This window comes from Callorhinus ursinus, unplaced genomic scaffold (genome assembly GCF_003265705.2).
Source record: "Callorhinus ursinus isolate GAN/ISIS: 27379988/994484 unplaced genomic scaffold, GSC_fseal_2.0 scaffold27, whole genome shotgun sequence".
In the NCBI taxonomy this organism is placed as follows: Eukaryota; Metazoa; Chordata; class Mammalia; order Carnivora; family Otariidae; genus Callorhinus; species Callorhinus ursinus.
The window spans coordinates 23,539,108-23,825,726 of NW_027397089.1; the positions used below are offsets into that span (position 1 = coordinate 23,539,108).

Here is a 286,619-nt window from a genome sequence, read left to right on the forward strand (position 1 = left end):
CTGGGATCGAGTCCCACATCGGGCTCCCTGCTCCTTGGGAGCCTGCTTCTCCCTCTGCCTCTCTCTCTCTCTCTCTGTCTCTCATGAATAAATAAATAAAACCTTTAAAAAAAAAAAAGAGTCAGACTCTCAACCGATTGTGCCACCCAAGTGCCCCACATTTAATTGCTTATTAATCACCCTCAGCATGTAATTCTCTCTCCAAAGTATCTATTGCTCCTTATCAAAAGCCATCCAATTCCACTGTCCTAATAAATACTATTATTTTAATACTATAACACTATTATAGTAGTATATGTAGTACATATAAATATATATCAATTAATATATTAATTGCTATTAATTATGATTGATATCTTAATGATTATACATTATGTGATGTTATTATATGATAATATATAATTCTGTTAATATATTATACCACTATATTATACTATACTATTACAAATACTATTTTCCTTTTCTCAAACATCTGACACAATGCCCAGCCTCCTGCATTTTTGTTTTTAAAGATTTATTTTTTGACAGAGAGAGACACAGCGAGAGAGGGAATACAAGCGGAGGGAATGGGAGAGGGAGAAGCAGGCTTCCGCCAAGCAGGGAGCCCGATGCGGGGCTCGATCCCAGGACCCTGAGATCATGACCTGAGCGGAAGGCAGACGCTTAACTACTGAGCCACCCAGGCGCCCCTCCTGCATTTTTTTTTAAGATTTTATTTATTTATTTGAGAGAAGGGGAGAGAGAGAGAGAGATAGCAAGAGAGAGCACAAGCAGGGGGGGAGAGGGAGAAGCAGACTGAGCTTCTCCACTGAGCAGGGAGCCCGATGCAGGGCTTGATCCCAGGACCCTGGGACCATGGACTGAGCCAAAGGCAGACGTTTAACCGACCGAGCCACCCAGACACCCTGCCACCTGCATTTCTTTCTACAGATAGGCCATTTCACTTCAATGTAATTTTAACAGTTGTGCTGCCAATGATGCCAGGGGCTATGAATGCGCCACCTGCCTGCAGTGATGAGGTCCTCTTCAGCAGCTGGTCAGTTGATGATCCAGCAACAAGAGCACAATTTAGTCTTTTTCTTGGACCAATTCTGATACTCCTGTTTCAAATCAGATTCTCTAGGAAGCAGACTTTGAGATGTAGGTTTGCATGCAGGAAATTTATTAAGGAATGATCTCAAGACCAATGCCTGTTGTTGATGAAGGGAGAAGCTGGGCTGCGATTAATTCCTTCACAGTGAATCTCATGAGGAGCTCTGGAGCTGAGATGATTGTTCAGAGTGTTCCCGAATTGAGGCAAGAAGGTAGAATCTTTATCCTCCATACTGGCACGTTATTGATTATGGGCTGTCCCTGGGAAATGGATAATAGCTGAGGACAATAATCCAGAAGGAACACCACTGCAAGTTGTCAGCTGTTAACACTCCCAGTAGTAGCTGGAGCAAATAAATGCTTCTGACCTGAACAGGAATAGATGTGGGTGGTGTGTCAGAGTCCACTATACTGTTCTATAGATTACAAGGTTTTGTACCTAAATAATCTAAAAGATTCTAAGGAAAAATCAAGACAATAAGTAGATTTAGGAAGGTCACTGGATTCAAGTCCAAATATAAAACAAATAGGAAATTAAATTTAAAGACTGTTACCATTTATAATAGTATAAAAAAAAACTATCAAATACCTAGGAATAAATCTAACATAAGATGCACAACACCACTACATTGAAAACTATAAAACATTGATGAGAGAAATTAAGAATGACCCTAAAATTGAGGGATAAAGCATATTTATAAATTGAAAGATTATACTATAAAGATGTCAATAATCTGCAAATCTATGGCTTCAAAACAATCCCTCCAAGTTCCCAGCAGGTGTTTTGAGGAAATAACAAACTGATTTAAATTCATATGGAAATTCAAAGGCCAGGGAATAGCCAAGGCTATCTTGAAGAATCGCAAAACTAGAAACCTATACTACCATTACAAAGCTAGTATATGTGTGTGTGTGGCGGGGGTGGGGGGGCATTATTGTGAGGATAAGCAAACTAAACAATGAAACAAAACAGAACCCAGAAGTAAACTCTCACATGTATGGTTACCTTGTTTATGATAGAATAACACACTGCACAGTAGTAAGGAAAAGATGGTGTTTCAATACATGGTGCTGAGTCAATTGAGTATCCATAGAAGGAAACAATGTATTTTGTCCCCTACTTCACATCATTTGTAAAAATTAATTCCAAGTGGACTGTAGATCAAATGTGAAAGTTTGGAGGCACCTGGCTGGCTCAGTGGGTAGAACATGTGACTCTTGATCTCAGGGTTGTCCCATGTTGTGTGTAGAGATTACTTAAAAAAATAAAATAAAATAAAATCTTTAAAAAAATGTGAAAGTTGAAACAAGCTTTTAAGTGAAAACATAAGGAAAACATTTTTAAGAAAACAAAGATTTCTTTTTTTCCCAAATATTTCTTAAATAGAACATAAAAGCACTTACCTGAACTGTATTAAAATTAAGAACCTTTGTTCACCAAAAGACTCTATTGAAAGAGTAAGAATGCAACCCATAGACTGAAAGAAGACATTTGCAATACATATATCTAACAAAGGCCTCTTATTTAAAAAATATAAAGAATTTCAAAAAGAAGACAACCCAATAGAAAAATAGACAAAAGGCTTGAACAGACACTTTGCAAAAAAGGATATCCAACTACAATGGCTAGAATCAGAATGTCAGATTAACAATGATTATTAAGGAGGGTGTGGAGAAGGCAGAACCCTCATACACTGCTGGTGGGAATATAAAAGGGTATAGCCACTTTGGAAAAGAATCTAGCAATTATTCAGATAATTCAACATAGAGTTACCATATGACCCAATAATTCCACTCCTGGGTATACAACCAAAAGAATTGAAAACATTTAACAATAACTTGTAAATGAGTGTTTATAGTAGTAGTATTCATCATAGCAAAAAGGTAGAAACGACCTAAATATCCATCAATGGACAAATGGATAAACAAAATGTGGTATAGCCACAGCTAATATCAGACCATATTATCAGGTCATAGAAGTATTATCTGATCATAAAAAGGAATGAAGTGTTGATTCATACTACAACACAGAAAAAATCTGAAAACATTACACTAAATGAAAGAAGTGTCACAAAAGTTCACATTTGGGGCGTCTGGATGGCTCAGTCAGTTAAGCGTCTGACTCTTGATTTCGGCTTAGGTCATGATCTCAGGGTCGTGAGATCAAGCTGCATCAGTCTCCGTACTGGGCTTGGAGCCTGCTTAAGATTCTCTCTCCCTTTCCCTTTGCCCCTCCCCCACCTCTCCCTCTCTCTCTCTCCCTCTAAAAAAAAGGTCACATATTATATGATTACATTCATATGAGAGTTCAGAATATGAAAATTTGTAGATATAGATAGTAGATTAGTGGTTGCTTAGGGCTGGGCAAGGGGAGTAGGGCAGTAAAGGATGATAGGTATGGGGTTTCTTTTGAGATGATGGAAATATTCTAAAGTTGACTGTGGTGATGGTTGTATATATCTGTGAATATACAAAAACCATTGAATTGGACACTTCAAATGGGTGAACTGTAGAGTATAAGAATTATATCTCAATAAAGATGTTTTTTAGGCACATCTGGGTGGCTCAGATGGTTAAGTGTCCAACTCTTGATTGTGGCTCAGGTTATGATCTCAGGGTCATGGAATGGAGCCCCCCATTGGGCTCTGCACTTGGAGTTTGCCTGTCCCCCTCTCTCTCTGTTCCTCCCCCTGCTAGCACGTGCAAGCCCTCTCTCTCTAAAATAAATAAACAAATAAAATCTTTAAAAAAATAAAGCTGTTTTTTTTAAAAAAATATCCAAATGACCAATAAACTTTTTGCAAAGTGCTCAACTTTATTAGTTATCGGGAAACTACAAATTAAAAACCAATGCAATGGCCATACACACCTACTATAGTGGCTAAAATAAACAGGTCAGGAAATACCAAAGTGTTGGCAAAAATGTAAAATAACTGAAATTTTCATACATTGCTGTTGAGAGCGTAAATTGGTTCAAACACTTTGAAAAATAGTTTACTAAAATAAAACATATGTATACCCTCTGACCCTATATATTCCTAGGTATATATCCAATATAAATGCATACAGTATGTTCACCAAAAGACCTGTATGAGACTATTCATAGCAATGCTATTCAAAGTAGCAAAAACTTGAAACTTCCTAATTTCCCAGCAATTGTAGAATAGATAAATTGAAGTATACTCATACAGTGGAATACTATGTAGCAATGAGCATGAATGATCTATAACTATACAAAAGAATATCAAGAATAGCTATAAACATACTGTTGAGGGAAATAAGCCAGGAGCAACCATATATTTTCTTACATTTTTTTTTACAGTAATCTCTATGCCCAACATGGGGTTCGAACTTATGACCCTGAGATCAAGAGTCACATGTTCCACTGACTGAGCCAGCCAGGCACCCCACATTCTTGTTTTTATATGCAAAGAGCACAGGCAAATATAATCTGTGCTCTTAGAAGTTACTGTTGTGGTTACCCTTGGGGGTTGGTGACCAGAATTGGAGAGTGGCTTCAAGGATGCTGGTAACATTCTAGAATGCTAGTTGCATGGGTGTTTTTAAATTTGTTTTAATTCATTGAACTACATATTTATAATATGTGTACTTTCTATATATGTTTATTATACTTCAGTAAGTTTAGGGGCATTTGGGTGGCTCAGTCAGTTGAGCATTTGACTTCAGCTCAGGTCATGATCTCAGGGTCCTGGGATCAAGCCCTGTGTCAGGCTCCCCGCTCAGCAGGGAATCTGCTTCTCTCCCTCTCTCTCTCTCTGCCCCTCCCCTGCTCTCTCTCTCTCAAATAAATAAAATCTCTTTTAAAAAGTTAAAAAAGGGGCGCCTGGGTGGCTCAGTTGGTTAAGCGACTGCCTTCGGCTCAGGTCATGATCCTGGAGTCCCGGGATCGAGTCCTACATCGGGTTCCCTGCTTGGCGGGGAGTCTGCTTCTCCCTCTGACCCTCCCCTCTCTCATGTGCGCGTGCTCGCTCTCTCTCTCTCTCTCTCTCTCATTCTCTCTCTCAAATAAATAAATAAAATCTTTAAAAAAAATAAAAATAAAAAGTTAAAAAAAAAGTAAGCCATTTATTATTTTCATTACTTATCCAAAATGTCCAAGGACAGGACTGATCTGTGATGTCATCAAGCACCCAAACTCCTTTCTTGTTTCTGCTCTCCCATCTTCAGCATATGGCTTTTATCTGCATGATTGCAAAAGGATGCTCTTCCTCCAGGATTCTTGTCCTTGTTCCAGTCAGGAAGAAGGAATAAGGGCCAAAAGCTTTCCCTTTGTGAGCTTTTGTCATCTCATTCAGAAGGGATTTATTTCCAGAGACTTCCAGTTACCTTTTTTGGCTAGAATTCTGCCCCACTGCCTCCCCTAATGTAAGTAATTCTGAGATGAGTATTATAGTTGGGTACATTACTGTTCCAAATACAACTGTGCTTTTCCTTAGTGAAGAAGAAGAGAATGGATGATGGAGAGGCATTAGCAGTGTATACTATAAGGCATAAGCACTCAAGGGTCTTACATTCTGGTGGGAAACATGGGGGTATTAACAGAAATGTGAACCCAGTTTGGTAAGTCCTCAGTAGGAAGCACAAAGTGCTATGGGAATGGAGAGGAATTCTTGTGGAAGACTTACTTACTAAAGTAGAAAACACACCTTGAAGGCCATACCGTATAGGTAGTCCTCCAGGCAGAAGGATGGAGAGGCTTTGCAAGCAGCATAAAAAGTGTATTTCAAAATTATCAGAGAACATAGTAGAAAGAGGGAACTAAATGTAGTTTGGTGTTCCTAAAGAAATAAGGGGAGACCAAAGGTGTATCTAGGAAGCAGATACAGGAAGAACTCTCTGCCTTCCTCATTCCCCCTTTCTGCCTGGAATGAAATGAAAGCAGGGCATTCATTTCCTTTTGTGAGAGTGTCTCCCCTCCCCTCTCCCATACCAGGAGAACAACCTTTATCACAGGAGATGGAAAGTCAGCATTAACCTTTTTTTTTAAGGTTTTATTGACTGATTTGAGAGAGAGGGTGAGCAAGACAGAGAGAGAAGGAGCAGAGGGAGAGGGAGAAGCAGACTCCCTGTTGAGCAGGAAGCCCAACGCAGGACTCGATCCCAGGACCCCAAGATCATGACCTGAGCCAAAAGCAGACACTTAACCTAATGAGCCACCCAGGTGCCCAGTCAGCATTAACTTGTATCTGCACAAGTAAACCTTACTAAAATAACCTTAATCTTCTATTCCTTTCCCCCTATATTTATTTACCTTCCCACAATGTCATTGCCCCTAGAAGTCCAAACCCCTTTTCCTTTGGTAATTTCTCCCACAACAGTATCACCCTTTGTTAAAATGGTGATATAAGCCCCCAGGCCTAACTAACCGATTCTTGGGGTTTTCATTTTTTTCCTGTGAAGTGACTAGGTGCATACAAATAGATCTTTTCTCCTGCTAATCTGTTTTTTGCCAATTTAATTCACAGGTCCCAGACACTCAATATAAGAGATTAGAGGAAAAGGTTTTCCTCTCTTATGTATTCTACAATCTAGAATACTGGCAGTCTTCCCAGACTCTTCTCTGACTCTCCTGTCTTATACCCAACTAATTACTGACAGTGGTGAGTTTTACCTGAACCCTATGCTTCTAGAAAACAGGCCAGTTAAGAAATACCCCCATTTTCTTTGTTTTCCAAAATCCCATTACCTTTTGTGTTCTGGGTAAATCTGAAGAACCTAAAATCTAAAGAACAGCTAAATCTAAAGAACCACCCTATTCTCAGATATTCCAAAAAAGACCCATCTCTACCCTTCCTCACAACTCCAGTAAGATTCATGCATCTTTGGGTGCCTGGGTGGTTCAGTTGGTTAAGCGACTGCCTTCGGCTCAGGTCATGATCCTGGAGTCCCGGGATCGAGTCCCGCATCGGGCTCCCTGCTCAGAGGGGAGTCTGCTTCTCCCTCTGACCCTCTTTCCTCTCGTGCTCTCTATCTCTCATTCTCTCTCTCTCAAATAAATAAATAAAATCTTAAAAAAAAAAGATTCATGCATCCTTTGTTTTCCTAACTTTATAAAACCTCAGGTCCCTTTCCTTTTCCGAGACATTCTTCATTAACAAACATGTACTCTATTGCAATAGCCTGAATAAAATCATCTCAATTGTCTGGTGCCTTTTGTCTTTGACATCACTAAGTCCTCCTGATGCTATCTCCTCTATGGAGTAACTTCTGTAGATGGCTCCTCTTCGTGCCCACTGTAGCTCCCCAGCCCCTGTCCAGGTTACTGCAGCACTTTCTAGACAGTTTTGAGAACTTCAGCTTTACTCTTCTCTTCATTCTTCATTCTGTTGCTAGAATGATCTTTCTCTTTTTTTTAAGTTTGTTTATTTAAGCAAGCTCTAACCCAATGTGGGGCTCAAACCCACAACCCCGAGATCAAGAGTTGCATGTTCCTCTGACTGAGCCAGCCAGGTGCCCTGCTAGAATGATCTTTCTAAAAAGCAAGTCATGACCTAATTTCTCTCCACTTTCTCAATCTAACTTTTTGACACACACACATACACACAATCCATGAGTGCACTAAACTACTTGGATGAAATACCATGCTTGCTTCTACCTCTTTGTCTTTCATATGCAGCCCACTTTATCCAAACCTGCTTCCTCCTTCATTTTCTGGTGGTTGCTCATCCAGCTCAGGCATCCATTGACCTGGAAAAGCTGTTTTGACCACCCCTTCACCTCAGTCTAGGAAGGTGCCTCTCCTATGTACTCCCAAAGCTTTTTGTACTTCTTCTATCTGCACTTTCCTCCTTTTCTTCCTTCCTTCCCACTCTATATTTTAATGGTTGATTTATTTTCTCCCTCCACGAGTCTGTGAGCAACTTGAGGATACAAACCTCATTTTACTTATCTTCGCATTCCCAGAACTGGTAAAGTACCTGGCATATAATTAATGCAGGTCTTGAGTACTGTAAGTACTATAATACCAAGTGTCCCTTAATCCTTACAACCACCTTGCTTCTCAGATATGCAGAAATGTTTACATTTCAGTAAGTTGAACAATGCATAAATTTTTTCATTTACATCCTTCTGCTAGTGTAGTTGATAATTTAAGTCATAAGATTTCTCATATCTGAAGCCCAAAAGATACAAGAATGTTTCTCTATTCATTTAAAATGTTCTATCCAGATACAACTTAAGTCTTAAGGATCACCATCCCCCTTCATTGCAAAAAAGGGGATGGCTCTGGTAGGAAGTACAGAGCCAAATGTAACAGAGGGTAGAGCGCTCAGGAATGGGAGGAACATTCATGAGTGCCCTCTTTTCTTTAGAGTTCTCTCTATTCTCTTCTTGTGATGCCCGAGGAGTAAGGCAGGTTTGGGGACGACCTCCTTTGGGTATGTTCCCCATCTTCTCTCACTTTGGGAACTCCTAGGAGGTCCAGGGCAGAGTCTAGGGGCGGGGAGACAGGGAATGAATAGTTTTTGCAAGTATGGCCCTGGGCTTAGGGAAATATCTCTACATCATGGACTTACTTTCCCCCTGACTCTTTTGGTCAAAATTTAAAATCTAGAGGAGCAAGATCAGAGAGTGAATATCCAGGGTTAAAAGGTGTGATTACCTAGAAGATCTTCTCTGTTTAAATATCATTCATCTCTTTTTTTCCCCCATACTTTGCCTCCAGTCCTGTTTCTAAAACAAAACCACTGCTTCCAGAAAGAGTTTACACAACAATAGGTATCCCCTGTAGGAAAAGGCTGGGGGAATCCTGAAGGAGAAAAACAGAGATAGGGAATCCTGGTCAGCTACTCTTCTCGTAATCAATCACTGTTTTGCCCTGCAGTGCTGGCTGGCTGAACACACAGTCAGTCCCTTAATTAGGATTCTCTACTCTGACCCCTCCCTGAATCCGTAATATGATTCTCTGACATGTCTGGGTCAAAAGGTTTAATGAAGAAGCCAAAATGTGAGTTTTGGTTAAAGGATGATCATCATCTTTAAACAGAACCTTTGGTATCCACAGAAATATGCACAGAGCCAAGGACACGGATTTTCTTTTCAAAGAAAAAAAAATTTTTAATCTATTCCCAAAGCCCTAAATTACATCTTTCCTTAGATTTAACCTCCAGGAAGACATTTTTATCTTCCCTGGATCATCCTCTACCTCCATATCCTCTCTGGAGAGTTCCCCTACATGGCTAAACCACATCTCTCCCAGTGGTCTTTTCCATGCACTTCCTCCTTTGTGTGATTATTCCTACTCCATTTCCCACAGCCCTTTATTCTAGCACCTATGCATCTGTGATGTAGTAGAAAGTAGCTGAAGTTCAAGCCTGCTCATCTGTTACTCACTCACTAGTCAGTCAGAGAAATCACATTAGTGGATTGAATGTGTTTTGCTTTAAGAAGCAGAAGAATGCTGTCCAGTAATGTCACAGAGGATTAAATTAGTCTCTTTCCAACTTCTATCCTGGGAGAGGAAAAAAAAAAAAAAGACATTATACTCAGAAAATCCTCACAAGTATAGAGGACCCTTTTCTTATTCATTTATTTTTTTAAATTATTTTTTAAAAGTTATCTCTATGCCAATGGTGGGGCTTGAACTCACACCCTGACATCAAGAGCACATGCTCTACCGACTGAGCTGGCCAGGCATGTCCTCATTTTTTCCTATCTAGGAAAAAATCTCACAAATGCACGATAAGATTATTAATAGTGTTATCTCAGGGAAGTAGAATCAGGTAATCTTTACTTTTCCCTTAGTATTTCTATTAAAAAGATGTAGAATGTAAAAATAATTTTAAAAATTCATTAATTTCAATCAGAAAAAAATACAGTTTTTAAAAATCACATAGAGGGGCGCCTGGGTGGCTCAGTTTAAGCATCTGACTCTTGGTTTTGGGTCAGGTCATGATCTCAGGGTCCTGAGATCAAGCCCTGTCAATGGGCTCCACGTGGGCTCAGCAGGGAGTCTGCTTCTCTCTCTCCTTCTGCCCCTCCCCCTACTCATGCTCTGTCTCTCTCTAAAATAAATAAATCTTTAAAATAAAAATAAAAATCACATAGAAGCCCTCACACAAATGCCACTCTTAACTTTTTCTGGTGTGAACTATGAAGATTATTATTCTTCCTTTCAGAATTTGGGACAAAAAATGGAGGTGCCAGGCTGGCTCAGTCAGTAGAGCATGTGACTCTTGATTTCAGGGTTGTGAGTTTGAGCTCCACGTTGGGTACAGAGTTTACATTAAAAAAAAAAGTTAAAGACAAGAAAAAAAAAGGAAAGCCCACTTTCTATAAAAAATTAGCTTCCAAAAGACAGTAACTCAGAAGAAGGTCCCCTTAACTTTTGAATTCTATCACCCTACCCTAAAACCTCACCCTTACCTCATTCACAGGGGTCAGAGTACTGAACTGTTGCCTGTTCATCTATAAAATGAAATGACATGTATCATTACATTACAGGTCTCATGAATTCAAAGAGAAAATACTTCTTGAAAACTACTGCGTTAGCCCCTTTCAGAAGATCCCTATAGATTATGAGCATATTAAGAATTACAGGAAAGTTCCAAACACTAATATTGTGGTAAATTATTAATCACAGCAAAAATACTCAGAATAGTTAGTCCTTAAAGAACAATGGTCCGTATTGTTCTTTTGGTCTACGGACCACATCTGATAAAATATCCCTAGTGCAGAAGACTTAAGAGTGACATATAATTAAATTATCATGTTTTAGGAGATCAAATAATGTAATTACGTTCTATTTGGCTTGGGGAGAAGTATTTGTAAAATTAAGAGCGCTATCATGAAGAAAGAGGCAGAAATATGTTGGGAGACACAGGTAGATCTCAGCCCTAACCTGGGAGGTAGTAGTCATAGACTGTGATGGTTGCTGGTTTCAGGTTAGTGACCAATACACTTTGGCTGATGGTGAAGGTATAGGTCTAAGTCTTCTTACTCAGCTGTGGGGAAGAAAGAAAACATCATATTAAAACTAAAGTGAAAATAGGGGTACCTGGGTGGCTCAGTTGTTAAGCGTCTGCCTTCGGCTCAGGTCATGATCCCGGGGTCCTGGGATCGAGCCCCACATCGAGCTCCCTGCTCAGCGGGAAGCCTGCTTCTCCCTCCCTCTCCCACTCCCCCTGCTTGTGTTCCCTCTCTCACTCTATTTCTCTCTGTCAAATAAATAAAATCTCAAAAAAAAACAACTAAAGTGAAAATAACACTCTCTATGTGGAGGTTAAAAGACTCTTGTCTTGGGGGCGCCTGGGTGGCTCAGTCGGTTAAGCATCTGCCTTCAGCTCAGGTCATGATCCCAGGGTCCTGGAATCGAGCCCCAGGTAGAGGTTCTCCGCTCAGCGAGGAGTTTCCTTCTCTCTCTCCCTCTGCCCCTCCCCCGCTAATGTTTTCTCTCTCACAAATGAATAAATAAAATCTTTAAAAAATTTTTAATTAAAAAAATGTTTTCTGCTTTTTTTTTATTCAGATGTGACTCCAGTGACTCAAGAAACATTCACAGAAGATCCTAGTAAGCTACCCTTTTTATTTCTGCTTCTCCCTCTGTCCCTCCCCCCAGCTCGTGCTCTGTCAAATAAATAAATAAAATCTTAAAAAAAAAAAAAACCTCCCTTAAAAAAAGAAAAACAAGACTTGTCTTACACAGATTTTCTGAAACCCTTCTACCTGCCCCCCTTTCCATGCCCGTTCTAAAGATCCTGGCTTCTGCTGACTTCCTGACTCTTTCTTAGGATCTTACAGCTCCCTGGCTCTTCGGTAAATTGATCCCTTCTGTTCTTGGTCTCCTCTAACCCATGGTTCCTCCGCTAAAGTAACTGAAGTGGCCAAAGAAACAGAAACTTTCATTTTATTTCAACAGTTCTATGCTCCCTATTGGTTTTCTCTCTTCGTTGCGGTCTCTGATCAGATAACATCTCTTCAGAGAGGCCTTCCCTGACCACTGTATTTAAAATAGTCACATTCTGGCCTACACATTTTTAAAGGACATAGACGGCTCACACTCCGCATCTCTTAGACAGTACCACCCTGGAGGTGAATAAGAGTATTTTATAGAATACCAGCGTGGAGGTAGAATTCATTTTGTGGTTGTGGACTCAGTCTCTCCATTCCCTCATCCCTGTGTGTTTGACACTAGTGTACAGAGATGAGAAGAGAAGTTGCAAAGCTATATAAGCAATCAAGTTCTTAGGTTCACTTCTGAATACCTACATCTTCCAAGTAAATGTTCAGTATGTCAGTTCCAGATTCAACCTTCTTCACCAGAGGTTGTTGCAGAAGCTGAATAAAAAAAGGGGAAAATAAAACGGACTAAGATCCAGCCTTCCCTATCCCCTAGGGTAATATTCCAAAGTTCTTTCATGATCAAGGAAATAATATATACTGTGGAAAAGGTAAGAAAAAGGGCCAAGATTATTCCAGTTTCTGTTTTATGTATCTGATGCACTTTTGTAGCCCCCTGAAACAATGCAATCACGGGTTGTATGTGTATACCACGATGCCCACTTCACCAGCTTTTTAGGGATAATGTTAAATGCAGAACAGACTTACTAACTGATTGGTGCCCTCCATGGACTGAACCCGGAAAGCACCTTCACTTCTACAATGGTCATATTGGAAGAGCTGTGACTCCCTACATAACTAAGGGCAGAAAGGAGCACATCAGTGTGAACCCATTATTTTCCTTCTTAGCATACTCTGTATCTGCAACACACACACACACACACACACACACACACACACACACACACACACACTCAGCTTCTGTGATCCAGGTGCCCCCACCACCAGCTCAGCTTTTCTCACCTGGTATGGATAGCGAGCGTCAAGGATTAAAGTGGAATAGCTTGCTCACATTTAGCTTTTCCCATTTCCACACTAAGACTAAAGGTGTCCGCAAATTTAGGAGGGGGGATATGGTATTCCAGCACCATCTAGCAGGGGGAAATAGAGAACAAAATCACAGTTGGGAAGAACTTTATCGCACAGTCCAAACGATTCTCTTTACAAATAAGATAGAGAAAATGTTCCCGTGGAGGCAAAGTTGCCCTCAAACTCTCCTTCCCAATGCATGCTTGTTCTCATGGACCACTGCTTACCTGCACATAGATGCAGCCCTGGCCAGAGGCCTCCAGGGTGTACACCCCAGGGACATTGGGCAGAGTCTCCTGCTGAAGTACCAACCGGTTGGCAGCCTGAATGTTGAAAGCGTGCTGGAAATTCTCAGTGGATGTTACAGCCAGGTTGACTTCCTCAGATGACACATAGGCAGTAGTGGCGTATTTGGCGAGAGCTGGAGCAACTACAGTATCCTAAAGGGAACAATCGAACATTCGCTTACATTCCGTGAGCCACTGGCATTAACCTCCAACAACCCTACAAACTACACGTCTGGTGGTTGTTCTCCAGCTGGGACGATACCTCCTCTAAGTAACTAAGAAGCACGTTCACCAATGCTGTGGAAGCTAACATAGAAATCATATCTTGCCTGTACAGAAAATTGCTATCAAGCTAGTATTAAACATCTATAGGTCACTAGGCTATTTTCCTATTCATATGCAACCAAGCCTAGCTTCAGAATGGGCTAGGGTTAGAAGCAAGTGGAGAACTGTTCAGTATACAGTTTGCAGTTTCCTTATTTGGAGAGGAAACAGCAGTGACATGATAGCCCTAAAAATTGCCCATTCTTCAAAGTTATTTAGCTGTGTAATGATCTTCTATGGCACAGCTGGGATCCTTTCTTGCAAGCCAAGGCTTCCTTCCTCACCACTGTGCCATGTGACAATCTTTCTTCATTTGGGTATAAGACAGATAAACTGCCACTAAGAGAGCATGGCATCATGTGGTTGGAACTTCTCCATTCTGAAAACATGATTTATATACATTACAACTAAAGGAAAGACAAAAAAGAATGAGATGTTCAGAAAATTGTTGTATTTTACTGCTACGAGTATGTCTACCTGCTCGACACTTTGTACAGTATCTACAGAATCAAGGAACCCCACTTCTTCCTCTCCCAAATTAAAAAGAACAGTTGTATTTAGACATCATACTGTCATATAAAAATAGGAAGACAGGTCACCCACCCTGGGGAAGTTGTGAATCGGTGAGAGCTGTGCAGTTAACCATCTACAAACAACTTTTTTGTCTACTCTCTGTGAATGGGGTCCAAGGAGGTCCTTATTGCTCGAATATGTGGAAACAATTCAAGGAATAAGACCTCAGGGGTGCCTGGGTGGCTCAGTCGTTCAGCGTCTGCCTTTGGCTCAGGTCATGATCCCAGGATCCTGGGAAAGAGCCCCACATTGGGCTCCCTGCTCAGCGGGGAGCCTGCTTCTCCCTCTCCCACTCCCCCGGCTTGTGTTCCCTCTCTCGCTGTATCTCTCTCTGTCAAATAAATAAATAAAATCTTAAAAAAAAAAAAGAGAGAGAGAGACCTCAACATTAACTGAAAAACCCATGTAGGTGCCTTGTGACTTCTTCTAATAGCTAAGGATTTTACTGAAAAACAATTTGACATATATTGTCACTGAGTGTTCTAAACATTTCACCCACTGCTTTCTAAAATTGTATATCATAATTATTTAGGGCTCAGCAAGAAGAAGAAAGTCCAAGAATTTCCTTGAAGTAAGGAAGCATAGTACCATATAACTAAAAAAATTCCAGTTAAGTCTTTACCATATTCAAGCTCAGTGCTCTTGACATCTTTACCAAACACTGTATCAATTAAAATCTATTCTGTTTCCAGGTCTAATTTACATGTTACATCCTCAGTGAAACTGGCCCTAATTTCAATAAGTCAGAATATAATCTTCACAAGTGAATTGGACATGTATTTAATACCATTTGCAGAACAAATGAATTAATGATTACTCTCTTCATGATCATTTAAGACAATTTTTATGATGGTATTCGAATTCATCATGCAATTCTACCTTTTTTCCCTTACTGCCACCCAACTAATTCAATTTCTCCTTACCCCTAACCTAGGAAAATGAAAATAGTGTCCTTATCTCTTCAAATCCAGTGTCTTCCTCCTCTAAGTCACCCCCTACACCAATAACAGGTCAATCTTTCTGAAACAAGGTTAAAAAAAATTAATAGCTCCTCAGAATTGGGCAAAATGTTGAGTCTGATATGAAAGGGCCTTCATGGTATAAAGCTGCCTTAACTTTCTAAACTGAAGTCCCATTATGCTTTAGCTAACCCAGTTTTCCCAACAGTCATTCTATACTTTTGCAAACTGTTGTCTCTGCTCAAGCCATTTCCTCCTCCTTTCAATAGCTGTCTCTCACAATCACACATACCCTTTTATTTTATCTATCTAATCTAACCTATTTTTTAAGTAGATTCTTCACCCAATGTGGGGCTTGAACTCAGAACCGCAAGAAGAGTCACAGGCTCTACCGACCGAGCCAGCCAGGCATCACTACATATCCTTCTAGATCTATCTCAAATGCCATGCCCCTGAAGACTTTTCTCATCCTTCAAGTTGATACAAGCTCTCTCCCTTTTGAAATGCATTATTTTGTACCTTTTGTATCTTTCTTATGTTATATAACCAAATCCTGCTCTGTAATTATAGAACTTTTCCTAACTTTACTTCTAGTTTGTAAACTTTTTATTATTTTTTTAAAGATTTTATTTATTTATTTGACAGAGAGAGAGAGAGAGCACAAGCAGGGGGAGCAAGAGAGGGAGAAGCAGACTCCCTGCCGAGCCGAGAGCCAGAAGCGGGGCTTGATCCCTGGGCCCCAGGATCATGACCCAAGCCAAAGGCAGACACTCAACTGCTGAGCCACCCAGGCACCCACTAGTTTGTAAATTTTATTTAGAGTAAAGATTATATATCTTATTAGCTTCCCAATACATTCAATAGTAGAAGTAAAAGAGTAAAACCTTGCTTTTATGCTTCCAATCCCATAATTAGCCTTCTGATCTGTTAATCTATAATTTAGCCATAATTATATATGTCCTATTCACATGTAAAATATTGATCTCAAGATGTCTCATACTCTAAAAAAAGAAAGAGCATAAAATGTATATAGCGCTATATATGTGTTCATACATCCCAGTGTTATGAATCTTACTATTTTTCACATGCTTTTTCTCCCTCCCTATAGAATTATAAGTACCTTCAGGCGCCTGGGTGGCTCAGTCGTTAAGCGTCTGCCTTTGGCTCAGGTCATGATCCCAGGGTCCTGGGACTGAGCCCCACATCAGGCTCCCTGCTCTGTGGGGAGGCTGCTTCTCCCTCTCCCACTCCCCCTGCTTGTGTTCCCTCTCTTGCTGTGTCTCTCCCTCTCAAATAAATAAATAAAATTAAAAAAAAAAAAGAATTATAAGTACCTTGACCTAGACGTCAAGGGCAACAGCTTTGTTTTGTTGTTGTTGTTTTCCTATCTCCACAAAGGACCTAATCCTACCTGATAAAAAAGAATGGAGTTGGCAGTTGGAGAGGAGGCTATTTACCTGAGTAGAAGAGAAGCCCCCATATGCATTACGTTGCTTGGCCAACCAAGCCACTATGGCAGTGTCCTTGGCAATCTCTTTTTGAGTCAGGCTGGCTGTGCTAAGCTGGGCCAGTAATACATATGCTGTCAGTTCCACATCTACAGCCTCAGGCTGAGACCAAGGTCTGGCATCCACTGACGGAGCAGGCTTTGGGCTCCAGTGAATGGACTCTCCTATGGAGAAAGAAGCATAATTAGGAAGGTCTTAAAAGGAAATGATTTCTCGTATTCAATTTGTAAATGCTGCACCTTAGAGCAGAGCAAGTACCAACCAAAAATTAAGCATGAGTTAGAAAAAAATATTTCTCAAAATCTTCTGATATATTGGCCATAATGTTTCCATAGGGATGTGTGTGTAGAGCGATACATCATTCCCCAAGATGAAGCTGAGAGGATCAATAAATGCCTCCAGCAATTACATGAAAACCACTCTTGTTAATTTGTAAATTCTAATGCTAGTGGAGATAGGTTAGTAGAAACTTATAAGAATCTTATGTGTTTGGGGGCATTTTTTTTTTTGGCTTATAGAATTTTAAGTCTAATTTTTCAGCCTTTATTTTACTTAATTAAAAGTTTAACTTTTTTTTAAAGATTTATTTATTTATTTGGGGGGGGGCTTGTGCAAGTTGGGGGTGGGGCAGAGGAAGAAGGAGAGAGAGAGCACGGAGCCTGACACCGGGCTCGATCCCACGACCCTGAGATCATGACCTGAGCTGAAACCAGGAGTGGGACCCTTAACCAACTGGGCGTGGAGCTTGCTTAATATTCTCTCTCTCCCTCTCCCTCTGCCCCTCCCCATCCCCATCCTTCTCTCAAAAAAAAAAAAATAAGCTCTAAGTTTCCAAGTTTAACTCTTACCCCATCATCTCAGTGATCTCGTACCAAAGAACTGTTAAAGACCTACCAAAGGGTGATTCTACAACACCCATAGGTCTTCTGACTAGCTTCCACCATCTCGTTCCTCTCCATGCTAAAAGTATAACAGTGCCTTTTAAGGACTTCCATGCATTTTCTCACAAAACTCTCAACAATGATCTAATGACTTTACAACTCTTCCTAAAAGGAACCCTATATATGATAGAATTTATGTGGGACTATGGAGACTAAGGAAAATTATAGATAACTCACAGCATATTTTCATAATTTCAAAAAACTCCTAACATGGCTAACATACCTGAGATGATAGCTTGCTGGTCTAACTTTCCGAGAAGAGCGTTTCTGATGTCCATCTCCCCAGCCAGAGAGAAAGTATAAGCGAGGAGGGCTTGTGTGTAGAGGCTGGTAGTGGAGGAAACCGAGCCCCTGAGGCACTGCAGACCCTGACTCACCATCAGGTCCTGGAAAGTGAGAGGAAGAACTGAATTCATAAGGCATTCCTTGGGAAATGGGAAGTGATAAGGAAGTCATTATATCCTTTTTGAGTTTACAAGGGTGAACAGGGATTAAAAGTCGGTGAATTAGGGACGCCTGGGTGGCTCAGCCGGTTAAGCGGCTGCCTTCAGCTCAGGTCATGATCCCAGAGTCCTGGGATCGAGCCCCGCATCCGGCCCTCTGTTCAGCGGGAAGCCTGCTTCTCCCTCTCCCACTCCCCCTGCTTGTGGTCTCTTGCGCCCTCTCTCTGTCAAATAAATAAATAAAATCTTAAAAAAAAAAAAAGTCGGTGAATTCCTCTAGAACGAGGTGCAGAAGGAAGGATATAAAAAGGAGCTAGAGCCCCCCCTCAAATAAATAAATAAATGTGTGGTCTTTCCCATCTCCAGCTATGCCGCTCTGAGGTACGCCATCTGGGAAAGCTCATCACCAACGCCGCCCTAGAGGGTGCCGGAGAGACTCAGCCAGGGCGGCAGCCAGCACAATGTATGTAAGAATTGTGTGCAGTTTGCAACATTGTGTGCGTCCCCTCTGAATGGGTGGATTACTTCAACAAACGAGGGGATAAGGTGAAAATCTCTTCTTCTCAGGTTCTTACTGAATCTGAGCCTCCTCAAACGGACATCCTCTCAAGAAGGACCAGCCTATTCTCCAGGAGAGATTAGGTGACACCTGCCCTGTTTAATGCCTTTCACAGAAAGATATTAGCAAGTTTTTAAAAACAGCTAATCTAAATTGTCATCCTCATCCTATAGTAAGAAAACACAAACACCTGAAAGATTAAACGGCTTGCTCGAGATTACACAGCTAGTAAGCAGCAGGACTAGGGTGTGAACGCATGGAGTTTAAATATGGAGCTCCTGCACCACACCACTAACCTTGCTACACAGGTGATGGGTTTCTTAAAAGACTGGCCAGGTCTGGTAAGAAAGCCCTGGCTTGTGCTCCTCCCATGTGTATTTCACACAGTGCGTCAGAGGAGAGAGCCTTGGAGGGCACGGATAAAATCTTGCATAAGGAAAACTAATGAATTCTATACAGACTTTTTTTTTTTAATGCTCAAGATTTTTAATCCAGGCCCGGGAACAGCAGTGTAAATGATTTCTCTAGTAACATACACACAAATCTTTCTTCCACTGGGTATATTCTGAATTGAACAAATTCTCTGGAAGCATCAACACCTCACCCTGTGTTTGGGAAGGAGGGTAGGGGCAATGTAGTGAACAGGCCAGAGCAGGGCCTCTGGAGTCCAGTGGCTGTGGTTCAAATGACAGTCCTATCATGCATTAGCATTCACCTTGGGCAATTCACTTAATCTCTGCACATTAGTCTCTTCATCTGTAAAATGGGATTAATAATGACATACCAGCAGCTAGCTCATTAATTTGTTGTAAACATTAAATAATATCAAATAAACGAAGTACTTAGAACAGTGCCCGGCACATAGTAAACCTCTTACAAAAAACACTGGGCTGCCTATCAGTCCTCCCCAGAGCAGATGGGCTTGCTGCAGATTTAGGGAGATAGTAAAAAACCCAGAGAACTAGTCCAGTGGTTCTTACACTTCCATGAATATCAGAACCAACTCGAGGGCTTGTTAAAAATACAAATTGCTAGCCCACACTCCCAGAGTTTCTCAGAGTAGGTTGGGGTAGCACTGGAATTTGCATTTGAAACAAGTTCTCAGGTGCTGTTAATGCTGCTGATCTGAGGACCGCACCATGAGAGCCATGTGCCAGTACACATTCCCATTCTACAGACATAGAAGCTGAGGCTCAGACTGGTTAAGTATAGTGACCAAGGTCATCCGAAGCCAGGCCTGAGACCTGAAGAACACTGACTCCCAAGCTTATGCTCTTTTCATTCTGCTCAGTCAGAGGTGCAAAGTCCTCCCAGACATGGTAGTGGGTTGAAGGCCCGGGGGCAGATTTGCACCTTCATAGCTGCGTGAATGAGCGAAGTTCCCACACTGGCGTAGCAACCGCTGGGGAGCTGGTTTACTGCCATCCACTTGAGAGCATCTTGGATACTATTGTCATCAATGAAGATGAATTCTTGAGCTTGGCCAAAGCATTTGGTGACAAACGCTGTCAGCCTATGTGGGTAAAGAAGGAAGTGTGGCATGAAGGGGGATTTCCCAGCAAGGGTACAATAGTTCTACAGTTTATTTTGGTATAGTGTTCCAGAAGGGGATTAAGGCAACATAATGCCATAGGAGCCTAGAAAAGGGAGGTCTTAATGGGCATTAATGGGGACAAGAACTAGGGAAGCCCAAAGTCAGGGAGAAGGGTGAGGGGCTTGACCATACGTGAGGCTGAAATAAACAGTATTAAAGAGGTAGAGAGGGTGGGTATAAGAAGGAATGGGGTTAAGAGGAGAGGTAGAGGAATAGTTTCACAGGCCCAGGAATTATGTTCTGGGGTACACTGAGACCTGGGCAATATTACCATGTGTTTCCATCTCCATCCTGCTCCCCAAAGGCACTGTATGAGCCATCGCTGTGTTTGTACGTTAGCTCCTTCTGGTACCCTGGGAAGCCAGATATGATGTTAGATCACAGGGACAACTTCAAAACACATGCTTTCAAGGCTTTCAAGGGTGCGGGACACTTCAGGGGGAATCCACCTGTATCTTATTAAACTATCATTAGGCTCTAGAGAACGTGTCCAAGAAGAAAAGATTGAACCGACTCACCTAGCTTCAGGAAACCCACAGCCCGAGACCTGATTTCCTCAGTGAGCAGCCTTGCCTTCTCCAGGTACGGCAAGACGTAGATTATGGGAGCAAACAAGACCATGTTCTGCTCCCCACAGCCGTTTGGCATCTGTACCAGATTGTTCTAGGTTCTGCAGGGCTGTGCCCATAACGTCTCCTGAGATCCAAAAGGAGAGAGAGAGTGATGATGGTAGAGAGGAGAAAGAAGGAGCCCTTGTGAGTTACTGTCATTCATTTAACAAACATGTATCAGCAACCATTTAGTTGAGTACCCACACTGTGCCTGGGAGACAATAAGTCAGATACAGTCTTTACCTCAAAGGATCATAATCAGAGGGGCAAACAATGACAGAACACTGCAAGTAAAATTCATTATAAACAATTACAATATAGCACTATAATACTGGGTTCGTACAAGGTGCTAGAGTACACAGAGAGGTACATAGGCTACCTAAGGCAGTTCAGGACTTTTAAGAAGACATGTCACTGGGGCTGGTGAGTGACCTAACAAAACCTGCAATACTTAGACTCAATCTCTAAGTCCTCCGCTGCTTATAAATACATTATCTTCCAAAGCACCACAATCCTGACACCGTTTTCCAGGGATAGCTACTGACCCGTCCATATATTTATTTTATAAACCAGTAAGTCTGACATAAGTGACCCATTAAGATCTGCACTTTAGCCATCAAGTTAAGCTCAAATCTATAAATACGTACTGAAGGTCAACTATTTGGCAGGAACTGTACTGGGACCAGAAGTAAAAAAAGACATGGCCCTTATCCTCAAGGAGCCCGCAAGGCAGTGTGAAAGACAGACGTAGACAGTGAGCTATACTACAATAAGATGAGTGATATACGACAAGTATGAATCAAATACAGTCCAAATAGAGAAATTTTAACCTGGAAGGGATCTTGGTAGGGAATAAGAATAAAGAAATAATCTAACTCGTCCAGGGCTCCTACTATCTGCTAGATATTATGGTGGAAACTTTATATTTAATTTTTACACCAATCCTGAGAGGTAGGTTATCATTAGTGTCTTGCAGAAGGGGTAAAAAAGCATCAGAATTGTTCACTTATTTATTAAAGGTCACGTGGTTATCGAATGGCACAACTTGGATCCCAACCCAATTTGGTATGATTTTCAAGCTCAGGCTTTTCTACTCAATCCCTCTCCTTGCCCAGAGGAGTGAAGTGTCCTATCTGTGTAAATATGCTTTTATCTTCCCTAACTATACTCAAACACATAAATTCCTCATTTTTTAAATGGCTGCTACAAACACTGTGTTTCTCCTCCACTCAATTTATAGACCACCTGAACCTAAATACGTACGAAGCTTCTCTGATCTTTAACTTCCTCCTGTCCAGACTCCTGTTTTTAACTATCATATACATCTAATCCCACATGTACTGTTACCTACAGGGTATATTTGCCGACTATATAAAATAAGCTCTTCTGTCACTTCTAATCTAACACGACTTCCTTCAGATAGGTCCACAGGCCCCAATCCACTCCATGTTTTGGCAGATTTCAGCCCCACTTTTTTTCTTTTGAGCAAGAATCTCTGGCTATTTACCCGGAACCGTAACATAAGCCTTGCTTGAATCAGGAACAACATCCACAGGGATCTCTAGGGAGATGGACTCTGAAGCCACTTGTCCTGTGAGAGGCAGAGAAAAGGAGAAAGTAGAGAAGGTGGACATACTGCGAGTTCAAGTCCAAACCATAGAAAAACTTTCTATAATCCAGGGTTTTCTGTACCCAGTGCTTTCTGTGGGTTGGAGGCAAAATTTTTTTAACCTGTTCATAGTGTTCTCTGCTGAAAATAAAGTCCCAAAAAACCCATAATCGTGTTGTAGGTTTTTTATTCTTCATCCTGTCTCTCAGCTAATTGGCCCTATTAGGGGATAGCACCCCAGACTCTCTCCTACCCCTTCTTTGCTACGTATTCCTCACCTGGCCTACAAAAATCTCCTGTTGCTGATAGGGATTCTCAGCACCAACCCCTCTCTGCATTCACCCACCTTTTGGGCAAAGCAAGGAGCTGTATGTCTTCTCCACAAGGACTCCCTCAGGCTGACATGAAGAGAGACAAAGGGTGGAAACAATGCAGATGAATGTCAGGGCAGATGGCACTGAAGCAATAGGAAGGGGAAGGGAAACGGGGAGAAGGGGCCCTCCCTGTGTCCTCAGGGCTTCTCAGAAATGGAGAGAACAGAGCTTCTCTTAGAAGCTCAGGAGAACTCCACTTCAATGCAGGAATGGGCCTATCAATAAAATTCTTTCTGAGCAAGGGCTAGAGCTAAGGACAAGTTTAGGAAATTCCTAAGAGGCAGGATCGACAATGGGGTTCATAATGGGATAAAAAAGCAGTTAATGATGATATTAGAGACTTTAATAAGAGAAACTAACATTCACTGAGTGTACCAGGTACTGTATCAGGCACTTTCATAGAGCATTGGAATGGGTTAAGCCAATAATTAAGGGCAGAAAGGGGCCACAGAAGAAGGAAAGTGAGAAAGTGAGTTACCTGACTGAAGTTGGAGTCAGACAGCTGTGAAAGACTAACCGTGTGGCTAGACGTACACAGAACATCCCTGGGGTGACTGCTATCTCTACCTCTGAAGCTAGGCCTGCAGAAAACTCACAAAAAAAAGAAAGAAAGAAAAAGAAAGAAAGAGAGAGAGAGAGAGAGAGAGAAAGAAAGAAAGAAAGAAAGAAAGAAAGAAAGAAAGAAAGAAAGAAAGAGAGAGAGAAAGAAAGAAAGAGAGAGAGAAGGGAAGAGAAGGGAAGGGAAGGGAAGGGAAGGGAAGGGAAGGGAAGGGAAGGGAAGGGAAGGAAAAGAAAACTCACCTTGACCAGAACTGGTTTGATGAGTGTGTCACTCTGGCCCTTTGCTGGAACGAACCCCTTCTGCCCCTCACAGAGTTCATTGCTGTCCAGAATCTTAGTAGTGACGGTAAAGTTCACATGACCTGCAAGAAAGAAGGGGAAAGGAAGGCATTAGCCCTACTGCCAGAGGTACCAATGAGGTCTCTTCCCCTCTAGACCAGTGCTTCTTAAACTTAACAACATGCAAAGACCTGCAGATCTTGTTAAAATACAAACTGAGTCAGTACTTCTGCGGTGGGGCCTATATTCACATTTCTAACAAATTTCCAGGTGATGTCAGTAATACTGGTCCAGTGTGGTAGGCAGCCTCTAAGGGCCCCCGATGATCCCTGCATCCCAATATTTACACTGTTGTGTAAGCTCCTCTCAGAGTGTGGGCTGGACTAAGCGACTTGTTTCTAAGAGGATAGGGCAGAAGCAATGAGATGCCACTTCTGGGACTAGATTATAAAAAAGACTATAGCTTCTGTCTCGGATGCATGCTTTCTCTTGGGCCACTTGCTTAGCAGGAAGGCAGCTGTCCTGTCCTGAGGCAGCCCAGTGGAAAGATTCATGTGATGAGATACTGAGGGAGGCCACTAGCCCACAGCTGAGGCCCAGAACTGCAGCCTGTGAGGTACAGAGGCTTTGGGAGGACCGTGGAAGTGGATCCTCTCCCAGTCAAGTCTCTAGATGAGAACACAGCCCTGCTGACAGCATGACTGGTATTTCATGACAGACATTGAGCCAGAGGCACCCTGTTGCACTCTGCACCTAGATTACTGGCCCATGGAAACTGGGTGATCATAAATGTTTTGTTCTTTTAAGCCTGTAAGTTGTTGGTTTTGGGGTTGGTTTTTTTAAGATTTTATTTATTTCTTAGAGAGAGAGCATGAGCAAGGCTCCATCCTGGAAGCCCAAGATCTGACCTGAGCCAAAGGCAGACACTTAACCGACTGAGCCACCCAGATGTCCCAAGCCTCTAAGTTTTAGGGTGATTAATTAAGCAGCAGTAGATAACTATACATCTGAAGACCATACTTTAAGTTACCAGGGTTTTATCCTAAGAGCAAATGACATCTCAGGGTTTTTGTGATGATTAAATGAGTTACCACATGTCGAGCAGTTAGAATAGCAGCTGTCCCACAGTAACTATTTGATGAGTAACATGAGTATATATATCCCTTGTCCTGGCATAAATATTAAAAGCTCCCCTTTTCACACTCAAAATTGTTTAGTTTGGATAATTTTTTGGTCATCAAAGAGCGGAGGCAAATAAAATGAGAAAGAATGAGAGAACAAAGCAAATGTAGGAGAGGAAAGGATAAAGTTCTCAATCACTGAGCTTTTGCTCTATGCTTTCCCTGCTCCTCTATCGCTTCCTTCTCTTACCCAATTTGGTAGCTGTGCTATTCCAGTGATAGCTTTTTGCTTCATCAGCACAGAGATAGCTGGAGCCCCGAGAATCTGTCCATGATTCCACCTGGTACTTATCTGATGTACCCAGGTTAGTCTGAACCTGCAGATATTTAAGAAATAAAGGGTCTGAGTACAGGAAACAACACACAGAGGCTTAGGAAAATGTGGGGGTGGAGACACATCCCATCTCTTTCCCAGGGGCATCTGCTTCCTGCATCCCCAACTCTTACCCTGACGCAGTCCTTCAGATAACTGAAGATGGTCACAGTAAGGCGAAAGGATTCCCCACAAACTACCGAGTAAGGGAGTGTCAGTTCAACAAAAAATGGCTTGAAAGCAGTCAGTCCAACAGTAGGTGAAAGACCAAAGCCTCCGGACTGGGAGGTACAGAAAGTCATGGCCTTCCACTCGGTGATGGTGTCAGGAACGGTGACATGGACAGCCTCCCTCCCAGAGTCACTGTGAGAACACAAGAACTCAGGTGAGGCACAGAGCAGGAGAACATTGTGATTTAAGCTACAAATTTACCTACAGAAGTCATTTGTTGCTGTTGTTGTGGGGGGCGGGGTAAAAAGGCAACTGAACTGAGGAACATGCAAATCTCAGAGTGTGAACGTTCAGGTGAGCAAGGATGTATGAATACGGGAGAAGGGGGGGTGTCTGAGGATGTGAGGGGGTGAATGAGAGTGGGGGGGGCCCGTGTATAAACATATCTGAAAGAGGCCAGTGCCCTCTGAATCTGGGAGGGGTTTTGATTTGCATTTCTCTGATGATTAGTGATGTTGAGCATCTTTTCATGTTCCTGCTGGACACATGAGCCTTGAGGTGAGAGGAGGCTTGTCATTCCTCTGGCTTGTCAAAATGAGCAGGTAAGCAGTGGGCAGGAACTGAGGTCAACACATGTCTTTACGTCTCTTGGACCTGGACTCCAAATGCACTGTCTGCACTGTGTAAATGTGGAGACATGTGAGTTCGTTTTGAGGGATTGCCTATGATTGCCTCAGAATTCAGGGAAAGAAGCAAGTTCCCATGTCCCCATTAAACTCTCTTGGCTTGAGACTTAGATTCATTAGAAATTATCTGAGTCTGAGTTTTCTGCTGACTCTCCCACTGTACAATCTTGCTGTACCTTTGAGGCATCACTTACCCAGTAGGAAACAGATCCCAGAGCCAAGTCTCCAGGAAGTATTGGCAGACCTGAGAGTTCTCTGCCTGAAGTGATGAAGATGATGATGACTCAAAACTCTCCTCACCAATACCATAATTTACTAAGGAGAGCAAGAATAAGGGAATTGGGGGGAAAACAGAAGACTTCCGTTGTAAGACAAATTGAGGCAGAGGGACTACTACCAAGAAATTTAGAGGGAAACAGAGAACATCCAGTCAGAGACAAGGAGGAAGACCACTGAGGAACTGACTAGTCATAAGGCCATCAGGGGGAAGTGACAGATGAGGAGGCTGGGCCAGGGGATGAATAGGTAAGGGCTTCAGGCTTCAAAAGTTCTCCCCAGGGAGAGAGATCCGGCTGCCTGCATCTATGACCCACAACCCATTGCCATTCTGAGGCTAGAGGCTCAGTGCAGAAATAGGAGGCAAAGAGTAAGTTTTCAGAGTTCCATGATTTAAACATCTCAGAGAATCCACAAGCCACCCAGGTAGCTCACCTCCAGACATTGCAATGCTGTATTTTAGAGACTGTTGACTGCAATCTACTGGCTTCTTAATTTTGGCATTGGACAGTATTTTCAGGCCCATGCCGTGAGAGGCACCAAAGAAACCAGAGAGTGAAGTGTTAGGGTGGTCCCCTCCCTTACTACCAGGGCAACTGCCTAGGAATTCCACCCTCAAAGGACTGAACCAAGACATTCTTTTCCTATTAATTGTGAGACTGGTGGTTACTACCCAATACTCAGCCACCAAGGTTTTGTTTGCTTCTGTCAGCTAATGTGAAAGGCCTTCAATTTTTTAAAATATATACTTTGCAAAATGATCACCATAGTAAGTCTAGTTAACATTCATCACCATACGTAGTTACAAAAATTTTTTTTCTTGGGATGATAAGTTTTAAGATCTACTCTTTAGCAACTTGCAAATATGCAATACAACGTCAACCATGCTGTCACCACGCTGTCTATTACATCCCCAGGACTTATTTATCTTATAACTGGATGTCTGTACCTTTTGACAACCTTCACTCATTTTGCCCATCCCCACCCCCTGCCTCTGGCAACCACCACATTGTTCTGTGTACCTATGAGCTTGGTTTTACTCTTGTCATTGTTTTGTAGATTCCATGTATAAATGAGGTCATAGAGCATCTGTCTTTCTCTGTCTTATTTCACAAAGCATAATGCCCTCAGGATCCATCCATGTTGTTGCAAATGGCAAGATTTCATTCTTTTTTTATGGCTGAATAGTATTCCAACTTATTTCATTGTCAAATATGTTTAACGCTTCTCCCAAATATTAGTCACTGTGCCATTATTATTCAATTTAGACTGAACTTTCTGAGGGCAGGAACCATATCAGCTCAGTTAATTCAACAAAAATATGTTGAGTATTATGAAGGATCAGTCATTAGAATAGAAAGATAAACAAGACATGGTTCCTGACTTCAGAGACTTCCTGGTCAGCCTTGGGCCACAGCATCCCCACTTCTACTCATAAAGTACTCAATTTCTACTCATGTAGTACTATTTATAATAATAGTAAGAGAGCTCTGGTCTACCTTTCCTCATTTTTCCTTCTTGGCTCATTCCATGGAAATCAGTTTTTTCAGGGACAGAAAGAGGCTGCACACCGCCTCCCACAATGGCTCTCTTCCAGTGCAATCAGGCAACTGGGCCCCTTCTTCAAGCGTAAGGACCAAGAGAGGCTACCTCACATATCAGGAGTTTCTTCCAAGATTTTATCTCTTCAGTGCCCACATGAGTCTCTCTGCTTTTTTTAGATATGGACTTTCCTTCACCCTCCACCCCACCACCATTGTTTCTATAAGAACAAAATGGGTAAGAACATCTACCTGGCAAAAATGGAGAAGGTGCATGCCTTCAGAGAACCAAGGCCTCTACATAACTGAGAGGGGCTGAGGAGCATCCCAGGAGCCAGACATTGGACACTCATCATATTCAGCCACCTGATAGGGGTAGTGACCATACCAGAATGAGAACATCCTATAGACCTGAAATAGGAGTGGAAAAGGAAATAAACTATTAACACAGTGAAATCAGTTGAGAAACTTCACTCAGATTCTGGTGTCACAGTTCACTGCTCTTGTATTATTTCTCTTCATTACTCCAGAATTCTTCCTATATTTATTCCATCATAATCTCTTCCTACTTTTTTTTTTTTTAAAGTAGGCTACACGCTGGGCTCCAATGTGGGGCTTGCACTCACAACCCCGAGACCAAGACCTGAGCTGAGATCAAGAGTCAGACGCTCAACAACCTGAGCCATCCAGGCACCCCATCCCTTACCTACTTTCTAAATTTTGATCTCTTTCTCACCTTTTTCAATAATTATCTCCTATTACAAATTTCCTACCTCTATGTCCACATGATCCATGCCTTTCTCATACCATCATTTGACCTTCATTTCCACACCAGCTTTTCTACTACCTTATGGTGGTGCATTATTTCCCTCAGACTTTCTTTCCCACTCCCTGAAACCCATCTTTTATTCTAATTCAGTCAAAATGTCTTCTCTGTCAACTCCCTCTTCCCACCGCATTAGCAGACTCCTCACAGAATTGTTGCTCAGCTGTCTCTGGCCTACGTAGTAAGACACTCATCCACAGCCCGGACTGCACGCAGGGACCCAGGCCTAAGTAGTAAGACACTCATCCACAGCCCAGACTGCACGCAGGGACCCAAGAGCTGCCTGTGTAGCTGTACTTCCACATCTGCTCCTGGAAGCTGCTGGGGAGGTGAGAAGCCAAAGGAAACCTGTGGAAGGGAAAAGTACAACTTAGGGGTCAGGTCAGCCTGGAGAGAAGGGGAAACAATGTAATTTGGATCATCAGCCAATATGCCCCAACTCTGGTATTCAAGCCCATTTCTTCACTTTTATACTGATCTTTTTTTTTTTTTGTAAAGTCTAGCCCTTTTAGAACTCCTCTCTTGCGGTACAATTGGAAAAAGTGAACAGCGTAGCACAGAATAACATAGAAAGTTTGAGACAAAAACCAGAAAGAAAGAATAGCTTTATAAAATATACAATTTCCCAGCATGACTTTTTAAACAATGGGAGATAGATTTCAACAAAACATACTGAAGACTTAAATACAATAATGACATCCACTTCAATATGATCTTCTTATTTCCCTGCCCCTGCCTGATTGATTGATATTTAGATTGATTATTAGATTAGATTGATATTAGATTGATTATTAGATTGGTATTTAAAACCAAAAAAACCCTGGGGCACCTGGGTGTCTCAGTTGGTTGAGCATCCTACTCTTGGTTTTGGCTCAGGTCATGATCTCAGGGTCCTGGGATTAAGCTCTATGTCGGGCTCTGTGCTCTGCAGCGAGTTTGTGTGAGATTCTCTCTCCCTCTCCCTCTGCCCCTCCCCCATAAATAAAGAAATAAATCTTTAAAAACAAAACAAAACAAACTTTTGTCAACTGGGAAGCAGGACTGGTGAGTGATGTAGATAGAATTACAAATGAGGGAGGAGGGGAGAAAAACAGGAAAAGTTTGAAGTTTTCCCTCAGGGAAGCCTTACCTCCAGAGAAATATCTCCCCCATTCCAATTAACTGTATCCAGCTTAAAGGGAGCAAGGCCATCATTGTCAGTAGTTAGGGTCTGGTGGATGGTTCCATTTATGCCATATATCACCAGAAATACTGAATGATTCTTGAGAAGGGAGCCATCATGGCCCCTAACTCTTATCTGGGGAATGAAGGTTACTGGGGCATTAGAGTTAGGTTTGGAGTAGGTTCAAGTAAGAGGTAAAGTGAGGTGATAAATTCTAAGAATACATTTCAGGAAAGAGTCCAGAAACAGGTAAATTTGATTCAAGCATTGGAAACTAATATCTATGAGGAAATGAGAAACAAACAGAAGTAGCTCAGCCTGGAGCAGAAGTAGATTTGCCATGTAGCTAATGAAGCTTTAGGACCCTTCATTTACATAGGCCCCTTCCAAGGCTCTCTGTACATTATTTTGCTTTAATTTTTTTAAACAGAGTCCCCTTCCACTCACAAATTGTATAATCCTTAGGCTCTAAGAAAATCTGGATCACTCTTGGTCTAGAGAAAAGATGAACTTGATCTGGGGGTCTGAGTTCAAGCCCCACATTGGATGTAGAGATTACTTAAATAAATAAATGTGGTGGGGTTTTTTTTTCTTTTTAAAAGAAAGAAAGAAGACACAAAGGAATTTTTAAAATCTCTGAAGAAACTGCTTAAGGAGCTATGAATGGCCCTCTGTCAAGGAAAGTTTAACATTAATCTTGCTTAGCTGAGGAGCCACACTAGGTGATTTCTCTACATACCTTGCAGGTCTAAAATTCAAAGATTTGAACATTAGATTATGAGCCCTTGGCATTGGGAAAGGCAATAAAGTCACATTAATACTCAAAGCCCATCTCATGTGAGATTAAGAGCAGCACAGCATAAGGAATTAAGAGTGTATACTCTGGATGCAGGCTGCCTGGGTTTGATCCTAGTTACTACTTACTACTTACTAGCTGTGTAACTTTTGGAAAATTACTTACTCTCTGTGCCTCAGTCTCCTCATCTGTAAAATGGGGCCAATAATAGTTTCTACCTCATTAGATAGTTGTAAAGATTCAATAAGTAAATACCTGTACTTAGAACGACACTGAATTAGCCATTATTATATGTCTACAAGAAGAAGGCAACAGTGGATGGTTAAGCATTTTTTGTGTAGAGATATGTTTCAACATACCTTCCCACTGAAGGGGAAATTGGGGTAATAAAAATTTTTGGTGTCTTCAAAGGTTATTGATCCCACTTGTGAAGAAATGTTGATATCCTGAGTGGTATTGGCTTCTACCCCTGCAGAGGGTAACCAAATGTATGACAACTGAAATACCTGATATCCTCATCTTCATGTTTAACAAAAAATCCCTGAAAGGACAGTGCTACTGGAAGTATGAAGCTGAACATATTTCTGGCCAAAGATCCACACAAACTCCTCCTCCCCAACCTTTTGGGGAACTAGGAACAGATGACAGGTTGGAATCTGACATTTCCCTTTGACTGTGAACTAGGAACAGAGTCATTCCCAAACACTAGTGAGGGTCAGTCTTGAGTCCTCTGAGTAAGTTTATCCCTAGAACAGCCCTTCTCCTTTCTCTTTTCTTTTCTTTCTTTTTTAAAGATTTTATTTGTTTATTTGACAGAGAGAGACACAGCAAGAGAGGGGACACAAGCAGGGGGAGCGGGAGAGGGAGAAGCAGGCTTCCCACTGAGCAGGGAACCCGATGTGGGGCTCGATCCCAGCACCTTGGGATCGTGACCTGAGCCGAAGGCAGATGCCCAATGACTGAGGCACCCAGGCGCCCCTTTCTCTTTTTAAAGGAACCAAGGACTATCCCACTTACCTGTTCCTTCCTCCACCACAGTAGCCACAATATTGATGGTGTGGCTGTACATGTAACCAGTGAGGTTGAAGGTGGACATGTCCACAGAAGCGGAGAAGCATCCTGCTTTGTCAGTCTAGTGAAGCAATCAGGGAGAAAGAGAGGATGAATAACCCAACTTTTACTCCCGTTTCATAACGTACTATCAAAAGAAATTCTTATCTCCGTGCTTTAGTTTCTCTACCTTGAAGACAGAAAAACTCTCCTATAACAATAGAGTATACACCTGCACATACACAATCATGAAACAACTTTGAAGGTCCAAGATATGAGAGGAGGGAAAAGAACCAACTGCAGGGCAGGAAAATTGTATCTCCCAAGGATTTAGGTTAATTTCTTGACTCCAAGGCAGATTCTAAAAAAGACTTCCATCTGGGGCACCTGGGTGGCTCAGTCGGTTGGCCGTCTGCCTTCGGCTCAGGTCATGATCCCAGGCTCCTGGGATCGAGTCCCCGCATTGGGCTCCCTGCTCGGCAGTGGGGGATCTGCTCCTCCCTCTCCCACTCCCTGCTTGTGCTTTCTCTTTCTCTCTCTGTGTCAAATAGATAAACAAAATCTTTAAAAAAAAATAAAAATAAAGGGATGCCTGCGTGGCTCAGTTGTTAAGCAGCTGCCTTCGGCTCAGGTCATGATCCCAGGGTCCTGGGATCGAGCCCCACATCAGGCTCCCTGCTCTGCTTCTCCCTCTCCCACTCCCCCTGCTTGTGTTCCCTCTCTCACTGTCTCTCTCTGTCAAATAAATAAATAAAATCTTTAAAAAGAAAAATAAATAAATAAATAAATAAATAAATAAGACTTCATCTGTTTAGAATAAAGAAGATTGCTTTGTTCTTTGGAACTGGGGCAATAATTGTATGAAATGATTCTACTTTGGCCTTTTTGCCACTTTTTATTTTTACCACCTTTCAATGTATTTTTTTTCTTTTTTAAGTTTTTATTTAAATTTCAGTTAACATAGAGTGTAATATTAGTTTCAGTAATAGAATTTTGTGATTCATCACTTACATATAACACCCAGTGCTCATTACATCACGTGCCCTCCTTAATGCCCATCACCCATTTAACCCATGCCCCCACCCCTCTCCTCTCCTGCAACCCTTAGTTTGTTCTCTATAGTTAAGAGCCTCTCTCTTTTTTTCCCCCTATGTTCACCTGTTTTGTTTCTTAAATTCCTTTACCACTTTTTTATATAGGTACTTAGTTACTCATTAGGACATATGAATAAGTTTCCTTTTCTACATCCTATTTACTCACCTGTCCAGAAAGGTTCCTGCATTTGTCAGGTAGCTGTTCCCGTTCTGCCTCTGGAAAATGGTAAGTATATGCCTTTTGACACACCGATACCTGGGCTGCCCCTAGCATGGGCTTTCCGTAGGTGTACCTAACCCAGAAAAGCATGAGAAGTCAGAGTTGGGAGATTGCACTTGAGATCCAACCCTCCTCTTCCAAAACACCACTGTCCCTTCTTTCCCCTACTCCAACTTCTCAAAGTACTAACAATCCTTCACTAGTCTTGTTCACTTCCCTGTTTTACTCAAAGCCTTATCATATTGCCACTACACAATAAGTACCATCGGAAGGACAGAGGCCGTGTTTTTCATTGTCCTTACTCCTATCTCTCCATGGGACTCAGTACTGTGTTCTGCATAAGGTGGACACTGAATCAATAATGCTGATTGAGCGAGCGAGTGGTGCAAAGTAAGGGTAGAGACACAATTAGAAAATGTGTTCTTGGAGAAGTCGTGACTCTGGACCACATAAAATATCTAAGTTTTCACTACTGCCTCCATAATCTCTCTCCCCATGACACTCCGATGTCACGCTTCTCAATATAGCTTTACTCTCCACCAGATCCAGAGCTTTGTTCTTACCTACAACAGATTTTCACTAAGAAGGATTCTTCCACTGCTTGGGCTCTATCACGTCCACCTTAAACTTCGGCAACACTGGATAGAGTGGAAACAGAAACAGGAAGGGAAGAGGAAGAGGATTTGATCATACAGGTAGTGGACAGAGGGGTATAAGAACAGCCATATTTAAATTAATTAAATTAAGGGGGATTATGAAGGCAAAATGCTCCTGAAGCTATTGGCTGGTTTAGCATGGATTTGAAAATGAATAAAAAAAATCCCTTCCCATAGATTTTACTTTACCTTTGCTGATCTGGGGACAAGATTATGTCCAACACGTTGACCTACTAATTCTCCCACCTACCCTATTCTTCCACACTGAAGGTGCCAAAGGTCGTGCCCCAGCCACTTCTACTGTATAGGTTCCCAGCGTTGCCTCTGGTGCCAAATGGAAGGACAGGTCTACAATGCCTTGCTCAGGCACCACCTCCAGCCACTGTGCAATCCTGTTGCTATTTGTATCCTGTGTTCATTAGAAAGAAACTCATGAGGTACAGGCCTGTTTCTCACTATGCACTGCAAAAAAGCAGGTAAAGACACAAAGCGCAGGTAAAAAAATCCCACTCATTGCTCACGACCCCCGTGGTCTGTATCCAGGAAGAACAGCTCCCTGTTTCATTTATAATTTTCTTTATTACTAAATGAAATAAATTTTCCTATAGGTCCGACCCCACTTGGGATGAAAAGCATCTTTGTGGATTCAAATAATCAGACTCGAGTCCTCAAAGGGATTATCACCAGTTTCAGAAAGTGGGCTTTCATATGTCCTTTACAAAGAGTGTTTATTCTTGGTACATATTTAGGGGCAATGCTGAAGGACTCTATCACAAGATACCCAAAAGATAATCTAACAGAACAATGGAGGGGTTGCTGTGGGGCATTCATTCTTCTAGTCCCTTTCATTCTTAGCACTTCCCACAGGTATTTGTGTCATATTCAACAGCTGAGTGTCTATGAAAATAGTCACTAGAGTAAGAGGACAGAGCCAAGCCTGGATGAACCGGCATGGCGCAGAGAAGTCAGAGGATTCAGAGGGGGAGGGCTAGTTGCAGCGGAGTGATGTCCTCTACAGAGCCTCAGGACTGAGAGGGTAGGGGGCGCAGGCAGGAGAACAGGCGCAGCTTGGGTGAGCTCTGGGTGCTCAGTACTTGGGCAGAGTCTCGGGCTCTGCGCCAAGATTGAGTTGTTTCTGGGGCTTCAAGGTTTAGCACCAAATTCATTTCCCCTTTTCCACAACTGACAGAAAAGAAAAGGAAACTTCGACTTACCTGCCGCTCCACCATGGAGTACTGAAAAAAAAAAAATTAGATAATGTGGGTTGTTTTTTTTTTTAAATATTTCAGCCTTGTCCCTTTTTTTTAAAGATTTTATTTATTTATTTGAGAGAGAATGAGAGATAGAAAGCGCGAGAGGGAAAGGGGTCAGAAGGAGAAGCAGACTCCCCGCTGAGCAGGAAGCCCGATCCGGGACTCGATCGCCGGATCCAGGATCATGACCTGAGCCAAAGGCAGTCGCTTAACCAACTGAGCCACCCAGGCGCCCCCAGGTGATGTGGGTTAAAGCAGGATAAGCAATAAGGATGGGCTGAAAGCAGAAAGTTCACAAGGGCTTCTTTCTTTCTCTGTTGCCCATTTCTTCTTCCTAAATGGCTCTTTTGTGCCCTCATCAGAGTAACAATGGAGTAAAAGCTTATTTGCCAGGGGAGGAGAGAGAATAGATTTCTTCAAAGGGATTGCCAGTCTCCAGAACATTTGAAGAAATGAAGCTTCGGGGGCACCTGGGTGGCTCAGTCGTTAAGCATCTGCCTTCAGCTCAGGTCATGATCCAAGGGTCGTGGGATCGAGCCCCGCATCGGGCTCCTGCTCAGTGGGAGGCTTGCTTCTCCCTCTCCCACTCCCCCTGCTTGTGTTCCCTCTCTCGCTGTTTCTCTGTCAAATAAATAAATAAAATCTTAAACAAACAAACAAAAAGAAGAAATGAAGCCTCAGACCCTTCAGCGTCCCTTAGTGCTCTGGGGCTGAGCTCTACCACAACATGCCTTAAAAGAAAGTTTTAACATCTGGAAGCTCCCCGATGTTTAAACCTCGTCTTGGGAGGGCGCCTGGGTGGCTCAGTCATGAAGCGTCTGCTTTCGGCTCAGGTCATGATCCCAGGGTCCTGGGATCGAGTCCCATATCCCTGCTCGTCAGGAAGCCTGCTTCTCCCTCTCCCACTACCCCTGCTTGTGTTCCTGCTCTCGCTGTCTCTCTGTCAAATAAATAAATAAAACCTTTAAAAAAATCATAAAAAAACAAACAAAAAAACTTCTTCTTGGGAGCCAATTATCTCCTTGACTCCTCCTCTGCTGTCTGAATGTCACTGGCAACATCGTAACATTTAATTTCTAAAATATATTTTGTTTAAAAGAGTTACATCAGGGCGCCTGGGTGCCTCGGTCAGTTAAGCATCTGCATGTGGCTCAGGTCATGATTCCAGGGTCCTAGGGATCCAGCCCCACATCCGGCTCCCTGCTCAGCAGAGAGCCTGCTTCTCCCTCTCCCTCTGCTGCTCCCCCTGCTTGTGCTCTCTCTCTGTCTGTCTCTCTGTCAAATAAATAAATGAAATCTTTAAAAAATTTAAAAAAATTTTAAAAAAAGAGTTCTATCAAAGGACTTCAAGAAAATGCATGTTAAAACCAAAAGGTTAGTGGTGAACAGGTTATTGGGCTAGGCGCCAAAGTGTCACCAAAGTTACTTGCTAATTAGAAAAAAAGAAGACGGAGGCACCTGGCTGGCTCAGTCAGTAGAGCATGGGACTCTTGATCTCCAGGTTGTGAGTTCAAGCCCCATAGTTGGGCATAGAACTTACATTAAATAAATAAAAAAACTTAGGAGCGCCTGGGTGGCTCAGTCGGTTAAGTGTCTGCCTTTGGCTCAGGTCATGATCCCAAGGTCCTGGGATAGAGCCCCACATCGGGCTCCATGCTCAGCAGGGAGTCCGCATCTCCCTCTTCCCCTGCCCCTCCCCCAGCTCATGCTCCCTCACTCTAAAATAAATACTGAAAAAAAAATAAAAATTTAAATAAGTTTAAAAATTTTTTAAAGAAGACATACCTTTACACTGGAGAAATTATTAGGCTGTCACCATCTTAAGCAAGTAATCAAACTCATCATCACTAATAATGGGACAACCTGACATTATGTGTCTCCTGAAGAGTACACTGGAGATTCATAGCATTGCCTAATAAATATTTTTGCCAAAAATGTTTAGCTTAAATCTAATTAAGACCTCAGAACTACTTCCCTACTACGATAGGGAAACAAGTTAGACTACACAAATAAAGAAATAATCAGACAAATCAAGAATGTTGAGTATTCTGTAAGACAACTACGCTTCCTCAAAAGTCAATGTCATATTCTGGAATGGGGACATTCTACAAGTCATTTAGCCTGATCACTTTTTCTCTCTCTCTCTCAAAAGAAAAAAAAAGTCAAAAATGAAAAATTAAGATTATTTTAAATTAAGAGAAATTTAAAAGACATAACCAAATGTAATGCATGAATTTGATCAGATCCTAGTTTGAAAAAAAAACCCTCAAACTCATTTGAAAAAACCTGATTTAAGACTGGGTATTAAATGATATTAAATGATTATTGTTAATTTTCTTAGGTTTGATAATGATACCATGATCGTTTAAGATGGAACTTTTCTTTATTCTTTTTAAGGATTTTGATTTTAAGTAATCTCTACACCACCATATGGCTCAAACTCACAACACCAAGATCAAGAGTCGCACCCTCCACTGATTGAGCCAGCCAGGTGCCCCTAAGATCTACTTTTATTTTATTATTATCATTTTTTTTTTTTTTACTTATTTAAGAGAGAGAGACACAGTGAGAGAGGGAACACAAGCAGGGGGAGTGGGAGAAGGAGAAGCAGGCTTCCCGCTGAGCAGGGAGCCCGATGTGGGGCTCGATCCCAGGACCCTGAGATCATGACCTGAGCCAAAGGCAGACGCTTAACGACTGAGCCACCCAGGCGCCCCTAAGATCTACTTTTAAAAAGATACGTGCTAAAGTGTTCAGGAGTAACATGTTAAGATGTCTGCAACTTACTTTTAAATGATTCAGAAAAAAAAGAAAAAATATCAATTAAAATGAGTATGGCAAAATGAAACATAATGAATGTTATGTTTGAAAATTCTTTTTTTTTAATTAATTTATTTATTTGTCTGAGAGAGAGAGAAAGCATAAGCAGGGGGAGCAGCAGGCAGAGGGAGAAGCAGACTCCCCACTGAGCAGGGAGCCCGATGCGGAACTCGATCCTAGGACCTTGGGATCATGACCTGAGCCAAAAGCAGATGCTTAACTGAGCCACCCAGGCGTCCTTGAAAATTCTTGTAATAAAAAGTCGAGAACAAAATGATCGCACCAGATAATCTTTGAGAAAATTATCTTTTTATTGTGTTGTTTGTATAAGATCTTTTGATTTTTTCAAATTGCAATTGTTAGAAGTGTACAAAATCATAGCTAAGGAAATTGGTAATTAGAATGTCTAAAATGTTAGGGGCGCCTGGGTGGTGCAGTCGGTTAAGGCACTAACTCTTGGTTTTGGCTCAGGTCAGGATCTCAGTGTCATGAGACCAAGCCTCAAATCAGACTCTATGCTCATTGCAGAGTCTGCTTCAGATTCTCGCTCCTTCTCCCTCTGCCCCTGCCACCTCTCTCTCTCAAATAAATCTTAAAAGAGAGAGAATGTCTAAAATGTTAATACAATTAAGATTCTGATGAGAGACTGTACATTTACTGAACTCAGGGCATTCCAGTTAGTATTATATACACTTAAAAACTAAATGGGATTGAAAGCTGGAATTTAAATATGGGGGCCTCAGAGACGGTACAAGAACTGGATCTCACTTGGAAGGAAAAGGGAATGAAATCAAGATGGTGCTTGCCTTTGATTCTTGAACCAAGTACCACGTGATATCAACCAGTGAAGACAAGCAGAGCATCACTAAATACAACTATCAACCTTGATATCCAGGATAATGGCAATTCTTCAGAAAAGCCAAAAAATGAGAGATAAGGATTATAGGAACAGAAAATTTTCCCTTCTATCCTTCTAGGTTTTTTGGCTGGTCTAATAATTAAATTGACATAAGATGGATTAACAGGAGAAAAATTTAATTACATACATTTGGGAGCCCCACAAAGACAATGAGACTCAAAGGCAGCCAGGCAATTGAGCTAAGGAATGAGAAATAGGGGCCTGGGGCTTCAGCAGGAAATAGGACTATTCACAGGAAGATCAGAAGAGCAGATGGTTGGTAATCAAACGTTTGCCCTACCATGCAGATAAATCTTTTAGATAAAAAAGTTACACCTGGTAACTAGGTCATGCCCCCTTATATAAGTTCTTTTTTTTTTTTTTTAAGATTTTACTTATTTATTTTAGAGAGAGACAGAGAGCATGAGCAGGGGGAGGGGGAAAGAAAGAATCTCAGGCAGACTCCCCATGCTGAGCATGGAGCCCAAAGTAGGGCTCGATTTCACGACCCTGAAATCTGACCTGAGCCAAGATCAAGAGTCAGACGTTCCACTGACTGGGCCACCCAGTGCCTCCCCCACTGTATAAGTTCTTTTAGTCAGTTAAAGGAGAGGTAAAATATTTTTCCTGAGTATTTTGGCTCTTCACTGCCTTCAGCTCAAAATAATCCACGTGGCAAAGTGGCCCATTTTGGGGTGGCACATCCTGCTCTCCCTCAGGATCAAGGGGGAGACAGGATTTTTTACAAACCAGAGCTATACAGACAATAAGGAGACAAAAATGAGACTACTATGGATTGCTAAAAAGTACAGAAAAATCTCAGATGACAGACAAAGTACTTTTCTCACACAGAGAGTCAAGAAGCAGGGAGGACACCAATTATCCAGAAGTAGGCTCCAGAAAAAACCAAGTGTTCAACAATGTTAGGAAGATAGCATTTCCAACTGGAAGCAGGCTGAGATTTCTGAATAAATGGTGTAGCAACCAACCCAGAGAGGCTCAGTTAATCTCAAGTATACTTCAGTTGCTTAAGGATAAAATACTGTGCTCTGTAACCTCACAATTTTTGTCCCTCAGTTCCTTAGTAAAATTCCTTCCGTTTATCTCAGTGTTTCAAACCGGAGTTTCAAATTTTCTGTGTTTCAAGTTGGAACTTGGAGTGGGGGGATGGCTAAAAAGACGATGTGAAGAGGAGGTGTAATTTTACAACAGAAATAGAGAATAAGGTTGGAAATCTGAACAACTCTCAGTAATGGGGTCTAATTTGAGCAGAGCAAAGATAGTGTAACAAGGGTAGCTACTGAGATCCACCTTCAGGGGGCGATAGAGTCTGAACTAACACTTGGCTGTGGTGGTCACGCTCGCCCCTAGCACTTCCTCCTTTCAGCTCTGGGATTAAGAGTCTGTTGAGAAAGTCAGCAATATTAAGCCAGATTGATGAAAAAAGGTATAGGTGATAGGAAGGAGCAACTGAAAAGAATTCTAAATTGGGGAAGAAAGTAGTGGTGGAGGAAGCTACTAATCAATAAGCTGATCGCTTCACTGTCTGTATAGGGAAAGGAAACAAGCTCTGAGAACATGGAGAGGGAAATAAAAATAATGCTTGCCCTGTCATTATCTTTAAAAGCTTCATGACACAGTATGTATCCTGGGCTGTGACTGAAGGAGAAAGAAAGCAACAGGGATTCCGAGAGGTAAGTGTTTCAGAAATGTAAAAAACGACACAAGCCCTAAATTGAGATCAAACGTATCATAAGGCTTAGGATTCCAGGGATTGAGCTGTTCAAGGAGCATTTAAGTAATCGCCAAATGTTACCACCTTTTTACCTTTGGCACGTAATGTACTTTTTTTTTTTTTTAAAGATTCTATTTATTTGACAGAGAGAGACACAGTGAGAGAGGGAACACAAGCAGGGGGAGTGAGAGAGGGAGAAGCAGACTCCCTCCTGAGCAAGGAGCCCGATGTGGGGCTCAATCCCAGAACCCTGGGATCATGACCTGAACCGAAGGCAGACGCTTAACCGACTGAGTCACCCAGGTGCCCTTTAAAAGCCCTATCAATATGAGCATTTCTCAGGAATGTTAACCTAATGGATGTTCTCAGCTATCCACCTGAGAACGGGGCATGCTGCCTGTTTTTAGGAGATGGGACAAGGAGAGTTTAGACTTATACCTTCAGGCTAGCACAGACATTATGCAACTCAGAGGACTTCACCTCATCACACTTTTAGAAAGAATCTCTTCTCCTTTTGCCTACTCTCTCTCAGTCTGCCCTACTCCTCTCCCTTTCCCTCTTCCCAACTAAATTCTCACCTTGTCATTCACTGGAACAAAGCTGCTGTTCAGGGTGACAATGCGGAAGTGCACTAGAACAGAACGGGCGGCATTGTCAAAGGGGATTTTCCCCTCGCTGAATCTTTCTTCCACCCTTTCTACTTCCCCACACATACTTCTGAGTCAGCAAAATTCCATCAGGTTTTACTTAAAAAAAAAAAAAAAAAAAACTGAGTCTGGGAGAGAAATCAAAGCCCCCAAAGGGTTTCTCTTCACAGCTCCTGACTTGGAAACGTTAGAATGGAATGCCCTTCTAAGGAAGAAGGCACAAAGTACAAATACCAGGGGCTCAAGCCAAATGCCCTTGATGCTTTTATTCACATCCAAGCAGCTGGTCCACAGCAGCCCAGTTAAACTTGCAAAATTCCATCCTAGGAATAAATGTGTACTTTTGTTACAGATACACACACATACTAGCAACTCCACCCACTTACTCCTACTTATGTAACACAGCGTGTCTTCAACACCTGTGACCCTTCCTCCCTCCTGCCTTGTTCCATAGACCTCCCACCAAACCACAAAGCCCCTCTTTCTGAATATTTGCAGTGGTTTGCCCTGTCTTTTGTCGAATCCCATCTGTGCATCTCTTACCTTCCTGCCCTGGGTTGTGGACAGGTTTGTCAGTTTGTATAAAGATGCCATTCCCTGCCTCTGAATTAGAACCTTTCTCTTCTCCTCCAAGCTGATATTACTTCCGGTCGCCGACACCCAGATTGTAGCCACTTCTGTGCCACCAGCAGGAGGTGGTACCTGAACAAGAGAAGGGAACTAGCTCTGTGGAGGAGTAGGATTTTGGGGAATGGAATCAACTGAGTTAGATGGGGGTAGCAAGGGTAGGGCCATGAAACAAGTTGCCAGGAAGAAGAAGGGAAACCATATTCAGAGATTAGTCAAAAACTAAAAGAAGAAATCCAAGGTCAAGGAAACTATGAATGCGTTAGGGCCAGGAGTTGAGTTTAGGTTTAGGGGAGACAGGTTTGAAGACTGTGACAAGAGTAGATTACCTAAGTGCCTAGGAAGGAGGATAAGAAAGGAAGGGAGCAAAGTTGGGGTTGAATCTGTGCTTACCAGAAAGGAGATGCACTGCAAGTGCCTTTTCTTCGATTCAGAGGTTTCTAGCAACTTCTGGGTCTTGTCCTGGGTGTCCAGAGTAATAGTGAATTTTACATCATGAAACCCCGGGCGCAGATCCAAACAAACTTTCTGGGTAGAGGGGAAGTTAAGCTGGGCTGGTACTGTCACCAGAGAGTTTCTATTAAGGAAGCAAAAGGATTTCAGGTCAGTAATGATTCATTCATTCAGTGAAAAATTAAGCCCTCTCCTAAGCACTCAGCATATAGCAGTGAATTAAACAGACTGATTCCCTGCCTTTATGAACCTTATTTTCTATAATGGAGAAGCAGATGAGTAACAAATAACTCAGCCTTAAGCTGTGTACATCCTTAAACCAAGCACAATTAGGAGGCCATCACTGAGAACCTACACCTAGGGTACCAGGAAGGAAAATGATTCTATTTTCAGGGTATGAGGAGTCGCCCCCTCTTTTTTTTCTGAAAACTTCCTTTCAGTGCCTCTGCCTTTCTCTCTGGGTAAAGGAGAAATAGAACCAAAGAAGGAACAGATGAGAAGGAAATTAAAATAAATCAGAGGTTATCTCTTCTCTCCCATATTTACATTTGAGAAAAATAGACAAAGAAGCCACCTGCCCTAAATCAACTCTGACACCAAGCACTTACGGGAGATATTTTTCTGCAATGGCTGGTGATAGAGTCAATATTCCTAGAAGGAGCTGAGTCCACATCCTTGTGGGTGAGATTCCCCAACAGCAGGAACCAGAAGTCTGTGTCCCTGCTATAACATATATATAAACCACACAGGGTGTGGAGCTTTGATTAATGCTCTAGCCAATCACCTACTGGAGCCTCAGGCTAAGGTGGTAACCCTGGGTAGGACTTCTGTTTGCTTCCTCAAATTTATTTCCCCTGAAACATTCATACTGGCTCAGCCAGTCCTTAATACCTATTTTGGGGGAAAACCCAGGGTTGAGTATTCACAGCGGTAATGCTATCAGAACAAATTTGGACTCCTCCTTTTTTTCTGGTTTCATTCGAAATTTCCATCCATTTGATCTTTGTTCTCTTTTTATTATTAAGACATACTTGGGAACACAAGTATGGGAACAGTTATCAATAGAAAAGCAGTATATTGGGGCACCTGGGTGGCTCAGTCGGTTAACAGTCTGCCTTTGGCTCAGGTCATGATCCCAGCATCCTGGGATGGAGCCCCTCATCTGGCTCCATGCTCGGCAGGGAGCCTGCTTCTCCCTCTCCCTCTGCTGGCCTGTCTGCCTACTTGTGATCTCTCTCTCTCTCTCTGTGTCAAATAAATAAATAAAATTTTAAAAAAAGAAAAAGAAAAGCAGTATGTCTTTTATCTAGTTGGGAATTTAAAAAATTAATACTACTCAATATTCTTGTGACTATGTGAAAATAGAGACATATACACTCCTTATAAAAGTATAAATGGACGACCTTTCTGAAGGCAATTTCACACACATCAAAACCCTTTCAGGGCGCCTGGGTGGCTCAGTTGTTAAGCGTCTGCCTTCGGCTCAGGTCATGATCCCAGGGTCCTGGGATCGAGCCCCACATCAGGCTCCCCGCTCTGCAGGAAGCCTGCTTCTCCCTCTCCCACTCCCCCTGCTTGTGTTCCTGCTCTTGCTATGTCTCTCTCTGTCAAATAAATAAATAAAATCTTTAAAAAAAAAAAAACTTTCAGATTTCTATGACCCAGCACCTCCTATATTGGAAATGTTTCCTAATGAGGAAAGAGAGCATGTATGTATGCAAAAGATGTATCAACCCTAAGTTTCTTCACTGTATTCTTTATAAGGGCAAGACTTGAATGCTACCTGGGGTATAAATTAGTGAGGATACTTTCTGGAGCAAAGAACAACCCAAATCAAACCACTTAAACAAGAAAGAATTTTTGGTAATGGGTGGATCAGACATGAAGAACCAAAGGAACTAGAGAAACTGGAAACGTTATGGCCTGAAATTAGGCACTGATGCTGTGAGGACTCCTTTCTCCCACTCTTTCAGTCCCACTGTGCACAGGATTTCCTTCAGGTAGTGAAGAAGGAGCTGGGAATCCTTCCAGCTCTATGATCCCAAGAGACAGAAATTTCTCATCTAAGTCAAGAGAAATTTTTTTTTTTAAATTTATTTATTTGACAGAGAAACAGCGAGAGAGGGAACACAAGCAGGGGGAGTGGGAGAGGGAGAAGCAGGCTTCCCGCCGAGCAGGGAGCCCAATGCGGGGCTCGATCCCAGGACCCCGGGATCATGACCTGAGCCGAAGGCAGACGCTTAACGACTGAGCCACCCAGGCGCCCCTCAAGAGAAATTTCTGAAAAAGGATTTTCTCCATCCGGTTCTCCCACCGCCGCCGCGGCGGGTAGCAGCAGCTCGGGCCGCGGGAGGAGTGGCAGCGGCCAGGCAGCCCAGCTTCGCGAAGGCTCTGGGCGCGCCCCGGCCCGCAGTCACCCGGCACACGCCCGCCCCGCCGCCACTATGCCCAAGAGGAAGGTCAGCTCCGCCGAGTGGGCGGCGAAGGAGACCAGGAGGAGGTCCGCGAGGTTGTCAGCTAAACCTGCTCCTGCAAAAGTAGAAACGAAGCCAAAAAAGGCGGCAGGAAAGGATAAATCTTCAGACAAAAAAGTGCAAACAAAGGGGCAAAGGGGAGCAAACGGAAAACAGGCTGAAATGGCTAACCAAGAAACGAAAGAAGACTTACCTGCAGAAAACGGAGAAATTAAAAATGAGGAGAGTCCAGCCTCCGATGAAGCAGGAGAGAAAGAAGCCAAGTCTGATTAATACCATAAACCATGTCTTATCAGTGGTCCCTGTCGCCCTTCTTGTACAATCCAGAGGAATATTTTTATCAACTATTTTGTAAATGCAAGTTTTTTAGTAGCTCTAGAAACATTTTTAAGAAGGAGGGAATCCCACCTCATCCCATTTTTTCAGTGTAAATGCTTTTTCTTAAGAGGTGAAATCTTTTTTTTTAAAGATTTCATTTATTTATTCAAGAGAGAGAGAATGAGAGATAGAGAGCACGAGAGGGATGAGGGTCAGGGGGAGAAGCAGACTCCCCGCTGAGCGGGGAGCCCGATGCGGGACTCGATCCTTGCACTCCAGGATCATGACCTGAGCCGAAGGCAGTGGTTTAACCAACTGAGCCACCCAAGTGCCCAAGAGGTGAAATCATTTGCTGGTTGTTTATTTTTTGGTACAACCAGGAAATAGTGGGATATTGAATGTGGGAGGCTTTGATTGTCTTGGGGTCAGCTCAACATTCCATAGATGGGGTAGTTTTTATATCCTATAATACCAAGCATACTAAATGGCAATTTGGAGTCAGTTGTGAATTTAATGTGTCTTGAGTATTTTAAATTACTTCTATTCCCATGTTCTTTTTGGTAGAATTGTTTCCTAAAGAAAACCACTCCCAGATCTTGGCTCTCCCGGTCAGAATTCTTGGGCACTCTGTAACATCTTGGTCATGGTAGTCCATTTATGGACCAAGTCCATAAATAAATAAATAAAATCTTTAAAAAAAAAAGATTCTCTCTCTCCCTCTGCCTCTCACCCACCCCCCACTTCCACATTCACATGCACACTCTGTCTCTAAAAAAGCAAAACATAACAAAACAAAGCTCATAGAAAAAGAGATTATACTTGGTTACCAGAGACAGAGGGGAAGGGAAGGGGAATTGAAGGACGGTGGTCAAAAGGTACAAACTTCCAGTTATGTGATAAACACATACTAGGGATGTAATGTACATCATGATGACTGTAGCAAACACTGCTATAGGATTTATAGGAAAGTTACTTTTTATTTTTTTTATTTTTATTTTTTTAAAGATTTTATTTATTTGACAGAGAGAGACACAGCGAGAGAGGGAACACAAGCAGAGGGAGTGGGAGAGGGAGAAGCAGGCTCCCCACTGAGCAGGGAGCCCGATGCAGGGCTCGATCCCAGGAGCCTGGGATCATGACCTGAGCCGAAGGAAGACGCTTAACGACTGACCCACCCAGGCACCCCGAAAGTTATTTTTTAAATTTATTTTATTTTTATTTTAAGTAGGATTCATGCCCAATAGGGGGCTTAAACTCATGACCCTGAAATCAAGAGTCACATTCTTCACCAACTGAGCCAGCCAGGATCCCCAAATAGGAAAGTTGTTAAAAGAGTAAATCCTAAGAGTTCTTTCTCATTGCAAGGAGAAATGTTTTTTCTTTTCTTTTTTTTTTCTTTTTACTCTATCTATACAAGAAGATGGATGATGGATGTTAGCTGAACCTTTTATGGTAATCATTTCACAATGTATGTAAATCAAACCATCATGCTTTATGCCTTAAACTTATACAGGGATGTATGTCAAGTATTTCTCAGTAAAACTGGAAAAAAAAAATCAAACAGTATATCCAAAAGCTGCAGGAACATATCAAATAGTTTAAAATATATCCTAGAAAGAGAAGAGAGAAAGAACAAGCAGAAGAAATGTTTGAAGAGATAATAGGTGAGAATTTTCCAAAAATAATAAAAGACATCAAACAACAGATCCAAGAATCATAGAGAATTCCAAGGAGGATAAATGCCAAAATAAAACACACCTAGGAGTGCCTGGGTGGTTCAGTTGGTTAAGCGTCCGACTTTTGATCTCAGCTCAGGTCTTGAAGGGTTGTGATTTCAAGCCCTGCATTGGGCTCCACGCTGGGTGTGGAGCCTACTTAAAACACACACACACCCCTAATCACATTATTTTCAAACTGCTGAAAATCAGAGATAAAGAGGAAGTCTTGAAGATGGCCAGAGGGGGAAAAAAACACATTATATATAGAAAAATAAAGGTAAGAATTATACCAAACTTCTCATGAGAAACAATGTTAACCAGAAGATAATGGATTGACATTTTCAAAATACTGAAGGAAAAAAAAACCAAAATTCAGCACTCTGTAGCCAACAAAAATATCTTTCAATAATGAAGGGAAAAAGACTTTTTCAGAGAAACCAAAGCTGAGAGAATGTATTGCCAGATCTGTGCTACAAGCAATATTAAAGGGAGTTCTTTAGGCAGAGGGTGGCAGACCATAGCCTGCAGGTTAAATCCAGCCTCCCACAAGTTTTGTAAATAAAGTTTTATTGGGGCACAGTAACACTCATTTGCTTTTGTACTATCCTGGTAGACTTGAGGGATTACAAGAGACCATTTGGCATGCAAAGCCTCATTATTGACTATCTGATCATTTATAGAAAGTGAGCTAACTCCTCTCAGGATACCAGACAGAAACTGCACAAATAAATGAAGATGCCTGGAAATGGTATCAAACAAAATAAATATAAAAGACATTCAAATCCATTTTTAATCACTCTAAAAGATAAATGATGCCCTAAAGCAAAAAATATTTCATTCTGAGCTACATCATAGGCATGAGGCTTTTTTTACATGTCAAGACAAAGGGAATGAAAAATGAAGAAAGAAATACTGAGGAACCTGCTTCGCATAAATTCTTTGGCACGTTTTCTTTCTCTCCTATTTTGAATTTTCTGATGAAATTTTTCTCCTCTCCCCTTTGTAACTTTTTCAGGGCCCACCACTACTCCCGTCTGCTTCTCTCAGCTTTTCTAAAAGCTCAATAAAGACACCTTAATCCTCTTCAGCCATTAATCTTCATTTATCCCAGCCCTTTGATTCTAGCAGATAAGATTGGTTGACTTTGGGATCCTATTGAACATTTTCCAATCCTGCGGATCTAAAAGAGAAGCTAGAATGGATATAGGTGTGGTTCCAGCCATGGGGGCTATCCGTGCATCAGGTAATGTATTAGTCATGGAATGAAAAAATAGTATTGCCTGAGCTAGAAAGGGGTGCTTACTTACATCAAATGCATTTAGCTTGAATTTCTAGCAAGTTAACTTCACTGCAAAGGGAGATTTAAAACACCTATTTGCTGCCCTAGCAATCAGAACACACCAGTCTTGCAGAAGAAAGACAATGGTGCAAAGAATCTGTATACTGAATGCCATTTGTTAGCTGTGTGACTCATGACAAGGTATTAACCTCTCTGTGCTTTGGTTTCCTCATCTATAAAATGAGAACAATAATACCATGTATCTTACAAAACTGGTGTAAGAATCAAATGATGTGATGCATGAGAAGTGTCTAGAAGAATGCCTGACACATACTTGGATTCCTATAAATGTTAGCTTTATTTTTTAAAAGATTTTATTTATTTATTTGAGAGAGAACGGGGGGGGAGGGGCAGAGGGAGAAGCAGACTCCCCGAGGAGCAGGGAGCCTGTTGCGGGGCTCAATCCCAGGACTCTAGGATCATGACCTGAGTCAAAGGCAGACACTTAACTGACTGAGCCACCCAGGCGCCCCAAATGTTAGCTTTAATATTACTAAAGATTATGGCAGAACAAGCTTTCTCAGAGTTTGCAACGTTCAAGCAATCAACATTTTGAAGAATGATATAAGCAAGATTTGCGGACTTGTTATACAACAATGTGAATGTAGTTAACACTCCTGAACGGTACAATTAAAACTGATTGAGGGTAAATTTTATTCTATGTATTTTTTACCATCATTAAAAATTAAAATAGGGGCACTTGGCTGGCTCAGTTGGTGGAGCGTGTGACTCTTGATCTTGGGGTCATGAGTTTGAGCCCCATGTCAGGCACAGAGCCTATTTATAAATAAATAAATAAACTATCTTTAAAAATTTTTAAATAATAATAGAAAGATCTGGAGATTGGGAAGAAAACAGCAAAAGTAAATTAGTGTTTCAGTATTTCTTAAACTTAAAAACTTGCAAATTTCATTAAAAAGAGAAAGATCTGGGAGAAACAAGGAAGCTTGTTTCTACAGTTTAAAATAATTCTTATGTGTTTCTCTCATTCCCACAACAAACACACACACATGTACACAGCAAAGCTCTCTTTTTTAGCTATGGAACACTTTGTGGTTGCCTCTGGAGGTTTCTGGTTGATATGGATACAAGGGAAAACCATTATATCCAATTTCAATTTTAGTCTACATCAAATAAATCTTAAGTAAATAATCAATTTTATTATACTATATGTTCATAGTCTACGGGAAGTGGATATAAAAAGGAATACCAGTTTAGAGAAACATGAAACCCAGAATTTTGAAATACCTTAAATTATATTCCATTTTCTTTCTAATAACTTCTTCCCTAATAACTACATGTCTTTATTATTATTATTATTATTATTTACTATTTGTCTTTAAATGCATGGTTCTATCCTATATTATCCTTCTCCTTTCTATCTGTCTCTCCCTGGAGTGACCATGAAGAGTAAGTGTCAGGTAGCTTTTAACTGCTAATAGGGCCAGTCTTGCCTTATAGACACTTCAAGCACAAACTATCTGAAAAAGCTTTTATTTTTTTTTTAAAGATTTTATTTATTTATTTGACAGAGAGACACAGCGAGAGAGAGAGAACACCAGCAGGGGGAGTGGGAGAGGGAGAAGCAGGCTTCCCGCAGAGCGGGGAGCCTGATGTGGGGCTCGATCCCAGGACCCTGGGACCATGACCTGAGCCAAAGGCAGACACTTAACGGCTGAGCCACCCAGGTGCTCCTGAAAAAGAAGCTTTTAAAAATCCCACTTACAATAGCATTAAAATCAATAAAATACTTAGGAATAAATTCAACTGAGGAGGTAAAAGATCTGTACATGTGGAAACTCTAAAACATTAATGAAAAAAAATGAAGAAGATACAAATAAGTAGAAAGAGATTTCAAGTTTATGGGTCAGAAGAATTAATATTGTCAAAATGTCCATACTATCCAAAGTCATCTATAGACTCAATGCAATCCCTATCAAAAATCCAATGTGTTTTTTTTCACAGAAATAGAAAAATAAACACTAAAATTCATATGAAACCACAAAAGTCCCCAAATAGCCAAAGCAATCTTGAGAATAATAAAGCTGGAGTCATTACACTTCCTGATTTAAAACTATATCAGAAATCTATAGTAATCAAAACAATATGGTGCTAGGATTGGAGGGGAAGATGATGGTGGAGTAGGAGGACCCGAGGTTCACTTCATCCCATGAATAGAACTAGATAACTATCAAATCATCCTAAATACCCCAGAAATTGATCTGAAGACTGACAGAACAGATTCACAACTAAAGGTACAGAAGAGGCCACATCGAAGAAGGTAGGAAGTTCAGAGATGCAGCTTGGGGGAGAAAAGGATCATAGCTGCTCTAATGCAGAGGGAGCTGCTGCAGACATGGAGAAGGGGGAAAGATAAACTAGCACACAGGGGAGCACATGGGGGAAATGACTGCCCATAGCAATTGGCTTAGAAAGCAAGGGAGCCCAAATTTTGTGAGTTCTTGCAACCAGTTGGGCTTAAAGCCTAGATTTTTAAAGGTCAGCCTGCTTCACTCTGCGAGAAATCAGAGGAAATTGGGGCTGCTCTTGGAGAAAAGGCAGGCAGGCAGCCTGTGGACATACAGTGTGAAAACAGCGATCTGAAGAGTGCCTAGAGCACACAGTGGGAAGGTTATTTGCTCATCTTGGAGCACATTCCAGAGAGACAACATTCACAAGGAGACCCCTCCCGGAAAAAAAGGAGCTTCAGGTGCTATCTCCCTCCCCTGCACTTCAGCATAAACACAGAGCCACCTGTGGGAACTAGTGCATCACTGACACTCACTACCTCCCTAACTGGCTTACACCAAGCCCTGTCCCCTGAACTCTGAGGAACTGCCCTTCCCAGTCACATCTGTTTCAGTCCCAGCATGATTGGCCCCCCTCCCCCAGAAGACTGGCCCAAACTGGCCCCTGCCAGCACCACATCTCCAGACCCAAGAGTTTTGCAAGGCCTCCGTTCTCGTGGCAGTAGCAACAGGTCTCACTTCACAAGCAGACCAGAGCACACCTAGTTAAAACAAGCCACGGTCAGGCCAGGGACCAAACACTGACCAAAACAGGTAAAGAGAGCCTCTGCAGACAACTGGCCTAAAGGTTAAAGTGACCAGGACACAACAGCAGAGCACACACAGCACACCCTGGAGACACTCCTAGAAGTGCCAGGCCCTGGGGAACAGAGGACACTATGCTGCAGGCATTACAGGACCGCTTCTTCATAAAGCCATTACCCTCAAGAACAGGAAACATAGCTGACTTTCTGAGCATACAGAAACAGACACAGAGACTTAGACAAAATGAGAAGACAGAGGAATTTGTCCCAAATGAAAGAAGAGTACAAGGCCGTAGCCAGAGATCCCTTTCTCAAAAAATTAACCTAAAATGGATTAAGGACTTAAATGTAAGACCTGAAATGACAAAACTCTTAGAAGAAAACATAGGAAAAAAGCCCCTTGACATTGGTCTTGGCAATGATTTTTTTTTTTTTAAGATTTATTTACTTTAGGGGCACCTGGGTGGCTCAGTCCATTAAGCATCTGCCTTCGGCTCAGGTCATCATCTCAGGGTCCTGAGCCGCATTGGGCTCCCTGCTCAGCAGGGAGTCTGCTTCTCCCTCTCCCTCTCTAAAATAAATAAATCTTTTTTTTTAAGATTTTATTTATTTGAGAGAGAGAGAGAGAGAACAAGGTGGGGGGAGGGCAGAGGGAGAGGAAGAAAATCTCAAGCAGATTCCCCACTGAACTCAGAGCCCGGCACAGGGCTCAATCTCATGATCCTGAGATCATGACCTGAGCCGAAATCAAGAGTTGGTCGCTTAACTGACTGAGCCACCCAGGCACCCCAGCAATGATTTTTTGGATATGACACCCAAAGCACAAGCAACAAAAACAAAAATAAATAAGTACATTACATGAAAGGCTTTTGCACAGCAAAAGAAATCATCAACAAAATGAAAAAGCAATCTATGGAATGAGAGAAAATATTTGCAAACCATCTACCTGATAAAGGGTTAACATCCAAAATACAGAAGGAACTTGTACAACTCAATTGTTAAAAAAAAAAAAAAAGGCAAACAATCCAGTTTTAAGATGGGCAGAGGATCTGAATGGACATTTTTCCAAAGAAGACCAACAAATGACCAACAGGTATCTGAAAAGTTACTCAACATCACTAGTCATCAGGGAAATGCAAGTCAAAACCACAAGGAGATATCATCTCACACCTGTCCGAATGGTTACAATCAAAAACACAAGAAATAGTAAGTGTTGGTAAGGATGTAGAGAAAAAGGAATCCTCACACACTGTTGATAGGAATGTAAATTGGTAGAGCCACGGAGGAAAGCAGTATGGAAGTTTCTCAAAAAGTTAAAAATAGAAGTACCATATGATCCAATAATCCTATTATTGGGTATTTACCCAAAGAAACAAAAACACTAATTCAAGAAAATATATGCACCTGTATGTTTATTGCAGCATTATTTATAGTAACTAAGATATGGAAGCAACCTAAGAATCCATTGGTAGACAAATGAGTGGATTAAAAGATGTGGTGTGTGTACATACACATAAACACACACATGCACGTGTGCACTTCAGTATTACACAGCCATAAAGAAAGGATGAGATCTTGCCATTTGCAACAACATGGATGGACCTAAAGGGTACTATGCTAAGTAAAATAAGTCAGACAGAGAAAGACAAATACCACATGATTTCACTCATATATAAATCTAAAAAAGAAAACAAATGGATAAACAACAAAAAGCAAAATCAGACCTGTAAATACAGAGAACAAACTCATGGTTGCCAGAGGGAAGAAGGGTAGGGGATGAACAAAATGGATGAAGGGGAGTGGGAGGTACGGTCTTCCGGTTATGGAATGAATTAGTCATGGGAATAAAAGACACAGCATAGGCAATATAGTCAATGATATTATAATATCCTTGTGTGGTAACAGATGGTAGCTATACATACATAGTATATAGAGATGTTGAATCACTATGTATACATCTGAAATTAACAACACTGTATGTCAACTGTATTAAAAAACAAAAATCAAACCACAGTGAGATAGCACCTCACACCTGTTAGAATGGCTATTATTAAAAAGAAAAAAAGATAACAAATGTTGTTGCAGATGAAGAGAAACAGCGGGTGTTGTGCATTGTTAGTGGGGTGTAAACTGGGGCAGCCACTATGAAAAATAGTATAGAGGTTCCTCAAGAATTAAAATAGAACAACCATTTATGATCCAGCAATTCCAATTTTGGGCATATATCCAAAGGAAATGGAATTGCTATATTGAAGATATATCTGCATCCCCATGTTCATTGCAGCATTATTCACAATTGCCAAGACATGGAAGCCATCTAAATGTTTGTCAGTGGATAAATAAAGCAATGTGATATGTACACACACACACACACACACACACACACACACACTGGAATACTATTCAACCATAATAAAAAAGGAAATCCTGCCATTGGCCACATCATGGATGAAACTTGAGAGCATTATGTTAAGTGAAATAAGTCAGATGGAGAAAGACAAATACTGTATGATCTCACTTTTATGTGGAATCTAAAAACCTTGAACTCAGAAACATATTAGGATGGTGGTTGCCAGGGGCTGAGAGAGAGAGATATGGGGAGATGTGGTCAACGTGTACAAACTTTCAGTTATAGTGAGTTCAGGGATTCAAATGTACAGCATGATGACTGCAGTTAACAATCCCATATTGTACACTTGAAATGTGCAAAGATAGTAGATCTTAAATATTCTACACACACACACACACACACAAAACTATAACTCTATGAAGAGGTAGATGTAATAACTAACCTTAATGTGGGAATCATTTCACAACATACACATATACCAAATCATCATGTTGTATGCCTTAAACTAACACAATGTTATTTGTGGATTATATCTCAGTAAAGCTGGCAGCAAGGAAGAAATTTCCAACATGCTTCACTAGTTAAGTATTATATTTACACTAATTTACTCCAAATACTTTCCTATCAATTATATTTACTGATCTAACTAATAGCTGTTTTGAGTTAGAATCAGGAAACCTTTCAGTGTCTGCTCTAAATTTGAATCAAACTGCTTTTGAAATAAACTCCAGAGCATGAACTCCCTGAGGCCCCCAAGAATGTGGTTTGCCCATAACACTGGCATGTGATAAGAACATGATAAAAGCTTGATTTTGGCCAGTCTTGTCTCCTTTGTCCCATCACCCTGTTCCTGCTTTCTGTATAAGGAGAATCACCCAGCTCCAGTAATACCAACCGCTCTGTGGGAGGCTAGCTGACCTTCCATGAGTTGTTTACTTCTCTTTAACTACCCTTTCAGTCAAATATTTTTGTCTCTTCTGATCCATTTTAAAATCTATTTAATGGGGGGGGGGTGCCTGGGTGGCTCAGTCGTTAAGCGTCTGCCTTCGGCTCAGGTCATGATCCCAGGGTCCTGGGATCGAGCCTCACATCGGGCTTCCTGCTGGGCGGGAAGCCTGCTTCTCTCTCTCCCACTCCCCCTGCTTGTGTTCCCTTTCTCCCTGTGTCTCTGTCAAATAAATAAATAAAATCTTTTTAAAAATAAATAAATAAAATCTATTTAATGGGGGCACCTGTGTGGCTCAGTTGATGTTGTCTGCCTTCGGCTCAGGTCATGATCCTGGGGTCGTGGGATCAAGCTCCACGTTGGCTTCCTCTCCCTTTCTCCCTCCCCACTGCTTATGCTCTCTCAAATAAACAAATAAACAAATATTTTTTATTTTTTATTTTTTATTTTTATTTATTTATTTTTTTAACGATTTTATTTATTTATTTGGGAGAGAGAGAATGAGAGATAGAGAGCACGAGAGGGAAGAGGGTCAGAGGGAGAAGCAGACTCCCTGCCGAGCAGGGAGCCCTATATGGGACCCGATCCCGGGACTCCAGGATCATGACCCGAGCCGAAGGCAGTCGCTCAACCAACTGAGCCACCCAGGCGCCCCTTAAACAAATCTTTTTTGAAAATATATTTAATGCAGTTATCAGTCTGATAATCTGCCTGGAATTTGGTGGGGGAAAATGTCTAGGGTTTAATAATTTCCAAAACTGCATAAAATCTTATTGCTGGCACATCACATGACACATATAGAGGAAACAGCCATGTTAATGGTTATTCTGTAAAGATTTAGCCTACTTAGTTTTGTTCTGGATATCAGAATCCTGACTTGAGGGTTTTAGCTTGAATAAACATCATAATATATCACCTGGAAGGGTTTTTGCATGTGGACCTTTATTGTAAATAATAAAAGTATTTCTGGAATAACAATTATATAAATTATATATTATCCTATTGTTTTCATCTTATCCTAATAGGTTATTATCTTATACTATATATTATCTTAGGCATAACTAAATTAACAATATTATAGTTATATAATGTATATAATAGTTATTCAGGGATACTCATAAATTTCCACTTCATCCACACCAAAAACGTACTGGTGATAAGCACTCATCAATACAGCTAAGGAAAAAACAATGTTCTGGTGTGCTTGGAATTCTTCTTTATTTATATTATCCCAGGTTTCTTGATCTTTTTTAAAAATATATTTTGTAGGGCCACCTGTTAAGCCTCTGCTTTTGGCTCAGGTTATAATCTTGCAGTCATCAGATCGAGCCCCGAATCGGGCTCTCTGCTCAGTGGCAAGTCTGCTTCTCCCTCACCCTCTGTTATCTCTCTTGCTCTCTCTCAAATAAATAAATAACATCTTTAAAAAATATTTATATATATATCTTATATTTTGTCCCATACCATTCTATTCAATGATGTTATTTTTTTCGAGTCCAGATTATTTCTACTTTTTCACAAATAGTCTTTGGTCTTTCACCTGCTAACATTTTCTTTGAATACTTTGTTCTCCAAAAAGCTACTGGCACACCTTATTCAGTAATCTCTTACAAGATACCTGGAATACTATCCCATAGGGGATTTTTTCTCAGCAAGCCAGCTTTCTGTTCTCATTCTAGAGGAGGCCAGAAGACAGGGGCCTGTTTCCATCCCACTCCAGGACTGCTGATTTGAGACTCTACTACTGGAGAGTCAGGAGCTAAGCAAATCAAGTGATAATTTGGGGAAAAGAAAGGGATGAACCTGCTGAAGTTAGGGCCACTCCTCACTTGTCTCTGTGTCTTCTCCACCCTTCTCTACTAATTATAGGTTTCACTATTTCTCTTTCAAATCCATTTGAGTAAACTATATGGTGTATCAAAGTTCAAATATGAATGCATCAGGGCAAAAGAAGTTGCCACCCAACCACACCCAAACTCAGACAGCAACTGAACCATGATGCTATATCCTCAGTCCACTTAGAACAGTGTTTGTCTGTGGTAGGCATTTATTTATTTTTTTTTTAAGATTTTTATTTATTTATTTGAGAGACAGTGAGAGAGAGAGAGCGAGCACATGAGAGGGGGGAGGGTCAGAGGGAGAAGCAGACTCCCTGCTGAGCAGGGAGCCCGATGCGGGACTCGATCCCGGGACTCCAGGATCATGACCTGAGCCGAAGGCAGTCGATTAACCAACTGAGCCACCCAGGTGCCCTGTGGTAGGCATTTAATAAATATGAATGAATATTTATTTTAAAAATTATTGTTAACTCATTTTTTTAGAGAGGGGGAAGGGGCAAGGGGAGAGCGAGAGACAGAATCTTAAGCAGGCTCCATGCTGGGCATAGATCTCATGACCCTGAGATCATGACCTGAGCCGCAATCAAGAGTCAAATGCTTAACCGACTGAGCCACCCAGGGGCCCTTAATGAATTTTTAAAATGAGAGCAAGAAAGGTCTAATTGGGGTGATTTCAGCAAAACTCACGCAGTAAGGATCTCTAAAACCAACAACAAAAAATCCTAGCAAAATTGTCAGGATCAGGTTTAGGACTCTGGAAATCAACCAAAGATTTGCAGCAGTCCAGAGAACATTTATTTAAGAAAAACAGCTGAATCTTGGTAAGAGCAGTGAGCTTTGTGGCATTTCCTTTCCTTAGTCCCAACCCCCCACTTCCCAGTTCCATAGTAACCTTGAAAAATAACAGCCTGCATTTCTAATAATGGGGGAGAGGGATGTGGAAAGAATCTCATTCCCAAAGAAATGTCATTATTTGACCTGTCTGCTAATGGTTCCCTGGAAGACTACTAGAAAGTCTTATCTTTTTATTCTTTTTCTTTTTCTTAAGATTTTATTTATTTATTTGACAGAGAGAGACACAGCGAGAGCAGGAACACAAGCAGGGGTAGTGGGAGAGGGAGAAGCAGGTTTCCCGCTGAGCAAGGAGCCCAACATGGGGCCTGATCCCAGGACCGTGGGATCATGACCTGAGCCAAAAGCAGACACTTAACGACTGAGCCACCCAGGCATCCCTGGAAAGTCTTTTCCTTATGCAACATCACACAAACTTTCCCACTGCTAAATACCTCAGGGAAATGGACGAAGAGCTTTTGTTGAATGTTTTAACATTATAGCTGCCTAAAATGATGGCATAAATAATAGGCTAACCAAAATGCTTAAAAAGAAATGCTGAGGAATGCGATATCCATGGGGCCATTGAAAAATTTTATGGAATTAGTTCAGGAGTCACTAGACAAACAATAAAACAACTATAAAAAACCAGTAACAATAATAAATCTTGAGGAGGCAGAAGAATCTGATTCCTAGAGATTCCACATTATATTATTTGAAATGTTCAGTTTTCAACAAAAAAAATATGAGAAGCAAAAAAGTTTCACCTATACACAGGAAAAAAATTCAATAGAAATAGTCCCTAAAGTCCCTGAACTTACTAGACAAAGACTTTAAATCAACTATTTTAATTAGATTTAAATAACTAAAGAAAATAATGTCTAAAGAAATAAAAAGTATGAGAACAATGTTTTACTAAATAGAGACTATCAATAAAGAGATAGCAATTTTACTTTATTATTTATTTTAAAAGATTTATTTATTTATTTATTTATTTAAGAGAGAAAGAGAGAGAGAGCACAAGCAGGGGGCAGAGCCAGAGGGAGAAGCAGGCTCCCTGCTGAGCAAGGAGCCCCACACAGGGCTTGATCCCAGGACCCCAGGACCATGACCTGAGCCGAAGGCAGACACTTAACTGACAGAGCCACAAAGGTGCCCCAAGAGATAGCAATTTTAAAATGGAACCAAATAAAGGGGTGCCTGGGTGGCTCAGTCAGTTAAGTGTCTGCCCTCAGCTCAGGTCATGATCTCGGGGTCATGGGATTGAGCCCTGCATCAGGCTCCCTGCTCAGCAGGGGGCGGAGGGGGGTCTGCATCTCCCTCTCCCTCTGTCCCCTCCCTTGCTTGTGTTATCTCTCTTTCTCTAGCTCATGCCCACAAATAAATAAATAAATACAATCTTTATTTAAAAAATAAATAAAATAAAATGGAACCAAATAGAAATTCTGGGGTTGAAAAGTAAAATAACTGAAATGAAAAATTCACTAGAGGGGCTCAACACCAAATTTGAGCAGGCAGTAAAAAAAAAAAAAAAAAAAAAAAAAATCAGTGAATTTAATGATATTTCAATTGAGATTATCCAGCATTAGGAACAGAAAAAGAATAAAGGAAAATAAACCAAGCCTTAGAGACCTGTGATACCATCAAGCATGCCAACATACTCATAATGGATGTGGTGAGAGGTAAAGGGGCAGGAAAAAATATTTGAAGAAATAATTGCCAAAAATTCCCCATATTTGATTAAAAAAACATTAATCTACACAACTAAGTGCAATGAACTCCAAGTTAATAAACTGAAAGAGATCCACACCCAGATGCATTACAAACTATGAAAGGAGATGGAGAGAATCTTGAAAGTAGCAAGAGAGAACAACTCATCAGGAACAAGAAATCTTCCATAAGATTAACAGCTGATTGCTCAGAAACCATGGAGATCAGAGGTGCCTGGCTGGCTCAGTCCCTAGAATGAGCAACTCCTGATCTCAGGGTTATAAGTTTGAGCCCCTCATTGGGTGTTGAAATTACTTAAAAAAATAAAATCTTTAAAAGCAAAAAAGAAACCATGGATATCAAAGGGGATAATATATTTAAAGCACTGAAAGAAAAAACAACTGTCATTCCAGAATTCTATATCCAGCAAAAATATCTTCCAAAATGGAGAAATTAAGACATTCCCAGATAAACAAAAACTTCAAGATTTCCTCAGTAAAAGAACTTGAATCCTCATGGTTTTTTGTTTTGTTTTGTTTTAATTTATTTGTCAGAGAGAGCAAAGCAGGGGGCGCAGCAGGCAGAGGGAGAAGCAGGTTCCCTGCCAAGCAAGGAGCCAGATGTGGGGCTCCATCTCAGGACCCTGGGATCATGACCTGAGCTGAAGGCAGGTGCTTAACCGACTGAATCACCCAGGCATCCCTCATGTTTTTGTTTTATTTATTTATTTTTATTTTTTTAAAAGATTTTTATTTATTTATTTGACAGAGAGAGAGATAGCGAGAGCAGGAACACAAACAGGGGGCGTGGGAGAGGGAGAAGCAGGCTTCCTGCGGAGCAGGGAGCCCGATGTGGGACTCGATCCCAGGACCCTGGGATCATGACCTGAGCCAAAGGCAGCCGCTTAACGACTGAGCCACCCAGGTGCCCCCCCTTTTTTTTTTTTTAATAAGCTCTACACCCAACGTGGGACTTGAACTTACAACCCCAAGATCAAGAGTCACATGCTCTGGAGGATATTAAGAGAAGGAAGGGAAAAATGAAGGGGGGGAAACCGGAGAGGGAGACAAACCATGAGAGACTATGGACTCCGAGAAACAAACTGAGGGTTTTAGAGGGGAGGGGGGTGGGAGGGTGGGTTAGCCCGGTGCTGGGTATCAAGGAGGGCACATATTGCATGGAGCACTGGGTGTTATATGCAAACAATGAATCATGGAACACTATATCAAAAACTAATGATGTACTCTATGGTGACTAACATAACATAATTAAAAAAAAAAAATAAAAGAGTCACATGCTCTACCAACTGAGCCAGTCAGGCATCCTTAAAGCCTCATGAATAAAATAAAGAGCACCAGTAAAAGTAACTACGTAGAAAAAGATAAAAATAGAGTATAAATGTACTACTTGTTTGTAATGTTTTTCCCCCTAATTTAAAAGACAACCACATAACGCAATAATCACAAATGTAAGTTGTTGGGCATATATGTATTAAGATGCAATTTCTGACAGTAACAGCATGAGAGGGGGCAGAACTACATGAAAACAGAATTTTATATACTCTTGAAATTAAATTGGCATTAATCCAAACTAGATTGTTATAACTTTAGATATTAATGGTAATCCCTAGGGCAACCACTAAGAAAAAAAGCTCTAATTATAAATTTAGCATTGACCTATTGTCAAATATCACTTAGACGTTTGCAAGGAATTTATTCTACTTCCCCAATAACTGAAAAGCCAACAGTAGAGACTTATCTTCAGAAACTTGTCTAACTAGGCATGATAGGATTCTATAAAAATTCCAAGAGCAGGGGCTCCTGGATGGCTCAGTTGGTTAAGCGACTGCCTTCGGCTCAGGTCATGATCCTGGAGTCCCGGGATCGAGTCCCACATCGGGCTCCCTGCTCAGCGGGGAGTCTGCTTCTCCCTCTGACCCTCTTCCCTCTCATGCTCTCTATCTCTCGTTCTCTCTCTCTCAAATAAATAAATAAAATCTTAAAAAAAAAAATTCCAAGAGCATCCTTCTAAAAATGCCTTCTATACTGTCTGGCTTTGTTAAGGTTTTTGGACAGATTTGGTGGGAATTTGAGGGGTAAGATTACAGATTAAGATTAAGATTTTTAAAATCCAAAGAATGTCACCATATTCCTCGAAGAGATGCTTATTTCCATCAATAAAAAATTCCATCTTCACAGCAGTAAAAGGAAGTGGATTGATGGTGAAATCCATTGTTATTTCAGGCTCCAACCAGTAGGTGGAATCAGAGTACAAGGGATCCATCCAAGCGAAAAAGGGCGTTAGACTAGGACAAAGCAATTATTTTAAAAGGCATGAACAGAAATGGAGAGTCACATGCGCACAGACATTAGGAAGCATCCTTTCAGAAAGATTGTTATCTTTGGGCTAGAAGGCTAAAGGGAGGTAACAAAATCTTTGTGAAAGAAGTTTTAAGAAACTAAGCTAAAATGTCATTTGCCCAGGTTGTTCAAACATGAACTTAACTCATGGCAGAAGGTTGACCTAAGTGACTTACTCAGAATCTTTTCATTTCACTGATTTTTTTTAAAAAAAAGTAATCTCTACACCCTGTATGGGGCTTGAATTCACAATCCTGAGATGAAAAGTTGCACGCTCCACTGACAGAGCCAGCCAGGCGCCCCTCATTTCACTGATTTTATTCAATCTTTTTATATACGTCCTACATCTCTAACATCCCCAATGGTTGACCAGTCTTTCAAATGCACCCAGTCTCCTAAGAAGTAGTTGAAGGACAATTAAGAATTTTTAAATGTCTTCAGAGAAAACTTTCTAAGTAGAGATTTTGATTATCTTGCTTCCCTGCCAGCTGGGGAGTTTTAAGATGGGGCCAAGTTAACTAATGAGGCAAGTACAAAATACTATGAACATTCTAGTGACATCAAAAAAATGAGGAGGGTGCCTCAGGGGCTCAGTTGGTTAAGCGTCTGTTCAGCTCAGGTCATGATCCTGGAGTCCCAGGATCAAGTCCCACATCGGGCTCCCTGCTCAGCTGGAAGTCTGCTTCTCCCACTGACCCTCCCTCCTCTCATGCTCTCTCTCACTCTCTCTCTCTCTCTCTAATAAATAAATAAAATCTTTAAAAAAAAAAGACAAAGAGGAAATATTATAAACAATGTTATGACAACACATTTGACAACTTAGCTAAATGAAGAGATTTTTTGAAGATACAAACTACAAAGCTCTTTAAAAAAAAATAGATAATGTTGCTCACTAACCAGGGATAACCATTTTGGAGCGAGACCGTAATTTCATTGTGTGAATTTCATTACATATTTGGAGAGACTATTTGTTCAGTAAAATTAGTATACTAGAACAAATATATCTGAATTCATAAAAATAAATTTTTTTGGTTTAAAAAAATAGTTAACTAGTCCAATATACATTAAAGTAATCAAATTTGTATTTAAGAACCCTCCCACAAAGAAAACTCTAAGCTCGTATGGATTCCCTCGTGAATTCTACAAATATTTAGAGAAGGGTGATAGCAATTCTACCCCAGCTTTTCCAGAAAATAGAAGAGGGAACCTTTGACAGTATACATGGAATGCTACTCAGCAATAAAAATAAATGAACTATTGTTACATGCAAGGTGAGAGAGTACATCCTTGCCCTGTTCCTGGGCTTAGGAGGAAAGCATATAATGTCTCACTGTTAAGCGTAATGCTCGCTATAAGTTTTTTGGGTAGATGTTCTTTGTTAGGTTGAGGAAGTTTCCCTCTGTAGTTTGTTTAGAGTATTTTTCTTTTTCTTTTTTTTTTGCTTTTAAAAATTTTAATCAAGAACGGGGGGTGGATTTTGCCAAATGCCTTTTCTGCAACTATTGATATTGTATCTTGATATAATGGATGTGATGGATTATACTAATTGATTTTTGAATTGACTCAACCTTGCCAGGTGTCCTTTATCCAGTCAAAGGAGTTTCCTTCTATTCTTAATTTATTTGTCATGTAAGGATATTGGATTTTGTCAAATACTTTTTCTGCAGCTCATGTTGAGATATTCATGTGGTTTTGACTTGTATCCTATTAATATACTACATTCTTACATTGATTTCTGGATGGTAAATTAACTTTGCACTCTTTTTTTTTAAGATTTTATTTATTTATTTGACAGAGAGAGACACAGTGAGAGAGGGAACACAAGCAGGGGGAGTAGGAGAGGGAGAAGCAGGCTTCCCGTGCAGCAGGGAGCCCGATGTGGGGCTCAATCCCAGGACCCTGGGACCATGACCTGAGCTGAAGGCAGACGCTTAACCAACTGAACCACCCAGGTGCCCCTAACTTTGCATTCCTAAGGTAAATCTCACTTGGCCATGGCGTATAATCCTTTTTATATAAAGTTACATTCACTTTGCTAGTATTTGGTGAGGATTTTTTTAATCTATATTCATAAGGGATATTGATCTGTAGTTTTCTTTGTGATGTTTTTGTCAAGTTTTGGTAATACTGACTTCATAGTAATACTGACTTCACATACTCAGTTCAGTAGTATTCCTTACTCTTCTATTTTTTAGAAGAGTTTATGAAGAATTGGTGTTAATTCTTTAAACATTTGGTAGGATTTATCAGTGAGCTCCCTGGGCAGGGTTTTTCTTTGTAAGAAATTTTTATTACTGGGGGTGTCTGAGTGGCTCAGTCAGTTAAGAGGCTGCCTTTGGCTCATGTCATGATTTCTGGGTCCCAGGACTGAGCCCCGAGTGGGGCTCCCTGCACAGCAGGGAGTCTGCTTCAAACTTTTCTCTGCCCCTCCCACACTCATGCGCGCGCTCTCTCTCTCTCTCTCTCTCAAATGAATAAAAAAATCTCTAAAAAATTGTTTTTATTACTAACTCAATGTCTTTATATTTTATATATCTATTTCAGATTTTCTATATTACCTTGAGTCAGTTTTGGTAGTTTGTATTTTTCTAGGAATTTGTCTATTTTTTCCAGATTATCTAATTTGTTGACATGTTGTTGTTCATAGTATTCTCTAATAAACTTTTTTTATCTCAGTAAAGTCAATAGTAATGTTCCCTATTCCATTCATAATTTTAATAATGAGTATTCTCTCCACCACTCCCACCCCCACCTTGGTCAGTTTAGCTAATGGTCTATCAATTTTGTTATTCATTTTAAAGAACCAACATTGTTCTGTTTTAATTTTCTTGATTGTTTTTGTATTCTCAATTTCATTAATTTCTAATTCTAGTATTTATTATTTCTTCCTTTCACTTGCTGGGGATTTATTTTGCTCTTCCCTACTTAGTTCCTAAGGTGGAAGTTCAGATAAATGATTTGCATTCTTTCTTCATTTTTAATGTAAGTGTTTACAGTATACATTTACCTCTAACCATTACTTTCATTGTATCTCATAAGTTTCTGTATATTGTCTTTATTTTTATTCATCCCAAATTATTTTCCAATTTCCTTGTGATTTCTTCTTTGGCCCATTGGTTACTTAGATGTTGTTTAATTTCCAGATAGCTGTGAATTCCCCTAATTTCTTTCTCTTATTGGCTTGTAATTTCTTCCACTGTGGTTAGAGAATATAACTTGCATAATCTCAATTCTTTTAAATTTATTGAGGTTTTTTTATGGCATAGCATATGTTCTATCCTGGAAAATGTTTTGTATGTGCTAGAGAAAATTTTGCTGCTGTTGGGTATTGAAGTATTCCATAGATGTCTATTAAGTGTAACTGGTTTATACTGCTGTTCAAGTCTTCTATTTACTTGTTGCTCTTCTGCCTGGTTCTATCCATTATCAAAAGTGGGTATTTTTTTCTCTCTTTGATTTTGTCCATTTTTTTGCTTCATGCTTTTTGGGTTTCTCTTATTAAGTGCATATATAATTGTTATTTCTTCTTGATAGACTAACCTTTATCATTATGTCCTTTTTGTTCCTCATAACAATTTTATTATCTGATATTAGTATGGTACCCTAGTTCTCTTTTGGTTACTATTTCATGGCATATCTCTTACCATCCTTTTACTGTGAACCTACTTTTTCTTTGAATCTAAAATGACAACAAAATTGGATCACATTTCTTTTTCCTTTTATATAGCCCTATGCCAATTTCTGCTGTTTGAGAATTTAATCTGCTTACATTTAATGTAATAAAGCATAAAGGAAAATATATGTCTGCCATTTTGCCATTTACTATATTTTTTTTCATTCCTCAGTTCTTCCATTACTGCATTCTTTTCTGTTGGGTAGATGTTTCTATGGTATTGTTTTAATTTCCTTATTGTTTTACTATATATATATATATATATATATATATATATATATATATATTTAAGATTTTATTCATTTATTTGACACAGAGAGAGATAATGAGAGCAGGAACACAAGCAGGGGGAGTGGGAGAGGGAGAAGCAGGCTTCCCGCCAAGCATGGAGCCTGATGTGGGACTCGATCCCAGGACCCTGAGATCATGACCTGAGCCAAAGGCAGATGCTTAACGACTGAGCCACCCAGGCGCCCCTTTACTATATATTTTTAAATTATTTTCTTAGTGGTTGCTCTGTGGATTAACATTGTAATTGCTAGCAATCTAACTTGGATTAATATAAATTTAATTTCTATATATATATGGCTCCACACTATCCCCATTTTATGTTATATAATCTTAACTGACCTATCCTCGAGTTTGATGATTATTATTCCTCTACAAAGCTCCTTTAGTACTTATCTCATTTCAGATATAGTATATTTCAACTCCAGAAATTTTATCTGGATCCTTTTAATACCTTTTATCTTTTGGGGCACCTGCGTGGCTCAGTTGGTTAAGCACCTGCCTTTGGCTCAGGTCGTGATATCAGGGTACCCAAATCGAGCACCGCCTAGGGCTTCCTGCTCAGGGAGGAGTTTGCTTCTCCCTCTCCCTCTGCCCCTCCCCCCAGCTCATGCTCGAGCACACATGCGTGCGCTCTCTGTCTCTCTCTTTCTCTCTCTCTCTTTCTCAAATAAATAAATGAAGTCTTCTAAAAAATACTTTTTATCTTTTTATTGATATTCTCAATTTGATAAGACATTGTTCTCAAACATTATTTTAGTTCTTCATAGTTTTCTCAATTCCTTTTTTTTTTTTAAAGATTTTATTTATTTATTTGAGAGAGAGAGAGAATGAGAGATAGAGAGCACGAGAGGGAAGAGGGTCAGAGGGAGAAGCAGACTCCCTGCCGAGCAGGGAGCCTGATGCGGGACTCGATCCCGGGACTCCAGGATCATGACCTGAGCTGAAGGCAGTCGCTTAACCAACTGAGCCACCCAGGCGCCCAGTTTTCTCAATTCTTGAACATATTTTATTTATTTATTTATTTATTTTTAAAGATTTTATTTATTTGACAGAGAGAGACAGGGAGAGCAGGAACACAAGCACGGGGAGTGGGAGAGGGAGAAGCAGGCTTCCCGCTGACCAAGGAGCCCGATGTGGGACTCGATCCCAGGACCCTGGGATCATGACCTGAGCCGAAGGCAGACGCTTAATGGCTGAGCCACCCAGGCGCCCTCTTGAACATATTTTAAATAGCTGGTTTAAAGTCTTCGTCTAGTAATCATTTGCTCTTCCTCAGGTACAGTTTCCATTGAATGCTTTCTTTCCTTTTATATATGGACCATACTTTCTTTGCATATGCCCTAATTTTTGGTTGAAAATGGGGCATTTCTGGGAGGCCTGGGTGGCTCAGTCGCTTAAGTATCTGCCTTCAGCTGAGGTCATGAGCCCAGGGTCCTGGGATAGAGCCCAGCATCGGATTCCTTGCTCAGCAGGGTGCCTGCTTCTCCCTCTGCCTGCTGCTTCCCCTGCTTGTTTACTCACGCACTCTCTCAACCTCTGATAAATCAATCAATCAATCTTTAAAAAAAAAAGAAAATGGGGCATTTCAAACAATATAATTAAGCAACTCTGGAAATCAGATTCTTTCACCTTCCCAGGGTTTGCTGTTGTTGCTACATGTTGTAGTTGTTGTTTGTTCAGTGACTCTTTCTGGACTGATTCTGTTTAGTCTGTGTGTGTGTGTGTGTGTGTGTGTGTGTGTGTGTGTGTGTGTGTGTGTACAGCCACTGACGCCCCTACTCAGTTAGCTCAATGGTCAGCTGGTAATGGAGAGAAATTTCCTTACATGCCTAAAAAGTAAATCTCTGTCTTTGCTGAGGGGTCTTTGTGCATATTGGAGCACATCTTCTACATTTACCCATGCGGTTTACAACTTTATCTCAGCCTTTATTTCCTGCTTGTGCGTACTCACAAGGCCAGTCAGAAGTGAGAGCTTAGGACTTTCTCAGGTCTTTCCTGAGCTTGTGCACAGCCCTACTCATGCATGTGGCCTCTTAGATCCCAGGAATATGTTGGAGTTTTCAAAGCCCATCTGGTCATCTCATTCCTCACCTTTTCCCTTTAATGACTTTTGGCTTATCTATTGTTTGCCCCAACTGTGATTGAGGCTTTCTTTCAAGTTTGTTAAGTGTGATGGAGCAGCCTTTAGTCTAGGGCAATTTTTTTCCCACTCCTGAAGCAACACCTTTCTGAGTTCTCTACTTTTTCTCCCATAATCTACTTAGTTTTTCCACTCTGGCTGGTGGGAATACTAATTATTCCAAACCTCTCGTGAGCCCCAGGAACTGTTCCCACTAGTGATTCCAGGTGGTTCTTTTCCTGTCCTTGGGTAGTTTCTTTGTACACATGTGCCAAACAGTACTCATCCAAAAACTCAGGGAGATCCTCTGCAGCCTCTGTACTCTGTGCAGCTCCTTCCTCTCTGGTACTCTGCTCTGGGAATTCTAGCTGTGCTGGTTAATTATCAACTCCATTGCTTCAACTCAGTAAAACCACTAGGCCCCTGTTAGACTGCCTTCCCCTGCACTGTGATGAAGAAACTCCCCATGTAGTATGCTGGCAATCACAGGGCTCACCTTAGTTGTTGTCCCTCTCTAAGGAATCATCTTTTGATGTTCAATATTTATTTTATATATTATGTCCTTTTTATTCATTGTTGCAGATGGCAAGGTAATTTAGTCTCTGTTATTCCATCTTGGCAAGAAGTCCTCTTGCCTATACTACTTCCATAGTCTCCCTGTTTCTACCTATGACTGTCCAGAGTCTATTATCAACAGTGTAGCTAAAATAGGTTTTTGTTTTTTTAGTCTTTTAAAATACAAATTAGATCATGTTACTTTTGTGTTAAAAGTAGTGCATACGGGGTATTTACCACAAAGATACAAATGTAGTCATCTGAAGGGGCACCTGCACCCCAATGTTTATAGCAGCAGTGTCCACAATAGTCAAACTATGGAAAGATTCTAGATGTCCATCGACAGATGAGTGGCTAGAGAAGATGTGGTGTGTGTGTATACACACACACACACACACACACATAAATATACACAATGGAGTATTCTGCAGCCATCAAAAAAATGAAATCTTGCCATTTGCAACAATGTGGTTGGAACTAAAGAGTATTATGCTAAGCGAAATAAGTCAGAGAAAGACAATTATCATATGATCTCATTGATACGTGGAATTTGAGAAACAAGGCAGAGGATCATAGGGGAAGAGAGGAAAAAATGACAAGATGAAACCAGACAGGGAGACAAACCATAAGAGACTTCATCTCAGGAAACAAACTGAGGGTTGCTGGAGTGGAGGCGGGTGGGAGGGATGGGGTGGCTGGGTGATGGACATTGGGAAGGGTATGTGCTATAGTGAGCTCTGTGAATTGTGTAAGACTGATGAATCACAGACCTGTACCCCGAAACAAATAATACATTATGTTAAAAAAAAAAAAAAAGTGTGCAGTGCAGGGGTGCCTGGGTGGCTCAGTTGGATAAGCGTCTGCCTGTGGCTTAGGTCATGATCCCGGAGTCCCGGGATGGAGCCCTGCATTGGGCCCCCTGCTCAGCAGGGAGTCGGCTTCTCCCTCTGATCCTCCCCCGTCTCACGCTCTCTTCTCTCTCAAATAAGTAAATAAAATTTTAAAACAGAAAGAGTGCACAATGCCTTGTAATTTCCCTCAAATTAAAACAATGGCTCCGGGCGCCTGGGTGGCTCAGTTGGTTTGGCGACTGCCTTCAGCTCAGGTCATGATCCCGGAGTCCTGGGATCGAGTCCCGCATCGGTCTCCCTGCTCGGCGGGGAGTCTGCTTCTCCCTCTGACCCTCCCCCGTCTCATGCTCTATCTCATTCTCTCTCTCAAATAAATAAATAAAATCTTTAAAAAAAAAAAAAAAACAATGCCTCCACAGTTATCCTAAATCCATGTTTAACTGGGCCCTTCATTACCTCTCTGACCTAATACTGCTCTGTCCATCCATACTCATTGCTGTTCCTCATACATTCCAGGAATACTTTCAGCTTAATCACATTTATGACTTACTGTTTCCCCTGCTGTACTAAAAAGTAAATAATGGCAAGACGTTTTTGTTTTTCCCTATTTTAATCTAAGCAGCTAAAATAGTGCACAATACATAGTAGACACTAAATATTTGTTGAGTCAAAGTCATAGAGCATTTAGGATATTAGGAAGGTTACAAAAATAGGCAGTCAGCCATAGGAAACAAAACAAATACAATTTTGAGTCTTGCCAGTAACAAAGGTTATTTGATGCCAAGTGTTATTGTTAAACAAGAGATATTTAATGTGTTTTACACATTAAATAGAATTTTAATAATATTAAAAAATTTAATAAACAATTTAATCTAGAGATTCGGCTGAGATGGGAATAAAGTGACTCAAACTGTGGAAAGAGGATCTGATCTTAAGCTCAGCTGGAAATGCCTCAAAAACATAATTTCAAAGGGTAAAAATGTCTAATATTCCTATTAGAATTGCAGACTGACTATGTAATATCATCATCCTTTTTAAAAAACAATTTGTCAGGATTTTTAATGCTGATAGTGATGTGGTAAAATGAGCACTTTATAATGACAGAATTGTGTTCCAAACATTTAATTTTTAAAAAATTGTGGTAAAATATACATAAAATTTACCCTTTGAACCATTTTTTTTTTAAGATTTTATTTATTTGACAGAGACACAGTGAGAGAGGGAACACAAGCAGGGGGAGTGGGAGAGGGAGAAGCAGGCTTCCCACGGAGCAGAGAGCCCAATGCGGGGTGCGATCCCAGGACCCTGGGATCATGACCTGAACCGAAGGTGGACGCTTAATGACTGAGCCACCCAGGTGCCCCCCTTTGAACCATTTTTAAGTGTACAGTTGGGTGGCATTAAGTACATTCACATTGTTGTACAACCATCACCACCACCCAGTCTAACTCCTTCCTTTCCAGATGAGGGAACTAAAGCTCTCTCAAATTAAGTGATTTATCTAGGGTTACTCAGTGAGTGGCTGAACCAGGACACAATACTATTTCCTGTCTCTCAATCCATTATTCTCTCCATTACATAACACTATTGCCCTAGATCATTCAATATACTAGACTCCTATGCCTCTGAACCTATAAGCTATGTTACCCCACCATTAGAAAGTTAGCATAAATCTGCCAGTCTATATACCATATTTTATAGTATAAAACATATTTATAATATATAATACACATAATATTAAATATATTATTTTATATCAATATTTTTACTATAAAGATACTTGTGTTAAGTTTCCATTGCTGTATAACAAACTACCACAAGTTTTTGTGGTTTGAAAGAACACATATTAATCTTACAGTTTTCACGGGTCAGGAATCTGGACACAAGTCTACTCAGATCTTACCTGAGCTGCAATCTCATCTGAGGCTCAGATTCCTTTTCCAAGTTCACTAGTTGTTGGTGATAGTTTAGACTTGACTCTTAGAGGTCACTGTTCCTTGCCATATGGACCTTTCTATATGGCAGTTTGTCTATATGGCAGTTTGTCTCTTCAAAGCCAATGAGACTCTCTGCTGCTTCAAATCTGATTGCTCCTGTCCCTCCAGATCTTTTAATTGGCTCACCTGATTAGGTAGGGCCCACCAAGGACCATCCTTTTAGTAACTTAAAGTCAACTGATTAGAGGCCTAAATTATAACAGCAAAATCCCGTTACCTGTATCATGTAACATAGCCTAACCACAGGAATAATATCCCATCATAGTCAAAAGTTCCATTCGAGGAGGAGGAATATATAGGGCATTTACACTGAGAGACAGGAAATTTGGAGGCTGTTTTAGAATTTTGCCTACTGCAATACTTAGTGGAAGGTATTTCATTCTTCTTACTTCCTGAGCCTCCAGAGCTATTCCAAATAATTTCCCTTTACCAGATCATAAAATAGACCAAAATGCTTGAAATCCCTACTCTGATAGCAGTGACTAAGAGTTAACAAAAGGCCAGTGTTTTTCTCTATCTTTTCTCTATCTTGTGGAAGGTTAATTTCTCCAAATCTATGCCTTAACCTTTCAAATATTATTTGTCTCCATTAAGACAATGTTGTCTTTTTTTTTTTAAGATTTATTTTATTTAGAGACAGAGTGCATGGGGGGGAAGGGGGAGAGGGAGAGAATTTTAAGCAGACTCCCCACTGAGTGTGGAGATGATGTCACAACCCTGACATCATGACCTGAGCTGAAATCAGGAGTCAGATGCTCAATCAACTGAGCCACTCAGGAGCCACAAGACAGTATTGTCTTTATATTAATATTCCTCAACCATTTTCATTTCCTTCATCTCTTCTGTCTTCTGAGAAAGAAAACTGCTCCCTCCCTTTTATTGTTGTGGGAAACTCTGTGTATCAGGAGGGGCTGACCTATCTTGCCAACACTTATTAGTTATCCTAATAAGTGTAAGGTGATAACGCATTGTGGTTTGATTTAGACTTCGTTGATTAGTGATGTTGAGCATCTTTTTCATATGTTTATTGGCCATTTGTACATCTTCTTTGGAGAAATGTCTATTCAAATCCTTTGTCCGTTTTTAAATTTGGTTTTTTTCTCTATTGTTGATTTTTCTCTATTGTCTCTACATATTCTGGTTATTATTCTCTTAGCAGAAATGATTTGCAAATATTCTTACATTTTGTGGGTTGCTTTTTCAATGTTGATATTATGCTATGTTTTTACCTGTTCACAAGTATTTTTTTTTCTCCATATCCCAGCAGAATTTTGGCTAGTGGAAGACAGATTATCCCATATTTCTGTTATGTTATGATTGTTCAGTGCAAAGGGGAGAAATTCTAGGAGAGCCATTAAATAGCAATTATGTACCAAATGCTACTAGGATTACTCCCAAATAAAGGAAAAACTTGTCACTGATCATCTTTTGCAGATAAAAAGTGGTGCAAAGAAAGTTTAACTTGCCCACAATCTCAGAACTAGTAGGTGGAGCAGCTGAGATTTAGAGTTTAACTTAATTTGCTCAGTATGCATGATGATACGTGTCAAATGATTAGGCTAGGGTTACTAGACACTATTGGGCAAATAACATACTTGTTCTTATTAGTTGACTTAATTGCAAACTCCAAGAACTGGGAGTGCCTGGGTGGTCTGCCTTTGGCTTGGGTCATGATCCCGGAGCCACAGAATTGAGTCCCACGTCAGGCTCCTTGCTCAGTCGGGAGTCTGCTTCTCCCTCTACCCTTCACCCGGCTCATGCTCCCCCTCGCACTCTCTCATAAATAAAATCTTAAAAAACAAAAAAAACAAAAAACTCCATTAACTGGGAAATCCATATAAATCTGCCAATAGGGATAATGTATTTATGTAATCAAAAGTCAAGTCTGTTCAACCCAGACTAGGCCCACTCTATACTACTTCAGGCTCTGTGGCACAGACGCCTTGCATGAAGTGGTTGAGAATTATGCTAATTACTCTGCTTATAAAATGAATTTATAAAATGTTTATGACTTGCACTAACAAATATATATTAAACGTTTCTAACGGCATGTTTTTGCTCGAACGGATTTTCCTGTAGATTTAGAGATGGAGTGTATATGGAAATAAAACTGAGGACTATAAAAACTGTTTTGGAAATACTGAATTGGTTGGCAGCCTTTTTCTTTTTGTGTTCATTAGGATCCCCTACCCTATTTAGGCCAAATATGGATTTTGAATATATTCCCTGAGTGTGTGTTTAAATACTCCACTGATTTTATTGAACTGGTAGAAATGACTTTACTATTCCTGCTGGCACTGTATAGTTCCTAGATGTCAACAAGACTTTGCAATTCTTTAATCCTACCACTTCCCTATTATGATCAAGTTATCCTCCATTAGACCTAGTACCACTCAGGTCAATATAAGCCTTCTGAATTATGGAAGTAAGCCAGTTTTTGTTTTGTTTTTACCTCTCCAGCAAAGCTCAATTTCTGTTCAAATAATTTTCAATTGGTTATCCTAAGAAAATTTGTCAAAGTTTATTTTCTTTCTCTCATTTTCTTTTCTTGTATTAGAATTCTTTTGTGGCATATAACAGAAAAAAAATTTAAAAAGGGAAACTTCATTTAAAGAATACTGGAATATTTCATGTAACTAAGCCAAGGAAATAAATTACGACAGAAGCAAATAGAATTTTATGTAGCTGTTTAAAAAACTTGAGGTAGCAGTATACCTATTTGTATGGCAAGGCATTCAAAGACATGTTGTGAAGTTATGGTACAGTTTATGTCATGATCCCACTGGATTTAAGAGAAAAAAGACATGCAGGGCGCCTGACTGGCTCAGTTGGTTAGGCGTCTGCCTTTGGCTCAGGTCATCATCTCGGGGTCCTGGGATTGAGCCCCACATCAGGCTCCCTGCTCAGTAGGAAGCCTCCATCTCCCTCTCCCTGCCACTCCCCCTGCTTTTATTCTGTCAAATAAATAAAATCTTAAAAAAAGAAAAAGAAAAAAGACATGTTTTTAATGATTTAGAAATTCTGGAAGGATATGCAAGAAAATGTTAACAGTAATTCCCTCCAGGGAGTAAGGTCAGGAAGAGGGGGAGGAATCCTGGTGGATCTTCTTGAGACCCATTTGTTAACCATGAGCACTGTGACAGCCATTGAAGTATTGAGGTTTGCCAGTCAGACCTCTCCTAAAACTTGCTGTGAAAAATGTTGCTGGCTGCTCCTCTTTTGGATCCACCTCAGCATTCAAGGCCACAGTCTTCCTGGCTTACTCCTAGCCAATGACTGCACACAGCAGTGGTATTAGATCTCAGGTACCTAATATACAGCCATTGATCTGGTAAATTAAAAAAAGTTTTTTTTCTATCTTGAACAGAAAAAAAAGTTTTTTTTCTATCTTGAACAGAAGAGGACCAGAAAGTTTGCATTTACATGGAATGGAAAATAGTCACTTGGTTTTGCTCCAGGGATATGTTAATCATTGAGCTTTTGATGATACAATTTAAATTATACATCATATGGTCATTCCACAGAACATCACAATGACATTATGCCAACTGGACAAGATAAGCAAAAGTTAGCTTACCACACTGAAGGACTTGTGGAGATACGTGTTTCAGAGGGTGGGAGATAAACTCTATAAAAGATTTGAGGGTCTGCCATTCTTATGAAGTTTTTAGGAGACCCAGTGGTAAAGGGCATGCTGGCACATCCCCTACAAAGTAAAAACTTGCTACATTTGCATCACCTGCTACAACGAAGCAAGCACAATACCTGGTGGTTCTCTCTGGATTCTGGAGGCAACACATTCCACCTAGAAACAGTATTCCAACCCACATGCTGGATGATATAAAAGGCTAGTAAGTTTGAGTAGGGCCTGGATCAGTAAAGGGATCTGTAGAAGATTCAGGATGTGATCCAAGTAACCCTGCAAACTGGGCCATATGATCTGCCAGATCTATGGTATTATATGTGTTGGTGGTGGGAAAATATACAATATAGCTTTTATGTAAGAGATCCATGGAACTGTAAAGGAGCTGCTCCATCAAAAGTATGTGGAGCAGATCTGTGCAGCCTAAGGGGTGGAATGTGGCTGCCATAGAGGTGTGCCACTCAGATCTCTTCAAGAAAACCTGATGCAAAGAACCTAGAGACATCATACTTCCTGATTTCAAACTATATTATAAAGCTAAAGTAATCAAAACAGTATGACATTGGCATAAAAACAGACACATAATCAATGGAACAGAATATAGAGCCTAGAAATAAACCCAAACATATATGCTCAATTAATTTAAAATGCAGCCAACAATATACAATGGGGAAAGGATACTATAATAAATGGTGTTAGAAAACTGGACAGCCACATGCAAAAAGAAACTGAACCCTTACTGTAAAGCATATAAAAGAATTAACTCAAAATAAATGAAAGGGAAAAAAAATGAAAGACTGGAACATAAGAGTGAAACCATAAAACTCCTAGGAGAAAACAGAGGGTAAGTTCCTTGACAGTGGTCTTGGCAATAATTTTTTTGGATTTGACACCAAAAGCAAAGGCAAACAAAACCAAAGGGACTACATCAAACAAAAGCTTCTACAGGGGCACTGGGTGGCTCCAGGCTCAGTCGTTGGGTGTCTGCCTCTGGCTCAGGTCATGATCCCAGGGTCCTGGGACCGAGCCCCGCATCGGGCTCCTTGCTCAGTGGGAAGCCTGCTTCTCCCTTTCCCACACCCCTTCTTGTGTTCCTGCTCTCGTTCTTTCTGTCAAATAAATAAATAAAATCTTTAAAAATAAAAAAAGAAAAAGCTCTTATAGACTGAAGGAAACCACGAAGAGGCAGCCTATGGAATGGTAGAAAATATGTACAAATTATATATTTGATAAGTGGTTAATAAAAATGGAAAGAGGACCTGAATAGAAATTTTTCCAAACACAAGCTACAAGTGGCCAACAGGCACGTGAAAAAGTGCAACATCGCTAATCATCAGCGAAATGCAAATCAAAACCAAAATGAGCTATCACTTCACACCTATTAGAATGGCTATTATCAAAAAGACAAGGCAGAAATGCTGGCAAGGATGTGGAGAAAAGGAAAAGCTTGTACACTGCTGGTGGGAATGTAAATTGGTACAGCCACCATGAAAAATATTATGGAGGCACCTCCAAAAATTAAATAAAACTACTTTATGATCCACTATCTGCAACTACATGTTCACTACAGCTTTGTAAGAGCCATGGTATGGGAACAACTTAAAGTGTCTATCGGGGCGCCTGGGTGGCTCAGTCGTTAAGCGTCTGCCTTCAGCTCAGGTCATGATCCCAGAGTCCTGGGATCGAGCCCCACATCGGGCTCCCTGCTCGGCGGGAGGCCTCCTTCTCCCACTCCCCCTGCTTGTGTTCCCTCTCTCGCTGTGTCTCTGTCAAATAAGTAAAATCTTTTTAAAAAGTGTCCACCAATAAATGCATGGATAAAAATAATGTGGTATCTAGATGCAATGGGATATTATCCAGCTATAGAAAAGGAAATCTTGCCATCTGTGACAACATGGATGGAATTTGGGGGCATTATGCTAAATGAAATAAGGTCTGACAAAGAAATCTCTAGTGATCTATGTGGAATGTAAACCACATAAACTCACAGGAAAGAAGATCAGATTTGTGGTTGGTCAGAGGTGGATTTGCGGAGGGTGGGGGGGAGGATAGGTGAAGGTGGCCAAAAAGTACAAACCTCCAGTGATAAGATAAATGAGTTCTGGGGATGTCATGTACAGCATGCTGACTACAGTTAATAATGCTGTATTGGGGCGCCTAGGTGGCTCAGTCGTCAAGCGTCTGCCTTCAGCTCAGGTCATGATCCCAGAATCCTGGGATCAAGCCCTGCATCGGGCTCCCTGCTCAGCCAGAAGCCTGCTTCTCCCTCTCCCACTCCCCCTGCTTGTGTTCTCTCTCTCGCTCTCTGTCAAATAAATAAATAAAATCTTTAAAAAAAAATACTGTATTGTAGATTTTAAAGTTTCTAAGAAAGTAGACCTTTAACATAAATCTCTCAAGAAAAACATTTATAACTGTGGTGATGGATGTTAACTAAACCCATTGTATAATTCTGCAGTATATACACATTGCAAATCATTGTTAAATACCTTAAATTGATACAGTGTTACATTTCAATTATATCTCAATAAAGCTGGGGGGCAGGGGTGTGAGGCAAGCAGCCTCCAGCTCCAACTCCTTATCTGTCACAGCATTTGTGTAGAGGCCCATTTCTCCTCAAGCTGCTCCTAGCATACTAGCCAGGCCACTTCTGTCCAATACTGCACTGCCATAATGGGTAATCTGCTCTAACATTCCTCTATCAGGTTGACAGAGACTTTCTCAGGACAGCTTAGGTCTGATGCTCTTTCCGTTCAATTTTCTCTGTCAGAGGTGTCATATGCTTTTCCCTGGCTACTGTTCCCTCTCCCTTGTACCCTTCACTGCCATCTTCTTCAAACACCTCTAGCTCACTCCATCTTAATGTCTGCCTGTTGGAGGATCCAAAGTAACACTAGCATGGATGCTTTAACCAATAAACTTTTTTAAAGATTGTATTTTTGGGGGACACCTGGGTGGCTCAGTCGGTTAAGTGTCTGCCTTCGGCTCAGGTTATGATCCTGGGGTCCTGGGATTGAGTCCCACATTGGGCTCCCGGCTCAGCCAGGAGCCTGCTTCTCCCTCTGCCTGCAGCTCTCCCTGCTTGTGTGCTCTGACAAATAAAATCTTTAAAAAAATAAAAAAGGTTGCATTTATTTATTTCAGAGAGACAGTGGGAGAGCAAGTGAGAGTAGGGGGAGGAGCAAAGGGAGAGGGAGAATATCTCAAGCAGACTCAAGCACAGAGCCCAACAGGGGGCTGGATCCCACAACCCTGAGCTGAAGGTGGACATATAACTGACTGAGCCACCCAGGCTCCCCTGAGCTAAGATTTTTAAAAAATACTTTTAAAGAGTTATTTTATAGGTGGTTGTAGGTCACCGAGAAAATTTAAAATTTTATGACTGAATGAGGTTAGACCATCAGGAGGGTTTCTTACTGTGCTGGCTTTAATGGATTATATTTTAGTGTCACAGTACTGATCTACATTGTGGGATATCTCAAGATCAGAACATATTGCCTCTCGTGCAATAAATTTGCTTCTATCTTAAGGTTACTAAGAATCTTCTAATTATCTTTTTTAAAGATTTTAGTGAGCAAGAGAGAGCAAGCATGCAAGTAGACCTCAATCTCACGACCCTGAGCCAAAATCAAGAATCAGCCGCCCAACTGACTAAGCCATGCAGGTCCCCCTGTAATTTTTTTTTTTTTAAAGATTTTATTTATTTATTTGAGAGAAAGAATGAGAGAGAGAGAGAGAGAGAGAGAGAGCACATGGGAGAGGGGAGGGTCAGAGGGAGAAGCAGACTCCCTGCTGAGCAGGGAGCCTGATGCGGGACTCGATCCGGGGACTCCAGGATCATGACCTGAGCCGAAGGCAGTCGCTCAACCGACTGAGCCACCCAGGCGCCCCCCCCTGTAATTTTCTTATTCCACTCTTTGCCAATTTTGTTCCACCTCTAAGCAAATGTGTAAGACCTGATACTATGTATTTGCATGATTTTAACCCTTGTTTCATCCTATTTTTGCCCTTTATTTTGGCTTCTCTACCATTTAATACATCTCTGTTAAGTCACATTAAATCATTTTTAGGAAACAAGTCACACCATCCTAAATTATTCCTTATGGTGCATGGTATGCATATTCCCCACTTGTTTAATTCTCCTGATTTATAAGAAAAAGTATTTTTGTTATGAGCTGATAGAGAAAAACTGGAGAAAATATGAAATAAAAGGTTTCTTATATAAAATTCCTTAGTCAATGAAGTGTGGAGACAAGGAATAGTCTAGGAGAAATGCCTCAAATGTGCACATGCACATAAATGCGTACACACTGTGTTCCAACCACAAAATCTTATGAAAGGGGCTTAAGTAGGAACACCAAAAAGTAATCAAGAAAGAAAATCTAATGTACTTCAATTCTGAGATGAAAAGATTAAGCAGCTCTTGAATAAGATATCAATAACCAAGATTTACATAAAGATCAGTATTTATTATTCAACTATGTGTTAAGCACTACACATGTATTATAGCAAAGTTATACTTACACTTTAATCTAGTAAAGTAGGTACAATTATTTCCAAATTTTACAAATACTCTCCTATGGCTTGAAGAGGGTGGTATGTCCAAAGTCCATGTAACCAGTAAATAATGGAATTAGAATTTATATCAATATCTGACTACAAAGAATATCAATATTTTTTGTCCTAAGTACTAGGGCTGCCTCTGTATACACATAGAGGTATCAGATCTTCTATAATTCAAATATATTGGGTCAGACATGGTCTCTAGCTACAAGAAGATTAAAACAGTGAGTGATACTGTGATGAGTGTATGCCAGGGAGTTGTCAGAGGGAAATAGAAAAAAAGCTGCATTTCTTCAGAGATTAAGAAAACACAGAAACCATTATTTAGCATGGACAGATAAAGTGGGATGGAAAAGGGCAGGGCTAAATCCATGTAATACATATTTACATGTAAAATGATACATATTTTAGTGCCTATGTACTAAGAGGAGAAGTAATCATTTCAGAATATATTATAGAAAAATCAGTATCTCAAGAACCAAAGGAGTTTGCAAAATGAAGAAAAGGAAAGAATAAAGAGAATGACACATGTGGAGCTAGACTTCAAGTCTAGCCATACGGACTGAAGTGAATTCATATAAGATGGAGTGGGCAGGAATAACTGCCAAAAGAACAAATCACACTCCATACTATTTTATTCCCAGTTCTGGTGTTTTTATTTTAGAAAACACATTGAATCAAACAGGTTAGAGCTACTGCTTCCTTGTTCTGGGTATTTCTATCCTCCATTTCAAAAAACATACAGTCAAATCTATCTTCGTCCATTCTGTGAATGAAGTAATAAGCAAAAAGGATCACTGGTTACTTCAATAGAACCTAGAGGGGAAAAACACATACAGCTCACTTAAATCAGATTTAAACAGTCTTTGTAATTAAGATGAGAAAAAAGAAAAAGAAAATATTGAAAATTAAGTTGTGACAATAAAATATTATAAACTGTCTAGATTACCAAAGAAATTTACAATTGGTTTTTTTGTGATTACCACACTTTACCTTTGTGAACTCATCTGAAAAAGGTATACTAAGTATACTAAGGTATGGTCTGTTATTCTGACATATAAAGATGTATCAGTAATATTATCCCTTAACAATCCTATTAATATATAGACAAGTGTTGATTTTAGTCAGAAAAACTGTACCAAGAGGAAAACCTTGAGGCAAAAATAATTCTTGTACATCACACAAAATAAAACATAAAATTATACCAAAATACCTGAACAAACAAAATTAAATGTAAATGTTATATTCTTACCCTATTACCCTAGGTTACTTTTTTTTTTTTTTTTAATTTTTATTTTAAGTAGGCTCCATGCCCAATGTGCGGCTTGAACTCACAACCCTGAGATGAAGAATCACACGCTCTACCAACCGAGCCAGCCAGGCCATCCAGTTACATTTCTAGTAAGTTATACAATAAACAATAAATTTTTGTTCAGATTAAAATTCAAATTGGTCGTCTTCTTTCAGTTCTAAAGCACTGTCATCTCTATATGAACTATATGAAAATTTTCGTGATAAAGACAAAACTGTTCAAAAAGATTTAGAAATTCTAACCATATTAACTTAGGCTGTGTAGTCTTGTGTTCCATACTGGGATACATAATGTCATTTGGCATTAGGATAAATATTTTTTAATAGAAGGCAAGTTCCTTTTACACTTTAAAAAAAAAAGAATACTGAATATTTAGTCAATGGTATCAGTTATTCTAGCTTCATGTTACTATTCACCCATGCTATACTAGATCTAAGGAATCCATTCCTCTTCTCCATTAACCAGAAATTACAAAGAACCACAGGCTTCTTTGTGTCTTATCTTAACAGGGGACACCTTTTCATTACCAAACCCTGTAATGATATACTCATTCATTTTACATATAAGCCATCTAAAATAGTCACCCACTGCTTGCCTTAATATCCTTTATTTGAACAGACTTCCCACCATATGAGATAACCACAAGCACAAACAGTGACAACTTTTTATTGGTATACCATAGCTCTCATTACAGAGCATTTCATTTCTTCAGTTACTACAACAGATTTAGAAAGATATATGATATATAATGCAATGAGCACTTTATTAAAAGCAGATAGGAGACTTGGGCCCTTGCTCTGGCTCTGTTATCTTGGGAAAGTTACTAACTTCTGTGAACCTTAGTTTCCTTACTAGCATACTCAAGATTATAATAATACAGCCTTTAAGCTTTCCAGCTTAAAAATTCTAAACTTCTATGGCAGGCACTTTTATGAGGTAGTTCAATCTGTTACTACAACTATTAATAGGAAACAGGACTCCTTTTCTTTAAATAATTTCTCCTCTGGATATCCTGTTTTCACCATCTATAAAATTTGAAAACAATTTGTGTGCTACTTTAATGAAGCTAATTAACACTTCTAAAATGTTTACATGTATATCCTAGAAAAAAAAAGACATATTATCTCACTTTTAACTTTTATCTGAAAGACTAAAGATTTATTTTCTCTCCAGTTATAAAATACCTAAGTCATAATGCTGTACTGCCTATTTAAAAGTTGCTGAGAATAGATCTTTAAAGTCCCCATCACAAGAAAAAAAAATTCTGGGGTGCCTGGGTGGCTCAGATGGTTAAGCGTCTGTCTACCTTTGGCTCAGGTCATGATCCCAGGGTCCTGGGATCGAGTCCCACATCGGGCTCCTGGCTCAGCGGGGAGCCTGCTTCTCCCTCTCCCTCTCTCCCTGCTCATGCTCTCTCTCTATATATATGTATCTCTGTGTCTCAAATGAATAAATGAAATCTTAAAAAAAAAATTCTGTAATTATGTACAGGGATGCATGTTACCTAGACTTACTATGGTGATCATTTCCCAATGTATATAAATATTAAATCATCGTGTTGTACATCTAAAGCTTAGAGTATATGTCAATTATATCTCAATAAAAAATTTATTCTCTAGTAAATGTCTATAAAATAGTAACTGCTTTGATTTTCTGATTTCATTAGAAACTTGAAAAAATCCGAATCAATTTGAAGTCTAGATGAAATTAAGAATCACAGGACTTCTCTTTCAGTCCAAGTGATCTTAAAACAGCTTGTTTCCAGCAACAATAAAAACACTACAGTTAAACTTGTGGCTGAATGAATAAAAGGATCTGCATCTTACTATAAATTTCAATTCTGAAATTTAATCTTACCAGGGACTTAAAAATCCCCATTTCTTCTATTCAGCCTCTCTAAATTCTAAAAAAGTAATCACAATGTTGATACTCTGATAAAAACGTCTCAAGGCAGTTGCTGATGCAAAGGAAATAAAGCTGTTTACCCTGAAAGATATAGACACAGAGAATGCAAATGAAAAGGGGAAGATACACACATACAGAAAAAAAGGGAGCAGAGATGAAAAATGGCAACACTGGAAAAGTAAAATTCTGGGGGAATGAATGAGACAGAGAGGCATACAGGGCGACTAAAGGGAGGAAGAGATACAAAGACAGGAAGGAAAAAACACAACTAAAGAAAATGGAAGAAAGTAAGAGCAGAGACAGAAAAGCAACAAAGAAAGGTGAACAGAGTGGAACTGAGGAGCAGACACAGTGACAAGGAAATGGGACCAGACAGGTAAGACATAACTAGCTGAAGAAAAAATTTTCACCCCGTAAGTTTTCCAAATTACCTACTTTTGTTGCTATCTCCCCAATGCTGCCACTGAAAAAGACACTTTTATTTTTTACAAAATGGTTAAACAATGTGTATTTCATTTATCTTACAGATTTTTAAAAATTTTATTTATTGTAAGAGGCATAATTTTTGCCATCATTTAGGTTCACATATTGTATGCGAAATAACTTGATGGGGGAGGTTTCTTTTATAATATATACACCTATCAAATCATGATGTTGTATACTTTAAATATCTTACAATTGTCAATTATACCTTTATAAAGCTGGAAAAAGGTTCATATGTATCAATATACTGGGAAAAGATCCCGAATTTTACATAACGCTAATTTTTTTTTTTCCAAAGTAAAAAATGATAGTACCCTAGTTAGGCCAAATTCATCCTAAGGCAAGGACCTATAGAGCCATTTATGATTTCATACCACAATGGCATATAATACCACTAGACTGATAACACATTCTTAGTTGAAAATAACTTACCATTTAGAGTCAAAATCCAAACATTTTAGTCCTGTTTCCATTTTCTGCCCCCTTTGCTTCACTTGATATGTTATGCTCTATCTCTTCTACGTAGATTCTTTCAGTAGCCATCAATCTGAAGAATTCCTTCTTCTGCTGCCACCTACCAGTTTATCTCTCTGCTGCAGCAGAAGGGTATATAGAAAAAGTTCTTGCTTACTATTCAGATTAAATGGAAAAATTCCTTTAACATTTCATACTTTCACATGTGTATGAGCTTCCTCACTGATTCCCCAAGACCTCCCCGCCAAAGTCAAAACAACAAAAATCCCAATCACAGAGAATCAAATAATGTAACGTATGATCAATATTCATGCTAAGCTGGGAATTTTTTTTAACTGGAAAGATTTAAACACTCAGCAGTTGCCATCTCAAGGAACCATTCCTTTTTTTCTATTTTCCTTTTTAACCTATCCCTACAATCTTATGAATAAGTGTGCCATTTAAAATTTTAATGAGGTAGTCCACAACTCCTGTAAATTTTAAGTTCCGAGACTATTAAAGAATTGTGGAAGATGTAGCAATAAAGGAGTTTTTAATAGTAATTCTAGAAACTAAAGGTATTAGGTGCTTTACCTGCATGAGTTTTCAATTTTCTGGACTGCTTATTGCCCAATGGCTCTGAATACATTAAAACACGAACACATACGCCACCTATATTTAAAATAGGGTAGCATTTGTATGCCCATATAAGCATTGGGTATATCTTTGTACAAGAGTAATAAAGTCACTGAGTCCTTTTAAAAGGACTGGTCACAAATGCACATTTCCTCAAACTGTATACATACACAAAAAAACTAGGGTTGAAAAGGGAGACAGAGGGACAAACGTAATAGCAGTTGTAAAACTGGAAACTAATACAACATAAATGTTTTGTGTCCTGAGATTCATTTCTGTTCCCATTCTTTGTCACTGAAGGTCTAGGTTTCAAGTTTATTCTGTATTAGCTACTAAAGAACAGTATCCACTAGTGAACTAGTAATAATTGTAATGGCTTGTTTTGTTCCACCCTCCCACTACCTTTACCCCAAAACAGGTAGTTTTGCCAACATAAAACAAACACTGACATTAAGCACCAAAGGCTAGTCAACAGTGGCACTGCAGTGACATTGTTTCTACTTTCTCATTCCTTCCCCCGATCTCAAACCCCACCCCCTTTGACCTCTGTATATGGGATGAGCCTGAGCAGGAGAGTTGGTGATGTCAGGACTGCGCCGTTCCCACGGATGCTCCTAGAGGCCTGCTGTGCTTCTGGGAACTGGGGCACAGTGATGTCTGTCTGACTGAAACCTAAAACAACAACAATTCACCCCACCCCTCATGTTCCCAAACCCCACAATAGCAGCCAGGTATATATGCTATATAAGGCCCAGCTAATAAGTTTGAATATGGTGAAATCTGAAAGCAAGATCATTCTTAACAAGTCCGTGATCTTCATGGGGATATCAGAAGGGGGACTGTTAAATTCTCCACGTCCCATGCAATCACACAGTCCTCACATTCTAATGCCGGCCATTCTTAGCAAGAGAACAACGTTCTCTGGTACAAGCCCTTTTTTAGTATCTATCATAAATTCCTTCAGGAGGCAGCTGGGATTCCTCTGTTAGTAAATTTTACTTCAACACATACATAATTTTGTCTTAAGATGTTTAGGGGAGAAATGGCCCTATCTTATATAAGTGAATTGAAGCACAAAACAGGTTAATGATTTATTTTATGCTTTCAGCTGTAGAATGCATTATAAGCCACAATATCCTATAAGCTAACTAGTGAATTTAAAACCTCTTCAGATAGGACATCTAAAGTCACAGAATAAAATTGTGCAGAAGTCTATGTTGAAAAGGTCCTGACCACTGTCACTAAAACTCTAAGAGGATTATCCTCGCAATGGTAACAACTCATATCAGAACTAAAACTCTAGGAATGACAGGAGAAAGGAGGAAAGGGCAAGGGCCTGGGGTATACAGAGAAAGGTATACTACATTAACAGAAAGGCTATATTAAAATGGACAAGTTGCATTCCTATTCCTGCCACTAAGCCCTTGGTTAATGGGCTTAATGATTTGTGCTTCAGAAATGCCCTCCAAACTGCTCAAACCTGTAATTTTTTAAATATTTGAACCATTATGATAACCTGAAACTGTTCACATCTATCTCTTTGTTAGAACTAGTGTCTTAGAAATGCTAAAATGATTAGTTCTGAAATCACACTGTTCCTAAAATAACTGAAATGCTTTTCTATTTTCTTTGTCTCATCATTCCTTTTCACCTTTACAATGATGTCACAGAAAGAGAAGCACTATGATCAACTCAACACTATGGTGAGTTTTTACCATATATATAACCTAGAACCTAATTTTACCTTTTCAAACTCTAGTTTTCCATACCTGTCAACTCCTAATTGATGTCTTTATACTGTGAGCTCACTGTGTATTCGGAACACCAACCCCTGAAAAAGCTTAAGCCAGAGTAGCACAATGGAAGAAACAAACAAACCCAAAACAAAAACAAAGCCAAAAAAGTCACACTCTGAAATACTTAATTATAGACATATATGCAAGGAATGGAGTTATCTAAATGGCTAAAGTAAATCCCCAAAGAAAGTCCTGAGTTCATCCCAACCAATTCAAACTTTACCCCCAAAAGTTCTTTAATCAAATTATTTGTTAGATATACTTAAGCGTTATTTTCTAAGTAAGAGTTTTTACAAACCCATGGTTGCCTTTAAAGTACATAAAGAAAGAAAAATTTTTAAAAAGAAAGTAAAGTTAGCCTTGCGATGGAAAGAAAGGAGAGTCAAATTACCTGCAAGCAGGCTGGGGCTGTGCCTGAATCCAAACCGCTGCATTTACCATTCATTATACAGCTGCATTATTGGGGGAAGGGGAGTTTAGAAGGGCACTGACCCCGAAAGTTCTCAATACTTCTCACTCATCATCAGGAAGGGGGAAGAAGGAAAGTTTTTTCTCTGGGTATTTTTTTGTTTGTTTGTTTTTGTTTTTTTGGCTCCTGAAAAGGCTGGCAAAGAACAGTAACAGTGCAAGCAGTTAGAATATTTCTTTAAAAACAATTTAAAAAAATGCAAAACATTAAGGAATTTAAAACACCAAACTTCCGTTAATATAGAAAGAATTTTCACTAGAGTTAGGCAGCCACCCCAAAACAGCATGGCAAAAGGGCACTGATATAAAGGAAATAAAATACCACACAAAACTCCAAAACAAAACTAAAAACATTTCAAATTAAACCTGGAAGACTAGAAGATTCCAACAGCAGATTTCTGTCCACTACTGAAACATTCCAAAATCCAAGCTTCAAAGGCGCCTAAATGTATCTTAAATGAAACTTTGTTTTTTTTTTAAGAAAAAAAAAAAGAAAGAAAGAAAGCAGTGAACCTGGTTATAAATCCTGCAATATATTACATTTAAAAATATCCTAGTACAACAAAAACAAATTTTAAATGAAATTAAACAAACAAACAAACAAATAAAAACAGTAGCAGCAGAGGTTACCTGTCTGAGCACCTACATTTTCTTAGGAGGGGATCGTGTCTCACCAGCCATATAGCCCATAAACCTTCTCAAAAAGAGTGAGCCAGGAGAAAAATGTAACACAAGATTTGATTTCACAATGTCTCTACGCTCCCCAGACCCCAAACTGGGGATTCACTGAATGAAGAGAATTTGTTTTTCCATTGTTTTCTTCTTGAGAAAAAGATGATTTTTAAAGTCAATTCTTTCCAATGCCTTCGATACCTTCTCAAAAGTCTGATAAAGTGCTTGATGAAAACAAGTCTCTTGGTGGATTTTTCTAACGTTCCAGCATATTTTCTTATTGATAGCATATACAGAAAGATTTCAAAGTTCAGTGAAGGAAAAGCCAGCAGAAATGACCAATCAATTTTAGGCACCAAAAAAAAGAAAAAACTATTAAAAATTTTAAATGGAATAGTTCATGGGTGTGTGTGTGTGTGTGTGTGTGTGTGTGTGTGTATGTGTAGTCCAGTTTTCATCATAGGTAACATAAAAACAATATCAGAAAGAATTACTTTTAAAATACAATTAAGAATTACAATTTTAACAATACACAATTTTACAATAATTCAGATTTGGGCATGATAAGAATTATACATATTTGATAAATACATTTTTAGCTCTCATAATAGCAATGAAGATTATACAAAAGTTATTAAACAATATGAAAATATATTTAAGTTTCACTTATATATCTGGGGTGTTTCATCTGGGTTCTTCCAGAATGATTTGATCATATTCTTTACCTTAACTTTCGAGGGAGTTCAAGAAGATATTCATGTTTTTAAACGCTAAGATGATCATTCCTAACCTCTTTATTCTAACATGTGAGTGTATAAGTCCAGAAATAGGTTGGTAAAGCTATGTTTTAATATAGTGTGAATGCACAAAAGATTGATCAGTAGTGAATAAAACTAAAGGTGAAATAATTTCACATAATTCTGATATTTGGTTAGTTTGGTAAAATAGTTTTAAAGGCTATCTACATTTTTCCTGACACCTTATCCCACCCAACAACAAACCCTGAGTTTTTCATCAAGTAGAGAGGTTGTTCTATTTATGTTTTAAAATTCATAAATCTATATACATGTGATATGTAAGTATTTAATGTATCATAATTTATGTGACAACCAGATGCTCTCTACACAATCGTATGAATAACTTAATTAAGCACTTCTTTCTCCCTCATTTACTTCTCTATCCCAAATATGCATCCTCCTATGGTCATTCAGTGAAAGAAGTACCAAGTATTTCTTTCTGTTAATGAGTCAGAGGTACTTATAGACATATGTAAGGTCCACAATAACCCTATGCAAATTCTTTTATATGAGATTAGAATATCTTAACATAAATTAGAAATCCTCTTATTATCATCTTTTTCTGAGGTGAAATGAGACACTGCACAGATTAGAGGTACTATTCTATTTGCCAACAATCAACCTTTCACTCAATTTCAATATTATTTAATTCTATGGAAAAGAACAAATTTTATTACATTCCTTTTTAAAACGGGGGAAAAAACTGTACAAGCATGATCAAACCTCTGTTAGAGCTGGTTAATACTGATCTTTTATTATTGCCTCGAAGTCTCTCTAGTAGTGTCCGAGAAATTATGTTTAAGGTCCATCTGAAGGAAAAAAGCACTGAAGAGGCAAGAAAGGACTCAGATAAAAGCTTCAGAGGATTGTAGTGAGATGGAACTTGCTGTTTAAAAAAAATTACGTTGAGTTCTGGAGAATCTCCATTTCTTAACACACCTTCCAAACCCATTATTCAAATAGATTTACCCATGTTTTAAAGGCTCGTGTTATATGCCATTTTGGGGCTTTTATAAATTCAGAAATTAAAGGAATATATGAAGAGTGGGCAGTGTTGAAGGCTTCGGAGTTGGGCTATAAGAGACTTAATACTGCAAAATAAGTCTCCAAACAAAAACGTCCAGTCCACCCCACCCTAAAACCTGTGTGTAATAGGAGAAAATGCACAGCCAGAAGCATAGAAAAGCATGTAGCCTTAAATAAATCATACACTGAACAGTCTAGAACCAAAGAAAAAAACCAAACAACATACATATACATTAAAAGGCCTTAGAAGCATCTATTCTCTTTATGTCTTTAGTGAGTACCTCTACCCCAGTGTAGTTATTAAAACAAGTTATCTGTTATTTAAAGTAAAAACTGTGTTTCCCCATCATGCTCCATTTTCTAGAATCTATCCTTTTTGATTAGTTGGTGTAAACAAAAAGCAAAACACATACACATGCATGCGTGCACACACACACATATATATACTCCCTCCTAAAATGTGAAAAATGCAAATATATAATGCTGGTATTATAAAATCACTTCAGCTTTATACTTAAGAACTTATAGGCCCTTGATTTGCCCCCCAAAAATATTTTCCCTTGTCCTTATACTTTAAATGCCCAACCACCAAAAGAAAAAAGGAAAAAGAAAAAGGCTTTAAATGCACATGTTTCAAGTCAGTGTCTTGTTAACAAAAAGGTAGCACTTTCTTCACTTTGGCCATTGTTAAAGATGCAGGCATAGATCAGGGAATGTTAGACTAGCATGTATTAAAAAAAAATTGCAACATTAACAGAGCATGTATCTTTCAAAAAAGATTAAAACACTAACATATACAAGTCAATGCACATATTTTAAACTAGTGTAATTTTATCTACATTGGAGTAAATGTCATTTTGTGTACCAGACATTGCAATACTGTTCATTTCCCTTTCATCATACGAAAATGCCAATTCTGTCATTAAGAAACCTTTATTGGGTCATATTAATATTGCCCTCCCACCCAAATTAAAGGAAAACCAAAAAAGAGAAATAATAAATCCCAGTAAAAGAGCTCCTCAAGACCTCATAAACTATGAACATAAAGTTGCTAGTTAATATGGTAAAGGCAGAATTTTCAGAGTTGTATGTAAAAATTCCTATAATTTAGGTAGATGTTTTCCTCTCATTACAAATCTTTGCAATGAAATGTGAAGTAACGCTACGACAAAATCTGTAGCAACTGTACAAAAGCAAAAGCAAGGGGCCATGAAAAAAAGTTGTGTGTTCTTCATGACCTGAGAGCATACACACTGAGTAATTTTAAAGGGTAACATAAGAGCCTGACATTTTTCTGTATTTCACCTCTTCTGCCATTCTATCTGTAAATTAAAGTCAGTAACATCTTAATAGCAGAGGTCTAGTCTATCTCCCTTTCTTCTCTCCTAATTCTACTCAATTTTCTCTCATCTTCCTGAGTACCCTTCCATGAACAGCATTGCAAGTTGGTTTAAAAAAAAAGAGAAAGAAAGAAAAAAAAGAAGAAAAAGAAAGTGAGTTTTACAAGGGTTTTGTTGGTTAATTATTTACTGGTGGAGTCACTCCACCAGGAGTTTGATTTCATTGGCTATCAGCTGGTTCATGTTGAATAGGCCCCCCGGGAGCTTGGTCAGTAGCTCTCGCTCCGTGCTTTCAGGGTCGCTGTCAACAGAGCTGGAACTTGCGCTCATGTTGTCGACAGCAGTGCTGGCTGGGGGACCCAGCTCCGGCTCACTAGTCTCACTGGCCGTGGACACCACGGAGAGCAGGGACATACGCCGGGTGAGCCGGCCAGAGGGCAGGAGGGAGGCGGCATAGTCCGCTATGATACCAGCTACATCTAGATTACAAGCCTTATCAAAGGCGATGAAACCTACATTTGCATTGGCCTCGCAGACACAGAAGGAGCCGTCATCTTTCATCAATAGGTCAATGCCACACACATCCATCCCCAGGATATTAGACACCTGGATAGCTAGCTGCTTCCCTTGTTCACTCAAGGAGCACATCATCCCCACACCACCTGGCAAAAAAGAAACAACGTAAGTTACCAAAATGATAAATTTTTAGAGTAAAACTAAAGCTTGCCTCTAATGCTGATTGTCTTTTAAATTAGCAGTGATAACAAATGTGCCATTCTAGTGTAAAATTGTGACTTCCGAAATCTAAGTTTCCTTCATTAGAGAATCCCTGTTCAATTCAAAGAAATAACTTAGTATTTTTTCAATATGCTATTTTTTTCTGAAGACGGCATTAAACTTTCACAGAAACTTATTTTACTTGCAATAATATGGATTGAAGTGATATTCTAAAGACTTCATATTTCTATGAAGGCAGAGGAGAGTAGAAAACGGGGAGTATCAGGGAAAACTGTTACTTTCTCAAATAATAGGAGGAAATAAGTGTCTGATTTAAGCAAAGGGAAAGAAAAATTAACCCCTAATGGAATGTAAAACTGTGTCTGAGCATCCAGGTTGACTGAGTTTGGGAACCGGGGTGGAAATGGAATTAATGGTACCTTACAAACCAGCAAACGTAAAATAAAACTGGAATAAAGGAATAACATGAATTGTATTAGCAATTATGCTAAAAACAAACTGAAATTTCCCATGGAAAAGGTGGAAACTGGTCAGATTGGTATGAAAGACAAAGTTTATCTATATACTGTACCAAACAAAAAAATTTCTGAAAACTAAAGGGATGGGCAAAGAGATGAGGGACAAAGGCAAAAACAAACTTCACTTCATAGCTTTATACCTCTTGAATATGGTATATACCCCCATACCCATTTTTCCTTTACTGACAATAAACAATCATGTGTTTGCCCAAAACAAACAAAACCTTAACAATTTTTTTTTTAAGAGAAAGAGAGACCATGTAAGTTGGGGGTTGGGACAGATGGAGGGAGAGAATGAATCCCAAGTAGGCTTCAAGCTCAGCTCAGCGTGGGATCTCAAAACCCTGAGATCATGACCTGAGCCAAAATCAAGAGTCAGATGCTCAGCTGACGGAGCGGAGGTGTCCCAACAAATTATAAAACACTTTTTACAGGCAACATTCTCTGACAATAATGCAAGAAGATTAGAAATTAGAAATTAGGAGTTAATGATTTAAGTAACCAAAAGGTTATTAAGGACTTAGAAATTGGAACTGATCCCCTAAATTGAAGGAAAATGAATACCATCTGTAAAAACACTTCATACCAAAACTTATTTTGAAATTAGAAAGAAATTAAGTACTCTAAGAAGAAACTAGAAGAAACTAAGAAGAGAGACTTAATAAAGAAAACAAGTTGAATGATTAGAATAGAAAAAATAGAGAAAAAAATCCGAATGCTACTTTGACAAAATTATGAATGATATCAAAGAAAGAAATGCAAACAAAAGAGATTCAAATAAACAAAAACAATCATCTCATGAAACTGAGACTGAGGCCTGCCTGAAACCTAAAACAAATGGCTGATTTTTTTTTCTTTTAAGATTTTACTTATTTGACAGAGAGAGAGACCGCGAGAGCAGGAACACAAGCAGAGGGAGTGGGAGAGGGAGAAGCAGGCTTCCTGCCGAGCAGGGAGACCGATGTGGGACTGGATCCCAGGACCCCAGGATCATGACCTGAGCTGAAGGCAGGTACTTAACCACTGAGCCACCCATGCACCCCACAAATGGCTGATTTCTAAACAAACAAGAAATCAGCATTCATCCAAGAAGAAGCAAACTTTATTAAACAGGCCAACTATTATTAGAGAAGAGACTGGAAAGGTGATAAAAGAGCTACTTCTACAAAAACAATCAGGACCAGATGGTTTCAAAGTGGAGTTTTCTTTAGCTAACCTTTATTCCAATGTTAACTTTACCTGTAGAATGCCCTAGGAAAAGACTGAAAATTTCCCAATACACCGAATGAAAACCAATGTTATATAACCTTGATCAAGTCATTTTAAAAAGTATTATAGACCAATCTTTAATTATTAAAATAGATGTGACTATTTTACATGAAATATTAAAGGAATCCCAATTTAAAAATATGCTAATATCTATTATTTAAAGAAGGTTTATTCTAGAAATGCAAGGGTAGTTCAAAAACTATTTTAAATCTAAAATTTATCAACATAATCCATTACACATAAAGAAATTAAAGGTGGAAAACACACTAAATGATCTTATCAATACAAGGATTCCAAAAGGCACTGGATAAAATTAGACAATCATTCCTACTTTAAAACTCTAGTAGAATAAAATTACTTAAGTATTCTAAATAGCAAATTAAATCTATTTCAATGAAAATCAGAAACTTAGGGGCACCTGGGTGGCTCAGTCGTTAAGCGGCTGCCTTCGGCTCAGGTCACGATCCCAGGATTCTGGGATCGAGCCCCACCATTGGGCTCCCTGCTCCGTGGGAAGCCTGCTTCCCCCTCTCCCACTCCCCCTTGTTCGTGTTCCCTCTCTTGCTGTATTTCTCTGTCAAATAAATAAATAAAATCTTAAAAGGAAAGAAAATCAGAAACTTAGATACTTAAAATCATTACTTAACACTGTACCAGAGGTTCTAAAGCAGTGGTTCTCAACAGGGGAGAATTTAGAAACTGAATGGTGGCATTTTGGGCTGTTCAACTGAGATTAGAGGAGGAGGGCTCTATAGCCGACATTTAGTGGTTATTGGTCAGAAATGTTAAACCAAAAAGATGACAAATATAATAAAAAGCAATTCATATACAAGTACATGTAAATTACCAATAAGCTTTGAAAAGATACTCCCATCATTAACAGGGAAATAAAATTAAAGTTAACAGTGAGAGAGCATTTTGACTCCCATTAGATGGGAAAAACTTAAGACGAAAAAAAGTAACAGTGCTTGTGAGGCGGAGACGAAAAAAGGGTATTTTAATATGTCAGAAGTAAAACTACACTGATAGCCTTCTGGTAAATTACTCTGGCCACATCTATAAAAATTAAAAATATTTTGACCCAGCAATACCAATCTGGAGACTCCTCAACACAAAAGTACCAGTTTGTAAAAGCATTATTCACAAAGATACGTATTTAAAGTAACATGCTCACAGTGGCAAAAAACTGAAAAGTGCAAATCAATAAAGGGACAGATGTATAAATAGGTGAAAGGAGAGTAGAAGAGGTAAGGAAAATGGGGGGATGAAAAGGATGACATTTAAATGATTTTATAAAATTATTTGTGTATAAAATTATTTAAAATATTTTAAAGTCGACCAAAACCTATTCATTATGGAAAAACCAAAAGTCTCCGCAAAAATAGCTTGAAAGCTGATTTCCAATACTAACCATAATTATCTAACCTTTAGTTAACTATCATCAGATGTGTCTAGGTAATTTCACATAACTGAGATTATAATATAGTTAATAAACATTAAGAAGAGTACAGAGGCACATAGCTTAATAGTTTTTTAAAAAGGCTATTATGTCATTTCCTTGAAAATCTAAATGGTATCTGCATAGCTTCCATGTAATTTTGCCAATTTTGGACATCAACATATTCAAAGAGTGGTTAAGAGAACAACTCTGGAGCCAAATAGTACATTTGCATTCTGGCTGCACGATTATTAGATCTATATCTTGAACAAGTTACTTAACTGTTCTGGGCCTTCCTCATCTCTAAAATGGGAATACTAACAATACCTAGCAATATCTAAAGACGTTAATAGTCATTAAGCACTTACTACAGTACCAGAACTGAAGAGATATAGTTACCTTTACTGTAAATACTGAATATAAGAGAATATTCATATAAAAAAGGCCTCTGAACAACTTGCTGCCAGAGGGGAGGGGGCAGGGAGGATGGGTAAAATAGGTGAGAGGGATTAAGAGGTACAAACTTCCAGTTATAAAATAAAGAAGTCATGGGGGTGCCTGGGTGGTGAAGTCCTGAAGCACCTGACTGGTTTTGGCTCAGGTGGTGATCTCGGGTTCATGAGATTGAGCCCTGCCTCAGGGCTCTCCCTTCCTCCCTTCCTCTTCCCCACTCGGCCTCCCCTCTAAGCATGTGTAAATCTTTTAAAAAAATAAACGAATAAATAAATAGGTCATGGAGATGAAAGGTATAGATGAAGGGAATGAATATAGTCAGTAACATTGCAATATACGGTGGCTACTATGTTTGTTGTAGTGAACATCGAGTAATTTACAGAATTATCAAGTCACCGGGTTGTACACCTGAAACTAGTATGTCCACTACACTGCAATGATAAGTATTTTTAAAATGTGAGATACACACACACAAAGGAATATTTTTTAGCCATAAAAAAAAAAAAAGGAATCCTACCATTTGCAGCATGGATACTAAGTGAAGTAAGTCACAGAAAGGCAAATACTGTATGATTATATGTGGAATTAAAAAAAAAAAAGCTCACAGAGAACAGATTGGTGGTTGTCAGAGGCAGGTAGGGGAGAGGCAGGGGAAATGGGTGAAGGTGGTCAATGGGTACGCGCTGCCAGTTATAAGACGACTAACTTCTGAAGTATAATGTATAGACTGATGACTATTGTTAACAGTACTGTATTATATATTTGAAAGTTGCTGAGAGCAGTTTTTTTTTTTTTAAGATTTATTTTTATTTCAAAGAGAGTGAGAGAAGCAGACTCCCTGCTGAGCACAGAGCCCCACAACACTGGGCTTGATCTCACAACCCTGAGATCCTGACCTGAGCCAAAATCAAGAATCAGACACTTAACTGACTAAGCCATCCACACGTCCCAAGAGTAGATTGTTTTAAAGTTCTCACCACACACACACTCCAGTAATAAATGAAGCAATGGATGTGTTAACTAATTTTATTGTGGTAATCATTTTGCAATATATACATATATAAAATCACTATGTTGTACATTTCAAACTATACAATGTTATATGCCAATTATATACCGATAAAGAGAAAAATAAATATCTGGATTATCAAAAAAAAGGGGGGGCCTCCCTGGGGATAGAATAATGACGGCATTCAATTTTGAAGAATAAGGTAGAGGTGCTCTTGCTCTATCAGATATTTAGGCATAATACTAGAGGACTTAAGATTGATAATCATATAGGGAATAAAGAGTATATAAAACAGACCAAAGGACCCTGAAACAGAAGGAAAATAGCATTACAAATCAGTAATGAACAGGCTATTCAATAAATAGTGCTGGGAAAACCAGTTGTTACTCATTTGGAAAAAAGAAAATGGAATCCCTATCTTACACTGAACAACAAAATCAATTTCAGGTAGCTTAACAACCTAAACATGGTAAGCGAAACTTGAAAAACTTTTAGAGGACTATATACAAGAATAGAATTGGGTGAAAAAGACTTTCTTTTTCACAGGGTGAAAAAGAATTTCTTCAATAAAAAATAAAGAATGTAAGGAAAACCATGAATATGCTGGACACTAAAACTGAAAACTTCTGTTCACTAAAATATATAAACCAAAAAGATGAGGAGAGCCTCAGTGGCTCAGTCGGTTAAGCAGCTGCTTTCGGCTCAGGTCATGATCTCAGGGTCCTGGGATGGAGCCCCACTTCTGGCTCCCTGCTCAGCAGGGAGAGTATGCATCTCCCTTTCCCTCTGCCTCTCCTCTCTCTCTCTCTCTCTCAAATAAATAAAATCTTTGGAGAAAAAAAAAAGATGAGATATCATAAGCTGGGATGAAAACTGCATTTACAATTCATGTAAATGATGAAGGACTTGAAATCAGATTATATACAGGACTCTTTTTCAAGTCATGTTAAAAAAAGAAAAAAAAAATCCAAAGAAAAGGAGGCAAAAGACCTCAACAGGCAATTCACAGAAGATGGATGAAGAGGGTCTGAGGTACAAATTAAAGTAACATGATATAACGTCACACCAGTCTGACAAAATGTTTAAAGTCTATCAATACCACAAGTAGGTAAAGAGGTGGTACTACAAGAAAGAAACATTATATAATAACTTTGGACACTCATTTGGCAATATCTAGTAAAGGTGAAGTTGTATAATTCACTAGGATACAGAAATCCACTTCTGAGTGAATGGGCTAACCTACAAACACAATTGGCCCTGTATCTAAGGATACAAAAAAATTTTCATATCAACACCGCTTATAAACGGCCCAAATTGGAAGCAGTCAACAGGTAAAATTATGCAGGAGGGAAAATTAATCAACTACTGCTACAATGTTGACACCGATGAATCTCAAAAATGATGCTGTGAAAAAAAAGTTATAAATCATTTATATAAAGTTTTATGACACACAAAACAATACCTTGTTTAGGAAGACAGAAGAACTGGAAGTACTTTTTTTTTTTTTTTAAGATTTTATTTATTTATTTGAGAGAGAGAGAATGAGAGATAGAGAGCACGAGAGGGAAGAGGGTCAGAGGGAGAAGCAGACTCCCTGCTGAGCAGGGAGCCCGATGTGGGACTCGATCCCGGGACTCCAGGATCATGACCTGAGCCGAAGGCAGTCGTTTAACTGACTGAGCCACCCAGGCGCCCCAGAACTGGAAGTACTTTTAAGGTAAAAAGAAACATCAAGTTCAGAACTTGGGGAGAAGAGGGAGAAATGACCAGGGAGGGGAGTAAACAGAGAACATAATTAAATTAATTTATTTCTCAAGTCGGCTAATGGTTTCAAACGAATCCTTTATATTCTCCTTCATACTTTCCTGTAAGCCTGTTACTTCAAAATTTAAAAAAGTATCACTTTTTAATATAAAATTAACTTCCTTTTTAGTATAAAAAGTAATTGTTAATTAAATCTCAAGGTAGAAAAGTAAGAAGGTAAAGGTGTTCCAGAAATGAGAAGATGCTATTCAGCTCTGTAGCAGCCAATAAGCATAATATGACGGGATGGAAAATGTAAAATGGGATATGAAGAACTAATGCCAGGAGGCAGAAATTATTTTTCAAGAGTACAAAAGAGGCTTTATATCACTATTAGCTTTTAAATTCCCTGTGCTCCTATTCTATGCACTATGCTGAATTTCACATTTATCAATATTGTTTTTTACAGTTTACTACATAAATTTATATTCCCAGCAAACTAGTATTGATTTTTGCATATATTTAAATTTTATATAAATGGAATCATACTATATTTATTCTCTTCTGTGACTTTCATTTCTTCTCTCAACATTATGTTTCTGAGATTTGCCCCTGAGGTTGTAATCTCAGAGTAAGTAGGGGTCAAATCTTGCAGGGCCTGTTAGTCCACTGTAAGACCACTATAGACTACTCTACTTTGAATGAAGCAAGGAACCACTGGAGGATTTTAAACAAAGCCTGACTTAATTTGACTTGTATTTTAAAAAGATCTATCACATCACTGCTGTGTTAGAAACAGACTGTAGGAGAATAAGGATGGAAGCAAGAGGACCAATTAGGGGTGACTACAAGTAATCCAAATAAGGTAAGACAATATTAATGGCAGAGATAATGAGAAATTGTCAGATCTGGATACATTTTGAGAGTAGAAATAAAGAAATTAGAATCTGACAGTTTTTATATGTGGTATAAGACTCGATGACTAAGAATCTGGTCTAAATTGGAGAGTTGCCATTAAATGATAAGGAGAAAACGGGGGGTGAAATACACTGGGACGGGGAGTTTTATGGGGAGTTCACTTTTGGACAGGATTAAAATGTCTGTTAGACAACTACTGGTAGATACTGAGTAGACAGTTATTTATAGGTACTTGGAGTTCAAGAAGAAAGCCTAAGGTAGAGATATAAATTTGAAAATAACAACACAGATAGTATTTAGAGCCACAACCAGATCAGAGACTAAGAAAATGAAATACACAGAAAAGTAAAAGCTCTAAGGCACTTCAACAATAAGAGATCAAAAAAACACACATTAAAGTAAATCAAAAGCAGTAATCTTGTTTGGACCAATGGGTAAAAGAGGTTAGGACCCAGCTTGAATGAACTCCAATTACACACAAAATAAGTATTATCACCAAAGATGGAATTTTTAACTCTGGTCAGACATTTCACACAAGTGTGAATTGGGTTACAAATTGAGCATGGGTAAAAGCAAATTTATGTTTCAGAGAAATCCAATTTTATTACTAGAAAAACAACTCACAAGTATATTATATTCATTATAAGTCTACTGATCATAGTTATAAGTGAAAGATAATAATGTTTTCAACTTACTAAGTAAAAAGACCTGTAGTTATATATGAATACTCACTGGACAAGCTATAATATTATATATACTAGAAAGACACCTGTATTGTTTTTACCTAGTGAGCAGTTGCTCTGCATCCTTCCATCTGTTGAACAACGTAACATGGTGCCAACCACACGGCCTCCCACAACAATGACACGCACATCCCGTCCATGAGACTCCTTAACATACTTCTGGAACAGGTATGGAGCTTCATGGCGAATAAGATGGCTTAGATCAGCCAAATGGTGCTTATCTCGAGCCAAGAAAACCGCTTTGCCTGTGGTTGAAAAAGAATACAAAAAATATGTAAGTCAAACTCTGAGCAGTTGATATGTATCACCTGCATCTTCTTGGGTCTCAACCTGCTCTTTCAGGATCTATTACTTTTTTAACCAAAGTAACAGTTATGGTAATGAGTAAACAATGCAAAAATGTGTATAAAGTTAATACTCTCCTACCACTCCCTTAATTCCTACACTACTCTAGAATTCATTTCAGTATTATGTCATGAAGTAGGGGTCTAAGATTTGTATTCTTCCAGGTGAGACAATAATGCCGGCCTCATTTATTAGCAAGACATTTCCCTCTGAGTAAAAACAAGTCTTACATATTATTATACGATATATATAACACTTGCACAGAATAAAATAGTATGTTACTACATACCTAGTTTTATTTCTGAGTTCACTAGACAATTCCATTACTGTATTTGCCAATTTCTGTGATAAAACAAGTGGCTGTTTTTAAAACACGGGTATGGGGCCCCTGGGTGGCTAAGTCAGTTAAGCATCTACCTTCAGCACAGGTCAAGATCCTGGAGTCCTAGGATCCAGCCTGCATCAGGCTCCCTGCTCAAAGGGAGACTTTCTCCCTCTCCCTCTGCCCCAACGCCAGCTTGTGATCGATCTCTCTCTCTCTCTCTCTCTCTCTCAAATAAATAAAATCCTTTAAAAACAGTAAAATAAAACGGTACAAATCCTTTGACATTCTTCCCACCAAGAAGAGGGGGAATCTTTGTCCTTTCCGTTTGAATCAAGGAGGGGCTGTGATTGCTTCAGACAATGGAACACAGCAGAAGCTTTTCTGTATGACTTCTGAGGCTAATTCATAAAAGATCATGTTGCTTCTGTGTTCACTGGAGCCTCTCTGTGGAGCCCTAAGACTTCTTGGCTGACATAGTGGAGACCTAATTATAAACAATACATTCAACAGTCCCAGCTGAACCTCAATCCAACTATCTCTGTCAAGGTATCAAGCTTTATGAAGTACTTGGATTCATGAACATTTTGAAAATGAAATCCTTACTATTCTATAGCTTCATAGCTTTGCTTTATATATTTAAGTCTTCAAACTATATAAATTGGGACAGGGATCACTGGAGTTAGTGATCCAAGGTCCTTGCATTGTTAAAGAGAAAGATAAAGATATAATTTGAAGGTTGGTCTAAATTAAATATGCATCTTAAAATCTCCAGGACAACCACTAAATGAACAGAAATAGCTTCTAGGGGCACTTGGGTAGCTCAGATGGTTAAGCGTCTGCCTTTGGCTCAGGTCATGATTCCAGGGTCCTCAGATAGAGTCCCACTTTGGGCTCCTGGCTCAGCAGGGAGCCTGCTTCTCCCTCTCCCTCTGCCCCTCTCTCTATCTCTGTGTCACAAATGAATAAATAAAAAATCTTAAAAAAAAAAAAAAGAAAAAGCTTCTAGCCAAAGTGAACAACTCACAGTAGACTTCCATAAGTTTGAAGTACCATATACCAACAATTTCCTTCTATTCTCCCAAAGTCCTTTCAAAAGCTATACATTTCAATTGTTAAGACTACTGTCTAGTCAATAACCATGAGGAATTACAAAGAAAATAATAGCAATGATCAGATTAAGAAAAATTTATTTTGTATAATCACCCTTATTAATTCTCAAGAGTAATCTCAAAATGATGTACCACAGCAACAATTCATACACACCTCTATGACCTCGAGTATTCTTCACTACCATTGGGAACTCCAGTACTTCTGCTTCGTCAATCATTTTAGCAAAATTTTCATGACCGCCTGGTTTGAGCAAAAAAGAAATTAAGAACAGTAACATAGGTGTTATGTGGTAAGTTTTATCTATACTAAAGTCAGCAACACAGAGGAGGTAGAAGGTTAAGAACCTGATGGCTAAATTTTTTCTTAAAGGAAGTAATTAAAAGTCGAGGGGTGCCTGGAGCGCCTGGGTGGCTCAGTCAGCTGAGCATCTGCCTTCAGCTCAGGACATGATCCCGGGGCCCTGGGATCAAGCCCCACATGGGGCTCCCTGCTCAGTTGGGAGTCTGCTTCTCCCTCTTCCTGCTGCTCATGCTCTCTCGCACACACTAATAAATGAAAAAATCTTAAAAAAAAAAAAAAAGGTTGAAGGGTGCCCGGGTGGCTCAGGCGGTTAAGCATACGACTCTTGATCTCAGGTCAAGTCTTGATCTCATGATCTCACGGTCATGAGTTCAAGCCCCACGCGTAGCATGGAGCCTACTTTAAAAAGCTGTTAAGTAACAGTTAAATACCAGTTTGAAACAACCCCTTTTAAAATGGATGAAAGCTATCTTAAACTACAAATATTCTAGTATCTAACTTAAAGAAATTAAGTATCTTTCAGCTCAGTTTCCTAATTCTATATGGTATTTTATATTTTTATCCCTTATTCCTCTGCTACACAAAATAACAGAAACATCAAGATCTACTTCCGTGTACTTATTGCCTGGTTTAGAATAAGAAAAAGAAGAATGAGTCTGTTTAGAAGACTCATCCAAGGTTGATGCTATGTGTGTTCTCTCCCTCTCACGAAACATACAAATTAATTTTTCTTATCTTCATTATTCATCAGAGTTCTTTCTACACTGAGCCACCTAGTATCCATGAGTTAAGTTTTATTCTTTCCTGTTTTTATTGCCTAAGAACAAATGATACAGTAATAAGATTAGAGAAAAAATGAACTATAGTTGTAAAAAATCAGCATGGTGATATAAAAAAATTAAACCAGGAAAAAGTTCACTAATCAAATGCAGTATCATACATTTATAGCTTAGAGAAATTATGATGATTCAGTCCAATTTTAAACCTTCAACATGAGAGTACAGGTAACATGTGTTAATTTGTTTAACCCTTTTCTCCTTTCCACTCTCTTGAAATCTGAAGCATAGACTCATAATATAAGCTAGAATATCCCAAAAGCATCTGACAGAATTCTCAAACATACTGTCTCTTCTTATGCAATTGCTGAAAACAGCAACTGTATCCACACATGCCATACAGACTTGGGGAGCCCCTTTCTTTAAAATATTTAAGCTGGGGGGCACCTGGGTGGCTCAGTAGTTAAGCATCTGCCTTCGGCTCAGGTCATGATCCCAGGGTCCTGGGATCCAGCCCCACATCGGGCTCCCTGCTCCACGGGAAGCTGCTTCTCCCTCTCCCATTCCCCCTGCTTGTGTTCCCTCTCTCGCTGTGTCTCTCTGTCAAATAAATAAATAAAATCTTAAAAAAAAAAAATTTAGGTTGGGGCACCTGAGTGACTCAGTCAGTTGAACGTCTGACTCTTAATTTCGGCTCAGGTCATGATCTCAGGGTCATGAGACTTAGAGCCCTGCGTCAGGCTCCACACTCAGTGCAGAGTTTGCTTGTCCCTTTCCCTCTAATCCTCCCCACACGTGCGTGTGTGCATGCGTTCTGTCTCTCTCATGAATAAATCGTTTATGTATATATAAAAAAAAAGCCTCATTAACTCTCCAAAAACACTACTGAACATTTATTTGAGGAATTGTCTTTATGGGAAATTGTAATTATTTATAGCAAGTTTGATTCTTTCCAAACAAAAGAACTGGACAGGCAGGAAATATACTAACAAAATATTACTTATGGCAGTGCTACTCAAAAGCATTGCCTGGTAACCTGCGCCTGTTTGCAACTTCTCTGAAACTGATATGTGACCTGATAAATATAAAAAGAGAAGCACTGGAAGCTTTTATAGCAATCTTGCATTACTCAGACATTTTTATCATATGTTATAAGAGTACTGATCCACAGCATGGTGGTCTTTTAAAAAAAATGATCCTTTACCTTTACCATAGATAGTTTTGGAAGCACTGGTTTTCAAGTATACCTAGGACAGTGTCATTTTCTTAAAAAATATGAAAAATTTGGGGCGCCTGGGTGGCTCAGTTGGTTAAGCGTCTGCCTTCAGCTCAGGTCATGATCCCAGGGTGCTGGGATCGAGTCCCGCATCAGGCTCCCTGCTCCTTGGGAGCCTGCTTCTCCCTCTGCCTCTCTCTCTCTCTCTCTCTGTCTCTCATGAATAAATAAATAATCTTAAAAAAATATGAAAAATTTATGAAGAATTACCATGAAAATGCTGGTAAGGATAATCAGACATTAAACAGAGATGTCACCAAATTGTATTATCTTTACCGTGGCATTGGCAAACTAAGGCTTTTAAGACAGATTTGGTCCAGTGTCTTTTTTTATAAAAAAGTTTTATTGGACTGCCATACTCATTTAAGTGTGGTCTACGGCAGCTTTCACACTACAACAGCATTACTGAGGGTCACAAGAGAAGACTGACAACCCAGAAAGTGCAAAATATTTACTATTTGGCCCTTTATAAAAAGTTTGCTAAATCTACTCTCCCAATATCAAGGAATTAAATCTTAAAACAGATTTATAATTCTCATGCCCAGTTTGTTAAAACTGAAAGTTATTTTTTTTTAAGATATTTATTTATTTGACACAGAGAGAGAGACACAGCAAGAGAGGGGACACAAGCAGGGGGAGTGGGAGAGGGAGAAGCAGACTCCCCACTGAGCAGGGAGCCCAACGTCGGGCTCGATCCCAGGACCATGGGATCATGACCTGAGCCCAAGGCAGATGCTTAATGACTAAGCCACCCAGGCGCCCCAAAACTGAAAGTTATTTCTATAAAAAGTTCCTTCACATATCACATAACCCTATTAATTTAGTATGGCTTTCAAAACTGTAAGTGCTGTAAAACTTAGGCTACAAATTCTTATTAGTGAACTTACCATAAGAGAAAGTATCCGGCAAAGGAACACCATGGCCAGCCAACTCTTGAAAAGTCCAAAACTTATTAACACAGTTCAGGATGGCTTGAGGTCGGTTCATCAACCGGCATCCCATCTTCTCTAAATGGCGCAAAACAGTGATGTCACTATCACTTTGCACCCAAGGGGTTGGTACTCTCACTACCACCACTTGGGGATAGGCAGTAATTAGTTCTCCATTGATCCGTAGACCTGAAATATATAGGAATGAAGCCAAAACCATTAAAAGGGAATATACATATATACATATATATACACACTTTATATATATAGAGAGAGAGTTTGGGTCACAAAACTGAAAGTACAATACAATTTTGTTAAGATTTCACTGGAAGGAGACATTCCTTATATTCCTTTACAAGAAAAAAGAAAATTTAATGAGAAATATTTCTGCAGCGGTTAAATTATGTTATGTCAATAAAATGAAATACCACAAAGCCTTAAAAAAATGTCATGGAGGACCTGGCTGGCTCAGTTGGTAGAGCACAGGACTCTTTGATCTCAGGGTAATGAGTTCAAGTCTCACACTGGGTGTAGAGATTACTTAATAAAATTAAAAAGACTGTCATAATCTCTATGTTTAGAGATAGAAAAAATGTTCAGCTACGTAATGCTGAGTTTAAGAAAAAAAAAAAAAAGCAAATCTTGGGGCGCCTGGCTGGGTCAGTCAGTAGAGCCTGTGACTCTTGATCTCAGGGTTGTAGGTCCCAGCCACATGCTGGGTCTAGAAATTACTTAAAAATAAAATCTTAAGGGCGCCTGGGTGGCTCAGTTGTTAAGCGTCCGCCTTCGGCTCAAGTCATGATCCCAGGGTCCTGGGATCAAGTCCCACACTGGGCTCCCTGCTCAGCAGGAAGCCTGCTTCTCCCTCTCCCACTGCCCCTGCTTGTGTTCCCGCTCTCGCTATCTCTCTCTCTGTCAAATAAATAAATAAAATTGAATAAATAAAAAATTGAATAAATAAAAAATAAAATAAACTCTTAAAAAAAAAGCAAAAGCAAAGCCAATGTATGGAATTGTTGAAGCACTACACTGTACTCCTGAAATTAATATAAAACTGTATGCTAACTATAATGGAATTAAATTCTGTATTAATTCTATTTTTTATATGTTCATTTTAGATAAAGCAAGAAATAAGGAAGTTGCCATCTTTTATGGTTTTTCTTGTATGATTTTACGCCTAGGTGCTGCATTTTTTCAACACCTGCTAAGATTTATTCTTTAAAAAAAAAAAAATCCAAAAACAGGGGCACCCACCCAGGAGGCTTATTGGGGACCGCATGCAACGCTTGATCTCAAGGTTATAAGTCTGAGCCCCAACTTGGGTGTAGAGATTACTTAAAAATTTTAAAAGTCTTAAAAAAAAAAAAACCTGTTTGCATTAAAAAATAGTATGCTTGTTTTAAAACATTCAAATACAAAAATATATGATGTATTCAGCTCCCATCCAACATCCTAGGTACTCAGTGTTAACAGTGTATTTTCCCCACTGCTAAGTATAGAAAAATATTTAGATTATTTTTAGAAAAATTAGATATTTTACGTTACTTTCTCTCATCACTTAAAATTACACCAGAGACATCTTTCTGTCGGTACATATAACGTTTCATTTCCTTCTCTTTTTAGTGGATTAACTGGAATTACATCTTATATGAGATATACCATATGACCAGTACCTTACTCATAGACATTCATTTACTTAATATTAAGCAATTACTATGTGTCAGATTATTTTGTAAAGATTAGAAATAGATTGGCAAAAAAGGCAGATAAGGTCCTTATTCTTAGAAGAATCCATTCCAGTGGGAGAGACACTTTTAAACGTGGAAGTTCTAATATAGGAGAGAGAAGTGGGTTAACACCTGAGTTAGGGTATAAGACTTAGTTATTTGTGTGTTTAAAGAGGAAGGAAACTTCACATTTAAGGGAGTTGAAGTCACAGAGCAAAAGAGCAGTAAGAACAATAGGTGGTTCAACTACAATATTTACTAACAGAATGTAAAAGATAAGGTTGGTCATTTAAGGTGTCAAACATGAAAAGCCACAAGTTTTTATTAAGATATAACTGCCATAAGGACACCTGGGTGGCTCAGTCGGTTAAGCGGCTGCCTTCAGCCCAGGTTATGATCCCAGGGTCCTGGGATCAAGTTCCACATTGGGCTCCTTGCTCAGCAGGGAGCCTGCTTCTCCCTCTCTCTCCCTCTGCTTGTGCTCTGTCAAATAAATAAAATCTTAAAAAAAAAAAAGATATAACTGTCAGATAACACTGTATTAGTTTTAGGTGTACAACATAATGATTTAATATATGAAATACACTGGGAGATGATCACTGCAATAAATGTACTTAACATCTATCACTCTCTTAGCAACATTCAAATATACAATATAGGAATACCTACATGATTTAGTCGGTTGAGCGACCAACTCTTAATTTCGGCTCAGGTCATAATCCCAGGATTGTGAGACTGAGCCGTGTCAGGGTCTGCATTGGGTGTAGAGCCTGCTTAATATTCTCTCTCTTCCTCTCTCCCTCGGCCCCCTCCCCACCCCTTCTCTTTTTAAAAAAGAAATATACGCTACAGTATTGTTAGTCATAGTCACCACGCTGAACATTACATCCCTAGGATTTATTTATCTTATAATTTGGAAGTCTGTACCGTTTGACCACCATTTCCCATTTCCTCCACCCCACTACCCACCTCTGACAACCACCAAACTGTTTTCTGTACCTATGAGTTCGGCTTTTTTTGATTCCACATATAAGATCATACAGCATTTGCCATTCCTGTCTGACTTACTTCTCTTAGCATAATACCTGCAAGGTCCCTCCATATGTCACAAATGGCAGAATTTCCTTCTTTTCAATGGCTGAATAATATTTAAATATATGTACATATGTATCACATTTTCTTTATTCATTCATCTGTCAATGGGCACTTAGGTTATTCCTATGTCTTAGCTATCATAAATAATAAAGCACTGAACATGGGGCATAAAGATACATCTTTGAGAAAGTGGTTTTGTTTCATGCAGGTAAATACTTAGACCTGGAATTGCTGGATCCACAAATTCTAAGCTAAAGAGTTTGTATTTGTTCTGAGTAAGGGAACTCAGGGTGTGTGCTGCATACTGCCTGCTGATACTTTATACTATCCCCATCTTTTAATTCTTCTCTATATGGCAGGATCTAGAAGCATTTCCCACACTCCCTTACCAGCAGGATTCGATTTTGAAAATCTACCACCAAGAGAGAACTACACAAAAATTTAAAGGTCAAAGAGAAATAGAAGTCACTATTCTCAGGGGCAGCTGCACATAGGTATGTAGTCATTGGGAGATGTGAGGTTTTGCCAGTGGCTTCAGGGATTCCCATAATCGTTCATGGTGCGGCTACAGGTATCTTGAGATCAGCACCATACAGTTTTCTGCAATCCTGCACTTTGTCATTTTTTAAAAAATGTATTTTATTTATTTGAGAGAGAAAGCAGGGGGGAGCATACAGAGAGGGACAAGCAAAGCAGACACCATGCTAAGCATGGAGCCTGACGGGGGGCTTGATCTCATGACCCCGAGATTATGACCTGAGCCGAAATCAAGAGTCAGAGGCTTAACTCACTGAGCCACCCAGGAGCCCCCGCACTTTCTCATTTCTTAGGCTTTTCAGTGACTTGCCTCAATAGGCAAATGTAAAAAGCATTTTTTTTAAGACAGAAGAAACTTATTGACCAGATTGGGAGCTACAAGTTTTTAAACTAGGACATGAAGAATGGGAAAGTTAAAAAAGAAAAACCATTTTAGGGCAGAAGATGCTGAATTTGGATACAAAAGATTCCAGTGATAACAGGACATCAAAGTATAACTATTCTGTAACAGAAGTATGGGTTGAAACTATACATATATGTGTACATAATTCATATTGGGATTGTGAAGTGTGTGTACATGAGTGCATATTTTTACTTATTTGTCTGTTTACTGGAATTTGCCCAAGATATAATAGCTAAAGAAACAGGGCTATATAGGCGGAAAAAAATGGAAAAAATGGAGAAACCTAAGACCAAGATTTGATGGTATCAATAAGAGACAGTGAAAGGAATTAAAAACCTGAAGGGAAAAAAATCAGCCAAAAAACTAGGAAAATCTACTTTTAAGTAGTATTGTGAAAAATGAGAAAGGTCAGTATAATCAGGAGAGAATGATCAAATTCACTAAATAAAACAGAAGAAATAGGAAGGATGAGTGTTAAGAAGTTTGAGTGATCAGAAAAGGATACTGTCAATTGCCAAGAGAAACATTCAACCATCATTACATTTTCATCTCATTTCCCTACACTGCACTTTTAAGAAATGTGATAAAATTGGAGCACCTGGGTGGCACAGTTAGTTAATCGGCCAACTCTTGGGTTTTGGCTCAGGTCGTAAGATCGAGCCCTACGTCAGGCTCCACACTTAGCACAGAGTCTGCTTAGTACTCTCTCTCCCTTCCCCTTGTGCGTTCTCTCTCTCAAAATACACATAAATCTTAAGAAAGAAAGCAATGGAAATGTTCCACCCTTAGTCCACCCATCTGTTGCCACAGAAATCAGGAATATGGGAGTACTTTACCCAAAGTGCATATCTGCATACTACACTATATGGGTATTATTGATGAAAAGAAATTCAATACCTCTTGTATCAGAAACAAACACTTCTTTTTTTTTAGACAAGCAGAAGGTGAACCAAGACTAGAAAGAAGGACAGGTACAGATCAATGTGAGCCCAAAAAGGCAAAACAACATCTCTCAGAACTCTGCCTTAAGTGTTACTCATCTTTTGGGCACTGTTAGCAAATGCTGTACCATTACCTTTGATGTCGAGTTTATAAAACTGAAATATAAGATCCCTGTTATTCAGTATACACGTGCACGAAGATGTGTATGGAATTTTCCCCACAATTCCATTACACTCATTGTAAAACAGGTAGTGCAGTTGAATGCAATACCACTCACTTTGCTGGACTCCATTTTCTCAGAAATATATTTTTTACTTATCTTAAACCTCAACTTGTGAAACCATTCATCTAATTTTATTTTGTACTGGGATGAAGATTTCAATACAAATATTTTAGATTTTACATTTTAGATTAAGTGCATGATCAAGCATTAACAGCCAATAATAAGTGAACCTTGGAAAAGCAATGGGGGGTTATTCCTATATTTTCGAGATAAGAAATTTATTATGTAGAGGTATCTGGGTGGCTCAGTCAGTTAAGTATCCAACTCCTGATCTCAGCTCTGGTCTTGATGTCAGGGTCATGAGATCAAGCCCTGCACTGGGCTCCATGCAGGGTATGGAGCCTACTTTTAAAAAAAAGTATTAGGCAGAAACAAGTGTTGGCAAAGATGTTTAGAAAAAAGAACCCTCTTGCACTGTTGATGGGAATGCAAATTGGTGCAACCATCATGGAAAACAATATGGAGGGTTCCTCTAAAGGTAAAAATGGAAGCACCCTACGATCCAGAATTGTATAGGGTATTTACCAAAAAAATACAAAACACTAATTCAAAGGGATACATGCACCCCTGTTTATTACAGCACGATTTACAATAGCTGAACTATGAAAGCAGCCCAAGTGTCCACTGACAGATGAATGGCTAAAGAAGGTGTGGCATATATATACAATGGGATATTATTCAGCCATAAAAAAGAATGAAATCTTGCCATTCGCAACGACATGGATGGTGCTAGAGAGTATTATGCTAAGTGAAATAAATCAGTCAGAGAAAGAAATACCATATGATCTCACCCATATGTGGAATTTAAGAAACAAAACAAATGAGCAAAGGAAAAAAAGAGACAAAGAAAGAGACTCTCAACTATGGAGAACAAATTGATGGTTACCAGAGGAGTGGGAGGGGTGAGGGATGTGGAAAAAAGGTGATGGACATTAAGAAACACACTTATGATGAAAAAATGATTAAGAAATCTACTATGTATTAAAAGCCTACTGCGGTTAAGGCAGAGTGAGAAGGTGCTATGGGCTGATTATTCTCCAAGTTGAAAGATTCCTTTGGGATATTAACAATCTCCTTGCCAATAATTAAGTGGAGAATCTCTTACGTAGCCCTAATGTAAACCTGTGCTTTTTGAGTGTAGAATTTGGCTACACCATTAAGAATTAAGTATTAGTGTTTTTTTAATTGGGGGGGGTTAAGTGTTTTTGTCCTCAGGAAACAAGAAACAGGTTATTTGCTAACTGACATTTTTTTTTCCATCTTCTAGTATTCCAGAGGATTCTTGAGGACTTCTGAGATATTTAGAGCTTATAGAATTGTAAGAATTTTATTCATTTATTTATTTATTTACTGTGGCTCTGAACATTTTTTTTTAAGATTTTTTTTTATTTATTTGACAGAGAGAGAGAGACAGCGAGAGACGGAACACAAGCAGGGGGAGTGGAAGAGGGAGAAGCAGGCCTCCCGCTGAGCAGGGAGCCCAATGTGGGGCTCGATCCCAGGGCCCTGAGATCATGACCCGAGCTGAAGGCGGTCGCTTAACTGACTGAGCCACCCAGGCACCCCAAGTGGCTCTGAACATATCTTCAAAAAAAAAGAAAAAGAACTGTCAGAATTTTAAATGAAAGTTTCATTCAAGTGAAGGTACTATTATGAACACAATTAAAAACCCACACAATCTCTGTGTCAGAGATCAAGGAAGCACTCAAAGACTAAGGGAGATGTGTCCCTAAAACACAGGTGACAGTCTGGAGGGATTCAAAATTAGCCAAATTTCAGGTGATTTGACCATCAAAAAGGTCAATTAACTGAAAATATTTTGACAGCAAAAAAAGTTTATGGATTCATAATAATTATAGAGATAGAGAAAGGACAACCAAAAAAAAAAAAAAGCCTCATTTGCTATCACTGAAGGGACTACTACTACACAATTCCTCATTCTAAAAACCAGTAGATAAGGAAAAATTACATTTATCCCACCATTTCTGCAGGAACTACAGTTTACTAGGAAAAGGTAGGAAAAGCTCTTGTTTGGACATGAATGCCAATTAACAAAGAATAACAAAATCTGAAAAATAACCATTTTGTAAAACCCAATGCAGTAAGTCAATCAGGCAAAGATCATCAAAGATGTTAAAAACATTAAGAAAAGGTTGATGGGATATTTGTATAGCGCCAAAATATCAGCAATTTGCTAGGCAAAAAGTAAAAACAGGTTTTTGTAATAGACCATACAGACATTACTTACCCAGGGACCAAACTTAGCATCACTACCAGTGGCACAGACTGTCATTTTGTGCCTCCTGGCTGAATGCACTATGAAGTATCTACATCACACAGTCAGTAATTTTTTGCTCAAAATGCATAACCTGTATGTAATCATGCCAATTCACAGGAAACTTCAGAAGGCAGACACCACAAGGAAACTATCAGACAAACCCAGAATATGAGACATTAAAGATAATTTTTCTGATTACTTCAAAAAAGTTATGTCACTGAAGAAAAAGATGGGAAGACTGTTCTAGAGTTAGAAAGACTAAGACATTACATCCAAATATCCTTGCATGAACCTGATCTGAAAAGAATAACTGAAAGATATTTTAGATTCAACTAAAAATATCTGACTCTAAAGTATTAGATGCCATTAAAGAGTTATTCATGTCTTAAGGTGTGCTAATGGTATTAAAGTATATAGGACAGTGTCCTTTGTTTTTTGGCTACAGATATTGAAGCATTTAGGGGTAACATGAAGACAGCTACTTGTTGTAAAAGGCTAACAACTCTCTCAAAAAGCTATGTGTAATGTACATAATATTTATATATATTAGGAGAAAGAGACATAGAACAAAATGTTGCTACTGAACACTCCATCTAGGCATCAAGAATATAGCTGTCCATAATTCTATTCTTTCAACTTCCCTATTCACTTAAAACTTTAAATACAAAGTGGGGGTGGGGCTGGGATGGGGGCAGAAACCAAGACATCATATCAAATTCATCTAAGGAAAACTGATGTTGGTCATTCCTATTTCAAAATCTCCAGGGTTTGGGCGCCTGGGTGGCTCAGTTGGTTAAACGACTGCCCTCGGCTCAGGTCATGATCCTGGAGTCCCGGGATCGAGTCCCGCACTGGGCTCCCTGCTCGGCAGGGAGTCTGCTTCTCCCTCTGACCCTCCCCCCCCTCATGTGCTTTCTCTCTCTCTCAAATAAATAAAATCTAAAAAAAAAAAATCTCCAGGGTTTGTTGCTCAGCTTTCCTCTCTTATTTTTTAATAGTTTCTCATCCTTTCACCAATACTGAAAGTCCATTTACTGTTCCACCACTGTCCTACTTCCCTTGCCATTTATGTTCAAAGTGTTATTAGTGCAGTAAAATTACTTATTAGTTCATCCTGGAAGGAGTGAGAATGGAAAAGTAACTAAGAGCGAGAACAGCTTGCTAATCAGAACCAATCCTAGGACCTGAAATGTTTCTCAGTCTGTGAGTTCTAGTTAGAAAAAGCAAGTTGGCAGTATAAGAGATGAACAACTTTGCGCTCCATATTCCCAGCTAAATTCTCCTAACAAAATTTAGTTGTTTGGGTCACTAGCCCAGGAAAGTGATCCATTACTTAACTGACAAAACTACTGAAAATGTACCACCAAAAAGTTGTATTTTCCACATTTTAAAATCTCAAAGTCATATCACCAAAAAAAAGACCAAATAATTATGAACATTTTATGATACTCAAGTCATTAAAACCTATTTTCCAATTGGTCACAAAGAATTAATGCCTACCATTAAATGCAAATTGCAAATCTGTCTTCCCGTATCTCTAACACATCAGAAATGTCCTCTTAAACTTTTTTTTTTTAAATCACTGGTTTGTTTTCCTGATCATCAGGTTCCAAACTAATCAAAATGAAGCAGTAAAAGTACCTAAATTTTGAAGATGACACTGGATAATGGATATTTATAGTACCAAAGGACAGATAATTCTCAAGAGTTATACAAAACACTAAAAAAGTCTTTATTAAAGCTGGGTAAGAATTCAAACAGCTACTAATTATCAAACACCAAAAACAAAAATAATATTAAGAATCCATTCTACTAAGAATATATATGATGCCTTTCCTATTTGCTTAGTTGCTTCCTAACAAGATGAATTTTGTGTTTCCTATCAAAATATCCTTCTTTAACCCTCCTCAGCAATCCTTTTGCCCTACAATTTGTTTCCAAGTCTTAGCTGGTAATCCAGGTAGAGACAAAATTATTTTTTTCAAAGGTAAGCCCTTTTGGAAATGAGGAACCAATAAAATTCCTTTCCAGATCCCTCGTCAGTGGCACAGAAACAAAAGGAAGACTACTGTAACAGTCTACCTCATTATCACTGTGCACTGCACACTGCAGCTGACAGTCATGTGTTTTAAAAAAAGAGAAAAAGAGAAAATGGGTGAACTGTTTGGTGGGTTTGGTTTTTGTTTTTGTTTTTTTTTTGTTTTTTGTTTTTGGCTTAGATAAACTGAATAAAAGTTTTAAAGAAGAGCTTTCTGCCCGTGGATGCCGCAGAGTAAGCATTGTTAAAGTCTCCCCTCCCACCGCTGTCATGTCTAAGTCAGAGTCTCACAAAGAGCCTGAACAGCTGCGGAAGCTTTTCATCGGAGGTTTGAGCTTTGAAACAACCGATGAGAGTCTGAGGAGCCATTATGAGCAATGGGGAACGCTTACGGACTGTGTGGTAATGAGAGATCCAAACACCAAGCGCTCCAGAGGCTTTGGGTTTGTCACATATGCTACTGTGGAGGAGGTGGATGCAGCCATGAACGCAAGGCTACACAAGGTGGATGGAAGAGTTGTGGAACCAAAGTGGGCTGTCTCAAGAGAAGATTCTCAAAGACCTGGTGCGCACTTAACTGTGAAAAAGATTTTTGTTGGTGGCATTAAAGAAGACACTGAAGAACATCATCTAAGAGATTATTTTGAACAGTATGGGAAAAGTGAAGTGATCGAGATCATGACTGACCGAGGCAGTGGCAAAAAGAGAGGTTTTGCTTTTGTAACATTTGATGACCATGACTCTGTAGACAAGATTGTCATTCAAAAATACCATACTGTGAATGGTCACAACTGTGAAGTAAGGAAAGCCCTATCTAAGCAAGAGGTGGCTAGTGCTTCATCCAGCCAAAGAGGTCGAAGTGGTTCCAGAAACTTGGTGGTGATCTTGGAGGTGGTTTTGGTGGGAATGACAACTTTGGTCGTGGAGGGAACTTCAGTGGTCGAGGTGGCTTTGGTGGCAGTCGAGGTGGTGGTGGATATGGTGGCAGTGGGGATGGCTATAACAGATTTGGTAATGATGGAAGCAACCCTGGAGGTGGCGGAAGCTATAATGATTTTGGCAATTACAACAATCAATCCTCAAATTTTGGACCCATGAAAGGAGGAAATTTTGGAGGCAGAAGCTCTGGCCCCTACGGTGGTGGAGGCCAATACTTTGCCAAACCATGAAACCAAGGTGGCTATGGTGGTTCCAGCAGCAGCAGTAGCTATGGCAGTGGCAGAAGGTTTTAATTACTGCCAGGAAACAAAGTTTAGCAGGAGAGGAGAGCCAGAGAAATGACAGGGAAGCTACAGGTTACAACAGATTTGTGAACTCAGCCAAGCACAGTGGTGGCAGGGCCTAGCTGCTACAAAGACATGTTTTAGACAATACTCATGTGTATGGGCAAAAAACTCGAGGACTGTATTTGTGACTAATTGTGTAACAGGTTATTTTAGTTTCTGTTCTGTGGAAAGTGTAAAGCATTCCAACAAAGGGTTTTAATGTAGTTTTCTTTTTTTTGCATCCATGCTGTTGATTGCTAAATGTAATAGTCTGATCATGACGCTGAATAAATGTGTCTTTAAAAAAAAAAAAGTTTTAAAGAAGAGAAAAAGAAGAGGGAAACCAAAAGCAGGTAACAAGCAGATTATCACTGTCCATATTATAAAAGCATCTTTACTGAAGGTAGTGACTAGTTAGCTTCTTTTCCAAGTATCTTTAACAAATAGAGAATCTAAGGTTAAGATAACCAACTCTATACCAAATATTGGCAGAAAAAGCTAAGACACCAATTATACAGAAATGTGATGTTACCAGCTAAAATCTCTTAAAAAAATAAAAGTATTCATCTCCTTAAATTTTATAAATGCCGACATTCAAGCTCTGCAGGTTTGAGTACATTCTCTTCAGCATTTCCACACAGTTTTAAGAAAATTATCTTAGGAGAAATACTTCCTGAAATTGATAAACAAAAAGACAAAATACCTTTAAGGGACTATTCCATTTATACATTCCTTCTTTTATTTGTTCAAAAAGATTTGCGGAAGACCCAATTTAACATACTCTGAGCCTTGGGATAAAATCCTAGCCCCACTTGAGAGTTTTTAAAGAGGATGACAGAGAGGAAAAATGCATGTAAAGTACTTAATAAATGATTGGCATATAGTAAGTGCTTAATAATTGTTAGTGGCTATAAATTACTGAGTTTACATTGCTGGGGAGGGTAGGCTGATGGCACAGATGGTAAAGTTAATAGCAATACAACCTGGAAACTTGTTTCTTTATCCCTTTTTGTCCCCAATCCCAATTAAACTGATCTAATTTTTTAATTATTTGACACACAAGAACTCACTATTAGAAACAAGATATACTTATTTTTTGCTAACTTAATTCTATATGCTAACTTATTCTATATGCTATTATTCTAATATGATTTAAAAATTAAAAGTTGAAATACTGTATTAAACTTAATGTATTTTGTTCCCCCATAAAATAGCAATCTTTCCTGAAATGGTAAAGAAAGCCCTATATAGAAGATAAGAAGTGGGTAAATGTATAATTCAAGTCACTGTTAATGAAGCCAGCCGTAAAAATTTAGTGCAGTCTTCCAGCAACAGACTGCTGTAGAAGAAAGGAGAGGGGAAGCAAAGCTTCCTTGTGGTGTAGGCAAAGTCCCTTCTGTCCACTTTAAAAAGGGCAAACTTCTAACGCGGCTCCTGGTTGAAGACAAATATTTATATCAATCTGTTCTACCAACTTTTGGCAATCAATACCAGCTTACACAACTAATTATAAAAAGAACTTTCTGAATGCAGCTATAAATATAAATATATTTATATTATTTTAAATAAATATAAATTAGTTATGGAATTAATAACAAAGGAAGGGAACTATATCAAACTCTCTGAATACTGAATGTTCCAAAGAAAACTACTGGGAATGTAGGAAATTAGGGTTTTTCCCAACAAATGTTTCATTTAGACCCAAAATTGCAAGGGATAATGGTGAGGGGATAGCAAAGGCAAAAAAAGAAAGTGACATCTATTGCAAGGTCTTCTCTGGCATGCCTGTAACAATAACCCCACATCTGATTCAAACCTAGTTCCACCACTTATCCACTGTGTAACCTCAGACAAGTTACTTAACTTCTCTGTGTCTCAAGTTCCTCATCTGTAAAATGGGAACAGTAAAAACAGTTCCTTTATAGAGTTGCTGTGAGGATGAAGGTGGTTAACATTAGTGAAAAAGTGCCTGGCACATAACAGGCACTTAATCATCACTGTCATCCCCCATTCCCTCTTATAGCCGGGAAAATGATAGCTAGAGAAAATAAGTAAATTCTGTGAGAGTAGGAATCTATCTTCTTAACAGCTATGTGCTGTAAATGCTCAATTATTATTTATTGAAATTTGAATTTATCTCATGGTTGTTTCAAGAAGCAGAAAAGGGACTGAAACCCAGGTCTGAGTCCGAAGCTCTTCTGCCTAAAACAAAATTGTCTCTATAAATTGCTTTAGAAAAACTAGCAAACTCAAAGAGAAATCAAACCATATTAATATCTAAAAAACCCAAAGTAAGTAGAAGGAAAAAAAATTTAAGAGCAGAAATTAATGGAATGGAATGGAAAGCCAACATCAACAGAAAAGACAACCAAACTAAACCAAAGTTTGTCCCCTCAAAACTAATAAATTTAAGTCCCTACTGAGACTGATAGAGTTTAAAATAAAAAGGCACAAATAAAGTTGAGAATGAAAAGGGAGCTTCACTGTATATCCTATAGATATTAAAAAGATAATGAGGGCGCCTGGGTGGCTCAGTTGGTTAAGCGACTGTCTTCGGCTCAGGTCATGATCCTGGAGTCCCGGGATCGAGTCCCGCATCGGGCTCCCTGCTCAGCAGGGAGTCTGCTTCTCCCTCTGACCCTCTTCTCTCTCTCTCTCTCTCTCTCATTCTCGCTCTCTCAAATAAATAAATAATCTTTAAAAAAAAAAAAGATAATGAAATGATTTTCTGAATAACACAATATGAAAACTTAAGATAAAATGTACATAAATTCCTAGAAAAATACAATTTACCAAAACTGCAAGAAGAAATAAATCACTAAAACAAATTAACCATTAACTAAAACTGTTCCAAAAGAAATCTCCGGAACAAATAGCTTTCTTTTTCTTTTTCTTTTTAAGATTTTATTTCTTTATTTGACAGAGAGAGAGCACAAGCAGGGCGAGAGGCAGAGGCAGAGGGAGAAGCAGGCTCTCCACTGAGCAGGGAGCCCGACATGGGGCTTGATCCCAGGACCCTGGAATCATGACCCGAGCCAAAGGCAGGCGCTTAACCGACTGAACCACCCAGGCACCCCAGAACGAATAGCTTTCAAAGGTGAATTACATCATATAAGGAAAAAATAAAACAATGTTACTATACTTTTGTCTTCCAGAACAAAAAACACTCCCCAGCCCTTTTTGTGAGGCCAAACACACTTAGCAGAAATTGACAATGACAAGTTCACAGAAGCAAAGTTATAAGGCAATCTCATTCATGAACATAAATGTAAAAATCTTCAACAAATATTAACAAATTAAACCTACCATAATAATAACAATCATAAGCAAGTTGGGTTTATTAAAATTTTTTTATGTTTAACTTACAAAAACCACTCATAATTTCCAAGTGTAAAAATATGTATAACCGTTCAATAGATGAATGAACACTGATAAAATTCATTCAGGATTTTAAAAAATCTTTTATCATACTTATAGAAAAAAACTTCCTTATTCTGATAATGGGTATCTTAAAAATCCTACAGCCGGGCGCCTGGGTGGCTCAGGTGGTTAAGCGTCTGGCTTCGGCTCAGGTCATGATCCCGGGGTCCTGGGATCGAGTCCCACATCGGGCTCCCTGCTGGGCGGGGAGCCTGCTTCTCCCTCTGCCTCTCTCTCTCTCTCTCTCTGACTCTCATGAATAAAAAATAAAAATTACAAAAAAAAAAATCCTACAGCCAACATTTTTAATGGTTTAATGTTGTAAGCTTTCCCGAGATCATAAGTAACACTAGAATGTTCACTATAACTATTTAATCCAATATTGTTCCAAAGGTCCTGCCCTATGCTGTTAAGAAAAGGAAGTGAGATATAAGGATTAGAAATGAAATAAAAGGGGCACCTGGGTGGTGGCTCAGTCGTTGGGCATCTGCCTTTGGCTCAGGTCATGATCCCAGGGTCCTGGGATCGAGCCCCGCATCAGGCTTCCTGCTCAGCTTGGGAAGCCTGTTTCTCCCTCTCCCACTCCCCCTGCTTGTATTCCCTCTCTGTCTGTCAAATAAATAAAATTATCTTAAAAAAAATGAAATATAAAACTGATATTCCTTATAAATGATACAATTTTAAAAGCAGGTAATCCAAAACAATCTATCATAAATTACTGAAATAAGTGAGTTATCTGACTGTCAACATATTTTTTTTAATTTTTTTATTGTTATGTTAATCACCATATATTACATCATTAGTTTTTGATGCAGTGTTCCATGATTCATTGTTTGTTCATAACACCCAGTGCTCCATGCAGAACGTGCCCTCCTCAATACCCATCACCAGGCTAACCCATCCCCCCACCCCCCTCCCCTCTAGAACCCTCAGTTTGTTTTTCAGAGTCCATCATCTCTCATGGTTCGTCTCCCCCTCTGACATACTCCCCTTTTCTTCCTCTCCTGTTATCTTCTTCTTTTCCTTTTTTCTTATACTGACTGTCAACATATTATTAAACTTAACCAGCAATAAAGTAGAAATGAAAAAAATTTTATTGTTATAATTTATAATAGTAATAAATTCATAGGAATAAAGTATATCTAATAAAGATATGCAAGACCTCTGGGGATAAAATTACAAACTATCATTAGAAACATTAAAGACAATTGAGAGAGAACAAGCCCAAGAGCGCATGCAAATATTTTCAATAGTATGTGTCATTTCTTCCCAAATTGATCTATAAATTCAATAAAAACCTAATCAAAATTCCAAGCAGTATTTCTGTGGAACTTGACAAGCTGACTATAAAATTTATGAATAGGGGTGCCTGGGTGGTACAGTCGCTTAAGTGTCCGCCTCTTGGTTTCTGCTCAGGTCATGATCTCAGAGTCCACACCCAGTGTGGAGTCTGCCTGAGATTCTCTCTCCCTCTCTCTCTGCCCCTCCTGCTCATGCTTGCTCTCTCTCTAAAATAAAATAAAATAAAATTTATGAATAAATGCAAAAGAACATGAATAACTAGACAATCGAAAAAAAGAGAACTACTTTACTGGGTACTTAACACTGTAGTGATTAAGCCACTGTCATGCTGGTGAAAAGAATTAAAATTAAGCAAAGGAGCAGAATAAATCACCCATGTACAGACAACTTGATTATAAAGGTAGCACTGGAGAGCAGTAGGGAAAGGTCACTCTCCCTTAGTAAAGGGTACAAATGGAAAGAAAATGAAACTTTACCATTACCTATCATCACCACACACAAATCTCAATTCTAGGTGGATTATAAATCTACATGTGAATGACAAAACTCCTCAAAGTTAACTCTCTAAAAGCTAACATAAGAGGTTATCTTCATGACCTCAACACAGGAAATTTTTTATGCAGGGTACAGAAAGAAATCAACCATAAACAAGACAAGTCAGAGTACACTAAAGGTAAATTCTTTTATATCAAAACGCCATTAAGAAGTTAAAAAGCAAGCTACAAATGATGCATTTAAAAGTAAAATAATCAGACAACCAACCCAACAGCAAAATGGAGAAGACACTTGAACAAGCACTTTACAAGTGAGGATACCCAAATGAATATATAAAAAGATACTCAACCTTGGAGTGCCTGGGTGGCACAGTCTGTTAAAGGGTCTCTTAGTTTCAGCTCAGGCCATGATCTTAGGGTCATGAGATCGAGCCTGACATTGGGCTCAGACTCTGCACAGTGTCCTTAAGATTCTCTCTTCTTCTGCGCACCCCCTTCCCTCTCTCTCTCTGTATCAAATAAATAAGTCTTAAAAAAAAAAAAAGGTACTCAACCTTATTAGTAAGCCGGGATATAAAACCACAACTAGAGGGCGCCTGGGTGGCTCAGTTGGTTAAGCGACTGCCTTCGGCTCAGGTCATGATCCTGGAGTCCCGGGATCAAGTCCCGCATCGGGCTCCCTGCTCGGCAGGGAGTCTGCTTCTCCCTCTGACCCTCCCCCCTCTCATGTTCTCTCTCTCTATCTCATTCTCTCTCTCAAATAAATAAATAAATAATCTTTAAAAAAAAAAACAAAACCACAACTAGATACTATTTCATACCCACTAGAATAGCTAGAACCAAACTGACCATTAACAACTTTTGATAAGTATGTGGTTAAAGAGAAACATTTCGGGCAGCTGGCTCAAGTCATGATCCCAGCATCGGGCTCACTGCTCAGCGGGGTACCTGCTTCTCCCTCTACCCCTCCCCCCTGCTCACGATCTCTCTCTCTCTCAAATCAATAAAATCTTTAATAATTTAAAAAATAAAAAGCTTTAACCACTTCTTTGGTTACTAGGAAAAAAGGGAATTTCCTTAACTTGGTAAAGGTTATTTGCCAAAAAAATCTATAGTAAATGTCAGGTTTATTTACTGGAATAAATTCACAGTACTCCCTTTAAGATCAAGCAGAAGAAAACTGTCATCATTTGCAGACATTATTTGCATAAGATACTCTCAAGCATCAGGGGCACCTGGGTGGCTCAGTGGGTTAATCATCTGCCTTCAGCTCAGGTCATGATCCCAGGGACCTGAGATCGAGCCCCATGCTGGGCTCTCTGCTCAGCGGAGAGTCTGTGGCTCCCTCTGCTTTTCCTCCCTCTGTCAAATAAATACATAAAATCTTGAAAAAAAAATAATCTAGAGAATCAAATGAAGGAAAAAACCAGGAGAGAGTATTTATAGTATACCACTTTATATGTAGGAAAAGAGAATATGACTACATTCCAAGATCAGAAGACAGATCGCCTGATTCTAAATCTTGACTCCACCACTTACAGCTTTATGATCTAGGGTAAAAAAACATTTAACCAATCTAGGATTCCATTTTCTTATTTGTAAAACAGAAACAATCAGTACCAACCTCGTGGGATTACTGCCAGGATCAAATGCGTTGATATTTATAATAAGCTTTGTATACTGCTATATAAGTGTTTGTAAAAAATATATATAATTTTATAAATTCAACTCTAAGACCTCGGACTAGTATTCTTTACCGAAGTTTAGTAACTACACTCACTACTACTCTAAGTTCCATGGTGACTTGTCACTTGGGTACCCCTCACAGAAGTCTTCAAGAATCAGAACATCCAGGGTGCCTGGGTGGCTCAGTCAGTTAAGCATCTGCTCAGATCATGATCCCAGGGTCCTGGGAACGAGCCCCATATCAGGCTCCCTGCTCAGCAGAGAGCCTGCTTCTCCCTCTCCCTCTGCTGCTCACCCTGCTTGTGTGCTCTTTCTCAATCTCTGTCAACTAAATAAATTAAAAAATCTTGGGGGGGGATCAGAACATCCAATTTCACAAATACCAAAAGTACCGTGTGTACTCTGTGTAAGGGGCACCTGGCTGGCTCAGTCAGTAGAACATGTGATTCTTGATCTCAGGGTTGTGAGTTAAAAGTCGCACAAGGGTACGAGCATACTTAAAAAATAAATACAAAAATAATTTTTAAAAAATACTTTGCATAAACAGAAGATTATCATGTTTTCCTGTTGCCAATTAATAACAGTATCATTTACTGAATACTTACTATCTGTGAGATACCATACCAGGGAATTTTATACACATCTAAAGTAATCCTGAGCACATTACAGAGTAGACCTTTTAATTTTTTATTCCTACTTGTTAGAAAGAGAACTTACCAACAGATTTAATTTCCCAGCAAGTAAATGAAACCAGACAACCAATCTGACCAACTGCAAAAGGTTTAATAACTAGATCAGCCAGGAAAATTAAATTTAGGTAGTTCTAAAGCACAACCTCTTTTTTTATGTCACATGAATTCCCTCCAAATCTCTGGCTGTGCTAATTTACTAAGCAGCATGATAGCTGGAAGACTTTTCAGCAGCAATATATGGTTAAGTTAGACCTATAGTCCCAGATACTAGAAAGCGCCTGAATTTTATTATTTGCCTTGAAAAAAGAATTGGGATATTTGAACTCATTTATTCCTTTAAGTTCCTCCAATTCCTTCAAAAGGCCATTCTAGTCTTCCATTCCAAATTCCTCATACTTTCTTAAAAAGGTTTTCTGTGGCAACACCTATCATTCCCCTGAGCTTTATCCTCAATAAGACCATGGTTCAAAGTAAATAAAGGTAACTACTTAATCACCATTTTGAACACTATGTATCATGGGTTATTAGATTACCATTCTGGAATCGTACTAATTTGATTTCTATCCTATCTATGCCAAGTTATCAATTCTCTGAAGGTCTACCACCTGCAATACTTTCTCGGGAATTAATTTCTGCATTGGTTAAGGTTATCTGATTTGTAAGAAACTATCTCTAGTTAAGTTGAGCACGAAAAAAAAAATGGATGGATATAGGATTGTGCTTAGAACTAAAAAGAATGATGACAAAACAGGCACAGAAAAAAGAGAAGGGCCATTCTGGGAATCTAGGACCAAGATAGGACCTAGAATCCTAAGTGCCATTGTTAAATTTCAAATATTCTCCTTCTATCCTTGAGTCAAACTGCTCAAATTCAAAGGGAAGAGAGGATGCCTGGGTGGCTCAGTCGGTTGAGCACCCAACTCTTGATTTTGGCTCAGTTCATGATCTCTGGGTTGGGAGATCAAACCTCACATGGGGTTCTGAGCTCGTTGTGGAGTCTGCTTGAGATTCTCTCCCTCTCCCACTGCCCCACCCCCACTTGTGCTCTCTCTAAAATAAAAAAAACCTTTAACGGGGGTGGGGGAGGGACACCTAGGTGGCTCAGTCAGTTAAGCGCCTGCCTTTGGCTCAAGTTATGATCCCAGGGTCCTGGGATCAAGTCCCGTATTGGGCTCCTTGCTCAGCGGGGAGCCTGCTTCTCCCTCTGCCTGCCACTCTCCCTGTCTGTACTCTCACTCTCTCTCTCTCGCTCGCTCTCTGACAAATAAATAAAATCTTAAAACAAACAAACAAGATGGGGCAGGGGAGAAGACTAGCTTGACTAACAAGGGGCAATGCACCACTAACTTACAGTCTCACCAAGACTGTGAGGGAATTTCTCAAAAGGAAATCCATGTGCTGTTTGTACAAAAGGGCGGGGGGGGGGGCGGGAAGGACAGATACTGAAGGCCAAGAAACAAGAATGCACCATAGGCCAAGAACTGAACTAGCAACTTTATCTACATTTTATGTAGTCCACATAATTTAATATTTGGTAAGACAGTTTTGGTTATCTTTAATAAATATAGTTCAGGGGCACTGACCAGGGATATTCAATGTCTTCATCACTATCTCATCCTACATCATAACCAAGGGAATTATTTTGACATGGCATCTCCATAATTAAGAACCTGCTTTTTTACTTGCAAGAATATGATATCTCTTAATTTATCTCACTTCTCTGTAAATTATCACTGTTAACTTTTATTCATATGAACATACATTATACACTCATACCTTAATTTATAATATTCAACATCACATATAAAAACTAGACCTAGATCCCTAGGTCTAGTTGATCCCTAAATCAGAAAGAGTTTAAAGCATTAAAGGTACAACTAATCCAATTGCTTCACTTTCCTGAACTACTTTGGAAAAGGGATAGGCAATTGCTCTGATTTCCGACTGCTGTAGGTACTTGGTGCTAAGAAGACAGAGAAGATAAAATTTGATACAAGTATCTCACTGGAGAATTAATAAACATCCAGACCAATTTAGCATGGAGACTAAACATAATCAACGCTCCCAACTATTTTGATAACAGGAATAGGGGGCCTGAGCTCAAACAAGAAAAGATATTTTCTTCCTGATGACTAAAGACATTAAAGGTTTTTCCTTTGAATACTCAACTTATTTTCTGACTTAAGGAAATACTCAACTGTAAATCTCACTGTCCAGCTGGGTTTGGAATCACAGTCCAAATTCCTAAAAGATTAAGCAGAAAAGTGACTCAACCAGGGCCATTTGTGGTCTAATATTAAAATGCAAACAATCACACTGGAGAGGATACTGGAAAAGGACACACTAGTACAAACTTTCTGGAGGACAGTCTGGCAACAAACAGTGATTCTCTCCTAGAACTACATAAGAGCAAACCATATATTCTTCCTTTCACTGTACCCCTGACCCCTGGATAATACCTACTCATCCTTCAGATTTTAGTGTCACTTCCTTAAAGAGGCCTTTTCTAACCTTTCAATCTTAATTAGATTCCACTGGGGGAACCGGACTGGCTTAGTTGGTAGAGCATGCAACTCTTGATCTCAGGGTTGTGGATTCAAGCCCCATGATGGGTGTAGAGATTATTTAAAAATTTTTTTAGGGGCAGCTGGGTGGCTCAGTTGATTAAGTGACTGCTTTCGGCTCAGGTCATGATCTCAGGGTCCTGGGATCGAGCCCCGCATCAGGCTCCCTGCTTGGCGGGAAGCTTGCTTCTCCCTCTCCCACTCCCCCTGCTTGTGTTCTCTCTCTCTCTCTGTTGAATAAATAAATAAAATCTTAAAAAAAAATTTTTTTTTAAATCCTAAAAATAAATAAAAGTAGATTCCATTGGTTCCATCTGATTCTACTGATTCCATTTGATTCCCATATCACACTTTACTTTTCTACCACTTAGTGTGTAATTATTTCTTTGGCTTTTGTATAATGTCCATGTCTCCCACTTACCTTAAAGAGGCCATGAAGCACTTAGAACAGGGCTATTTTGCTAACTCTGTATCTCCAATACCTAATACCTTGGCACACAGGTGACACTCACTGATAAGTAAAAAAAAATTTAGAGAACAGTAGGTATGTTATAATTCATTTATGTGTATGTGGTTAGCAGTGATCTACGGATGGTAAAAATATCAAATGATATTTGCTTTAATTTTATATTTCAGTACTGTTTATGTCACTTTATAATTAGTAAAAATATAAAGCTATTAGTATTTTTAAAAAGAGAAAAAACAAGATATATGTGTCTAGTGCTATGCTTCATATATAGTACTACTCTCAAACTATTCCTTTCTCTTTCTTTAGCAATTAACTAAGAGGAAACTTCCAGGGGAAAATCTTGAGAATAAATTAAAATGTTTCAAATATATGAAATAACTAAGTGTTATTTGAGGATAGCTTTATTTACTAATGCAACAATGGGGGGAAAATGCCAAAGAGTGGGTATTAGACCAATAAATTAGGACCAGCTGAGGTGTCACTGACAGTACAGTACCTGCTTCAAATAACCGAATCAACTTCATGAGAGCACTATAACATGGGTGGGGGGATGGGGGACGTGGGTGATAGGTTTATGTCTATATTAAAATGAGATAATTTATAAATCTAGAAATTAAAACCAAACAAAGTAACACAATATATCTAAAAGCAAACTGATTTCTTCTCACAAAACCATTTTTAAAAATGAGAAAAAACTAGGAGCGCCTGGGTGGTTCAGTCGTTAAGCAGCTGCCTTCGGCTCAAGTCATGGTCCCAGGGTCCTGGGATGGAGCCCTGCATTGGGCTCCCTGCTCCGTGGGAAGCCTGCCTCTCCCTCTCCCACTTCCCCTGCTTGTGTTCCCTCTCTTGCTGTGTCTGTCTCTGCCAAATAAATAAAATCTTAAAAAAAAAAAAATGAGAAAAAACCATAGACTCAAATTTCCAGACTCAACATCTTCCAGAGACAACATGTGAAAAGATTACAGATTGTTTCAGGTATGAAATGAGTTCTGGAGAATATAAATCGAGTTGTTACCATCTCTTCCTAAAGACGACAACAAAGGTCTTCATGGGTAAAGTATAAAATCACAGGGTCACAGCAAAGGTTATATAATTACATATAGCTCTCCCTTTAGAAAATGGTGCCATACCATATGTCCTTTATGTCAAATTTTATGGAGTAGGTATTTCAGTATGTATCTCAAAGGAATTCTGGGGTGCATAAGTATTTCATAACTAGGCCACAAAAAGCACTAACCAAAACAAAAATAAATACTGGGCACCTGGGTGGCTCAGTCGGTCAAGCACCTGCCTTCAGCTTAGGTCACAGTGTTCCAGGGTCCTGGATCAAGTCCCACGTCGGGCTCCCTGCTCTGCAGGGAGTCTGCTTTTTTCCCTCTGCCCCTCCCCACTCATGTTCTCTCTCTCAAATAAATAAAATATTTAAAAATAAAAAAATATAAACTGTACCTAATTAAAATTAGGAACTTCCACCCACCAAAAGATTCCATTAACAGAATGAAAAGACAAGCCACGGAGTGAAAAAAAATATTCACAATACATATATCCAAAAAGAGATTTACTCCCCAAATAAAATACAAAACAAAAACAAAAAGAGAACCGCAATAAAAAATGACAATAGAGGGGGTGCCTGGGTGGCTCAGTCACTTAAGCGCCTGCCTTTGCCTCAGGTTATGATCCAAGGCTCCTGAAATTGAGCCCCAGATGGAGCCCCACATTGGGCTCACTTCAGCAGGGAGTCAGCTTCTCCCTCTCCCCCCCACTCATGCACGCACACACGCGTGCATGCTTCCTCTCACTCTCTCTCTCAAATAAATTCTTTTTTAAAAAATGACAACAGAGGGGGTGCCTGGGTGGCTCAGTCGGTTAAGCGGCCGCCTTCAGCTCAGATCATGATCCCATGGTCCTGAATAGAGCCCCGTGTGGAGCTCTCTGCTCAGCAGGGAACCTGCTTCTCCCTCTCCCACTCCCCCTGCTTGTGTTAGCTCTCTCACTGTCTCTCTGTCAAATAAATAAAATCTTTGGGGGAAAAAAAAAAAAAGACAACACAGATGATTCTGGGAAGAGTGGAGTAGGGTGCACCAGGAATCGGTCTGCCGCCCCTAGACTTTTACTGCACTGGCAAAATTTGTCATATATAACTGTTTTGGAGCTTCCAAGTCTGCTGAGGGATTGCAACTTTCAGGAAATAACTAGAATGGTAAAATGCAGTGAATTTTGGTCAATTTCAGCTCTTAAGCACAGTAGCACTATCCATCCCCCACCCCTAAGGCACACTATGCACCTGTTCTGGGGCAACTGACATACCTTGCAGGAACAGGGTTCACTAAAAGGTCCCTGTCCTTCAAATACACAGACCTCTCCTCTGATGCCTGGTTGCAGCTTCTAATCACAGAGCTGCAAACAACGAGGCCAGTAGCCATCATGGTTTAACTACCCTACCCATCATAATAAGCCCCTCCCTTTCCAGGTGAAGTGACTTCCAGGGGATTTCTTCCTTCAAATATCCTCTCTGCTCCCCTATGTCTTGTCATTTTCCCCTTTCAGGACCCAGACATGAAAGACCAGTACATTAAAAAAAACAACTGCATATAAGGGAAAAATTACAAAGTGACTGTGCACAACTAAGGAAAGGTTTAGGGAAGTCCTGAGAAGACATTCAATTTACAGCCCAGGCTAATCTTCAGGACCTGGACAGCCTACAACAATCAAAAAACAAAAACAGTAAACAAAAAACACAAACCCTGGGGAAGAAGGAGAGTCTGATTTCCAGAGTTACCACATTATTAGATTCAAATGTGCAATATTCAACAAAACAAAACAAAAACTCACAAAGAAACAGGAAAGTACAGCCATTCAAAGGAATAAAATAAATCAACAGAAGACAAGGAAGTTAAAATAACTCTCTCAAAGATGGTAACAGAACTAAAGAAACATGAGAAGAAAATCAAGAAAACCATGGGTGAAAAAAAAAAAGGAAAAATCAATAGGAAAAAAAACATAGACACCGAGGAGTAACTGTAGACTGAAAATGAAAAGTCCAGTAACAGGGCGCCTGCGTGGCTCAGTTGGTTAAGCAACTACCTTCGGCTCAGCTCATGATCCCAGAATCCTGGGATTGAGCCCCACATCAGGCTCCCTGTTCCTTAGGAAGCCTGCTTCTCTCTCCCTCTGCCTGCAGCTCCCCAGCTTGTGCTCTCTGTCAAATAAATAAAATCTTAAAAAAAAAAAAGTCCAATAACAGAAATGAAAAATTCACTAGATGGATTCAAAGGCAGATCTGAGCAGACAAAAAAAAATGACTAAACTTGAAGAGACATTTGTATTGTTGGGAGTCTGGAAGTGAGGGAGAGAACCAGAGAGTGCATGGGATGGGAGGTGGGTGGGAAAGAAAGGGGAAAGAGGAAATAATGGCTGAAAACTTCAAGCATTTGATGAAAGACATGAATATAAACAAACAAGTAGCTCAATGATCTCCAAGTAAGATGAACTCAGGCTCAGGCTAATCAAACTTTTAAAACCCAAGACAAAGAATAATGAATGAAGCAAGAGCGAGACATATCATCACATACTAGGGATCCTCAATCAAATTATCAGCAGACTTGTCATCAGAAACATTGGAGGCCAGAAGATCGGGAGCCAATATATTCAAAATGCTAAAAATAAACTGTCAACCAAAAATCTTATATCCAACAAACTGTCCTTAAAATATGAGGTGGAAACTAAGACATTGCCAGAAAAACAGAAGTTGAAGGAATAAATGACCACTAGACCTGTCGTGCAAAAAATGTTCAAAGGAGTGCTGCCAAGGTGAAATGAAAGGACACTAGACAGTAACTCAAAATCATACAGAGAAATAAAGATCTCAATAAAGGTAAACACATGAGCAATTAGAAAAGCTAGTATTATTTTAACAATGGTCTGTAACCGTAGTTTTTGTTTTCTATGACAATGGAGACTAATACATTTAAAGAAAAAATTAAAGTCATTAGTTTAACAGCAAGTATTACTGTAACTGGTTTGTAACTCCAATTCTTGTTTTCTATATAACCTAGGAGACTAATGCATTTTATTATTTTTTTTAAAGATTTTATTTATTTGACAGAGAGAGAGAGACAGCGAGAGAGGGAACATAAGCAGGGGGAGGGTCAGAGGGAGAAGCAGGCTTCCCGCGGAGCAGGGAGCCCGATGTGGGGCTCAATCCCAGGACCCTGAGATCATGACCTGAGCTGAAGGCAGTCGCTTAACCAACTGAGCCACCCAGGCGCCCCGAGACTAATGCATTTTACAAAGATTGTTTTTTGACATAAAACGTATAAAGATGTAATTTTGTGACATCAACATACAAAAGAAGAACAAAGCTAAAGGAGTAGAGGGTTTTTTTTTAAGATTATTTTATAGAGAGAGAGCAATCAATAGAACGAGGGGAGAGGGAGAGGCAGAAAGAGTGAATCTTAAGCAGACTCCCTGCTGTGCATGGAGCTTGACACAAGGCTCGATCTCATGACCCTGAGCCAAATTCAAGAGTCTTGATGCTGAACCGACGGAGCCACCTAGGCGTCCTTAAAAAAATTTTTTTCAGTTAAGTATAGTTAACACACAATGTTCCATTAGTTTCAAGTGTACTAGATCTTTGTTTCCTTAAGGTGATTTCTGGAGATTTATTTTGGTTCTCTGATTGGACCATGCTTCCTTGTCTTTCTCTATGCTTTGTTATTTTTTGTTGGTATTTGGGCATTTGAAAAAAAAAAAAGCCACCATTCTCCATCTTTATAGACAACTTCCACCAATCTCTTATGGGGGGTGGAGGCTGAGATGGCAGAGAGAATCTTAATCAGGCTCCATGTCCAGCACATGGACCCAGACACGGGACTTGATCTCACAACCCTGAGATCATGACCTTAGCCAAAATCAAGAGTACGACACTTAACTGACTGAGCCACCCAGGCACCCCTCAAGCAGACCAATATTGATATTATGAAAGTCCCAGAAGAAAGAGAGACAAAGAAGCAGAGAGTCTGACAAAACGACTGACAATTTTCCCAATCTGAGAAAAGAAATGGATATCCATATTCAAACAGCTCAAAAAATTCTAAGTAGGATAAACTTAAAGAGACTCACACTGAGACACAAAATCAAACTAAAAAGTCAAAGACAGGGGCACCTGCCTGGTGCAGTCAGTTAAGTGTCCAACTCTTGGTTTCGCCTCAGGTCCCGATTTCAGAGTCGTCAGATCGAGCCTCACATTGGGCTCCACACTCAGTACAGAGTCTGCTTAAGATTATCTCTCCCTCCCCCGTGCGCGTGTGCACACGCTCTCTAACAAACAAATCTTTAAAAAAAAAAAAAAAAAGGCAAACAGAAAAAAAAAATCTAGAAAGAGGAAAGCAATTTATCATAAACGAAGAAAGAGGAAAGCAATTTATCATAAACGAAGGAGTTCTCATAACATTTATCAAAATATCTCAGCAGAAATCACACAATAGTGGGATGACATATTCAAAGTGCTGAAATAAAAAAAGTAACAAGACAATATATCCAGCAAAATTGTCCTTCAAAAATTAAGGAGAAATAAAGGTTTTTCCCAAATAAAGAAAAGCTGAGGAGTTAAATCACCAATAGTCTGGCCTTACAAGAAATGCTAAAGAGTCCAAGTTGAAATAAAAGTGCTACAAGGCAGGGGCTCCTGGCGGGGCTCCTGGCTGGCTCCATCATTAGAGCAAGTGACTCTTTTTTATCTGAGGGTTGTAAGTTCAAGGCCACATTGGGTGTAGAGATTACTTAAAAAAGAATGCGGGGCGCCTGGGTGGCTCGGTTGTTAAGCATCTGCCTTTGGCTCAGGTCACGATCCCAGGGTCCTGGGATCGGGCCCCCTGCTCTACGGGAAGCCTGCTTCTCCCTCTCCCACTCCCCCTGCTTGTGTTCCCTCTCTCACTGTGTCTCTGTCAAATAAATAAATAAAATCTTAAAAAAAAAAAAAAAGAATGCTAGAAGGTAACACAAAAGCATAAAAAAATAAAGCTCTTGGGTACAGGTAATATAGAAATACATACAGAATCCTAAAATACTCTAATGGTAGTGCATAAATCAGTGTTATTGCTGGTATAGCATTTAAAAGTTAAAAGCATAGAGGGTCACCTGGCTGGCTCAGTTGGAATAGCATGCAACTCTTGATCTTAGGGTCCTGAGTTCAAGCCCCATATTGGGCCTAGAGCTTACTTTAAAAAAATAAGAAAGTTAAAAGCATACAAAATAACTATGCCTATAAAACTGTCAGTGGATACAAAATATAAGATGTAATTTGTGATATTATTAACACAAAATAAGGGGAAATTTATAAGGGTAGAGTTGATATATGAATAAATTTATCACCTAAAAGAGATTAAAAGTATACAATGTATTACATAATCTTCACAGTAATGATGAATAAAATACCTACAGAAGATACATACAATAAGGAACTAAAGCATGCCACTACAACAAATTAACACAACAGAAAGGAAGGTTAACAAGAGAGGAAAAGAGACAAAATAGGTGTAAGACATACAGAAAACGATAAAATGTCTTGCTCAGGTTGTAGTCTCATAGGTCGTTGAAATTGAGCCCTGTGTCCCTCTCTGCACTCAGTGGGGAGTCTGCTAGAGAGTCTCTCCCTCTGCCCCTCCCCAAATCTGTCTCTAAATAAAATTCTAGGGCGCCTGGGTGGCTCAGTCGTTAAGCATCTGCCTTTGGCTCAGGTCATGATCCCAGAGTCCTGGGATCTTGCCCCACACTGGGCTACCTGCTCAGCGGGAAGCCTGCCTCTCCCTCTCCGCTCCCCCTGCTTGTGGTTCCCTCTCTGGCTGTCTCTCTCTTTCTGTCAAATAAAATCTTTACATAAAAAAAAAAAAGACACAGAGGGACAAAATGGACCAAAAACCAATGCCCAACTATATGCTATCAACAAGAGACTCACTCTAGATATAAGGACACTCAAAGGCTGAAAGTGAAAGGCTAAGAAAAGATACTTCATACAGGGGCGCCTGGGTGGCTCAGTTGGTTAAGCGACTGCCTTCGACTCAGGTCATGATCCTGGAGTCCCGGGATCGAGCCCCGCATTGGGCTCCCTGCACAGCGGGGAGTCTGCTTCTCCCTCTGACCCTCTTCCCTCTCGTGCTCTCTCTCATTCTCTCTTTTTCAAATAAATAAAATCTTTAAAAAAAAAAAAAAGATACTTCATGCAAATGGTTACCAAAAGAGAGTTGAAGTGGCCCTACTTATAAGACAAAATAGGCTATAAGAGAAAAACTGGCACAAGAGATAATTATTATGATAAAAGAGTCAATTCACCAGGAAATTATAACAATTATAAATATGCAGGCACCCAATACAGCACCCACATGTATGGAACAGTAAGAGACCAAAGAGAGAAACGGACACTAACAATAAATGAAAAATTCAAACACCCTACTTTTAATAATGGATGGAGCAAACAGAAAATCTAATGAGGAAACAAAATAACTGGAAAACACTACAGATCAACTGGACCTAAAATATAAAAAACACTACTAACAACACAATCCTCATTCTACAAGGGCAAATGGAATTTTCTCCAGGATCCATTACATCTTAAGCCACAAAGCAAATCTCAACAAATTTAAGAATACTGATATCATACTAAGTATCTTTTCTAGAAACGAAACTAGAAATTAATAACAAAAGGAAACAATTCACAAATATCTGGAAATTAAATAACACTTTTTTTTTTGGAGGGGGGTGGGGAGAGCCAAAGAGAGAGAATCTCAAGCAGGCTCCATGCCCAGCACTGAGTCCGATACAGGACTCGATCTCACAACCCTAATATCAGGACCTGAGGTGAAACCAAGAGTCAGATGCTCAACGGACTAAGCCACCCAGACACCCCTAAATAACACACACTTAAATAAGACAAAAGATGTCACAAGGGAAATGAGACATACCTTCAGACAAAAGCAAAATACAACATACCAAAACTTATGGGATGTGGTGAAAGCAGTGTTAAAAGGAAAGTGTACAGCTATAAGCATGCACATAAAAAAAAAAGCTCGTTAAAAAGAAAAATCTCAAATCAACAACCTTACACCATAAACAAGCGGAAGAACAAACTAAACCCAGTTAACAGAAAAAGAAAAAGATGAGAATTTACACAAATAACCTAAACAGAAAAGAGAAAAACAGAAAAAAACCAACACTATCTTTTGGAAATATCAACAAATTGACAAACCTTTAGTTAGACTAAGGAAAAAAGAGAGGTCTGAAATAACAAAAATTCAAAATGAAAGGAGATATTACAATGCACATCACAGAAATAAACGAGATTGTAAGAGATGACTATGAAAAATTATATGACAACAAATTGGATAACCAAGGAAAAAATGGATAAATTCCTAACAACATACAACCTAGTAAGACTGAATAAGAAATAAAAAAATCAGAACAGACATATTGAACCAGTAATCCAAAATCTCCAAGGAAAAGCACAGCACCAGGTGTTTTCACTGGTGAAGTCTACGAAACATTTAAAGAACAATTATCACCAGCCCATCTTACAGACTCCCAAACATATGTTGTCACTCTTCTTAGGTATGTATGCAGGAGTGGGATGGATCCTGTGGTAATTCTATGTCCAACCTTCAGAGGAACTGCCAAACTTTTTCCCAAAGAGACTGCCACATTGTACATTCCCTTTATCAATGTAGGCAGGTTCCAATTTCTCTATATCCTTGCCAATACATGTTTATGCAGCCTTTGGTTTTCCAACTTTTAAAACATAGTAACACCTCTCCCTCTGACTGCTGCTCCCCTTACTTGTGCTGTCAAATGAATAAATAACATCTTTTTAAAAAATAAATAAAACGCAGAAGCATACACCATAAGCCTGTGAAACTGGTGATTAGTGAGCTATGTACCACACTGGCCTTTAAGCCTCTTCTCACATACTTCAAGAGCATGGCTCCTAACACAATACAGTGTCCAAATTTCTGACTCCAATCTCAACAGTTTGTACATGCACTTATGCTGAAAAACTGTGAATTGTAAAAGAATGTGATAGATTCTGGATTTTATTTATTTATTTTAGAGAGAAAATGTGTGTTTATATTGGGGGGGCACGTGCGCACAAGCAGAGGGAGGGGCAGAGGGAGAGAATCTCAAGCAGACTCCCCCCGAGGCACAGAGTCCAAAGGGGCTGGATCCCAGGACCCTGAGCATCAGGACCTGAGCTGAAATTAAGACTCAGACAGCTTAACCAACTGAGCCACCCAGGCGCCCTAGATTCGGGATTTTAATTGGTTTGATCAGAGTATCTGTCATAGGTGCAGGGCGGGGGGGTGCAAAGTGACATCCATACTTTTATAATTTACCAAAGTTATAACAATTTTACACTTATTTGTGTGATGACTTGATTAATGTTAATCTCAGCCTGTCTCATTCTGCACACCCTACCAATTAACTAGCACACAGTAAATACTTAAATTATACGTATCAAAGAATGGAACAGGCTCTATAGACCAAATCCTCAGAATCTGAGTAACTAAGTGCTAGATCTAGGTGTATATATTAAAAAAAGAAAGCTTGACTAAAATAAAATACTGTGCATCTTTCCTGTAAAGGTAGTTACTACTTATACACTCAAATGAAACAATCTAGAAACAGTTCAGTTCTAAAGAAGTTATTTCTACAGTAATAATAACTTTTGATCCTAAATTAGCAATGAGGATCATTTATACTACAATGGGGATCATTCTGTTTTTCTATTAAGTCTTTGAGGTACATTAATTTACACATTAAAGATCTGCTGACAAAACAGTAACTGTTGAAAGGTAATGAGAATGAATTAATGTCAAGAGGGCAGAGTAAAGAGCAACTGCTAAGGGGCACCTGGGTGGCTCAGTCGTTAAGCGTCTGCCTTTGGCTCAGGTCATGATCCCAGGGTCCTGGGATCGAGCCCCACATCAGGCTCCCTGCTCCACGGGAAGCCTGCTTCTCCCTCTCCCACTCCCCCTGCTTGTGTTCCCTCTCTCGCTGTGTCTCTCTCTGTCAAATAAATAAATAAAATCTTTAAAAAAAAAAAAAAAAGAGTAACTGCTAAGAGATTCTACCTACTTAAACTACAGGATCATGTTACAGGTAAGATTCTAGATCCATTAACTACTGTATGAATGAAATTACCCTAAAAGCAGATTCACATACTCAATAATATTAATTCCCACAATAACTATCTCTCTCCATTTTACTGATGAGAAAATTAAAACACATGGTCTCATTATGATTCTAGACACAAAACAAGTTATGTAGAATCTATTTTAAGTGTTTGTCTTATACTTTAATACAATACTATCAGTAAACTATGAAGTATTTTCTGAAAGTTAATTAAAAATTTCATGTATATGCCACCATATGATGCTCCTTAACAGAAATGACCAATTTAGCTATAACAAGTCATAATTTTCCAAAGACGTAAAGACTCCTAAGTCAGATCAAAAGATTTTATTTCTTTTTTTTTTTTTTTAAGATTTTTTATTTATTTATTTGACAGAGAGAGAGAGAACACAAGCAGGCGGAGTGGGAGAGGGAGCCTGACGCGGGGCTCAATCCCAGAACCCTGGGACCATGACCTGAGCTGAAGGCAAACGCTTAGCGCCTGAGCCACCCAGGCACCCCAAGAATTTCTATATTTCTAAGATATCTTCCCCTTATAACCTTAAAACAAACATGAAATATTAAAAATACCAGACTTATCACCAATTGAGTCAAATCATTATAACACTTCTATCCAGTAAAAAGAATAAAACTATTGGCATTTTATACTATACGCATGAAATATTTTATAAAGAAAATTAAGAATCACATGTGGAATTTGATGCATTTATAAAAAGGACCCCCATAAGGTACAAATTCTCTTATGAGCACTTTATAAACAAGGTCTTTTAAAATTAGACAGCAATAACAGGGGGAAAAATAGATCTTTAATTTCTCTCCCAACTATTTTCTACATAATAAGAAGTTCAATAAATACTGATGTTTCCATTTCTTCCATAACATACAGATTTGGGGGGCCCAAAATATTGGGTGGCTCAGTCGGTTAAGTGGCTTGTGCTCTCTCTCAAAATCTTAAAAAAAAAACCAAAACATATGCTAGATTTTAAGATTAGATGATACTTCGTAAAATAAAGCTAATAATTCCTTCCTCCAAACTATTCCTAAAAAATGTGGATTCAAGATATTCTAAGAAAAAAATCCATTAAATTACTTAGTATAGACTTACCCAGGTTTCCTTGCTCGATTGTCAGTACCACCTCATCCATCACCACGGCTCTAAAGTCCAATTCCTCCTCACAACATTTGGTCTTTAATGCTCGTAAAATCTCTTTTTGGGGATAGTCTTCCCTGATTCGACGATCTGTCAAAAACCACAACTTGGCTGCCACAGAGCTACACATCTTGATCTGCTTGGTCTTCCTTCTCCTGGATTATTTCCTCCTGAATGCAGATTCTTTCTACACAGAAAGACAAAATTCACATACAGGGTAAATAAAGAATTCTACTTACGGAATTTTATGTCTGTGGGGCTCCCCATACATATGAAATTAAATTTCATTTCCTCTTGTTAAAAAATACATCTATTTGGGGCTACTGGCTGGCTCAGTTGGTAGAGTGTGCAACTCTTGATTTGGGGGTCGTAGAGTTAGAGCCCCACATTAGGCATAGAGATTACTTGAAAAAATATATTAATGGGGAGCCTAGGTGGCTCAGTCGGTTAAGCGTCTGCCTTCGGCTCAGGTCATGATCCCAGGGTCCTGGGATTGAGCCCTGCATCAGGCTCCCTGCTTAGCAGAAAACCTGCTTCTCCCTCTCCCTCTGCCCCTGCTTGTGCTCTCTCTTTCTCTCTCTCTCTGCCAAATAAAGAAATAAAATCTTTTTTTAAAAAATTTATATATATACATATATAAATGTTATAATATTTATATATATATATATAAATGTTGAAAAAAGAAATCTAATTCTTGGCTTTCACACAAATGCTGTGATTATATATTAACTATACAAACAAATGAATAAGGTATTATGAAGCCTTTTCCATTTCATTCAAATCAAAAATTTTTATACCACTAGAAATACAGAAACTCACAACTTCCCATGAAACAAAATTTCTCCATCTTCCACTGGAGAAGCTACCACTGCAGTTTTATAATTAAAGTAGATCACTCGGTAAAAGTCCCATTTTCTATATCATATTCAAAGTCATTCCCTGTATTCTTATATACTGTCTAGGAATATACTTTAATCTCATCATCTACTTTTGGCTGATTTACTCCTTCCCCCAAAATGCAAATCCCTTGATATAAAATAGATGAGGCTGTAATCTTCAGTGTATCTGTACTTAGTTTTTTATTCAATTTTCTTCCCTTATTGTTATATTTGTATATTTTATTAAAATACATTTATAGAAATTTTTTTTTTAAGATTTTATTTATTTATTTATTTATTTGACAGAGAGAGACACAGCGAGCAAGGGAACACAAGCAGGGGAGTGGGAGAGAGAGAAGCAGGCTTTCCGCGGAGCAGGGAGCCCGACACGGGGCCCAATCCCAGCACCCTGGGATCATGATCCGAGCCGAACGCAGACGCCCAACGACTGAGCCACCCAAGCGCCCCCATTTATAGAAATATTTTAAATAATGAGACAGTAACAGCTGTATTACTACTAGGAGTATCAACACTGAAATCATTTATACACCTACTTCAATCAAAATAAATAGTTCAAGAATATGGGAAAAACAACCTTAAAAAAAACAATAAATGCTGGGGTCCATTCACTAAAATTTATTTGAGTCAGCTGATAGCATGCTCTTACTCAAGGTTTTTATGCTTACTTTAAATAGAATGTTTTTAAACGAACAGATTGTTTACTAGAATACAAAAAAGCACTTTCTTCCACAAATAGAGTGCTGCTTCTCAGAGTTTGCATCATGAGCAAGTCAACAGTTGAAAATTTTCCTAAGAAGCAAAAAGTTACAAGTTTTTACTAACAAATGGTAACAGGTGATTTCAAGCAAAAAAAAACAAAACAAAAAACTTTACAAAATTAAAATTCCTGAGGCCCCTGGCTGGCTCAGTCGGTACAGCATTTTAACTCTTATCTCAGGATCCTGAGTTCTAGCCTCACGTTGGGCATGGAGCCTACTTTAAAAAAAGTTCCTAATATCCCCCCAGATGACCTAGCAAACCTAACACAGAAAAAAGGACAAGGGTAAGAACTAGAGGAAGCAATGGCCATACAGATGGGCGGCTTCCAGCATCACAGCTGGAAATGGTCCCTCATGCACCATTCACACACTCTCCAGGGTCTCAGTCAGAAGGGTCTGCTCCATAGATGCACACGGTAAGACTAGAACATCATGAACCAGATGCACCACCACACACATACACACAGCCCCCACCCCAAACCTTAGCCTGCCTTGCCTGCCACACTCACCCACCTGCCCCACAACCCAGGGTCTCAAGGCATCAATCACAGGAAAGCAGGGAAGGAATAAAATAACATGGGAGATACACACGAGTGTGACCTGTAGCTGTAGAAAAGCAAGGGAAGAGCTCTCAGATGTGGTGATGCATCAGGCCAAGACCCAAAGTAATCAGCAAAGGGATTGCTTGGTGCCCAGAGCTTCCTGACCCCTTGTGTTCTTGTTCCAGAGCTGTGGTCAAGAACATGACCTCTTAAAAAAAGAACATACCCTCTTAAGCCTTAGGCTAGATATGAATTGAAGATGTGGTCACTGAAAAGTCTCACTCAAAGGAAAAGCTCCACATAAGAAAAGTCACACCAGAGTACCTAATGTCTCCCCAGTTTCCCTTGAGAGGGGCACTATAAAAATGACCTTAAGATGTTTAGACCGAGTAGTTCTTGAAACACCCTGTCAATGACCTCCAATACTCTGAAGCCATCTTGGTGCCTTCCCTCACACTTAGGTCTTTAACATCTGTTCAATATGACTGAATCTCACTGAGATTTGTGTTGGGGCCACAGCAGTTGTGGCCCCAACACAAATCAGGATAGGATGTTAAAGCTACTGGCAACTGTTAAGTAGGAATGTTCGCCAATACTGGTATGTCAACTTGGGGAAAATGCCCAGGCCACATTAACACATGGTGTTTTCAATGATTCTATAATCAGACAATAAAAACACTCCTGGGGGCGCCTGGGTGGCTCAGTGGGTTGAGCAACTGCCTTCGGCTCGGGTCATGATCCTGGAGTCCCGGGATCGAGTCCCGCATCAGGCTCCCTGCTCGGCGGGGAGTCTGCTTCTCCCTCTGACCCTCTTCCCTCTCGTGCTCTCTATCTCTCATTCTCTCTCTCTCTCAAATAAATAAATAAAATCTTAAAAAAAAAATAAAACATAACCACAAATTGATTAAAAAAAAAAAAAACACTCCTGGGCTGCAATCTCATGTAGCTGTGCAGCAACTCCTGACAGATGATGCACAGGAGCATCATGGCTGCAGCTCTGATACCCATGCTTAATCTTTGGGTGTTTCCACACTGGTATGAAACAATCAACTGCAAGTTCAGATTAGCCTCCCCATCTCCTTTCATTTAAAAAAAAAAAAAACCACTATTTACTTATTAGAGAGAGTGAGAGACAGAGCGGGGGGGGGGCAGAGAGAGATGGAGAAATAAGACTCCCCACTGAGCAGGGAGCCTGATGTAGGGTTCAATCCCAGGACCCGGGGATCACGAACTAAGCAAAAGGTAGATGCTTAACTGACTGAGCCACCCAGGTGCCCGCCCCTCCTTTCATTTCCTCCCAATGGAGCAGCCCAATCTCTGCAAGGCTTTCATAGGGGATACTCACACCCCAAGATCTAAAACTGGAGAAATGCTCTGCAGAAGACTCTATGAAAGAGGTAGACACTGTCTTGAAGAGGTCCAACATCAATGTCAATGATTGTGGTTCCTCAAACCCACCTAGTGGCAGTCAATATGGCAGGATCTGGGGATCATGACCTTGCCCAGCCCCGAGATTATCTTTGTTCTTATGGAATACATTTTCTTTATCAGCTTCAAAAGATTCTTATGTTATGTCTTGCTTTTCATGTAAAGAATCACAGAGGTATGCCCCACTGTATTCCAATGTACACCAAAGTAGACATTTCCAGGAAAAGGGCAAGTAAGCTTAACAACCTCCAGCGTGTTAATTACTGTTCCATTTGTGCTGGTATCTTCAAGTGACACCTGTCCAATTTTTTATCCATTATAATTTTACAGTGATCTCCAAAGACCAGTTTATTGCCAGAGAAACAAAGAGCACAACTCTCTCCTTCAACCAATGGTCCACTCCTATTTCTACAGGTAGAGGAGCAGCTGATCCTCCTCAGGTACCCAGGGTGGCTTGTCTATCAGGCTGCTCCACTGGGATTCACATCTAAGAATACCCAGGAAACAAGAGGTAAAGACTCTCCAACCACAAAGGCAGAGGCTCTGCATTCCCTCCCCCTCCCTACCCTAGCCCACCTCTATGGCCCTCCTGGAGCTGGGAGGCCACCCTCCTGTGGGCCAGGTGAACAGCAGGCCAGCACCTCCTCCAACATATCTACTTTTCTATTTCTCCCATTCATGAACATCCACGGGAAAAAAAAACTGCTGTTAAGTCAAAAACATAACAGTAAACCTACAGTCCGAGAGACCGAAGTACACCAATAAAATGATAGTCCTGAGTCTTAAAAATAAAACATCAGATTATATTCACTATTTTAAAAGACAGTAAAGAGTCCTTTGTAAAAGTAAAATGGTTCCTTTCCCCCCCCCGCAAGGTATCAAGGAAAACAATGTACAAATATCAGATACCAAATAAATACTACTGATAAACTACTAAAGCAGTTTTTTTTTTTTTTAACAAAGAGACATTTGACAAAGAAAATTTTCATTTATGTTAGATACAGTTTTCCCATGCAAACTTCTGGATACACACACCAATAAAAAAAAAAAAGTCCCTCTCATCTGTCAATAGTCTAGGCAGGGCTAATTAATCATAAAATGCTTCATTCATTTTTCTCACGAGACCCCTTCCCAATGGTGCTTATTCTGCTAGGACAAAAGCACAATTAAAATCTACCATGAAGATATTAAGGCACCTCTTACTTCTAGGAACATTACTTATTCCAGATAAGACACAGCATGTGAACTTAGAATCAAAACACTGAAAAAGAATAAAGGTTAGATAAGGAAAATATACATACTAATGTACAAACAAGAACTGACTCCATTTGGCTCCAGATGTGCTTTTGATGACATCATTTCTGTCTTGGATGGGGAATATGGGAGTTATATCAGGCTTGTAGAGAAAAATAACAAATTTCTGTACCTTGAGTTGGGCACTCCTTCAGTCTTCTTTTCTGTGACTCTTTTCTCCTGACAGTTCTTTCTCTATACATAACCCCCAGGGCTTCCTTCTTGAACCCTTCTCTCCTTTCTCTAGAACTACCATCCTCAGCTATTATTGTTAAAATTTGAATACTGACCTACTAAATCTCATTCCAAACAGTTCTCAACTGAATTTGAGATCCTATTTCAATCTGCCTAGTGAGCATCCCTAACTAAATGCCACCTGACTATTGCCTCAGTTGAGGAAGTAAAAAGTTGATTTATTCACATACCTGCTTCAACACCTGGATTTCTCATTGTGACAGTTCAATTTTGTGTCAACGTGGCTAGACAATGCTTCAGTTGCTATGAAGGTATTTTGTAAGTATCATTAAAATCTGTAAATAAGCTGACACAGTGAAGATTACCCTCTATGATGTGGGTGGGCCTCACCCAATCAGTTAAAGGTCTACAGAGCAAAAATAGGTTTCACAAAGAAGTTAACTAAGCATCAAGACTGTATTAAGTCCCTCCCTGAATTTCCAACCTACTGGCCTGCCCTATGAATTTCAGACTAGCCACAATCACACTAACCAATTCCTTAAAATTAATTTCTATTTCTTTCTTTCTTTCCCTACCTTCAGTCTGTCTTCACATATATACAATTTCCTACTGGTTCTGTTTCTCAGAAGAATACTGACTGATATACCCATACTAATTTAAGGACTTAATTCAGAAACTTGGGCATCATTTACTTCTATCTTTCATTCACTACTTCAATATACACACACCACAGTAATTCTACCTCCTAAATATTCACTTGAATTTTACTGTTCATCCCCAGTATAATCATCACTGAACACCTAAAAACACCCCCCTCCCCGCAAACTAATCTTCTGCAATCTACTCTCTCCCATTTACCAATTTTCTGAACACACCGCATTCTCTCATGCTTCCTTCTGCTTAGAATATATATCCTAGTAACCTTACTGAACTTTTGAGCTCAGGTGTTAATCCATCTGTTAAGTCTGAGGTGCCTGGGTGGCTCAGTCAGTTAAGCATCTGACTCTTCATTTCAGCTCACATCATGATCTCAGGGTCCTGGGACTGAACCCCAAGTCAGGCTCTGTGCTCAGCGGGGAGCCTGCTTGATTGAGGATTCTCTCTCCCTCTGCCCCTCCCGCCACTTGCACTCTCTCTATAAAATAAAAATAAGTAAATCCTTAATGCACCTGTTAAGTTCTTCCAACTCCTAAAAATTATCCTAACTCTGTGAATCTACATTATCTTGTTATGTGTATATTCTAGAAATTATACAGTATATTTAGTTTTATTTTTAATAACTCTGCCAGTGCTGTAAGATAAATTCTTGAAAGTATGTCTTCATGTAGATGCGCATTTTAAATGATTCTATTGATTAAAAAGACAATTTCTCTTTTACAGGCCTAAATCGTAATTCAAAGGTATTTTCAAAGAATAAGTGGTGTTTCTCAAACTAGGGTCCTGAAACATATTTGGGGGCGTTGTGCATTTTTTCCCTATATGACAAACTTGAAAAAGTTCATGGGCCTATTTCCACATAAAAATTTAACTTTGGGGTGCCTGGGTGGCTGAGTCGTTAGGCATCTGCCTTCCGCTCGGGTCACAATCCCAGAGTCCTGGGATCAAGCCCTGAATTGTGCTCCCTGCTCCGAGGGAAGCCTGCTTCTCCCTCTCCCATCCCCGCTTGTGTTCTCTCTCTCACTGTGTCTCTGTCAAATAAATAAAATCTTTAAAAAAAAAAATTAACCTTGGGGCGCCTGGGTGGCTCAGTTGGTTGGGCAACTGCCTTAGGCTCAGGTCGTGATCCTGGAGTCCCGGGATCGAGTCCCGCATCAGGCTCCCTGCTCGGCGGGGAGTCTGCTTCTCCCTCTGACCCTCCTCCATCTCGTGCTCTCTATCTCTCATTCTCTCTCTCTCAAATAAATAAAATCTTTAAAAAAAAAAAAAAGACCTATGAGCATCTAAAAAAAAAATTAACCTTAATCTGACTGAACATAGAAGTCATTTTTTCTTTTTAAGATTTTATTTATCTGAGAGAGAGAGAACACAGCAGGGAGGAGGGGCAGAGGGAGACATAGACTCCTCATTGAGCAGGGAGCCCTATGTGGGACTCAATCCCAGGACCCTGCAATCACGACCTGAGCCAATGTTAGACGCATAACCAACTAAGCCACCCAAGGCACCCAGGAGTTAAGTCTTCTTGTCTATCCTCAGAACCTAGCATTTCTAAAACACTGTATGCCATAACAGAAACATGTGTGAAGATGCTGAATGATTACATGCCTTATCAAAGTTCAAATATTAAACATTTTCATACGTGCTATTTCAACTAAACCTCAGGTATTACAGTAACCATTTTACAGTTAAAGAAACAAATGATCAAAACACATATAAAACTATGCTTGGCCTCACAAATAAAGGAATCCAAATTAAAATTAAAATTAAAAAAAAAAAACACCTAAGGTGGGGTGCCTGGGTGGCTCAGTTGGTTCTGCCTTCGGCTCAGGTCATGATCCCAGGGTTCTAGGATCAAGTCCCGCACTGGGCTCCCTGCTCAGCAAGGAGCCTGCTTCTCCCTCTCCCACTCCCCTGCTTATGTTCCCTCTCTCGCTGTGTCTCTGCCAAATAAATAAAATCTTAAAAAGAAAAAATAAAACTGAGGTTAAGAGACATACATAAAATTTTTTTCAACAAAAAATAAATAGCACAGATTGAATTTCAAGAGCATTTCTGATTCTAAATCCTAACAGTTTCCCTTCAAATCATACTATGTGCCTATTACTTGACTTAATAGAAAAATGTACCTTTTAACACTAACTTTGTGATGTTCCAGATATTAACCGAGGATCTCTTTATCAAGGCTTTTTCTCTCAGTGACTTCTAATGCCTCCAATTCTTTTCATTCCCACTCCACAAAAAAGACCTCACATTTTGGGATATATATAAATTTTTCCTCTTTCCTTTCCCTTGCACTATCCAAAAGTCTATTACAAGTGGATCTGAATTACTGTTAAAATGAGAAAGAATGTGAATAAGGGATAAAGGAATAAAAGTATTAAGAAGGATGGGTGAGGGGGCACCTGGCTGGTTCAATCCGTAAGATCTCAGGGTTGTGGGTTCAAACTCTTATGTTGAGTGTAGAGATAACATAAATAAAAAATTTAGGGGGAGCCTGGGTGGCTCAGTCAGTTAAGCATCTGCCTCCAGCTCAGGTCATGATCTGAGGGTCCTGGGATTGAGCCCTGCAACAGGCTCTCTGCTCAGCAAGGAGTCTGCTTCTCCCTCTCCCTCTGTGTTCACTCTCTCTCAATAAATAAAACCTTTTAAAAAGTCTATTTCTTAAAAAAAAAAAAAATTAAGTCCAAAAAATAAAACTGCTCTATTTAAAAAATTAAATAAATCTTGTAAAAATAAAAACATATGTGTGTGTGTGTGTGTGTGTGTATATATACATATATATATTTTTTTTTTAAGATTTGACAGAGAGAGAGAGTGCAAGCACAAGCAGGGGGACCTGCAGGAGAGGGAGAAGCAGGCTCCCCGCCGAGGAGGGCGCCCAACATGGGGCTTGTGCCAAGGATCCTAGGATCATGATCTGAGCTGAAGGCAGACACTTAACTGACTGAACCACACAAGTGCCCCTGTAGTTCTTATCAAAGGTACAGAAAATGAATGAATGGTAAGTTGAAAACCTCCAAAGAAGAGTCTCAAAAACAACCAAATAACTGTCTTAGTCCAATTACCCCTTTACACACTAATAATGTTCATCAATAAATGACCACCAAAAAAATGTCCCTCTGAAACCTATACAATCTCATCCTTTGGCTAAGATGCCACTTAAAATATCACTGTTCAGGTGTTTGCCACATTAACTTTAAGGTAGACTGGAATGCTGTGAAAATAGGAAAAGGAGGCTAGATATTAAAGTTGTCTTTAGAGCTGTGACAGAAAAAAAACTGTATGACAGTCCTCATAGTTCCCTCTTTACACTCAAAAGAACATACCTCAAAAACAGAGCAAACAAGTAAGGTCCCAAAGGTTACATCACACACTCATTACTCTCCCCTTTTTATAGCTCTTTTACCTATGAGACCTTTTTTAAAAAGCTACATGCACAATTATGGGTCAAAGAGGACAATGATTTCCTATCCAAACACAATAATATGATCCCTTTATCAAAAGACTGAAAAAAATAATGGTAGAACATCAGTGTTAAAACAGAAAAATTAAGGAAGGGCAACACAATGAAATATACAGACAATTACCTATAGATTCCCTTTCTTCATACAAAGAAACATATGTAGGAAAAGGCAAAACAATGCATACAGAGAAGGTTAAAAATTCTCCATTGCAGCACCTGGGTGGCTCAGTCGGTTAAGCATCTGTCGTAAGCATCAGCTCAGGTCATAATCCTGGAATACTGGGATATAGCTCCACAGCTGGCTCCCTGCTTAGCTGGGAGTCTGCTCCTCCCGCTCCCTCTGCGCCTCTCCCTGCTCCTCTCTCTCTCAAATATATAAATAAAATCTTTTTAAAAAATTCTCCATTTACAGCTCATGAAACACATTCCACATGTATTTTCTCATTTCAACTACATATAATTATGTAAGGAATACAGACTTTTCCCATTTTATTTTTTTAAAGATTTTATTTAGAGAGTGTGTGCAAGCAGTGGGAGGAGGGGCAGAAGCAGGAGAGGCAGAGAATCCCAAGCCTGCTTCATGTTGAGCAATCTCACCGGCACAGAGCCCGACACGGGGCTAATCTCAAGACCCTGAAATCATGACCTGAGCCGAAACCAAAAGTCAGTCGCTTAACCAACTGAGCCACCCAGGTGCCCCTATTTTCCCATTTTTAAGAAATGGCCTGCCCAAGTTATCACAATAATAAAGCCAACAGTAGGTAGGATTCAGGTTTTCTGATTTCTTTCTTTTTTCTATCATACCTAAAGACAGTGAAAAGAATTTGGATAAAAATATAAGTCCACATTTAGAGTGATTATATATACCAAATCCTGTGTTAGGTGACTTGTTTGTAACTTTTCATTTAATCCTCACAACCAGCCCTTTGATATATTATTGTCTTCATTTGGCAGGTGAAGTTGTTATAGGAAAGAGGTTAGTTAACCTTGTCTAATTTTGCAAAATTAGAAAGTGATAGAGCCCAGGGTGAATTGAAATTCCACACACTCCATGGTAGAGATTATCACTTGCTCCCCAATATTCATTTTCTGCTGACTCCTTAGTAATAAGATATCTGTTACTAGTTAAACATAATGCCATTTAGGGGCACCTGGGTGGCTCAGTCGTTAAGCGTCTGCCTTCAGTTCAGGTCATGATCCCAGGGTCCTGGGATCGAGCCCCGCATCGGGCTCCCTGCTCCACGGGAAGCCTGCTTCTCCCTCTCCCACTCCCCCTGCTTGTGTTCCCTCTCTCACTGTGTCTCTCTCTGTCAAATAAAAAAAATTAAAAAATAAAAAATAAATAAACATAATGCCATGTAAGTAAGTAAAAGACTGAACTCCCTAGGCCTTCTTGCAACTTGATGTGGTCATGTAAGTAACGAGAGCTGAAAGCACTGCACTGCAACTTTCAGAATGCGTATTTGATGAGAGGTATACTATTCCTTGGCCCTTCTTCCATCTTGCTACCTGGAATGTAAATGTTATAGTTACAGCTCTAACAACCACCTGGACTCTGAAGGACAGGAGTGAACCCTAGGAAAAGCACAGCTACCTGTTAGAATTGAATCCCTGACAACTATCTGGTGCCATGACCTTGGACTACTTTCTACCTCTTTTGCTTATGTCAATGATACTTGGGAATTCTTTATTACAGGTCACAGAACTTTACCTTAAGTATGGTTTGTCACACCTTGCTCAAAAGTCATAGGAAATTACTACCCTAACAGCTAAGTCTGCATATGTCAGCATGTAGTGGTATTGTCTGTAAGAGGAATATTCTTTTTACAGTAACAAGATCATCTTACATTTGATCCATTTCACTTTTACCTTTATTTTCACAACACCCCTGGAAAACTATTTCTATATCCCTCCCTCCAGGAAAGGCAAACTGTTCAAAGTCAAAAATTAGTTTTAATCTCAGATCAAGTAAGAATTTAAGTACTAAATACACAAACTATTTGATACAATAATATATTCAATTAATATTTGCCTACTATGCACTCTAAAAATATTCTGGTAAACAAAACAGACATAATCCCAGCCCCCACAGAGTTAAAAATATCTGATATTAAAATGTCACAAGAAAAGATGCTCAACATCAATAATCATTAGGAAAATGCAAATCAAAACGACATAAGTCAATCATACACATTGGATGGCTACTATCAAAAAACAGAAAACAAATGTTGGGGAGCATGTGGAGACACTGGAAGCCTTGAAAACTGTTAAGTCAGAATGTAAAATGGTGCAGCAGCTATGGAAAACAGTATGGCAGTTCCTCAAAAAATTAAAAAAAGAATTCTCATATGATCCAGTGATTCTTTTAGGTATATAACCAAAAGAAATGAAAGCAAAGTTTTCAAAGAGTTATCTGTACACAGGTTCACAGCAGCGTTACAATAACTAAACGGTGGAAGCAACCCAAGTGTTCATCAAAAGATGAATAAATGAGTAAAACACAGAATATACATACACTGCCTTAAAAAAATAATTAAATTCCAATACATGCTACCACATGGATGAACCTGAAGGACATTATGTATCAGTATGCAACTGCCAAATTCACAGAAGCAGAATGGTGGTTGCCAGGGGCTGGGGTGTTGGGGGAATCAAGACTTAGTTTTACTGGTATGAAGAATTCTAGAGATGAATATGGCGGATAGTTGCACAAAAATATGAATATAGTTAATATCACCAACCTGCGTTCTTTTTTTTTTAAGATTTTTTTATTTATTTGACAGAGAAAGACACAGCAAGAGAGGGAACACAAGCAGGGGCAGTGGTAGAGGGAGAAGCAGACTCCCCGCCGAGCAGGGAGCCTGAAGCGGGACTCCATCCCAGGACCCTGGGACCATGACCTGTGCGGAAGGCAGACACTCAACGACTGAGCCACCCAAGTGCCCAACCAACCTGCGTTCTTAAAACATGATTAAGATGGTAAATTTTGTGCTGTTTATTTTGCCACAATAAAAAGAAAACTGGAGAAGGAAAAAACTGTCATAAGCAAATTAACATGCAAATTTTTATACAAATTCACCTGAAGGATCAGAAAAATATGTTCCTTTACTTAAATTGCCTGTAGCTTTGTTACTAAATTTCCCAAAGTAGTCTGTGGTGTATAAAACTAAACTTTTTTTTTTTTTTTAAGATTTTATTCATTCATGAGAGAGAGAGAGAGATAGAGAGAGGGGCAGAGGGAGAAGCAGGGCCCTGCAGAGCAGTGAGCCCAGCGCAGGACTCGATCCCAGGACCCTGGCTGGGATCATGACCTGAGCCGAAGGCAGACACTCAACCAGCTAAGCCACAAGGCCCCCCTAATTAAACTTTTTAGGGAAGTTTTCTCTGCATGGGGCTCCTGGCCGGCTCAGTTGGTGGAGCATGCCACTCTTCATCTCTGGATTGTGGGTTCGAGCCCCACATTGGGTGTAAAGATTACTTAAAATCTTCTTTAAAAAAAGTCTTCTCTGGAATCCAAATAAAATTTCTAATGATTTCACTTAATACAGGAATCAAAGTATCTCTCTCTGCAACATGGCACAGTGAATGGTGTGGCTCCCTCAAAGTTCATCATGTTTAGGGGCACCTGACTGGCTCAGTCAGTGGAGCATGCAACTCCTGATCTCAGGGTTGTGAGTTAGAGCCCCAAATTGGGAGTAGAGACTACTTTAAAAAATGAAATCTTAAAAAAAAAAAAGTTCATCATGCTTAACATGTTAAATGTTGGGCCTTCCAAATTTCCTTTCTGGACATTACATTGAAAAATGAGTTAAGAGGGGCGCCTGGGTGGCTCAGTTTGTTAAGCGACTGCCTTCGGCTTGGGTCATGATCCTGGAGTCCCGGGATCGAGTCCCGCATCAGCTCCCTGCTCGGCGGGAAGTCGGCTTCTCCCTCTGACCCTCCCCACTCTCGTGTGTGCTCTCTCTCATTCTCTCCCTTAAATAAAATCTTAAAAAAAAAATGAGTTAGGAAACTATTAATATAGTCAAGCTGAAAGATTTATAGATATGGCTAACTAAATCACATGTCAAAATAATGAGCTAACAACTAAGAACTCAGGAAATATTTGATGTTTGCTATTTAGACAAATCTGCATGGATTTCCAAGATGTAGTTTTCTGATAAATTATCAAAGTTTGAAATCCTGCCAAATATGGGACAGTGGAGCAGAACTGGTGTGATCTAATATAGCAAATCCTTGTTCTATTTTGGAGACTTTATTTCTATATTCCTAAGAACATGAAGCCAAGAGCTAGTATCAAAAAGTGTTAAAACAAGGGGTGGGGGGGAAGGGAAAATAAGGAGGTGAATAGAGTAAAATCATTAAGGGGCAGATTTGGAATTTTTTTAAGTTTTTATTTTAATTCCAGTTAGTTAACATACAGTGTTATATTAGTTTCAGGTGTACAATACAGTGATTCAACAACTGCAGAATTTTTTTATTGGTCACAACTTGGTGATGTACATAGTAAAAATTATTTGGGCATATCAATGTTGATACAAATTTGTTACCTTATCAATTGACAAATTGGTACACATTTTACAAGATTCTAGTAGACTCCTCCAGATACTGCTGGGAGAATAGACTGCCAGATGAAAGAACAAGGATCAATGAAATTACATTGTGATCTCCATGAAGACAGAATCCCTGTTTTATTCTCTATTATCCCCAGCAGGTAACATAGAACCTCATATATGACAGACAAATGTTAAGGGTTAGGGGGTTAGGAATCATTTTAAAGTCCTTTGTTATATTGAATTGTAAGGCAGTATCAAAAAACAAACAAACAAACCATAGCTATTTTCAATATTTAATACCAGGCAAATATGTACCCATAAAATCTAAACACAGCTGTCAAAAATTCATAATTTATCAGGATGCCTGGGTGGCTTGGTTGGTGACTCTTGGTTTCCGCTCAGGTCATGATTTCATGGGCCATGGGATAGGGCCCTGAGTTGGGCTCTGTGCTCAGCAGGGAGTCTGCTTGAAGAGTCTCTCCTTCTACTCCTCCCCTTTCTCTCTCTCAAATAAATACGTCTTTTTTAAAAAAAATTCATAATTTATCTTTTCAGTTTCTCATAAAAAACAAACAACCAAGCCTAATGCTACTTTCCATTGCCATTATACAACTCATCCTTAAATAATTAGCTTTGTTAACAATTAGAGTCAAAGGGGGAAAAAAAACCTATAATTTTAGTAAAAGGAGTAAAAAAGATATAAGCAGATGGATTCCGTGCAGACCAGACTCTAAGGGAGTAAAGCTGGCTAGCTCTGTGGCTTTTGTCCTATAAGCCAATTATGAAAGGAAAAGATCATTGGAACAGAAAACATTGAAAAAATACCATGGCATGAGTTACCATGAAGCCAGAAAGTCAGTTGTTTCTGCAAACCTATGATGTACACAGATACATATGCTACATGAATCTAAAATACATTATGCACAGGTATTTTGAGGTAGTATATTATTATTTAACAATCCTTAATATGACAAGCAGGAAAATTCCCAAGTAATGAAAGACAATTTCCTCAACATCTGTACCCAATCTCTCCTATTCAACCTCTTGAAACAACTGCACATGCCAGTAGAGTTAACATTAAACATTCCTATCACAATCTACTTCCAGATTTTAAAATAATATTAGATTGTAATTTCTCAAGGCTCTTTTCCCATATGCTTGACTTAATCACACTTGCAGAGAATACTCTTTGTAAACTAACCTGTCACTCTCTACACATCCACATCACTAAAATACACCCCCAGTTGTCAGTAAGAACATAACAAAATTCCTTCCTTTACTTTATGTTTAGTTTTCTCTCACTCTTCACATGTTGTTCCTGGGTACAGAAGATTTTCCTCCATCCTCTTTCACTCAGTTTAGGACTCTATGCCTGCTTCCCAGAGAAAGAGGACAAAAGCTACTTCTCAAACTGTAGAACAACCAGCTCTGTTCTCTCCCCCGCCCCAACCTGCTCCAGTGTTCATGATGTTCTTTCAGCTCATAGGGAAGGGAGAAGTTGAGAGATCAGTCTAGTGACTTACCCCAGTAGCAAATCCCAGGTGAATACAAACTCTCCCAAAGCAGAACTGGGAGAGATTTTTTTTTTAAAGCCATGTTTCATCCTGTGCCCCAAAACACTAATGCCTGAAGCTTGGTTGGCATTCATTGGTCTGAGGTAAAAAAAAAAAAAAAAAAATGTTCTCTTTAGTGTGTTTCTTCATATGATCAAGAAGGGGTAGAGGATTTATAAAACATTGCTAATAATTTCCCTCTGGAGAGGAAAAGGGGACTGAATGAGAAGGGAAAGAAAAAAAGGGAAATTTGTTGTTGTCACTCTCCCTCCACAGTCAGATGCTAATGTATTCAACAGGGAATCTAAGAATGAAAAAAAATTTTTGAAGATATGTACCAGAAACTAAGGTAGAGGAATGTTAGCTGGTAGCCCCAAGTCTAAACGGTAGATATATACAATTCCTTACCCCCTGCAGGGGGAAAGGCAGGAACCAAAAAAAGGATCTTCACTGAGTGGAGGATTCTATGTGACTGAATTTGCTGTTCCCCTTCTTGACTCTCTGTTCTCAGAATCACAGAGTGCCCCCTCCCTGACAAGTGGACTGCAGCACCTGGGGGCGGGGGCGGGGGCGGGCCGGGGGGGGGGGCGGGGCGGGGGTAAGAGAAAACAAGAGAGAAAAAAAGGAGACAGAGAAAGATAAAAACATCAACAGCCATCTTGCCAAACTAACAACTGAATCTATTACAGGAAAGAAGGAAATTAATTGCACTAACCAAAATAGAAAGTAATATAAACAAAAGTTACCTCTAAACAAAATAGGCCTCCTCCCCCTCTGACACACTAACCAAATATCACACAGTAAACATTAGAAAAGAAATTTAACTATGCCTGTTAATTTCTAAAATGAGAAGTTGTCATTCTAAAAGTTAGAAAATAAATACTCAATCTCCGTCACTGGAATTTTAGAGTGTTTTATTCCAAATGAATATCTTAAAGTATTCTGACAATGAATTTTTTAAGAAACAGAAACAAAGACCTTTAAACTGCCCAATGCTGTGAAAGAAATGAGATCTAGATGGCATTTAAATTCTAATGGTTAGTTAATAATTATGAACTTCATTAAATAAAACATCAAGCCCACAGAAAAGGAGTACCTTCCGTATTAGGCTGCCCATGTACTTTCCATACAGATTGAGAATTTAATCCAACTCCCCAAAAATGTGAGAACGATTTATGTAATTAATGGGAAAATAACAGCATGCTGAAAGAATTTACATCGAAGTTACATTCAACACGGTTAACGTAATAACCTCACTCATTGAATACAATTAACGCCCTATCTCTATTCATACCCACAAATGGGATAAGATACTGGGATTACAAATCTGCAATCACAGATAAGGATACATTAGTAAGGCAAATCTGAAGTTACAATCTCCTAACTATTTGGGGGTTTTTTAAAGGGAAGGGGTGGGGAGGCAAGATTTGCATCATGGTCAAATGCTGACCAAAAAAAAATTTAATCAATGATTTGTCACCCCATTCTCATCCAGAGGGCTGTCAAAAGAGAAAAAGGAATGACCGTCAGACTTTCTAAAATCTTAACGCGTCAGGAGGAAAACAGGGAATTTAAGCCATACTCAAGTCCAGGACGAACACATCCTCCTCCCTCGGTCACACCACAGGAATGTCGTCTGATGGAAGCAGGGGCAGGAGAGATTACCACCCTCTCGAGGACAGGTTGGCACAACGCGTGTTCTACTCCAACAAGCATTCCCAGGGGTCACCACACCCCCTCACAAACAGGGGGAAGCACACTTCACGCCCGAGGTCGCCGCCTCTCCAACAGTTCTCCCGTCGCACGCACGCGGCTTCATCAGCCCCCTCCCAGCACAACGACCGGCCCGGGCTCCCCACCGCCTCCCGCTGAGGAGCGGACGGACCCCCCACCCCCACCCCCACCCCGGCCTTCACAATCTCCGGCGCGCCCGGCCCCGCTCCCTGCCCCGGCCGAGCCCCGGCTCGTCGCCGAGTCCCTTCGGCCACAGTCGCCCACTGGGGGCAGCGGCGCGGGGGCGGGCGCGCCTCCGCCTCACGCCACTACACCGAGGGAGAGAAGCGATCGCACCGCTCACCTGGCTCGGGCGGCTCCTCCCTCGCTCTCTGCCAGCGGAACCGGACTGGGGCCTCCGAGGGAACCGCGGGCTGCGGGGCGGGCTGGAAGTCCGAGAAGGAGGGGGGGAGGGGGAGGGATGCCGGGAGCCGCCTCCTTTCTCCTCCACCGCCGCGGCTCCCGCAGCCAGGCCGGGCGCCCTCGCACACTCGCCCACTTTCTCACAGCCTCGCGGTCTGTCTGGATCTCCCTCACCCCCACTCCCACACACACTCGCCCCCACCCCCACACACACTCACACCCGGCCGCTCCTCGCTCCCTCGCTCCCTCACTCTCCTGTAGTGCGCGCGCGCGCGCGCGACCCCGCTCACACACAGCGCGCGCGCCGCCGGCGGAGACCGCCCCGAGCTCCCCCAGACCGAGGCGCCGCGCGCCGCCCGCCCGCGTGCAGAGGACCCTCGCGCGCCCCGGCCCCGCCCTCCAGGCGCGGCGACGCGGCGGGCAGCGGGGTTGGCCACCGGCGTGAGGGGACGGGCCAGCCCGCGGAGCCGGGCCTAGCGGATCCAGCACCTGCGTCGGGACCCGCCCTCCGGACTCCGCGTCCCCACTCGCAGCCATCGCCGGCCTCTCGGGTGGTGAAGGGGCGATGGAGAGCGCGCGCTAGGGGGGAAATGGGAGCGCGAGAGCGCTTCGAGGACGCGCTTTCCCCACCCGCCCCCAAATCATCCTCACTAAGGAAGGGAAACGGGTGGGGGGGGGGCGAGGTTTGTTCCCAACTCGAAACCGCGAGATTGATTCCTTCCGTTGTACACCCTCCCCGCCCTCACATTCCCTCATCGGGCCCCATTCATACACAATGTGAACCCTGACGCCAACCCACCAGGCCTCTTGGGGACAGTGTGCTGTCTGCGTGTCCACGCCTCTCTGTCTCCTGCCCTGCCCAGCCCAGCCCACCTCCCGCGCAGCCTTTCCGGCGACCTCGCCTACAGTCCCCTCAAGCCGTGGTCCCCGCCCCCCCCCAGAAGCAAAGATTGGGAACAAAGATCAATACCTATAAGGTCCTTATCCGCGTACGGAATAAAGACATTGCCTCTGTACATTGTGAGGCAAATTTTTAAACTACAGTACATCATATATTCTCAGGGCTTTAAGCAGGTTTTTAAAGATAAAGACAGGGTAGTGTGGTGCAGCCAGCTTTGCTGCTTGGAAACCAGTATAAACCTCCGGCAAATCAGTTCCTTAACTTCCTCCGAGCCTTTGTTATGAAAAGCTAAGAGTATATTCCAAGGTTGCTGTGGGGGAATGAAATATATTTAGGAGCATTTTGAAAATCCTCAAGCTGTCTATAAAAATAAAATTATAGTCCAAAGAAAGCTAAGAATATGAGTATGTTCAGCTACGATACTACTGTTAATTTTTCTAGATCATGAAGAATGAAAACAAAGGCAACAGACGACCGTGCCACCTACATGACAAATTCATTTCTAAATAACCTTGGTCATTTATTACCACCAGAGATCCCAGATATGAGCTACCATAATGTCCTAACCAGTTTGCCTTCTTGCAAGTCACATTCCATTCTGAATGGCCTCAGCCAACAAATTCTTTTCAGCACTCAGTTCCCAATCTTTTTGGTCTGCCTTTTTTTTTTTTTTTTTGGCTGATTTCACTCAGTACTTAGTCCTTTAAGAGATACAGCATAACCCAGGGTGGTAACTTCTGGACTGGATCAGACTTACTTATGTGATCTTCTAAAGTACCCTGACTTCTCTGCATCTTAATCTACTTGATTACACAAGCTGTCTATAAAAATATTTTATAGAAACTATAAAAGTAGTTACTTCGTTGAATTGGTATAAAGAGTAAATGAGCTAATAAGTGTGTAAGACTTAAGGCCTGGCACAAACTGAGTGCTATTGTGTTTACTGCTGTTAATGTTTGCCCACTTAAAGTAACCTAGGATAGTGAACAGTTTTCACAAAGAACACATTTAGAGGAACAAATGTGCTATATGACACACTACCTTCAGAAGAAAGGGGGGAGGCGCCTGGGTGGCTCAGTTGGTTAAGCGACTGCCTTCGGCTCAGGTCATGATCCTGGAGTCCCGGGATCGAGTCCCACATCGAGCTCCCTGCTCAGCAGGGAGTCTACTTCTCCCTCTGACCCTCTTCCCTCCCGTGCTCTCTATCTCTCATTCTCTCTCTCTCAAATAAAAAAATAAAATCTTAAAAAAAAAAAGAAAGGGGGGAAAGTTTACAGAGCTAAAATGTTGCAATTTCTTTCCACCCTGATATTCAGTCTCCTGAAACAAAGTATATTCAACCTAAAGACAAAAGAGAAGCATTTGATCACAGAGATATTAACACAATGACAATCTGGCAAAAGATAAAGGGAGAAATTGACACAGGGAAAAGGTTGCATGACTGGGCAAACAGATTATCGATAATACCTAACCTTCAGTCCTACTGTTAAGAAATCCAATTCAGGGTAACAATGCATCACCCAGGAAAAAAAAGGGTGAAACTGTGGGTAGGGAGTATTAGACTATTAATTCACTGGCCACCTGCCTTTAAAAAAAATGCTATCTATTCACGTACTGTCATTATACACCAGACACATCCAAAGAAATTCATGATATACACAACATTGCTTTCCACTTAAAGTAGTCAGAAAGAAACAAAACACAGAACTATGTTGCTGTGTTTTTTTTTTTTTTGATGTTATCTATTTTAGAGAGTGTATGTACTGGCATGCGGGTGGGGGGAGGGGCAGAGGGAACAGGAGAGAGAGAATCCTCAAGCTGACTCCCGGCTGAGCACGGAGAGCAATGTAGGCTCAATTTCACGACCCCGAGATCATGACCCCAGCCAAAATTAAGAGTCTGACACCTAATCTACAGAGCCACCCAGGTGCCCCTTAAAGAACTATGTTCTTAAAAAAAAAAAAAAAAAAAACAAGTAGGAGCGCCTGGGTGGCTCAGTCAGTTGAGCATCTGACTTCATTTTGGCTCAGGTCATGATCTTGAGGTCAAGGATCTGACTTCATCAGGTTCCTGCTCACCATGGAATCGGCTTGAGATTCTCTCTCCCCCTCGCCCTCTGCCCCTCCCCCACTTGTGGGTATGTGCTCTCTCTTTCTAAAATAACATCTTAAAAAAAAAAACAAAGCCAAGGATATGGCTCATTTTAAACCAACTATTATATAATATTTACATCAATGATGATCAAATTCCTACCTTATATTTTTGTATGAAGTAATGAGGGAGAAGCAATTATTTTTGGCATTTCCATAATGAAAAGCAAGGTCCAGAAGGCTTGGTTTCCTAGACTCAGTCATAACCTTTGTACTTTCATGGCTGATATGTTTAGACAGGTATGGACTCACATCTCCTTTGGGTAGCAATGTATGCTCCAAAGTATTTTGGGGCACCTGGCTAGCTCAGTGGGTAGAGCATGAAACTCTTGATCTTGGGGTTCTGAGTTCGAGCCCCATGTTGGCGGTAGAGTTTCCTTTTAAAACAAAAGAAGTATTTTAAATAGCTTGTCTTGGTTTAATTGTGCATCACTCATTTTTAACCACTAAGTTAATATTCTTCAGCCAGTTGAATCCCTTGAGAAGACATAACTAGCCTAGCACCTTTGGAGTCAGATAAATTTGACTTGAAATCCCAGCTTTATTAGTGGCATGTGATTGTTGCTTAAGTTCTATAAGCCTCAGTTATCAACAAAATAAAGATAAGGTAACTCAAACATAATGTACTACATAGTAAGTGCCCCCAAAATATTAGCTATTGGAGCAGCTCGCTGGCTCAGCAGGTACAACAGATGACTCCACTTGGGGTTGTAAGTTTGAGCCCCACATTGGGTGTAGAGATTTAAAAATAAAATCTTAGGGGCACCTGGGTGGCTCAGTTGGTTAAGCCTCTGCATTCTGCTCAGGTCATGATCTCAAGGTCCTGAGATCAAGCCCCACGTCATCCAGCCCCACGTCAGGCTCCTTACTCAGCTGGGAGGCCACTTCTTCCTCTCCCTCTGCCCCTCCCCCCATTGGTGCTCTCTCTCAAATAGATAAAATCTTTTTTTTTTAAAGATTTTATTTATTTGAAAGATAGAGAGATACTGAGAGAGCAGGCATGGGGAGGAGAGGGAGAAACAGGCCATATATATATATACATATATATATATATATATATGTATATATATATATATTGCGGGTACCTGCGAGAGCAGTCGGTTGAGTTCTGAGTTCAAGCCCTGTGTTGGGCTCCATGCTGGGCCTGGAGCCTACTTTAAAAAAACTGATTAGGGGCACCTAGGTGGCTCAGTCGGTTAAACGTCTACCTTTGGCTCATGTCCTGATCCCAGAGTCCTCATGCTATCTCTTGCTCTCTCTCTCTCTCTCTCGAATAAATGAAATCTTTTAAAAAAATGAATATAGGGTGTTATATGAAAACAATGGATCGTGGATCACCACATCAAAAACTAATGTATTAGTTAATGTATAAGTATTCTATGGTGACTAACATAATAAAATTTTTTAAAAAATGAATATATATCTAGATAAATATGTAAATATAGACATAAATATAGGCTATTATACAAGACCAATAACAAAAGTCAAATATCAAAGAGAAGTTAAACAATGTTTAAATATGTGTAATAGTACAAATAGTTACATATTTACTGCACGCCCGATGCATGAGTAATATAAGACTGAACTGAAAAGCATCTTTTACCTAAGCCAAAACATTTCTATATTTGTGCTCTCCTTCCTAGACACATTAGAATCAATGGAGAGCTTTTGAAACTGATTTAATCAGAATTCCTGGGATTTCGATCCAGGCACAAATATTTTTTAATGTTCTCCAGGGAATTTTAATATGCAGCCAACCTGAAGCAAGGTTTGGACAACACACGTTAAATTAACTATACATATGACTATATTGAAATGTGCACATTATCTAGATACATTTCATTTAATCAACCAGATTAGCTGATTCAGAATATGATGGCTAGATTTGCAGCAAAAAGCACTTTTATTTATTTATTTTTGAAGATTTTATCAGGGGCACCCGGGTGGCTCAGTTGGTTAAGTGGCTGCCTTCGGCTCGGGTATGATTTCAGGGTCCTAGGATCAAGTCCCGCATCAGGCTCCCTGGTCATCAGGGGGTCTGGTTCTCCCTCTCCCTCTGCCCCTCATGCCCCTCTCCCTGACACTCTCTCTCTCTCTTTCTCTCTCTCTCTCTCTCTCTCTCATGCGTGCATGCACGCTCTGTCTCAAATAAATAAAACCTTTAAAAATAAAATAGATAAAATAAAGACTATTGAAAGAGAGCGCATAAGTAGGGGGAGGAGCAGAAGGAGAGGCAGACTCCCCGCTGAGCAAGAAGCCCTCCTCAGGGCTTGATCCGAGGACCCTGAGATCATGATCATGACCTCAACAGAAGGTAGATGCTTAACTGACTAAGCCACCCAGGTGCCCCAAGAAACACTTTTAAAAGTTCTTGGTAGACAGTTCTTGAGATGCTAGGTGGAAGGCACAGAAAATGCAATGAGTTGATGGAAAATAAAATCTCCCCTAACAAAGTTGTCTGGGTCCAACCCACTCCATGTCTCTTATCTAACTTGTGTTGCATTGGTGAATCTGTACATCAGGCAGAAAAACGTAATTCATATATTGTTATCTAGAATGCACATCAAACAAAAATCTTTACCCCATAGACACCATCTGATGCAAATTTTTTCCTCCCGGGTTTAGACAAGAAAAGAAGCTGGGATTTGATCAAAATTAAAGTCCTCAAAGTAGTAAAGAGGAGAATAGTAAACAGGAATGAACCCAGGATTGTTATCAGGACATAAAATAGTCTTCTTGATGGCATATCTGATTACTGTAAAATTCATGTTGATGGAGAAAAGGTAGTGGGTGTCGCATCAGAACCTACATTCAAAAATAAGGAATGGTGGCAGCAGCTGCAGTAGATCTAGCTCTCCCCACTGCTTCCTCTCCCTGAACCAGCCGGCTAGAACCAGCCCGACAACAACAGTCTTCACAGTTAGAATAGCTAAATACTGATCTAGCCTTTCCCCACCCACATCCCTCCTCCTTTTCCGCCACTCCATTTCTGCACATTAAACTGAGCGTCTCTCTAACTATGCTAAGAAAATGTCGATGCCAGACACAAAGGAGGATGGGGGGGGAGGGAGGCAGTGAAGATTGTACATTTGCTGAATCAGAAGGAAAGGGTGTAAAGAAAAATAAGACTTAAAAAGAGGAGTTAAATGTAGGTTTCGCTGTCCTTTAATTGTACTGGTTGTTAGGAATATTTCCTTTTTCTCTACTACATAGGAACAACCTGGAATGCTTGTTTAAAATGCAGATTCCAGGGCGCCTGCGTGGCTCAGTCGTTAAGCGTCTGCCTTCAGCTCAGGTCATGATCCCAGGGTCCTGGGATCAAGCCCTGCATCGGGCTCCGTGCTCCGCAGAAAGCCTGCTTCTCCCTCTCCCACTCCCCCTGCTTGTGTTCCCTCTTTCGCTGTGTCTCTCTCTGTCAAATAAATAAAATCTTTAAAAAAAAGAGAGAGAGAGAAAAATAACCATTTGTAAAATGTTCTTTATTTAAAACCTTCAACATTTAAAAACTCCTTTAGCCTCAGGCAACTTGGTGTGATTTAGCAAATATTGTGAGTCCCCTCTGACAGAGGAAACTGAGGCATGAAGATTAAATCCTTGGTGGTAATTTCCTAGTCTCCTGCTCCCTCTTCCCTGGAGCATCTTAAAAAGTGTATCAGTCTGGGAGCACCTGGCTGGCTCATTCCGTAGAGCATGCAACTCCTGATCTCGGGATTGAGCTTAAGTCACATGTTGGGAGTAGACATTACTTAAATTTTTTTTTTTTAATTCAGCATGTGGGGGGATGTGGTAACTGGGTGATGGGCATTAAGGAGGGCACTTGATGTAATGAGCACTGGGTGTTATGTGTAACTGATGAATCACTAAATTCTACCTCTGAAACTAACACAGTATATGTTAACTACATTGAATTTAAATAAATTTTTTTAATTAAAAAAATTTTATCAATCTGGGAAGAATAACAGAAACATGAATGAATTAGTAGACCCTTCAACCACAGAAATGCTGATTTTTTTTTTTTTTTTTTTTTAAGATTTCATTTGGGGCATCTGGGTGGCTCATTCAGTTAAGCATCTGCCTTCAGCTCAGGTCATCATCCCAGAGTCCTTGGATCAAGCCCCAGGTCCAGCTCTCTGTCCGGCAGGGAATCCGGAACTGGGGATTCCTCTGCCCCTCCCCTGCTTGTGCACTCTCTCTCAAACAAATAACATAAAGACTTAATTTATTAATTTTAGAGAGTATGAGCAGAGAGAAGGGCAGAGGAAGAGAGCCTCAAGGCAACTCAGTGCTGAGCACAGAGCCCGATGTGGGTCTCGATCTCACAACCCTGAGATCAGGACCTGAGCCAAAATCAAGAGTCAGAGACCTAACCAACGGAGCCATGCAGGTGCCCCAGAAATGCTGTTATTTAAACCACACAAGGGCTGTATGGACCTGTCACAATTTATCTCACTATCAGTGCCCCAAATTATTAACAAATATTTACATATTGAATAAAAATTCTAGAAGCATTCTAATGACCTAGCACCACCATAACTGTCCTGGTCTACTTTGCTTCTTTTGCACATTGAAAAAGTTAGAATATGAAGCCCTGTTCATGAGTATAAATTCATGTAGTTCTCCTCAGTGCAAAGAAACAGAAAAAGTTAGGAGGTGGAGGGATGGGGTAACTGAGTGATGGACATTAAGGAGGACAAGTGATGTAATGAGCACTGGGTATTATATAAGACAGATGAATCCCTGACCTCTACCTCTGAAACCAATAATACAGTATGTTAATTGAATTTAAATAAAAAGAAACAGCAATTTACATCTATTCTGTCCAAAATCTTATCTGCCCTATTCATTTTATTTGGGGGGGAGGGGCAGAGGGAGCGGGACAGAGAATCCCAAGCAGACACTCCCCCCTCCCCCTGCTGAGCATGGAGCCCCTATGCAGGGTTCGATCCCACAACCCTAAGATCAGAACCTGAGCAGAACAGACACCTAACCAACTGAGTCACCCCAGGCGCCCCTTTTATTTTGTTTTTAAATCACTTTTGTTTTCTTGGCTTTCAAACCCTATAGTAATCGTTGAATTGGTTTATTTATTTATTTATTTATTTATTTGACAGAGAGAGAGAGAGAGAGAGCATGCACAAACATGGGGAGAAGAGGGAAAGCAGGCTCTCTGCTGAGCAGGGAGCCCGATGCGGGACTTGATCCCAGAACCCTGAGATCATGACCAGAGCTGAAGGCAGCCACTTAACCAACTGAGCCACCCAGGCGCCCTGAGTTTGTTTTTGTTTTTTTTTTTTCAACTCTTCCTTGCTTTTATTTAGCCTTTCTTTCATCAACTCCACCTGAATTCCCAAACTCCTTGATTTTTCTTCTCTCTCTCAGTGCTTTGCAACTGGAATTTTATCCTAACAGCACAATATAAAGTCAGAAGAGACAATAAAGAGAAAGAAAAAGGAAAAAGAAGTCCATGTTGGGTGACACAGTGGAATTACTAGACAAATCTCTAATATACAGGTTCCAATCCTACTTGTTTCCCAGAACTTTTCTGGACAACCAGAATAGACAACCTAGACTAAGAAAGAGGATCTATAATAGTGGCTTGCTTAGTAAAGAAATGATGGAATGAAAACAGAGGCATGAGAAAATTATCAGAAAAATACTTGAAACGTATAATTATCTGTCCTCAGGCTCATAAACCTACAATGTCTTAGATTATGGAACATTCTCAGAGATTTTAGGTAGATCAGTTTAATCCTTGTACTAACCCTACTAGATTTCAGTATCTTCTTTTACAAATGAGCAAACTGAGGCAAGACAGGCTGAGTAACTTTTCCAAACTTACACAGCTAGCAAGTGGCATGACAGTAACTAGAGTTCAAGCATCAAACTACATACACTTAGCCATTTCTTCTAATCCCTCCAAGGGCTATAAAATTGGTTTTCTCTGCAGTTTTCCCCCCACTTCTTAGTACAGTAGCCCCCCTTATCCATGGTTTTGCGTTCTGTGGTTTCAGTTACCCACAGTCGACCAAGGTCAGGAAGCAGATGATCCTCATCTATAGCAGCTTAATGCAATGTCACAATGTCATTCACCTCACTTCATCTCATCACACAGGCATTGTGTCCTCTCTCATCATAAGAAGGGGGAGTATGGCACGAGATATTGGAGAGACCACATTCATATAACTTTTATTATAGTAAATTATAACTGTTCTTTTATTATTTTATCAGTAATCTCATACTATGCATAATTTATATATTAAATTTATCATAGGTGTGTAAGTATAGGAAAAAGCTAAGACTCTACTATGTGCGGTTTCAGGCATCCACTGCGGGTCTTAGAACATATCCCCGGTGGATAAGGGGGGACAACTGTATATGAAGTTTTATTCAGGTATCAATGCCTGCGGTTTTGGCTTATGTCTTCAATATCATATAGAGAATATTTGCAAATACATATTAGAATTTGTCACAAAGGATCTAAAGTCCACCAGCCAAACAGACCTATAAAGACTGAACAAAAATTACTAATACCTGTAATTGTCTAACGACAGATTCCATTTTGATTAACATAGTACTAATCCATTTAAGTCATAAATGAATTTGCCAAAGTCATGAAAGCTTCTTATCATTATGCTTTTTTTTCAACGCTCCAAGACTAAAAAACCACTGCCTTATGGGAGACCAGGAAATGTTTTGAGGTTTAAAAGGGACCAACTGACACACTGGGGCAAAAAGTAGTTACCAGAAATTCAGAGGTTCACAGAGAAACCAGGGTTTGGTGCCTAATAGAGGGCAAAAGTAGGTCAGTGTCCCTGGCAGTCACAGCTGGGAGAAAGGGATGTCATCCGAGAAATGTGGTGGGGAGAAGGGGAGGTAGAATTTAAAGTAGAGAGACTCTATGAAGGGGAGAAGCGGGAGGCGGGAGGCGAGGAATTTAGAGCCGAGCTGAAATCAGCCTTTCCTAGGCTGATGGCAGAAACAGCTGAAGCACCACTCCTCCTCCCCCTCCCAGCCTGCCTTCGCCCAGGCCTCACCCCTACCTCTGATCACCATCAGACCCCCTCTGCTGGAGACACCCCCTTTGCTGGAGACAAAGACAGCCGAGAAAGGAATGAGGAGAAAGACAAGCCTGAAAAGTAATTAGTTTGATAAAGGAGAGACAGGTGAGGAAAGAAGGGAAAGAGAATTTTAATCAAATCCAGGGAACCATGATCGGAGAAGAGATAACAAAGGACAGAGGCAGATTAAAAAAAATAGTAGGAAGGAAAGGAGGAAAAGATGGCTGAATGAAACAAAAGACCTATTAATGAATGGGGCAAAAGTAGCATTGGAAATGTAATTATAATAAAATGTAACCTCTTAGCTGAAAAAACGACTTGAGTAAAGAGCTGAGAAAGACACTGTAATGGTTATGATTTGAAATCAAAAATATGTAGTTAGTGTTTTGGCAATAAAGCAAAACTGGGACTCTCCCAAATGAAACTTCCCTCCCCAGCCTGCGTGCAAGTTCAAAGTTAGGATGCCCCTGTGTTTATCTGTCTAGATCTACTAGTTCTTATGCCTAAATTAAATATTTCATTCCAGGCATAAGTAGTCCCTGTTACATTTTGTTAATAATTGTGGTAATAACAATAACAATACCACCTCACATTATTATTTTAATCACCACAAAGGTCATTCTCTAATCCTGTTCAATTTATCTCTGATCAAAACTGAATGTCCTTCCATTACGTCCATTTGCTTTCCTATTTAACAGCAACAACAAAATGAACCCGCTTTTTTCTCTTTAGAAACCATTAATGCTCCTGTTTGGATAACTGTTAAGTTTTAAAACATCCTCCGGTGTAACCAAAACATACCTGTTAACATTCACGTTTACATAGACCTGTCTAAAAGGAAAAAGAGGAAAACTAGGAACGATCTCACCAAGGTTCAGGAAGAACTAGGGAAATATAATGCCTGTATCAGGAAGAATGTTACTTTTCTCTCCCTCCTCCTCTCAAATTTCTTTCTATGGAGAGAATGTCTATTGTTTAATCTTCTGTTTTCTCATTCCTCTTTCTTCAAATCTTTTTTTTTTCTCTTGTTGCAACAGCTCTCTCTATTTCCAGCTCATGTTGCCCCCACATTTCCTTTGGACTTTGTTGTGTCTTGGCTTAGTCAGCCAGACTTCCACTAAACTTTCAGAGCTGGAATCAGAACAGTGCATTTGGCAAAAAGTCAGTCACACATACCACACAACCGCAAACAAGCACTCTGACTGCAAAATCCTTTCAACAATACATTCCCATTTCCTGCACTCAGCAGTTCACACAGACCCATGATCTGAAATCAGCAACACATGCATTCACATGCATTCTGCATGCACATGGCCTCTGCAGTCAGCTCACAAAGACACAGTATCTGCAGAAACGTCTTTTGCAGGCAGCATACTCCGCCAGTACATTCTCCTCCCCTTTCATAAGCTCTTCCTGACTGGCTCTCCCCACCCCCACCTGGCAGTGGCTCCCCTCCTTTTCCTGCAGTTCTCGAAGTCGTAACTGCGGTGCCATCCATCACCCTCCGAACAGATCCTCAGGCCAAGGAATTGTTTCTTGAAGCTCGCTTTTCTCCTGACGGAGAACTTGCTCCACCGAAGGGGCTGTCGGAACAGAATCTCCTTCTGGAACACAGCGCTGTAGGCTGGATCCTAGTGCCCTCACTTGTTTCTGCGGAGCCTCATTTTGACATGGAAGGCACGGGGAGAAGGCAGGGAGGAAAGAAAAAGAAGGAAAACAGAAAGAAAAGAGGGAAGGAAGTGGAAAAGAGAAAGCCCTGGTAGAAATTTCAAGAAAGACAACTGGAACAAAAGCCAAGAAACAGACTTCCAAGAAGGAAAGAGGGAAGACCAGAGGAGGAGAGAGAAAATGGAGCGGGTGTTAAAGTAAAAGGAGAAACAAAAAACTGAGATAGAATTATGACAGATTAGTTATAACAGTTTCTCAAGCTTTTTGTTACCCAGTAAAGTTACTGAGGTAACCCTAGAAGTAGAAGAGATTAGAAAGTTAAAAAGAGAATCAGTGAGGGGCACCTGGGTGGCTCAGTCAGTTAAGCATCTGACTCTTGATTTCGGCTCAGGTCACGATCTCAGGGTCCTCTGATCGAACCCTATGTCAGACTCTGCGCTGGGCACTGGGCGTGTGTAAGATTCTCACTCTCTCCCCTTGACCCTCCCCTGCTCTCCCACTCTTTAAAAAAAGAATCAGTGATAAAGAAAATCTATAGATGAGATTATATATTTTGAAATTTCCTAAAAGGACGGAATAGACACCCATCACATACATCTGACAAAAGGAAGATTCAAGCAACCAATTTGCAAGTATTTAGCGATGGTTGGGGAGAAGGTACGTTTAAATTTCAGTTAAAACAGGTATTTGTCACAAATATTGCAGTATTTGAGATATAGAAAAATTTTATCTGCTGTTTATCTGAAATTCAAATTTGGCCATCCTGTATCTTATCTACCAATCATATCCTCAGGGGATTCTGACACATGCTCAAGTCTGAGAAATACTGGGACAAAGTTAAGAAAGCAGGCATTTAGTAAGACCACCAGGAAGTGGTTGCAAAGTATAGATTCGAACCCTAACACAAACATACCAAATTGAGATCGCCAAAAAAGGAGCTCAAGAATTTGACATGCATTGGATAATTTTTTTTAAAGATTTATTTATTTATTTTGAGAGAGTGAGAATGAGAGAGAGAGAGAGAGAGAGAGAGAGAAAGAGAGAGCACATGAGAGGGGGGAGGGCCAGAGGGAGAAGCAGGTTCCTCGCTGAGCAGGGAGCCCGATGCGGGACTCGATCCCGACACTCCAGGATCATGACCTGAGCCGAAGGCAGTCGCTTAACCAACTGAGCCATCCAGGCGCCCCTGCATTGGATAATTTTGATACACTAAAGTTGGATAACCTTTATCAATTTTCTCAATTCTTCCCTGGATACCTTCCTAAATCTACATGAAATGTGTTAAAATAACTAAACAAGGGGACCGTTAAACTGAGTCTCTATATGTAAGAAAACAAAATCAGCCTATAATTATCTCAAGATTACAAAATTTAAAGCTAAGCACAGCCAATCACAAACAGCCAAATCAACTAAGTGATTAAGCTATTAATCTCCTCGCTTTTGCCTTTTTTCTATAAAAGTCTCTCCCAGGGGGACCAGGGTGGCTCAGTTGGTTGAGCATCTGACTTTGGCTGTGGTCATGGTCTCAGGGTCCTGGGATTGAGTACCGCGTTGGGCTCCTGGTTCAGCCGCGAGTCTGCTTCTCCCTCTCCCTCTGCTCTTCCCCCAGCTTGTGCTTGTGCTCTCTCTCTCTCAAATAAATAAAATCTTTAAAAAATAAAAATTATAAAAAGTAAAAAAATATAAAAGTCTCTCAGAGTTCCTGTGGGTAGAGCACTCCTAACCACATCCAGTTTGGTACTGCCCAATTCAATTTTTGTTCAAATAAACTCTTTAAAAATTTTAATATGCCTCAGTTTATCTTTTTAATAGTTTTGGTGTTAGCAGAGGGAACCAGGGGAGACACCTGATAACCCCCAGGGGCATTGAGCAACCCAGTGAGCCAGGTAAATACCCAGTGAGCCCAATGAGTTCACTGCTTTTTCCCTGTGCTGGAGGTTATAGGTTAGTGCCTCTCCGATCCTAGCTCTGCAGCCTGTGTTATGAGCTTTATTTGAGCATTTCTTTTCCCAGACTGGGTTCAGGAATAAGCCAGAATTGAAGTGGGTCCAACTGAAGTGTTGGCAGAGGTCATCAAGAGAACATGACCCCCCAGCTGACTGCAAGGTGTACCTGGACGATTGGAGGGCCCCTCTCCCTCACCCTGTCTTTGGTATATGCATTTTGCTTGCCTTTCCTATTCCCAGAAGCTGCCCCAAGGACTCAAGCCTTCAGATAGAAATGTGGTGTTGAGACTATCTGAACAACAGATATGACTAAACCCTAGAGGTAGGGCCTCTAATATAAACTTTTAAGATTTGGCAGTTACGTGCACAGATCTACTCATCCTGAGGCCACCCAAGACAAGCCTTGTAAGTTCTTTTGCTTCTGAAACCTGCAATTTGCAATTTACCAATCTAGGAAGGTCTGCCTTTCAGTCTCTCCTTGCCCACTAAATACAGGACCAAATTGCAAGCCAACAATTGCTGAGCCACCCAGGAAACCAAAGAAATGGGACTTGGGAAAGAGGTGTCTCAGGGGGAGATCCCACATTGGCAATTGGCATTGACTTCTAAGTCCATGGGAGAGGTGGCTTCTATATTAGATGTTTGTAGATCACCACATGAGAATGAGGACACCCTGAAAACGCTGGCTGCTTTGATGTGCTTATCTGATGAACTGCATAGTGTACTGCAGAAAGATGGAGACACATGACTGCTGTAATGGGCTGGCTCTCCCTGGGGGCAGTTTAGCTGGCCATCAGTGCCCAACGAGACACTGAATCTTGAGTTAGAAAGTTGGAGGAAGAGCTAAGGTAAGAGAAGAGCATGAAGGTTTCCACTATTCTGCTAGCTTTGGGGCGGGCTGACAAGGTAGGAAAGCAGAATAATCTGGAAACCTTAGTGTGTCATTTTCAAAAGCTAGGAGGGCACAGATTAGTAAGGTCTGACTTGCTCCTGACAAAGCCTGATTGGGATACTAAGTGGTGGAATTCCCTAGAAAAAGGATGGGCATGAAGATGGTGTTGTGATGATTGAAGGGGAAAGGGATGAAATGCCCCATGTTGTCCACCCCAAAAACAAAAGCAATTTTTAAGTAGCAATTATCCCAAAATGCCTAGGGCAAAAACCTAACATTCTTTTGCTGTTGCCTTAAAATTGTAAATCTTATCATGTCTTTGAAATGTAAACACCTAGGAGTTAGCCAAAACTTTGCACACAGCGACTGAAGATAAAAAAACAAGTGGAAAGAGAATTTTTCAAATACAGTGCTTTTTAAGTTCTCTTGCCCCAAATCTACTCTGTAGCCTCCAAAAGATCACGAATATCAATAAAAAGTTTTAGCCATGGGAGTGAAATAAAAGCTATCTGTATTGATGTATGTTCCGTATATGATTTTCTTTTTAACCTCCAGGGTATTGCCAAAATTGATTTATAAAACAGGCAAGGTTTTTTTGTTTTGTTTTGTTTTGTTTTGTTTTGTTTACAAAACTACTCTAAATAAGGGTGGAAGGAAATGACTGCATGAAAAGAAGGTAAGGAAAGTAGAATGTGATAGAGTTTTGTGGGGGGAGGGTAAGGAAAGATGTGAAGGACATGGGGGGTTTGGTTCTGTTTTGGTAAAGGGGGAAAGTAATTTTGTCCTAAAATGAAATTACTGTTCCAAGATGAAAAAAATAAGATGGGATAAAGCTGAATGGATACAGAAAATTGCACAGTCTGTGGGAAAAGAACATTAAGAAAGGACTTTTACCTGTGGTCAAGCCAAGATCAGAATGGATTTATTTAAGTTAAAAAAGAAAAGGACAGGTTTTTGTTTTTTTTTTTTTAAGATTGTATTTATTTGACAGAGATAGCGAGAGCAGGAACACAAGCAGGGGGAGTGGAAGAGGGAGAAGCAGGCTCCCCTGGGAGCAGGGAGCCCGATATGGGGCTTGATCCCAGGACCCTAGAATCATGACTTGCGCTGAAGGCAGACGCTTAATGACTGAGCCACCCAGACACCCCGAAAAGGACAGTTTTAATATCAAAAGTACACTGCTGCAAAATTAGAATTGTTTCCTTTCTGTTAAAAATACATTTTCTTAGATTTTTGGTCTGCTCTTAATAAACTGTGAACAAAGGTTTTTCTTTATTTTAATACATAAAACTAATTTTGTCTTTAGCAGGTCTTTGATTACTTAAAAAAATGTTGTCTTCTCTCCTAGAAAAACTAGGGTTTTTACAACCATGTAATTTTTATTTTTTACAGTAATCTCTTACACCCAACATGGGGCTTGATCTCCAATCCCAAAATCATGCTTTACCAACTGAACCAGCCAGGCACCCCTGTCCTAAACTTTAATATGCTTGAATGACAACCTGTAAGGCCTGTTGACTCAATGCCAGACTGGGGACCCCTGTCAAGGCATGCAATACTGTAAAGGTATGGAAGGTACAAGAAACAGCCATCGTCCTGACTCTCACCATGGATTAATGTGCTACGCTGCTGAGAACACCATGTCTCATCATGCCTGAGAAAGGAATTATCTACTGGAATTTGCAATGGGACATCCCAATGGGATGAGTAAGTTACTTTGCATCCCTAGATAAAGGGGAACTACTCAGTCTCTACAGGGATCTCATTGTCCTGCTACAAACCAGATCTGTAGAACCTGTAGCTAAGGGATACTATTTCCCACTATAATCATAACAAGGCAAGGATATCTCAACTCGTCACTGCTTTTCAACATGCTGGAAGTCTAGCTATTGCAATAAGATAAGAATAGCAAACATGACATGTATGCATTGAGAATGAAGAAATAAAATTGTCTTTATTTGCAGATGACTTGATCATCTATGTAGAAAATGTTAAACAATTGAACAAAAAAAAACCCTCCTGGAACTAATAAAGGGATCATAGCAAGGTTGCAGAATAAAAATTATGAAAAATTCATTTTTCCATATACCAGCAATGAACAACTGGAATTTGAAATTTAAAAAATACCATTTATAGGGTGCCTGGATGGCCCAGTAGGTTGGGAATCCAACTCGTGGTTTTGCGCAGGTGATGAACTCAGGGTGGTGAGATGGAGCCTTGGGTTGGGCTCTGCACTCAGTGTGGAGACTGCTTGAGATTCTCTCCACCCCCTGCCCCTCACCCTGTTCACAAGCTCTCAAATAAACAAACAAATCTAAAAAAATTTAATTATAGCCTGAAAGGAAAAGCTCCTGTTTCTTCTCTATTCACAACACTTCTGACAAATGTGTAGGGTTATTGAACTCAATTCTGAAACTCCAGCTGGGCATCCTACAGTTTAATTCGACACTATCTACCTGGAGTTAAGGTCAGGTCCCACAAGTTAGGGGATCAATCCCACGGACAACTCCTATCTATCAACTGCCATCCTGCCTCTCCTGCACTTCTAACAACTATAAATCAGGAATCCGTCCTCAAGTTCAATAATTTGCTAGAATGGCTCACAGAACTCAAGAAAGTGCTTTCCTTATCACTGCCCACTTAATAAAGGCTACAACTCAGGAGCAGCTAAATGGTGAGAATGTGTAAGGCAAGGTATGAGGAACGAGTGCAGAGTGATGAGGGAGCAGAAGGCTGGCTGAAGACAAAGCACAAGGTGACACCCCCCCGCCCCGGGTGGGATGTGAGACATTTTTCCAGGAATCTCCTCCCAACGATCTTCCCCTCTTGCTAGAGGGGAAACATCCTTAATTTGACGATGGCAAGGCCTCCAGTATCTTGTAGGTATCTTATAGGTGGGTCCTCTTTAGCATCTGAAAGTTCTTTTGAAACCTCCCTTTTCCTTACTTCTCCCAACTCCACTCAAGATCCCGGCAGCAACTCTTTCTGCCCACCGGTCCTTTCCCCATGCTTTAATAAACCACCATTCTGCACCAAAGACGTCTCAAGAATTCTTTCTTGGTGGGACACCTGGGTGGCTCAGTCAGTTAAGCGTCTGCCTTTGCTCAGGTCATGATCCCAGAGTCCTGGGATCAAGTCCCGCATCGGGTTCCCAACTCAGTGGGGAGCCTGCCGCTTCCCCTGTTTGTGCTCTCTCTCTGATAAATAAATAAATAAAATCTAAAAAAAAAAAAAAAGAATTCTTTCTTGGTCGTCCACTCCGGACCTCACCCCACTGAACCTCACCTATATTCCAAAACCACATCAAGAGCTTCCATGTCATCCCAGGCTACAACGCCTTCTCAGCACTTGAATTTGTTCAACACAGCAGCTCTCCAAATCCAGTTGGTTAGGGCTTTTTATGGCGGTTTCATTACATGGGGGTAGCTGATTAAATCACTGGCCATTAGCAGTTACTGCTTCCCTGGAGGCAGGACTCAAAGTTCCAGCCCTCTGATCACATGATTTGTTCCCTGGCAACCAGCACCCATCCCGAGGCCATCTATCCTGGAGCCCCCAACCACCAAGTCATCTCATTAGCATACAAAAAGACATGAATCACTTAGGAACTGTGAGGAGGTAAGACCAAATATATATTACTTACGATGTCACAGCACCCAACAAAATGAAATACTTATATATATAAATCTGAGAAAACTTACTATAAAGCTACAGGAATCAAGACAGTGTAGCACTGGCAAAAGAATAGACAAATACATCAAAGGAACAGAATTGAGAGCTCAGAAATAGACCCACATATAGTCAGCTGATCTTTGGCAAAGGATCAAAGGCAATACAATGGATCAAAGACAGTCTTCAACAAATCATGCTGAACTACTGGACCTCCACATGCCAAAAAAAAAAAAAAAAAGTTCTAGGAATCTAGATAAAGAACTCACAGCCTTCTCATGATCTCAGGGTCATGAGTTCAAGTACTCATGTTGGGCATAAAGCTTATTTAAAAAAATAAGCAGAGCATTTTTAGGGCAGTGAACCGGTATGATATTCTAATGGTGGATACATGTCATGATACACTTGTCATAACCCACAGAACTTAGAACAGCCAAAGTGAACCCTAAGGTAAACTCTGGGCTTTGGGTGATAACGATGGGTCGATGTAGAGTCAGTGATACGGTTTTAGAATATAGGTGAGGTTCAGTGGGGTGAGGTCTGGAGCTGATGACCAAGAAAGGATTCTTGAGACATCTTTATTGAAAAATGGTGGTTTTGGGCGCCTGGGTGGCTCAGTTGGTTGAGCTACTGCCTTCGGCTCGGGTCATGATCCCGGAGTTCCGGGATCGAGTCCCATATCGGGCTCCCTGTTCAGCGGGAGTCTGCTTCTCCCTCTGACCCTCTTCCCTCTTGTGCTCTCTGTCTCTCATTCTCTCTCTCAAATAAATAAATAAAATCTTTTTTTAAAAATGGTGGTTTTATTAAAGCACGGGGAAAGGACGCCTGGGCAGAAAGAGCTACTGCACCAGGGCTGTAAGGGAGTGGGGGGACTGATTATATACTTGGGAGTTGAGGGAGGTAAGGAAAAAGGTGGTTCCAAAAGAACTTTTATATGCTAAAGAGGACCTACAAGATAACGCTAGAGAGGACAGGTTGTTTTCTCCTCTAGCAAGGTATTTACATTAAAATAGCTGAGAGAGTCCTGGAAGAACGTCACACATAATCCTACCCAGGACTGCGCGTGTGTATCTGTGTTGGGGGGGTTTGCAGGGTGTCAGCTTATGCTTTGTCTTCAGCTAGCCCTGTACACCCTTCACCAGTTGTAACAAATGCACTGCTCTGATAGTGGATGAGGATGTGAGTGTGGGGAGCAAAGGGTATATAGGAATTTTCTGTACTTTTCACTTCATTTTTGTTGTGAACATAAGGCTTAAGTCTGTTAGAGAAAAAAAGAAAAGCAGTGGGCTTAAGATGAATCATGCTTCTCCAGGCATTTGATAATTACCTGGGGGAGAAGTAGCTGGGTTCATGGTGATCTTGCTCTTCAAACATGTCAGTCATTTAAGAGATTCGACCTTATTTGCACCCAATAACTGACCATTCCACCATCCCTTTTTTTTAAGTGAGCTCTAGGCCCTACGGGACTTGAACCCACGACCCTAGAGATTAGGCATCCCATGCTCTACCGACTGAGCTGGCCAAGTGCCCTCACTGCTCCACCGTCTAAAGCAGTCATTGCTACTGATAAAAATGGGTCCAATCACTTGTTTCTTCCCACGTCAAGGAATAAAGTTCAGGATCACTTCTCTTTCCCACTAAATTGATTCCTTGAATACAGGAACTGTGACTGATCCATCTTTTTTTTTTTTTTTAAGTAATTTCTACACCCAACGTGGGGCTCCAACTCATGACCCCAAGATCAAGAGTCACACACTCTACTGACTGAGCCAGCCAGGTGTCCCTGATTCATCTTTTTGTGATTACCAGTACTTAGTGAAGTGGCTGGCATTGAGAAACCAATCAGAGTTATCAGTGAAGTACACTTCCGAGTCATTAGGAATCTTCCATCTCGGGGCGCCTGGGTGGCTCAGATGGTTAAGCGTCTGCCTTCGGCTCAGGCCATGATCTCAGGGTCCTGGGATCGAGTCCCACATCTGGCTCCCTGCTCAGCGGGGAGGCTGCTTCTCCCTCTGCCTCTCTCTCTGGGGAGCCTGCTTCTCCCTCTGCCTCTCTCTCTGTGTCTCTTATGAATAAATAAATAAAATCTTAAAAAAAAAATCTTCCATCTCATTAGGCATACCTCTAGAGTCATCCTACACGAATATCAACAGACAGTTGGGAGTAGTAAAATGGGACGCAAGAAAAACCAACTGCCTAGCTGGCCTAAAGAAGTTATTTGCTGCCCTCTTGTGATCAGTTTTAGGAAGTATAGCCTCTCCCCTTCGCACTCAACACTTCCTTCTGGCACAGAATGTTGAGTCTCTAGGCCGGTTTTGGGCATACAAGAGTAAACAATCTGTCCACATTGAGCCACTCGTTGTCGTGGAGACACCCTGGAAAACAATCCATAGGAGGTATTACACAACCTGAGTTAAAAAGGATGAGTAGCGATGAGCCAGCTGAACATAAAGATTGTGGGAAACTAAGGATTATGGTTGGAGGTATGGCAAATAGAATGTAGCACGTACAATGACTTAGATGCAAGAGAGCGCTTGCAGTTTTTCAGAAGTGCAAGTAATTCAGTATAGGTGGTAAGCAAGGTGCAAATGTCCTAGATAGAGTGGGTTGGTTGGAGCACTGGTGATGAGAGATAAAAATATTATTTATTTATTTATTTGAGAGAGCAGAGGGAGAGAGAGAGAGAGCGCGCACAAGCGGGGGTGGGGAGGGGCCGAGGGGCAGAGGCAGAGGGAGTATCAGAGTCCTCGCTGAGCAAGGAGCCCAACCCGGGGCTCAGTCCCAGGACCGGGAGATCAGGACCTGAGCCGAAAGCAGATGCTTAACAGACTGAGCCACCCAGGCGCCCTGAGTGATAAAAATATAAATAGCCATATGTATGCATACTAAGAATTCCATCCATACCCTAAGGATGAGGAACCTTTAAGGTCTTTAAGCCAGAAAGTGACTTCATCTGAACAGTGCTAGAAACAGGACTCTTGGGACTTCATGTTAGGAACAAGGGTGGAGAAACACTGAAACTGGGAGCAATGTCTGGGCTGGACTCAAGTGGTGATGGAAAGAATGGACAGAATGGAAGGATTTGAAAGATGAAGGAATAAGATCCGTAGAATTTTGATGACCAAGGGTGTGTGGGGAGGACTCGGGGTTGAGGGAAAAGAGCAAGGGAGCCTGAGCATGACTGGCCATATTTCAATTTAGTAGCTGGGCAGATACTGGCAGCACAGTCCTAGAGTGGGATAGAGTTAAGACTGTGCAGGGAAGAAGGTGACTCCACTTCAGACACTAACACATCATAATGTAGCTTGCTCAACATTTATTCCAACCTTCCTGCATTCCGGCGTGGACAACTAAAAACTACATACCCTAGACTCCCCTACAGCTGAAGCTGGGATGTTACTTAGGTTCCAGCAACCATGTGCCCTAGTAGAAAACTTGAGTCAAAACCAAACTAAGTGAGGCAGAGCCAGGGTGGTTCTAGACCCTGAGTGGTGACATCGCAGTTTAGAAGGTATCCTTGTGATGGTGGGAGCAGCAGTAGAGTCTCTTGGTGGTCCCTCCTGAAAGCTTAGCCAGAGTCTGCTCTTCAGCTTTCTCTCTTGCTCAGGTAAGTCTGACTGACTCAGGGTGCCTGTGGGATGTCATCCAAATAGAGATGTGCTGCTGGACATTCCGCTGTAGAGCTCAGGAGAGAGAAATAGATGAGAGTGAGGAGTGGATCTGGGAGCATAAGTCTATAGATGGAAAATACAGACACAGGCGTGAAATGTGACTACTGAGGGATAGAGTGTAATAAAGAGAGAGGACCGGGGCAAGTACCTTGACAACTACCAGCGTTCAAGCATGAACAGAAGAAAAAGAAATGTGAAAGGACACTGAATGAGGCAAAGAGGGACAAAGGGATGAGATGTCAGAGACGCCAAGGGAAGAGAATATTTCAACAAGGAGGACTGGTCAACAGTGCCTAATGCTGGGCGCCTGGGTGGCTCAGTTGGTTAAGCGACTGCCTTCGGCTCAGGTCATGATCCTGGAGTCCCGGGATCGAGTCCCGCATCGGGCTCCCTGCTCAGCGGGGAGTCTGCTTCTCCCTCTGACCCTCTTCCCTCTTGTGCTTTCTATCTCTCATTCTCTCTCTCTCTGAAATAAATAAATAAAATCTTTAAAAAAAAAAAAAACAGTGCCTAATGCTGCAGAAAACAAGAAAATGAGAGTGATTTTCTCTATAATACCGAGCTTCAAAAGAGGGCCTTGCGGGACAGCTGTCTTTAGCACTGTGAAGAGAAGGGAATGAGGTTTCCAGGAAAGAGCAAAATACAAATGTCGCCCAGAAGTCACTTACCTAGGCTGTTGAAAAGATTCACTGTAACCTCAGAGGCACCGTGGTAGATTAAAGATGGCTACGCATTTTCTGCCACTCCTCCCATGAAGAGGGAGTCTACTGCTCCTCCCCCCAAACTGGAACTGATGCTGGAGACTTGTTTTGACCAATAGAATGTGGGGGAGGGATGCTGGTAACCTGAGGCTGAGCCTTGAGAGAGATCTGCTTCCTCCTTTGTTTCTTGGAATGCTCCATCTCAAACCATGGCTATGCTGTCGAAACCCAAATGAGTCAACACTACGTGGAGAACTGTTGCCGGCAACCGCATCACAGATTCCTGTGGGCAGCTAGTACCAGCTAGCTGTTGGAGTGAGGCCATTCTGGATCTTGCGGCCAACACCACGTAAAGCAGAATTACTGCCTGATGGACACACCACATCAGGGAAAATAATAAATTGTTTTCAATCACTAAATTTTGGCATGGTTTGTTAAACAGCACTACTAAGGGACCTGGGGAGAAGATCTTCAAGTGGAAAGATATCAATGGTTCATGATAATCAACTGGTATGTGGCGTTGGAATGCATGGCATTGCACTCCCACCCATCACCATCTTCCAGAAAGCTCTAAGAGCCCCCTTCACTCTTCTACCAGAAAATTTACAGGCCACCTGGCTGGCTCAGTCATAGAGCCTGCATGTAGCTCTAGATCTCAGGGTTGTGAGTTTCAGCCCCACATTGGGTGTGGAGCCTACTTATGAGGAGTTCCAACTTTAATGACCATCCAATCCATCATTGTTTCCAGAAATATATCAACGTTCAGTCACTAAAGAAGTCTGTCTGCAAAGAAAAAATTTCCGTAGCTTTCCTTAAGAAAGGAAACTAATGGCAAAATATTGCCAATTATTTCTACTGTATTTCAAATGTCTATAAAAGAATGGCAGGAGTGTAGGAATTTCTCCAAGTTTGTTGAATAAATAATTTATTTATTTACTGAAGATGTTTTAGAGTAATCTCTACACCTAAAGTGGGGCTTGAACTTGAAACACCAACATCAAGAGTCTCACACTTGGGGCACCTGGGTGGCTCAGTTGGTTATGCCACCAACTCTTGGTTGGGCTCAGGTCATGATCTCAGGGCAGTGAGATGGAGCCCCATGTGGGGCTCAAGGCAGAGTCCGCTTGGGATTCTCTCTCCCTCTGCTCCTCCCCCCACCCACACCTGCTCGGGCTCGAGCCCTCTCTCTCAAGTAAATAAATGAATCTTTAAAAAAAAGTCATACAAATCCACCAACTGAACCACCCACGCAAAGTGAATAAGTCTATTTTAATTACTCGTGGTCGTTTATGCAGGAAGTCACTCCAATATATAAGCTAAATGCCAAAATAAATTCATTTTTACCGTGTCCTAGTATTTGTGGAGGTGGTACATATAAATTTACCAAAATCTTTAATAGCACATTTAAAAATTTTTACGTTCCTTTTCAGGTAAAATTACTTAAATTCCTTTAGTTCTTTCTTGCAAGTCAGATTAGATTTTCTAATTGTTCAGTTTTTTCTTAAGATTTTATTTATTTCAAAGACAAGAGGGAGAGGCAGACTCCCCACTGATCAGGGAGCCTAACACAGGGCTCTATCCCATGATCACAGGATCATGACCTGATCCAAATGCAGAGGCTTAACTGACTGAGCCACCCAGGTGCCCCGAACATTTTATTTTATTCTCTTCTATTAGCGTAGGGCTCCAACTCACACCCCTGAGATCAAGCATCAGACTGAGCCAGGCAGGTGCCTCAAATTGTTTGATTCTTTTTTTATGGTCTCCATTTCAAGTAAATTGTACTGCTAAATTATATAAATTCATAGTGAATATTAAAGGATAATTCTGTGATTTCCACATGAGTTCTCTCTCTCGCATCCTCTGTTTCTCTCTCCTTTTTTCCCTTCTTACTATCTGTGTCTTTCCCTTCTCTTCTGTCCCCTCTCTGTATCTGTTTCCTTTCTTCTCTCTTTTCTCTACGCTTTCCTATGAATGCGCTAATTTCTAAGGGAGCATAATCATACTTTATTTTTAAAGATTTTATTTATTTATTTGACAGAGAGACACAGTGAGAGAGGGAACACAAGCAGGAGGAGTGGGAGAGGGAGAAGCAGGCTTCCCGCTGAGCGGAGAGTCCGATGCGGGGCTCAATCCCAGGACCCTGCCCCATAATCATACTTCTTAACACAGTGTCTAGCATATGGTCAATGTTCCATAAACATTAGTCATTACTATTAACTAGTAAATATTAATAGCTAACGCATAATAATAGCTAACCTAGTCTTTCATATAATTGTAGCAATATTATAAGACATTATTATATACTATATACAGTTAGAAATATATAAATGTTGGGGCACCTGGGTGGCTCAGTCGGTTAAGCGACTGCCTTCGGCTCAGGTCATGATCCCAGGGTCCTGGGATTGAGCCCCGCATCTGGCTCCCTGCTCGGCCAGAAGCCTGCAGCCTGCTTCTCCCTCTCCCACTCCCCCTGCTTGTGTTCCCTCTCATTCTGTCTCTCTCTCTCTCTCTCTCTGTCAATTAAATAAATACATAAAATCTTTAAAAATACATACATAAAAATGTTATTTTATTTATATAATAAATGAAATAGTTATGTATTATAGGATAGCACATATTACTTATCTATTTAGCAGCTTAAAGCAGCAAAAATTTATTTTCCACATTTATGTTGATTAGGAATACAAGTACAGCTTAGCCGCGTACCTCTGGCTCAGGGTCTCACGAGGCTATTGTCAAGATGTTGGCTGGAGCTGCAGGCTTCTCAAGGCCCAATTGAGGGAAGATCTACTTCCAAGTTCATTCACATGGCTTTTTGCAGTCCTGGGGTTGCTGACTGTTGGCTAGGACATGCCTTCTTTTGCATGAGCATTACTATAGAGTAGCTCAGAGCATGGCAGCTGGCTTTGTTCAGAGCAAACAGCAAGCAAGAGATCAAAAGAGAGCACTAATGCTAGAAGCCAGTCTTTGTAATCTCATCTGGGAAGATACATGCCATGCCTTTGCTGCATTCTATTTGTTAGTGGTCCCTAAATCCAGCCCACACTCAAGGGGGTAAAGAATAGGAAGTGGGGATACGGGGAGGGAGGGGATCCTGCAGGCTGCCTAGCACATACAATCTATAAAAATATAAATATGTATCATATAAATCTACTGAACTTACTAGCTATTGTTATTATACTTTCCCGTTTTTCCCCCCTGTATCTGCAACGTACAGACTTTCTGTTTTGTTTATTTTCTGCTGGGTAGAACAGGGAGATGGAGATTTCCTGCCCATTAACGAATATCTAGTATTTATCCTATTTTGTTTGTTTATGCCCAGTATCATCAGTTTGTTAAATTTCGTTGTTGTTGTGGGTTTCAGGAACCTTAACAGAATCCTGAACTGGGATGAAGCATTTTTCATCATTTTACATTTGCGTGGTCAGTAGGGTGTGGGTGTACAATGCAAGACCACCAGTGCAATCAGATTTACCCAAACCAAAATAATGGGACAGAAGCACTAATTACTGAAGGTATCAATTACATGTATTACATACACTGACTTTACAGCCTTCCTGCCAAGATTCCTTTGTTTCTAGAATAACTGTTGCCCAATTTCTGGGCCTTTTTCCTTTTGCTCTAATTCCCCTCAGATCACTTCAATACATTGGCTTTCTGTTCCACTTACTACACTCCTTGTATATGCTCAAACTACTTTCTTCTCTAGAATTCTAGCCTCTACTTCTTTATACTTGACTCAGTTTTTGAAACTTTTTTAAAAGATTTTATTTGAGAGAGAGCGTGTGCACACGAACAGGGGGAGGGGCAGAAGGAGAGCGAGAAGCAGACTCTTGGGGGAGCAGGGAGCCCAATGCGGGCTCGATGCAGGGCTTGATCCCAGGACCCTGGGATCTTGACCTGAGCCAAAGGCAGATGACTAACCGACTGAGCCACCCAGGCCCCCCAGTTTTTGAAAGTTTCTACGTGGAAATTGCAAGTCACAGTTTTAAGTCGTTATCTCAACTCAATTCAAATGACCAAATTTCAACTTTTTAGTGCTAATCATAGTATTAGCCAGAGATGAGTAAGACCTCACCTCTGCAATCAAGGAACTCGGTCTAATCAGGAATAGAGATGTGTACACCCACACCCTACTTATGCAAATGAGTACAATAGAGTTGATGACATGTTTATGAAAATAAAAAGGTAGCTCAGTGGAGAGAATGATAAGCTCTTTAGAAGCAGGGGGCACCTGGCTGGCGAGCATGTGGCTTGATCTCGGGGTGGTGAGTTCAAGCCCCACTTTGGGTGCAGAGCATACTTTAAAACAAAACAAAAACGGGGGCATCTGGATGACTCAGTTGGTTAAGCATATGCCTTGGGCTCAGGTTGTGATCCCAGGGTCCTGGGATCGAGTCCCGCTTTGGGCTCCCTGCTCAGTGGGGAGCCTGCTTCCCCCTCTCCTTCTGTGGCTCCCCCCACCAACGCCCCCGCTTGTGCTCTCCCTCTCTCTCTGAAATTAAAAAAAAAAAGAAAGAAAAAGAAAAAAACTCTTAGAAGCAGAGGAGACTAGGAAAGATTTGTGGGAAGAGACAGCATCTCACCTGGGTTTTGATGTACCTATGAGCATTTATTTACTGGAATTGGGAAACGATGTGTCAGAAAGGAAGGAACACAAAGTACAAACTACAGAGGCATGAAGGGAGTTACAGCAAGTCTGGGCTACTAAGAAGTGGGAAGTTGTCCCACGACATATGTTTGCTAGCTTCTAACTCCTACACTGAGTCCATCTTTTAACTTTGGCTGTTACTAGTTTATTGCTTCATTCCTCTACACACACAGCTCTCTGCCTTTTCTCCTTCCCCACCTCGTATAATCCTCCTCCCTTCTCGCTTTCCTTTTATGGGATTTTTTTTTTTCACGTTTAGACCCTGGATTTAATTTAGTTAGATTGGACTGGAGTAATAACGTTTCTGTACATTTGCCCAGAGGCCTTCAGCTAATGGGTGTATTCTTTACAGGCCAATAAACAGACGAATAGAGCCTGTGAGCCAGTGCTGTCTTGCATGTCTGCCTCCCTTCTGTTTCCTTGCACTTTATACCCATCTTCCATTGACTGGAGACCTTTTGGAAAACTAAAAATTTTCCTAGGTAACTCAAACATTTCCTTGCTTGCATTAAGTGGCTTCTGCACTTGCCAGTCGGTTTCATGGAGGATCTTCCTGTTGCCGGAGAACCTGCTCTCGACCTACCCACAGGAGATCAGCCTGTGTTGGATGGGGGCACGCACTGCTGCCCCGAGAGTACCTTCCCCACTGTCAGTGAGAACCTCAGAAAATTACAGTCTCAGGGCTCTCTGGATGGCCATTGCTCATATCTGACCATTGGTGCTGATCGTGACGCCATGTACTTCAATGATAAACTCATGTCGGAATAGAACAGAGGCTGACCAAATCACCTTGAGAAAAGGAAATCTGAGATTCTCCGAACCTGAGGTTCCAAACCTAGGCTCTGAAAACAAGTGGGGAACAATGCTAGAATAAAGGGGCACCATCGCTGCAAGGAAGAAAAAAAATTCAGACTACTTTAAAACCAACTGCATTCTTGAATGCCTATAAGCACAGCGTGAACGGATGACGGTTTCTGCTCTCACCAGTGCTTGCTGGATTTCCTCTCCTTTCCTTCTAAGCTGCTGCTGCCTGCCTGCCTTCTCCCTCTGCCTTACTCTGAACATTCTGTTCCATTTTCACTGCCCCAGCTTCAGACTCCCTCCTAGGACCCCAGGAGAGCACCCCCTCCTACCGCCTGGGGAGACTTTCCTGCGCTATGGTCTCGAGCTGGGCCAGCACGTTGAGGTCATTGCTCTCCCTGCCAAATGATTGGCCTGACTTCAGTTTGTCCATCTGTCTGAGCTTCATGGAAAACATGACTGTTGTTCTAAGCTCTCTATTCTATGTCCTGCCTTAGCTCTGCTTTGCATCTGGCTTTTGTTTCTCTCCCCACCCCCACCTCCCTGCCTTTCCTTTCCCTGACTCTCACCAGACTAGAATCACATCTGTTTTCCACCTCTGCACTCTAGCTGCAGAGCAGATGGGCAAAGAGCAAGTTCTTGGCCAGGCAGATAAGAAAGAGCTGGGTCTGGTACTCAGCTTTGTTCTGGAGACTGACCAGAACCCATGTATCTTAGAGATGGAACATGTATCGATCGTTCCTTGGGCAGAGCCAAAGGTGCTGTTTCCTTATTTCTGATTATGTCCATTGCTCTCCCTTCCTCCCAGCTAACTAGCTTCCTTCCTTCCTCTCTTTCCCTCCCTCCCTTCTTTTTCTTACTTTTTCCTTTTCTAGTCTGTACTCTATTAAATATGATCTGCTCTGTTACCTGTATTCTCCTCTGATTTAGCTCCTCAGGGAGATATACAATGTAGACTCAAGGAGCTAATAGAGAACGTGAAACTTACACACTAGTAAATGCACACCAGGTCAATGATTCCTCAGATTTGCGTTTCTGTAACTTAAATTTACTCCCAAAGTAGAAATATTTTTACCAATCTAACCCCTAGGTTTCAGTGAGTAAGAGCAAATACAAAGACTTTAAAACTCCTGGATCAGAGAAAGTGTTATCTACATATTACGTGATGTGGGGGAAAGTACTGCTGGAAAATAAGGCAAGCAAGGTGAGTTTGGCTCTCAATTTTCTTTAGACTTCTAATGGCATTTTGTCCTGAACATTCCAGAAACCAAGATACTGAGCATAAACCTAAACAAAACCAAAAGACAGAAGAAGGCTGACATGTCTTCTCACAGAGCTCCTCCACATTTCAAAAGGATTCAGAGGGTACTATATTTTTCAACTTTTTCTAACAGCCAAGCCTCCTCTTGGACAAAACTCATGTGGTGTCTGTGTGTCTCTGAATATGGAATAAATAGGATTCGGGGGGAAGGGGAACCACATTCTTAAATGTGTGGGTCAAGAAAGAGGAAAAAAGAGAGACAAATACAGGGATATAAAGGAATTTGTTGGTGTCGAAGAGACAAATGTCAAAAACGTAAGAGAAGATGGAAGAATGATTCAAACTTGGAAGATGGCCACAGAAGGGGCAGACTGTCCAAAGACGAGATGGAGCTCTTTAGGTAAGAAGGAACCCAAGGCAGAGGTGGGCTGGGGGCTGGGACCATGTTCCAAGAGGGAAAAGAAGCTCATGGAAGAAAGACATTTGTGAGCAGGAGCCAGGCCTCCTAGGGAAAGCAGTATCACTCACTGGTGTGGTCATAACCTTTGGAATGAGGGTGTGAGTGACTGCAAATCCCCAGCCCTTTCCCATTCCTGCCTCTAGCCTGGCTTTCTCTCTCGCTCTCTCTCACTCTCCCTCGCTCTCCCTCATCTCGTTGTTTCAGAGTACGGCCAAATTTGAAGTCCTTCCCAGGGAGTGGCCCTGTTCATCCTATTCTCCAGCCAAAGTAGAAACAGCGTGAGAAGGAAAGAGGCACATTCGGCAGCCAAAGGACTCGGTGGAAAGAGCAGAGGAAAAATACACAGTGAGTTCTCTGATTGTACAAAACCCCGAACAGACAGAGGGTGTGTGTGTGTGTGTGTGTGTGTGTGTGTGTGTGTGTGTGTTGAAACTGAAAGCCAGCGGGGGGCAATGGGGAATGTCACTGACTTGGAATTGAGCGAATATCCCATTTATCCATGAAATTAGACAGACAAGACACCACCAAGATAAGCAGAGGAAATTAAAAGGCCATATATCAAAACGGAAGATCAGACACTGGGGGTGAAAGTGGCCACAGAATAGGGGCAAACACCTCCAATTTAAACTATATAGTTTCCTCTGACTTGGCAGAAAATAGGAATGCGAATGAGAATAACGGTAAGGGATCAAAGAAGTGAATCTGAAGGAGAAATAAATGTTGGGTGAAAAGAGAAAAGGGCTGCCGTCACACAGGGGACCAGGAAAAGCCCTGGGCAGACGAAGAGACAGGAGCCCTACAGGTACGCTTGCCTGGACTTCAATGCTGATGTGTCCCGAGCATTACAGCCTCTACTCTCCCAACAGCCGTTAGATATGCTGCTCTTGGGACCCAGGGTGCTGCTGTTCCTGACCGCACTCATCATCCCCTCCGGTGAGTCCCGACCTTTAATCTTTTCTCCCTAGAGTGCCTGCTCCTGGGTGCGCATGGAGGTGGACGTTACTGGAGGGCGGGATGCGGAAGGGGACCAGGAGCAGAGGTGCTTGCTACTGAGTTCTAGAATCGCTATTAAAGGACAGATTTGTGTCTGAAAAGCAAGGGCTGGGATGAGACCATCAGACTCGGGAAGTAACTGTAGAGTTATGCATATAAGATCCACGCAAATAAATGCCTATTAACCCAAAACGAGGGTCACACACACATAAATGTATGAACAAACAGGAAAGAGAAGCTGATACACAAATGCATTCACAACCATATGGAGACAGCTAGTAGGAAAGTGGACCAAATGCAATGCATGACGGGGAAGAGTGGAACTCTACACTCACGCCTACCCCACACTAGCTCCAGCATACACACAAATGTATTCACACGCACACAAACCTGTGCCAAGCTACACGCTAAAGAAAAGCCATCACAGATGACAGAACGGAGCTGAAAGCTTGGCCACAGAAAGTGAATCTCGGGACATCGAAGAAATCCTGCTCTATTTTCTCATTCTGCCAGATATACACTGTGAGAAAATCATGTTGTGCCTTGTTCGGAGTGTAGCTAGTACGATGGCTGTGGGGCTGGGACGGGACACATTAGAAGGTTGCTGGGCCCTACTGCCGAACAAGACCCCACTCCTTCTGCTAGGGAATGAGGGGGAAAGGGCATCCCGAGTCAGGACTTGGCAAAGCAGGGCTTTATTCTTAAGAACTTATTTTTCTTGAGTGTCTCCATGTCACCACTAATGGTCTGAGTAATTTTGTATTGGACTATATAGAAATAAAATGCAGAAAAATAAAGTACAGCCATTTTCCCATCACTTTCTGGCTCATCTTATAAAAGCTTTATGGGGTGTAGAGCTGGAGTCATTTATCCCTCTTTTCTGTCCTTTGGTACAGACTGGACACCACTAGGAGTTGGTGGTCAACGAGGAGGTAGGTAAACCTTTGGAGCTGGGCACTTCTGTGGTTTTTTTAAAAATATATACTTAAGTAATCTCTACCCCCAATGTGGGGCTCAAACTCAAGACCCCATGATTCAAGAGTCATATGCTCTTCCAACTGAGACAACCAGGCACCCTATCTGCTGGGGTTATCAGGATAATGTAGATGAATGTTCAGAGTTAAAGAATATTGATGAATGGTCAGAGTTAAAGAATCTGTAATATAACAGAGAGACACATTGCCAAAGTGTGGAAAATAAGATCTAACTCACCAGTTTCCACAATCCTATTATCCTGTTCATAAAATCTTCTTACTTTTCAACAACTGAAATACCTTGCCCCAAACCTCCTCTATGGCCATCTCTAATTTCCACTCTCCTATATACAGCTCTTATCTCACTCAGAAAATGCCACTAATCCTAACAGCTTTTTTCCTATCCATGTAACAATGGAGAAGCTAACATGCAGACAGAATAAAAAGTCATCTCAGTACTGCAGCGAAATTCTGGCACTAAATGGACAGAACCCAAAAGTTTTGGCTTCCAAGCAGCCACTTCCTCCAGCTCAATGATGGAAACTCCAATCAAACATCTCCACTCTGCCTCCAGACATTCAACATTATTACATTTATCTCTTACTTTTCCCAACCCTTGAGAGCACAGCAGTATGTAACCCATTAATGGACCATAAAATCAAATTAGCAGATCACAATGGTTAATTTTTAATGAATTAGTACAGACTAAAATAAAAATGGAGTACACTGCAAATACATTGCAAGAGTAAAGCATTATCTTTCAAACTTGTTTCAATTTTGTATGTGTGCATTGGGGCACAATATAATTTCTTCCTGTGCATCCTGGTACAGAAGACAAAAATACAGAAACACAATTTTTTTTTTTTTAATCTGCTGTGGGCAAAGTGGTCTGAATCCCAAACTTTCTGAATCTACATCAGAGTTCAGCATTAGCAAAAAAAATTTTTGCATTCGTTTCTCTAGGCTGGTTAAAGTCTAGTCCTTGTCTACAAGTTTGGGAGGCTTTCCTAGCAGAAATAGGATATGAAAATGCCTACTTAAGGGTTGTTTGGGTGGCTCAGTCGGTTCAGCGTCCGCCTTTGGCTCAGGTCATGATCTTGGGGTCCTGGGATAGAGCCCCACATGGGGCTCTCTGCTCAGCAGGGGAGCCTGCTTCTCCCTCTGCCCCCCACCCCCACTTGTGCGCACGCTCTGGCGTGCCCTCTCTCTAATAAATAAAATCTTAAAAAGAAATTGCCTACTTAAGATTTCTTTTCGGAGAAGATGAATCCTAGATAAGCATTTATACAGTGTTAGCTCATGGAAAAGGTGGATAATCTGAGGAATACACCAAAAACCAGTACTCTATCCAGAAATTCTGAGGTGACAGCAAGGACTCACTCTCAACCCCTCTGCTCTGCCACTGGTTCACTTGCATTTCTTTGAGTGGCTGGACTGGAATGCAGCTAGAGAGGAAGGGAACTGGCGGCATTGGGCTACACCCTGGAGAGGTTCCACGCCCCTCTTAACGGTTTTTGGAACGACTCGGGCTAGTGGTTTTTCAAACGTCCTGGGGGATGGGAACAGACTTGGATTTCTTTTACCAAAATTTCTTCTGAAACGCGAAAGCTAAATCTGATGACTTTCTACCTGGAATTTTTTTTTAAAAGAGGATGATGTAAGCAGTTAGCAGGGGAAATTGCTTCAGAATATATTATTTGCGTTTTGCCTTCTGCCACAATGATCAATAGCTCTGGCATGCTGTATCAAAATGCTATTTTCTCCAGACTAAACATGGCATTTAGACGCTGAAGTTTAAGGAAAAATTCAAAGCAAACTGAATTTGCTGACCCCTGGTGGGCAAACCAGATTATGACGATAAGTCATCTACAACAAAGGATAATTATAGATGGGATATTTATTAAATATTTAGATGTGAACACTGCATTGTTATTTCACTTTTTAAAGCTGAGACAATTTGTTTCAGGTAGTGCTGTTATTTATAGTTTCAGATACAGTTTTCTTGGTGTATCTTAATAGATTCCACCTTAAGAGCTGGACCACTTATTTTTATTTCTCCTCCTGCCTTTACTTTCCAATGATCAACTGCAAGGTATTCTCTACAAACATCCCCTCCCCTCTCCTCACCTCACTTCTGAGCATCAGAAAATCATCAACATCACCTTTGGTGAACATACTTTTATGTAAGCCTATCAGCAAACTGATATCCAATTATTTCAAACCTGGCATTATCGAAATCAGTGTCTTCGGTAAAGACAGTTTTCACTTAAAGTAAGTATTGCAAAGAGGTCATCAATCCATTGTACTTCCAACAAGCTGTACGACCTTGGGTAAATTATTTACTTGTCCGGTGCTCAATTGTATCATCCGTAAAAAACAGATTTTTAAAATAGTGCCTGGCATATAGTAAACCCAAATTAGCTATTATAGTCTTATCTGGTAGGACAATGAAATATGTTATTCTTCTATTCCTAAACTGAGGAAGGGGATGCCTGTGGAGGATTATCTGATGGGCACGTAGGTAAAGGAGACGAAGGGAAAAAGATATTCTAGGCCAGGACAGTATGGGTATCTTTGTGGAGGTGGGAAACTGACATTTGTTTGGGCTGCGGGGGAAAGGACTCGGGTTGGGAAGCAAACAATGAAAACCAATTGTGGGATACTTGCTGCGTGTTGGCAACTGTGATAGACAGGTTTCACTCACTGGGAGTACAAGAATGGGAGGGGGACAGAGAATGCTCAAAAAATGTGTTTCCTGGGGCGCCTGGGCAGCTCAGTTGGTTAAGCATCTGCCTTCAGCTCAGGGCATGGTCCGGGGATCCTGGGATCGAGCCCCAGGTAAAAAGGTCCCTGCTTGGCGAGGAGTCTGCTTCTCCATCGCCCTCTGCCCCTCCCCCTGCTCCCGTTTTCTCTCTCATAAATGAATAAAGAAAATCTTTTAAAAATTATTTAAAATGTTTTCTGCTTTTTTTTATTCAGATGATGTGACTCCAGTGACTCCAGAACCATTCACAGAAGATCCTAGTAAGCTACCCTTTTTATTTCTTCGTTTTCATACTGGGAATAAGATTGAGATGTCTGTACAAAGATAAATGTGGAGTAGAAAGACGTTAGTGGACCCCCTGAGCTCAGGCAGACCCTAGCGTCTCAGATACCACTGATGCTGTGAACATGTTTTCTCTCCCACTTCCTTCCTGAGAGCCCCTGACATGGGACCAAGAGGCCATATCCTTTCACTTCAATCTTTCTTGCTTCCTTTTAGATCATCCCTTTGTCCTGCTTCCCTTTCCCACTTTTCCTGTGGTTTTTTTTTTTTTTTTTTTATTCTTTGTGTTGTATCTTTGCAGATCTGGTGAACGAGCCCTCTACAGATGAAACAGGTAAGTTTTACTACCGCCTTTAAAATGGCATGATTGTTAATATCCACAATTATTTTTCCCAGCTTTTGAGTTAATCCTGTATTTTTATCTAAGAAAGGGATAGAGGGATTGGGGGTGTTTTGTCCAGTGACAGTGGGATAAAAAGAGAGTCCCCATTCCTCTAAAAAGATGAAACAAAGTGGATGAATAGCTAAAATAAGGCATGTATAATAAAGTACAATGTCAGTAGGCCAAATATTCTTCAAAAGGAAATTTCACCATCACTTAACAATTAACTCTATTCCCTTGGATATAATACACAAACCCAGCCATAGCCTTGACTTTGCCCCGTACCGCCATTCTCCCTTTTTTTCAGTCTTTATTTTTTATAGTGGGGGAGGAGCAGAGAGAGAATCCGAAGCAGGCTCGAGGCCCAGTGCAGAGCCCGACCCAGGGTTTGATCTCAAGACCCTGCGATCACGACCTGAGCCAAAACCAAGAGTCAGGTGCCTAACCACTTAACCGACTGAGCCGCCCAGGCGCCCCTCCAGTCTTCCTTTTTCTCCTGCGCCTTCCCCCTTGCCAGTTCAAAGCCCTCCTCATACCTGATGTTTTGTGCCTTTTCAGTTCTGGCTGATATCGAGCCTTCCACAGATGACCTGGGTGAGTTCAAATCTGCGATCCCAGGGCCACTGGGGCCATTCTGGGCTTTCCCCAGAGCCCATTATGGAAGGCAGTACAGCTGATGAAGGATCCGACATAGACAGGACTACAGTTTATGTAGCACATTCTTCCAACAGTTCAATTTAAATTAATGACGTTTTTGATCCCCTAATAAGCAGGGGCTGTGCTGGGTGTCTGACGTACAAAATACCAACGTGTGATCTTTTCCTCAAAGTTTCCAAGCCTGGGTGGGTAAAGGCAAGACAAATATATAAACAGATCAACGTTTGAAAAGCTAAAGGGAAACTTCCTAGAAGTAATGGTTGAACCGATTCTTGAAAAAAGAATTGGACCCAGTCAGGCAGTCAAGGAGGGAACAGTATGTTCAAAGATTTGAACACAAAACGGAGCTTGGCACACTGAGGAAACCTTTTTTTTTTTTTAATGAATAGGGCAAAATCTACAAGAAACGAGGGGTAGGATGTGAGAAAATGAGACATAAACTAGATTTTGAAGAAATAGTTACTGAAAACCTACTACTGAGTACCAGGAATATAAAGACGAACAAAACTGACTTCCGTTTACTCGATATTTTTTGTCTAATCCACAAGATAAACAAATGGGTAACTTTACTCAGTTTTACAAAATGCCATAATCAGGATAAGTAAAAGAAGCGACAGACGACTACAAAGAGTCCTGGAGTATATTCAGTGCTGGGGCTTAGGAAAGGCTTCCGTGGAGGGCATACATACTAAGTTGCTTCTTGAACAACAAGTAGAAGTGAATCGAGTAATGACGGAGAAGAGATTGTGGGTAAAGAAAACACTATGCGAGAAGCCTTAGGACGGAAATAAAAACCCATCAGAATAGCTTAGACAAAGAAAGGTTCCCATCAGATTTGTGAATTGGAAATCCAGCCAGGATGCTATTGTACTACTCCCAATAAAAGATGATGGCCTGCACTCACTGAGGTGGAGGTAGGGAGAATTAAGTGTGAGCTGTGAGAGAGGACTGTTGAGCTGTTGAGATGAGGTCCAGTGTCCTGTTGGGTAGATGGTGGGACCATTCACTGAAGAACAGTTTGAATCGGTGAAGGGAAAGATAGGCCAGTTTAAGATGTTAGATTTGAAGGATCTCGGAAAAATCTACAAACTCTTCCATAAAATGTCAGGGGGCTTTTCGTTAAGTCTGGAGCTTAGCAGAGATCTGGGTTGGAAGTAGAAGTTTGAAAATTCTCAGGATTTAAGCCTGCAGTTGAAACCAGGGGATAGATGAGATCACCTAGCATACTTCCCATAGTATTCTATCTATCGCCAACTCTTCCAACGGCATTTTGACACATAACTCCCATGGTTAGTGTCTTCCCAAGACTCATCTCACTCCTTGACTTACTCATTCTACCAGTTAAGCCCATATTTAGCTTGACCTTAGATTAAGTTTGGCTATGGCTGTGACCTTTGCTACTCTTTGCTGAGTTAACTTTTATCCAAGAACTCATGATGACTTATTTGATTTACGGAGAAGAAATTTTCTTTTATGAGTAAGAGCTTCTACAATCTTTTCTCCCTTAGCTGTAGGATGAAGCTCTTCTGGGCATATGGCTCCTTGCTTTGTGTCCCTACTAAATTTGCTTCTTGTCAACAAAACAAAGACACAATGAAAATCAATTTTTCAATTTTAGAAGAGGAGAAAGGCAAAATCAGATTTCCTATCCTAACTTCTAAACCTCTCCAATTTTGTGGAACAAAACAGCCCATTGTGGGTTTTCTGTTAGAAGTTGCTAAAGCTTAGCAACTCATTTGTTTTTTATTTATAAGTGAGGCGACATGGGTTGTGGAGGTAGTGACTACTGGAACTGGTAATAACTGAATAAAATTTCTGCCTTCCAGCTTCTCCTACTGATAAAAATACCACAACAGGTATGATTGCACGTCTTTTTCCTCAGCCTTCTTCTTGGGGATTCACACTTCCTTATTTTTGAAGGATACTTGGTATACCTTCGAGTTTGCTTCCAGTTCTTTCTCAAAGAATATTTTTAGTGCTCTTCATTCCTACTCTTTTTTTATGAGCTCCTATCTTCAATCTCATGGGGGAAAAGATGGGACCACTGTTGGATGATCCTGAAAGAATCCTCTTCCTAAACTAGATTTGGACTTTCTGTGGTGGTTAGTGAGTTGGGAAGTGACTGGAAGGACCCAGTATTACTTGAGTTGTCATGGCCAGCGTTGCTCTCTCTATTGTACTGATGATCTAGGACTGGAAACTACTAAAATAGAAACTGTGACCCACTTAAGAATTCTGATTCTTTAGAATGGGGTTAAAAGCATCTCAATTTTATATTTCATACGGCCACCTGGAGAACCCTAGAAAGACTTTCCTAGAAGAACCCTCAAAGATTATTTTATCTACTTCTGCTTCCAGGTAGGAAAGCACCGAAATTTTATTTCAGCCAATTTCCTACCGTTCTCTTTTGGTAAACAGGGAGGGGCATTCCCCAAACTGCAATGATCCTGTGTAGAGACTACTTTGTATTTTTTTCCCCATTTTATTTACCTTCTTCCACCTCTTGAATCCTTTGTTTATCCCTGTTTTCTGTGTTGGACTTCTTCAGATTGCCGGGATGAAAAATTCGCTTGCACGAGACTCTACTCTGTGCATCGACCAGTCAAGCAATGCATTCATCAGTTATGTTTCACAAGGTAAGGGATCCCAGGATATGCAGAAAGCATCATCCATGGTCGTATTTTCATGCCAATAACTGTTTAATGAGCACCCACCAGGGGATTTCAGTTTTTGTGGCACAGAAGTTCTTAACATGATCCTCCTAGCTATTCCTGCTGGTGCCAGATAGAACCTGGAGTCTGAATTGAGGTATATGGAGAACAGACTGACCAATAAGACTAGATGCCAGAAGGCAAGTGAGATCAGGGCTGGGGAAGGGACAGTCATGAGAGAAATACTGGCACAGTGAACCTATTACCTCATAGAAAAAGGCTGAAGCAAAAGACCCAACTCTAAAGGTAGAAAATAGTGGGGAGGAGTATTAAACTTGACTCTAGGTGGAGTGCTCACCATTCCATTTTCTGCACTCCTCTGGGAGGGAAAAAAGCGGTCCAAAATAATTGAGGAAATCCAGAGAGGAGGAGAACAGATAGGGAGAGTGGGGGATACAGCAGTTGAGCAGGCACCCTTGGCCTAGGCTAGTTCTCCCCCACAATGCTTTGTTCTATCTCCTTCCTTAACCATGTCACTGGGACTATGGCAGTTTACGACGTATGTACATCATCAACAATGAGATCTGCTCTCGTCTTGTCTGTAAAGAACACGAAGTTATGAAAGGTAAGATGATGTCTGGGTTTTCGTGGGGGAAGCAGTTATGAGAGCAGTGAGTACAGACATGGTCCCAGGGGGTCCGAGGTCTGGCTTCTGAGGAGGGCTTTAGGCCACCTCCTTAAACCTCATCAATCCCTGCTCTACCAAGTTCTGCTAAATAAGCAATCCAAGGAAAGAAGCATGCTTAATACGTAAGAAAAGTATGCTTGGGTCTCTTTCCAGCTAGGTTGTAACCCCCAACCTCTCCTATACATAGAACTTTCTGCAGCTCTGGCTGCTTTGAAGTTCACTGGGGTTCTATGTGAAAAGGGCAAGTCAGGGGCACCTGGCTGGCTCTGTCTGGGGAGCAAGCAACTCTTGATCTTGGGGTCATGAGTTTGAGCCACTCATTGGTTATAGAGATTACTGAAAAAAAAATGAAAACTTAAAAAAAAGCCAAGACAGCCATAGTTGGAAGCCATGTTCATAAAGGAAAAACTTTGTAAAAAAAAAAAAAATCCACTAATTTAGAGACACTGATGTTTGTATAGAGCCTATAAGTAAATAAAAAAAAGCAGACTGGATATTTAGCAGTTGGCAACATTTTAAACAGTCTACCAATGCCAGGAACCATTTAAATTACTTATTGTGAAAATTTAGAAGTAAACAAGGGTAGAAAAACTTTATAAAAACGATTACAAGGGTCCAAAGTGTGTGGTTATAAACTGTGCATTGTGGGAACAAAGATACTTCTCACCTTCCCTATGGCCAGCCCCAAACGAAAAGTGTGGTTGGCGAAGGCACCACAGACACGGCCCCTTCTGACTCAGCAGCCCATCCTGCACTGAGGTCCTGAGTAAGAGCTGTAGTTAACTTCGCAGAAGGAAACTTGCTACTTGCCCCCCATTGGCCTTGTGCAAGCCACCTGCAAGGGAAGCACCTTGAGACTGAGGATGAGTATTTGGGACTCTAGGCACTTTCAAATGTCTCAGGGGACTTACTAAAATTAGCCATTTGCACACAGTAAACACTTAAATATATCGTGAATTATTGAATCTCATTTTTTTTTTGCTATTAATAAATCCATGATTATAAGAATTGGGAGCTAGGTATACAGAGGAACCTAAAATTTACTGGCCACCTGTGCTAGGTACTTTGCATACATTATTTCATTTTAATACTCACAACTACACTGTTGAGGCAGGTATTTCATGCTTATTATACTGGAGGCTCAGCAAAGTTAAGAAACTTTCTAGTAAGTAAGAAATAACCAGTAAGCTGCACATCTGGGGTTCTAGCCTAGATCTATTTCTCTTCAGTCTTTCACTACAGCACCCTGGGGTCTTCTCTTTCTCTTTAAACAGGAGCCCTTGTTATTTTTTTGCAATCCCATCCCATTATGCTCTGCTTCTCTTCTAGATGAACTTTGCCGTCAGATGGCTGGTTTACCCCCAAGGCGACTCCGTCGCTCCAACTACTTCCGACTTCCTCCATGTGAAAATGTGAATTTGCAGAGACCCAGTGGTCTGTGATCATCAAGGAAGAGGAAAGAAGAATGTGTGGGTGGGTGGAAGAGAATGCTCTAACAAGAGGGAACTCCTTCTTGTGCAACCAATGTCCGCTAACCCACAGACAGTAGTATTTCTTAAAACAGTCCCTTTGCAGTGTCTAGCTTTTGCTTCCACTCCCTGATTTTTCACCCAGACTGATAACATAAAGTCTGTATTATTGCATGGTTTTGCTGCTTCTCAATATCATAGACATAGATTAATGATAACCATGTGGCTTATATATAAGCACCCTACATACAATTTCAAAGGAAAATAAACCTTAGGTTAATATTTACCATCGAATCTGTCTGAAATAAATCTTAGGGTGGAAGAAGTTGTTGCTGTCCATTTTGGCTAGCGATTTTTTTTGATTTTCAGGGGTTTCCTAGATTAATGCCTCATTCATTTACATAGCACTCTTTACTCTTATTTTAACTATTTTGCTGGATTTGCCTGCTCAGATCTTCCTTGAGAAGAGTCATGGTAATTTTTGTAGTCCTAGACAATTCTCCAGAACCAAGAGTTACACAATCCTACTGGCAATATACAAAGACCCGAGACGAGGTCTGTTAAGTTCAGAGGCTGAGGATAAAGAGAGGAGTAGGCTACGTATGGAACTGGGGCTCACTGGTTCCCTATTCACTTTTTCATGCAGTTGTCCAATTGGCAAGTAGGGGTATAAAGTCCCATTTACTTATTTTTGGTCATATGGGGGTTGCCCACCCTCGCAAATTAGACAATTTCATGTGAAATCATTTCTGACTTTGGTCAGAGTTTCCTTGATTTGCTGCTACTTCTTTCATTCTCATCACTAAATGAAATCTGTAGAGATTACCATGCAAATGGACTCTGGAATAGCCTGATTTGGGGCTTAAGAAGGGCATTCAGACCTAAATTTTAATAAGCAGACCAAGTTTACCTATTGGTTTATAAGAAAGAGTAAAAGAAACACAATAGTCAGACAACCTACATTCTTATCCTGGGTCTAGCAGTAACCAGGTAAACCAGTAAGCCAGGTTTAATTTCCCATCTCTAACACGACAAGGTTAAATCTATGTTGGTTCTAAGGTATCTTTTCATTCTGTGATTCTCAAGATTTAAATGCATTATTTGAATTTCTTGAAGCCTAGATGCAGTCTAATTCATAACCACCATGTGTGCTTCCTAAGGGGAGAAACATTAAGACAGCAGTCCACAACATAATAAGTTACCAATTACATACTATAGATCCTTCTATCTGAATAACTTAGTAACTTTCCAAAAAAGCCCACAAAATTCAACGAAGGTAAGAAATAGGAGACTTTGAAGCAAGTTACACACTCAGAATTCCTCTCCACTTGGTAGGGTTAGATTCTTTTCCTATTGAAAGAAAATTATGTAAATGAGCATCAGACTCTTGCTGTTAAGAAACAATTTAGTTTAATGGGATTTGCACAACTGATTAAAGAGAAATGCTAAGACCCAAAGCATGTAATCTCTGCTCTACAGCCTCTAAAAGTAAATATCCTCATAAATAGAGGTATTAAGTGGATATTGTACCCACCGTAGAAAAATCTCATAGGCACAGAATTTCCAAGAATCATTTAAGAATCTCACCATGAACATGATCCTCCTACCGTATATTGAATGAGGTGGCATTCTCACCACAAAGCACCTCCATCCCAGTATTGTGTATATTTCAAATTAAACATTTTAAAATAAATTTTTCTTAATTCCTTTTCAGAAGAGTGGTCTTTGATACGTTTTTTTCTCATGCTTAGAATGATGCCAATTTGTACTTTTTAAATTATTAAAAAAATTTTTTCTTTTTAAAGACTTTATTCGTTTATTTGAGACGGAGAGAGAGCATGTGGGGGGGTGGGAGGAGCAGAGAGAGAGGGACAAGCAAGACTCCGCTCAGCAAAGAGCCGGATCCCAGGACACCGAGATCACGGTCTGAATGAAATCAAGAATCCGTTGCTAACTGACTGAGCCACCCACCCAGGAGCCCCTAAGCTTTTTTTTTTTTTTTTAAGATTTATTTTATTTATTTATTTATTTTTTAAGATTTTATTTATTTATTTGGGAGAGAATGAGAGATAGAGAGCACGAGAGGGAAGAGGGTCAGAGGGAGAAGCGGACTCCCTGCTGAGCAGGGAGCCCGATGCGGGACTCGATCCCCGGACTCCAGGATCATGACCCGAGCCGAAGGCAGTCGCTTAACCAACTGAGCCACCCAGGCGCCCAAGATTTATTTTAGAGAGAGCACGTGCAGTGGGGAGGAGCAGAGGGCGAGAGACTCTCAAGCTGACTCTGCCCTGAGTGTGGAGCCTGACTCAGGGCTCCAACTCACAACCCAGAGATCATGACCTGAGCCAAAAACAAAGAGCTGGAGGCTTAACCGACTGCACCACCCAGGTGCCCACCCCCATTTATGCTTTTATCCCACTTTGCAAAAGAACACCGGTATTGCTCTAGTCTACTATTCTCTATTGTATCGTTCCTCACACCACAATTTTGTCATCGGTACTCCAACGCAGCAAATTTACTCTCCTCCAGGAAATTCCTCAATTCATCAGAAAATTCTTTTTCTTCTCTATCCCTTTGGACCCAACAGTCTTGCTAGGTAAAGCTTCATGCTTTACTTTTTTTTTTTTTTTTTTTAGATTTTATTTATTTATTCATGAGAGACAGAGGGAGAGAGAGAGAGAAGCAGAGGGAGAAGCAGGCTCCCAAGGAGCAGGGAGCCCAATGCGGGACTCGATCCCAGGACCCTGGGATCATGACCTGAGCCGAAGGCAGACGCTTAACGACTGAGCCACCCAGGCGCCCTTCATGCTTTACTCTTGCTTCTCTTCTACTGGATCATGTTCCAGTGTTTTCCCATTTCTCATTGTTCTTATGTTCTCTACCCTTTTTACTCTTGATACGTAAACCAACATTCCTAACTTGCTTCCCATTCTTTCCTTATGCTTCTTTTTTTTTTAAAGATTTTATTTATTTGACAGAGAAAGATTTTATTTATTTGACAGCGAGAGAGGGAACACAAGCAGGGGGAGTGGGAGAGGGAGAAGCAGGCTCCTCACTGAGCAGGGAGCCCGATGCGGGGCTCAATCCCAGGACCCTGGGATCATGACCTGAGCTGAAGGCAGATGCTTAACGACTGAGCCACCCAGGCTCCCCTCTTTCCTTATGCTTCTAAATTCTTATTTTCCCCCACAACTTTCCCATAAGGACAGTCCCAGATCAGTTTCAGGACGTTGATTTGGTCCTTTCTTTCTTTTTTTTTTTCCCCAGATTTATTTATTTTAGAAAGGGGGGGCACGGAGGGAGAGAATTCGAAGCTGACTCCCTGCTGAGCATGGAACCCAACAAGGGGCTAGGCTGGGATGAGGGGGATGTACATCTCACGACCTGAGCTGAAGCCGAGAGTGGGTCACTCAACGGACTGAGCCACCCAGGAACCCAGTCCCGTTCTTTCCCTCTGTATTTTTTTTTTTAAGATTTTATTTATTTGAGAGAGAGAGAGCACATGCCAGAGTGCATGTGCACTAGCGGGGGGGTATTTGAGAGAGAGCACGAGAGGGGTGAGGGTCAGAGGGAGAAGCAGACACCCTGCTGAGCAGGGCCCAATCCCAGGACCTTGGAATCATGACCTGAGCCAAAGGCAGACCCTTAACCGACTGAACCACCCAAGCGCCCCTTTTCCCTCTCTATTCTTGCCCACTGGCAGAATTTCATTTACCTCCTTCTAGTTTTTTACCCTCACTCCATTTCTGATGTTCTAGTTTTCATTCCTTGTTCCTCCCATGAAAGGATGTGAAAACCTTTTATTCTTTTAGGTATTAATATTATCTCTTTCCTGGTGAGCACAAATGATAACTCTCTTCAGTGAGGAATTTATATTTTGATGAAAAATTATTTGAACCCAAACAGTGCATCTTTAAACTTGGAACTAAAGGATTTGGTGAAAGTATCTGTAGGCAGGAGCGCCTGGCTGGCTCAGTCAGTTAGTTAACTATCTGCCTTTGGCTCACTTTGGCTCAGGTCATGATCCTGGAGTCCCGGGATCAGAGCCCCATGTCTTTGGGCTCCCAGCTCAGCAAGGAGTCTGCTTCTCCCTTTCTCTCCACCCCTCCCCCTGCTCATGCTCTCTTGCTCACTCTCTCTCAAATAAATAAATAAAATCTTAAAAAAGAAGGTTATCTTTAGGCAATTTTTGAGATTGAATGCCTTCTGGTACTTTGAAAGATAGCAGCTTCATCTGTCCACCCATGAGGTTTACTCCTGTTTTCTCATCCAAAATTGAGCTGATTCTGCTCTGAGCCCAACTTTTTCCATACTGCATGCTTATGAAAATTCTCCTTTCTCCCTGAATGGGACATTCAAGTGTGCACTATCCTCTAAATATAGTTCCATGCACACTTTCTCTAAGTATTCTTTTGACTCACAGGCAGATGGTGCAAACCCCAGCTGGTCTCCCCACTTCTGGACCTTGCTTTTGATGACATCAAGAAGTGGATGTTGCTAGCCACAAGCTCCTCCCTCCTCTGCCTCAGGGTGTTTGTGTCAAACCAACTATGTTACACCTGATCAGAGGTGCAAACAACTTGCCACCTTTAAGGTTATCCTTCCTCTGGTACTGAAAGCAGCTGTAAAGCAGTGAGGAAAGAAATCTGAGAAGAAACAGAAGACAGAAGAGCACCAGAGAAGGGGAGTTAGCAGATGGGAGAGTAATGGCATGTTGGCATCAGGGCAGGGGACCAGGACACTGGAAGATGGGAATTCGAAGATCCAATGGGGGAAGGGAATTTGCAAAGTGTGGGGAAGAGGTCCCGAGAGACCTGGAACTTTACAGGGTAGAATGGGAAGACGTCAGGAGCACAGCAGAAGAAAGGCAGGACTGTCCCCATAGTTTTGTCAACTCAAGGAGGCAAGGATATGGTTAAAAATACAACACTCTAATCAACATTAAATCCTGTATCATTTAGCATTTTCATTAACCAAACATCAGGGAAAGTGACTTGTTGAGGTTCTCTGTGGTAGAGAAAGGAACATGTGGCCACAGTTTTTTTCTTTCTTTCTTTCTTTTTTTTCTAAAAACCAGTCAAGCAGAGCCAGAAGCAGTGGTCAGACAACAACTTCTGGGCAAGAACCTAAGATGGAAAAAGCAAATGCTGTTTATATAAATAGAGGTGCAGAGCCCATAGCTTCCTGTTGACAAACTGAGCTTCACTTCACCTCAAACCCTCAATTTTTTTTTAAATAGCCAATAAAGGTGTTTTTTTTTTCTTTCTTTCAATTTGTCCCATCACTTTCAGGAAGGTTCTGGGTTTTTTCCTAACCCAGGGGGTCCTGCAGGTCTTTCTCTATCTCAGCTAATTTTCTCCTTCCTCTCCCTTTTCCTTTCTTCTGCAGGTTTACCTACCATATGTCTAGCTTTGTGGGGTACATTATTAAATTTACATGATGAACCATGAGGACTGAGGATGATCTTAAATTTGTGAGATTCGCCTCTTGCCTTAACCCGGAAAAAGAGGAACAGATGAACTTGGAGCGAATGTAAGATAATAGTTAAATGGAAAATAACCTGAATGACACTTAAGGGATTGATGGGCATTGAGGTATCAGCTGTGTCATTATACACAGTTGTTTCCTAATATGTTGTTCTGTCCCTAAGGGTCACACACGAGTTACAGTGAAGGATAATGAGACTGTCCAGAAAAAGTTTTCTTCCATTTGTATAAAATTACATTCATATACCTACCCATCCATTTCCCAAAAGGGATGAGATTTTCAGAAGAAGTGAAAAAATGTTGGGTTGTTTTTTTTCAAGATTTATTTATTTATGTAATATCTATACCCAACGTGGGGCTCAAACTCACAACCCTGAGATTGAGAGTCACATGCTCCACTGACTGAGCCAGCCAGGCGCCCCAACAAAGTATTATTAATATAAAAAGCTTATGAAAATGTGTAATGTTAACCTCAAAGTCAGTAAGTGTTGAAAACAAAAATTACTTCGAAAATGTTCATATAAAATCATGAATGACAACTCTTCAACTGGTTATTCAGAGAAACCACTTTGCTGGAAGGTAATCTATAACTTGGTAATTTTTTTTTAAAGATTTCATTTATTTATTTGAGAGAGAGAGAAGGAGAGATAGAGAGCACGAGAGGGAAGAGGGTCAGAGGGAGAAGCAGACTCCCTGCTGAGCAGGGAGCTCGATGTGGGACTCGATCCCGGGACTCCAGGATCATGACCTGAGCTGAAGGCAGTCGCTTAACCAACTGAGCCACCCAGGCGCCCGGTAAATTTTTTTTTTTAAGATTTTATTTATGTATTTGACAGAGAGAGACACAGCCAGAGAGGGAACACAAGCAGGGGGAGTGGGAGAGGGAGAAGCAGGCTTCCTGCAGAGCAGGGAGCCCGATGTGGAGCTCGATCCCAGGACCCTGGGATCATGACCTAAGCTGAAGACAGACACTTAACCAACAGAGCCACGCAGGCGCCCCTATAACTTGGTAATGTTCAACTATGCTCTTATGTTGCCATTTTTTCACAAACACTGGGAAAGATCAGGCACATTGTAATAAGTGGTAATGTATAATAATTCATAAATTATAAACTGTATGTGTAAGTACAATTCATAAGAATCACAGTATAGTTTAATGACACAGGGCAGGAATAATTTTTCCTGTCACATAGCAGCTAAAAAATATATGCATCTATGCATGGGGCACCTACACTCAAATCAACATGGTTCTAGGTATAGTAAAATATATATTTACATCATCCTGTTCATTTTAACATAAAGGAATTCATGTTTCTTTCAGGGCCAGTCCTGACATAGCACTCACTAGTTGTGTGTTCCTAAGTGAATAGCTGCTCACCTGTAAATTTATGGGAGTACATCTACCTTCAGAGTTGTTTTGAGAATGAACAAGATTATGTATTCAAAAGGGTCAGCACCTGTAATATTATATATTTAATATAACAGTAAGATTTTTTTTCTACTTAAATGGATTGGTTTCTCCCTAACTTTCTTGAGTAGGTTTACTCTTCCTTCCTTTGCAACAAAATGAGATAACCCTTGCTGATTAGCCACTGAGCTGACAGGTGTGCAAACCTGCAAGGGGTGTAAATATCACCAATACTAGTTTGTCTCTAATTTAAGGTTTCTAATTTAAATTTTTTCCCCCACCATCCAAAATCTTTAATAAGAGCAGGATCTCGGGTTAGTTTTTGTAGCCCCCCCACAGGCCCCTCCACCTCTGGCCCACGCGGCCCTTGGAATGTGCTTAGGGTCTGGTGTGGCCGTGCCTGCTTCATGAGACCTTGCCCAAATGCCTGTACATCTTTCGGCCCTTTAGAGGATGGGAGCGCAGGTCGGGCGACACCACAGCCCTTGGGGGAGTCCAGGGCCAGCTGGTCTAAGGGGAGGATCTCTTCTCCACCCTTGAGGATGCGTCTCTGGGCGTGGCCGTGCACACGCAGTGCACACAGATACAGTTTGGCACCTTGGGGACATGCAATGTCTTCTGTTACTGTCCCTACAACCACAGCTGTTTTGTCATCTCGGCCAGGAAGCTTCATCTTCCAATGTTCCAGAGAAGGGACCGAGGCGACTGGTTGGAGAGAGTCAAACCTTTTTGGCACAATTTGGTTGAAGGTGTGATTGGTTTGTCTGGCCAGAAACCTGTTCAGCCTGCCCAGCCTTTGGTAGATGCCCTAGCTCTTGGGGCCCTGAGCTCAACTTTTCGGTGCTTGTTGTGGTGGATGGCTATTTGCATGATGCCACCTCCTTTACCAACTAGCCCAGATTAAATTTAACTTTCAAAATTTTTTAAATCAGGTTGTTTATTATGAATCTCATATTTCACTCTAAGAGCAACCCCATGAGGTGGGCAGTTAAAGGGATTATTGCTCCCATTTTTTTCTGACAGAGAACAAGGTTTGAGCAGTGGAGAGGTGCCACCGACCTCAGAAAATTTAGCACAGTGGAACCATGGCCGAACTCACGAATGCTAAAACTTAGGTTAATGTTGGTTCCACTGCAAAAGGAAGATTTGAAGACAAAGGTGTTTTTTAAGGGTCATAAATGAGTTGCGAAAGGTTTGTAAAAGAGTCTAGACTTTTTCAAAAATTGGAATTAAAAATACGGTAAACTGGGTGGTTCAGTCAGTTAAGCATCCATCTCTTGATTTCAGCTCAGGTCAGGATCCTAGGGTCGTGAGACTGAGCCCTGGGTCATGCTCCATGCTCAGTGAGGAGTCAGCTTGTCCCTTCCCTTCCCTCTGATTGCTCTCTCTCTCTCGAATAAGTATTTTTTTAAAGATTTTATTTTTATTCATTTGACAGAGGGAGACACAGCGAGAGAGGGAACACAAGCAGGGGGAGTGGGAGAGGGAGAAGCAGGCTCCCAGGGAGCCAGCTTCTCCCTCTCCCTCTGCCTGCCGCTCCCCCTGCTTGTGTTCTCTGTCAAATAAATAAAATCTTTAAAAAAAATTAAAATAAAAATAAATTAAAATTCTGATACAGAGGCACGTGGTTGGCTCAGTTGGTAGAGCATGTGACTTGATCTCAGGGTAATAAATTCCCAAGCCCCACATTGGAATGTGGAGCCTAAATAAATAAATAAAATAAAATTCTGATACATAATTGACAAATCATCCCTCAGAAAGCTTTATTGATCTATATCCTCAACAATGAGCCCATTAACCCTCACCATTAATTATTGCCCATTTTTATCATTCCCAGTAGATTGGGGGTTGGCAAACTAAGACTCGTGGGCCAAATGCGGTCAGCCTATTTGCTTTTTTAAAAAAAATTTTAGGGCACCTGGGTGGCTCAGTTGGTTAAGCGACTGCCTTCAGCTCAGGTCATGATCCTGGAGTGCTGGGATCGAGTCCCACATCGGGCTCCCTGCTCAGCGGGGAGTCTGCTTCTCCCTCTAACCTTTCTCTCTCTCTCTTTCTCTCTCTCAAATAAATAAATAAAATAAAAATAAAAAAATAAAAAATTTTATTGTTATGTTAATCACCATACATTACATCATTAGTTTTGGATGTAGTGTTCCATGATTCATTGTTTGCGTATAACACCCAGTGCTCCATGCAGAACGTGCCCTCTTTTATTACCCATCACCAGGCTAACCCATCCTCCCACCTCACTCCCCTCTAGAACCCTCAGTTTGTTTTTCAGAGTCCTCAGCCTATTTGCTTTTAAAGGGTTGTAAAAAACAAAACAAAACAAACGATGAAATGTGTGACAGAGGCTGTATGTGGCCTACAAAATAGAAATTTCTACTATCTAGATCTTTACAGAAAAAGTTTGCCAATCACTGGTTTAGAGGAAAAGTAGTGCCTTGCTCTTGGTGGTGTTTGCTTTTCTTGGCTTATTTGTGAATTTTAGAATATTTATAAATATTAACATTAATACTTATAAATATTTAAAATATTTTTAAAATACGGTATTCGTAGGTCATGATCCCAGGGTCCTGGGATGAGCCAGGTATCGGGCTCCCTGCTCTGCGGGAAGCCTGCGTCTCCCTCCCCCACTCCCCACCGTTTGTTGTTCCCTCTCGCTGTCTCTCTCTGTCAAAAAATAAATAAAATCTTTTAAAAAAAAGATAATCAAATTTACTATTAGTCTGTTCCTGGTGGAAAAACAGCAATTTTTTTTACACATGATTAGCATATCCTCAAAGGCTACCTTCAGACATCACCACTGCCAAAGATAGGTATACAACTGTTTTTGCTAGAGGTCAGTAATTTTACAGGAGAGACTGAAGATTGTATTTGAGACTAGAACTAGAGATGGTACAATCCTACTTGTTTCCTTGTTTATCTCAGGGTGCCCAACACTTTTGCCTGGTGAGGGATGTGATTTGTGCTCCCATATTCAAATTCAAGGCTGAAAGCCCTTGTGCTTGCCTTCACAGGATGCCATAGACTACCCAAGAACTAGGTTACTGGGGAATTTCTGGCAGACACCAAGTGGTTGGGAGCTACGAATCTGGCCAGAAGAACATGGGAAATGCCAAAGAGGTTCATACTTTTTCCTCTCCTCAGAAGGATAAAGAGAATCTGTATGTTTGCTGACTAGTCAGTCCTTTAATTATTGTGTCTTTGATTCCTTCGGGAAATTATAGCAAGTGTTTCAGAGCACAAACTCTGGAGCTAAACCACCTGGGTGCAAATCCTAACTCCACCATTACGATCCTAACCTCTCCGTGCTTCAGGAGAACTCAGTGATACCAAACGCTTAGGACCATTGTTAAGATTAAGTGAATTAGATAGAAGAAGAGTCGACAGGGGTGCCTGGGTGGCTCAGTCGTTAAGCGTCTGCCTTTGGCTCAGGTCATGATCCCGAGGTCCTGGGACCGAACCCCGCATCGGGCGCCCTGCTCCGCGGGAAGCCTGCTTCTCCCTCTCCCACTCCCCCTGCTTGTGGTTCCCTCTCTTGCTGTGTCTCTGTCAAATAAGTAAATAAAAAATCTTAAAAAAAAAAAAATAGAAGAGGAGCTGAGAGATCAGCAGCAACTTTTGACTATCTGTGCCTGGCACCTTGCTGGGGCTACAAAGTTGAGTAAGACATGGTGCCTTCCCTCAATGAGAGTAGAGTCACTTGTTGCTCAACTTGTTTCTTTCTGCTTTGAATAACACCTTTCGTTTCCTGCAATGGCATACATTTTGTTTTCTTTTCAGGTTAAATTTTTGATTAGAGATAAAGTAATGCTTTAATTTATGCTACATATTGTGTTTCCTCCTGTTCAGAAATAAAGAGGTCCTTAATTTTGTACAGCTGTGCCTACAGCCCTCAGTTCCCATTAGCACCTACCCCCTAAGTGTTGGTCAAGTGAACTTGCCATTTATATCTGAGTTCTTCCTTCCCATTCCCATTACTACTCCTCTTCTCTGTCCAGGGTGTTTAATCCCCTTTGCTTTCTTCACTTCCGGACTTCCTCCTCTGCTTATACATACTCATTGCTAACATCATGCATGAAGAGAGAATAACCCCTCTCATCACTCTCCTCCTTTTTCTGGCTGTTTGGTCCCTGAAGTCTGAATTAATCAAGAATTTGAAATTCACTTAACATAAAACTATCTTGAAGAGTACAATTCAGCAACATTCAGTCCGTACATTGTACACATCTACTTACAAAAAAAATTTTTAAGTTTACTCATTTAAGTAATCTCTGCACCCCACATGGGACTCCAACTCATGACCCCAAGATCAAGACACGCATGTTCTTCTGACTGAGCCAACCAGGTGCCCCCCTACTTCCAAAACTATCACCCCAAAAGAAAACTCCCTATCCATTACGCAGTTATTCCCTATTCCTTCTCCCTCCAGCCCCTGGGAAACCACCAATCTGCTTTCTGCCTCTCAGAATTCACTTATTCTGGATATTAAAATAAATGGAATAATATACTCTGTGCCCTTTTGTGTCTGCCATAACCATGCTTGTTAAAATGATCTGTATGAAGGGGCACCTGGGTGGCTCAGTTGGTTAAGTGTCCAACTCTTGGTTTTGGCTCAGGTCATGATCTTAGTGTCCTGAGTTCAAGCCCCACGTCAGGTTCTGAGGTCGGCACAGTCAGCTTGTCCCTCTCCCTCCCCTCTGCTCCTCCAGCTGCTTGCATGCAGGCACTCTCCCTCTCTCTCTTTCTCTCAAATAAGTAAATAAATAAAATCTTTATTTTTTTTAAGATTTTATTTATTTATTTGACAGAGAGAGACACAGCGAGAGAGGGAACACAAGCAGGGGGAGTGGGAGAGGGAGAAGCAGGCTTCCCGCCGGGCAGGGAGCCCGATGCGGGGCTCGATCCCAGGACCCTGGGACCATGACCTGAGCTGAAGGCAGACGCTTAAGGACTGAGCCACCCAGGCGCCCTTAAATAAAATCTTAAAAAAAAAAAAAAAAGGTTATTTCTCTGTCAAATCTATGGTTATTTCTTTGGGGCATAAACAACTAGTTATAGAGCATATCCAAGATAACCTTCTCAGTAGGGAGAACTTTGACTTCTTCATATGCTGTAACCATACCTCCTCTATGGAACCTGCGGACGGAGGTCTAGAGTAACCAGGATGTGTGGGAGACAGGACCATGCTGAATAAATTAACCAAAATGCTGAGTGTACTGGATGAGTTAGTGGTGTTTTTCTTCTACTATTACTGATAGAGTTTGGCTCTTCCAGTCTCCTTCTGGTAAAGGGAAGAGATCTTTGTTGGTACTTTTAGCCAATGTATGGGTAAGTAGAGGAGAGGAAAGATGTGAGGGTTGTGGGGGAGGAGAAAACCAGGCTACACACAATTTGGAGCTGCTGATATCAAGTAGCTGTTGCTCAAATCTCATCAGGAATACTGAATATAATAAAACCAAGAGGGTGTGATTTAATTATCAGTGACAGAACACTTATTGAAAAGAAAGGCAATAATCAGCACAGACTCTACAAAAACAGAGGAAGAATTTGCCAATATGGTGCCAGGACTTCCTTAGAGCAGAGGGTGATTTGATTTCAACTGTTTGGGATTATTTACAGAGAAATAGAGGAGAATGGCAATTCCATAGGTAACATATTGTTTCTAATATGCTATGCTTTCTTTAGAAACGGTCCTTTACCCACTTCAGAGCAGTTTTGTCAAGATGGGAATCATCATTCCTTACATTACATCACTGAGCAAACAAATAACATGGAATTTGGTCTTTGGAATGCACCTTCCCACAAAAAGAGAAAAGATCTCCATGTTATTTGGAGCATCTCTAATTTTCCCTGGCATTTCAATTGGCTAAAAAGCAATGAAGCAAACCCTTGGCAATTTTTCAAAACTATGTGAAGTCATATAAACACAAAATTGTAGAGCAAAGTCATACAAACATAGAATTTTAGAGCTGGGAGAGATTTGAGTTCAACTGGGCCAATATTTTTCAAAGTTAGGTTCCAACCGGACCACCTGCTTTGGAATGAATGGCCGCTTGTCAGAAAGGCAGAGAACCTGGGCTGCATTCCAGACTTACTGAATAAACTCTTTAGGGATTAAAGACAGGAATCTGCAATTTTATACACTCACTGTCACTGAACTGTGAGAACCTCAAAACTCCTCACTCACATTTTATTACTAATCAAAAAACCATGTGCTCCATAACGTGCTGATGATCCCAGCTGATATTTTAAAAATATCTGACCTTCTAAATATATCAGTTCTATAAGATAATTTATAAAACCAGTTCTTTATGGAATATCTGCCATGCACTAGGCATCGTGTGGAGTCCCTTGCTTACCTTATCTTTTTTTTTTTAAATGGTATTTATTTATTGATTGATTTTTTGAGGATTTTATTTATTTATTTGATGGAGAGAGACACAGCGAGAGAGGGAACACAAGCAGGGGGAACGGGAGAGGGAGAAGCAGGCTTCCCGCGGAGCAGGGAGCCCGATGCGGGGCTCGATCCCAGGTCCCTGGGACCATGACCCGAGCCGAAGGCAGACGCTTAACGACTGAGCCACCCAGGTGCCCCACCTTATCTTTAACAATCCCGCAGGATAGTTGTTTCATATCTGAGCTTCAGTGTTCATGGCTGAAAATTGGGATAATAGTCCCCACTTCTTACACTTAATATATGCAACATGCTTGGCACAGAAGCTTGCATAAACTATGTGCACACTAAAGATTAGCTGTTATTACTTTTTTTTCACACTTTACATGTGGGGAAACTGAAACAGACACACGCAGACACTCTGCTAGGAAGTAGCAGAGACAATTCAACTCAATGTGCTTAATTTCAAAACCCAACTTTTCCCACTACTCTGTACTATTTTTCATTATGTGCATGATCAGTGAAGCTTCTTTCGTGACTTTTCCCATCGAAAATAACTTTCTTCAGCCCTGTGCCCAGCCCTAGGCTTTTGATGAATACTTGTTTGTTCTCTCAACCTCAGTGAGACCTGGGCAGCTGCACAGCGGAAGGTGGGTGAGTAATTCCTGTATATGCTTAAAGATCTGTCCCTCAACTTGTTCATACCCCAGAGAAATTCAGTAATGTGTCTGGCAGCCAACTGAGAAAAACGAAAATCAGGAAATGCAGAAGTTAAAGCACTCCAAAAACCACACTTCACCCACACGGATCCCTTTTTGGGCTTTTTCAAAAACAAGAAAGTATCATATTGAACAATCTACCTGGTGCCCAAAAATAGTGGCCTGGGGAGTCATTATCTGAGCATCTTGGCTCACAGACCCAGGAATGTGTGCCCTGGAGGATTCCCAGGGGGCCTTTTGGCCTCACATGCTGGCCAGAATGAAACCTCACCTCCTGCTTCCCATGATGAAGATCAGCAGTGGTGAAGTCCAGATGTCCAAAACTTCACTCAGCCACCGGAGGCATAATTTCCAAGTCATGTTGTTTTTGTTAAAAATAAACTAACCAGGTTGTCCTGTGGTTTTTCAAGAGAAGTTGGTGAGGGGAGAGGGTAATTAGTAAGGAAAATAAGTTTTAAAAATAGCAAAATGAAACCTCAAAAAATGGTCTTTTTAATTGCACCAACTCCAAATGCCCAGGAAAAAAAAAAAGGTATTCCAATTATAAGAGATGTAATTTTCCTTCTTTTAAAAGAAAGGGAAGCAGGGAATACAACCTCTGGGGGGAAAAATATTTTCTTATGCTGAACAAATCATGCCTCTTCAATAGCTTTTTATTTATAGTCGTTGCACAAGGTATAGAACTCTCTACTTTGTTCAAAAGCTTTCCTTAAGAAACTTTTGGGTGCCTCGGTGGCCAGTCGGTTAAGTCTCTCTCTTCGGTTGGGGTCATGATCCCAGGATCCAAGGATGGAGATCCAGGGATCGAGCCCATATTGGGCTCCCTACTCAACGGGGAGTCCCGCGCTCCCTCTCCCTCTGCCCCTCCCCTCATGCTCTTGCTCGCGCACTTGTGCACGCTGGGACACTCTCCCCTCCCCCTTCTCGCAAATAAAAAATTTTAAAAAAAGCTTACACGAAATATGAATAACATCTCAATTTTATCTGTCATCATTGTTTTGTTATGAGCCATCACTCAAACCAAACTAAACTACTCATTGTTGCTAAAACAGATGAAGCACATCCACAGTCCCTGCCTTTGCTCATGGTGCTTCTGCTATCTGGAGAGATGATGGTTAAGTTTTTAGCAGGCAGGGTGCCTGGGTGGCTCAGTTGGTTAAGCGACTGCCTTCGGCTCAGGTCATGATCCTGGAGTCCCAGGATCGAGTCCCACATCGGGCTCCCTGCTCAGCGGGGAGTCTGCTTCTCCCTCTGACGCTCTTCCCTCTCGCACTCTCTCTCATTCTCTCTCTCTCTCAAATAAATAAATAAAATCTTTAAAAAAAAAAAGTTTTTAGCAGGCATATTCCACATATTCCAAATACCATGCTTTCACATTCACACACAGTAGCCACCTGAGCTCATGGAAGTGGGTGATGTATGTCCTGTTATTGGAATTGTGCAAGAGGTTAGAAGACAACTGCTTGGGATGCTTTAGGATTCATGCTTTCTATGGAGAATTAGAGAACCATTGTTATTCATATTTCCCCCTATAAAAGAGTAAAATGGGGCGCCTGGGTGACTCAGTCAGTTAAGCATCTGCCTTTGGCTCAGGTCATGGTCTTGGGATCCTGGGATCGAGCCCCAAGGCAGGCTCCCTGCTCAGCGGGGAGTCTGCCTCTCCCTCTCCCTCCGTGTGCCTGCATGCTCTCTTTCCCTCTTTCAAATAAATGAATAAAATCTTAAAAAAAAAGTAATAAATGCTGATGATCTGAGGATATAATCCCAAACAACCCACATTAGGCTGAAATTTCCCTGGAATCTATGTTTTATTCTTAACATTTACATGGTGCTATATTAGCAACCACACTTGTGAGCCTTCCAGCTTTGGGCTTACTCTACCTACCTACAAGGGAGAATCATCTTTGAAATCTTCCCTGTTTTGAGAACTTACTTTTTTTTTTTTTTTAAAGATTTTATTTATTTATTTGAGAGACAGAGAGAATGAGAGAGAAAGCACATGAGATGGGGGTAGGGTCAGAGGGAGAAGCAGACTCCCTGCTGAGCAGGGAGCCCGATGCGGGACTCGATCCAGGGACTCCAGGATCATGACCTGAGCCGAAGGCAGTCGCTTAACCAACTGAGCCACCCAGGCGCCCGAGAACTCTTACTTTTTACATGAGGGTGGGAGAGGATATTGGGGAAAAGCCATAAATGTAAGGAAAATGAATGTGCATATTATATTCTATTTTAAATGTTTGCTTTTTTTTTTAAACGTAATCCAAGGTGGCCGGGATTCTTTCATACACTGTGAAGTTGTGTTTTTTTTTTTTAAGACTTTATTTATTTGACAGAGAGAGAGACAGCGAAGAGAGGGAACACATGAAGGGGGGTGGGGCGAGTGGGGGAGGAAGAAGCAGGCTCCCCGCTGAGCAAGGAGCCCCAGATGCAGGGCTCCATCCCAGGACCCTGGGATCATGACCTGAGCCAAAGGCAGATGCCCAACGACTGAGTCACCCAGGCGCCCCATACACTGTGAAGTAGACATTGCCAGGATGAATCTTTCACAAAAAAATATTTTTTTCAGTATTTAGTAGTGAGAGATATTAATGCATTAATGGTAATACATTTCTCATTTAATGTAAATTGAGAATGTTTTTCTAGCTGTTTATGACTGCTGGCAACTTAGTAAGTTTTGACAATTGTTTAAATATGTAATGTTAAGTTTAAAGCTGGTAAACTAGGTCTTTGTCATTTGCTTAAAAAATGCAAGGGGTATTTGGTGCATTCTTTCCTGAGTGGGGCTTGTAAAAAAAAAAAAAAAAAGATAATAAAATAAAAAACCAAAATTGCTGTTTCCCCCTAATCTTTGGAAAGCTTTTGTTCTAGGATAGCATGACATATTTATCCTGCAGTTTTGATCTGATATATGGTTATGCACTCATATTTAAGTCTATCTCCAAATAAGCACATATCATTTTGAGAAGCATAGGGCTAGACATACACTAAGGTTCCTCAACTCTGAAATATGATTCTGTAATTTTTATTTTTATTTTTTATTTTTTAAAAGATTTGAGAGAGTGTGGGGAGGAGCAGAGGAAGAGGGACAAGCAGGCTCCATGCTGAGTACCAAGCCCAATACGGGGCCAAATCCCATGACCCTGAGATCACCACCAGAGCAGACCAAGAGCTGGATACCCAACCAACTAAGTCACCCAGGTGCTCCGGTTCTGTAATTTTTAGATTTGTCTTCCATTGATATTTAATTTTTATATTGTCATTTAAGTATTTTGTCTAGCTTTAAAACTTTAAGCAAAATTATGAATTCCTTGGGCGCCTGGGTGACTCCTTTGGTTAAGCGGCTGCCTTCAGCTCAGGTCATGATCCCAGGGTCCTGGGATCAAGCCCCACATCGGGCTCCCTGCTCAGTCAGAAGCCTGCTTCTCCCTCTCTCTCTCTGCCTGCCTCTCTGCCTACTTGTGTTCTCGCTCTAACACTCTGTCAAATAAATAAATAAAATCTTTAAAAAAAATATGAATCCCTTGAAGAACTACAATGTGCATCATAAGCTCAGCCTTACGCTTTCTCATAGTAGGCCTTCAATAAATATTAATTGAATGAATTTCAGTTTTCAAAGATTGTATTCATAACTTACAAGAGTACTTTTTAAACTGCCCTCAAAGCAGAACATCAAAACATTTTCTCTCCAGAAACTTCATTTACAAGTAATAAACATTTAGAATTTTACATCTGTTGGGGAAATGTTTTTATAGTCTATACACTGAAAAGGTTTTCAAGTAGGAGACATACAAGAATGTACTTAAGTTGTGTTCATAGATTTTACCAACATCGTATCAAATCTACTTTATTTTTTTTAAAGATTTTATTTATTTATTTGAGAGAGAGAATGAGAGAGAGAGAGCACGAGAGGGAAGAGGGTCAGAGGGAGAAGCAGACTCCCTGCTGAGCAGGGAGCCCAATGTGGGACTTGATCCCGGGACTCCAGGATCATGACCTGAGCCGAAGGCAGTTGCTTAACCAACTAAGCCACCCAGGCGCCCCGTATCAAATCTACTTTAGAGATGAAGTAAATATCCACAGGTAATTCTGCCTCAGAAACCAATTTGGAGGAATTGACTCCATAGCCATCTTTTTAAAATTAATCTCCACACTCAACGTGGGGCTCGAACTTACATCCCAGACTGGAGTCCAAGAGTCATGTGCTCCACCACCTGAACCTGCCAAGTACACCCATAGCCGCCTTCCTATATTCTCTCCCACACCCCCATTTTTGTATGGTTCCGGATGTCCTATCATTGAACTGAGAGATGAGAAAAACATTCTGGCTAAAAAGGTGACCCACAGATACTGTTGATAAAGAGCTCCAAAATGCATGTTTCAATTAGATTTAGATGAAATTCCCTGCTAGACACCTACATGTTTTATGTGGGAGAGAAATTATATCTTCCATTAAGGAATTCATTGAGTTTGCCTGACATATATAGACAAACCGACTTCTAAGTGATAACAGTAATACAGGGGGAAAATCCTTCTCTGTATAAAGACTGCTGAGCTGGTATGTTCAGCCTGATTACGGTTCTGTGGGGTTGGTTTTACTAGCCTGATAGTATTGCATGGACAGTATGGAAGAACAGCTGACTTGGGTTCAGAAGTCATGTGTAGCTTTTCTACTTCTCAGCTATTAAATGGGCTTGTAAAAAGTAGAATGAGAATCTCTCCCCAGCCAGAGGCTGAGCAGAAAGGAGGGCCCCTATGTGAGGAGCCGTTGGGTCTTTTAAAGTGATCACAGTTTCAGCCAGAATTATTTTTTCAAGATTTTACTTTTTTCCTAATGTCTACACCCAATGTGGTGCTCAAACTCACAATCCCGAGATCAAGAGTCGCACACTGTACCAACTGAGCCAGCTATGCACCCCTCAGCCAGAATTTGTGTGTGTGTGTGTGTGTGTGTGCGCGCGCACGCCTATGTCTATGTCATTCAGGTGACTCCACTTCTAGTTTTGAAAACAAGGACTCAGGGGCGCCTGGGTGGCTCAGTCGGTTAAGCTGCTGCCTTCGGCTCGGGTCATGATCCTAGGGACCTGGAATCAAGTCCCGCATCTGGCTCCTTGCTCAGCGGGGAGACTGCTTCTCCCCCTGCTTGTGCTCTCTGTCTCTGTGTCAAATAAATAAAATCTTAAAAAAAAAAAGAAAAAAAGGACTCATGCTGTATGCAAATCTTCATTGTGACACTATGCACAATAACCAGAAGGTGGAAACCCAAGTGTCCAGATGCATGGATAAGTAAAATGTGCCATATACATACAATGGAACATTATAAATGTATAAACCATAAAAAGGGATGATGTTCTGATGCATGCTATAACATGAATCTTGAAAACTGACAAGGCGAAATAAACCAAACACAAATGGACAAACCTTGTATGTTTTTCACTTAATGGAGTATCTAGAGTAGGCAAAGGAAGAAAGTAGATTAGAGGTTACCAGGATGTAAAAGGAGAGAATGGTGAGTTATTGCTTAATGGTTATCAAGTTTCTTTTTGGGGTGATGAAAACGTTTTGGAAACAGTGGTGATGATTGTACAACACTGTGAATACAATTAATGCCACTGAATTATACACTTAGAACTGATTAAAATTGCACAAAATCAAAGCAAATCAAACCAAAACCAAACAAAGAGGCATGTGGATCAGCAATGGGCCAGTTTTCTTATTTCTGGCTGGAACAAAGGGGTATAATTTGATGAGAGAATACATAATGGGAACTAATACAGTTTGGCATAATCATGAGAAGTTTGGGGCCATTGGGAAATTTCTATTTTTTGGATTTGGAGATACTACCATCTCTAAAAATTAATATTTATCTTTTGGGAGGATGTGTGTGTGTGTAATTCTCTGGACAAGTAGATAAAAATATGGTAAAGGCCCAACTCTTTATCTGAGGAGACAATTTAAAGGGATCAGCTTGCCCGTGGCCCTGCCCCACTGTGGTCTCTGCAGAGGAATTTGTGAAGTGTCCCTCCCTCTGCCCCCACCCATCTGTTCCATGGAATTCAGCGTGCCAAAGGTCACTTTCTGGTGCCCTCAGAATCTTTTTCAGAAATAAAGACTTGGAGAAATAAATGTCTAGATAGGAAATGGATCCATGGGTGAGAATAATCCAGGAGAATCCAAGGTCGAGTTTTCCTGTGGAAGTGAGAAATAGAGGCTTTTTGACCAAGAGGTGTAGGCTAGAGGGCAGGAACGGGTGTAGTCTTGAGCAGAGTCCTGTGAAGAGCCTTGTTCTTTTGAAATTCTTTCTTAAACTATAAAAAGCCAAAACTAGCCTATTAATTTATGACTTCTTTCACGTGTATTATTCCCTTGGATTTCTCCAACACTTCAGTGAAATCTGCTGTACCTTTGCATTTTGGTGTGGTTTATTGGAGGCAAGTGAGAGATAGCCTCGTAAAGCTAAGTGAGGCTTCCCCACATTAAATCCACTCCCTGCTTAGAGAGTCCTTGAGAGTGAACTAGCATCAGGCCATCCTTGGCTGGGTACCCACTGTGAAGCAAAGTAGAATTTGCAGTCTATAGAATCAGTGACCAGGAGCACAACTCAGGAGCATACAAGAGACTTTGTCCCCACCACAGTTTTCCTAAATACGTTTACTTTGTCTTTAAAGTGCTTAGTATAATGTCTAACCATAATAAGCTCTCAAAACTACTAGCTGTTCTATGCATTAACCCACTTCAGAAATTTCCCTTAATGTCCCAGGTTTGATAGAGTGAAGGGAGGAGTAGGGCAAATCGGGAAGTCTAAACTTCTGTGGTTTAACAAAGGATGTAATTAGAAAGTTTCTGGGTCAGAGCATGGAATGTTAAGATGAAGTAGTGAATACTGCCTTTCTTCCATAACCCAACCATCATAGAGTCTCAGACTGAGAAGGGAGTTAAGACACTGTCTATTACCATCTCCCAACCAGAAGTCCTTCCACTGATCATGGGCTGGCCATTTTCTTGTCATGTGATGTGTACTTTTCTTTCATAGTAAACATCTGTTTCAGTGACATATTTACAGATTACTTGATTATTGTTTTCCACTTGAATGTAAGGTCCATGAGATCCTTCTTGATTCATCCATTCTACACTCATTCAGTGTCTACTATAGGCCAACCAGGTACTAGGTACCATGACCATATCGTCATGGGGGGAAGCAAAGACAAAAATTCCTCCCCTCATAGAACTAAGATTCACTGAGGAACAGAGATCACAGCACATTTTGTGATAAGGAGTAAAAAGAAGTATGATTAGGGAAAGAGGAAATGTGAGGATTGTGGGCTATAGTTGTAATTTTAGATACATGGTAGCTAGGAAAAGCCTCAAATACAAGGACATATTTGAGTAAAGACACAAACAAGGGATCAAACTGTAATGATATAACACCTGAAACTAATACAACAGTTAGCTATACTAGAATTAAAATAAAAGCTTAAAAAAAAAAACCATAATGAGATACAGGGACAAAGCCCTCCAGGCAGGGGGATCAGTTAAGTGGGGTAGGAGTGTTATGTTCCTTGTGTAAGCAAGGGCGAGAATTAAAGGTGGTAATTTAAGATTTTATTTTTTATTTATTTTTTAAAGAATTTATTTATTTATTTGACAGAGAGAGAGAGTGAGAGGGAACACAAGCAGGGGGAGTGGGAGAGGGAGAAGCAGGCTTCCCGTGGAGAAGGGAGCCCGATGCGGGGCTCGATTCCAGGACCCTGGGATCATGACCTGAGCTGAAGGCAGACACTTAACTGAGCCACCCAGGCGCCCCAAGATTTTATTTTTTAAAGTAATCTCTACACCCAATGTGGGGCTCGAACTTATAACCCCTAGATCAAGAATTGCAAGCTCTACCAACTGAGTCAGCCAGGTGCCCCTGAAGGTAAAATTTAGAGGTAAAGCAGGGGTAGATGGTAGAGGGTCTTGTGAGTCATATAAGGATGCTGGTTATTACTGAGAGAATGGGGAGACATAGAGAGTATTGACAGAGGAGTGGCATGATCTGAAGTGTTTCAATGGTGCGCCTCGGTGGCTCAGTCCATTGAGTGTCTGCCTTTGGCTCAGGTCATGATCCTGGGGTCTTGGGATCAAGCCCCACACCCGGCTCTCTGCTCAGCAGGAAGTCTGCTTCTCCCTTTCCCTCCTTCCTCTCTCTCTCCTCTCTCTCAAATAAATAAAATCTTTAAAAAAAGGGGGGGTTTGAAAGGATTACCCTGACTCCTGTGTAGAGAATAGACTGCAATTTAAGGAGGGTGAAGCAGGAAGAGCAGTTGGGAGGCTAAATGCAGCAATCCAGGTTGCTCGGACCTTGAGGTGTTGAAAAGTGGTCAGTTCTGGATTTATTCGGCAAGTAGAGTTAACAGGATTTGCTAATGGACTGGACTTTAAAAGGAAGAGAGCAATCAAGGAAGACTGCCAGGTTGGCCAGAGCCGTGGGAGGGATGACATCACCACCGAGATAAGAAAGATGACAAAAGGAATGGGTGTGTTGAGAGAGAACAGGTGCTCAGTTTGAGGCATGTTTGAGATGCCCATCAGATATTTAAATGGAGATGCTGAGGCAGAAGTGGTTTGCATTTGTCCTGAGTTCAAGGAAGTAGTCCAAGCTGGAGCTAGAGATTTGGGAATCAATGTATAGATGGTATTTAAAGCCTTGAGGTAAGAAGGGAGCCGAAACCCTAGCTGCTTTACTCACCACGGTATCCCCAGTACCCAGTTGCCATCATGTAGATAGGTATTTTCTACTGAATGAAGAAATAGAATGCATACAGACTGAAGTAAGAGGGAGAAGCCAAATCTTAACAGACCAAATAGTATGAGGGCAGGAATTTAAAGCCTTTTATTCGAAAAGCCCAACCTGTGTTCCAAGTTCAATGCAGTCATTTAGATGCAGATTTTGTCTGATGAAATGAACATTTCTTTAATGGTTTGGGATGCTGCTGCCTCTGAATTCAACATATATGGCTTTCACGGAAAAGACAGCTTTTGCAAAATTCTCTTGTGCAATCATCTAGTCTTCTAGCAATTCTTATAATGCAATCAGAAAGGGAAAAAAATCACTGGTTTAGGATGCAAAATTTCTATTCCTAAGTCCTATATAATTTACTTGAGTTTACTTGCTTGGCCACAAAGCAGGAGCTGTTAGTGCTAGTCGAGAGACAGCGTGCACTTGAGCAAGGGAATAGATACTTTAGCTAACAGAGTGCAATACGCTATTTAAGTGAACATTACTATTATTATGCTTTTAAAATTAAAGATATGGGACGCCTGGGGGGCTCAGTCGGTTAAGCGTCTGCCTTTGGCTCAGGTCACAATCCCAGCGTCCTGGGATCGAGTCCCTCTGCCTGCCGCTCCCCCTGCTTGTGCTCTCTGGCAAATAAATAAAATCTTTTTAAAAAAATTAAAGATATCATTTGTCATCAGGAATACAATTTCCAAAGTGGCTACGGCTACTCTCTCCTGATCTTTGTTGCCTGTGGAACATAGACTGGATTTTTAGAGATGTAGCCCTAAAGGAACCTATACATTAAGCAGAGTGGCCCTCAATCATTTACCCATGTGACTCTGCCTATGACAGCCCCGCCCATCTTTTTTGGACCCAAACAGGAGGAAGGCTGTTGGGGTACCTGATGGTGATGATGCCTGGGGGGAGGAGCCTAGGAGGGTAAGCTCAAATTTGAATGTGTGGGGCCAATGCCTTGCCAGACAGAGTCAGTGAAGCAGCAGGAATTGAGGCAAGCCTCCCATGCCCAAGACTAAGAAAGACACTCTGGAATCCACTATGGACAGGTAAACCAGTCTCCTCGTGTGTGCTTGCCCTGGCTTTTCTCTCAGAGCAAATCTGAGTTTTCAGATCAGGAGCTATCCCTTTCTCTCCTCTTACTATTTGACTCACTGCCTGATCAATATGCACATTTATTTTTCTGGATCTGTCTCATCTGTTCAGACCTTACATGCTCTCTGCCTAATTCTCTCTGTTCTGTCTCTCTTCCACACCCAAAAGAACTTTTATGGGCCATGTATGGCCATGTACTGCAGTTAGGACTAGTTTATGGTAATATTAACAGCAAATGTTTACAGATTCAAATCATGAAAAGGTAATATAGCAAGAATCTAGTATACTAAAGACAGCTGTTGAAACTGTTTAACACTAATTTTGTAAATATTCAACTGCAAAAGGACTTTGTAAACTTTCCTGGGGAGGCTTTACTGAATAATTTAGCTACATAGTAAGGAAAATATTTTTTTTAATGCCAATATTAAAAACTGCTTGAAAGTCACTATGCTGGTATATACCTATTACAGGAAGAAAAATTCAGTCAAGTTATTTAATGTTATAGTTCCAATTACAAGCAGTTAATGGCATTTTTACTATCTACCTAGTCTTTCAATTTCTTCAGACACTGCTAACTTATTTCTTAAAATGTATTTTGTAAGATTTACACAATGTTTTCACATGCAGTTTATGACAAGTTATTATCACAACTTTATTCCTACTTTTATGATTACTACAAATCAGAATACCTAATCCATATACTTTATCTCAATTTAACTTTTATAAAGAATTTAGACTACAGAATTAAGATTTTTTTTTAAATCATTTTAAAGATTGTTATTAAGTAATCTGTACACCCAACGTGGGGCTTGAACTCACAAACCTGAGATCAAGAGTCGTACGCTCCACTGACTGAGCGAGCCAGGTGTCCCCAGAATTAAGATTTTTAATGGAAGACTCAGTGTTCTTCAGAAAATTTTCTTGAGGGCAAAAATGTCAACTGTCTGCTCAGCTTGCAATGAGATTTTGAAAATTCATCTGAGGTCTAAGTTAGAGGTTAAGGGTTCAATGAAAATATCTATATAATAAAATGCAAAGCAATAATTAGTAGTCAAAATTCAAAGGCAACAAGGAGAAAAGATGAAACTGAACAGGAGAAAAAGGGAAATATATAATTATCATTAGGGAAAAGAACAGCTGCAGAGGGCATTAGTGATGGCACAAGACAGGAGAGGACTCGGTCATGATTATTTTTAACCCATCTGTCTCTGGTTTGCATTGCTGGGAATGCAGCGATGTTCTGCCTCAGGGAGCACAGCTGTCTAGGGCAGCTGTTGACTTGTGAGCTTGAAAAAGTGCCCCTACAAAGTCCTTCGTACCCAAAAGAGAAACTAAGAGGGTACTTGAAACAGGCTCCTAGCTACAGTTGAAAGTGATGGACCAAGAAAGTTAATCAAAAGGTCACCATCAAGCAATTCACTTCACTGTGCCTGGTCACTGCTGACAGAAACAGGAACTACGTATTTTCATGTGAGCAGAAGGCAAAAGTCCATCTGAATTCTCTTACCTAAGCCATGTCCTTTCCTATACTCCCAGAACACCTTTGCTTTCTCCCAGCAGCAGATCCCCACCATAACGCCTGTGCATGACACAGTACCCCCCTCCACCCCTTTCTCAGCCGGACAGCCAAGGAGGGCAGGTTAACTGTTTGGAGAAATTTATCAGTAAGGAATGATGCTTAATCTGTTTAAAACTGAGCCAAGAGATTTTTTCCCCCTTTTACTTCAGTATCGATTAAGCACTTATTATGTATTCAATTTATATATGCTAATGATTATATGCAAATTATGTCACAGCAGTAATAATAATGGTGGTAAGTGCTATAATTACTATAAAATTATTCTATTTTTTGCTTTATGAAAATGTCATGTTTTCACCATCAAAACTTACAATCTTGGTCAAAAAATATGGAACACTTCATGAATTTGTGTGTCAGCCTTGTGCAGGGGCCATATTAATCTCTGTATTGTTCCAATTATAGTATATGTGCTGCCAAAGCAAGCAATAAAATTGTCATTTTAAAGTAAAGCCAACAATTATTAGATTTTTGTTAGCCTTCATGTCAGATTCCTGCCAATTTTTAATTCTAAAATAATATGATTCAACAATTTTTATACTGTTTGGTATATTGTGTACACTAGTGATAAATCTAGTTCTCTGCCTAAAGTGTATTTCAACAAGCTTCATGTGTGTGAAGCACGACATTTAAATTGAGATAGCTATAAAAAACTCGTCCGTGCTTACCTAACTCATAAGGTTGATGCTTGGGTATTTAACTTTTAACTTCACGGTCTATCACATGTATTGCATTAAAATTAATTCTCAACACATGTCCTCCCAAAGACTGGTACATGTTTGTAGAGGCTGTCTTCACAACAGCCCCTAAGTAGAAACAATCCAAATGTCCATCTACAGGTGGATGGATAAATGTGCTATGGCCATGCAGTGGAATATTACTTTGCAGTAGAAAGGATCAAACTAGGGGCGCCTGGGTGGCTCAGTCATTAAGCGTCTTGCCTTCGACTCAGGTCATGATCCCAGGGTACTGGGATCGAGCCCCGCATTGGGCTCCCTGCTCAGAGGGAGTCTGCTTCTCCCCCTCCCTCTGCTTCTCCCCCTGCTCATGCTCTCTTTCTCTCTATATCTGTGTCTCGAATGAATAAGTAAAAAACAAAAATCTTTAAAAAAAAAAAGGACCAAACTACTGATACATGCAGCGCAGATGAATTTCAAATTCATTATGCTAAGTGAAAAGAAGTTGGACACAAAGTAAGAGATAATGTAGGGCTTATACGGAATTCTAGGAAGTGGATAGTAATGTAGAGTTACAGAAGGAAGATTAGTCGTTGCGTAGAGGACTGGGGAAGAACTGACTGAAAAGGTGAATGAGCAAATTTTGGGAAAGGGTGCCCTGGGAATGTTCTGTATCCTGATTGTGGTTGCAGTTTTGGGTGTTTACATTTGCCAGGACTCATAAAATCGCACGTTTAAATGGGTGAGGTATGTAAATTATACCTCAATGCTTTAAAAAAAAATAAATAAAGGTGAAGAAAGTTTCAATTCTCTTGTCGGCAAACCGTATTCAAATCTTTGCCTAGGTCTTTACTTTTACAAGTTTACTGCACTTCTGCCCATTGCCATTAGGTGGCATGATCTCCACAACTTGATGAATACATTTCTGGAAAAGTCTAGGGACAAAAACCAGAGAGACATCGTTAGTGCTTTGGTATCAACCACATGTATAGCTTGTTTTATGTCCATAACTGCAAAGAAACTTCGGTTAGCCAAGAGTATTTCCACAAATTCAATTCAATTTAGTGCTTATGACATGCAAAACACTGCTAGGCATAAGGAAACTAGAGCAACAAGTCCCTGCATGTGAGCAACACAGAGTAATAGATTATATTGCCAAGCTAAAAAAGGAGCAGCATGCAAAACGCATATGAAATCAGTATAATCAAAATCATGTAAACATGCCTATAAGAAGACTAGAAAAAAATTTTTAACAGTAATTGTTATTAGATACTATGTCGAATTATCATTTGACACTGTATCCTAAATTTAAAATTTTTTAAATTTAAATTTTGGTTAGTATTCAAAGAGTGACAAAATTGGGGGGCAGAGGGAGGGAATCTTAAGCAGACTTCCCACACTGAGTGGGGAGCCCAATGCAAGCTCAGTCTCACAACCCTGAGATCATGCATGACCTGAGCTGAAATCAAGAGTCAGATGTTGGGCGCCTGGGTGGCTCAGTCGGTTAAGTGACTGCCTTCGGCTCAGGTCATGATCCTGGAGTCCTGGGATCGAGTCCCGCATCGGGCTCCCTGCTCCTTGGGGAGCCTGCTTCTCCCTCTGACCCCCCCCCTCTCATGTGCTCTCTCTCTCTCATTCTCACTCTCTCAAAATAAATAAATCTGAAAAAAAAAAGTCAGATGTTTAACGCATTGAGCCGCCCAGGCATCCCTAAATTTTAATTCTTTAATATTTTTACATGTCAAACTTTCAACTTTTTGTATTATACAAGTTAACAAATATTACTCTGGTATTAAAAAGAAATCTTTTCTCATAAAGTGATGCTTTCTGCCTCAAAACACAAAAAATCCAACTGGGGAGACAGAGATGTCAGTGATCACCTGGTAACAGAGGATGGGGGGCTTTGACAGAGATAAACTGGAGAATGAAGGGAAACTACAGGAGGGGTTTTTGTTGCTGTTAAGTGTTCAATTTTTTGCCTAAAAATGTTGGGATAGCGGTGGTGAGAAAGAAAAGTTGAACTGTGAACTGGCTTTGAGGGATATGTAAGTTTTGTCCAGTGGAAAAAGGCAGGAAAGCATTCACCAAGAGGAAGTGCATCAGCAAGGTGACTGGAAAGAAAAAGCCACAGGATCAGACACTAGCACCAGGGGATCAGCTGCATAGGCACTTGAAGATGGGGAAGGAAAGGGAAAAAGTAGCAGGAAAGGAAGCTAGAAATGCAGATTTGATGATCAAATGTAAAAACTGGCCTAAATACCACCTTAGAGTTTGGGATTTATCCTGTGGGCACAAGAGATTCAACCGGGGATTTTTCTTTTTTTTTTTTTTCTTTTTAAAGATTTTATTTATTTATTTGAGAGAGAGAGAATGAGAGACAGAGAGCACGAGAGGGAAGAGGGTCAGAGGGAGAAGCAGACTCCTCGCTGAGCAGGGAGCCCGATGCGGGACTCGATCCCGGGACTCCAGGATCATGACCTGAGCCGAAGGCAGTCGCCCAACCAACTGAGCCACCCAGGCGCCCCTCAACCGGGGATTTTTCAACACAGAAATGACATGGTCACGCCTGGGCTTTTGTGAAATTACTCTGGCACAGCATGGAGAATGTTCTTTTGGAGGGACTGGGGGCAGACAGACCAGCTTAGAGGCCAGGACAAGAGATAAACCAAAAGAAGGTGAGGGCTTAGAGTAAGCAGAGAACAAAAGGAATAGTGCAGGTACAAACCCTCAAGAAATATTTGGAAGTTTAAAAAATAAAAATACTAAAAAAAAAAAACAAAAAAAGAGATTTGAATCAATAAATTTAGATCATTAAATATGAAGAAGAATCAAAGATGAGCCAAAGCTTTTCGCCTGGTTACTTGAGATGGAAAAGTAAGGAGAGACAGGATTGTCAGTACGGAGGACATTTTAGGAATTCCTGTTTTGGTCAGGTTGGGTTTGAAGTACATATTGGACATTTAGGTAGAGTTTAGAGGGGAACTCTGAAAAAATTACGGAACCGAGGAACAGGTTTGTAAGTCCCAGTTGTCAGCATCTAACAGACAGCTATGGGAGGAGACTGTCCTGCGAGCTCATACCATTTGGGAGTTCTGGCTACCTCTCCATTTTTTTTTTTTTTTTTTTTAGATTTTATTTGTTAGAGAGAGAGAGAGAGAGAGCACAAGCAGGGGGAGCTGCAGGCAGAGGGAGAAGCAGACCCCCACTGAACAAAGACCCAATGTGGGACTCGATCCCAGGACGCTGGGATCATGCCGAAGGCAGACGCTTAACTGACTGAGCCACCCAGGGGCCCCTCAATTGGTCTTAAATACAAGCATGAAGAGGGTTTTATAATGGATTCCAAGTTCAGTAAGTCTCAGGCATCCAGTGAAGTAAGGAAGAGGATCTTCTCTGGTTTGGCTCAAGTCATTACAGATATTTTTTTTTTTTAAAGATTTTATTTATTTATTCATGAGAGACAGAGAGAGAGAGAGAGAGAAGCAGAGGGAGAAGCAGGATCCCCACTGAGCAGGGAGCCCGATGCGGGACTCGATCCCAGGACCCTGGGATCATGACCTGAGCTGAAGGCAGACGCCTAACCATCTGAGCCACCCACGCGCCCATAGATATTTTTTAAAAGCTGAAGGAAAGCCAGGAGAATGAGCACTGGTCCTGAATGTTCCTCCCTCTCCTCACCCACAGCCTCCTGATGAAGCAGAGGAAGTTTCTTTACCATTTCAAGAATGTCCGCTGGGCTAAGGGTCGCCATGAGACCTACTTGTGCTACGTGGTGAAGCGGCGGGATAGCGCCACCTCCTTTTCACTGGACTTCGGTCACCTTCGAAACAAGGTATCAATTAGTTGCTTCCAAGCTAGACTTCGGGCACTTTCAGAACCATATGCAGATAGTACTACTTTCAGCCTGTTTCACGTTTAGGTCTCCACCAGATTTCTCAAATCTCTTTCTTTTTTATATCCATGAAACCACAACAGGTATGCCCCAAAGCATGCCATTTCATGTCCTCCCCGATCATGCTGGGCACATTACTGTGACACCTTGCTTCAATGCCAAGAGTAACTGCCTCCAAACTTTCCTTCCCTTTCCCCAGCACCTGAATTGCCTTTGAGATTGAGGAAATCAAATATTAGAGTCTTTTGATTTGGAAGAATATTGTCAGCTCATTCAAGCTAAATTTAAATGTGAAAAACAAATTTTCTTTAGAATTTTTGGGAAAATTAAGAAAAAAGTAGGAAAAATTAATGACTCAATTCTGTTTCCGTAGTGATTTCTAGTCCCTCCTGCTCACATAGATCATAGGCCAATGAGTACATTCAGCATAGTGAGACCCAGAATACTCAGGGAAGCCTCAATTGGTCGATTAATTAAATCAATCTCTCAGCATTTAGATCAGAGAATTGTATTTACAAGTGACTTCACCATATCCAGATGGGTTTGCATAATGAGTATTTCCCGTCTCAAAACAGGCAGTGAGATCTGATACTGGTGGGATCCCAGGGAAGAATCCATAGGTGGAAGGACATTGGCTCATTGTTAAGTGTTTATTTTATGAGTCAATTTCCTTTGCCTCCATTTGTATTGTGTAAATTATCTCACTTCAATTGTTTTACATTCTAATCTCTTTCCTGTTTGGTGGTGTGACACATTCTAAGTAGAGAAGGGTTTGCTGTTACCAACCCTTTATTTCCTTCTCATTTAATCCCCACGGTCGATACCAGGCCATTTTATTGATGAGGACTTAGAAGATCCAAGAGTTGGATGAGTTGTCCCAGTCACCTGAGTGTTGATGCCAGGAAATGGAACCTAGATCTTTCAGATTCTGGGACTAATGACTTTTTGGCAATACTTATGCAGATTTGCTGTATCTCATTATTGTGCAATTATTACAATCACAGGGATCATACGATGAGCAATCACATTAATTGTTCTGAACCCATAGCAGTCCTATTACCTCTCCTACAACACCCCTCTGTTGGCCTTAGCCTAATCTCTTTTACCCCTTCCGGTTCTCAACCACACGTTTCCTACCTCCCCCTAGTGGTCTGGTGTAGTTCCACAATGTTACAGCAACAGGCCATTTTCTTTCTCCACAAACGCGCTAAAAGTAACTTCGTAAACACAACTCAGAACTCTGGGACACTGTGATGCTACTTCAGCCAGACTCATCGCATCCTCCTGCTTTTTTGTTCTGTTGTAATCTAAGGCCCAAACTGCAGACACGCTAAAAAAGATTACTGTGGGAGGCAGATGAATTAGTGACTAGAAAGCTGCCGGCACCGCAGTAAAGGTCACTAAACCGTCACCTAAGTCCTCTGCTCTGTCCGCAGTCGGGCTGCCACGTGGAGTTGCTCTTCCTCCGCTACATCTCCGACTGGGACCTGGACCCTGGCCGGTGCTATCGCGTCACCTGGTTCACCTCCTGGAGCCCCTGCTACGACTGTGCCCGGCACGTGGCCGACTTTCTGAGAGGGTACCCCAACCTCAGTCTGAGGATCTTCACTGCGCGCCTCTACTTCTGCGAGGACCGCAAGGCTGAGCCGGAGGGGCTGCGGCGGCTGCACCGCGCGGGCGTCCAGATCGCTATCATGACCTTCAAAGGTGCGAAGGGGACCTCGTTCGGGATTGCAGTTCAGAGGAGAAAATTCGGGAGGGGGGGGCGGAATTCAGCCAAAAATTGACTACAACAGGAGGAAGAGAATTAAGGCTTGGACAACTAGGCTTTGTAGGAATGAGATTTAAAAGGGGGGGGGGGCAGGGTTTCCTTCCTTTCCTCTCTATTTGGGATCTGAGCTGTCTTCTACCCCATGCCCCTCCTTTTTTAAAGATTATTTTTATTGCTGGAATACTTTTGTGGAAAATCGTGAAAAAACTTTCAAAGCCTGGGAGGGATTGCACGAAAATTCCGTTCGACTATCCAGACAGCTTCGACGCATTCTTTTGGTAAGGGGCTTCTTTGCTTCTCATTTTCTTTCTGTCTCCAGTCATCTTTTCCTGGAGCTACTTAAATTTTCCTTTCGCGTATTTTTTACATTGTCTGTGCCTGTGTGTGTAGGTATCACTCTCATTTTTTCTCTGATGAAAGCCGTACTTTGTCTTTTTTTTTGGTTATTTCTCCTACATTTGAGTTTGCTCTTCTGTTTCACAATTCAGAGCCCTCTGCTGAGATGCCCTTCCCTTCCCCTCTTTCATCACCCACAACTCTCTGTTAGACTCTCCTCAGGATTCTGTTTTCCTTCTGGTAGAATTCCTTCCTCTCCTCATCCTAACCCTCCCAAGTTACTTTCTTCCACAATGTTACAAATGCATCCATTCAGCTTATTTCTTTCTTTACAGCCCCTGTATGAGGTTGATGACTTACGAGATGCATTTCGTACTTTGGGACTTTGATATCAACCTCCAAGAATGTCACTTACAATTAACCACCTCTGAAGACAGTGGGTCAAAGGACAATCTTTCAAGAATTGTTTTTCTTCAACTCTCATTTTCTTAAGAGTGTAGAGAGAAGATATTCATTACAGGACTTTGTAAAAAAAAACCGTCTTGAAAGTACAGAAGGAACACAGGCCCACCAGGGAAATGCTGCAACCGGTGCAGCTTTTAATGCAACATCGCCCCCTACTGGGAAATGACAGAATTGCAGGGCCTGGGAGTACCTAAAGTGTCCTGTTCTATGACTGAGGGAGGAAACAAAAGGTAAATCTGTAAAAGCATGGTGAGAAGATCAAATGAAATGTTTATATAATATGTATCCTTTATTATTTGATTCATATGGAGTTTTCAGTGATATCAGTGATAGATTTTTCTACTCTTTTCCTTTGGGGTTCACTTTCAAGTGAACAAACTTGTACCAGTCCATGGTCTATACAGAACCACCTAATGAAAAGATCTGGGTGATTGTAACCCCAAAACATCTTCTCAAGGCATTAATATCTAAGCATGTGCTGTATGTTTTCATTGTCTGAGGTATGTTTTTATGTTTGTACATAAGACAATTTTTTTCTTGGTATGAAATATGCATGATCACCTTCAGGCTATTTTATAATAAAGGATCTTAAAATAAATGAGGACTGTGAAGAAGACACTCTAAAAGTTAGCTGATGCCTCAGTTAACACATCTGGAAACATAGATCCTTTTAAAGAGGTCCATAGGTCAGAAACCACAACCATAAATTTCACATTTAATTAGGTAACACTTGGAAAGGACTTGCTTCAATGTTGAGAAAAGAAAAATCTGTTCAAGTTAGAACAATGTCAACCATGCCAACATTTCTGACTTTTTCTATGTATGCAATGCTCCTCTCAAAGAAATGTTCACCATGTAGGAGAGTGTGACAAAAAGAGAGTAACATTTGGAAAGGAAGGATCACAGAGCATTCATTAGAAAGAAATAGTGTTTTCTCCAGCAAAATGTAGGGAGCCAACATGGCAGAAAGTGCCTCTTTGTAACAACTCTCCTTGACTAAGAAAAATATTCAAAAATAACCTTATCACTGTGCAATTATTACCTAGCAACCTTGCAATACAGATAAATAGATCTGCAAGACAAGTTGAATGCACAATTGCGTTGTTTTACAACTACAAATGGGTGCCAGGACCAATCAATAGGAGAAAGAATAATCCTTTGCAAGAAACTGTGCTGGGACAACTGGATATCTATATGCAAAAGAATGAATTTGTATCTCTTACCACACACCACATGCAAGAACTAAAACTATAAGACCCTTAGAAGGAAACATAGGTGGAAATCTTCACGACCTTGGATATGACCAAGTCCCTTAAACATGACAGCAAAAGCACAAGCAACAGAAGGAAAAAAGAGAGAAATTGGACTTCTTTAAAATTAAAAGCTTTTGTGCATCAAAAGAAAGGCAAGGAAGTAAAAAGACAACTTGCAAAATGGGAGAAAATATTTACAAATAATATACCTGGCAAGAGTTTAGTAGACAGAATACACCAAGAACACTTACAACTCATAAAAAAAAAAACAAACCAGTAACCTAATTTTTTAAAATGGCCAGAAGACTTGAATAGACATTCCTCCAAAGATATACACATGGCTAATAAGCATATGAAAGGTACTCAACATCCTCAGTCTTTAGGGAAATCAAAGCCACAGGGAGATACCACTCATCCTATTAGCATGGCTATCAACAACATCAAAAACAATCACAGTCGTTGCTAAGGATGGAGAAACAAACCTTCCATATGTTAACTGATGGAAATGTAAAATTGTGCAGCCGCTATGGATAACAGTTCGGTGGTTCCTCAAAAGCTGAACACAGAATTATTTATCACCCAGCAATCCCACTTCTAGGTATATATCCAAGAGATTAAAAGCATACTTCAACAAAAACTCTTCCGTGAATATTTATAGCAGGAGTATTCGTAATAGCTAAAAAAAAAAAAAAAAAAGGAAACACCAAATGTCCCATCAAGTGTTGGGTGGATAAATAAACGTGCTATATCCATACAACAATATTTTATTCAGTCATAAAAAGGAATGGAGTAGGAACATGATACAACATGGATGAATCTTGAAAACATTGTGCCAACGGAAAGAAAGCCAGACACAAAATGCCATGTATTTTATGATTCTGCTCATATGAAGTGTCCAGAACAGGTAACCCCCCAGAGACAGACAAAAAGATTAGTGGTTGCCAGGGGCAAGAGGGAGAACAGCATGGGAGTTACTTAATGCATATGGAGTTTCTTCTGGGGGGGATGAAAATGGTCTACAATTGAGTGGTGATGGTTGCAAAACATTCTGAATGTACTAAAACCCACTAACGTGTATTTTAGAGTGGCTATATTTTACATGTGTGTGAATTGATAAATGAATTTATAAATGCAAATTTTGTTATGTGAATTTTATCTCTTTTAAGACAAGTCAATATGACTTGAGTCAGGCGACCCTAAATTTGAATTCTGTTTCTATGCGACAGTGGGCAAGATACATTTAACCTCTCTACAGCTTTAATTTCCGATCCCTACATGGGTATGATAATATGAACTTCTCACATATTTTTGGGAAGTATTAAATTAGAAGATAACACAAACACAGCTATCTTAGTGATTAGCACTGCTACCCTTTCTGTTTGCAGGACCAACCTAGAAATCACCCATGACATCACCCTCTGCCCCCATATCGGGTCCTATCACTTTGTATGCTAAATACTTCTTGCATTCACTTTTCTCTCCCTCCTCTACTAGTACCTAAGAAAGGGGGTAAAAACCGAAAACGAAAAAATAGTCTGATAGTTGAAAGCAGGCCTGACACTTCTAGCCAGGCCATTATTATTTTCCTGTTGGACATAAACAATCTCACAGAATAACAACCTCAGACAAGATTACTCAGACTGATATGAGAGAAAGCAAAACCGTTTCATAATTTGTCTGAGCCACCCCACAAAATACCAAACACCATCTCTCTTGGCTGGAAGGAATGACTGCTACTTCCTTACCAATTACAGCTTTATCTGTGTTCTAGTCAGCCCTCCAGAAAGATGGGACACACCCAATTATAGAACTGACTTAATTCCCTCACAATATCTAATCTAACACAAATTCCCATTTTCTTAGCCCCTCCCCCAAATCACCAAACCAAAGCCCAAATTCTGTAATTAAATTCATAGTTAGGAAGCGTCTCAGTAAGAGAAACACCCTCCTGAGACACTTCGTGGCTCATGGCTGCCCATAATGTTGGTTCTCCCTCACTGCAAGAGTAATAAATCCCACTTGTTCAACTACAGGAGGGGTGTTATTTATTGTCTTTGGATGGAGGCCATTGACACATCTTAGTTGGAGCTACCAACATCTCTTAGTCTATTGTAATAGTTATGATATTCACTAATTCTTACAACATTTTATTGAGAAGCGTAGAGGCCACTTTGAGTGAACAGGCTTGAGCAATGGAAACAAGAGCTAGGCAAAAGGGCCCACAGTGACCAACCTGCTGACACACAGGCTTGTTAAGTGACTCACCTTGGAAATCTCCATAGGTCCTAACTAACCAATGGGCTACTTACAACCAGGCAGTTACCAAAAAAGGGAAAATTCCATACATTCCATACCTTCTCACTCCACCCTATAACTGTGGTACCTCACCACCATTTTGTGGCAGTCAGTCTCCCTTGCAATGTATTCAATAAACTATCTCTTTTTGTTCTGCCCTGGGTGAATTCTTTTGCAGTTGGCCCCCTCTCAATCAGGATGCCCCACAAGAAGTATTCTGTGGTGGTGATGATATGGTTGGTTTTAAGAAAATTCATGAGAGGGCGCCTGGGTGGCTCAGTTGGTTAATCGACTGCCTTCAGCTCAGGTCATGATCCTGGAGTCCCGGGATCGAGTCCCACATCGGGCTCCCTGTTCAGCAGGGAGTCTGCTTCTCCCTCTGAGCTCTTCCCTCTCGTGCTATCTCTCATTCTCCCTCAAATAAATAAATAAAATCTTGTAAAAAAAAAAAAAAAAGAAAATTCATGAGAAATAAATGCTGAATCCGCTATTTAATCATTCATTCTTCTTAATATTTACTGATCAACTACTAGGTGCATAGCAGTGTGACCAACATACATGTATCTATATCCCTGTGTTCAAAAAGCTTACATTGTGGCCAGAAAGACAATCCATGTGCATGAAGAAAATACTACATATGTTTTAAAATGTGAGTTGGGGTACTTTTTGTTATACAAACTGCTAATTATAGTATTTCAGAATTTAAAATGTTCAATTGAACATATTTATTAAAGATACAAATTTAAGCACCTCACTTTTAAGCCTTTGTTTCAAACTTCAAAATTATTTTATGATTTATAAGTCTAATTTTGTATTAAATAAGAGCAACCACTTTCACTTGCTCTTTTTTTTTTTTTACCAAATCCAGTATGACTTGCTCTTTAATATTAGAGTAACCTAAAATAGCAATTAAACTTAAAAACCGTCCTATTCACAAATTTGATTACACTACTTTTACCATTTTAAGTTATGTATATTCATGTGGCTGCTTTTTAACCACCATAAATGCTTGACAGGGCAGCCAGATTTATAAGCAAGTCTAACAACAACAACCAAAAAAACCCTATGAAATGTCCAAATAAGTTTTGTTAAATATTCCAAACATCTCAATATTTGTTACAGGCCTGACCAAATTATCTTAAACCTTTCAGCTTAAAATGCTAAGATTTAATATGTGAAGATTCTTTAAATCACATCTGCACACATATTATCCTTAATTAAAACAAAAGGTATTAATATAATCAGTTTCATCTACTTTATTATCTATGGATTCAAGTCCAGACTTCCATAGGATTGCAAAGTATTTAATATCTAAGATGGGCTGGAAATTCAGGGTAATAATACAGTTGTATATCCGTTGTAGGGTTTGAGATTCCAGACCAGCCATGGAATCTGAGAACTACAAAACTCCAGGTTTATTCTGTTAAGAGTAGGAATGGACTCTTTTACAGGGTTGATTTGTCAACACATTCCCCAAGTACTCTCAGCCTCTAAATGGTAGTTACCCAATTTGGGTAGATGGAATTTGACCCCCCTACACCAGGATGCAGCTAACTTCCTTCACTACTTGATTGGATTTATCTAATCTCTCCACTAATTTGACTGAATTCTTTCCATAGTCTTGGCCACAATTTTTTTTTAAGATTTTATTTATTGGGGGGGGGAGGGACAGAGGGAGAGGGAGAATTATTATTTTTTATGATTTTTTTTTATTTTAGAAAAAGAGCGCAAGCTGGGCTGGAGCAGGAGGAGAGGGAGAGAATCTCCAGCGGACTCTGCAATGAGCTCAGAAAGACAAAAAAGGATACTATGGGGCGCCCTGGGTGGCTCAGTCTCTTGGGTGTCCGACTCTTGGTTTCAAGTCAGGTCATGATCTCAGGGTGGTGAGATTGAGCTCCTAGCAGCTCCTGCTCTACCTGGAGTCTGCTTGAGATTGTCCCTCCTCCTCCCCGCACTTGCATTCTAAATAAGTAAATTCTTTGAAAAATACTGTAAAGCTACATAAATGCATATAGAAAACACAGAGGACCCGCCTGAGCCTCGGTCGTGGTGCTGCCTTTGGCGGTCTCCTCTGCAAGTGGGCTCTGTGTCCCAGCGCCCGACCCGGTCCCCGCCACCCCGATCCTGCCCGGAGGCCGCGACGGGTCGCCCGAGATTTCCACCAGCGCACAAGCGACGGCATGTCATCCATCCCCTCCAGGGGTCGCTCGTGGCTACCCACGACTATTACCCGAGCAGCGGGGGTTGTACTTGCAGTAACAGCTGCTACGGAAGTTGCAGGGCATCCTGGAGAATTTATCTCTCAGCATCCCCGTCTGCCCAATGCTGACCAGGGTCCCTAGTGGGGCAAGCTTCTTTTTCCGCAAGTCCACTCTCCGGTTCATGGCTATAGTGTTGGAGTCCCCAGAACGCTGAGCCTCTCCTAGGACTCGAGCGGCTCGATCACCAGCGACTTGGCTCCGGAAGCCATGAAGAAGTAGCCTGGTGACCAGCCTGGCAAAGCCAACACCGAGTCCCAATCCTGGCCACCACCAACCACTAGGCTTCAGGAGGTGCTAGACTCATGAGAACCCCTCCTCTCTCTCCCAGTAGACTAGGCAGGCTGCAGCGCTCAGACACAGTCGGGTTCTTTTATATCAAAACAGCAAAACACCAAAAAGGGAGTTGAGAGAACCCCACTCCTTACTATCCAAGCCACACACAAGCCTTCCTGACACCCTATTAACCATGCGTCTTGCCCCAAGTAGAATATAAACTCTAAGCAGCCAGTAAAAAAGAAAGAAAAGACATAGAAAAATATCCAAAACATATTACTAAGAAGAATTGTTTTAAAACTTTGTATAGCTTGATCTCATTTATGCTTTCATAGGTATGTGTATAAATATACATAAAACTTTTATATATCCATATACATATTCATATAGATATACACTCAGCAAAAAATGCTGAAGTGATAAAATCCAAACCGTTAGCTGCGGTTATATCCAGAGAGAAAAACTGGATGAGAGGAAGAAGGCAGGAGAGAGGGGACTTTCACTTTCACTCCAGCAGAGGGATGGGTCTTCCTCTGAATGTCTAAAAGCTTTCTTCCTCCTCCTACCAATGATTTATGAAACACTTTTTAAGGACTGAGTAATCTGTATGAAAGAGTCTATTAGGCGGAATTCGCCAAGAGAAAGAGAAATGGAGATATCTAGTCAGGGGTTGGCTTACATGATTGTAGGCGTCTGCAGAACAAGTCTGGAGTCTGTGCTGGCTGCCAGGGAAACAGGCTGGGACTTGAGGGAAGGACCGGATGCTTTCGTGCTCAGGTGAAATGTCTCTGTGGAAGGCTCGGTTCTGTTCTTACATCCTTTAAACTAATTGAATCAGGCCCACCCAGATTATCTAAGAATCTCACAGTGAACTGATTATGGACTTAAGTCTTATCAATGGACTGTCCCAGAGTAACACCTGGGTTAGTGTTTGGATTGAATAACTGGGGCCTAGGCGAATTGACTCAAAAACACGTCACAGTATGTCTATGTAAAGAACAAAAAAAGACACGTATCAGAGTCACCATTTTTAAGTTTTTTAGAAAAGATTTTTTAAAATGTATTTATTTGAGAAAGAGACAGAAAGAGTGCACTCACAAGCGGGGGGGGGAGGCAGAGGACTCCCCATTTAGCGTGGAGCCCTATGCAGGGCTCAATCCTAGGACCCTGAGATCCCAGGACCCTGAGATCATGACCTGAGCTGAAGGTTTAACCCACTGAGCCACTCAGGTGCTCCCACAGTAACCATCTTTGAGTGCAGACCTTAGGCCTGTCGTGGGGCTATTTGCTTGACATGTTACCTCACTTGGTCACTACAGTATAGCCCCACGGTCAGCTACCAAAATAAATTTAAATTTAGGTACCTGTGACTCTGAAGTTTATTTGAATTAATGTAGCTCATTCAGTTGCAGAGACCGGCTCAATTTACACATAAAAAGGAGACTTCTTTCATAGCCACAGATAGACTAACTCGAAAAGTGAGATGGTTTTACTAGCAACGGTTCTTGTGACTGATTACTTTTTCTTTCTTTCTTTCTTTCTTTTTTTTTTTAATTTTATTTATTTATCTGACAGAGAGAGACACAGTGAGAGAGGGAACACAAGCAGGGGGAGTGGGAGAGGGAAAAGCAGGCTTCCCGCGGAGCAGGGAGCCCAATGCGGAGCTCGATCCCAGGACCCTGGGATCATGACCCGAGTCGAAGGCAGATGCCTAACGACTGAGCCACCCAGGCGCCCCCTGATTACTTTTTCTGTCTCTTTTTCAGGGACCACATGGCCTCTGTCTCTATTAAGAGAGTCTCCTTTTTTCTCCCTAAGGGTTCCCTCTGTTCACCTCCCTTATTTATTTTTTTTAAGGCTTTACTTTTAAGTGAGCTCTACACCCAAGGTGGGGCTTGAACTCACAACCCCAAGATCAAGAGTCACACACTGCAGTGACTGAGCTAGCCAGGTGCCCCTGTTCACCTCCCTTCTTAGCTTACTTCCTCTGCTTACTCCAAGTTGCTGTTCCATAATACTTGAACTTGCATATAATCCCTCACAGATGCTCCCATCTTCTCTACTTTTTTATTCGTAAATATTATGGCTAATTGGCAATTTTTTCAAATTGCCCAAAGAGGGGCAATTTAATTGCCTCAACTATCTTTTGGGCTGTTCAAAACATGTTCCTACTAAGGTGGTATCAGTGGGAATTAGAAATGAGAGGCATGAACCACTTTACAGACTTTGAAGAGATGAGTGATTAGATATGACCGTTGCAAAGGGAGAGTGAATTAAAAGCAAATCACAGGTTTCTGCATTGACTGGAGTATTGCTCCTTGAAGATAGCTGTATTTGAGAGAAATACACTGCCTGAGTCCCTAGGTCTCACCCAGTGGGGCCGGTCCTTGCCTAATCGCCTGTCTCTCCACCCCTGATCCCCTAAGCCAGTGTGACTCATGCAGGAACCTAACCGCCCTGCAATTCAAAACGCAAAGCCCAATGCCAGCTTGTGTTTCTCACCATCACCAGGACACCCTTGGCTTATTGTCTGTCCTGTCTGTCCACCAAACCGTGTCACTGAATCACCTCAATTCTAATCTCTGTTGTTCTAGGCTTTCAATCTGTGTCTATTCCTGATATTTCCATCTTGATTCTCCTCTACTCAATCTTCGTTTAACTCTTCAGTTTCTAGTAAAAATTGTTGATTTTGGTAGGAACAGAGCTCTATCTCAAAACTCGGGAATCAAATTCCGTCTTCTAGTGACTATGACTGGTCAGGCTGGCCATGTCTCCTTCAAAGCAGAGGGAGAGGAGACTTCTGTTTCTGTATCATATATCTTTTGAGCACCTACTATTTTGGGAAACACTGGTGAGTACTTATGCTACAAGATAAATGAGAAATAGTCTTTCCCCTAAAAAGCTCCTAGAAAAGAGAGAGGCTAACAATCCACAATTACACACAATTTGACACAAGTATGCAGACATACATGTGGAGGAAGTTGTTTTAATTAGCTTGAAGTTCCAAAGAAGGCTTCCCAGAGCAGAATATCCAGGAACTTAATATTTTTAAGTTTTAAATAATTGTTTAATTAAAATACTATGCACATAGAGAAAAGTGCATGAATCACAAATGACACTTTGAGAATTTTCAAGAATGTATGACAAACACCAAGATCAAGAAATAGAACATTACTAGCATTCCAGAGCTCTGCTTATGCATCCTCCCAGTTCTCTTGCTTACATTAAAATAAGTTAGGAGTGAAAAGTGGTAAGAATATACTTGGCAGATAGAATAGCATGTCTAAAGATTGAGAGGTTTAGGGACGCCTGGGCGGCTCCCCGTCAGTTCCCAAGTGTCTGCCTTCAGCTCAGGTCATGATCCCAGGGTCCTGGAATCGAGCCCCACGTCAGGCTCCTTGCTCTGCCTGCCATTGTCCCTGCTTGTGTGCTCTCTCTCTCTCTCTGACAAATAAATAAAACCTTTAAAAAAAAAAATAAAGACTGAAAGGTTTAAAGTAGTGCAGAAGGTAGAAATTTGTGTGACTCAGGTAGTAGGAGAAGGGGGTGGTCGAGATAAAGCTGATCTCCTCTATAAGCAGGAGCCTGATCATGAAAACCCTTGTCTTTTTTTTTTAAGATTTTACTTATGTCAGAGAGAGAGAGAGAGCACAGGTGGGGGAGACAGGCCAAGGGAGAGGGAGAAGCAGACTCCTTGCTGAGCAGGGAGCCCGGTGTGGGACTCGATCCCAGGACCCTGGGACCATGACCTGAGCCAAAGGCAGATGCTCTACACAGATGCTTAACCGACTGAGCCACCCAGGCACCCTGGAAGGTTTCTTTCTTTTTTTTTTTCATTTAGTGTGTAATCTCTAGATCTTTTGTTTTTGTAACAGTTTTTTTTTAAGATTTATTTATTTATTTGAAAGAGAGAGAGAGAGAGAGAGAGCACATGAGGGGGGGAGGGTCAGAGGGAGAAGCAGACTCCCTGCTGAGCAGGGAGCCCGATGCGGGACTCGATGCCGGGACTCCAGGATCATGACCTGAGCCGAAGGCAGTCGCCCAACCAACTGAGCCACCCAGGCGCCCACCCTGGAAGGTTTCTTAAAATACTATTGCAGTTAGGCCTGGATAAAAGAGATGAAGACTTTAAGGCAGGACTGGAGTCATGGATGAGGGAGGGAGCTGGTCAATGTTAGGGAGTAGCATCTGCCTTAGCTAATTAGTTGTGGAAGAGGTTGTGGTTGAGGGTAACTGCTAGGTTTTCACTTTGAAAATGACTTGATGGTGGGGCGCCTGCGTAGAGAGAAAATAAAGCAGGAAAAAAATAGGGTGATAAAGACAACGGGTTTATGGGTTTTTTTTTTAATTTTTTTATTTAAATTCAAGTTAGTTAACATAATAGTGTAGTATTAGTTTCAGAGGTAGAATTTAAGAGATTCATCAGTTGCATGTAAAACCTTATGCTCATTACATCAAGTGCCCTCCTTAAGGCTCATCACCCAGTTACCTCATCACCCGCCCCCCACCTCCCCTCCAGGAACCCTCAGTTTGTTTCCTGTAGTTCAGGGTCTCTTATGGTTTGCCTCCCTCTCTATTTTCATCTTATTTTTCCTTCCCTTCCCCTATGTTCATCTATTTTATTTCTTAAATTCCACATATGAGCGAAATCATGTATTTGTCTTTCTCTAACTTAATTTCACTTAGCATAATACCCTCTAGTTCCATCCACATCCTTGCAAATGGCAAGATTTCATTCTTTTTGATGGCTGAGTAATATGCCAGTGTGTGTGTGTGTGTGTGTGTGTGTGTGTGTGTGTGTGTGTGTGTATCACATCTTCTTTATCCATTCAAAATCTGTCGATGGGTATCTGGGCTCTTTCCACAGTTTGGCTATTGTGGACACTGCTGCTATAAACATTGGGGTGTAGGTGCCCCTTTGGATCACTATGTTTGTATCCTTTGGTTAAATACCTAGTAGTGCAATTGCTGGGTCATAGGGTAGCTCTATTTTTAGCTTTTTGAGGAACCTCCATACTGTTTTCTAGTGTACCTGTACCAGTTTGCATTCCCACCCACAGTGTAAGAGGGTTCCCCTTTCCCACATCCTCGCCAACATCTGTTGTTTCCTGAGGACAGTGGGTTTATGTTGAGACATGTTAAAGTGGGAAAATGGTTCATATAAGAAAAAATAGATTTGGTAGCTATCAGGCTTAAACTTTCTTAAATGGATCCATGCATGTGTAGGAGGTCCACAAGAAGAAAGTATATAAAATGCAAACAAATGACAGAGAACTGGGGAGCACAGACATGTAAGGTGCAGAAAGGGAAAGAAGAATCTAAGAATAAGTCTCAGAGGAGACAGCCAGAGGAAAAAAGGGAAACCAAAGCAGAAGCATCCATGGAGGAAATGGAGTAGGGAGTTTTCAGAAAGGAGTGGTTAGAGGCAGATAAGATGATAAGTACTGACTGGATTTAATGATGTGGAGGTGAACAAGGGCTTCAGTGGAATGGTGGATGTGTTCCGTTGAAGAAACAATGAGCAGGAAGGAACTGGGGATCAAGAGCACTAATCAGAAATTGCTCTTTCGTAAAGTTTGACTGTATGAGGGAGAATTATAGGATTTGTATTCTTTTGTCCATCATTGTCTTAGAAGATTATCTGAAACATGATAGACCCTTGATACACATGTTGTTCTGACTGGCTGCATCTTTTTTTTTTTTTAAGTGAGAGAGAGCATGCAGGGAGGGGAGGGGCAGAGGGAAGGTGGGGAGAGAATCTTTTTTTTTTTTAAGATTTTATTCGAGCAGGGAGGAGGGGCAGAGGGAGAGGGAGAAGCAGACTCCCCGCTGAGCAGGGAGCCCGATGTGGGGCTCAATCCCAGGACCCTGGGATCATGACCTGAGCCAAAGGCAGACACTTAACCAACTGAGCCACCCAGGCACCCGGGGGAGAAAGAATCTTAAGCAGACTTCATGCTCAGTGCATAGCCTGACATGGGGCTTGATCTCAAGACCCTAAGATCATGACCTGGCCCAAAATCACGAGTTGGACACTTAACTGAGCCACCAGGTGCCTGACTGATTACATCTTAAACTGGGGTACAGGTCAAGCTCATCAGCAGATTCTTAATTCTACTGAGATTGCCTTCAACCAGGCTACAACTTCTCTTGCCTGGGAAGCACAAATAATAAATACCTGCTGTTTGGATGGAGAGCAGACAGTTTTATCTTTTCTGTAGTGAATCAGATCAGTTGATGCTTGGTATCACAGCAAGCCAAGGATTGCAAGTGCATTAGTCAAGGGTGAATTTGTCAGGTCTTACTGAGAGGAGAGCTGATATGATATCCATCACAAGTTGAGATTACCACAACCAATCCCTCCTGAAAAATGTGAAGGTAGATAAAAGGACATCAGGAGATTTGGTAAACTAGGTTATGGCCTGAGCTACCCTAGGCCTTATAAACTTTTCAGAGGTCTTAAAAACTATCTGAGACCTAAAAGTGAACACCTCTGAAATACCCAGCTACCCATTGCCAAATTCCTGAAAAGCAAAGTAAATAAATGTTTCATTAAATACCAACAAAACGTAACATGCCAATTGGCCAATAGTTATTTAACTCACATATAAATTTATTTATTTTTTTAAAAGATTTTATTTATTTATTTGAGAGAGCGTGTGCAAATGAGCAGGGGCAGAGGGAGAGGGAGAAGCAGGACCCTCACAGAGCAAGGAGCCTGATGTGGGACTCGATCCCAAGACCCTGGGATCATGACCGGAGCCAAAGGCAGACACTTCACCCACTGAGTCACCCAGGTGCCCTGTTGTACATATTTTTAAACTTTTTCGGGGTATTATATCTTGACACCTTAAAAAGGGTGATGTGGCTGGCCCTGTCAGTAGAGCATGTGACTCTAGATCTCAAGGTCCTGAGTCCCAGCCACATGTTGGGCCTAGAGATTACTTAAAAACAAAGTAACAAACAACAAACTAAAAAACAAAACACAACACGACAACCTTCTGGCGGGAAGAGCCTGCCCCTCCAGAGGCTAGCCAATTCTTAGAGATAGCAAGGACCCAGCATGTCCTTGACGTGCAAACTAAAAAATCCACAGCCATACCTCCCCTAGCTGACCATATGCTCCTGGAGGTAAAATTCCTCTTCCTTATTCACCCCAGGACCAGATACCAGGCAAGGAGGGACCATCTCTATAGGTTAGAGCCCAACAAAATGATTCAAACTAGATAGTCCTAAACTGTTTACCCTACCTTGCCTTGCCTCTCTCCCTGGAAACTCCAATGGAGGCTCTCCCCTAGACCTTCAGCTCCCACAAGTCTTCTGCTTCCTGACCACTCTGATGTTCTTTCATGGGGCCCTGTATCACATGCTGTGCCTCCTGTCTCTAGAACCTGTGAATAGAGTAAATTTTTCCTGAGTGTCTCTGTCTCCCGTTATGGCTGCACTTGATCATCTCATAAAAGAATATAAAGCATGCCCCAACATAGGACTGCTTCAGGCCTACAGGTCTTAAAATAGTTCCTAGCAATCTCCTTGACCCACACTCATGATTGTATCTTACACATGCCTCTTTCCCAAGGCCATGAGTGCATGTAGTTGGTGAACCCAAGAATGACCTCACCCCCAACCCAGGTCATATACTGCACTGGGTAGTCCCTTCAACCCCTGACAGTGTCTCTTGTTTTATCAAACATAGATGGCAGACTCTTGTCATTCTCAAGTTGAACATTTTCTGGTTGAAGGAGAACAGAATATGCCACCCCCAAATACGCCACCTGGGCATATTGACTGTTGTGAATCAAAGGCTCTTGAGAAACAGCTGGTGCAAGAAGGACACTCTGATCTTCCTTTGTCCTCCTGGAAGCATGAGATAAATCTCCCATGTGAAAGTTACCTTCCCTGTACCAAGAAGGTGGAGGCATCCTTCTCACCAGAGACAGGGAAGTTGGGACTGAGAAGGCTGTATAAACAAGTCTTGTTACTTCACCATTTAACCGTCTGAAGCTCAAACCCCATTGTCTTGCCAAGTCTTCAAAAATTTGTGTTTGTCTAAAAGTTTCCTTCCTTCCTTCTCTGAGTCTCATATTTTTATGGGGTTCCTGTACATATAAAATTAAATTTGTTTTCTTCCTGTTAATCTATCTTATGTCAATGTAATTATTAGACTAGCCAAAAAACAGAGAATGGAACATTTTTCCATCCCTACCTGGTTTTATTTCCTTAGATGATCAAGTTTCTATGATATGCAATGAAATACTTTTTATTTTTTTTTGAAGATTTTACTCATTTATTTGAGAGAAAGAGAGACAAGAAGCAGCAGACTCCCCGCTGAGCAGAGAGCCCAATGTGGGACTCAATCCCAGGACCCCGAGATCATAACCTGACTGAAGGCAGCCGCTTAGTCAAATGACCCACCCAGGTGCCCCTGCAATACCTTTTAATTTGTGCATCAACTTTAAGGCTGGTGTAAAGAAGTTGGCAGCCTGGAATCTATATTTCATCATGGTTTTATTATTCTTTATTTATCATATAGGGGATATATGTTGTTTCTTTGTAGGAAAAAAATGACTTGAAGTAATATATAAAATTTTACTGAAGGCTGAAAAGTTTTTATTACCTTGTGGTATAAGGATGTTCTTAGGAAGCATGTGACTCTCCATGGAAATGTGATTTGGGATACAGCTAAGAACTGTACAAACATTTCCCTCTTCGGGGATTTGGGTGTTCAAGAAGACACAGGGTAATTTTCCTTATTATTTTAAGACTCTAGATTATTCTACCTCTACTGCTTACCTGATTGTATAATCTCTCATGCAGCTCTCATTTTAGATCATTATTCCACCAAACACTGTGCAAGCCCTCTACTTAACGACTAGTCAGAACCCGGGAGAATGTCTCTGCCTTTTATCTCTCAGAGAATGTGATTGACTTACCAACCTTACCTTCAAAGAAATCCCATAGAAGAATTTACTCTTCCACCAAGAGTATACCATTCTTCAGCAGCTATGGCTTTATCCTAGGAACTTGCTCAAACCGCTCTGCACCATCACAAGCCCAGGAAGAGCTACACTCCCTCCACCAGCTTTTCTGATGTTTGATAAGTTGCAGCATAAAGTGAAGGCATCAAGTACTAGAAGAAAATCCAAGCTAGAGAAGTTGACTGGTTAGCTTCTCGATATGTCTCCCCTACCTCCAGTCCAAGCTGGAAGACTGCCCCTTCCTTTGAAAGCTACTATGGTGATAGAGTTAATAAACCCTTTAGATTCTCATCTACAACAACCTTTCTCTATTCAGATACACGCTTGCCAAAACTTCTAGCTCACAAACCAGCATCCAGCTCCAATAAAAATGAAGAAGAGTAGATACTTGAGGAACTGCCGGCCTTCCTGTGAGTCCTTGGCCATCTGTAATGCTTGATGCAGTGGGAAGACCATGTGACCCAAAGACAGGATCTGGTTGCTTGCACTGCATAGTTGGGTATACAAGAGGCCGGTATCCAAGTTAAGGGCTGGTGTCTCCTTTATTCCTGGCTCTGTAAGCCGCAACAACAAACTAATACATGCATCCACATGCTGGTTCATAGGACAATCACCAAATATTGCCAGTGCCTACAAACCTGGGAAAGGCAAGAATGAAAAAAAAAAAAGAAGGTATTTCCTGTTGATTTCATAAAAATGGTCAGAATCCTGGCAGCAACAGATGGCACACTTTAACTATTTACAAGGGGAGAACAGAACAGAACTTAAGGGAGCCAAAAAGAGACCACGAAGTGTCCTAGGGCTAGTAACAGCTCAGGAGGGGTCCCATGTCGAGGCTGAGAGGCAAGGGGAAGGTGTGATTGTCAGGTTAGCTGTGGAGAGGCCAGCTCAGGAGAGAGCTTGTCTGAAGTCACACACCACTGGAGAGATAGGCACAAAGCCTGGCTAGGTTGATGCATAACAACCTGTTCTAATCTTTGGACCATGAAATCTGCACAGCACAAATAACCACCTCTGAGTGTTAATCAAATAAAATCTGCCCCTAGGGTTTTAAAGCTGTCATGGTCCATGAAATTTGGTTTCTTTTTCCTTCTGATTTAAATCCCATAGACTTCATGTACCCTTTATCAGAGATGAGATCCAAACCCAAAATTAAGCCAGGAGGGATAAAGAATATTGAAACCACTGAGCTACAGAAGTTTGGCAAAGGCCTTCATAAAGATTGATGAAGTTGAACTAGAGTCTTAAAAACACAAAAATCAGTCAACGATACAATGATAAAATTAGAAGGAACTTGTGGTGATCATCTACTTGGAGTATAAACTCTCTCACTTTTTTTTTCTCCTAACTAAGAAAGTTACGATACTATTTTTTTTTAAAGATTTTATTTATTTATTCACGAGAGACAGAGAGAGAGAGAGAGAGGCAGAAGGAGAGGCAGGCTCCCAAGGAGCAGGGAGCCTGATGCAGAACTCGATCCCAGGACCCTGGGATCATGACCTGAGCCGAAGGCAGACGCTCAACCATCTGAGCCACCCAGGCGCCTGTTACGATACTATTTTTAATGAAATGTTTTCATATTGGTTCACACCAAGATGAGTATATACTGTCATAAGTATATACTACAAAATAAATATGGCAATAACTTATATGGAAGCTCCAAAGTCCACCCTGTGTCCCAGGATGGCTCATTTGTCCCATAATTTTAATTTATTCAAGTTACTGTTAATCTTTCTTCAGTACAGTACCCAGTGCTCTCCTTTAGACTTCTCTTGACATTGATAATTCTATTATAAAACAGTTATTCCAGATGATCCAGTGTATTGTTTTTTGTTGTTGTTTTTGTTGTTGTTTGAGAGAGACAGAGAATGAGCCGGGGAGAGGGGCAGAAAGAAAGGGAGAAGCAGACTCCTCGCTGAGCAGGGAGCCCCATGTGGGGCTCGATCCCAGGACCCTGAGATCATGACCTGAGCCCACCCTTAACCGACTGAGCCCCCCAGGCGCCCCCAGTGTATTCTTATATGAAAATTTGTAATTTGTCTCTGATGATTTAAATTTGGAAAACACTGCCTTGCGGGTTTCAAAGGATGCCAGTTCTCAGCCAATATAGGGTCTCAAGTGAAGCTAAGTGGCTGTCATCAACACTAGAAACATGAACAGCATCCTTCTCATTATATTGTGTAAAAATTATGTACTTTTTTACTTTGTGGGCAGATCAAAATTTATCATCCAGTTGTGCACACAGGTACACACATGTGTGTTCACTTGCTCTGAGTTCTGGGACAAGAAGGTAGTTATTCAGAAAATGATTCAAGTTTGTCAGTTCCTTTGACTCTAGCTTTGACCTTGGCTCCAACAGCGTTCATTTCCTCTTTAATAATTAGGCAATGAAGCCGGGCTGTCCAAGCAGACAGAAATGGTTCTGTCTCAGAAAACTAACTTTATTTATACATTAAAGTGAAGAATGGATCTTTCATGATAAAGGAGCAGATGTTTAAAAATAGGAGATCAAAAAATAAGTCACCATCAGGCGCCTGGGTGGCTCAGTTGGTTAAGTGACTGCCTTCAGTTCAAGTCATGATCCCGGAGTCCCGGGATCGAGTCCCACATCAGGCTCTCTGCTCAGCGGGGAGTCTGCTTCTCCCTCTGCCCCTCCTCCCTCTCATTTACTCTCTTGAATTCTCTCTCTCAAATAAATAAATAAATAATCTTAAAAAAAAAAAGCTGATCCCAGGTATAATGAAAGGATTTACTGTTATATTAACTAGCAGAACAAGGGTCCACAGCTTGCTTCCTCTGGGGGATATTTTAGAATTGTAAAATCCCAAGGGAACTAGATCTGATACGTAAAGAGAGTTTAAGAAATGCTCTTTTTGTCATGAATAACTGCTTCCTCTTTGGTGAGGCAGTACAGTGGCGTGAGAAGGAGCTTAAAGTCTGGAGGCAGAGTCGTTTAAAACTTAGTAGCTCTGTGACCTTGTTCAAATCAGCTGACCTTTCTGTGCTTGTTTTCTTATTTATAAAGTGAGAATAAGAATAGTACTTACTTGATGGGACAGTCGCTAAGATTAAGTGGGTCCACATATGTGAATAACTTACAACAGTACCTGGTACATGAGGAGTACCTTTTTTTTTTTTTCAAATAAAGATTTTATGTATCTGTCAGAGAGAGAGCACACAAGCAAGGGGAGCAGCAGGCAGAGGGAGAAGCAGACTCCCCACTGAGCGAGGAGTCCAATGTGGGACTCGATCCGAGGACCCTGGGATCATGATCCAAGCCAAAGGCAGATACTTAACCGACTGAGCCACCCAGGCATCCCATACATGATGAGTACCTTATATAATTGCTGTTTTTATTACTTTCTGCATTCAACTCAGTACCTACAATCAAGTACATATAAAATCTGTTTGCCCGATTTGTTTACAAGTCTGCCTCTACTAATTATACTTAAACCTGTATGTTACCCAGGCATCCATGGTATAACTGAGGGTGTGGCAGAAGCCACTTACTCTCTAACTTTGAAACTCAGGGGGGGAAATGTCTCAGGATTAGAGACATGGTCATAGAAAAATGAATAATAATAGCTTTCATTTATTGAGTGCTTATTATATTCCAGGCTGTTCTAAATGTTTTCTGTGTTCATCTCATTTGATTTGCCTAACAACCCAATGATATAAGAACTCTATTCTCCCCCCATTTAGAGGACGAAACTGGAGCAAACAGGTAAAGTAACTTGCCCCAAATCACACAGCAGAAGTAACAGCTAGAACTTGAGCAGTCTGGAGGTTCCAGTTTGTTTTTTTAACTATCATATTATCATACAATATTTATATATTGTAGGTTGGGCCAATATTCAGCCAACATTAGAGTGCAACCAGACTAGTTGTCTGATTGGCTGGTGCCCTCTGTTCTGACTTAGTTGGTGCTTGGGTGGTATCAACTGTTAATATGACTATCACTTCTTTTTTTAGGCTTGCTTTCTTTTATTTATTTATTTATTTATTTATTTATTTATTTGAGAGAGAGCACATGAGAGGGGGGAGGGTCGGAGGGAGAAGCAGACCCTCCGCTGAGCAGGGAGCGTGATCCGGGACTCGATCCCGGGACTCCAGGATCATGACCTGAGCCGACGGCAGTCGCTTAACCAACTGAGCCACCCAGGCGCCCAATATGACTATCACTTCTGATTACAGGTGACAGTTGAAGCCATGGGGATGGATGAGATCTTTTGAGAAGTCTGTTTTTATTGTAAGAGAAAACTAGTATTTGAGCACCATGAAAGCAAAGGTGGGGTCTGTTTTAGTCCCTGCTATTTTCCCAAATTGGTTTTACTCAATCTCTGTCTGCAAATATGTAAAGGACGATAAAGACTGAAGAGAGTCTTTAGCATAAGTTTCCCAAAGGAGTTGAGGAGCAAAAGATAAGTAAATAAAATAGTGCGTATACACTATTATCTCAAGAAACTTGGCTGGGAAGAAGTGGACACAGGACAGTACCACGTTATTGGAGGATAAAGAAAAAGTTGATTTTTTTACCTGGCATTTACAGCTTCCTTAATGACATTTTGAAAATTCTAACAGACCTTTAAGAATTCCACAAAATTATTCCAGAGTTCATCTACTAAAAGAAACATGTAATAAATAAATAAATAAATAAATAAATAAATAAATAAATAAAATGTGTGAGAACAGCAAGAAAAATTCTGAAACTTGTTAAGAACACCAAGAAACCAACAAGACAATAGTGGAGCTTTCCTCTTAGTTACTTGACCTCTTCTCTACTTTTCTACTCAAACTCAAGCACAGACTCCCTTGGTCACACCCTCAGCAATGTTATCAGTTGTAGCTACCTGCCTTTCCAAATAGCTAACCCATCCTGTTTCTGACCATAACATACCATTCTTCAAGCTCGATTGTTGAAATACACCCACGAGACCTATTTAATGATCTTATCAAGATTTCCAGCTGCTTGACCTTTCTGACTTTTCCCAACCTACCAGTCCTCGCCTTCATTTTCTTTCTCATCCAGCTCAGACTCAGACTCGTCTGAAGGTTTTTTTCCCCTTCACTTTATTGCTCTCATCTGCTAAAACCCCATCTGCCCTCTCTATACCTGCACCTTAGTAGCTCAGAGCAACTGGAGAATGCCACAGAAAAGGGACATTAAAGACTATAAATTAAAAAAAAACAAAAACAAACAAAAAAAAGAAGACTATAAATTTAAGACCACTTAAGTGACCTGAGGCATCCCAAATGGGCCTTTAGAACCGTAGAGCATAGTGAGTCCACTCAATTTTTCTTGTGAACTCTTCCCCCCAACCTTGGGTGGGAGGAGGGGAAGATGAGTGAATATATTTATACCGACCCTCCCCCCTCTCATGTGCTCTCTCTCAAATAAATATAAAAGTCTTAAGAAGTATTGTCAAAGAAAGTACAATAATTTAGTAAAAAATTCGATATCCTTCACTCAAGGGAAAATCATCCGTGAACTGGGGGAGTCCAGTGCCTCACAAGCAAAGGAGACTCTGCCAGAAGGATGTTTGGCCAAAAGTGAGTTTTATAAGTCATTAGAAGCCACAACTTGGAAACCTGGCTAGGTTTGATTAGCTAGGATGTCAGGGATTTCCTTAATAGGCTAGCAGATCCTATTTTCTAGGGTAAGGTGAACTAAAGCTGAGGGTGTGTGTGTGTGGGGGGGGTTGTGATTAGTGTATGTGATGCTTCTTTAACCATGAAGCATTTCTCATAAGTACGGGCCGACTTAGGTTTCAACTAGTTTTGTGACTTGGACTGGCCACCATTTTGTGGGTCCCTAAATGAGGTTCTGGGCCCAGTTCCAATATGGGAGGCAGGTTACTCCCATATACACCACGAAGCAATGCTCAGGACACCAGCTGCTGTCAACTCAATTCTGACACTATATTCTGGGAGATAGCATCAGATTCCACAGAATAAAGGCTCAGTCCCACACCCCCTCATCCCTGCCTTCAGACACCAATGGCAGGCTCATTACCTGTGTTTTGACTGACGGGCCACAAACGGAGTTTCCAACTCCCTGCAATAGGATACCAATCACAAGTCCAGGCTGTCACCCGTGCTCCTGACCTACTGGCTATAAATCAGAGGCTCCCTCGATCCACTCCTAGGGGTTGATTAATTAGCTGGAGGGACTCACAGAACTCAGCGAAACATTTTACTTACTAGAGTGCCAGCTTCTTCTTCTTTTTTATTTTTTTTAAAGGTTTTATTTATTTATTTGACAGAGAGAGGCACAGCGAGAGAGGGAACACAAGCAGGGGGAGTGGGAGAGGGAGAAGCAGGCTTCCCGCTGAGCAGGGAGCCAGACGTGGGGCTCGATCCCAGGACCCTGGGATCATGACCTGAGCTGAAGGCAGATGCCTAAGGACTGAGCCACCCAGGTGCCCCTAGAGTTCCAGCTTCTTATAAAAGGATGTAACTCAGGAACAACCAGATGGAAGGGATACAGTGAGCAAGGTGTGGGGAAATGAGGGGAGCTTCCACACCCTCTCCAAGCGCGATATTCTCCCCAAATCTCCACCTATTCACCAGCCCTGAAGCTCTTCAAACCCTGTCCCTTTGGCTTTTTTAAAAAGGATGGCTCCAGTGCTTAAGCAATGATGGATTAAATCATTGGCAACTGGTGATCCATTTAACTTCCAGCCCTTCACCCCTCATGGAACTTGGAACTGAAATTTCCAGCCCTTTAATCACTTGGTCAGTTCCCCCGGCAACCATCCCTCTTTCTTAAGTGAACTGAGGCATTCCAAAAATTACCTCATTAACATAACAAAAGACAATTTAATTGCCTCATCCCTCCACCATTTAGGAAATTCCAAGGGTGTTAGAAAGCACTGTGCTAGAAACATGGATGAAGACCAAATATGTATTTATTACAATCAAATTATAATTCACAGTATCACAGTCCTGATATACAAATTACCTTTATCAGCATGATATAGAAACTAGAGATTTATAGATTTAACTACATAAAATTTTGGGGTGCCTGGGTGGCTCAGTCCGGTAAGCGTCTGCCTTTGGCTCAGGTCATGATCCCAGGGTCCTGGGATCGAGCCCCGCATCAGGCTCCCGGCTCAGTGCGAAGCCTGCTTCTCCCTCTCCCACTCCCCCTGCTTGTGTTCCCTCTCTTGCTGTCTCTCTCTGTCAAATAAATAAATAAAATATAAAAAATATAACTACATAAAATTTTAACATTTCTCGAAAGGGGAAAAACAAAACAAAAACAATCAAAAAACAGAAAAATACATATGACAGAAATGGATGTTTTCTCTAATGTACAAAGCTCTTTTACAAATATTAATAGAGGAGAGATGACAAAACCAACAGATAAATGGGCAAAGGATAATAACAGACAATTCCCAGAGGGACTGTTTTTCCATTATCCAGTGTTGGGAAAAATGTGGGAAAACTGGAAGTTCACTTTTTTTCTTGGATAGATTATTCTGGAACTCTTTGCCTTCTTGCCCCAAACTGTAATTGCTTACTGAGTCTACTATTATCCTGGGATCTCCCTTCACTATCACCCTGGGAATTTTTTTCTCCTCTCTTCTGTGCTTAAAACTTTTCTGAGGAGACAACATCAGTCCTGTCTCACAAACAAAATTCAGGTCAACCTACTCTGTGGAAAAAATCTACCTTGGACATTTCCTGTTAATACATCTGGCAAAACTTCCCAAGGTTGATATGAGACAATCTCTGATCAACAGCCCCCACCCCAATGTCATTTAAGAAAATTCCAATACTATCAGTTTTCTGTAAATCATGCAAGGAAATTTAAAAACCTGGAAAGGAAACCTATTTCTTGCAGAAATGAATGGGATTTGAATTTTTTTTTATTTTTATTTTTTTAAGAGAGGGGCAGAGAGACAGTGGGGGAGAGAGAGAATCTTAAGCAGGCTCCATGCCCAGTGCAGACCCTGACGCGGAGCTCTATCTCACAATCCTGTGATCATGACCTGAGCCGAAATCAAGAGTCGGAGGCTTAACCAACTGAGTCACCCAGGTGCCCTGTTAATATCTGAAATATTAACAAAAAGTTGCAAATGTTTGATGAATGGCAGGTCTGTTACAGATGCTAAAGTACTAGAGTCAAATTCTAAACCCAGAGCAAGAACCACCCAGCTAAGCCACTCCCCGATTCCTGCCACAGAAAACTGAAAGTGTGTTTTGACTAAGCCACTAGGCTTTGCGGTAATTTGTTATACAGCCATAGATAACTAATACAGTAGAGAAATAGAAGTTTCTGACTTCAGCCTTCCTTTCCTCAAGCTATATATGATCTTAATCTTTTCCTTTGCCTTAAGCCATGATCATCAAAATTTTATAGATGAGTAAATTAAGGCCCAGAGAAGTTAATGTACTTATTCAAGGTTACAGTGTTTAAGTGACAGAGCTATGAACGTTTTTAGGTTTTCTGATGTGCAGGCAGTGTTCCTTGCACCCTCTCATGTTGCCTTTAATAATTTTAAATTATTCATTTTTTTCCTAATGAAATGATGGTTATAGACAGGCAGGGCCTATATTAACCACTACCCTAGGCACTGGGGATATAAAGATGGATGAGGCAGGTCAGATGGCTAGTACAGTGTGAGATGAAGGAATAGTACAGGGATAAATCTCACAGGAGTAGTGGATGTGAAAAGGCTCAGATACAAAATGACAGAAAATAAAGGAATCAGGGGGCCCCTGGGTGGCTCAGTCATTGGGCGTCTGCTTTTGGCTCAGGTCATGATGGTCCTGGGATCGAGCCACGCATCGGGCTCCCTTCTCCTCCGGGAGCCTGCTTCTCCCTCTCCCGCTCCCCCTGCTTGTGTTCCCTCTTTCGCTGTGTCTCTCTCTGTCAAATAAATATATAAAATCTTTAAAAAAAAAAAAAAAAAGAAAAGAAAAGAATCAGAAAGAGTGTATTTGGGCAAGACGGAAATTTCAAGGTTGAAAAAATTTATATTGACCTCAGAGATTAGTCAAGGGTCAAGCTAGACTTATTTCTCTTCGAGAAATATGGTGATCATAGGCATATCTTTGTTTAATATGTTATGTATTTATTTAGAGTTTTAGGTCTTTCCCATATTGTTCTATAACTTTGTCACATAATTCTTATATTGTTTATCATTCACACTTTAATGACTCATCCATACCAACTTTCCAAATCATAAATTTAATATTCAAGTTAGCAAAAACTTTTATTTTTTTAAAGATTTTATTTTTAAGTAATCTCTACACTCCAACATGAGGTTGAACTCACAACCCCGAGATCAAGAGTCCCATTCTCTACTGACTGAGGCAGCCAGGTGCCCCATCAAATTAGCAAAAACTTTTTTTTTTTGAAAGAGAGAGAGAATAAGAGTGAGAGGGGATTGGGGGTAGAAGCAGAGGGAGAGGGAGAGAATCTTAAGCAGACCCAGGCTGAGGGTGGAGCCCCAACTTGGGGCTGGATCTCACAGCCCTGAAAAACGACCTGAGCTGAAATCAAGAGTCAGACGCTTGGGGCGCCTGGGTGGCTCAGTCGTTAAGCGTCTGCCTTCGGCTCCGGTCATGATCCCAGGGTCCTGGGATTGAGTCCCACATCGGGCTCCCTGCTCAGTGGGAAGCCTGCTTCTCCCTCTCCCACTCCCCCTGCTTGTGTTCCTGCTCTTGCTGTCTCTCTCTGTCAAATAAATAAATAAAATCTTTAAAAAAAAAAAAGAGACGCTTAATCGACTGAACCACCAGGCACCCTGTAGTTAGCAAAAACTTTTAAAGCAAGAATAAAATGACAAAAGTAAACGATTAGGGGTGTGGACTGTGGAAGAATATGTTTAATATTTAAGACAAGGCAGGGTGGCTGGCTGGCTCAGTCACGAGAGCATGTGACTCTTGATCTCGGAGTTATAAATTCAAGCCCCACATCGGATGTAGAGATTACTCAAAAATAAACTATTTAAAAGTATACACACACACACACACACACACATGTATCTATGAGACAGAGATATACATATATATGTATATGTGTATATGTGAGAGAGAGATATATATATATGAGACAGAGCAATGATGCATATAAAACTTGGCTCTCAGGGTGCCTGGGTGGCTCAGCGGTTAAGCATCTAACTCTTGATTTTTGGCTAGGGTCATGATCTCAGGGTTGTGAGACTGAGCCTCACACGCTGGGCATGGAGCCTGCTTGAGATTGTCTCTCTCCCTCTCCCCCTCTCCCTGGCTTGCACTCTCTCTCTCATTTTCTCTTTCTCAAACAAATAAATAAATCTTAAAAAAAATTAAAAATGCACATAGTCTTCATATGGACATTCAATAAGTTCCCAGCACCTATTTATGCCCCCCCAAAAAACACTTTATATCCTCATGCCAATCCAGGAAGGCAAGTGAAGCAAGTAACTGAGCCAGTCTGAATCCATAATGAGAGTTGGTGAGATGTTGGTTACTAGCATATCCTGAATGGCCAAACAAAATTTTTTAAAAAATTATTTTTTTTAAGATTTTATTTATTTATTTGTCAGAGAGGGAGAGAGGGAGAACAAGCAGGGGGAGGGGCAGGCAGAGGGAGAAGCAGGCTTCCCACTGAGCAGGGAGCCCAATGTGGGGCTCAACCCCAGGACCCTGGGATCATGAACCGAGCCGAAGGCAGACACCCAACCGACTGAGCCACTCAGGTGCCCCCAAAATTAAGTATTTTTAAAAAACACACTACTTTTAGTCCCGTGGTATTCCTTGTCTGACCCTGGCTAGATTGCATAATCTTTCAGTTTCCTAGTTTCCTCATGTGGCAAGCACTTTATATGTTCACCAAACTCCATTTTCTTCTCTTCCTGGACCATGTTTCTGTCTTTCTAAGAGTTGGGTGGGGCCACATGGACTGAATTTTGGTTAGTGGAATTGGGTCAGAAGTGATGTTTGCGGGGGCACTTGGATGGCACAGTCAGTTAAGCCCCCAGCTCTTGGTTTCAGCTCAGGTCGTGATCTCAGGGTCATGAGATTGAGGCCCACTTTGGGCTCTGAGCTCGGCGCAGAGTCTGCTGATTCTCTCTCTCTGCCCCTCCTGCTCATGTTCTCTCTCTGTGTCTCTCTAAAATAAATAAATAAGTCTTTAAAAAAAATAAGTGATGTTTGCCATTTCCAAACCTTAATTCTAAAAATACTCATTCAGGGGCACCTGAGGGGCTCAGTCGGTTGAGTGTCTTGACTCTTGATCTCACCTTAGGTTTTGATCTCAGGGTCGTGAGTTCAAACCCCACTTTGGGTTCCATGTTAAGAATGGAGCCTACTTAAAAAATAAAATAAAAATAAATAAATAAACAGAAACATTCTTTCATGCAAATTAATGCTTTCTGTTTCTGTCTCTCTCCTCTCCTGTGTGTGCTTTCTCCTGTGAGCTGGCTGAATGTGGAGAATTCAGAAGGTCATAGGAGATGGTGGAGTCCCCAGATGGAAGGAATTTGGGTTCCTGAAAAACCGCACAGAGCAACCACATTCTCACCCAGTTTACCTTAGGCTGCAATGTCGGCAAGAAATAACCCTTTTTTGTGTTTAGTTACTCAAAGTTTAAGATGTTGTTAATTACAACAATAAGTCATCCTATAAATTCTGACTAATAAACTTTCTATTATTAAATCTTATGATGTTCTGAGTCAAAAATAAATAAAAACTTGTTCCTTGTTTCCCTTTAGCATCTTAGAAATTAGTTCCATGTAATTATTTGTCCTAAAAACACAGCGAAAGTCCCTACAGTTAAAATCCAAGATGGCCCCCAATTGTTCTCATCTCCAGGGATTCAAGTCCTTGTGTAGTTCCTTCCCACAATGAATCATGGCTGCCTGGGATTACCAACAGATTACTGCAGAAGAAATAGTGTATGATTCCAAGACTGAGTCATTAAAGACATGGTAATGTCCACCTTGGTCTTTCTTAGACCACTTGCTCTGTAGAGAGCCAGCTGCCATGTCATGAGGACATTTAAGCAGCCTGTGGAGAAACAGACCTCCCATCAACCACTAGCACCTACTTTCCAGCCATGAGTGTGCCACCTGGGAAGCATATTCCCTAGCCTCAATCAAACCTGGAGATGACTGCATCCCTGGCTGACAGCTTGACTGAAACCTCGTGAGAGATCCTGAGCCACAAACACTCTGATAAGTTGCTCCTGAATTCCTGCTGAAGTTGACATAATAAATATTCATTGTTGTCTTAAGCCACAAGGTATTGGAATAATTTGTGACAAGGCAGATGACACAATCCATGATACTACTGTTTGGAAAAATTTCTAGATCTTTTTTTAATCTCTTTTTTTTCCCTCCAACATTATTGAGACATAGTTAACATATAGCATTGTATAAGTTTAAGGGGTACAAAATAATGGTTTGATATATATTGCAAAATGATTACTACAATAAGGTGAGTAAACACATTCATCACCTCATATAGTTACAGTTGTGTGTGTCAGTGTATGTGTGGTAAGAATAAGATCCACTCTCTTAGCAAACTTCAAGTATACAATACAGTATTGCTGGGGTGCCTGGGTGGCTCAGTTGGTTAAGTGTCTGCCTTCGGCTTGGGTCATGATCCCAGGATCCTGGGATCAAGCCCTATATCAGGCTCCCTGCTCAGCAGGGAGTTTTCTTCTCCCTCTCCCCTTGCCACTGCTCATGTGTGTGCTCTGTCTCTCACTCTCTCTCAAATAAATAAATAAAATCTTTAAAAAAAAAAAAACAATACAGTATTGTTAAACATAATCACCACGTGGTACATTACATCCCCAGAACTTATTCATCTTAAAACTGGAAGTTCAGGGTGCCTGGGTGGCTCAGTTGGTTAAGCGACTGCCTTCGGCTCAGGTCATGATCCTGGAGTCCCAGGATCGAGTCCCGCATCGGGCTCCCTGCTCAGCAGGGAGTCTGTTCCTCCCTCCGACCCTCTTCCGTCTCGTGCTATCTCTCATTCTCTCTCTCTCAAATAAAAATAAATAAAATCTTTTAATAAAAAAAAAACTGGAAGTTCATACCCTTTGACTACCTTCATCCCTGCCCCTGGCAACCACTAATCTTCTCTTTGTTTCTATGAGTTTGGATTTTTTAGATTCTGCATATAAGTGAGATCATGTAGTATTTGTCTCTCTCTATTTCAAATAACATTTTGCCCTCAAGTTTCATCCATGTTGTCACAAATAGCAGGATTTCCTCCTTTTTTATGGCTATATAATATTTGTGTGTGTGTGTGTGTGTAATATACATCTATATATGTACGTGTGTGTGTATATATAATATACATTGCATCTTCTTTATTCATTCCTGTTGATGGACACATAGGTTGTTTACATGTCTTGACTATTGTAAATAATGTCGCAATGAATGTGGGGTACAGATATCTTGAGATAGTGATTTCATTTCCTTCAGATATATACCCAGAAAAAACATTGTTGAATCATATGGTAGTTCTTTTATTTTATTTTTTATTTTTTTAGGTAGGCTCCATGCCCAACATGGGTCTTGAACTCATGACCCTGATATCAAGACCTGAGATCAAGACTTGGATACTCAGGGGCGCCTGGGTACCTCAGTCGTTAAACGTCTGCCTTCAGCTCAGGTCATGATCCCAGGGTCCTGGGATAGAGCCCTGCATCACGCTCCCTGCTCAGCGGGAAGCCTGCTTCTCCCTCTCCCACTCCCCCTGCTTATGTTCCCTCTCTTGCTGTGTCTCTCTCTCTCAAATACATAAATAAAATCTTAAAAAAAAAGATTTGGACACTCAACCATCAACTGAGCCACTCAGGAGCCCTTATGGTAGTTCTATTTTTAATTTTTTTTTAACGTGCTAGAGTTACTCTATTTTTTTTTAAGTGTTTATTTATTTATCTGAGAGAGAGAGAGCATTCGAGAGAGCACAAGCAGAGGGGAGGTGCAAAGGGAGAAGGAGAAGCAGACTCTCTTTTGAGCAGGGAGTCCAATGTAGGGCTCAATCCCAGGACCCTGGGATCATGACCTGAGCCAAAGGCAGATGCTTAACTGACTGAGCCACCCAGGAGCCCCTCTATTTTTAATTTTTTTAAAAGATTTTATTTATTTATTTGAAAGAGAGTGAGTGAGAGAGAGAGAGAGAAGGAGCAGGGGGAGGGAGAAGCAGACTCCCCACTGAGCAGGAAGCCCGATGTGGGGCCCAATGCCTGGACCCTGGAATCATGACCTGAGCTGAAGGCAGATGCTTAACCAACAGAGCCAACCAGGCGCCCCTATTTTTAATTTTTTGAGGAACTCCCATACTGTTTTCCATGGTGGCTCTACCAATTTATATTCCCATCAATGGTGTACAGTTGTTCCCTTTTCTTCTCAATCTCACCAACATTTTTTATCATTTATGTTTTTGATGATAGAAATTCATCAAATTCATCAACAGGTGTGAGGTGATAGCTCATTGTAGTTTTGCATTCCCTAGTGATTAGTAATGTTAAACAACTTTTCATGTAGGTATTGGCCATTTGACTATCTTCTTTGGAAAAATGTTTATTTGGGTCCTTTGCCCATTTTTAAATCAGATTGTTTGGTTCTTTTGCTCTAGAGTTGTATGAGTTCATTATATGTTTTGGATATTTGCCCCTTATCAGATGTGTAATATTTTCTCCCATTCCATAGTTTGCCTTCTCATTTTGTTGGTTGTTTCTTTTGCTGTGCAGAAGCTTTTTAACTTGATATAGTACCACTTGTCTATTTTTGCTTTGGTTGCTTGTGCTTTTGGTGTCATAACCATAAAATCATTACCAAGACTAACGTCAAGGAGCTTTTTCTCTGTGTTTCCTCCTAGGAATTTTATGGTTTCAGGTCTTGGGTTTAAGTCTTTAACCCATTTTGAAATAATTTCTCTGAGTGGTGTAAGATAGGGATCCCATTTCATTTTTTTGCATGTGAAATCAGCTTTTCACCACCATTTATTGAAGAGACTATCTTTTCCTCATTGAATATTCTTTGCTTCTTTGCCAAATATTAGTTGACCATATACATATGGGTTTACTTCTGGGCTCTGGATTCTGTTTTATTGATCTATATGTCTGTTTTTAATGTTGGTACCATACTATTTTGATTATACAGCTTTGGAATATAGTTTGAAATTACAAAGTGTGATGCCACCAGCTTTGTTCTTCTTTCTCAGAATTGTTTTGGGTTTTTAGGGTCTTTTGTGGTTTCATACAAAATTTAGAATTTTTTTATATTTCTGTAAAAAGCCATTAAGATCTTGATAGGGATTACATTGAATTTACAGATCACTTTGGGTAGTATGGACATTTTAACAATATTAGTTCTACCAACCCATAACATGGGATATCTTTTCATTCATTTACCTGTTTTCCAATGTCTTTTGTCAATGTCCAAGATTTCACAGAGTACAAACATTTCACTTCCTTAGTTAAATTTATTCTTAAGTATTTTATTATTTTTGATGCAATAGTGAATGGGATTTTTAAAAATTTCTTTTTTCAGATAATTTGTTGTTGGTATATAGAAACACAAACTGAAATTTTCTACATTCTAGTGGCACTCACTCTCCCGTGGGTCTTCAGTGTCTGCTACAGAAACAGTGTACACAAGGAACCATTCTATTCATTTCCAAGTCACAGGAACTTGTATCAGCCCTGTAGCTAAAAGGATATGGGGTGGAATCATTTGATAATGGCAGTTTTGAAGAATAAGTCTGAACAATGTAAGCTGATTCTGACGTCTTGAAATCCTTAAACAGGGAGGGAGACTCTGGAAGAAAAAAAAGTTAGAATAATATTTTTCTTCATACTATTATTACCAGAAACATTTTATTTTATCTTATTTTAAGATTTATTTATTTATTTGAGAGAGAGAGAGAGAGAAGTGTGAGCAGGAGAGGGGGGAGGGGCAGAGGGAGAGATAATCCTCAAGCCGACTCCCTGCTGAGTGTGGAGGCTGAGGTGGGGTTTGATCCCAGGACCCCAAAACCATGACCTGAGCCAAAATCAAAAGCTGGTCACTTAACTGACTAAGCCACCCAGATGCCCCTACCACAAACATTTTAAAACATTAGTTGGAAGACTATTGAACAACTTTGAAGAGAATACAAATGGGACACCTCCATTTATTTCTTCAATAGGATGGCACACACCAATATGGGAAAGGAGAATATCTGCAATTCTGTAGAGCTAGCAAGTGTTGTAATAATAATGATAATAATAATTATATCAAGTTAACGTGGAGTCCACATATATTTTAGACCAGTTTATCCACTCCCTTCTCCTGCTTTCTTCCTACAAAGAGATTGTTTTGTTCTCACATTTTCTTCAGGTGGATCAAGTAGTTAAATAACCAAATTTCAGTATAAATGACAAAGAGATGGTGAGGAAAGTACATGTCAATTCATCAGAGAAGAAGTTTGAAGAAGGATGCTTCTTTTGGCATCAGAATCTCTATCCCTTAAAGTAACTTACTAGAATTATGCAGTGGAGTTCCAGTGCATACAGCTTCATCCATAGCACAGGGTATCTTGGCCAGTGATCTTCTTTCCCAGGTGGGTAGTTGACAAAATTCCTCCAGCAATGATCGTACTCTGAGGAAACACAAATCTTGGTTCATTCAACAAATACAGCAGAAAGTTACTTTAAAGGGAGCCCAACTTATAGATATACTTTATATAAAGCCTATTAGCCTCTTTGTCATTGGAGAAGGGCTACACTCCCCAGAATCCCTAAAAAAGAAGAAAGATGAAGATGGCTGAGAGGTCATAGTGACAGGAATGGAGAAAGGAGTCCTCTTTTTGATACTTCCTTACTATGAAATTCAGACCCGGTCCTTTCTTATGTTATTTTGGACTTTCACTTCTGAGACTTCGAGAGCGGGATAATCAATCTCCTGGCCTTGAAACATGCCAGCACCACAGTCTCTCATAAACACTCAAGATTCTTTGTTAATTGTTTTTACCTGGGACTCTCATAATCTGGATAGTCACACCACTGTTAATGAGGTCTCTGAGTCCTTGACGGTTTTGTGGATCCATATGCCAGAAAAGCCGTGCTACATAAATAACCAGAGTCACACTAGGGTGTTGACTCAAAAATCCTCTAATAGCCTTGGAGCATTCCCAACACGGACTCCAGGACAGGAACCAGGTGATGGAGCAGTGGATGGATGGGCAATACTGTCTTTCTGAAGTAAATTTTTCTATAAAATTGATTTCCACATGGTTGGAGGTGTTTTTGCCTGAGTTTCGCCAGATCTTATGGCTTGTGCCCCACTGGATTTCATAGAGCAGGCAGGCCTCTTTACGGAGTTCTCTGGGGTGAAAGAAGACTTCAAATTCCCAGGGTTCGATTCTCCTCCTAAAACACAAAAAGCACTCCCATGTTGTCATGCTAGCTTTAGAGGGAACTTGAAATCATTTCCTGCTCCCCTCTTCTATCAGGCAGATCTAAAACATGACATCTCAGGGTGCCCGGGTGGCTCAGTTGTTAAGCGTCTGCCTTTGGCTCAGGTCATGATCCCAGCGTCCTGGGATCGAGCCCCGCATCGGGCTCCCCACTCGGTGGGCTCCCTGCTCGGTGGGCAGCCTGCTTCTCCCTTTCCCACTCCTCCTGCTTGTGTTCTCACTCTCTCTGTCAAATAAATAAATAAAATCTTTAGAAAAAATAAAACATGTCTCAGGAAATTTTTTTCTGTTTTTCAAAGTTATCTAAGGAGGTCCTTTTGAATTATCAGAGTTTCTCTCACAAGCATAGTGAAGAGATTTTTCCCAACTCATGTTATTTGGTTACCACTCTCTCTATACCATTACCTGGTAATTTAGAATTCAGGTATAAATGTGTCCTTGTTTCACTTTTAAAGGCTTCTCTTTATAGTCTAATCTTTCTGTCTCACCATGGAGTTGCCATGTCCCAATCGTTAATCTTCACCCAATCGTTAACCTTCATGACTCAATGGACTCTAACTAGATTTTAGTGTAGAAGCCTCAAATTGCCAACAAGATTCTACTGTCAAGTCTGAGAAGAGAGTCAGCCTCAGGATTCTTCCACATTAAATTCTGTATCCTAATTCCTCATAAGAAAAACATTCAAACTGCTCCCAATGACAACCTTATTCATTTTTTTTTTTTTTTAGGATTTTATTTTTAAGTTATCTCTACACCCAATGTGGGGCTCAAACTTACAACACTGAGATCAAGAGGTACATGCTCTACCGACTGAGCCAGCCAGGTGCCCCTCCCAATGACATCTTTAGATTGAATATTTTCCATGCGTCAAAGCTGGAACTCAGGGGAGACTCAGGATTGTGCTGAGGACTCTTTGCAATATGGTTGAGTCATCAGCTTGTAATTACATCCTAATATTTCCACTCATCCCTAAAGTATTACATTTATTTACTACATAGATCAGTCCTTCCACCCATCATGAGATAATATATTCCCTGACAGAAGACCCCCTGTTATAATGCTACATCCAAAAAAATGGGCATACAGTATAAAACAAAAAGATGAAATCAAAGTGACAAATGAGGTCTCTGGACTTTTCACTAGTGGCTATACAGTCATGTGCTTTAAACAGAGACGAAACAAAGGTAAGGCAACAATGGAACAAAGCTGGAAGGTGATTTATTTACACAAAACCCAAAAGACATACAAGCAAAGATACACAAAGATATAATCACAGAGAATGAAGTTAGAAGAGGCAAAAAGGAAAGAGTGGGAGCATGATAAAAGAAGAAAGGAAAAATATGGAAAGCTATAGTCCTACAGCTCTTAAATCCACTTATTCTTGGTTGAATTAAATGCTCACTATGATGGTATTATTCTTACCTCAAGGTGGCATCTCCAGCTGAAGGACCTGTTGACCAAGAGATGATTATGTCAGATAACACCCACATACAAATTTAGCTAAGAAAAAAATACTCTGTTCTTTCAAACCTGCAAACTGTCTCAGAAAAATGGAGTTAAAAGATTCTCTCCTGTATTAATTGAATTGGACCATCAAGAAAGGAAAGTTTCTAAGGGCTTTGCCAAAATCTATTTGCCCAATCCCAAACCAAGTAATCCTCCTTAAGGCTCCAACAAGAATGATTAAGTGAAATGAGAAAGTCATTCCTTAGAGGCTCCTATGTGTAATTTCTAAGTGTTTCCATAGTTTCTTGTACTTCCTTCATCATAGCAATCATGCTGTATTTTGACTGTTATTTATATGCCTATAATAACACTGAATTGTAAATTATGTGAGGTATGGATTACGTATATCTTGTTCCAGACCCTATCACACTGCCTGAAACATGTTGGTTAGTAATAGATATTTATTGAGAAAATGACTGAATGAATCTCACTACTATCCTTTATAGAATAGCTATAAGAGAGAGAGAGAACCATATTGTGCAGAGAAAATATATCTATTATATATTGCTGGTGGGAATGTAAATTAGTACAGCCCCTCTAGGAAACAGCTTGGCAGTTTCTTAATTAAAAACCACACATGGGGGTGCCTGGCTGGCTCAGTCGGTAGAGCTATTAATGAGGGGCCTACTAAATGTTAGGCACTCTTTGAAGTACAGGAATAGGGAACAAAACAAATCCCTATGTTTATGTTCATGGAGTTTATATTCTCAGCAATGGATTTTATTTGAAGTGTCCTAGAAGCCATTAGAGCATGTAAGGACTATTCAAGTTCAAGTACTGGATTTTAGAGGCCCATGCCTCTCAAGACTCAGAGCTTTGGGGATGAAATGGGCACTGGCCTGATCTGAATTCAGAATATTCATGGTATAGAATTCTAAAACTTAGAAAGCAGAAATGCAAGTCATTTGTTTTATTTGGAGGAACATGGACATTTATTTTGGCAACAAGAACTCATGTTAAGGGTTTGTTCCCTGGTTATTTGAAAGCTAAAATTTGGGGAAGTGGGAGAAAAGGATCATAAATTGAAAGGCTCAATTGTCATTATTACCAATCTCTCTTTTCCAAGAAAGAGGAGACACAGAGCAAAAGGTTCCTTCCACATGATACCCTTTCTCCGTGGGCCAGAGAGACGCACAAGTCATTGCCACCCCTGAGGGGGAAGTAGCCGTTCAGAGATGCAGCCAGGACGTTCAGTCTATCCTGCTGGCAAACCTTAACTCTGAGGTGGTGTTTTTAAGCCAAGAAGAGTCATAAGACCTGGAAGACACTTAATCCAAAACAGGAGGCATTTTGCCCGAAGCTGTGTGTGTGTGTGTGTGTGTGTGTGTGTGTGTGTGTGTGTGTTGAGGGGTCCAGAATGTGCCACTGAGGCATAAAAATTATTTGGATCTGAAGACATTCAAAAATAGACTGCCTTCTTCTGAAATCTTTTATTTTCCTATAAGCAGAGCCTTCCAAAAGAACTTAAAAGAAATCAACTGTCATAAGCCCCATCCCCTGGAACAAACCAGGAGAGTTTGACTCTTACCACTCAAGATACACACCCACACAGACATTGTCACAAAAACATAATATGTCCATCTAGTCTCCCAAGGGTGCATCTAGATTTCCTGAAAGTTTATTTGTTTTTCTATAAGTGCTCTTCTGCCTCTCTGCTTTTCCTATTAAGGTGGTATATAAGCCCCAAACTCTAAACACCTCTTTGAATCACATTTTTGTGAACTCTTGTACATAATTTTGTCTTTTCTGTTGCTAATCTGTCTTTTGTTAGTTTAAATCTGCAGGCACCCAAAAACAGAATCTAAGAGGATAGAGGAAATTTTTTCCTCCCCAGCTCTGTGTATGTGTGGGCTGGCTGTATCTGTTTGTGCATTTGTACTAGATAGTAGAGGGATTGTCCAGAGAGGATCTATGGTGCAGTTTCCTGTAGATGGAAAATGATTCTAGCTGGAGTGTGGGACCTTTTTTTTTGAGAGAGAGAAAGCATGTGCAGGAGCAGTAGGGAGGGGCAGAGGAAGAGAGAGAATCTTAAGCCCAGCATGGAGCCCAATGCTGGGGGGCAGAAAGAGGGGCTTGATACCCTGAGATCATGACCTGAGCCAAAATCAAGAGTTGGTCATTTAACCAACTGAGCCACCCAGGTGCCCCTGAAGTTTGGGAACTTTAAAAAGAGAAATTAGCTGGCTGTTTAAAAAAAAAGACAGAGTCAGGAGACACTATCCTAAGTGAGACCTGAAGAATAAACCTCTTATCCTTAAGAGGATGTACAGGGAATTTAAACACTGAGATGGAGGAAGAAGAGAGTGGCTAACAACTTGGAATGGGTACTTCTCAGATATTCCAAACTGGGGCCTTTGAACCAGCAGGTCCACTCAGAGGGAGCCCTATAGAAACAGAGGCCATACCTATAAAAGAAGATCATATTGATGGTGGGTGAAGCAGCAGTGAGAACTTCAGAGAGAGTGAGATATATTCTCAATATCTATCCCTTTGATGCAAGGCAATGATACCAGCCACATGAGTTGGGATTGTTTGAGGGATAAAATACCCCACCTTCAGAGGAAAGTCCAGGGAAATTACCCGGATACTTCAACTAAATAATGCTTTCCCCCAACATGCCACTCACAAGAGAATTCTCATAGAGGAAAAGCATAATGGAGAAAAAAATATATTATTTCTTAAAACCCAAGACTGATTTGTGTATCCTCTCCTATCATCATGCCCACATTCCTGCAAAGTCTCCTAATGGGTCTCTTTGCTTCCAAGTCTTTTCTGCTTCCAGTTCCAAAGGCACCAAGTGCCAGCTAAGTATGTCTAAAGCACCATTTTAGGGCTCAGTTAGTTAAGCGTCCGACTCTTGATTTCGGCTCAGGTCATGATCTCAGGGTTGTGAGATTGAACCCCACGTCGAGCCACCCTGGGTGTGGGGCCTGCTTAAGATTCTCTCTCCCCTTCTGCCTCTCCCCTCCTCTAAAAAAAATAAAATAAGGGGCACCTGGGTGGCTCAGTTGGTTAAGCATCTGACTCTTGGATTCAGCTCAGGCCCTGATCTCATGGCTTGTGAGATCAAGCCCCACGTCAGACTCCTTGTTCAGTGGGAGTCTGCTTGGATATTCTCTCCCTCTGCTCCTTCCCCTGCTCATTTGCTCTCTCTCTCTCTCTCAAATAAAATAAAATAAAATAAAATAAAATAAAATAAAATAAAATATAAAACAAAATAAAAAAATAAAGCACTGTTTTAGTCATTGCTATGCTAGTCACAAATTCTCCAAAGATCTTCTCTGACCAAAAAGATCAACCTCATTTTCCTTAGCCTAGCATTCAAAGCCCTCCAGAATATCATTCCAGGTTTGTTTTCCTTTTTTTTTTTTTTTTAAGATTGATTTATTTATTTGAGAGAGATAGGGAGAGAGAGAGTGGCAGGGAGGAGCAGAGAGAGAATCCTCAAGCAGACTCTTGGCTGAGCGCAGAGCCCAACTTGGGGTTCCATCTCATGACCCTGAGATCCAGACCCTGAGATCATGACCCGAGCAAAACCAAGAGTCTGTTGTGTGACCAACTGTGCCACCCAGGCGCCCCTCCAGCTTTGCCTTCTAATCTCACTGCAGATTATTTCCCCAGATTCTCCTATAGTTTAACCAGTTTACTCTTTATATTTCCACACACAATCTTTGTAAATTCTCTCAAGCTCTTTGTGTCAGTCAACCGGGACTCTCTTCCTCTTTGCCAATTCAAATTCTACCCTTTCAGGATCCAGCTGAAATCCCACTTCAGCTGAAAATCATTTCCTTCCATATCCTGAAGTGTTCTCCCTCTGCCACAAATGTCTCCAACATTAAGTAACTGAACCTTAAATTATCAATTAACATGCCCTTGTGCTTTCACTTCTGTTGCTATTTTAAACTGTTAATTAACAGCTGTATTTTTTACTTAATTTTTTATTATGGTGAAATAAGCATTGATCTGGTGTCATTTGATCAAAATCATTTGTGGATGTGAATAGTTAGTATTAATAACAAAAATAAACCCTGTTTAAGAATAATATCAATATAGTAATAAATAGGAAAGTTGAAAGATGCCTAAGACACAAGCACACACACACACACACTATGCACACACAGACACACACACATATGCACACACACACTATGCACACACACACAGATTTTGTCCTTTTCAAGAATACAGAATTTACCAGGCCCCTGGGTCCAGTTTACCTTTGTCAGAAGCCATGGTGCTCTGTCACTGGACTTTTCCCTTGGAACTATATTACTGTGTGGATTGCTCTTACCAACAACATGACTGAACATGGTAGGTGTGACCACTGCTACCTGGCTTGGGCAGAGAATGACTCAGTCCTGAATCTCAGGCAATTACTGGGTATCTAGATTGAACCAAGTGTGGGGATTTGTATCACTATGTTGATAAGAAAGCTTATGATTCAAATAATCCTTTTTTTTTAAAAAAAGATTTTATTTATTGGGTTGGCCAGTTAGCTCAGCTGGTTAGAGCACGGTGCTAATAAAGATTTTATTTATTTGAGAGAGAGAGAGCACAAGCAGGGGGAGCAGCAGAGGGAGGGGGAGAAGCAGACTCCCCACTGAGCAAGGGAGTTTGCTGTGGGGCCAGGTCCCAGGACCCCGGACCCCGGGATCATGACCTGAGCCGAAGGCAGACTCTTAACAAACTGAGCCACCCAGGCACTCTTCAAATAATTAATCCAATAGAGTAAATCACTGAGGCTATCTGAATTTCTTTCTTTCTTTCTTTTTTTATTTTTTTTTTATTTGACACAGAGAGAGACAGACGTGGAGAGAGCACAGGCAGGCGGAGCAGCAGAAGGAGAGAGAGAAGCAGTCTCTCCGCCAAGGAGGGAGCCCCATTTGGGGCTCGATCCCAGGATGATCCAAGCCGAAGCCAGATGCTTAACTGACTGAATTTCTAAGTTCTTCCCTGATAACATCTGAATTTAGTAACTTTTCCCTTTCCTTAAATTAACGCTGACCCATCATTCCTTATTGGAGGGCACAAAGGAAGAACAAAGGAAAGAGAGAATTAACCTGTTTGTATAACCTGAAGACTTTCAATGTTACCTGGTGAAGACACTATGGACTTGCCTTTTAGCTATTATTTACTTATTTCTAACTTCCTTCTACTTTGCTCTTTGCCCCCAGGGGAAGGGCACTGTTAGATGCAAAATCAGAAGAACTTTGGCCTCGAAGTTGGGTAATTAGTGTACAAGTCTTAGGTGATCTCTCTTCCTTTTTGAAGCTAAGGTTAAGTGTATGGCCAAGTCCACTTCTGCTTTTTCATCCTTCTTGAGAAAGTGAATACTGTGCTCCAGATTACCATTGCCTCCTGTTGTCTGACCCCTGGCTCAGGCTTCTCTGAGTTTCAGCAGACTCCCAGAATTGAGGTCACTTTCAAGACCTAAGTCTCCCTCCCTCTAGCACCTCAGATCTAGAGCTGCTGAATTTGAATCTCAAGTACCATGAACCCTCTACCTGAGCCCTAAATATAAGACATTCTTTAATTATGAAAGTCAAACTAGAGTTTCCGCAAGTAAAGCAGTTGTTCAAGTGGCAGGTTAGAGTTTTGAAGAAGGGGCAGAAGTGCCACATCATAAATGCAGGTCCTTCAGAAGCCAAGTGTTTCAAAGTTGTATTTGTGGTAAGTAGAAGAACAGCCCTTCAGAGATGTCAGCCTCCTAATATCTGAAACCTGTAAGTATGGTACCTTACAATGGCACATGGGACTTTGCAGGTGTGATTAACTTAGGGATCTTGGGGTAAGAAGATTATCCTATCATGAGTACCCTTATCCTATTATCCTATCAAAAGTACCCTTATAAGAGTGGTGCGAAAGAATCGGAGTCAGAGAAAGCCGGTTGACTATGAAAGCAGATATGGCTGGAAGGGGCCATGATTCAGGGAATGAGGATAGCTTCTAGAAGTTGGAAGAGCATGTAAATGGATTTTTTTCCTAGAGCCTCCTAAAAAAATGCCCTGATGACACCTTGATTTTAGCCAGTGAGACCCTTTTGTGTATTTCTGACCTCCAGAGCTATATGATAATTTATGTTGTTTTACACCACTAAGCTCATGGTAATTTGTTATAGCAACAAGAAAAAACTAATGTGACACACTCACAGAAGGCATATATGCACTAGTTAAGATGGAGTATAATTTTTTTTTTTAAGATTTTATTTTATTTATTTGACAGAGACACAGTGAGAGAGGGAACACAAGCAGGGGGAGTGGGAGAGGGAGAAGCAGGTCTCCTGCGGAGCAGGGATCCCGATGTGGGGCTCGATCCCAGGACCCTGGGATCATGACCTGAGCCGAAGGCAGACGCTTAACGACTGAGCCACCCAGGCGCCCCTGGAGTATAATTTGAGTTTGTTTCTATTAGAATTCCTATCAAATACTCGTCATCAGGGTACTTTTGACTAGATTTTGTGTTAGAAAACTCAGAACTGGGTCTCCTAGGGTAGCTCAGTAGATTTAGCCTCTGACTCTTGGTTCCAGCTCAGGTCATGATCTTAGGGTCATGGGATCCAGGCCCGCAAGGGGCTCTGAGCTCAGCAGGGAGTCTGCTTCTCTCCCTCTCCCTCTGCTTCTCCTCCACTTGCTCTCTCTCTCTAAAATAAATAAATAAATCTTTAAAAAAAAGTAAGCTCAGGGGCACCCGGGCGGCTCATTTGGTTGTCTGTCTTTGGCTCAGGTCATGATCCTAGGGTCCTGGGCTTGAGTCCCACATCAGGCTCCCTGCTCAGTGGGGAAGCCTGCTTCTCCCTCTCCCTCTACCTCTCCCCCTGCTTGTGTTCTCTCTCTCTCTCTCTCTCTGACAAATAAACAAAATTGTAAAAAAAAAAAAAAAAAAAAGAAGAAGAAGAAGAAGAATGTGTTCTCCACAACCCTATAGTTTACACTGTAGGGATTCCATGAAGCAACTGAAATTATTTGCAAAATATTGTGTGTTTATATGTATTATATTCTGGGGACAGTCTATATGTTTTACCAGGTTCTCAACAACACCCTTGATCCTCTAGACATTAGGAACCATGTATTTTATTTTATTTTATTTTATTTTATTAAGATTTTATTTATTTATTTGTCAGAGAGAGAGAAAGAGAGAGCACAAGCAGGGGGAGTGGCAGGCAGAGGGAGAAGCAGGCTCCCCGCTGAGCAAGGAGCCCAATGCGGGGCTCGATTCCAGGACCCTGGGATCATGACCTGAGTTGAAGACAGAAGCTTAACCCACTGAGACACCCAGGCGTCCGGGAACCATGTATTTTAATGGATTTGCTCTTCCCTGTTTTAATCAGCAGAGGGCAGAAAAGTAATATAATTAGCAAATTCAACCCCCTATAAATAAGTCCTCAATTTCTGCCATCTATTTCCTGTCTTTGCTCTAGCTTTTTTTTTTTTTTAAGTGAGCTCTACACCGAAGGTGGGGCTTGAACTCCTGACTCATATCAAGAGTCACGTGTTTACTGACAGAGCCAGCCAGGTGCCCCTTTGCTCTGGCTTTTCTCTAGGCTAAAATTCCCTACCTGCAATCCCCTTCTGCATATGTCAAAACCCTACTCTCTCTGACTACCCATAACAAAAGCAGCCCTTCTTCTTTAATTTAGATGGATTCACTCTCTCCTTTCAGTTTCCCTGTGTATTCTGTTGATATCTATGGGAGTTATCACGTTCTTCCTTTCAAAACAGCTATTGATTTAATTATTGTTCCAGGAGGCCTTGGTCAATTACCCATATTAATCACTGCATAATTATTATTTTTTGGAAAGATGAAAATATAGGTTGTAACTAAACCAATCATTTTCAAGTAAGGTTCCAAAAGATCTGTGTGTCAGAAGATAAATTTCACATCACTGCAACAAGACAAAGGTGATGGTTGCAAAATATTTGATAAGTTTTTGCCCTAAAACAATGGTACCAGCTTGCTGTTTAATGTTGCTAAGCAAACAATTAAACAGAAAAAGTAAGAGAAGGCAGGGCTCCCGGCAGACCCACGGATCTATCTTTCCAACAGTGAACAGAACAGACCCAGGGACACCCCTTCTACCAGCCTCTGACCACCCTCCAAACTTTTTTTCAGTTGCAACCTTGGGAGCCATCTTCTCGGCCACCCTCTGCCTCTGGGACAAGTCAACATCCTGTTTTGAGCTTACCTACCCCAAGTATTCTACTCACAAGCTGAGCACAGAAAACTCTGTGATAATACTTGAAGTGCTTAATATTGTTTTGAGTAGAGAATAAATTGGTGAGAAAATAACCCTTGAATGACCCTTCGTGTCCTGATATTTATGTCTCATTTCCTATTTTAAAAGAAACAAAATTAAGGCCTGACTTGATTTTGGAATGCATCATTTTATGGCAAACGACCAAAGGCAGACACTGTGGCTTTCTACCTTTCAAGACCTTCAATAAGCATCAAATTGAATTGAAATGAATTAAACTGATGGTGAAGTTTCAAACCAAACTGGCCTGTAAGTGAGTGGACAGACCTGCCAATAAATAAGATCACTGGTCTTGAAATGCTCTGAAATAGCCATATGACCCATCGGTTCACAATCTATTTATATTTTGGAATAAGAAGTCCTCCTCTGTGCCATCCTGCCCAAATCAGAGCATATAACTTGACTTACAGGGCACATGCCTGTTTGTAGACCAATTTGTCAGACATTAAATGTTCTAGTAGAGAAAGAGGATAATGTGTGTCCCAAAGCCATGAAGCCAGTAATGCATGTTCTTCTCTAGCCCTGGGCATAATGGCCCCAGGAGAAAACTTGATTAACTGGGGAGTGAACAAACCTGCCAACAACAGAACTGCAAGCAGAAGGAAATAGCTACCCTTTTAATAGTTTTAAATAACTTTTTAAAATAATATAGGGGCGCCTGGGTGGCTCGGCCCATTAAGCAGCCAACTCTTGATTTCGGCTCAGGTCATGATCTCAGGGTTGTGGGATGGAGCCCTGTGTTGGGCTCAGCATTCAGCAGAGAGTCTGAGATTCTCTCTCTCCCTCTTTCTCTGCCCCTCCCCCCCTAAAATAAATAAATCTTCTAAAAAATTATATAAATGTATTAAGCACAGAACCCACATCAAAATTCTTAGTGGACTAGCGTAACAATTCCATTCAATTCAGAAGTAAATTAGCAATGCAGCCTCAGGAATCATGGTCAGTTGGGCTTTTGATATATCTTGGCAATGAGCCCAAAGAGCTCAATGTGTTCAGTAAGAAAGGCTAGGAAGGGAAGACAGATCCTCCACAGGCTGGTGATCGGAGAGCAGGAGCATCGAAGTCAATGCTGTACTCAGTAAACAGGAGCCAACTCAAGTCCCAGGAAAGTCTTCAATAAATCATAAGCATCAAGGCTTTAGGCAACCATGAGCTCCTTGAGGAAGGTCACGCTCTGCATGTCTCAGGTATCTATCAGTGGGCTGCAAGCTGTAAGGAGATTTAATTTTGGCTACATTTCTCTTGTCTTTGTTCTCATCAGGAGGACAGATTTGGGGACCTGAAACAGAAATTCATATATATATGAGTGGACTGATGTACTGGCCTTTTTCATACAGCTGACCAGCTTCAGCCTTGTTCCCATTCACTGGGTAACAGCTCTCACTAGACTCTTGTTTTCTTTTTTCTTTTTCTTTTTTAAAGATGTTATTTATTTGTCAGAGAGACAGAGAGAGAGGACAGGGGGAGTGGCAGGCAGAGGGAGAGGGGGAAGCAGGCTTCCTGCTGAGCAGGGAGCCCGATGCAGGACTCCATCCCAGGACCCTGAGATCATGACCTGAGCCGAAGGCAGACGTTTTACCGACTGAGCCACCCAGGTGCCCCTAATTACTACTATCTCTGTTCTAATATTTTAATGCCAGCTGATTTAAAGAATCCATTTTGATTTTGTGTATCTCTCTTCTAAAATCTCAAATTATCTCCTCAACACTTTTGGATCAGATTACCTTTTATACCAAAAGTAGTCCTTACAGTAAATTTCTATTTACATAGAACTCAATCAAGTAGAAGATTGAATAACCAGGTTTTATCCCCCAAATACTGTATAAGTTATTGTTATGCTGATACTAAAGTTCAGTAGTATCAAAAAATGATAGTGTATAAAAATAAATATCAATTCAATGAAATAAAACTGTAGAGATAATTTAGTTCAGAAATAATCTGCACTACAAGTTGATTTGTTTTTGTTTTTTGTTTTGTTTTGTTTTGGGGGGGGGGTTTGGCAGCAAAGCAGGTTTATTGAGCGATAGTAAAGTGATGGTACAAAGCTCCCGAAGGGGGAGGATACCAGAGAGGATTGTCACTACAAGATGATTTGTAATGTTTGTCCAACATGATTTGGGATCATCCCAATCAATATGAGCAGCTTATTTACTCAATAAAACAAGCTTAGCATGTGATATTATAAATAAGAAAGCCATTATCCAAGCAAGCATACTGTTGCCTGATTAAAGAATATTAATAGCAGGGTATGATCTGAAATGACTAGAATTCCTCTAGTATCTGGACCTGGAGGTTAATCAAACTTGCCATTTAGATCATTTAACTAATTCGCTTCCTCTGATTTCCCTATACATATTCTTATGATAACTTGTTTTCGATGCGCACTTTTCCATCAAACATACAATGCTGGCTAACCCTTTTCACTTGGCATCTTATTGTAAGCCCATATATTGATGACTGGTTTGCAGGTGAAATTTTATGAATTTTGTTTATGCTAATCAGACTCACTTGTTCAAGGCTGAATGCACTACCAAGAATGCTGGGACGGCAGTAAGCCCCCCAAAGTATTACCACCTTTACTGAAACAACCATCTATCTTTCTTCTGTTACATTGATTTCTTAGCTCTTTCTTCAACAAATACAATTTGAAAGTGCTTCTGTAAATGTATTGACGTAGGTTATTATTGTTGGCAACATCCTGATTGTTCCACTAACTTGTTCTAAATGATGTATCTAAAGCCAATCTCCCCCTGATGTCTGTCAGAACAGTGTTTCTGGTTCAAACAATGCATTGGACAAGGTGCTTTTTATAGATCACTTTTGTTTGTGTTCAAGGATATGCAATCAGAGTTGCTACAAGTTCTGTAGCCTTTTCTCCATTCTCCTTATAAATTACCTGCTCATTGCTGTGCTACATTGAAGTCCTAGCTAGAGGAGGAGATTGCAAAAAAGATTTGTGTCCATCCTATTGAAATGATTGTAGCAGTTTGTTTGAATGCCTTCAGTGTTCAATAGCACATAAATCTACTGTGAAATATACATGTAATGGATTACTACCCCAGCAGTGGGGGGGAAAAATCAACTATATCCCTATCTGTATCAACCAGTAAGAATCTCTGAAATAATAGAGGGGAAAAAATGGTAGAAAAATATACTCCAATATTGTTTCTATAAAGTTTACATATTTATGCAGCAATGCTTTATACTATTTATGGTTCTAAACATATGTAGTAAAATTATCGAATGGGAATGGGAAAGATGCATCAACTTCAGGATGGTGGTTTCATTTGAATGGGAAAAGAGACTGGCATCTTTATGTGTATTTATAATATAGTTAAATTATAATAATCAACATTTTTAAAAACCTAAAAATAAAAACAAAAATTAGGTTAAAAGTTGTGGCAGGGGCGCCTGGGTGGCTCAGTCGTTAAGCATCAGCCTTCGGCTCAGGTCATGATCCCAGGGTCCTGGGATCAAGCCCCACATCGGGCTCCCTGCTCCGTGGGAAACCTGCTTCTCCCTCTCCCACTCCCCCTGCTTCTGTTCCTGTTCTCGCGCTCTCTCTGTCAAATAAATAAAAATAAAAATCTTAAAAAAAAAAAGTTGTGGCAGTAATCCAGGTGAGAGTGGTGAAGTTGACAGAAGACAGTGACAAATGGCATTAAAGAAAGGACTAAATAAAGCAGTGATTCACAAACTTCCACTTTAACTCTCCCAATGGGGGAAATAAGTGAACTCATACTTCCAGGTACAACCCAAAGTATCCTACCAAAATCTAGAGTTTTGTATTTGAAGTCTGTATAAATTTTGCATTTTATCCCATATCATATGCATGTTTATTTTAATATCAATATATTTTCTATTGATTACAGAAGTCAATTTATACCTTTGACTCTCTAAAATTTTTCTAAGTCAGGGCAAAATATTGACTGACATATGAACAGAAAGTCATAACACTATTCCACCATGAAAACTGCAAACAATATAATGCCCAATGATAAACACTCTCTTAAGTAAAATATGTATCTAAATATTCATATATAATACAGCCTTTAAGTGAACTATGTAGATGTTGGTGATTTGAAAAAAATTCCTATGGTAACATTGAGTACAGAAAGATACAAAATCATATATACAGTGTGACCTGAGCTATAAAAATCATATGTAACAACAATAAAAGACCAGAAGGAAATGTAGATATCAGGTACTGTTTTGATAATATTTTTCATATTATTTTGTATTATCGCAAAATAATTTTTTGAAGATTTATTTATTTGAGAGAGAGAAAGAGAGAGTGTGTGAGTGGGGGAAGCATTTATTTGAGAGAGAGGGAGAGAGAGAATCCTTAAGTAGACTCCCTGTTGAGCGTGGAGCCCGACTCGGGGCTCGATCCCAGAACCCTGGGATCATGACCTGAGCTGAAATCAAGAGTCCACCACTTAACCAACTGAGCCACACAGGTGCCCATCAAGATAATTTTTTTTAAGTAACATTGTTACCCTGTGAGATCTGCCAGGGAAAGTTGATAAATTTAAGGAAATTTGTTATTTCCCTTCTCTATGAAGTATTTCATAAATAATAAGGCCTACCTCAAGAAACATCCTGAAATGATGTTTATAAGTAACACATAGAATAATGCCTGCCCATCCTAGGCCACCAATAAATGCAATTCTTCTTCTATCTAGAGTCTAATATACTGTCAAGTGCATCATGACTGTTAGATTATTAGGGCTGGTGTGTGTGTGTGTACTTAGGGAGATCATTAATCATGATGGATTTTCCAGGAAGACAAATTGTGAACACAAATATATTGATATTGCAGATCCAAGAAGTCATAAACCACGTTGCTAGTTTTATTTATTTATTTATTTATTTATTTATTTATTTATTTATTTATTTATAGAAGATTTACTCTGAGAACACCGCTCCTATTTTTTTTTAATTTTTTAAAAAGATTTTTTTCATTTATTTGACCGAGAGAGACACAGCGAGAGAGGGAACACAAGCAGGGGGAGTGGGAGAGGGAGAAGCAGGCTTCCCGCGGAGCAGGGAGCCCGATGCGGGGCTGGATCCCAGGACCCAGGGATCATGACCTGAGCCGAAGGCAGATGCTTAACAACTGAGCCACCCAGGTGCCCCACCCCTCCTATTTCTAACAGCCTACGCACATCCACATTCGTCAACCACCATGTCTTCATAATGTCGTAAAATGACATTGTCATCATTGTCCTGATAGAGCATGGAAATGGGAGACAGCTTGGTGGGGATACAGACAGCCTGGGGGATCTCTGGGTCAACTGTATGCATCAGTGCTTGCATGAAAGCATAATTGGAACTGTTGAGGGAGGTGGTCATCGAGAAAGGACAATCTCCATGGCAGTAGTTTGCCATGAACCCTTTGGGGGCAATAATCCACTTGTGCCAACCTAAGTCCTGGAAGTTGATGAATAGCTGGTGATGATGGCAGAGGTTTCTGCAAGAAGCCTTAGGGGCCAGAATGGCTTCCCTCCTTCTTCGGGATGAAGGGTGGCATTGCTCAGGGTTGAGACTCACCACCAGCAGGGAAGCATGGAGGGACTGTCTCAGTCTGGCACAGGTGTCCTGAAGCTGAAAATTCACTCCCCAGTCTCTGGTCCCTTTGACCAGTATCTCTAGCAACAAACCTAAGTTCTTCTGGGGGTTGTTATTCCAATCCTTAGCCACGTCCAGCAGGTTGAAATGCACAACACCTTGAGGCCATGGTACTGACTGTAACACAAGTATTTTACCTGGTTTGGGGGTGGACTGGCTCCACACGTGAGGCTCCTGAACCAGGGACAGAGCCAACTCCAGTTCTGGTCCCTGCTTATAGTGAGTGTTGGGCCCCAAATCCAGGCTGAGCTGGGCCATTGTTAACTGCTCCTTATCGTGAATGGCGGACAGGTTAAAGTAGAGCCGCTTCTGTAGGCAGGAGGCTTGAGCAAGTTTCTCGGAGTAAAGAAAGAGACCTAGATGGGAACAGAGATGTGAGAGTCACCAAAACATATTTCACTTCAGATCCACCTATATGATATAAATGTCAAATGTTATATGACATTTACATATGCAAACTAAGGGCAGGAAATTATCATCTATACTCTAAACCCTACCACTGGGAGGATTTGTTTCTCTCACTCCTCATTCAAGGCCAGAGGTCCTTATCTTCACATCTGCTGGTTCCCAAGGGGTCCTGGATAGAATTTAGAAGGTCCATGAATTTGGATGGGAAAAAGAATTACATCTTTATTTTCACGGAACTCTAAATGAAATTTAGAATTTCTTTCAACTATGAATATGGGGCAACAAATCCCAATAATATTTTCAGGGCCTATGACACTGTTACCAATAAAAATCCTAGGTGTGTTCATAGATTAAGCTGTTACAAATATCTTAAAATAACAATTACACTCATGCTACTTTGAATTTATGGTAAATATAGTCCCATCCCTGGATCTTGTTATTTGTTGCATTAACAAATGCATCCGTGTATGTCACTGTACACACATTTGGTTTAAAATATTTTTATAAATGTATTTAAATATTTAAATGATTTCCTTGTAAATCGTATTTTATTTTATTTTTCTTTTAAGATTTCATTTATTTGACACAGAAAGACACAGCGAGAGAGGGAATACAAGCAGGGGGAGCGGGAGAGGGAGAAGCAGGCTTCCCGTGGAGCAGGGAGCCCGAGGTGGGGCTCTATCCCAGGACCCTGGGATCATGACCTGAGCCGAAGGCAGACACTTAACGACTGAGCCCCCTAAGTATTTTATTTTAGTCATGTAAACCATTACTCTGAGAAGGAGTCCATCACCTTCAACAGAATGGCCAAACGGCACAAAAATGTTTAAGAACATCCTAGACAGTCAGGTGTTGCTCGCCAAAAATCTAACTACTTAGATTGACTTCAAAACAAACTCTTATCATCTAGCCAAGACTGGCCCTCTGAAATCCCATATGTTTCATCCTTAGATGATTCCTTATCTAAAGCCCACAGCTGTCAATGTCAACAATTTCTGGTCCGGGGTCTCTGCAAACATCATCTCCCACTTCACTGAATATTGAAGTGCAGTGTGATCCTCCAGTTTCTCCACATGGACCCCTCTCTCTTATCTTTTGCCATTGTAGATGTACTCTCCTTATTTTCAAAGCTGACTTCTCTGCCCAGATTTTCAAACCTTACCTATTCCTTTACAAAAAGGCCCAGTAGAGCTTATTTTTACCTTTTTATCCCCCCAGCTTCCATTTCTCCCTCTCCGCAAGTAATTTCTTTGGCTTAATGCCACCATATTGTTAGGTAGGGTGTCTCCACCCTAGGTAGGGATTTTTTTTTTAAAGATTTTATTTATTTATTTGAGAGAGAAAGAATGAGAGACAGAGCATGAGAGGGAGGAGGATCAGAGGAAGAAGCAGACTCCCTGCTGAGCAGGGAGCCCGATGCGGCACTCGATCCTGGGACTCCAGGATCATGACCTGAGCTGAAGGCAGTTGCTTAACCAACTAAGCCACCAAGGTGCACCAGGGATTTTGGGTTTTTAGGGGAAGTGGGGGGCAGAGGGAGAGGGAGAGAGAGAATCTTAAGCAGGCTCCTCACCTAGCACGAGCCTGACGCAGACTCCATCTCACCACCCTGAGATCATGATCTGAGCCGAAGAAATCAAGAATCAGATGCTCAACCGACTGAACCACCCAGGTGCCCCAACCCTAAGTAGGGATTTTCTAAGACCATTCAGCTTATGAAGAAATTACAACAGAAACCCAAACATTCCAATGGTGCCTGGCTGGCTCATTCGGTAGAACACACGACTCTTGGGTTGTGAGTTCAAGCCCCACATTGGATCTGTGGAGATTAGTTTAAAAACAAAACAGAAAGAGCCGCACCCCCCAAAGACACCCTAACATTCTAACCATTCCCCCTTCATTCTCAAGTCTCATTTAAAAGACAATAAAATTAAGAAGCATTTGAAATTACCCAGCATATTCTTCAAGACTACCTTATCATCTTTCTCTTTCTTTTCATTGACCATCTTTTGAAAAGGTAAGTCTATATTTGCTGTCTCTACCTCTTTATATTCTTCTGTTATTTTCCAACTCTTTACCCCTCACTATTCCACTGAAACATCTTTCTTAAAGGTTGGCTAACTGTCAAGTGCAGAGATGTCTTCATAGTACTTATCTTCTCCACTTCTCTGAAAAGTTGACCTCTCCTGTTCCAGGCTAGAATTCTAACCTATCCATCTCCCTTCCTCTTCCTAGCACGAAATCAGATTCCTTAAGCATAGAAGAAAATCCAAAAGCCAGAATGGAAAGGATGGACAGATTTGAGAGCATGAAGATAAAAGAACTTCTATATTCAAAAGACATCATTAACAAAATGTAAAACCACAAGGAACAACCAAGAAAACTTATTAATATTCATGAGTTTAAATTCATAATTAGAAAGAGCTTTTACAGATGATCAAGAGGGCTTACAAATCATTAAGGAAAGGAAGACTCCTCAGTAGAAAATGGCCAGTGTGTATAAATAGGCAATTGTTTGAAGAAAAAAAAAAGAAATATTCATTATCCATTTAAAAATGCATTCCACCGTATTAAAGAAATAAAAATCAAAACAATGAGATCACGTTTTGCTACCAGAGTAACAAAAATTAAAAACTAAAGAGTATTGTTACTCAATGGTCTTCACAGAATGAAATACTGTAAGCAATGAGAATGAGCTACAGATACACACATCATGGATAAATCTCACAAATACAATGTTGAGTGAAAGAAGCCAGATAGAAAAAAAGGACACATTTCACATTTCCATTTATATGAAGTTCAGAAATAGGCAAAACTGATATGTAATGTTACAGGATAAAAATTATTCTTGCAGAGGAGTAGTGATTAACCAGAAGAGGGCATAAAGGATCCTCTGAGGGTTGTTGCTCTGTTCTGTTTAGGATCTGGATGCTGATTATTCTGTGAAAATTAACTGAGCTATTCTCTATGATTTGTGCACTTTTCTGTATGTATGTTATACTTTAATAAGTTTCTATAATATTTCTATAAAGATTGCTGTCAAATTGTGGGAGAGTGAGAATTCTTTTTCTCTTTTTTTAAAGATTTTATTTATTTACTTGCCAGAGAGAGAGAGAGAACACAAGCAGGGAAGCGGCAGGCAGAGGGAGAAGCAGGTTCCTCACTGAGCAAGGAGACCGATGTAGGAATCAATCCCAGGACCCTGGGATCATGACCTGAGCCGAAGGCAGACACTTAACTGACGGAGCCACCCAGGTGTCCCAGAATTCTTTTTTTTTTTTTTAAGATTTTATTTATTTATGTGACAGAGAGAGACACAGCGAGAGAGGGAACACAAGCAGGGGGAGTAGGAGAGGGAGAAGCAGGCTTCCCACGGAGCAAGAAGCCTGATGAGGGCCTCGATCCCAGGACCCTGGGATCATGACCTGGGCCAAAGGCAGACGCTTACAACTGAGCCACCCAGGCGCCCCGGAAAACTAGAATTCTTATACATTCATGGTAGGGTATAAATTTTGGAAGACACTTGCTATATATAAAAAGTATGATTGTGTCTGTCAAATAAATAAATAAAATATTAAAAAAAGAAAAAAGAAAAAAGGTTATTCTGTTTAATTGTTTGTTTTTTTTTAAGATTTCATTTATTTGACAGAGAAAGACACAGCTAGAGAGGGATACAAGCAGGGGGAGTGGGAGAAGGAGAAGCAGGTTCCTGGCTGAGCAGGGAGCCCGATGCGGGGCTCGATTCCAGGACCCCGGGATCATGACCTGAGCCGAAGACAGACACTTAACGACTGAGCCACCAGGCGCCCTGAAAAAACGTATTTTGTATCCTGACTTTGCTCACGCGCTCCTGATCTCGAATAGCTTATGGGTTAATCTACTGTCCGAGTCTGACTTTCCTTAATTGTTAAAAGCTGATAAGAATACCTGCCTTTGGAATCTCGGGATGTGGCCAGGATCATGAGATAAAATACGTAAAAGACCAGCACAAGGCCTTCTACAAACCCCTCGGTAATTGTTACCTTCCCCTTCTTTTCTTTCTTCATGCCATCGAATTAGCACTCTACTTTCCTTACCTTGATCCAGGAGAAGTCTCAGTATGTTCCCACGGGTACCAAGATCCTTTATGTAGCATAAATCTTGGGAGTCCCCACTGGTTGCCGCTGCCTCTCGATCCCAGAAAATTTTCTTCAAAATAGAAGGCACAGGTTGGAACTTCTGGGGTGAAGGCACTTTGTCTAAGCCCAGAAATTGGAGAAAGACATGTTCTTGAAATTGGAATGTCTGGCCCAAAGCCACAGTGACCAGAAGGCGGAGAGCCAAGGCAGTCAGGGAAGGAATCATGGCCTCTGAGCGGAGACAAAGCGGGCCAGTCGGGCTGGAGAGACGTCGGTGGCCTGACTGCCTGGCAATTCAGACGCCGCCAATTTATCTGATGGAAGATAATCAAGTGTGAATTGCTCTCTTCCCAGCTCCTCAAAGGCAATTGGATGTCAGAGGACAGAGAATTTTTTTCTCTTCTTTTGCTCTGCTCTTCCCCTCAAAAAGTTCACAAAGCAAAGATTACCAACGCATAGACTTAACTACAAAAATCTGAGGTTTGTCTGCAGTAGACAGACTGGAAAGGAGACATGCATTTATTCATGTAACAAACATTTATTAAGCATCTATTACGTGCAAGGCTCTGATAGAGGTGCTAGAATAGTAATGAAAATTGCAGAGTCTTGTCACTGACAGTCTATTTAGACAAATACATAGGCAGATTTCTGTTAGCCTGTATCCACAGTGCTGTGGGAAGCCAAACCAGGAAGAGAAAACTCCACCCGAGGAATTCAATCTACACTCTGTTTTCAGGTCTAAGAGGGACTGAATTTTATTCACCTAACTTTGCCCTTCCTTTTCATTTAAAGTTGTATTTATTTAAGTAATCTCTACATCCAACCTGGGGCTTGAACTCACGACCCCAAGACCAAGAGTCCCATGTTCCTCGGACTAAGCCAGCGAGGTGCCCCTAACTTTGCCCTTCCTGATTAAAAGTCAAAAATCAGACTGACTGGGTTACTTCTGATTCTACTACTTTTTAGTTATATAAAACTGGGCATGTCACTTAACATGTGGTGGCATGTTCTGAAGTTTTTGTTTTCTCAACTGAAAAGAAAAACTGACCTTTTAATTTGCTATAGGAATCTGATAAGATGATGTATTTAAAGTGCTCTGCATGCCTGCCAAATGGCAAGCACAAAGTGTTCGCAGAGGAGAAAGCTTCAAAGTTGAAGTAAGTAGACGTTTTTCAGTAAGACAATCGCGCGTTCAAGGCTGAAGGAACTGATGTGGAAAGGCATGGAGGTTGTTCAGAAGTTTATGGCAGCATATGTCAATTTCTGGTTTTGCATTTTGTTGTTTTACCAAACTCCTAGAAGATTTCCAAATGCTATAGAAGAATTAGCTGGTTTCTTGCCAAACTAATTTTCATGCTTTTTGAAAACAGGGACTTTTTCATTTTACATTCTTTTATACCACCTATTCTAAGACCTTGTTTCCCCCAAAGGGAAAACAAAATATTGTATCTAATACATAATAGTTTCCCATCATCTATAGCATAAAGTCAAGACTCCTTAGCTTGGCATTTCTTTTTTTTTTTTTAATTTTTAAAAGATTTTATTTATTTATTTGAGAGAGAATGATGGGGGCAGGGGAGGGCAGAAGGAGAAGCAGACTCCCTGCGGAGCAGGGAGCCTAACGCAGGGCTCAATTGATCCCAGGACTTCTGGGATCATGACCTGAGCTGAAGGCAACCACTTAACCGACTGAGCCACCCAGACACCCCCTTAGCTTGGCACGGAAAGATTGTATTGATCTGGCAGTCATATTGTTGCAGGATTGCAGGGTTCTTGTCCCATGGAGTCGAAGAATGAATCGAATGAATCTTGCAGACACAAAAGGGTAAAGTGAAGTGAACGTTTATTAAGTGAAGGTGAGAACAGAAAGGAAAGAAAAAGCTCTCTAGAGGGAGACGGGTCCCAGATGGGTGCCACTGAGGGCTGTTAGTGGCACTCTTATTGAAAACTTGACCGGGAAGCTTGTGGCCTTGAGATTCTTGTGCCGTCTTGGTTTGTTTCCTCATTTCTTATTCCACTCTGTCTCAGCATCTCCACCTGCCGGAATAGTTCCGGAACATGGTCAGGGGAGGCAGGGGGCCTCCTATCTCTCCTGCCTATTCCTTAACCCCTTCCCTATTCATGGGACGGGACCTGTGGGCAGAAAGAGCTACACTGGATTGTGAGGAGTGACTGATTGCATACTTTTTAATTAGTGGGGGTGAGGGATAGCGCAAGTCTCCAAGGAATCTGGAAGCAAGGCTTTCAGGAACTTGAGGGGCCAGCTGGTGCCAAGATAAGGTTACTTTTTTTCCTTTTTTTAAAGATTTTATTTATTTATTTGACAGAGAGAGACACAGCGAGAGAGGGAACACAAGCAGGGGGTGTGGGAGAGGGAGAAGCAGGCTTCCCACGGAACAGGGAGCCCGATGCGAGGCTCAATCCCCAGGACCCCGGGATCATGACCTGAGCCGAAGGCAGATGCTCAACGACTGAGCCACCCAGGCGCCCCTCACTGTGTCTTTTGTCCCTGTCCCTCCCAGACGATATACTTCTGCAGAATGGGAGTCATGTGTTTTCATCTAAGTCTCTCCACTGTGTATTTTCCTCTAAGTATCTCCACGGCCCAAGGAAGTGTCTGGCAGGTAGTAAACATTCAGTAGATGTCTGTGCAACAAATAAATGTACGAAATGAATTGGTGCTATTTCCAGAGGTCTCATTCTTCTAGATGGCCAAGTTTCCCCCATTCCCATTTCTCCTATGTCCTCCTGCTTGCATCCTAAAAAGCTAAATGTTAACACCTTTATATTCATCTATAGGGGCACCTGGGTGGCTCAGTCAGTTAAGCGTCTGCCTTTGGCTCACTCAGGTCATGATCCCGGGGTCCTGGGATTGACCAGAGCCTGCGTCGGGCTCCTTGCTCAGCGGGGAGCCTACTTCTCCCTCTCCCTGTCCCTCTGCCTGCCATTCCCCCTGGTTGTTCTTTCTCTCCCTCTCTCTCTTTCTGTGTCAAATAAATAAATAAAATCTTTTAAAAGAAAGCTTTAATTCATCTACAATCTTCACCTGTTTTCAACAATAAGTGTGGGTTGCGTTTCATTTTTCCTTATTCAACTTTTCTGACTTCAGAATTAGGGGCACCTGGGTGGCTCAGTCGGTTAAGCATCTGCCTTTGGCTCAGGTCATGATCTCCAGGTCCTGGGATTGAGCCCCACATCTGGCTCCTTGCTCAGCGGGAAGCCTGCTTCTCCCACTCCCTCTGCCCCTCCCCAAAGCTCATGCTCTCTCTCTCTCAAATAAATAAATAAATAAATAAATAAAATCTTAAAAAAAAAAGTCAGAATCAGGCAAACTGGTTTAAATTCAGGTTCCACCACTTACGAGTTGTGTGATCATGACCAAGTCACTCAACTGTAAAGTAAGAATAAAACAGTCTTTGCTACGGTGCTGAGGAAATCTGATGGGATGATGTGTACGCAATGCTCAGGACAATGTCTGCCATTGAAGCATTTGATAAAGTCCATTACTATATCGGGACCCACAAAATGGAGGCCACCCAAGTAGCCTGGTGCCCATGTCACAAAACTAAACCTAACTTAGCCTGCATTTATGGAAACACCTATTAGGAAAATTTAATATACGTCAATCACAGTCCTCCAACTCAGCTTTAGCTAGCTCACCTTTCCCTGGAAAATAGGGCTTGCTAGCCTTCTAAGGAAACCCCCAACCTAGCCAATCATGCCCTGTTCTCATGTTGCCTCTTCTAAAGCTCTATAAGACTTGCATCAAATAAATCCCTTGGGAACAGTGTCCCTTTGCTGTGAAGCACTGTACTCTCCCAATCCATGGTTGTTTTCTCTTAAATAAAGGACATTTAAAAAAAAAAAAAAGACATCGGGGCACCTGGGTGGCTCAGTCGTTAAGCATCTGCCTTCGGCTCAGGTCATGATCCCAGAGTCCTGGGATCGAGCCCTGCATCGGGTTCCCTACTCAACGGGGAGCCTGCTTCTCCCTCTCCCACTCCCCCTGCTTGTGTTCCCTCTCTCGCTGTGTTTCTCTCTGTCAAGTAAATAAATAAAATCTTAAAAAAAAAAGACATCAAACTTGTTACTAAATTGTTTTAGTTTTGTCATTTGACATACTTGATAAAAGTTAGCTGGTATTAATTATTGTTATTTTTGTTTATTAAAAGGGAGTTTAATCAAGGGAAAGAAAATAATTGAGAGTGTTTAATAGAGCAATATATATATATAGCAAGAAAAAGCACCACATCAAGCAAGAGTCAGAAGATCTAATGTAATCACAGTTCCTCCAATGACCATGTAATCCTGGTTGTTTCACTCAGTGTCAGTGTTTTATGATACCTACCCAAGCATGGAAATTTTTTAAATAGAAAGATTTAAATGGTCTGCAATGTCATAAATTGTTAACCTATCTGGGCCTCACTTTCTTTACCAATAAAATCACAAGATTGAATTGGATTGTCTTTAAGGATTTTTACAAAAATATGTGATTCTGGATTTTCAGCCCAAATCAGAAATTCAAAAGTGAGGCAATATGGGTAAATAGCATAGAATTGGTTCTATAGTCAAGGACTTAGATTAAAACCCCAGCTCTATCATTCACTGTCTGGGGAGTCCTGGACAAATTGTTTCTCTGGCTTTCGGTTTTCTAATCAATACAACAAAAAAGATATCGGTCCAACAGAATTATTGTGATCATAAGTATAAAAGATATTTAACCTCAGTAGGGAAAAAAAAAGCAGATTAAAGCAACGAAATGTCTATCAATTAGCAAGATGAGAAAGACAACAGCAGAGCACCTGGATGGCTCAGGGGATGGAGTGTGCGACTCTTGATCTTTTTATTTATTTATTTGAGAGAGAGAATGAGTGGGAGAAGCAGAGGGAGAGGGAGAGGGAGAGAGAATCTCAAGCAGACTCCCCACTGAGCAGGGAGCCCAACCTGGGGCTCATCTCACAACCCTGAGATCACAACCTGAGCAGAAACCAAGAATCGAATGCTTAACCAACTGCACCACCCAACGCCATTATTTTACTATGAAGTATATTATTTATTTATAGTTAGGTTTAATGGGTGAATGAATGACAAGAACTATAGTCTGAGTAGGACTAGTAATAGAATTTTGGGGGGAAAATCCAGAAGGTAGGGGCGCCTGGGTGGCTCAGTTGGTTAAGCGACTGCCTTCGGCTCAGGTCATGATCCTGGAGTCCCGGGATCGAGTCCCACATCGGGCTCCCTCCTCGGCAGGGAGTCTGCTTCTCCCTCTGACCCTCTTCCCTCTCGTGCTCTCTATCTCTCATTCTCTCTCTCTCAAATAAATAAATAAAATCTTTAAAAAAAAAATCCAGAAGGTACACAGGGTTAATATTTTTAGTATTTTTCTATATCCTATAAGACCTCATTCTTGCCATTTAACAGTCTGAATATTTTATCATACTGCCAAAAACAAAAGCAAAATAATAATGAATAAAATCCCTTAGAATCACATTAATGACTATAATAATATCACTTTGCATGCACTATATTTTACTCATTTAGGAATATTTTTAATTTTTAGACACTAAATAATTATGCTGCATTTCATCACATGCCAATTAAATTTTATCTGCAGTTCATATTATATTCTTATTAAATTATAAGTCTAATTATTACTTCATTGCACATAAAGACTGTTAAGGGTCTTAAATCTTTTGGACAAATTGTTTTAGATAATGTTTCAGTTTATACTGCCAACAGTTGTGGGCACCCCTATTTATATTCCTTTAGTAATATACAAATATAGAGAATTATTGTTTGATTTGTTTTTTTTTTATTTTATTTATTTGACAGAGAGAGCAGGCAAAGGGAAAAGCAGACTCCCCGCTGAGCAAGGAGCCCAAGGAGGGAACCTGTCCCAGGACCCTGGGATCATCACCTGAGCTGAAGGCAGCCGCTTAACCGACTGAGACACCCAGACATCCCAACTTCATTTTTTTAATGGCAACACCCTATTCAGTTCAATAATTTTTCATGTTACAAACAACTCTGTTTATTAGCACAGACCTCAAGCGGGAATCACACTATATTTCCTGGGTTAGGTCTTCTCCCAGTCTCTTAACATGTTTCTGTCTTTCCTAAAACTTCTATCATCTCTCTCATCCTCACTCTCATCTTGCTCCTTAAGTCCCTTAGAAAACTGAAGGAAGCAAGAGAACTTCCAAAGCCTCTCAAAACCACACCGACCTACTTACCCACATATGCACCCACACATTGTGCCTTCCTCTTACTGTGAATGACTATCCAAAGCCAGTCTCTTGGCTTGTGTACTGACTGCATCCCTCTTGCTTATTCCAATTCATCACTAAGCTATTCTCTTCTCTCTTCACCTCACCCATTTCTCCCATCTTTACTGGATCCGTCCTAGTGGTATATGAACATGCTATCATTTTTCCCATCTTAAAATATAAAAAAAAATTGGGGGGGAGGGAGGACCCCTGGGTGGCTCAGCCCGTTAAGGATCTGCCTTTGGCTCGGGTTGATTGAGCCTGGCTCAATCAAGGCAGGCTTCCCGCTGAGCAGGGAGCCCGATGTGGGGCTCGATCCCAGGACCCTGGGATCATGACCTGAGCCAAAGGCAGACGCTTAACAACTGAGCCACCCAGGCGCCCCAGGTCTCTTTTCATTTATAATTACATTCACTATCTTGGTGACTGCATCTAGTCTGTGGCTTCTAATACCATATATATGCTGATGAATTTTTGTCTGCTCAGACCTTCTGTCTATTCCAGAACTATTTTACGAAGCTATCTGTTCATCTCCTCTTGGGTGTCTAAAAATCATTGTAAAAGTTTATATTATTCAAAGTGGAATTTCTGATCTCCATACCATACCCTACTTTGCATCACCACATGCAGGCTTTTCTACCTTAGCTAATGCCAACCGTGTCCTTTCAGGTGTTCAGAACAAAGCCTTGAAATTCTCCTTGACTCTGTTCTCTCATACCCCATATTCAGTTCATCAGGAAATTCTACTGGCTCTAACTTCAAAATATTTTCAGAATCTGTACTCCCCTGAAGCCACTCTAATCTGAGACACTACTATTTCTTCTCTAAATTATACCGTAACCTCTAAACTGATCTCTGCCTTTATATTAGAGAGAGAATGCATGTACGTGAGAGGGGGGAGGAGCAGAAGGAGAAGGAGAGAGAGAATCTCAAACAGACTCCCCACTGAGTGCAGAGCCCAACACGGGGCTGGATCCCACAATCCTGAGATGAAATCAAGACCTGAGATGAAATCAAGAGTCGGACGCTCAACCGACTGAGCCATCCAGGTGCCCTACATCAGCCAAATTCTTTAAAAAGTTCAGTTAACTCATTCATTCATCTGCTCAGAAACCCTCCACTGGCTCTCTGTTTCACCTGGGGGAAAAGTGGTGTCTACAGTTGCCTTATCTACTAATGTTGCCCCTTGTTCATTTGGCTCCAGAACAGTGGTTTTGCTTCTACTCTAGTGTGTGTGTGTGTGTGTGTGTGTGTGTGTGTGTGTGTGT

At 40.7% G+C, this 286,619-nt stretch overlaps 6 protein-coding genes and 2 pseudogenes across 10 annotated transcripts; 3 read left to right on the plus strand and 5 right to left on the minus strand.

The window, feature by feature from the left end:
* Nucleotides 1-9,191: 9,191 nt before the first annotated feature.
* Nucleotides 9,192-42,678, minus strand: A2ML1 (alpha-2-macroglobulin like 1). The gene is given in 37 exon segments (XM_073878018.1): nucleotides 9,192-9,562; nucleotides 10,477-10,518; nucleotides 10,952-11,054; nucleotides 12,319-12,387; nucleotides 12,658-12,677; nucleotides 12,680-12,747; nucleotides 12,913-13,040; nucleotides 13,206-13,418; nucleotides 16,579-16,793; nucleotides 17,794-17,956; nucleotides 19,926-20,085; nucleotides 20,438-20,519; nucleotides 20,685-20,826; nucleotides 20,828-20,862; nucleotides 22,285-22,368; nucleotides 22,733-22,784; nucleotides 23,562-23,683; nucleotides 24,972-25,098; nucleotides 25,229-25,457; nucleotides 26,146-26,246; nucleotides 26,643-26,789; nucleotides 28,045-28,179; nucleotides 28,892-28,942; nucleotides 29,724-29,891; nucleotides 30,912-31,021; nucleotides 31,570-31,684; nucleotides 32,863-32,989; nucleotides 33,480-33,516; nucleotides 33,519-33,554; nucleotides 33,823-33,861; nucleotides 33,864-33,981; nucleotides 34,787-34,807; nucleotides 40,857-40,909; nucleotides 41,469-41,525; nucleotides 41,528-41,627; nucleotides 41,946-42,129; nucleotides 42,614-42,678. Coding segments are annotated over 36 exon segments (3,717 nt in total). The 3' UTR covers nucleotides 9,192-9,562; nucleotide 10,477.
* A 1,771-nt stretch (nucleotides 42,679-44,449) lies between these two features.
* LOC112830114 (non-histone chromosomal protein HMG-14 pseudogene) lies at nucleotides 44,450-44,896 on the plus strand (annotated as a pseudogene).
* A 33,779-nt stretch (nucleotides 44,897-78,675) lies between these two features.
* RIMKLB (ribosomal modification protein rimK like family member B) lies at nucleotides 78,676-176,056 on the minus strand. 3 transcript variants are annotated; one of them, XM_073878008.1, is made up of 8 exons: nucleotides 176,039-176,056; nucleotides 135,891-136,122; nucleotides 103,370-103,600; nucleotides 100,284-100,370; nucleotides 98,392-98,595; nucleotides 85,610-90,183; nucleotides 82,766-82,926; nucleotides 78,676-79,449 (listed from the first exon to the last, which is right to left on the minus strand). In XM_073878008.1, exons 2-6 carry the CDS (start codon nucleotides 136,063-136,065, stop codon nucleotides 89,720-89,722), a joined length of 1,161 nt encoding a protein of 386 aa, XP_073734109.1. In that variant the 5' UTR covers nucleotides 136,066-136,122; nucleotides 176,039-176,056; the 3' UTR covers nucleotides 78,676-79,449; nucleotides 82,766-82,926; nucleotides 85,610-89,719. The 3 variants fall into 3 exon arrangements, with proteins under 3 accessions (XP_073734109.1, XP_073734110.1, XP_025735765.1); XM_073878009.1 differs by lacking the exon at nucleotides 176,039-176,056 and adding an exon at nucleotides 151,250-151,355; XM_025879980.2 differs by lacking the exon at nucleotides 176,039-176,056 and adding an exon at nucleotides 153,357-153,689 and having other exon boundaries at nucleotides 78,677-79,449.
* On the plus strand, nucleotides 171,550-195,867 carry MFAP5 (microfibril associated protein 5). 3 transcript variants are annotated; one of them, XM_025879772.2, is made up of 11 exons: nucleotides 171,550-171,648; nucleotides 183,452-183,592; nucleotides 184,114-184,180; nucleotides 185,137-185,172; nucleotides 188,194-188,238; nucleotides 188,562-188,594; nucleotides 189,201-189,236; nucleotides 191,126-191,155; nucleotides 191,848-191,935; nucleotides 192,502-192,575; nucleotides 193,968-195,867. In XM_025879772.2, exons 3-11 carry the CDS (start codon nucleotides 184,123-184,125, stop codon nucleotides 194,078-194,080), a joined length of 513 nt encoding a protein of 170 aa, XP_025735557.1. In that variant the 5' UTR covers nucleotides 171,550-171,648; nucleotides 183,452-183,592; nucleotides 184,114-184,122; the 3' UTR covers nucleotides 194,081-195,867. The 3 variants fall into 3 exon arrangements, with proteins under 3 accessions (XP_025735557.1, XP_025735558.1, XP_073734113.1); XM_025879773.2 differs by lacking the exons at nucleotides 171,550-171,648; nucleotides 189,201-189,236 and having other exon boundaries at nucleotides 183,397-183,592; XM_073878012.1 differs by lacking the exons at nucleotides 171,550-171,648; nucleotides 189,201-189,236; nucleotides 191,126-191,155 and having other exon boundaries at nucleotides 183,397-183,592.
* A 21,992-nt stretch (nucleotides 195,868-217,859) lies between these two features.
* On the plus strand, nucleotides 217,860-229,034 carry AICDA (activation induced cytidine deaminase). The gene is made up of 5 exons (XM_025879923.2): nucleotides 217,860-217,939; nucleotides 223,923-224,070; nucleotides 225,567-225,837; nucleotides 226,064-226,179; nucleotides 226,573-229,034. Exons 1-5 carry the CDS (start codon nucleotides 217,896-217,898, stop codon nucleotides 226,624-226,626), a joined length of 633 nt encoding a protein of 210 aa, XP_025735708.1. The 5' UTR covers nucleotides 217,860-217,895; the 3' UTR covers nucleotides 226,627-229,034.
* LOC112830238 (U6 spliceosomal RNA) lies at nucleotides 219,887-219,986 on the minus strand (annotated as a pseudogene).
* A 27,788-nt stretch (nucleotides 229,035-256,822) lies between the features above and the next one.
* On the minus strand, nucleotides 256,823-264,982 carry APOBEC1 (apolipoprotein B mRNA editing enzyme catalytic subunit 1). Its single transcript, XM_025879613.2, has 5 exons — nucleotides 264,895-264,982; nucleotides 260,594-260,621; nucleotides 258,727-259,124; nucleotides 258,237-258,355; nucleotides 256,823-257,532 (listed from the first exon to the last, which is right to left on the minus strand). Exons 1-5 carry the CDS (start codon nucleotides 264,908-264,910, stop codon nucleotides 257,386-257,388), a joined length of 708 nt encoding a protein of 235 aa, XP_025735398.1. The 5' UTR covers nucleotides 264,911-264,982; the 3' UTR covers nucleotides 256,823-257,385.
* Nucleotides 264,983-270,058: 5,076 nt separating this feature from the next.
* Nucleotides 270,059-279,311, minus strand: GDF3 (growth differentiation factor 3). Its single transcript, XM_025879602.2, has 3 exons — nucleotides 279,044-279,311; nucleotides 274,697-274,915; nucleotides 270,059-270,207 (listed from the first exon to the last, which is right to left on the minus strand). Exons 1-3 carry the CDS (start codon nucleotides 279,309-279,311, stop codon nucleotides 270,059-270,061), a joined length of 636 nt encoding a protein of 211 aa, XP_025735387.2.
* Between the last annotated feature and the right edge of the window lie 7,308 nt (nucleotides 279,312-286,619).

Bases quoted from the DNA above. Each gene is read 5' to 3' on its own strand.
- RIMKLB (XM_073878008.1), bottom strand. From the start codon at position 136,065: ATGTGTAGCTCTGTGGCAGCCAAGTTGTGGTTTTTGACAGATCGTCGA. The intron at 98,596-100,283 runs GTGTGTATGAAT...TTTCAACCACAG, and splicing joins GAATACTCGAGGTCATAGAG to GCAAAGCGGTTTTCTTGGCT. The intron at 90,184-98,391 runs GTAAAAACAATA...CTTTTTTGCCAG, and splicing joins GCAGAGCAACTGCTCACTAG to GTGGTGTGGGGATGATGTGC.
- APOBEC1 (XM_025879613.2), bottom strand. The intron at 259,125-260,593 runs GTAAGAATAATA...TTTGTGTTTTAG, and splicing joins GCTGGAGATGCCACCTTGAG to GAGGAGAATCGAACCCTGGG. The intron at 258,356-258,726 runs GTAAAAACAATT...GTGTTTCCTCAG, and splicing joins CCAGATTATGAGAGTCCCAG to AGTACGATCATTGCTGGAGG.
- GDF3 (XM_025879602.2), bottom strand. From the start codon at position 279,311: ATGATTCCTTCCCTGACTGCCTTGGCTCTCCGCCTTCTGGTCACTGTG. The intron at 274,916-279,043 runs GTAAGGAAAGTA...GTTCCCATCTAG, and splicing joins GAGACTTCTCCTGGATCAAG to GTCTCTTTCTTTACTCCGAG. The intron at 270,208-274,696 runs GTAAAATACTTG...TTTCTGTTTCAG, and splicing joins CCAGTCCACCCCCAAACCAG to GTCCCCAAATCTGTCCTCCT.
- MFAP5 (XM_025879772.2), top strand. From the start codon at position 184,123: ATGCTGCTCTTGGGACCCAGGGTGCTGCTGTTCCTGACCGCACTCATC. The intron at 185,173-188,193 runs GTAGGTAAACCT...TTTTTTATTCAG, and splicing joins AGTTGGTGGTCAACGAGGAG to ATGATGTGACTCCAGTGACT. The intron at 189,237-191,125 runs GTGAGTTCAAAT...TCTGCCTTCCAG, and splicing joins GCCTTCCACAGATGACCTGG to CTTCTCCTACTGATAAAAAT.
- AICDA (XM_025879923.2), top strand. From the start codon at position 217,896: ATGCCCAAGACTAAGAAAGACACTCTGGAATCCACTATGGACAG. The intron at 217,940-223,922 runs GTAAACCAGTCT...CCTCACCCACAG, and splicing joins CTGGAATCCACTATGGACAG to CCTCCTGATGAAGCAGAGGA. The intron at 224,071-225,566 runs GTATCAATTAGT...CTCTGTCCGCAG, and splicing joins TCGGTCACCTTCGAAACAAG to TCGGGCTGCCACGTGGAGTT.